This window comes from Rhinolophus sinicus, chromosome 16 (assembly GCF_057876585.1).
Source record: "Rhinolophus sinicus isolate RSI-liver-muscle chromosome 16, RSI-T2T, whole genome shotgun sequence".
Taxonomy (NCBI): Eukaryota; Metazoa; Chordata; class Mammalia; order Chiroptera; family Rhinolophidae; genus Rhinolophus; species Rhinolophus sinicus.
This window is the reverse complement of record NC_142516.1, coordinates 132,825,790-133,114,147: the sequence shown is the minus strand read 5'-3', so window position 1 is coordinate 133,114,147 and position 288,358 is coordinate 132,825,790. Positions and strand designations below refer to the sequence as shown.

The window sequence follows — 288,358 nt, the reverse complement described above, 5'->3', positions numbered from 1 at the left end:
AAGGGGAGAGGAGGGATAGAAGAGGATAAAGGGGGTCAATTTATATGGTGATGGAAGGAGAACTGACTGGGTGGTGAGCACACAATGTGATATATAGATGATGTAATACAGAATTGTACACTTGAAACCTATGCAATTTTACTAAGCATTGTCACCCCAATAAATTTTAATTAAAAAAATATGTATTTTTTACATTATGGAAGTTGCTTTCTATCCAAACATAAGGCTTGAAGATAATATCATGTTAGTGCATATATATTTAGCCTGCATTTATTAACTCTTGTACCATATACAGCAATTTATGTAACCATTCCAATGCCAATAAATATTAAGTTTGCCTTCATGATTGCTATTGCAAACAATTCTGTAATTAATATTCTTTCCTGAGCTTTCTTTCCACACATGTGCATGTTTCTAATCTAAGGTGTATACATAAAAGAGATAATGATGATGATCAATTAATTTGATAATTTATTCTCTATTCAGAGATATGCAAATATTGCTCACCAAAGGAGTTACAGCAATTCAAAAATTCCGCAAACACTATCCAAGAAAGATCTATATCCCCACTCCTTAGTCAATATCTGACACTCTTGTTTTGAAGATTGCCTTTGGATGACTGCTCTATGATATTGCATTGTTATTTTTATTTATGTTTATCTTAATTACTGCAAAAGAGCAGTGTATACATTGAACAATTCTACTTTGAATTGATGTAAATTACCTGTGCATGCTCTTTGCCTTTGTGTGTGTATGTGTGTGATTGCCTTTTACTTATCAATATGTGAGAGTTCTTTGCATATTCTGTATGCTACACATTTTGTCTGCTATTCATGTTACAACTTTTTCACAATTAGTAATTTACCATTTAAGTTCACAATTTCCTTGAGAGTTGATTATTTTTATAATTGTAATATATGTGATTATTCTACTCTTTATCTGATAATTTAGAAGGTGGTAAACTGTGTTTTCAACACAATAGGATAATTTGAGATGCCTCTTTATTTCATAGTTTTCCTTATATGCATGTGGTTGTTTATGCACTATTTTGTTCTGTTGAATTACTTCTATATTCCTTTTATCAATTCTACCTTAATTCAATCAACAGAGCTTTCTATTATCAAAGTTCAATTTCCTTTACATTAATGTTGAAAACTTACTTCACATTCTGATGTACAGCATGGTCCAGAACCACATTCTACCAAGCCTTTTAGTTTACATGTATTATGATCACAGCACTTCTTCAATTGACATTCCTAAAATTTCATGAGAAGAAATATTATTCTAGTTCAACCACTTAACAGTTCTTGTTTCATAATCTTAAGTTCTATTTAATACTTTCTTGTGTTCAACTTTTCAATTATACACTATTGTTAATTCAATGAAGCTTTACTATTTTACTATTTTCTCTATGCTGTATCTACATCCCCATGTTATTTGGGGGAATGGTAGATGATAAGAGAATTTAAGTAGGAATTTAATGTTATATAAACAAGTAGTGTTCAGTTATTTTTGTAGATGGGTAAGAAATTGCAGTAACTGCTGGGGAGTAATCATGAAGAAACGATATTTTATTTAAGTAGAGGAGAATTACTAAATATTATACATTAATGGTATTTTCACAGACTAAACATGTGGTCCTATCTGTTGAGAATAGTATGCATTGAACATTTGGTTGATGAAACTATAGTAGACTGCATACCTATATTTAAAAGTGAGCAAATAGAACAAATTTTGATCATCTTGAAACTTGGAAATACAGGAATGTTTGAGAATGATTAAGAAAAAAATATAATATTTCAACATTCTTGCAACCACAAGAGACAGGGAAAAATCTGAACCAAATTCAGAAGTTTGTAAAGAAAATAAGAGACTGAGATCAAATGAATCAGGAAATAAGTTGTGGATAAAAAGAAATTCATTTAGTCTATATATTCAAAAATCTCTCTTCTGGCATAATTGGGAACAGTTAGTGCAAAACCAGTTTTCTGACTTATGTATCTTCTTAATTGGAGAGGTGTGGGAAAGTGATTCACGTATCTTATTCTCATTTTCATTTCTTAGTTCTATATTGAAGACATTGTTGAATATATTATCCCATACATACCATGACCATTATTTATTAGTAACACAAGAAATTGTGCTCAAATTTCAATCTTTGTTACGCACCTCTTCACTGCCACAGTCACATTCTTCATTAAATTCCAGAATCCCATTACCACACATTGATTGATTTTGATAGAATGGTTGCAAATTTGGAAAGTTCTGAAGACATTTACCATCAAATTTGGACACAAAATATCTATAGTCATGCATGCTACAGTTGCTAAAAATCTTTACACCACTGGAACCCCTAAAATTAAATAAAATTTCCTGGGTAAATAAACCTGGCTAATAAAACTACATCTAAACAATGCTCCATATATAATGATATAATTTGCAAGATAGTTCAAATGAAAAACTGTACCTTAGTAGAGATAAAGTCAACCAAGATTAAACTTTACTTTATCATTGCTTATCTTTAACAATTTAAAAATGACATTGAAAGTGTATCTTTCTATCTATCATCTATCTGTCTGTCTGTCTGTCTATCTATCATCATCATCTTTCTCTCTACCAGACATGTTCTCTTATACAGCTAAAGCTTCCTTCCCTTATTTCAGTGAGATATCTGCTCAAATGTCACCTAAAGAGGTCTTTCTTGGCCACATTATCTGAAATTGTGTCCTATCCCACATTCTACTTCCATTTTCAATATTTATTATTCTACACAGTACTTTTTTTATTAGTATTTTTAAATTTATTTTATGTGACCTAAATTTTGTATTAAATTTTTCATAAAGGTCTTTATTTTCATGTTCAAAGTTATATTTTCATTGGATTATCTAATAGATATGACGAATGGATGTCCAATACACATTTCAAATATACTATGTACAATAGTGAACGACTGATCTCAACCAATCCTTCTCCATCCACTGTTCTCACTTTCTAGCAACTCTATTCTTATGGTTGCTCAGACTGATAACACAGCTGTGGTCCTGGACTTTTTTCTCTCTCTCACACCCTACTTCAATACACACACACACACACACACACACACACACACACACACGAATATAACATATCAAATTAACAAATTTTATGTTGCTTGCATGTTTAAATAATTATATTTTGAATATATTTGGTTAAATAACATATATTATAAGACATAGCATTGGAATTAATTTCATCTGATTCCTTTAATTTTTTAATGCAGATACTAGAAAATTTAAAATTATATGTGTGGTTCACATTTTCTTTTTATTGCATAGCGCCATTGCAAGCAATCATGTCTGAAATAGTGTCACCTGAACAGCTACATCGTATATTTGAAATCACTGAGGTCTCAGGTTGTCTCCTGAGCCTCCAAGGAAAGAAACATATAACTGCTAAGGTTTCAGAATTGGGAGAGTTTGAAAAAAAAGAGAAATGCTTTAGTTTTCACTGACATAACCATTTGTAATGAGATAAATAAGGGAAAGTTGGAGGAATATCACAAGGAATAATATTATTTAAGAAAATTTCTCTATTACTTTTATCTACTTTGTTTTTCTTCATTTTTTTAAATTGAAGTTTATTGGAGTGACAATTGTTAGTAAACCTACATAAGTTTCAGGAGTACAATTCTGTAATAAGCATCAGTACCACTCATTTTGCATACCAATTTCATGCAAAAAGCTATAAACTTTGAGCACTGATATATTTTTACACAAAATTAGTTTAAAATTGGACAGGAACTCAGATTATTTTCTATTTGGACCACATGCTTTTTTGAGTGAAAATCAAACATATTAATTAGAAGTTGGAACTTTTGTTTAAGGGGGTATACAACAACTTATATTTTTAATCTCTGCTTAAAAATTGGCCATGGAAAGGAAGAAATGTGTGTGTGTGTGTGTGTGTGTGTGTGTGTGTGTGTGTGTGTATACATACAGTAATTATTAAATGATTGGCTGTTTCTGGGAAGTTTACCATCTGGCATAAAGATAACTATAAAATAAAGTGAGTTAAGGCAGGTGTTTTTAAGTACTTTATTTTCTTATCCAAAGCGTTCAAGTTAGGATAGAGAAAAAAAATGGAAATAATTATTTCAAGAGAACACAGCTTCCCCAGCAAGCCTAATTCTGAATTCCAAGGACGCTAACTTGGCAAAAACCTCAATTATCCCCTTTCTTTACATGTGTACTTTGGTAACTGAAATTGAATGGATCAAAACAAACAAACATGATATTTTAATTCATATTAAATTTGTAATTACAAATTATAAGTATCTCTTCAAAGACCAACAACCCTATCATGTTTCCAAGGTCATTTCTAATTTTCAGTCTCCAAGATATGTGTTTCACATCTTCTATCAAAGTTCTTATACTCCTTTCTCTATCAGAAGAAATTGTCCTCATCTTTATCAGCTCTATTAACAAAACTACCTACATATTTATCTATTTACTTTTCTAACATTCTATCACAAAAATTGTATATACCCAACTCGAATAAAAACTAGCCTCTCTACGTATGCACTAGATCCTGTCCTCTCTAATTTACTCAATGATTTTGCTCTTAAGTTGTCATTATATGCAACATCATCATCGTTTGACCCCTTCCTTTCTCTTTGTTTCTATCAGTCTATAGATAGTATATAGTGTCTCCCATCAATAAAAATCTCTCATTGATCATAAATTTCGCTTCATACTCCTCAAAAGGTTGTCTATATTTATTATGTCCACTTTACTACCACCCATAGAATTTATCAAGTCCCTTAAAAATAATCTAAAATACTGATTGGAATTGTACTGAATTTATAAACCCCTTCTGGAAAAAAATAGCCATTTTATAATAGGTCATCTATTTTCTTAGTGCTGTTATACACATATTAATTTTTTTTCCAGATTTATCATCCTGATGAATTTTTTTGATGCTGTTGTTGTTCTAACTGTATACTGATTGTTCAGTTCATTTATGTAGTTAGTCAATAGCAATATCTGTCAATGAGGAATTTTTTTCCTCTTCAAATTCCTCCTCCTTTTTTTTCCTTCTAAATACTAGGCAAAGCCAGTACTATGTAATATTGTTAAGGGTCATTTTAGACATCTTTGCCTTGAGTAACAGATACAACAACCAAAACAACAATAGTATCAGATGCTTATATAATATTTCAGAGTCTTCATAAAACTTAAAATTTTCCCTGTAATTCCCTTGAGTGGATATTTCTTAATCATGGAATTGAACAATTTCTGGAGTCTTGTATCCCTTACATAAATCTGTTAGTGTGATATATAATCATGTACAACATATCTTTTTAATTTTTGATGTGGAATTGAACATAATAAAAAAAATCATTGCATTTTGTAAGCAACCTCACAAATATATATGTGAAATTAATTAAGAAAAAAGAAGGCTTACACTACTTCATGATTCATTATGCATGCAGCTCTTGGACAAGAACACTTGTTGATGTCATCATATGTTAGTCCAATTTTTAGGCCAAGTAGTTGAGCTATAATAACTGAAAATCCCTCCAAAGTTATTGCATCTGTGTACTAAAATAAAGAATATTTAAGAGAAAACCATTATGTAAGAAGAAAACCAAAGTATTAGAGCATTTTTATTCCTACAAAAATTTAAATTATATTACTTTTTATCTTAGCACATTTTATATTACATTATTTTGATATGTCATTGACATGAATATCCATACCAGTTAATTGACTAAGAAGCATAAAATTCTGTAAAAAGTAACCAAACTGTCAATCTTCTCTGGTTTGAAATTTGGCATGCCCAAATGCTACCGCCTTAAACACACACAGTATTCTGATACAATCAATATAAAACATTTATTCAACTTTTTCATTAATTTAATCCATCTAATAAATATTAATTCAGTATACACATGCATTGGGCACTATGATAGAAGATGGGAATATAGTGGCATGTATGAAAGAAACGGAATTTTTCCACACCTGGAGCTTATATTATAGAAGGGAAGAAAGAAAATAAATAGGAAATTCACCACAAACTTCCCAAACATAAAGAGGTCATGAAAAGTACCCTGAAGAAATTGAAGTGTTCCAATAGAGAATTTTGAGGAGGAGAATAACTATTTAGTTAAGGATACTAGAAAACATATTTGTGGAATTGATATTTAGGCTGAGATATAAAGTTTAGGAAATAACCTAGCAATATGAATAGGTGTAGGGTGCTTACATGGGAACTTAGTCAAAGGTGGTAGTAAAATGAGTAAAGTGAAGAAATGATAGGACAGAAGTTATATAGGCACAGCCATAGTAATGAAATTAGGAATGAGAAGTTATTTGTAAAAAGTTGGTGGCCCTACAGAGTGGCATTCCATATTAGTTCACTTTGATAAATAAACTGTGATTTTTTTTCATCCTTTTAATCATTATAAGCAAAATTCTTAGAATTTCTCTAACATTTCTACATCAATTGAATTCACAGTATATAAAATTCATACCTGTAAGAAAAAAGATTGTGTGTATATGTGTGCATGTGTATGAATAAAACCATGGACTATCATATAGAAACATGGAAACAAGAGTTAATAGGCACTGTCTCCTGTTATCCTATAAAAGCTAAGCTTGAAAGAAAGGGAAAATCCCAGTATCAAAATTAGAAAGGAGGTTAAAGCCAAAGCAGAACATAAGAGATGACATCTGGTTCACCATCAGGTTTTAGGGAAAGATGTAGCAACCAGAAGCTGGACTTTTAATGCCAGCTCAGAGAAAGGAAACAGTCTTGTACTTTCATAATTATACAATTAAAAATAGATTCCCTGTATAACATGTTGCGACAGAATAAAATAACACCCTAGTTATACTGTAGAGGAAGAGAAGACAGATTATACAAAAAAAATTAATCACAGGAATGAAAAAAGAGGACATCACTAGAGATCTTGCAGATTAAAAAAAGATTGTGATGTTCAAAAGGATGAAATTGGACCCCTACCTTACATCACTCACAAAAAATTAACTTGAAATGGATTAAAGACTAAAACTGTAAATTTTTTAGAAAAAATACATGGGAAAAGCTCCTTGATGCTGATATTGGCAATGATTCTTTTTGTTTTTATTTCACACCAAAAGCATAGGCAACAAAAGCAAAAAATATATAAGTGGACTACATCAAACTAAAATATTTCTTCACAGCAAAGAATACAATCAACACAATGAAAAGGCATCTGATGGGAGAAATGGGAGAATATATTTGCAAAACATATATCCAATAAGGGGTTATATACAAAATATATAATGAACTCTTAGATTTAAATATCAGAAAAACAAATAACTCAATTTAAATATGGGCAAAGGACCTGAAAACATACAAACAGATACACGTAAATGAAACTATGCTCAACGTCACTAACCGTCAGGGAAATAAAAGTAAAAATCAAAACCACAATGAGACATCATTTCACACCAGGTAGGATGGCTACTATAAAAAACACAAGAAATAAAAAATGTCTGTGAGTTTGCAAAGAAAACTGGAACCCTGATACCCCAGGGCTGTATATTGCTATAGTCATTACAGAGGATCCTCAAAAAATTACAAATAGAACTACCAGATGATCCAGCAATCCCACTTTTAGATTGTATATACAAAGAAAATTAAATCACTATCTGTACTTTCATATCAATTGCAGCATTATTTAAATAGCCAAGGTATGGAAACAACCTATGTGTTTGTCAGTAGATGATTTGATAAAGAAAATGTTGTATAAGTGACATCAGCATCAGGACAGAGTGAGATGATCCCTTTGTCTCTCTCCTTCAATGTACACCTAGTGGGACATCTACAACCCAACAAAGGTTCTTCTACTCAACACACTCGGATGCCTGATAGATCAACATCCTGAGAGGTCAGTGCATCTGAAGGTGGGTGTATTGAAATACATAGAGGAAGTAGAGGGAAAGAGGAACAAGGATGGCGTCTGTAACCCCAGTTCCTTGGCTGCCCTGACTGAGCCCACAGCCCCAGCAAATAAGGAAGCAGCAAAGGAGACAGTGTCCACAACTCTAGCCCTCATACCACAGCCTCAATAAAAGGAAAGAAGGGCAGCAGCCGATTGGTGCCTGCAGCAGACTTTGGCTCCCTCTTCCAGCTGCAGCAGTGCCCATACCAACAGAGAGCCCTATAACAGCAGGAGAGACAGCGCAAGTGTGTCCAGCCTTTCGGCCACAGTAACACCAGCAGTCATAGGGAACCAGGTAGCAGATGCTACAGGCTCATGAACCTGGCTTCTCCATCCTCACACCCCGATTCTCCCCATCCCTCCACCACAAGGGTGATGCCCTGAAACCCAGGCAACCCAGACACAGAGAGACACCCATCATCCCAATTATGCTGCCAGCAATGTCCATAACCACAGTGGTACCCCCTACCTCAATGACATTGGCAACAGCAAGGCGCCAGCAACCTGGGAGATACAAACAGCACAAGTACCAGAGAAGAAAAACATGCTATACCACCGTCTACTGGGAAATAAACAGAAAAGGCCTCTAATTACCAACCTGTTGAATTGTTAAAATCAAAATGGTACCTAAATAAGAAAAAATTGAATAGGAAGAAATGCTTTCAAACACATTTTATGAGGCCAGCATTACCCTGATATTAAAACCAGACAAAACACCACAGAAAATAATTTCAGGCCAATATTTTGATGAACATAAATGCCGAAATCTTCAACAAGATATTAGCAAACTGAATTTAACAATACATTAAATGGATCACACACCGATGCAAGGATGGTTCAACATCCACAAATCAATCAATGTGATACACCACCTTAACGACATGAAGAATAAAAATCATATGATCATCTCAATATATGCAGTGAAAGCATTTTCATCAACATTCATTTATGATGAAAACTTTCAATAAAGTAGTATAGAGAGACCATACATCAGCATGATAAAGGCAATATAAGACAAACTCACAGATAACATCATACTCAATGGTCAATACTCTAAGATCAAGAACAAGACAAGAATGCTCATTCTTGCCACCTTTATCCAACATACTATTGGAAGTCCTGGCCACAGCAATTAGGCAAGAAAAATAAAGGATATCCAAATCAGAAAGGAAGAGGTAAAACTGTCGCCATATGCAGATGACTTGATATTACATATATAGAAAACCCTAAAGACTCCACCAAAAAACTGTTAGAACTAATAAATGAATTCAGTTAAGTCACAGGATACAATATCAATATTCAGAAATCTTTGGCATTTCTATACATTAATAAAAAATTAACAGAAAGAGAAATTAAGAAAAAAATCCACTAACAATAGCATCAAAAAGGAAAAAATATCGAGGAATACATTTAACTAAAGAGGTGAAAAAGCTGTACTGTAAAAACTGTAAGACACTGATGAAAGAAACTGAAGATAATACAAATAAATGAAAAGATAGTCCATGCTCATGGATTGGAAGAATTAATATTGTTAAAATGCCCATACTACCCAAAGAAATATACAGATTCAATTCAATCACTATCAAAATTCCAATGGCATTTTTCACAGAACTAGAGCACTAGAACAAATAATTCTAAAATTGGTATGGAACCACAAAAGATCCCAAATAGCCAAAGCAATCTTGAGAAGAAAGAACAAAGCTGGAGATGTCACACTCCTTAATTTTAAACTATACCACAAAACCAGAGATAGATCAGAGCAGGTCATAAGCAGGAAATGGATCTGATAACACTTAGGTGAGTGACTGATCCAAAACATAAATATAAAGTAATATTAAAAGATACAGAACTAAAAGAAAATAAATTGAAAAAAAAATAAATTAGGTGATGAGTCAAAATGCTCTAATATATAATGTACAAAGTTCCAGAGAGAAAAGGGAAAGAAAAACAATTATCAAATAATATAGTAAAATTTTTCAGGTCAGAAGTAAATTAGCATACAGATCAAAGGACTTCAACATAACCAGCATATTGGATAAGAGACATCACGCAAAGATAAAAAGACCTTAAATGTTTCCATAGAGAAAACAAGCAAGCCACATACAAATGAATGAGAATAATAAAGGCATACAATTTCTAAACAGAAGATAAATGACAAAAAAGAAGACCTTTAAAATTCTAAGGTACAATTAAACTAAAATTAACCAAACACTCTTTTTAAAGAATTAAATACATTTTCAATCATGCAACTCCCAAACAAATCATGCAACTCCAAACAATTGTCCATCTAGTTTTTCATTAAATTAAGGAGTACGTATTCTACGAAAATGAGAAAGCAAGTCATAAAAAACAAACACATACTCCAAAAGAGTCAAGATTAAAGATTCTTAAACACGAGCTATGCAAAAAGTCTAACATAGATTGGTAAAAAAGATATGTCTCCAGGATTTAAAAAAGGAATTTTCAAAACATGTAAAAAAGTAGAGGTAATTCCTAATTTAAAAAAAAAATTGGGGCAAAATAGGTATGATGCAATTATAAATTTTGAAAAAAACAAATATGCAATAGAGGTAATTTAATCTTAGCTCATTATTTGGCTCATTAGAGAATAATAAATGATTTTAATAAGCAATATAATTATAGGGGAAGAATGGAAGAGGCAGAATGTAGATATGATGAGCTATTAGGATGTAAAATTCTGACTTCAATAATAGGAAGTCAGTAGGCAATGTCTAAATTTGACAACTCAAGAAATTTCATGGGCATATTATTTAAAAATATAGAGTAAAGGAATGAATGAACTATTCTTATACATACAAACATGAATAACTTTCAGTCTAATTTTGAGCAAATAAATGGCAGATACGAGAATACACAATATATTATTTTATTTACAAAAAGCTCAAAAAAGAGATCAAAGTAACCAATGCTGATAGGTGTTAGGATAGTTGTTTTCTTTGTTTTGGGTGGTAAGAGGGAGAAGGCATGATTCATTGGAGCCTTCTGAAGTGTTGATAATATTCTTTCAAATGTACTTCAATAAAAGTTTTATTTAAAAAGAAATGATAGCAAAAATGAACAAATACAGTAGCTTAAAAATACAGCAATTCCACTTCAAGGTATGTACCCAAAAGAGTTGAAAACAGGGACTCAAACAGATACTTCACACCAATGCACATAGAAGCATTATTCACAACAGCCACAGGTAGAAACAACCCAAGTGTTCATCAATAGAAGAATAGATAAACAAAATGTGGTATACAGTGGAATGTTATTCAGCCATAGAAAAGAATGAAGTTCTGACACATATACTACAACGTGAAACTACAACATTGAAAAGATTATGGTAAGTGAAATAAGCCAGACACAAAAGGGCAAGTATTTGATGATTCCATTTATATGACAAATCTATAACAGGTAAATTCATACAAACAGAAGGTAGGTTAGAGATTACCAGTGCTTAGAGGAAGGAGAGGTGGGGAGTTATTGCTTACTGGGTATAAAGTTTCTATCTGGGGTGATGAAAATTTTTGGAAATACTGGTGATGGTTGTATAACATTGTAAATATAATTAATGCCACTGAATTGTACACTCAAAAACAGTTAAAATGGCAAACTTTATGTTACATATATTTTATCACAGTAAATAAATTTTAAAAATAAAAATAAAAAAATACAAATAAATGAACATCAAGTTATGTGTCAGGAGAGAAAGCTTTGAAAAATGAGAAAGAAGATTCAAGGGGTATAGATTATGCAAGAAACTGATTTAGTTGTTTGTGTTTTTTTTTTTCAATTTGAGTACTGTAAAACCATTTGTATTTATAAGTATATTCATTACTTGATAAAATAAAATTTTTAAAAGAACTAATTGTAGTAGAGTTATATGTTTCATCATATCTTTTTAAAAGCTGTGCAAAATAGTTCTGAAATGATGCATAAAATAAGAACAATGCAGTACAATAACATATGAGTATAGTTAATGAATACATATATTTGTAGTAGTATAAAATATTCATATAATGGCAAGCACAAATTCATGATTTTTGCTATTTCTTGAATTTGAAGGAAACATACAAGATGCTTTACTTTTGTTTTAGGTAAAGGTCCTTAGAAAATCTGATGCAAAGGTTAGTACGCATAATACCTCTTGGTGAATGGATATATTAATGTTCGTTAATATTATTTTTCTTGTGTTTGAAATTTATAATTAAATACACTTTCTGAGATTAAAATAATGTGCCAACAAAATAATAATAAATATACATATAGACAAAAAAATCAAGTTATTATACACTACTTAATTATGTATAGTAATACTTATAAAATATAATATAAAGTTTAGAAAAATAGTAATGTAAAGAAGGACAAAATTACATACCATAGCAATATCAGCATCATAGCTTTTATTACATATTGTGCCAGCAAATGTTGCTCCCATATATTTAGGATGTTTCCTGTAACTACATTATAGCATTGCTTTTTTATAGCATAATTATTCAGAATAATTTACTAGCTTACATCTAGTTAAATTAAATCTGACGTAAAATTTAAAACGATTTTTCAAACATACAACTTTTGATTTGGATAATACCTATTATACAAAATGCTCAAATTATTGAAAACTATAATTCACTTTAATACCAATTTTCTTTCCTCGCCTAATTCTTAGACTTGATATAATTTTATTATCTCAAATTACCTTTAGTTTCCCTTGTTCTGCACTCACTATTTTGATTACTAAAGTTAAAACAAAAGAGATTTTTAATTTGTGGAAGAAGAAATCTTGACTCACCTAAAGATAAATATTTTTTAAAAATGAAATATTACCAAAAAAACAAGTTGCTTTTAGTCAAACAGTACACACAAAGTGTATTAACATATTATAGGTAATATTAACTGAATAGTGTCAATTTCTCATCACTAAGAAGCTCAGGCTAACAGGTGTTCTGTAGTATAGTTGATATCGTAAAATGTTCATGAAAGGCAGATCTCTTCACATAAACTATATTATGAATTATATTGTTATATAACTGATTCATTAAAATTTCTTTTATCATTTTCTAACTACACTTTCAAGTCAACAGCTGTATTTTATTTAACATTTCCAAAGGAGCCTACAAAAAGTTGAAAAAACACAAATATGTTAAATTATCAAATTAATGGAATTATTTATATATACATATATATGTGTGTGTGTATATATATATATATATATATATATATATATATATATATATACATATATATATTTATTAATGTAGAACATTATGCTTACATAAGTAAGAATGTTATATCATGGGGCCGTAGAATAAGATAGTCCCTTTTCCATGCCAAAAATCTTTTTAATAAATCATCAGCATCTCCGTTGGTAGAAATTTGGTTTTTATCTGACCACAGTTCCAAGGAGGACAGTATCACAGTCAATTTGAACTGAGTAAACATCTAGAAATAAGATTTATGTTATATTTATTCAAGTAACACAAATAGTTACATCAAAACAGTAATAAAAATGAAGAAAAAGTTTGGTTGATTATTTTGGATATTAAACTAATTAAAAGCCTTTAAGTCATTAATTTGTTATGATAGAATAAATTTTCAATGACTTTTCATAGAATAATAAATGTAAGAAACTTAAAACTTACAGTGTTGACAAGGCCAATAATTTGGATAATTTTCTGTGTTACAGCCATCATTTCTGATCCCATATAATTGTACTGAAAAACAAATTTTTTTACAGTTCTTTCAAAAATGTGAGTAATAGCAATTTTCTTGGATGGGGAATATATCATGATAATATCAGGAAGGAAAAACATAGGACTTGTCAAACAATTTAAAGCATACTAATATAAAGATGATAACATTTATAATAAAAGGAAACAAACAACAAAAAGTCATACTTGGGCACTCAAAATAGCTTCTTACTTGTATATTTTAAAGATATTCTTGAGCAGAAATAATTGAAATAATCAAGATGAACTAAAATAACTTCATAGATTCTTCCGTTTTATAAAAGGATTTCTTGAGCTAGAAATTTTCTTGGACACAGAGGGAATCATAATATTTCCAGTTGCATGCTTAGTAAATAACAAAGAACAAATAAATAAAGATACATTAAAAAATCAAAATGCTCAAATATATCTACAGAAAATGATAGAAATCACAATGATGTAAAATAAAAATTATGTGGATTGAATGATTCAAAAAGTTTTGATAAAGAATAAGATGAAATAATGTAAAGGAGAGGAGAAAGGCAAGAAATTGCTCTCTGTAAGTGGTAAATTCTTAAGATGTGGATTCCTATTTGGGAGTTTAATTAATACATCTGTTCTTTGGGGTCATATTTGGAAAATGCTTAATGCATAAATGTTGTCAAATTTACAAATAGAAAATAAGTAATTCTACCAAATCTTTTACTGAAATTGCTGTACTGTTTACAAATATTGATAAAAGAAGTAATATAAAATTAATTGCATATTTCTGTTGGATGAATTAAAATTAAATATCTCTAGATAAAATATTTTCCTTCTAATACAAAGGCACTACATTTAGCAGGTGTTATATTTATGAAATATAAAACACACAAATAAGAAAAATCCTTATTTATAACAATCTGTGAATACTCCAGATCATCAAATAGAAGTAAATTTCTTGTACTAAATGGTTTCACACTTAGGAATAGATCACTAGCTCCAAAGGTTTATATCACAAGGACAACACTCTGAATATAAGAAGAAGATATAGCAATGCTTAACTAATAGGAACTAACGCATATCAAAATATGGAAAACAAAATTGAAACAATACAATAATTTAAGAAAACCATCATCACCAAATATTCGACCCCGTTTAACCTTATCTACCACTCCCTTGCCCGTTACCATCTGATAATTTTACTAACCATTGTCATCCCAATAAATTTTAATAAAAAAGTAAAATAAAATATAAAGAAACCCACAATAGTAATTCCAGATATTAACACAACTCTGTTAGCAACTGATAGGACAAAAGGGGAAAAACTGAGAACAACACAGTTAAAAATGTCATACTCATTAATATTTATAGAGCACTGCATTCAACCAGGGCAGAATATAATAAATTATTTCCCAATGCATATGAAACATTTACAAAATTGACCATATACTGAGACATAAAGAAGTCACAAACATTTCCAAAAATTTACACCATTCAGATCATGCTCCTTTACTAATATGGAATAAAACTAAATATGAAAAACAGAAACATAACTTGAAAATCCCGAAATACCTTGAATCTTACAAATATAATTATAAATTGCCCAAGAGTCAAATATACACACGCATACACACACAACACACACACAAATGAATTAGAAAATGATGATTAGATGACATCATAGAAATGGCGGAGTGAGGTAAGCCTCTTAAAATCTCCCCTGGAATTCACAACAAACTGAACAGTTATAATTCCACAAAGGACTCTCTGCTCAGCAGACAGGCAAGACTAAGAGACGTGTAACTGAAATTATCTAAAATGGGCAAATTGGGAGAACAGGAAGGAAAGGGGGAAGTGGGGAGATGTGGGCCACAAGATGCCGAATGGAATCCGGAGCTCTGAGATTGTTGCATCCCTGGGATACAGAAGTCATGGTAGAGGGAAGAAGTCAGACTCCTAGCACTCCCCTTCTCAAGGCAGCCAGGGAAAAGAAGACAGTAACCTACAAAGGAAAACCCATTGGATTATCATCAGATTTTTCAGCAGAAACTCTACAAGCCAGGAGGGAGTCGATTCAAATATTCAAAGTATTGAAAGAGAGAAATTATGAGCCAAGAATAATATATCCAGCAAAGATATCCTTTAGATATGAAGGAGGAATAGAGACCTTTCCAGACATACAGAAGCTGAGGGAATTTTCTAACACACGACCTGCACTACAAGAAATACTGAAGGATGCTATCTGACCTGAAACAAAAAAGCAAAAGAATGCAAAACTATGAGTAGTATTACAAACAGACAGACAGAAGCTGGAAATCGCAACTCCATTCCAAATAAGACACTATACACTTAAACACAACATATAGGGTAAAGAAGGAAAAAGACAACTTGCTACTGCAGTGCAGAAATCAACTCACAGGTTTCATAGGGATAATTTGTGACAACAAAAACACAACAGGGGAGGAGAGTAAAGGTCTTAACCAATACAAGGGAATGGAGAAGGGAAGCATGCTGAAGAAAATGGAATAGCCTAAATATGAAACTTTCTTTTACATAAACTTAATGATAACCATTCAAAAAAAAATCCAGAACTGAAATATATAACATAAAAAAAGGAACAGAGGAGAAATTAATAGATTACCACCACAATGAAATAACAGACAGCAACAAAAAAGGCAAAGAAACAATGGAGACACCACCCGACCAGAAAACCAGAGGTAGAATGATAGCAAATCCTCATATATCAATAATCACCATAAATGTACATGGACTGAATTCACCAATAAAAAGGCACAGAGTAGGAGATTGGATCAAAAAACTAAACCCAACCATATGCTGCCTTCAAAAGACACATGTCAGCTACAAAGACAAATATAGACTATAAGTGAAAGGGTGGAAATTGACATTCCAAGCAAATGGTATTCAGAGAAAAGCAGGTGTAGCTATACTCATATCAGATAAAAGAGGCCTCAGGATAAAAAAGGTAACAAGAGACAAAGGTGGACATTTAATAATGATAAGGGGGACTATACAACAAGAAGACATAACAGTCATCAATATTTATGCCCCCAGTCAGGGAGCACACAAAGATAGAAAGCAACTACTAACAGAACTCATTTGTTTCTATGTATTTTTTTTATCTCTCCTCTTATTTCTTCTTTGACCTAGTCGTTCTTTAAAAGTATGTTTTTTAATCTCTCCATATGTGTGGTTTTTACTGCTTTTTGTGCAGTTGATATCCAATTTCAAAGCCTTATGATGAGAGAATATGCTTGGTATGATTTCAATCTTCTTAAATCTGCTGAGGCTAGTTTTATGTCGCAATATATGGTTTATCCTTGAGAATGTTTCATGTACACTAGAAAAGAATGCATAGTCTGATATTTTAGGATGAAGTGCTCTATAAATGTCAATTATGTCCATTTCATCTAATGTGTCATTTAGGGATGATATTTTTTTATTTATTCTCTGTTTGCATGATGTATCCATAGCTGTCAATGACGTACATGACAAACACTCACCTAATACCATAATCAACAATGAAAAACTGAAGCCCTTTGCTCTATTTTCAGGAACACAACAGTGCTGTCCCCTATCACCTCTGCTTTTCAACATAGTATTGGTAGTTCCAACCAGAGCAATCAGGCAAAAGAAAAAATAAAGGCATCCTAATTGGGAATGAAGAAGTTAAATTGTCACTTTTTGCAGATGACATGATGCAATATATAGAAAACCCTAAGGACTCCACCAAAAAGCTTTTAGAAACAATAATTCAATGCAGTAAAGTTGCCAGGCTACAAAATTAATGTACAAAAGTCCGTTGCATTCCCATATACTAACAATAAAACTTCAGGAAAAGAAATTTAAAAAATTCCTTTTGCAATTGCAACAAAAAGAATAAAATACCAAGGAATAAACTTAACAAAGGATGTGAAAGAACTATAAGACATTTTAAAAATAAATTGAAGAAGACACAAAATAATGGGAAGACATTCCATGTTCATGGATTGGAAGAATCAACATAGTTAAAAAGGCCATATTACCCAAAGCAATACACAGATTTAATGCAATCCCCATCAAAATTCCAATGGCATTTTTTAAAGAAATAGAACAGAAAATCATCAGATTTGTATGAAACGACAAAAGACCCCAAATATCCAAAGCAAACCTAACAAAAACAAAAAAACCACAATGCTGGAGGTATCACACTCCCTGATTTCAGCTTGTACTACAAGGTAACAATAATCAAAATAGTATGGTATTGGCAGAAAAAAAGACACACAGATCAATGGATTAGAACTGAGAACCCAGAAATAACCAACATAAATATGAACCAATAATTTTCGACAAAGAAGCCAAAAACATACAATGGAGAAAAGACAGCCTCTTAAATAAATGGTGGTAGGAGAATTGGAAAGCCATGTGCAAAGAATGAAACTAGACTGCTACCGTGTTTCCCCGAATATAAGATCTAGCCAGACAATCAACTGTAATGCGTCTTTTGGAGCAAAAATTAATATAAGACCCTGTCTTATTTTACTATAAGACCAGATATGATATGATATGATATGATATGATATGATATGATATGATATGATATGATATATGATATGATATGATATATGATATAATATACTTTAATACAATACAATATAATATACCGGATCTTATATCAATTTTTGCTCCAAAAGACGCATTAGAGCTGATTGTCTAGCTAGGTCTTATTTTCGGGGAAACACGGCATCTGTCACCATGTACCAAAATTAACTCAAAATGGATCAAAGACCTAAACATAAGACCTGAAACAATAAACTGCGTAGAAGAAAACATAGGTACTAAACTTAGGGACCTTGGGTTCAAAGAGCATTTTATGAATTTGACTTCAAAGGCAATGGAAGTAAAAGCTAAAATAAATGAATAGGACTATATCAAACTGAAAAAGCTTCTGCACAGCAAAAGAAACCATCAGAAAAACAAAGAGGCAACCAACCAAATGGAAGAATGTTTTTGCAAACAATGCCTCCAATAAGGGGCTAATATCCAAAATATATAAGGAAGTCGTACAACCCAACAACAAAAAAATAATCCAATTTCAAAATGAGCAGAGGACCTCAATAGACATTTCTCCAAAAAGGACATACAAATGGCCAATAGACATATGAAAAAAATGCTCAAAATCACCAATCATTAGAGAAAGGCAAATAAAAACCACAATGAGATATCACCTCACCCCAGTTAGAATGGCTATCATTAACAACACAAATAATAACAAGTGTTGGAGAGGCTGTGGAGAAAAAGGACCCGTGATACACTGTTGGGGGAAATGCAGATTGGTGCAGCCCCTATGTAAGGCAATGTGGAGAGTCCTCAAAATATTAAGAGTAGAATTACCATATGACCCAGCAAACCGTCTCCTGGGTCTTTACCCAAAAATCTGAAAAAATTTATCCATAAAGATATTATGTGCTCCAATATTTATTGTAGCTTTATTCACGGTGGCGAAGACATGGAAACAACCAAAGTGTCCTTTGATAGATGATTGGATAAAGAAGATGTGGTATATATACACAATGGAATACTATTCTGCCACAAGAAAATATGAAATAGTGTCATTTGCAACCACATGGATGGATCTTGAGAATATTATGTTAAGGAAAATAAGTCAGACTGAAAAAGCCGAGAACTATGTAATTTCACTGATATGTGGGATATAAAACTGAAAGCAACAAAAAGACAAGACAAAGAAACAAAATCTCATAGACACAGACAATAGTTTAGTGGTCACCAGAGAGTAAGGGGGGAGGGGATGATAGATGAGGGTAAACAGGATTAAACATATGGTGATGGAAGGTGAACTGACTCTGGGTGGTGAACACACAATGTGATATATAGATGATGTATTACAGAATTGTACATTTGAAACCTATGTAACTTTACTAACCATTGCCATCCCAATAAACTTTAAAAAGAATAAAAAATAGAATTACCATATAATCCAGCAATCCCACTCTTGCATATATATCTTAAGGAAATAAAATCAGTATCCCAAATAGATATCAGCATTCCCATGTTCGTTGCAGCATTTCACAATAGCCTGGATACCGCGTTTCCCCGAAAATAAGACCTAGCAGGACAATCAGCTCTAATGTGTCTTTTGGAGCAGAAATTAATATAAGACCTGATCTTATTTTACTATAATAGAAGACTGGGTCTTTATAATATAATATGGTATGAATGATACGATATGGTATGGTATGGTATCAGGTCTTATATTAATTTTTGCTCCAAAAGACGCATTAGAGCTGATTGTCCAGCTAGGTCTTATTCTCAGGGAAACAGAGTATATAAACAACCTATGTGTTATTAACAAATGAATGGACAAAGAAAATGTGCTATATACACACACAACAGAATATTCTTCATCATAAAAAAGAAGGAAATCCTCCCATTTGCAAAAACATGATGAACTTGGAGGTCATTATGCTAAGTGATATAAGCCAGAGAAAAACAACAAAAATTGGTATCACACATACGTAGAATCTTTGAAAAAAAAATAAAACGTGATATTATAGAAACAATGACTGGAATAGTGGTTGCCAGTGGCTGGAGTGAAGGGAAAATGAAAAGAAGTGGGTGAAAGGGTACAAACTTTCAATTATAAGAAGAATAAGTTCTGAGGATTTAGTGTACAACATGGTGACTAGAGTTTATTATATGGTATCATATATTTGAAAGTTGCTGAGAGTAGATCTTAAGTATTCTTAACGTACATGTGCGAGCGCGCACACACACACACACACACACACACACACACACACACACATACACAAAGAAAGTTAACTATGTGAGGTAATGGATGTGTTTACTATCTTGATTTTGGTAATCAATCCACAATGTACATGTAAAGAGGGTGCCAAAAAATGTTACACATTTTAATAAAGGAAAACTGTATTAAAATAGTAATAATATATACCGATAACAAAAGATGAATACAAGTCACGTTTGACTTCTGCAATTATAAGAGGTGCTCTAAGTGGTTACCATCAGTGTCCAGACACTTCTGATTACAGCAAACTATTACTTGAACAAAGTGTCCACCTGTATACATTTTTTGGCACCCTGGTATATCAAATCATCACATTGTACACTTTAAATATATACAATTACATTTTACAATTATTCCTCAATAAATTTGGAAAAAAAATATTAAGTGAATTTGTAAGATGGTAAATACCGGGTGTGTTCAAAGACAACATTTGACCAGAGAGGCTAGAGTAAGTGAAAGGAAGGGCAAGACAAGGCTGTCAGGAAATGAGGTCAAAGAGATACTGGGCTGAGCTGGGGATGCAGAGTGGGGTAGATAGTATGGGGCATTCTAGGCAAGTTTAGGCTTTTAGTCATGATTAACACCTAAAACAAAGTGTCTTTATTTGGAAATAATAAAAATTCAACCATGGCTTTAAAATGTAAAGTTTTCATTAAGTTTAAAGAAAGAAAGAGCAAGAGAGAGAGAGAAAGGGGGAGGGAGGGAGGGAAGGAGAGAAAAGATGGAGGGAGGGAGGGAGGGAGGGAGGTAGGGAGGGAGGGAGGGAAGAAAGGAAAGAGAGAGGGAAGGCAGGAGGGGAAAGTTTGACTTACCAAAGCATTTTCCACGATAATGTGCATTTCTAGATATTGGGGTAATAGTTTTGAAAGAGTGTTTTTCTGGGGGAAAAAACAGGGGGATTGATCAAATGTTAAGACATATTGAATTTGTTAAGCACAAAGAGTGACATGTAATGAAGGCAAAAAGAATTCATAGAAAACCTTCATAAGACTTACATATAAAAATTAATTGCAAATCAAAAAATTTCACTTGAAAATTTATTTCTGGTTTAAAAGAAACAGTGAGCCTGCTACACTAATGTAGGAGTCTGGGTACTCTTTGTTAATACTGAACGAGAAACAAAGTGAATATAAATATACACATTCAATTGTCTTCATCTCATGACAAATCTACATTACTAGAAAACACTTGAACATTCTTTATGGACTGTCCCTCCTAAGACTATGGTAACACCAACTGTGCTACAATAGAAATCTTCTATTCATTCAGCAGAAAAATATAGGAAATGTTTGAGAACTCACAGTCTACACAGAAATTCAGGTAAATAGTATGACTTGTACTATTAATCACTGGAAAAACAGAATGTGAAATATCAGAAATAGTTCTATAGCTCCAGGGCATAGGCCATTTGATATGATGTAATAGTTCTTGAGTGTGCCAGCAGTCAGCTATAAATCAATTTATTACATCATTATTTAGCATTTTAATGGTAATTTTTATATGAGCTATATTTTAACATATTAAAATGCAATTTCAAATATAGAAATTTAAAAGAAACCAAAATGTCTTCCTTGATCTAAGTGTATTGCTCACTAAATATAAGAGTAATGAGGGTACAGAGATTGGGTCTGTCATAAAATAGCCTAGGTTAAAACAAATAAACAAACAAACTGGACTAAATGGGTAGAGCCTAGGTTTAAATAAGTTCCTTTTATTTCTATAGGGAAATAAAGTATGCCTGTATTCTGTATATGTATTGCTGTCATTCTCTCTCTTGACTATTGCAATTTGGCAACGAACACAAGGTAAAAAGGGATAATTTGTGAAAATAAAACATAAAATAGGAGAAGGAAAAGAACAATGGGTATAAGGTGAATAAAGATAAGAGGCAATCAGAAAAAAAAAAGGCTATTCTATTTATGAGATATTTTACAAAAACTTAATGGTCACCACAAAACAAAAATCCAGAGCTGAGACACAAAATATTTAAAAAAAAAGGAAACAGAGAATAAAACAAAAACGTAGAAAACTATCATACTAACGTAGCAGACAAAAACTCAAGGGAAGAGAAACAATGGAGATACAGAGCAACCAGAAAACAAAAGATAAAATGGTTACAGGAAGTCCTCATATATCAATAGTCACCCTAAATGTAAATGGATTGAACTCACCAATTAAAAGACACAGAGCAGCAGGATAGATTAAAAAAACAAGACCCACACGTCCTCCATCCTGGTGTACGGCCCCCACCTCAGCTCCTGACATACTTACTAAAAATTTTGGAAATAACACAAAACTCCTCCTTGCTCTTCTCCTGGGGCCCTGTTTTATGAAATGAACTCGTAGTGGGCAAAACAAAGAGGAAATAAAGAAGAGAACTCTCTGAAGAATAGAAAAAAGAAATTTAAGATGCTTTTGAACTATTGGACACAGACAAAGTTGAAGCAATAGATTATCATGAATTAAAGGTGGCATAAGAGCCTTGGGATTTAATGTAAAAAAAGCTGATGTACTGAAGATTCTTAAAGATTATGACAGAGAATCCACAGGGAAAATAACCTTTGAATATTTTAATGAAGTTGTGACAGACTGGATATTGCACAGAGATCCACGTAAAGAAATTTTGAGGCATTTAAACTATTTGATGATGATGATTCAGGTAAAATAGCTTGAGGAATTTGCAACCTGTTGCCAGAGAATTGGGTGAAAACATGAGTGATGAAGAACTTCAGCCTATGAGACATGAATTTGCTAAAAATGGTGATAAAGAAAAAAATCAAGAGGAGCTCATTGCTATTATGACTAGTGACATTTAAAGAATTATAATGATAAGCTAAGAATGTTGCAGTTATCATCTTATATTCTATTTTGTGCTTGGAGGCATGTTAAAAAAAAACCCACAACTTTGTTCATCTTTCCAAAAAGACCAAAAATAAGCATCTTATGTATTCGTATTTTACTACTGTTAAGTTTTTTGTATGAACAATACTGTTAGCAATCTAATAGTTAATTGCTTTGTATTTATAATACAGTTTTTATATATATAAAGTTTAAAAAATTGAAACGTGGTACACATTCTTTGAAGGTATTTTTATTAAGCCTCAGTAATCACTTTTGTTTTGGTGCACATGTTTCTCAAATTCTCATTAACAAAATGTTTATTTTATTAGTGCTAGAAAAAAAAAAAACAAAAAACAAGACCCAACTATGTGTTGCTTTCACCCATCTTAGCCTCAAAGACAAACATGGGCTCAAAGTGAAGGGGAGGAAGATGATACTCCAAGCAATTGGCATTAGAAAAAGGCAAATGTAACAGTACTTATATCAGACAAAAGATATTTCAAAACAAAATAGATACCATGAGACAAAGATGGACATTTTATAATGATAAAGGGGACAATTCATCAAGAAGACATCATATATATATATATATATATATATATATATATATATATATATATATAAATATATGTATATGTGTATATATCTATCTATATATATAGATATAGATATAGATATAGATATATAGATATAGATATATATTCTCCAATCTGAGAGCACCAAAATATATAAAGCAATTATTAAACAGAAAACTGACAAAAATACAATTTAGTAGGAAATTTAAATACCCCACTGACAGCAATGGATAGATCATCCAGACAGAAAACTCAGCAAGGAAATATTGGTCTTAAGTGATACATTAGATCAAATGAACTTAATGGGTATTTACAGAACTTTCCATTCCAAAATGACAGAATACACTTTTTCCCCCACGTGCACATGGAACACTCAAAAGGGTAGACCGTATGTTGGGGCACAAAACTAGTTTCAATAAATTTTAGAAGGTTGAAATCATATCAGCATATTTTCTGACCATAATGGTATGAAACTGGAAATCAACCACAAGAAGAAAGCTGAAAAAATCACAAATATGTCAAGATTAAACAAAATGACATTGAATAACTATTGGGTCAAAGAATAAATAAAAGAAGAAATCAAAATTTACACTGAGATAAATAAAAATAACAATAAAATACACCCAAATTTTGGGATTCAACAAAAGCAGTAACGAGAGTGAAGTTTATAGCATTAGAGGCCTTCCTCAACAAACAAGAAAAATCTCAAATAAACAATCTAACATTGTACCTTAATGAACTAGAAAAACAAATGAAGCCCCAAGTTAGTAGAATGAAGGAAATAATACAAATCAGAGTGGAAATAAATGAAATAGAGAACAGAAAGACAATAGAAAAAGTAATAAAATGAAGAGCTGGCAATTTGAAAACATAAACAAAATTGACATACCTCTAGCTGGCTTCACCAAGGAAAAAGAGAGAAGACTCAAATAATATCAGAAATGAAAGAAGAGACATTACAATGAACACCACAGAAATACAAAGGATTACAAAAGAATACTATGAAAGGTTATACAACACCAAATTGGATAACCTAGAAGAAATGGAAAAATCCTTCATAAAGGATTGAAAAACCTAAAGAGACCAATCACTAGGAAGGAAATTGAAACAGTAATCAAAACCCTTCCAAAAAACAGAAGTCCAGGAGCAGAACAGTTTCACTGGCGAATTCTACCAAACATTCAAAGAAGATTTAATTTAATTTCTTATATTGATTTCAAGTGTACAAAACAACATAATGATTAGACATTTACACCCCTTACAAAGTGATAAGACCCCCTAAGTCTACTATACCTCTGACATTGTATATAGCTGTTAAAACCGTATATAGCTGTTAAAAACATATATAGCTGTTATAACCATTGACTATATTCCCTATTCTGTACTTTACATCCTGTGCACATATATAATATAGATATATATAATATATTATATAATTATATATATATATATATATATATATATATATATATATATATATATATATATATGGTACCACAAAAGTATATACATTTTAAGAAAGGAAAAAAACTGTATTAAAATTGTAATACAATGAATGACGCCAGCATTCATTTGATTAATGCCATCTTTTGAGTAAACACCATACTACACATTACTATCTTAATTCAATTCAACTTCGAAAAGTAATACATAGATAACATCTGTTAAATTGTGTACATTTTTTTCACCCTCTGTGTGTGTGTGTGTTTGTGTATTTAAAGAAGATTTAATACCAATCCTTCTCAACCTCCTCCCAAAAACTGAGGAAGAAGGAGTATTTTGTAACTCATTTTATAAGGCCAACATTACCCTGAATACCAAAACCTGGCAAGAACAACACAAAAAAGACCAATATCTCTGATGAACACAGATGCAAAAATTCTAAACAAAATATTAGCAAATCAAATACAATGATACATTAAAAATATACTACATCACAATCAAGTGGGTTTCATTCCAGAGGCACAAATATAGTTCAACATATGCAAATCAATCAATGTGATATACCACATTAACAAAATAAAAGATAAAAATAATATGATCAGATCAATAAATGCAGGAAAAGCATTTGAGAAGATATTACATCCATTTATGATAGAAACACTCAATAAAATTAGTATATAGGAAAGTATCTCGACACAATAAAGGCCATATATGACAAACCCTCACCTAATACCGTGTTTCCCCGAAATTAAGACCTGCCCCCAAAATAAGCCCCAGTTAAGATCTCAGCCAGTCGGACACATTTACTACGTTATGACGATGTTCCAGAAGATGACATGACTGTGTTTAAATAAATGTAGATTGCTGTACATGAAAAAATAAGACAGCCCCTGAAAATAAGCCCTAATGGAGCAAAAATTAATATAAGACCTGGTCTTATTTTTGGGAAAACACGGTAGTGCTTATTTTCCAGTTAGGTCTGATTTTCGGGGAAACACGGTATCATACTGAATGGTGAAAAACTGAAACCTTTCCTACTAAGATCAGGAACAAGACAGGGATGCCCACTCTCACCACTGTCATTCCACATAGTATTGGGAGTCCTAGCCAGAGCAATTAGGCAAGGAAAAGAAGGAAAAGGCATCTAACTTGGGAAGGAAAATTAAAACTGTCACTATTAACAGATGACATGATTTTATATATAGAAAACCCTATAAACTCCACAAAAAAACAAAACGAACAACTACTAGAAACAATAAATAAATACAGTAAAGTCACAGGATACAAAATCAATTTGCAAAAATCTGTTGTGTTTGTATAAACTAAGAACAAATATCAGAAAGAAAAAGGGAAAAAACAATCCTATTTATAATTGCAACAAAAAGAACAAAATGCATATTACCTAAAACCATCTACAGATTTAATGAAATGCCCATCAAAATCCCAATGGCATTTGTCACAGAAATAGAACAAAAATCCTCCAATTTGAGCAGAGAGATTAAAGAATCAGGGAAATTGTTGATAGATAAGTTGAGATCACACAGTCTGAGGAAGAGAGAAAAAGAATGGTGAAAAGTGAAGAGAAACTAATGAATCTGTGGGTTACTATCAAATATACCAACACATTCTTAATGGGAGTACCAGAAAGCAAGGAAATAAATAAAAGAGTAGAAAGATTATTTAAAGAATCAATGGCCAAAAATTTCTCAAAAGGTGAAAAACATTAATTTAAACATCCAGAAAGCTCTATGAACTCCAAGTAGGATCAACTCAACAAGATCCTTTAAAAGCCACATCATAAGAAAACTGTTATAAGGCAAAGACAAAGAGAGAATGTTGAAACAGAAGGGACTCACCATGTACAAGAAATCCTTAATAAGTTTAACAATAATTGATCGTCCATCAGAGACCATGGAAGCCAGCAGATAGTGAGTTGAAATATTCAAAGTGATGAAAGAAAAACACCTGTCAACCAAAATTCTATATCTAGCCTATTGGTAAATTAAGAGAGTTTAATATACATAAATGATTATGTTTTAGAAAGATATGTTTGGGTAGTATTATATAATAAAATATTAAAAGTATTTTACCAGGGTAATAGTGGTAACTATCAGTGATAACTAACAGTGACTTTATTATTCTTGCATTTCTAAATTTTATTTAATAATGTACATTTTTATTTAAAATAAGAAATGTTACATAACATACCATAAAACAATAAGCTTGAAATACATTAATGTATAATTTTTCATATACTTTAGGTGGAATATGGATGTTTTATTTCAAGATATAGAAGAAAGATACTGCATTTAACATTCTAACTCAATTAAACAGTTCCTTTTCACAATTAAAAAATTCTACAGAAATAATTTCGTAATCTATCATAACATCAGAATTATTGCAGTTACCTGAGAGCTTAAATAAACTTTATAGGGCTGGTCTTTCTGCCAAATGCTGCTGTAATTTTCTGCTAACACTGGTATACCTGGATTGTCATTTTTCACTTGATAAATTATGTGCTCAAATCGTGCTGAAGATTCCAATGGTTCAATTCCATAAGTGATATTTTCAAACTGAAGGAATCCACTGAATATTAAGAAAGCAATGATATCAAAATCCTGTAAATGATCCCATCAAAGCTATAATCTAAAATGTTGTGAGAAATGATAAATCATAGTAAGAAATATGTTTTAAATCCACTTTCTTTTACTCTATTTTTAGTCCACCATTAGTAAACGAGTTACCACATCTGCCTTAGTTTTTCTCATATATTAAAGAACCAAATATATTGAAAAATATTTTTGTGTTTTCTGTATAGTAGTCACATTCATTCAAGATACTTTAATTAAGTATTTGCTGGGAAACAAGATAATTGTTGAGAATTCCAATAATAAAGTTCCTGTTCTTACAGAGGTTAGAATAAGGAAAAGCATAACTATCAAGTGGATATTGAAAAAGGTTTACATCTATGAAAACCACATTCAGAGAATGCCAATTTTCTGAGTTGACATGAGTAAATTTTGGAAATCAGGCAACCAAAACCAAAACAAAGTTAGAGAATGTTTTATCTGTTCTGGACTTGTTTTCCTCTGATAAACATATTACCTTCCTCTTGCCATTATTAATGATGAAAATCATTGCTCTCTGTCCTTTACATCTGAGGGAACTTTTTTTCACCCATCCCCTCACCTAACTCTCCTTTCACAATAATCAATATCTATAGTCTGTTTCTTTTTTTTCTAATTCCAAATATAAGTGAAAACATACAGTATTTGTCTTTCTCTAACTTATTTCACTTAGCACAATACCCTCTAGGGTCATCCATGTTGTCACAAAAAACAAGATTTCATTCCTTTTTTATTGATGGGATATATATATATATATATATATATATATATATATATATATATACAAATATATATGTATATATATCACATATGTGTATATATGTATATTATATACATGTATATATACACACATATATGTGTATATATATGTTTATATTATATATTATATATATAATATATGTTTATATTATATATATTTTATACATATATTACACATAAATGTCACATCTTCTTTATCCATTCATCTATCAGTGGACACATAGGTTGTTTCCATATCTTGGCTATTTTAAGTAATGCTAAAATTAACCTAGGGGTACATGTATTGTTTCAAATCAGTGTCTTTGTTTTCTTTGGATAAATACCCAGAAACAGAATTGCTGTCTCGTATGGTAGCTCTATGTTTAATTTTTTGAGGAACCTCCATACTGTTTTCCATAGTGGATGCACCAATTTGCAATCCCACCAACAGTGTATGAGGGTTGCCTTTTCTTGACATCCTCACTAGCTTTTGTTACATATTTGTTGATTTTTTTAACGATAGCCATTCTGACAGTTGTGAAGTGATGTCTCATTGTGCTTTTGATTTGTATTTCCTTGATGATTAGTGATGTTGAGCATCTTTTCATTAGCTTGTTGGCCATCTGTACATCCTCTTTGGAGAAACATATATTCAAGTCCTCTGAGGGACCTTTTTAATTTGTTTTATATCTGATACTGGGTGCACCTCAACTGTGAGCATACAATATGTGCCTGTTTAATAACAAATTAATGTCCTTTTCCATAACTATGTGAGATAACTGATAGGTAATGCAACTATAATATATGGGGAAATGTTCTCAAGTTTCCTTTATGGAAACTTTGTTTTCTTCTGCATAGATTTTTTTTTTTCTTTTTTTCTTCAAATTAATTTAATTGACTTTTGAAGGGAAGGAGTGAAGTCATCTTGTAGAAAAGTCTTTAGGTTTGCTTTTGCATCCATCATTAGCTAGCAGGTTGTTTTGGGTATTAGTGCCTATAGCTTAGCTAAGAAAGTAATTCTTTCTGTCCCCATATTTGCCCACTGAATCTCTCACTTTTAAAAAATTAAAGTTTATTGGGGTGACAATGTTAGTAAAGTTACATAGGATTCAAGTGTACAACTCTGTAATACAGCATCTAAAATACCTCTAATCAGGATTCCCTGCAGTGATTTCATTTGAATAGGCACTAAAGTCCAGCTACTAATGTTAATATAAAAATAGTAAGGCCATCATAAAGGAAAAAGCCATCAGATTTGGATTCCCCTTACACCTTCCTAGATTTGTGTCTGCTAGCCACTAAATTTCATTTTAAAGCACATCCTAAGTTTTCTACACATAAATATCATCTAAGATCCTATTACCTGAGCCCAGAACATATGCTGAGTGTTGCAACTGAATTAGGAAAATCTGCAACATATCCTTGGTAATGACAATGCCTCTGAAAAATAGTATAGAAAGGCAAACAAATAAATTATTTATGAATAAAATATATACTGTCAAACATTGTTGATGACTCAAAATGTTTTAAAAGAGTTTAAAATAAGAATGTGTATCATAAATTAATGCATATTTTCAGGGAAAAAAAGGTTTTTGGCAACTCTCCTTACTTTGTACCACCTAGGTGCTCGTGAACATTATCTTGGCCTGGGTTTCAGCTTATTTCTATGTACAACAATCAACCATATAACATGTCAATTAATTGGAATAAAACATTTACATTAAAGTGCAATTATGGAACAAACATATCTCAATGGTAATGATACCTCCACTGCAATAAAAAAAATTTGATAATAGATGTCTAAGACATCTGAGTATTACCTTAAAATATGAAGAATCAGAATGCAAAGATCCAGTTTCTTTGAATGTATAAACCAAAAAATTCTGGGATAAGAATGAGCTAAGTAAAAAAATAAAAAATTTATATGAATATAAACATTTAAATAAAAATAAATGTGAAATATGTAAGAATCATATAATAATATGCTTTAATTAGAGTAATTTTAGTTTGGTATAACAGTTTAAATTCATAGAATTGATATATCGGAGAGTTGAGGCTTTCTAAACACTGAAATAGACTACAAATCCTCTGTATCAGACATCTGTGTGTATGTCTGCATATGTCTTCATTCAACAAATATTTACTGAGTGCCTACTATCTGACAGATCCTCTTTTAGGCACTGGGATATAGCCATAAACACAAGACAAAATCGCTGGTCTTCATGATAGTGAGGCATACATACTGCTAGCATTTCAGGTGATGATAAAAAAGGCCTGGGTGAGGGAGGTTTGTTGCAAAATGTGCATGGAAAGCTCACAGATATTATGATACATTAGATGATTAAAAACTTGAAAACAAGTCCAAGGATTTGCACAGGAATGTTATTACATACAGAGTTAGGAGAAAATGCAAAGACCCTGGGGCAAAAATATGCTTTGTGTATACAAAGAACAGTTAGGGGGCAATATGCCTAAAGTAGAGTGTGGATTGAAGACAAGAGACAGTAAGAGATGGTGTCACAGAGATGAGAAACCATTGGAAGATTTTGAGCAGTAAATGACAGGATCAGGCTAATATTTTAATGGAATCAGACTGAACACTGTGTTGAGAATCATTTGCAGAAACAGAGAAACCAGTGAGGCTACTGGTCATCCAGGTAAGACATGATGGTAGCTTGAACTAGGATAGGAGCAGTGGTGGAGGTCCAATTCTGGATATACATGAAGACAGAACTCATGAAAAAGTAATAATCCACTGAATGTGGGGGGGGGGAAGGGAAGAGAGGGAAGGGAAGGGAAGGGAAGGGAAGGGAAGGGAAGGGAAAAAGGAAAGGAGAAAGGGAAGGAAAGGAAAAAGGAAAGGAAAGGAAAGGAAAGGAAAGGAAAGGAAAGGAAAGGAAAGGAAAAAGGAAAGGAAAGGAAAGGAAAAAGGAAAGGAAAGGAAAGGAAAGGAAAAAGGAAAGGAAAGGAAAAGAAAGGAAAGGAAAGGAAAAAGGAAAGGAAAGGAAAGGAAAGGAAAGGAAAGGAAAGGAAAGGAAGAAAGAAATCAAGGATAACTCCAAGGTTTTTGTTCTGAGAAATTGGAAAAAGAGGGTTGTCATTTACTGAGATGATTTTAGAAAGGATAAATTTTGGGAGGATCTGAAGTACATTTTGGATATGTTAAGTATGAGAATCTTACTAAACACTTGGTTATCAAGTAAGTAGTCAGATAAATAAATATGGTGTTCACTGAAGAGGAATAAAGTAGAGATGTTAAGTTTCGGAATAATTAATACATAAATTGTATTTAAAGCCAAGAGACTGGCTGAAATAACCAGGTGATTGAATATAGCTGGGGGAAAAAAACAAGATTCAAGAATAGCAGCATGGAGTTCTCTGAGATTGGAGAGATTAGTAAGAATATGAAAAATAAACAAACAAAAAAACCGAGGAAGAGTAAGAACAATGGTAAGAGTTAAACAGGAAGTCTGTGGTATTCTGGAAGCCAAATGAAGAAACTTGTTTTATGGAGGAGACACTAATCAGCTCTACAAAATGCTGTCAATTGGTCAAGAAAACTTAAGACTGAAAAATAACTGGCATTCAGAAACATGAAGATCATTGATCATCTTATCAAAGAAATGTTAATGGAGTTGTAGAGACATTAAAGACCAAAATGAGTTTAATGGTCATAAATTAGGTGAGAACAGTCATGAATTAAATGAGGATAATTTTCTTCAGTCTTGTTCAACTACAAAGATGCAGGGGGACAAAATACATTTGTTAAACATATTTTCAAAGAGGCAGACAGAGAGGAGGCTGTTTGAGTCCATTTAGATGAAATGTTGAAAAAAATACAAATTAGGAGACAAAAAGTAGATTGTTGCCTGGAGTGGTGGTAGGAAACAGGGATTAAATGTGAAACGGCATGAAGAAGCTTATGTGGGGAATGAAATGTTCTAAAATTGACTTATGATTCATGGTTGCAATACAGCATAGTTATTAAAATTGTTTAATTATAGACTTGACTGAGTTTTATGATATATATAGTGTACCCTATAAACTTGTTAAAAATAAATACATATATAATTAACACAGTCATAAGATGTTTGCCCTAGTTGAATTTCCCACCAATAACCATTTAATGTGTAACTATGTTTGAGTCCCATCAGGCATATTTAACATGTATCACATTTCTTGGGTTCAGTCGCTTTATACTAAATTGAAGATTTACAAATATGTAGCTTATTTCTTAATTTGAAAATAAAAAGTTGGATAATTAAAATGCAACATTCTCATAGATCTAACATTCAAGACCTAACAAATCCTACACTGTAAAGTGATTTATTAAACAGTCTATGTTAAACTTCATTCTTATATTTAAATAGTAACCAAAACATTTGAAAAATAAAGTCTAAGCTGTAAGGGAAAATCATGTTACCGTTTTGTGAGATGCAGAGTGTATGGTTTTTCATCAATTGTAATGACATAAGTAACCTAAAACAAAGCAAATAAATAAAGATAACTTAGTAAATCAGAAATACATAAATTTATGTCAAAAAGACTCTATCCATTTAAGAAATTAAAATATTCTTCAGAATTTATTATTCTAAATGAGGAAAGAAAAAAAAAAACCCTGAGAGACTGAGCTAGTGAATGATGCAGCAGCTCCAGGAATAAGAGCTCTAACACAACACGGACTGAGTTTTAATAACAGCATCCAGGAATAGGAAGTGACTCTGTGGATGTTTACAGAGTAAGTCAGTGGACTCTGTCCACAAAGGCAGACAGACATCTATGCTAGCAAATTCACAATTCCTTTTCAAGACAGACCAATTTCAAGAAAGATCTGTGATTTTAAAGGAAGAGAGTCTGTGAGCTTGGGAGAGGGTAGTGCTGTTTATGCCGGGAAATACCGAGGAAGTTCAAGAAGCCCACAGACTCAGAAGACGAGATTTATTAAACAGTCTGAGACCAAATAATTCAGAACTAAATGTGTAACACTGGGCCTGGCAAGTATTCTTTACATTCCCTTGAGAATTACACCTTTTTCTCTCTTCCTTCTCCCAAATGTAGTAGGTCTCCCCAGTGCCCTCAGGCCACAAACCTCTTCACCTTTTTGCCAAGAGATTAAGGGTTCTGTTATCATAAAGGAGGTAGAAAGATGAGTTTGAGTAGAGTTTCTGCCTGATGTTCATCCAAATCTTCAGAAAGAAATCTGTTAGTATAATTTTCCCACAAACTTCTAGAAAAACCAGTAAGTATTTGAAAGTAAATAGCAAAAGTTTGCCAAACTTATCATATATTACTGATGTAAGAATTAATAATGTTTTCAGTGGCATATAAAACTGAAAACAACAAAAGAACAAGACAAACAAATGAAGAAACAAAAACTCATAGACACAGATAATAGAGGGGTGAGGGGGTTGGTAGAGGCGGATTAAAGGGATCAAATATATGGTGATGGAAGAACTGACTCTGGGTCGTGAACACAAAATGTGATATGTAGGTGATGTATTACAGAATTGTATACCTGAAACCTATGTAACTTTACTAACCATTGTCACCCCAATAAACTTTAATAAAAATAAAAGATAAAAATAAAAAATAGAAGAATTAATGACATAGCACTTAAAAATTTAAAAATACAAAACAGATCTGAAATATGCCCCACAAGAGGATGCTATGATGACAGACATAAACTACAAATTTCCTACAAGAAAAAAAAAGATGTGGGAAACAGAGTTTTGAATACAAATTATCCCAGTATGCATCTATAGAACACTGTATAAAACAACTCCTTAATATATAAGTCAGATGGAGTCAGATGCATGATTTGAACTTGGTGACATTCAATTAAAAATCAGTAACTAAAAGATCTCTAGAAAAATCCCAAATAGGCACACTTCTGAATGTCCCATGGGCCAATGGAGAAATAACAAGGGAAATTAGAAAACATATTATATTAAAATATTACCAATGCATGTTATGTGAAATTCATACAATAAAGTGACATTAGTGAAAATCAGGATGAGAACCATCAAAAATTCTCTTCTACATAAATCCAACAGGAGAACTGGAAAAATTGTTAGACTCAGCTTCTTCAGGTTGCTAAAAATTAACCAAAGGCTTGTTGTTCTAGAAGTATTTATTCAAGAAAAACAACTGATCTTGGTAAAAAATATTAATATTTGTGGGATTTGAATTTGCCATAATCTCTTCTTCCATTAGTTGAAAATGAATAGACAGTATTTGCGGTAAATCCTAGCAGAGTGGAAACCTCTGAAAAAAGCCAGATGTAGCTGGAGCATCTTCAAAATCTCATTTCCAGGGAAATGTCATGATTTGACCTACTTTGTGGTTCTCAGAAGACCCACTTTTGGCTCAACTGTATTTGCCCTAAAGCAGATCTCACACCCAGTGTAAAAGCCTTTTCCCAAAGTCATTTGTTGAAAACAATTACACACTTTCTTTTTTTAACTTCATGGTTGTCTGAGGCAGTAAAGAATAGTAGGACACACAGTAAACCAACCATAAAATTTAAAGGACAAACTGTAGAACTGGATGTTCACATGGAGCTTTGGAAAACTAGGACAAATTCTGGGCGTCCAGACGTCATCAATATGGCACCGTGAGGTGAGCCTCTGGAAATCTCCCCTGGAATTTACAACAAATTCAAAAACTATAACTCCAAAAAAGACTCCATGCACAGCAGACAGTCAAGACGAAGAGTCTCACTACTGAATTTACCTAAAGGTGGGCAAATTGCAACAGCAGGGGAGGAGGGAAGGGAAAGGTGCGGAGAAAGGGGCGGCATTGGCACAGGACGCAGACCTAGCTCAGTGTTGCGAGCTCGCTGCATCCTGGAACTACCGCAGCAGCGGGAGAGGGAAGAACTCGGGCTGCTAGGGCTCCGCTTATGGCCCACAGGGCTGAGGGGACAGCAGATAACACGGCTGAACCCAACGCTCACGGCAGAGACCAAAGATTGAGGGAAGAAGGCTGAAAACAGTGGTTTAAGCCCTCAGTGCCGAGCAGAGAACGGACGCCTTAGGCACTAAGAGTAACCGCCCCCTCCCTACCCTCCCAGAGCTCGCCCCGCCGGCACCTGCCCAGTGCTAGAAGCAGAACAGTAGCAATGTCAGATCAAAAGAACAGAATATTTGCAGTTCTGAGAACTTTGATCCACAGACACAGACTCACAGTCCAACAAGTTCTGGCAAAGAGGAGGGAGCTGTGGAAGCAGGACCGGCTGCAGTGGTGGTTGCTGCCATTGCTCTGGGGCAATTCTCACAATTCACCCCACCTCTGTCCCCACCTAACTGGGTGGATCCCTGCAGGAGTAAACAGAACTGCTGAAACACACCGGCTCTGAATCCGATGCAGGAAGAGCGTGGGAACTTCAGAAGCTCTCTGCATCCCCACTGAGACATGGTGCCCTATGAACCAGGCAAACTGTTAACAGAAGAGAAGCCCACCTTCCAGGGAATCCCCCCATTGTGTGAGAAGCTGGAAGAGTGCAGAGAAAACATATCAATACAGAGTGAGAGAGAACAAAAGGCTGCAGTCAGAGAGAAAATAAAACATTCTACCAACATGAAAACAAAATTTTCAAACTATTGAAAGAGAAAAATTATGAGCCAAGAATAACATACCCAGCAAAGGTATCTTTTACATATGAAGGAGGAATAAAGACCTTTCCAGACATACAGAAGCTGAGGGAATTTTCTAATACACGACCTGCACTACAAGAAATACTAAAGGAGGCTATTCGACCACCATCAACAGGGACAATTTGTGGCAACCAAAACACAAGGGGAAAGTAAAGGCCTAAACCAGAATATGGGAATGGAGAAAGTAGGCATGCTGAAGAAAATGGAATACTCTAAATATCAAACTTTCTTTTACATAAACTTAAGGGTAACCACTCAAAAAAAAAATAAAAAATAAAAAAAAATCCAGAACTGAAATATATACTGTAAGAAAAAAAGAAACAAAGGGAAACATCATAGAATACCACCACACAGAAATAATAGAACACAACAAAAAGGCAAAGAAACAATGAAACGCAGTCTTACCAGAAAAATAAAGATAGAATGACAGGAAATCCTCACATATCAATAATCACCCTAAATGTAAATGCACTGAACTCACCAATAAAAAGGCACAGAGTAGCAGATTGGATCAAAAAACTAAACCCAACCATATGCTGTCTCCAAGAGACACATCTCAGCTACAAGGACAAGCATAGACTCAAAGTGAAAGGGTGGAAATTGACACTCCAAGCAAACGGTACCCAGAGAAAATCAGGTGTAGCTATACTGATATCAGATGAAATAGACTTCAGGGTGAATATGGTAACAAGAGAAAAGATGGAGATTTCATAATGGTAAAGGGGACAATACAGCAATAAGACATAACAGTCATCAATATTTATGCCCCCAATCAGGGAGCTCTGAAGTATACCAAGCAACAACTCACAGAACTAAAGGGAGAAATTGACCAAAACACAATTATGCTAGGGGATCTAAATATGTCATTGACAGCTATGGATAGATCATCCAAATAGAAAATAAATAACGAAATAGCAGCCCTGAATGACACAGTAAATGAAATGCACATAATTAACATTTATAGAGCACTTCATCCTAAAACATCAGAATCAGACTATACATTTTTTTCTAGTGTACACGGAACATTCTCAAGGATAGACCATATATTGGGACATAAAACTAACCTCAGCAAATTTAACAAGATTGAAATCATACCAAGCATATTCTCTGATCACAAGGCTTTGAAATTGGATATCAAGTGCAAAAGGAAAGCAGGAAAAACCACAAATACATGGGGATTAAACAACATACTTTTAAAGAACGACCGGGTCAAAGAGGAAATTAGAGGAGAGATAAAAAGATACATAGAAACAAATGAAAATCAAAATTCATCCTACCAAAATTTTGGGGATGCAGCAAAAACAGTTTTAAGAGGGAAATTTATATCATTACAGGCCTATCTCAAGAAACAAGGAAAATCCCAAATAAATAACTTCATGTTAAACCTTAAAGAACTAGAACAAGAAGAACAAATGAAACCCAAGGTCCGGAGAAGAAAGGAAATAATAAAAATCAGAGCAGAACTAAATGAAATCAAGAACAAAAAGACAATAGAAAAAATTAATGTGACAAAGAACTGGATCTTTGAAAAGATTAACAAAATTGAAAAACCCTTGGCTAGGCTCACTAAGATAAAAAGAGAGAAGACACTCATAAACAAAATCAGAAATGAAAAAGGGGAAGTTATCATGGGCACCACAGAAATACAAAGGATCATCCAATAATACTATGAAGGATTATGTGCCACCAAATTTAATAACCTGGAAGAAATGGACAAGTTCTTAGAAACATATAGCCTTTCTAGGCTGAACCATAAAGAACTGGAAAATCTAAACAGACCGATCACCAATCAACCAAAACCTTCTCAAAAGCAAAAGTATGGGACCAGATGGCCTCACCAGTGAATTCTACCAAACCTTCAAAGAGGATCTAATACAAATCCTGCTCAAACTCTTCGAAAAATTGAAGAAGGGACAGTACACCCTAACTCATTTTATGAGGCCAACATTACCCTGATACCAAAACCTGGTAAGGACAACACAAAAAAAGAGAACTACAGACCAATATCTCTGATGAATACCGATGCAAAAATCCTAAACAAAATTCTAGCAAATCGAATGCAACAATGCATTTAAAAGATTACTCATCACAATCTAGTGGGGTTCATCCCAGGGGCAAAAGGATGGTTCAACATCCGCAAATCCATCAACATGATACATAACATAAACAAAACAAAGGACGAAAATCATATGATTATATCAATTGAGGCAGAAAAAGCATTTGACAAGATAAACAATCATTTACGATTAAAACACATAACAAAATAGGTATAGAAGGAAAATACCTTAACATAATAAAACCCACATATGACAAACCCTCAGCTAATCTCATAATTAATGGTGAAAAACTGAAGCTCTTTGCTCTACGTTCAGGAACACAACAGGGCTGTCCCCTATTACCTCTGCTTTTCAACATAGTGTTGGAAGTCCTCGCCAGAGCAATCAGGCAAGAGAATGAAATAAAAGGCATCCAAACTGGTAAAGAAGAAGTTAAATTGTCACTCTTTGCAGATGACATGATGTTATATATAGAAAACCCTAAAGACTCCACCAAAAGGCTATTAGAAATAATCAACGAATACAGTAAAGTTGCCTGCTACAAAATCAACGTACAAAAGTCCATTGCTTTCCTATATACTAACAATGAAATCTCAGAAAAAGAAATACAAAAAAACAATTCCTCTTACAATTGCAGCAAGAAGAATAAAATACCTAGGAATAAACTTAACCAAGGATGTGAAAGACCTACATGCTGAAATCTATAAGACATTTTTAAAAGAAATTAAAGAAGACACAAAGAAATGGAAATACATTCTGTGCTCATGGATTGGAAGAATCAACATGGTTAAAATGGCCATATTACCCAAAGCAATATACATATTTAAAGCAATCCCCATCAAAATCCCAATGGCAGTTTTTAAAGAAATAGAACAAAAAAATCATCAGATTTGTTTGGAACCACAAAAGACCCCGAGTAGCCAAAGCAATCTTAAGAAAAAAGAACAATGATGGAGGTATCACACTTACTGACTTTAGCTTGTAATACAGGGAAACAATAATCAAAACAGCATGGTATTGGCAGAAAAACAGACATGTAAACCAAAGGAATAGAATCGAGAACTCAGAAATAAAACCACATAAATATGGACAGATAATTTTTGACAAAGAAACAAAAAACATACAATGGAGAAAAGACAGCCTCTTTAATAAATGGTGCTGGCAGAATTGGAAAGCCACGTGCAAAAGAATGAAACTGGACTGCTATCTGTCACCATGTACCAAAATTAATTCAAAATGGATCAAAGACTTAAGCATAAGACCCGAAACAATAAACTGCATAGAAGAAAACATCGGTACTAAACTTATGGACCTTGGATCAAAGAGCATTTTATGAATTTGATTCCAAAGGCAAACGAAGTAAAAGCTAAAGGAAATTAATGGGACTATATCAAACTTAAAAGCTTCTTCACAGCAAAAGAAACCATCGACAAAATAAAGAAGCAACCAACTGAATGGGAGAAGATTTTTGCAAACAGTGCCTCCGATAAGGGGCTAATATCCAAAATATACAAGGAACTCATACAACTCAACAACAAAATAATAAACAACCCAATTGAAAAATGGGCAGAGGACGTGAAGAGACATTTCTCCAAAGAGGACATACAAATGGTAAATAGACATATGAAAAAATGTTCAACATCACTAATCATCAGAGAAACGCATATAAAAACCACAATGAGATATCACCTCACCCCAGTCAGAATGGATATAATCAACAAGACAAATAGTAACAAGTATTGGAGAGGCTGTGGAGAAAAAGGAACCCTCATACACTGTTGGTGGGAATGCAGACTGGTGCAGCCACTATGGAAGGCAGTGTGGAGGTTCCTCAAAAAATTACGAATAGAATTACCATATGAGCCAGCAATCCCTCTCCTTGGTATCTACCCAAAAAATCTGAAAACACTTTTACATAAAGACACGTGTGCTCCAATGTTCATTGCAGCTTTATTTATGGTGGCCAAGACATGTAAACAACCAAAATGTCCTTCGATAGATGAATGGATAAAGAAGTTGTGGTATATATACACAATGGAATACTATTCGGCAGTAAGAAAAGATGATATAGGAACATTTGTGACAACATGGACGGATCTTGAGATTATAATGTTAAGCGAAATAAGTCAGACAGAAAAAGCAGAGAACCATATGATTTTACTGATATGTGATATATAAACTAAAAACAACAAAAGAACAAGACAAACAAATGAGAAACAAAAACTCATGGATGCAGACAATAGTTTAGCGGTTACCAGAGGGTACAGAGGCAGGGGTGGTAGATGAGGAAAAAGGGAATCAAATATATGGTGATGGAAGGAGAACTGACTCTGGGTGGTGAACACACAATGGGATTTATAGATAATGTAATACAGAATTGTACACCTGAAATCTATGTAACTTTACTAACAATTGTCACCCTAATGAACTTTAATTTAAAAAATAAAAAAAATTCTGGGCATCCAGAAGGCCACACACATGCATAGGGCTGTGTATGCTCAAGGTTGTGCACATGCTTAGGAAAGACTTGAAAAAAACCCAAACTCTCAACTCTGGCTGACATTGAGGCTCTGTGGAAGTAGGAAATGAAATGATAAGCATAGCTGTTAACTGCTTGACTAAGTGACAAAGGCATACTCCAATATGCAAACAGAGACCCTCAGCAAAAACTGAGACTTTTTTGCCACACATTTAAAAACCTTTTGAAGCATTTCTAACACACTTTTACTGAGATGCCCCATGGTTTCCCATGGTGTATGTTCTCCCTCACTGCAATAACTAATAAACCTAACTTGTTTAACTACAGGCATGTTGACAATGATCTTTGTCAGGAAGGCATTAAAAGGAGGTCACCTCTCTTCAAATGAGGTTTTTCTTCCCAGTGTTATACCAATAATGACACTTATAGCTTCCATAAATATATTTAGATAAATCTTAAAAGGTTGGACACCTGCATAAGTCCTGTAATTGCTTCAGTGGAATATGTGGTTTTCACAATGAACTGGAAATCCATGAAAAAAGAATCCTTTGTATGTTTAATAATAATAATTTTTTTAAAAGACATGGGGTAACAAGGAATTAAAGGAAGAGAACGTTACAGGTAAAGGGAGGTGTACTGAAATAAACGAAAGGAAGATATTAGTCATACTCTACCATAGGAAAAAATGACTTACGGAATAAAGACAATACAAAAATGTAAGCAGTTATTAAATACTTCATGTAATTCATAGTAAAACCATATAATCTGCTGCATATTTGCTAAATGCTTTGTGACAAGCAATTTGAAGTAAACAAATTGACGTATAAGTGATCATGTAATGACAACGTACAAATAGAAATCAGAAAAAAAAGAAAAGAAACTTATTGTAAACAATTTTTCAACAGAAGGTAGTACTTGTAATGGAATTGGAGTCATAAGTTAAAGATAAGATTCCTTGTCCTGAATGTTGTAGCTTTGATGCCCTTGACTTAACATTTTAATCCTCTTTATTAAATACATGTTATATATATATTACATATATATTTTTCATTTATATCATATAAATCATATATATGTATATCCTTCTTTAGAAGGTTAATGTGAGAATTAAATGAAATTAGTATATGAAAATGTAACTTCTCTAAAGAAAATTATTGTATTGCTATTTTCAATTACAATATCACATATATTTTATTTTTATTATTATTGTTCAATAGTAGAACAAAATCATGGTAGGATACTGTATGACAAAAATAGAGTTAATGGATTCTTAATTTTTTACTTACTCTTATTTCAAAAAGTGTCCCTTCAACATGAAAAATATTTTGAGGGTTACAATATATTGATCACACCACTTTTACCACATGGGAATCTAAACCCTTGTATTGTGACTTCTGGTTTGTAATATAAAACACAACTGCGAATTTGAAGTATTTTAATCAAGAAAATACTCAAGACTAAATGTCTTCGATTTAATTCCTTTGTTATATGGTGGGTAAACTTTTTTTTCAACTTATTTTTCCAGTTAATATTTATTTATTGTAATATTTTTCATCATAATAAGGAAAATGTGACATTTTTATTTTTCCTGTTCTTGTTTTCTTTCTTTCTTTGGTCATACTTCTATTGAGTCTGATGCTTCTAGGTCAAAATTTTGTAGGTCTAAATTGTGCTCAAGACGAATTTCTCTGTCTCTGGACCACTGTTACACTTATTTCATATTGATTTTTTTCCTACCAGTATTTTTTTCTAAAATATGTTTAATGTTGCTTGAAAATTTTGAACAAGTGTGTCAGAAAAGATAGAGAAATGAAAGGAAGGGCACAGGAGTTAGCAGTAGAGATGTAACAAAAGAAGGGTAAATATATACTAAGAGACAAAATAGCACAATAAAAACATTTTGCTTTGCAAATGAATACAAATCAGCATGATCTGACTTAATGCAAAGGTAAATTAAAATAGACTTAAACATTTAAATTACAAGAGAAATACTTTTAATCGTTTACCTGATTCTTTGTACCTTCACTCTCATTTGACCTTATCTTCCACGGAATTGTGACATGCAGGAATATTCCTTCAGAATCTGCAGTAGGAAATGTGTGGTTTTTTTTCCAACAACAGTCATCTCTGTCAAGCATGGGTTCTTAATTCTGAATCCATAGTGGGGTCTAAAATTGTCAGTAGACTTAATTTGTATTTGCCCACCTTCTCGGTCCAAAACTTTTACGACATTTTCAATGGCACATTAAAAATGGCTAAGATACAAGCAAATAAATACTAGGCATTGCAGTTCTACAGGGCCGTCCTGTTCCTTCAGAACCATGTCGGGACCTTTTTCCGCGGGACTCGGAGGAATAAATTGAGAGCAGCACACACACCCCTAAATTTAATGGCCACAGAGTGGGTGAGCGAGGAAGACCAGCTGAGTTTCAGCTGCTGAGACCCTGGACCCGTGATGCAGAGTGGACTCCTTGGCTAACTTCCTCAGTCACCTGTCCTGGTCTGCGGGTTGGGAAAATGGAAGAAGGCATCAGCAGATCAGGAAGCGGGCGGTAGGGGTCCCAGAGATACAGTAAACTGCTCTCCAAGAAGATCCCAGTCTTGCTCAGAGGCAAAAGAAGAAGGAAGTCCAGGCTCCCACGGTCTTACCCATCTGCGCGTGCAACCTTCCAAGCTCAGCGAGCAGTACCAGGAGAAGGAACATGACTAGGCCAGAGTGCAGGAAGCACAGCCAAGGTTGAAAGCCGTTGGGCAACTCTGAGGCTCGCGGGCGGAAGTGCTCACGTGCAGGATGCATAGCGCCAGGGCCCTGCGGCGAGGACTGCGGCTGCTTTCTGCCCGGCTGGCTCACCCTTAAGATCCTGAGTGGCTGCGCAGCTGCCACAGGGCGGGTAAAGGAAAGACCACCAGACAGGAGAGTGTGCATTTGCACACAATTGGTTTGTTGAGGGTAAATTTACATTGTTTAAATCCTTCTGTAGTGACAGGGGGGCAACTTAGCAATGATTTGCTACTCTGGTAAAGTTCTTGGTAATTTCGGTTGTCCATGTCACAGTTTTCTGGCATGTTTTATTTACTGTGGTGGAGGAAAATAGAAATGGTAACTATTTTTAGGAGACATTTTCTACTTAAATCATGCTATTGCTGATTCAATTTATTGTCTTTGCAAACAAGGAAAAATCAAAATTATAGAACGTGATTCTAGATAAGGCAACAAAAATCACTTTCTTTAACTGTGTGCCTATTTTTACAGTTTTAGATTATAATTGGTTCAGTAAAGGAAAGGATACTTTAAAATACAACCTAAGTTTGTTTTTTTTAACAGCTATTCTAAGCACTAGCAAGGAAGCTATAGAGACGGGAAGGGAAGCAAAACAAAACAAACGAGAAAGGAAAATTACCACCACTGTAGAAGAAAGAGCATGCAATTGTCTTCAGGTCTTCTGACGAATATCTCAAATTGCATCTGTCCAAAAGCTAACTCAACTTCTATCCCACCTGTCACCCAAAACTTATTTTATCCCACTACACCCTATTGCAAGGATGAATTGTGTCAACAAGTGGCAAAAATAAACTCTGGTAAGGGGGGTGGGGGGTGGGAGATGAGGGTAAGGGGGATCAAATATATGGTGATGGAAGGAGAACTGACTGGGTGGTAAACACACAATGGGATTTATAGACGATGTAATACAGAATTGTACACCTGAAATCTATGAAATTTTACTAACAATTGTCACCCCAATAAATTAAAAAAGAAATTAAAAAAAAAAAAAAAACTCTGGTCAGGCCAAGACCTAGCAGGTAGAGTACACCTGGGAAACTGATGTTCAGAAGTTACTATTAAAATAAGACAGGCCGGTGATTATAATAACTCAAAATAAGTTAGTGGCAATGAGGATAAGAGAAAGTTATGGTAGAATCATCCCAACATGAATTATTTTATCACACAATTCACCCAACTAAAGTGTGACAACTGAAAAATTATAGGAGTTTTAGTATAGTCACAGATAAGTGCAACCATTACCACAGTCAATTTTAATTTCATCATTCCAAAAAGAAACCCTGTGCCCTTTAGCTGTCATTACCCCTGACCCCAGCCTCATTCCAGCTCTAAACAACCATTAATCTTTCTCTCTATAAATGTCTCTGTTCTGAAATTTTCATACAAATGAATTATACTATGCTTTTTTTGTGACTGCCTTTATTCACTTAGCATAATGGTTTCATCCATATCTAGTAGTATCAGTGCTTCATTTCATTTATGGCTGAAAAATATTCCATTGTATGGAGAGACCACATTTTGTGTATCCATTCATCGGTAGATAGACATATGGAAAAGGAAACTCTTTTCTTCTGTGATGAGGTATTCCCATCCCTGAACTAGGAGCATCTTTGTTTACTGAAGGAGGATTCATAGGTGCTAATTAGACTCCAGGTAAACTGATGCTTCCTTAATCCATGTATAATGCTTCAAGGTATGCAGAACTGCACCAATCTCAGTGAGCGGGAGACGGGGAGGAAGGGCACTGAAGCAAGAAAATCTTACCCAGAAAAGCTCAGCTTAAAGTAAAGAAAGAGCTGCAAGTACAGGTTCCCCCAAAGGGGAGAGAAATATCCTGCATTTCAATTTACATGCAGCCAAGGAAGTATTGCTGGAGACAAAACAGTTATCTATGAGCAATTCTGTGAATATAGCATGGATCCTGGCAACGATCTGGGGGTTTGGGGCTGTCCTTACCTGGCAACACTTCCTATCAATACCCAAAGTCTGGAATGGACAGGGAGGGGAATCATGAGCTATTGGAGAGAAGTGGACTGTAGGTGTCTTCTCTTGAGATGGGAGCCATGGGCATCAGAGAGCTGGCAGCATCAGTGGACAATGGAATATTTTCACCTTGAGATGTAACAGCCTCCCAGGTTCAAAAGAGGCAAAACTGCTTATTTCCTAATAAAGGATCAGAGCGGGTAGAAAAATTAATAGACACAAGTCTACATAATTTCACTCACAGGATTTATTTTGGTTTGTGAAATTGAAAGCTTTATGCCATAACACAAGGGGAGAAAGGCAGATTTTCTTCTTCTTTTTCATTCTTGGATCAGGCAGAATAATGGTGAGGTTTCTGGTAATATCCTTTCTCCAATGTATGGCTTTTTGACATTATTGATTAGTCACTGTTTTAAAAGAAATGTGGAAAAATAGAAATGCTAAATTGTGACTTATTTAGCGACAGTATAATTATACTGTCGTAATCTATGTGCTCCACAAAATTTGTAAACTCATTTTTTTCCCCAGAATCCTTTGTGATAGCCACATTAAACAGCAATATTATAAATTTGGCATTTATATATTTCATGTAGTCTCTATGCTTTACCTGGGTAAAAGAAAATCATCAACAAGGAAACAGAGAGGAAAAGAACAATAAAAATATGTGAAAAACTAAAGAATTACTATTAATTGTTTTTTTTGTCAACAGAGGAGTACTACCAACAGTTCTCTGTGCATATCCAACAGGTGTGCCACGTACACATGTTCAAAAATAAATAAATTATTCACTCCCCTCCACATCATCATTACAACACCAAACTGGGTCTTAACCCTACTATAAAATATGTCATTAGTTAAAGGTGTCATTATCCATTGTGTCAGAAAAGTTTAAGTCTTTGTTGTTCTTTTTTATTCTAGCCGAATACATCCATCAGTTACCACTTCAATTAAGTTTACCTCCTTTAAACCTCACAAAACTTTTTGATCTTTTCCTCTTATTCAATCCTGCCCTCATTACACCTTTCCTGTTTGTTTCATACTCTCACAGCTCTTTCACTCATCTCCAGTTCTGACTGACTCTGATTGAGTTTTCCCCCACGTCATCTCAGTGAAAATTAAAAAGCAAACTATATCACGCAGAATCCCTCTCTTATTACTTCAAAAATACTTTAACTATGTTCCTAGTCATACATGAGAAAATTTAAATGCCTCATTATGGCACACCAGACACTTGTCTTGGCTCATGATTACCTATGCAGATTTTATCTCTCAATGTTCATACATTTTAAACAAATTTTAAAATGTACTAAAAGCCCAAATTTAGAAACAAGTCTGGGTTTACATTTTCACCTTACTATCTTTCCGCTTTATGTCAATAAGCATTGTTTCAGCACTATTTCTTACACTCTACATACAAACTGTCAATTCATTCTGTTGGTTCAGCTTCAAAATTTATTCCCAAAACCTTCTTTACTATCTCTGATCTGAGGCACCATCCTTTTCTCTTGAATTATTGCAGTAGTACTCCACTAACTGGTTTTTCCTCTTCTACTTCTGCCATTGTTACTGACTACTTTCAACAAAACAGCCTTTAAAAGTATAAGTCATGTGACTGCTTGCTAACTCTGCTCCAGATAAATTTACATCACTGTTATTCATTAAACATTCCTGACTTTTTTTTCCACAGGATTATTCTTGTGTTTGGAAAGCTCCTGCTCAGATATATGCATGGAAAGCTCTGTCAGCTGTATGCCTGTGTAAAATAGGATTGATTTACAGCTGAAATGAAAAAGCTCTTTCTTTTTCTCTCAGAAAGGCTGCATGTCTGATTTCACATTTTGCCAAGATAAGGGCAGTGGATGAGCTGTTTAAAATTTAAAATAAGGAGCCTTGATAACCTGTACATGAGGTATCTCTCTGACCTCCATTGCTTGCTGCACTCTTCCTTGCTGTGCGGTGTCTTGTGTTTAAATAAATGACTTATGTGAGTGACCCTATGCATCCAGGTGACTTTTTTCAAATATCTACACTGGACAAGTTTGCACCTCCTCCAATTCTTTCCTTATATCACTTGCTCAATAGGGCCTACTGAGTCAACTGTACTTAAAATTGCTATCAAAATCCTTTCAACATCAACTCTCTCAGTTACCCCTACTGCTCTAATCTTTTCCATGATTAATCACTTCCAATACACTATATAACTAACTTATAAAACATGTTGATTGCTTATGGATTGATTATCTAACCCACTATTTCAAATTCTTGAAGCAAGATATTAATGTAACCATAAAATACTGGTGGCAGGAGATGGCTGTGAAAACAGAAAAAATGTGAAAGAAATTAAGATATTGAATTTATGACCTAAGAGTTGGAAGAAATCAGGGAAATGGCAAAGCCAGTATATTTCTCTAGGAGAAAGGTAAGTGCCAGTGAAAAGTTCAGGTGAAGACACCCAGTATGATGATGAGACTATGATTGAAGGACATGAGAGGAATACAGTGAGTGAAGCACCAAAATCTTCATCTAAGATGTAGGTTTTAATAGAATAATCAAATAAAGAGAAGAAATTTGTCTAGGCAGAAATAAGACTAATTTACATTGAGGCTAGGAGTTATGTTTTCTCTGGTAACTGACAGGCCAATCCAGAGATCCATTGCCTTAACTCTCAAACAAAGTCAGATATGGAGGAATGGCAGGTAAGTAATTGGATGAACTACGAAATTACTCTTGGTTCAATTTTTGAATTTTTCCATTGATTCCATATGATAGGTCTAATATGGCAAATATCATGATTTCTTTACACATATGAGTTAGAAGTTTGGACAATATACACAGATGCCTACTTTTTCCCTTCTTAGAGTAAATAATTGTATTTCTGTCTTGCAGGAAGAGTGCATTTAGCATTTTCCGTGGCATCTAATATGTCCTCAATAAATGTAAATTCCATTCCCCATCCCTAGTCATATGCTAGGCTATATGTGTGTCAAAATTGTGGAGTTATTAAACCCTGGCCTCTGTCTTAAAACCCCCCAAAACTTATTAAAATTCTATATATATGGGGAATTATTTAAATACTTATGTATGTTTCCTCATTTACAAAATAAGGATAACAATAACCATGGCATCTTAGTGAAAAAGAAATATGTGTTGGGAAATAATCCATACAAATTTACCAATTAGAACCTTAAATGAAGGAGCAGGATGCATGACAGCTCACAGCTATTTTAAGAACATACTTAAATCTCTTTAAAGTCACTTCTTTTTACAAAACAAACAAACAAAAAACAGTTGGCAAATAAATCCCTGATAAATATTGGTTACCCTTAAATATTTCTAAGAGTACAAAATAAAATTTGAATTGGCCTTTGCTTTAGTATATGATTGAAAAATAGGAGTGATGATGATGAAACATGGAAATAATAGGTATTGTATACTGAGGCATTGTTAAAAATAAAGCAATATTTCATGAATTATATCATTTTGTCAATAGTTTAAGTGCTTCAATTCACCTTTAACTCTGTGTATGACTTGCTGCTGTCACTACTGCTGTCTTCTGATACAGAGCTGTATAAAAGACATAGGATTAGTTTTCAGGTTAGAAAATATTGCAATCCCAAGTAAAATCAAGAAAAGTAAAAGCTAGGTTTGTACTAATTATTCAATTAATATGTACCAATATCTACATTGCTTGCAATATTCCATTCAGTGATCCTATATTTAAATATTTGGTCTTTCTAATGTTGATCTAGCTATTAAAGATATTAAGTATTTTTAAATTTCAAGCAAAAAACCACTCTATTATTTTTCTCTATTTGTCTACATGGCAGACAAGAGGAATGTTAATATTCTATGATATTCATGATAATGCTCCTCCAGTTAAAAAAGCTAATTTACATGCAAATTGTCCATTCTTAAATTATTGTCTGTCCAATTATAATATTTGTATCAAAACTATGTAAATAAGTAACTTTTTCACTTTTGCTAATGAGGTACTTAATGAGGTCAGCTATGATTAGTTTTGTGGTATTTATACAATCTCCTATTTTTTCTTTGTAAAACACCTATACATACACAGATCCTGTCATGGTGTCTAGGTTCCTGCTACATGACTACAATTCCTTGGTGACAGGTATTAAGATCAAGTTTGAACACATAACTCAGGGTTCTAAATCCAGACAGACCACTGGCTGAATTTAGGTACCCATTCACAGCTGTGTGCTTCTGTCTCGAGAATATTAAATGAGAGGCATTGGCTATGGACAGATTATAGATATTTCACTTGAAAATGAATCTCAAAAAGTTAAAATAAGTATGATGGGCCTTTGGCACGCAGGGCAGTCATTCTGCAGAGAATGGACTTAGACAAGAAGTGATGATGTCAATCGTATAGACTGTGGGTGGTGGGAGAATGCCCTATGTGGTTCCTGACTATGCAGCTCATTACCACCCTTTGGTGCTTCAGCTCTACATCATTACTTTTCCTTTTTTTTTATTATTTTATTTTATTTTTTATTAAATTATTTAGGTGACATTGGTTAATAAAATTATATACAAGTATGTTTCAAATGCAATATTTTATAATACATCATTTATATATTGCATTGTCTCTTCACCACCCAAAGCCAATTCTCCAGCCATCACCATATATTTGACCCCCTTTACTCTCTTCTTCCACTTCCCTCACTCCTTATTCTCTGGTAATCACAAAACTATTGTCTGAGTCTATGAGTTTTTGATTCTTTGTTTGCCTTGTTCATTTGTTGCTTTCAGTTTTATATCCCACATACAAGTGAAATCATATGGTTCTCAATTTTTTTCTATCTGATTTATTTCGCTCTATATCATTTCTTATCTTTGTGACCCTGAAGCAACATAGTGTTACTCTAAAAATTAGGCAATCATGGCCAGATTTTTTTATTTATTTATGATCAATTATTCCTTACTATAACATCTCTTTCAAAAGTCAAGTTTACGTCTAACAATTGTTCAGATTTTTCCAAGAGATCTTAAGTAAAAGCACAAGGAAACTTATTAAGCCAGATATCATCCATTCAAATCAACTTATAATAATTTGATTATTATATAAATGTCTCTAAAAGTAATGCAGAATACTACCCTGAATTTAACTAGTTGCTGCTAACTTGTTTAAGTAAAATTAACTAACTTGAGAAATAAAGGTGTTGATGGCAATTTTCTATCATTATTTCATCTCTCTCTCCACAAGTAAGCAACAGGGAACCATTTTCCTTTAGCAGGGAATAATAAGACCCACTTATTTATCTTTACTTCTGCATTCTCATTTTCCTAAATAATCCTAAGTAAATTGTGGTTTATATTGGTGTTACGTTAAAGGCAAAAGCTGTGCATATACCGTCATTCTAATTTCAGAAGCACATGAGCGATATTAATTATGTGTAAAATAGGCAGTATCCCACCTGTGTTCTCTTCCTCATTTTTTGCTATCTTATATTTTTCTCACCTTCTGCATATTGTGTTCACAAAACTTGCTTACTTACATCTGTTAAAATGCTTGGCACATCTGAATGTCATTGCAAGCCACATGGGGTTGCTTGGGAAATAAACAAAACCTGCTAAGGCAATTATAACCAACATAGCTTTCTATAATATTTGAAAGGCACTGAGGATTTACTGAGTAGCTTCAGTTGTCCCTGGGCCTATGTGCACCTGAAGGACACCTGTCTGCATGAATTCTGAAATAATAATAATAATAATAATAATAATGTTGTATACTAAGACTCAATATTTCGAAACATGAACCCAAAACATCCAAGAATCCCTCCTTGTAATATTCTGAATTACATTTGAATTCTTCCTATAATGCATTTCTAATATACATATAAGAAGTAATAATTGACATCTGAAACATGATGGCACGAGGGGTTCCCCTTGATCTCTCCACTTGAAGTTACAAGTTGAACAGCTATAATTCAACAAAGGAGTCTTTGAGCAATAAACAAACACATCTGAGAGATCCACACATCAAAACATCTGAAGGTGGGAAATTGGGCTAAACAGAGGAGGAGGGAAAGGAGAAGAGGAGAGACAGGTTATGTGGATGCAGCCTGGAGCTTACTGCTACAAACACAGCCTGGAGCTCACTGAGGGTTCTGGGAGAGGGAAGGAATCAGGCTAAAGTGCACTCTCTGGGGCCCCGAACATTCCTGCCTGGGTGATCAGCATATAATACAGCAGAATCCAGCGATCAGGTCAGAGACCAAATACAGAAATGTAAAAGCTGTGGTCTAGTAGCCACCACTGCTAAGTCAGAAAACAAAGTCACAGAGCCTGGCCATCTTCCCCCACCCTCCTCAAGCTCACCAACCAGCGTTCTCCCAGAGCTAGCAGTGGGCACAGAAGAAACTATAGCAGTGACCTTTAGGTTAATGAGCAGACTATCTACAGCCCTGAGAAGTGGAGACATAAATCTGAAGTGGCAGAGGCACACTGCAGCTAATCACAGTGACAAGGTTGGAGACACAGAGGTGAGGCAGCTGTGGTCTGGCAGTCACCTTTATTTGGAGGAGAACAAAGACACAAACACACCAGTGGCCTCTACCAGCTCACCCCACCACAACCATCCCCATTTGATCCCAGCAGGGACACCTGGAACAGCTCAAGCAACACAGCACTGCATCTAGCTGCAGGGGCAACACTGGGATTTCAGGGGCTCAGAAATTCAACACTCACTACATTTTCCCATAGGTTTGGTGCCCTGAGACCAAGGTCACCTAGTCACAGAGGAGACGCCCACCTCCCCAGGGAATTTTTGACCAGGAGAAGCCAGAATAGGGAAAGATAAAATGCTCCAGTACCACCTACTAGAAAACAAACAAACGAACGAAAAAGATCTCTTCATATCAACTTGCTGCAGAGCTCATTCCCATAGATGCCAAGGAGAAGAAATAATCCATCAAAAGCCATGAGCAAACAAGGTAATGAGGCAGCTCAGAAAAAAATGAAAAATCTCCAGAGAATAAACTTAAGACTTGGAAATTTGTGACTTAAATGACAGAGAATTCAAGATTGCAATTCTGAAAACAACTCAATGAGAGACAAGAAAACTCATAGGCTGTTTTGAACTCAAAAATAAAATCAATGAACAAAATGATACTTTACCAACTTTACCAAAGAGACTGAAAATTTTAAAAAGAACCAACTAGAAATTCTGGAGCTGAAGAATTCAATAAAAGAGATGAAGAATGAAATAGTGAATTTAGGAAATAGAGCTGACCAGATGGAGGAAAAAAATAACGATATCAAAGACAGTAATCTGGAAATGATGCAGATGGAAGGAGAGAGAGTGAGAGTTAAAAGAACTCTACAGAGTCTTGCTGAGTGGTGTTCATTATTGTTGTTGCATATTATTGTGTGTGGTCATGAGAATGTCTGAGCTTGAATTAGAGCGATGAACAAACATTCAACTTCTTGTTAAGGTTGGCAAGAGTGGAAGTGAAATCAGGCACATGTTAGTCCAAGTTTATGGGGATAATGCCATGAAGAAAATGGCAGTGTACAAATGGATTAAACATTTTTCTGAGGGGAGAGAACGTGTCACGGATGGAGAGAGGTCAGGCAGCCAGTAACGAGCAGAACTGATGAAAATGTTGCAAAAATTTGTCAAATTGAATGTCAAAATTGTCAGCTGATTGTGATAAGCAGACCAAGTAAACATTGATAGAGAAACAGTTAGGAAAATCTTAACTGAAAATCTTGGCATGAGAAAGGTGTGTGCAAAAATGGTTCCCAAGGAGTTCACCAATGAACAAAAGCAAAGGAGAGTTAAAGTTTGCCAAAACCTTTCAGAGAGGCAAGACAATGTTTTGGACTATGTTATCACTGGTGATGAAACATGGGTGTACCACTATGACCCTGAAACAAAACGTCAAAGTGCACAGTGGAAGTCAGCCAATTCTCCATAACCAAAAAAGATCTGTCAGTCCAAATCAAGAGTCAAAACATTGTTGCTAATCTTTTCTGTTATCAGAGGTATTATTCGTTATGAATATGTACCAACTGGACAAACAGTTAACCAAGTTTACTATTTGGAAGGGCTGAAAGGGCTGCATGAAAAAGTTAGACAAAAACGACCTGAACTTTTCGCCAACAATTCATGGCTCTTGCATCACGACAGTGCACCAGCTCACACGGCACTGTCTGTGAGGGAGTTTTTAGCCAGTAAACAAATAATTGTATTGGAACACCCTCTCTACTCACATAATCTTGCCTCCAACAATTTATTTATTTACCCAAAGATAAAGGAAATATTGAAAGGAATACATTTGGATGAATTCAGGACTTCACGTGTAATACGACAGCTCTGATGCCCATTCCAGAAAAAGAGTTCCAAAATTGCTTTGAAGGGTGGACTAGGTGCTGGTGTTGGTGCATAGCTTCCCAAGGGGAGTAACTTTGAAGGTGACCATAGTGATATTCAGCAATGAGGTATGTAGCACTTTCTCTAGAGATGAGTTCATGAACTTAACTGTCTGACCTCATATGAAACTTTCTTTTACATAAACTTAATGGTAACCACTCAAAAAAAAAAAAAAAAAAGAAAAAAAAAAAAATCCACAACTGAGATACATAACATAAAAAAAGAAGAAAGAGATGTGAAAATCATGGAATACCACCACACTGAAATAACAGACAGCAACAAAAATGAAAAGAAATAAGACACTGAGCCACCAGAAAACAAAAGATAGAATCATACAAAATCCTCATATATCAATGATCACCCTGAATGTAAATGGACTGAACTAACCAATAAAAAGGAACAGTGTAGCAGATTGCATCAAAAAACTAACCCCAACCATATGCTGCCCACAATAGACATATCTCAGCTATTAATACAAGAACAAATATAGACTCAAAGTGAAAGTGTGGAAATTGATACTTCAAGCAAATGGTAGCCAGAAAAAAGCACACATATCCATACTTATATGAGGTGAAACAGACTTCAAGATAAAAATAGTAACAAGAGACAAAGGTGGACATTTCAAATGATAAAGAGGACAATACAACAAAAAGACATAACACTCATCAATCAGGGAGCACCAAAATATACAAAGCAACTACTAACAGAACTAAAGGGAGAAATTGACAAAAACACAATTATAGTAAGGGACCTAAATACATCATGGATAGCTATGGATAGATCATCCAAACAGAAAATAAATAACGAAATAGCAGCTCTAAATGACACGTTGTACCAAATGGACATAATTGACATTTACAAAGCACTTCATCCTAAAACATCAGACTATACATTCTTTTCTAGCATACATGGAATATTCTTAAGGACAGACCATATGTTGGGACATAAAACTGGCCTTAGCAAATTTAAAAAGATTGAAATCATACCAAGCATATTCTCTGATCACAAGGTTTTGAAACTGGATATCAACTGCAAAAATATAGTAGGAAAAACCACAATGTGTGGAGATTAAACAACATACTTATAAAGAATGACTGGGTCAAATAAGAAAAAAGAGTAGAGATCAAAAGATACATAGAAACACATGAGAATGAAAGTACCCTGTATCAAAATTATTGGGATGCAGCAAAAGCAATCATAAGAGGGAAATTTATATCATTACAGGCCTATCTCAAGAAAGAAGAAAAATCCCAGATAAACAACCTCATGTTACACTTTTAAAAACTAGGAAAAGAAGAACAAATGAAATCTGAAGTCAGCAGAAAGAAGGAAATAATAAAAATCAGAGCAGAACTAAATGAAATAGAGAACAAAGAGACAATAGAAAAAATTAATTCAAGGAAGGGCTGGTTCTTTGAAAAGATTTAAACAAACCCTTGGCTAGACAAACCCTTGGCTAGACTCACTAAGATAAAAAGAGAAGAGACACAAACAAAATCAGAAATGAAAGAGAGGACATTACCATGGTTATCACAGAAATACAAAGGATCATGCAAAATTACTATGAAGGTTTATATGCTACAAATTCAATAACCTACAAGAAATGGACAAGTTCTTAGAAACATACAGCCTTTCTAAGCTGAATCACGAAGAACTGGAAAATCTAAATAGACCAATCAACAGAAAGGAAATTGAATCAGTCATCCAAAACCTTCCCAAAAGCAAAAGTCCAGGACCAGATAGCTTCACTAGTGAAGTCTACCAAACATTCAGAGATGATCTAACACCTGTCCTCCTAAAACTCTTCCAAAAAATTGAAGAAGAGGCAATACTTCCTTACTCATTTTACAAGCCCAACATTACCATGATACCAAAACCTGGTAAAGACAACACACACACTAAAAAATTACAAAACAATATCTCTGAATAAAAATGCAAAAATCCTAAACAAAATTCTAGCAAATCAAATACAAAAATACATTAAAAAGATTATACATCTCGATAAATTGGGGTTCATCCCAGGGGCACAAGGATCGTTCAACCTATGCAAATCGATCAATGTGATACGCGACATAAACAAAATAAAAGAAAAAAATCATATGACTATATAAATAGATGCAAAAAAAAAAACATTTGACAAGATACAACATCCATTTATGATTGAAACACTTAATAAAATTAGTATAGAAGGAAAATACCTCAACATAAGGACCATATATGACAAAACCTCAGCTAATATAATTTATGGTGAAAAACTGAAGCCTTTTGCTCTATGTTCAGGAACAAGGCAGGGCTGCTCCCTCTCACTACTGTTATTTAACATAGTATTGTAAGTCCTAGCCAGAGCAATCAGGCAAAAGAAATAAATAAAAGGCATTCGAATTGGGAATGAAGAAGTTGAAGTGTCACTTTGCAGTTGACATGATTCTTTATATAATAGAAAACCCTAAAGACTCCAGCAACAAGCTATTAGAAACAATAAACAAATACAGTAAAGTTGACAGCTACAAAATCAACGTACAAAAGGCCACTGCATTCCTATATACTAATAATGAAACCTCAGAAAAAGAAATTTTTAAAAAAATAATACCTTTCGCAATTGCAACACAAAGAATAAAACACCTAGGAATACACTCAACAAAGGATATAAAGGACTATACACTGAAAATTATAAGACATTTTTAAAAGAAATTGCAGACAACACAAAGAAATGGAAAGACGTTCTGTGTTCATGGATTGCAAGAATCAACACATAGTTAACATGGCCATATTACCCAAAGCAATATATAGATTTAATGCAATCCTCATCAAAATTCCAATGGCATTTTTTAAAGAAACAGAACAAAAAATTCATCAGATTTGTATGGAATCACAAAAGATCCCAAATAGCCAAAGCAATCTTAAGAAAAAAGAACAATGCTGGAGGTGTCATACTCCCTGACTTCAGCTTGTACTGCAGAGAGACAATAACCAAAACAGCATGGTATTGGCAGAAAAACCGACACACAGACCAATGGACAGAATTTAAAACCCAAAAATAGGCACACATATATATGGACAGGTAACGTTTGACAAAGGAGCCAAAAACATACAGTGGAGACAAGAAAGTGTTTAATAAGTAGTGCTGGGAAAATTGGAAAACCACATGCAAAAGAAATAAATTAGACTGCTATCTGTCACAATATACCAAAATTAATTCAACATGGGTCAAAGACCTACACACAAGACCTGAAACAATAAACTGCGTAGAAGAAAGCATAGGTATTAAACTTATAGACCTTGGGTTCAAAAAAACGGATTTTCTGAATTTGATCTCAAAGGCAAGGGAAGGAAAAGCTAAAAAAAATGAATGGGACTATATCAAACTAAAAAGCTTCTGCACAGCCAAAGAAAGCATCAACAAGTAAAGAGGTAACCAACTGAATGGGAGAAAAGATATTTGCAATCAATGCCTCTGATAAGGGGCTAATATACAAAATATATAAAGAACACATACAACTCAAAAACAAAAAGACAAACAATCCAATTTAAAAATGGGCAGAAGACATGAACAAAAACTTCTCCCAACAAGATATACAAACAGTCAACAGATATATGAAAAAATGTTCAGCATCACTAGCTACTATTAGGAAAATGCAAATGAAAACCAAAGTGAGATTTCCCCTCACACCTGTTCCAATGACTTTCATCAACAAGACAAATAATAACAAGTGTTGGAGAGGCTGTGGAGAAAAAGGAACCCTCATACACTGTTGGTGGGAATGTAAATTTGTACGGCTGCTATGGAAAACAGTATGGAGGTTCCTCAAAAAGTTAAGAATAGAATTACCATATGACCCAGCAATCCCTCTTCTAGATATTGACCCAAAATATTTAAAACATTTGTTTGTAAAGATATATGCACTTCAATGTTTACTGAAGTATTACCACCAGTGTCCTTTGATAGATGATTAGATAAGGAAGAGGTGATATATATACACAATGGAATACTACTCTACCATAAGAAAAGATGAAACACTGCGATTTGGGACAAAATGGGTAGATCGTGAGATTATTATGCTAAGTGAAATAAGTCATACCATAAAAGTCAAGAACCATATGACTTTACTCATATGTGGGATATAAAACTGAAGGCAACAAAGGAACAAGACAAACAAATAAAGAAACAAAAACTCATAGACTAAGACAACAACTTATGGTTACCAATGGATAAGAAAGAGGGGGTATGGTAGAAGAGGGCAAAGGGGGTCAAATATATGGTGATGGAAGGAGAACTGACTCTGGGTGGTAAACACCTAATGCAGTATATAGATGATGTTTTATAGAATTTACACTTGAAACCTATGTAGTTTTGTTGACCACTGTCACTCAACAAATTTTAATTAAAAAAAAAATACAAAAGATCATATGAAAATACTATGAAAGACTATATGCCACCAAATTCAATAACCTAGAAGAAATGGACAAGTTCTCAGAAAAACGTATCTTTCCTAGACAAAATGAAAAAGAGCTGGAAAATCAACAGTAAGGAAATTCAAACAATTATCAAAAACATTCCAAAAAGCAAAAAATACAGGACCACTTGTCTTCACTAATGAATTTTACCAAACATCGAAATATGATTTAATACCTGTCCCTCTCGAACTCTTCCAAAAAATTGAAGAAGAGGCAATACTTCCTAACTCATTTTATGAAGGCAACATTACCCTGATACCATAACCTGGTAATAACACAAAAAAAGAAAACTACCACCAAATTGCTGATTAATACAGATGTAAAAATCCTAAACAAAATACTAGCAAATTGAATACAACAACACATGAAAAAAATTATAAATCCAAAAACTATAAAGCAAAAAATTATAAATCCAAACCAGGGGCAAAAGGATGGTTCAGCCTATGTAAATTGATCAATGTGATACACCTCATAAACAAAATGAAGGATAAAAATCATATGATCATATCAATTGATGTAGAAAAAGCATTTGAATAGACAAATAAGATCCATTTATCACTAAAATGCTTAAATAAATGGGTATAAAAGTGTCTCAACATAATAAAAGCCATATATAATAAACTGTCAGCAAATATGCTTAATTGTGAAAACCTGAAAGCTTTTATCTAAGATCAGAAAAAAACAATGATGCCCACCCTCACCACTGTTATTGAACATAGTATTGGAAGTCCTAGCCAGAGCAATCAGGCAACAGAAAGAAATAAAAGGCATCCAAATTAGGAATGATGAAGTCAAGTTGTCATTTTTGTAGACGACATGATTCTTTATATAGAAAATCCTAAAGACTCTACCAAAAAACTATTAGAAACAATAAACAAATACAGTAAAGTTGCTGGCTACAAAAATCAACATGCAAAAATTCATTGCATTTCTATATACTAACAACGAAATTTCAGAAAAAGAAATGTGAAAAATCCTTTTTGCAATTGCTAGAAAAAGAATAAAATACCCAGGAATAAACTTACCAAAGTATGTGAAGGACTTACACACTGAAAATTATAAGACATTGTTAAAAGAAATTGAAGAAGACACAAAGTAATGAAAAGATCACCATATTCATCGATTGAAAGAATCAACATAGTTAGAATGTCCATATTACCCAGAGAAATATACAGATTTAATGCAATCCTCATCAAAATTCCAATGGCATTTTTTAAAGAAATAGAACAAAAATCATTAGACTTGTACAAAATCAAAAAGACCCAAATAGCTAAAGCAAACCTGAGAAAAAACAAGGCCAGAGTTATGACACTTCCTGACTTCAAATTATATTACAGAGTGACAATAAACAAAGCAGCATGCTATGGGCAGAAAAAGAGACACAGAGACCAATGCAACAGAATTAAGAAACCAGAAATAAACCCACAATAAGTGGGCAGATAATTTTTGACAAAGAAGCCGGAAATATACACTGGAGAAAAGGAAAGCCTCTCAATAAAAAGTGCTGTAAAAATTGGAAAGCCATATGTAAAAGAAAGAACCTATGGTAAGAGACTGCTATCTCTCACCATACACCAAAACTCATTCAAAATGTATCTAAGACCTAAACATGAGATCTGAAACAATAAATTGCATAGAAAAAAGCATAGGTACTAGACTATGCACCTTGGATTCGGAGAGGATTTTATAAATTTGACCTCAAAGATAAGGGAAGTAAAAGCAAAAATAAATAAATGGAACTATATCAAATTAAAAAGGTTCTGCACAGCATAAGAAATGATCAACAAAACAAAGAGGCAACCAACCAAATGGGAGAACAACACCTCCAATAAGGGGCTAATATTCAAAATATATAAATAACTCATACAACTCAAAAACAACAACACAAAAATCAATTAAAAATAGGCGGAGAGGACCTGAACAGACACTTCTCCCAAGAAAAAAATCGAACAGCCAACAGATATATGAAAAGATTCACAACTTCACTAGCTATTAGGGAACTACAAATCAAAACTACAAGGAGATACTACCTCACACCTGTTAGAATGGCTATTATCAACAAGACAAGTAATAACAAGTGTTGGAGAGGCTATGTAAAAAAAGGAACCCTCATACACTGCTGGTGGGAACATAAATTGGTATAGCCACTATGGGAAATAGTATAGAGGCTCCTAAAGAAATTAAGAATAGAATTACCATAGGACTCAGCAATCCCTCTTCTGGGTATCTATCTGAAAAATCTGAAAACATTTATCCATAAAGATATGTGGACCCCTATGTTCATTGCAGCAGTATTCACAGTGACCAACACAGAAATAACTGAAGTGTCCTTCAATTGGTGATTGGATAAAAAAGATGTAATATATATATATACAATGCAATATTACTCAGCCATAAAAAACGATGAAATATTGCCATTTGTGACAACATGGATACTTCCTGAGATTATAATGCTAAGCAAAATAAGTCAGAAAGAAAAAGTGGAGAACCATTTGATTTCACTCATATTTGGAATATAAACTGAAATCAACAAATGAACAAGACTAAATCTAAACAAAGACTAATAAACACTGACAACAGTTTAGTGGTTACCAGAGTGCAAGGGGGTGGGGCAGGGGGTGGTAGAAGAGGGTAAAGGAGGTCAAATATATGGTGACAGAAGGAGATTTGACTTTGGTTGGTAAACACACAATGCAATATATAGATGATGTATTATAGAATTGTGGAGTGGAAACATACAAGTTTACTAACCAATGTCACACCAATAAATTTAATTTAAAAATAAAAATATTATGCAGCAATAGAAACTTAAAAAAGAAATACGAATTGGTAGTTACAAAACAGTCATAGACATGTAAAGTATAGAATAGAGTATATAGTCAATAATGTTGCAACAACTATGTGTAGTGCCAGCTGGGTACTAGACTAACAGGGAGGAATCACTGCATAATTATGTAAATGTCTAACCACTATGCTGTACACCTAAAACTAATATAAAATAATATTGAATGCAACTGCAACTAAAACAATAAATAATTTTTAAAAAGAAGCAATACATTTACTTACCTTCCACTTACCTTCCCCTTTTTTTCCCAAAAACTAATTTTATTCCATTTAAGAGCAATGATGGCAATTAAAATAAGGAAAGGTAGAAAAATGCCAAAACTGATAAAGAGGCCTTTTTTTCGAGGAGCAGCAGATTGTTTTGCAGGCATGTATGCAGATTTATCTGCAAACGTAAGAGTAAATTTTAACTTTTTCAAAAATTATAGTAAATGGATATTTGTAAATTGAATTAAAAAATTTGGGATTCAAATAATACAGTCTTGGAATGAGTAAACTTAAGTGTTTCCTAATATTCTGCGACTATGCCACAAAGCACATTATACATTTATGTCAACTCAATATCTATCTGTATCACTGACATAAATTTATTTTAATCATTATATGTATAACTTTTATTTGTGTGCTATATTCTAATGTATTTTATTGTATCATATTTCCATATGTGAACTGTTGCTTACAACACGTTAAACTGTTGGTAATATCTAGTACTAAGTTCTTCTATTTAAAAAAATAGAACAAAAGGAGAACTGTTTTAAAATTGATTTAATGAAAAATGATTGACACAACTGAAGGCTAATTTTAATGAACAATTAATGATAGTATAGAAGGTTAAATTTCCATATTGTCCTTATAAGGTAATATTATACTAATTCTGATCATATCAATTAGAAAAAATGTATATTCCTCTAAGTGTTATAACAACATTACAGAAAATTAGAAAACTGTATGGAAAATTGGTCCAATTTAACAAAAAAGAAATCACCCAAGCGACTAAAATACAAAAAACTAAATTAAGCAATCAGAATTACCACCAACATAACTGTCATTATATTAAATGTAAATTAAATTAATGCCTCCCCCAAAAAGACAAAAGTTCAACAACTTTAAAACACAGACACAATCCAATTACATGTTGATAAGAAGTGATCTATAGAAGAGGTAGTTTCTTGCCAGGAATTGACAGTAGGGGATGAATACAAAGAGGCAGCCCGAGAGAAGTTTTGGTGTGATAGATCTATTATGTATCATTACTGTGGTGTTGGGAACAAAAATCTATTCAGTATTTTAATATCCATAGAACTGTGTACCACAGACTGAATATACTAATGTGTATACATTTTTAAAAGGAAAAATATGTTTAATAAAAAAATAAATATTAAAAAAGAGACAAAGGTTAAGATTTTTTTTTCAAAATTTCCAAGACTACATTTACGTATAGATTCAAGAATCTCAGATAACCCAAGCAGGATAAATTAAAACACACACACACACACACACACACACACACACACACACACACACACCCCTTGGTAAATCAATGTGAAACTGTGGGAAATCAAAGATATAAAATAATTCTGAAGCTCAGACAAAAATAAAAGAAGCATTATATTATTGAGATGATTAATAAGAATGACAGCTATATTCTCATCAGAAAATGGAAGCCAGGACACGCAGGATTACATCTTTGAACTGCTGAGAGAAACAATTCTCAATGTAGAATTCTACTTCCAGTGAAAATACCCTTCACAAATGAAGACATTATAAAAACATTTTAAAGACAAACAAAGGCTGAGACATATGGTCACCACAAGGTACACAGAAAAATAAATGTAAAAGGAAGTTTTACAGGCTGAAAGGAATTGATCCTTATTGAAATTGGAATGTGCTGGAAGAATTGAAAAGCCCTAGAAAACAATAAATAGGTGGGTCAATGTAAATATTTATATTAAATTTTTTAAAATATTTTCTTGACTATTTAAGGCAAATAATGAGTTTTCAGGTTTACAACATATATACAAATAAGATATATAACAATAAAAGTGCCATTGATGGAAAGACATTAAGGGAATTATACTGTTAATGAGACTTTTACATTGTGAAGTTTAGAAAAGTCAAATATGTTGCATTTGTTCATGAATGTTCAACAAATAAATTTAAAAATTTTTTGTACCATCTACTACCCATATGCTATGGGCATAAAAAGTTTTACAATTTTTACCTTTCTATAGTATGGTTATCTTTAAAGATGCAACTTGGTTATGAACTAGGACACCACAGTAGTTAACATCCTTGGAATATAGACTATATAATAAACCTATCACTTATTATATAATTTAATAATACCAACCTAGAAAACTCTGCTGCATAAAAAGAAATGTTTGACAAACCACAGTAAAATTAAGGTTGACCTATTAAAATTTTCACTGTAGATTTGAAATAAAAGTATATAAAAAATTTGTCAATTTGGGGAATGTAATCAATAATGTTGTAAAGATTTTGTAGGGTATCCGATGGACACTTGTCCCATTAGGAAGACCACCTCAGGGATGATGTATATGTCTGATCACTGCACTGTACACCTGAAGCTGAAGCTGAACAATAATGTCAACTACAATTATATAGATAGATAGATAGATAGATAGATAGATAGATAGATAGATAGATAGATAGATAGATAGATAGATAGACATATATATTAATATTAATCATATCTCTCTCTCTCATATATATATATATGGTTACAAGAAGTGGAGTACAGCATTAGGAATAGAGACAGTAGAAATGTAATGGCTGTACGCGATGTCAGAGGGATAGTAGATGGGGAGCGGGGTTATCACTGTGTGAGGGATATGAATGATAAATGTCTATTAAATAGTTTTGTACACCTGAAACTAATATAAATAAATAAATAATAAATTTTTTTAAAAATTTTGATTGACCATATCATTTTGAGCTGCACGATCTAATATAGTAGCCACTAGCCACAAGTGGATATTTAAATTCAAATGAAATTAAGTAAAATAAAATGAAAATATTAGTTTCTTAGTTGTACTATCCACATGCCAGGTACTCAACACTCACATAGACAGTGGAGATGTAGAACATTTCTATAAGAGTAGAAAGTTCTATTGGAGCACACTGATCTAGATACTAACCTGTGATCGAAGTCCAAAACCCATCATCGATACTTCCTCCAGGTGATGATGGTGAAAGTGTACAAGATGGAGGAGTATATCCAATATCACAATGACAATGTCGTTTACTATTACAAACCTAAACCAAAATCAAATAAAAAATAATATTATATACGCAATATAAAAATTAAATGCATTGTTTGTGATTGTTAGTCAATGTAAAGTATTAAAGTATTATAATTTAGTATATTATAGGTAGTTTTTTATTTTAACATGGAAAATAACTTTTTAAATTTAATACAATAAATGTCCATGCAATATCTTTACAAATGTCATAGAGATTTGCTATTATTGGTCTCTTGGGTTTTTACAAAAAAAAAAAAAAGATAACATTCTTGATACAATTGTAATGCCTTATTCTAGAAAGACATAGAAATTATGAGGCTAGAAGATGTAAAATAGGGCGGCTGGATGGCTCAGTTTGTTAGAGCACGAGCTCTCAACAACAAGGTTGGCAGTTCAATTCCCACATGGGATGGTGGGCTGTGCCCCCAGAAACTAATATTGCAAACAGCGACTAGAGTTGGAACTGAGCTGCACCCTTCACAGCTGGATTGAAGGACAGTGACTTGGAGCTGATGGGCCCTGGAGAAACACACTGTTCCCTAATGTTCGCCAATAAAAACATTTTTTGAAGAAAATACAAAATAGTGAGAGTTTTGAAATTTATTATGAATTGTGCCGGATAAAAAATAGCTGTGAGAAGAGCCAACATTTACCCCCAAAATGGGGTGTGGGGACTAAAGAGAGAAGCTTGATTTACAGGGACACAGATAGCAAAATTTATTTTGCTCGAAAATAGAAAGGATAGGACGTCAGAAGCATGGTTGTAGGAGGCGTCCCTTTGATTTCTTCCCCTTGAAGTTACAAGTTAAAAAGCTTTAATTCAACAAAGGATTCCCTGTGTAACACACAAACATGTCTGAGAGATCCATGCAAGGAAACACCTGAGGGTGGACGAATTGAGGCAAACAGGGGATGAGGGTAAGGAGAAAAACTGAGATGGGCTGCAGATGCAGCCTGGAGATCACTATAACTCTTGGGAGAGACGAGGATTCAGGCTGCAGGTACACTCTCCGTGGCATTGATCATTCCTGCTCGAGGGATCAGCATATGATATAGCTGAATCCAATGATCTGGGCAGAAACCTCAGGTCAGAGACTAAATATAGAAATGCTACATCTGTGTTTTAGCAGCTGCAACTGCAAGGCAGAAAACAAAGTCATGGAGCCTGGCTGCCTCCCCCCACCCTTCCAGAGCTTGCCTCCCTGCACCCTTCCAGAGTTAGCAATGGGCACAGAAGAAACTGTAGCAGTGAGGGTTGGGTTACAAAGTGGAATATATACAGCCCTGAGAACTGGAGAGACAGTTCCTGAGCAGCAGACGACACTGTGGCTATTCAGAGTGACAAGGGTGGAGATACAGAGGTGAGGCAGCTGAACTCAGGCAGTCATCATTACTGAGAGAACAGAGACACAAACACACCAGCTGCCTTTCCCAGCCAACACTGCCACCACCCTTCAGGGCTGACTCCAGCAGGGGCACCTGGGGTAGCTCAGGCAGCACAGAACTACATCTGGCTGCAGGGGCAGCACAATGGAATTTCAGGGACTGAGAAACCCATAGCCCAGCACACTCTCCCACAGAGGTGGTACCCTGAAACTGAGGTGAACTTGTCAGGGTGGAGTCACCCACCTCCCCAGGGAAGAGAAGGAATCTTGCACCCCACGGCAGAGATCCAAAAACCAGCTGGAGCAGTGCAAGAGAAAATAAAATGTTCCAGTGCTACCTACTGGAAAACAAAAGAAAAACCTCTTCTTATCAACCAGCTGCAGAGCTCATTCCCAAAGATGCATAGGAGGAGAAATAATCTATCAAGTACCATGAACAACCAAGATAACAAAGCAGATCAGAAAGAAAATAAGCTTGAGGACATCGAAATATGTGACTTAAATGACAGAGAATTCAAGGTTGCAGTTCTGAAAAAACTCAACAAGAGGCAAGAAAACTTATAGGCAGTTTAATGAACTCAACAAAAATCAATGAACAAAATGAATACTTTACCAACTTTAACAAAGAGATTGAAATTTTTTAAAAGAACTAAATAGAAATTCTGGAGCTGAGAACTCAAAAAAAGAGAGAGAGAGAGAGAGAGAGAGAGAGAGAGAGAGAGAGAGAGAGATGAAGAATGAAATAGTGAGCTTAGGAAATAGAGCTGACCAGATGGAGGAAAGAATTAGTGATATCAAAGATAGTAATTTGGAAATGACACAGATGGCAGAAGAGAGAGACTAGAGAGTTAAAACAAATAAAAGAACTCTACAAGAACTATCTGACTCCATTAGATAAAGCAATATAAGAATAATGGGTATACCAGAAGAAGAAAAAAGGGAGAAGAGAACAGAAAGCCTATTCAAAAGATTGTCAATGATAACTTCCCAAACCTACGTAAAGAATTGGATCCTTGAATCTAAGAAGCAAAGAGAATATCCAAACACCTCAATCCTAAAAAGCCTTCTCCAAGGCACATTATATTAAAACTATTAAAATTAATGACAAAGAAAGAATTCTTAAGGAAGCCAGGGTGAAAAAGATGGTAACCTACAAAGGAAAGCCCATTAGGTTATCATCAGATTTTTCAGCAGAAACTCTACAAACAGGAGGGAGTAGAATCAAACATTCAAACTTTTGAAAGAGAGAAATTACCAGCCAAGAATACTATATCCAGCAAAGTTATCTTTGAAGGAGTAATAAAGACCTTTCCAGGCATACAGAAGCTGAAGAAATTTTCCACCGCAAAGCCTATATTACAGGAAACACTGAGGAAGGTTATTCTAATTGAAACAAAAAGACAGAATAATACAAAATTAGGAGTAAGATGACTAACAGATGGGCAAAAGCAGAAAATTTAACCCCTACACAAAATAGGGCACTATACAATTAAAAACAACATAAAGGGTACAGGAGGTAAAAACATTTTTTTAAAAATGAAAAAGAGAAGAAAACAATTGCTACTACAATTCAGAAATGAACTCATAGCATAAATAGAGGTAATTCATGAAAAGAAAAATGTAAAATGGGAGGGAGTAAAGATCAAATTTGAAAAGGAGAATGGAGATCAGTTGCATACTGTAGAAAAATGTGTCTTGTATATATGGAACATTATTTTACACAAACTTAATGGCAACCACTCAAAAAAAAATAATTCATAACTGAGACACATAACATAAAAAAGAGGAAAGAGAAAAAAAATCATAGAATACTACCCAACTAAATTAACAGACGGAAACTCTAAGGCAAAGAAACAATGGACTACTAGAAAACAAAAGATAAAATGATTACAGGAAATCTTCACATATCAATAATCATCATAAATGTAAATGGACTGAACTCACCAACAAAAAGGCACAGAGCAGCACACTGGATCAAAATCCAAAACCCAACCATATGCTGCCTTCAGGAGACACATTTCAGCTACAAGGATAAATATAGAACAAAGTGAAAGGGTGGAAAATGATACTGGAAACAAACGGCATCCAGAACAAAGTGAGTGTAGAAACAGAATTCAGTTTAAAAATGGTAACAAGAGACAAAGATGGACATTTCATAATGATAAAGGGGACAATACAACAAGAAGATATAACACTTATCAATATACAGAGGGTGCTCCCCAAAAATGTATACACATTTTAAGAAAGGAAAAAATTATTAATATTGTAATACTCAATATATACCAATAACAAAAGACGAATATAAGTCACATTTGGCTTCTGCAATTAAAAGAGGTGCTCAAAGCAGTTACCATCAGTGTCCAGACACTTCTGATTACAGCGAACTACTGCTTGAGCAATGTTGACTAAAGTGTCCAGTTGTATACATTTTTTTGGCACCCCAGTATATGTTCCCAATTAGGGACACCAAAATATATAAAACACCTACTAACAAAATTAAAGGGAGAAACTAACAAAACACAATTATAGTAGGGGAACAAAATATACCATTGACCAGCTATGGATAGATTATCCAAACTAAAATCAAGAAGTAAATACCAGCCTGAAATTACACATTAGGCAAAAATTGACATAATTGACATTTACAGAGCATTGTATCCTAGAACACCAGACTATACATTCTTTTCAAGTGCACATGGAACATTTTAAAAAACAGACCATATGTTGGGACATAAAACTAGCCTCAACAAATTTCAGAAGACTGAAATCATACCAAGCGTATTTTTCAACCACAATGCTTTGAAATTGGAGATCAATTGCAAAAAGAGGGTGGAAAAACCAACAAATATGTGGAGATTAAACAACAGGCTATTAAGGAATGACTGGATCAAAGACCAAAAAAAAAAAGGAGAGATCAAAAGATGCATGGAAACAATTGAGAACGAAAATACAACATCAAATTTTGGGGGATATAGCCAAAAGTGTCTAAGAGGGAATTTTATATCATTACTGGCCTATCTCAAGAAATAGGAAAAATCCCAAATAAACAACATAACATTATACCTGAAATAACTATAAAAAAAGAAAAAATGAAGCCTAAAGAAAGCAGAATGAAATAATAAAAATTAGAGCAGAACTGAATGGAATAGAGAACAAAAAGGCAATAGAAAAAACTTAATGCAACAAAGAGTTTGTTCTTTCAAAAGATTAATAAATTTGACAAACCCATGGCTAGACTCACTAAGAAAATAAATAAACAAAATTAGAAATGAAAGAGGAGAAGTTGTGATGGATACCACAGAAATAAAAGAATCATACAAGAATACTATGAAAGACTATATGTTACCGAATTCAATAACCTAGAAGCAATGAACAAGTTCTCTAGAAATATATAAAATTTTTAGACTGAATTACAAAGACTTGGAAAATCTAAATAGACTGATCAACAGTAAGGAAATGAAACAATCATCCAAAGCCTACCCAAAAGCAAAAGTCCAGGACCAAATAGCTGCACTAGTGAATTTTACCAAACATTCAAAGATGATTTAATATCTGTCCTCCTCAAACTCTTCCAAAATATTGAAGCAGAGGCAATACTTCCTAACTCATTTTATAAGGCCAACATTACCTTGATACCTAAAACCGGTAAGGATAACACAAAAAACAAAACTATAGACCAATATCTCTGATGAATACAGATGCAAAAACCCTAAACAAAATATAAGCAAATCAAATACAACAATACATTAAAAAATTATACCTCAGGATCAAGTTCATTCCAGGGGTGCAAGGATGGTTCAAAAGTCCTCAAATCGATCAATGTGATACACCTCATAAACAAAGTAAAGGATAAATATCATATGACCATATCAATAGATGCAGAAAAGGCATTTGACAAATTACAATACCTATTTAGGATTAAAACACTCTATAAAATTGGTAGAAGGTAGGTACCTCAATATAATAAAGGTCATTCATACAAGACAAGTCCTCAGCTAATATCATATTTAATGTTGAAAAACTAAACACTTTTCTTCTAAGATCAGGAACAATACAAAGATGCCCTTTCTCAACTGTTATTCAATATAATATTGGAATTCCTAGGCAGAGCAATCAGGCAACAGAAAGAAATAAAAGGCATCATTGGGAATGAAGAAGTCAAACTGTCATAATTTGCAGACAACATGATTCTTTATGTAGAAAACCCCCAAAAAACTACCAAAAAAAAATTATTAGAAATAAACAAATACAGTAAAATTGTATGATACAAAATCAATATACCAAAACTCCATAGCTTTCCTATATACTAACAATAAAATTTCAGAAAAATAAATGAAAAAACCATTCCTTTTGCAATTGCAATAAAAAGAATCAAATACCTAGGATAAACTTAACAAAGGATGTAAATGACGTATACACTGAAAACTACAAGTATTATTATTAGAAGAAATTGAAGAAGACACAAAGAAATGGAAACATATTCTGTTTATGGATTGTAAGATTCAACAGTGTTAAAATGGCCACATTACCCAAAGCAACATACAGATTTAATACAATCCCCATCAAAATCCAAGTGGAATTTTTTCAAGAAATAGGACAAAAATTCATCAGATTTGTATGGAATCACAAAAGACCCCTAAAGCCAAAGAAATCCAGAGAAAAAGAGACAAGTCTAGAGGTATAACACTTCCTGACTTCAAACTATACTACAAAGTGACAATAATCAAAACTGTGGAATGGGCTGAAAAACAGATACATTGACCAATGAAACAGAATTGAGAACCCAAAAATAAGTCCACATATAAATGGACAGATAATTTTGACAAAAGAGCCAAAAACACACAACACAGAAAAGAAGGCCTCTTCGATAAAAGATTCTGGGAGAATTGGAATGCCACATGCAAAAGAATGAAAGTAGACTGCTGTCTGTCACCACACATGAAAATTAGCTCAAAAATGAATAAAGATCTAAATATAAAACCTGAAAGAATAGATTGAATAGAAGAAATCATAAGTACTAAATTTGAAAGAATTGATTACATAGAAGAAATAATAAATATTAAATTTATGCACCTTGGTCTTAGAGACGATTTTATGAATTTAACATCAAAGGCAAGGGAAGTAAAAGTAAAAATAAATGAATGGGACTGTATCAAACTAAAAAGCTTCAGCACAGCAAAATAAATAAATAAATAAATAAATAAATAAATAAATAAATAAACATCAACAAACAAAGAAGCAACCAACTTACGGGAGAAGATATTTGCAAAAACATTCCAATAAGGGGCTAATATCCAAACTATATAAAGAATTCATACAACTCAAAAGCATAAAACAAACAATCCAATTTAAAAACGGGCAGAGGACCTGAAGAGATACTTCTCCCAAGATGATAATCAAACTGTCAACAGATATATATGAAAAAATGCTCAACTTCACTAGCCATTAGGGAAAGGAAATTAAAACCACAATGTGATACCACCTCACACCTGTTAGAATGGCTATTATCAACAAGACAGGCATAAATAAGTGTTAGAAAGACTGAGAAGAAAAGCAACCCTCCTATGCTGTTGGTGTGAATGTCAATTGGTACAGCCAAACATTAAGAATAGAATTACTATATGACCCAGCAATCCCTCTACTGGGTATCTACCCAAAAATCTGAAAACATTTATCTATAAAGATATATGTACCCCTATGTTCATTGTAACATTATTCACAGTGGCCAAGACATGGGAACAACCAAAGTGCCCTTCAATCAATGGTTAGATAAAGATGTTGTACATATACACAGTGGAATGTTATTTGGCCATAAAAAAAAAGATGAAATACTGCCATTTGCATCAACATGGATGGATCTTGAGATTATCATGCGAAGTGAAATAAGTCAGACAGAAAAAGTCAAGAACTACATGACTTTATCATATGTGGGATATAAAACTGAAGTCAACAAATGAACAAGACCAAAACTCATAACACATACAATGGTTACCAGAGGGTAAAGGGGCAAGTAGGTGGCAGAAGAGATTGAAAGGGGTCAAATATATGGTGTTGGAAGGATAATTGACTTTGAGGGGTGAACACACAATGCAATATACATATGATGTGTTATAGAACTCTACACTTGAAACCTATATAATTTTACTAACCTATGTCACCCCAATAAATGTAACAAAAGTAGTTTAAAAGGAAAATAGGAAGACTAGAAAATATCTATAAATATGATCTTGTGGATGAATTGAAATAGATCAGAAGCAGAATACAGAACCTGAAAAATAGCTTACAGCAGAAAGTTAATTAAAATCAAATAAGATTGGAAAGAAACAGAAAACAAACTGTAAATAATAGAATATGTAAGTGATTTGTGAGAAAAGTTTGAATCAAGACATACAAACACATCACTTTTGTTTTGGATTGCTATATACTATATGAAGCATCAATATGGTAGGAGATGGTAGCCACAAATTTAAAGCCAAAGGTATGCTTGGAAACCTTCCAAAGTTCACAAAATTTCTATAACACAGTAGACGATTTCACAATGGACAAATAAAAATGCAAATGGAAAATATGACCATACATGCTTAATAAGTGCATCGATAATTATTAAATAAATTCAAATTAGCAATGGATTTAGCATGTTGCATGAGATTTTTAAAAATTGATAAACTAGTATGGCCAGAATTTGAAGAAATGTACCTTCTCATGCATAATAAGTGGAAGCAAAAACTGATATACTGTTACTTGAAGCCAATAAAATGTTACTGAAAATTTTAATGGTGAATATCTTTGGCCCATCAGATTTCATTGCTAACAATTTGAGAAATCAGATGAGAATTTTCAGCAGATACCCAGGAGAGGGATTGCTGGGTCATATGGTAATTCTATTCTTAATTTTTTTGAGGAATCTCCATACTGTTTTCCATAGTGGCTGTACTAATTTACATTCCCACCAACAGTGTATGAGAGTTCCTTTTTCTCCACAGCCTCTCCAACACTTGTTATTATTTGTCCTGTTGACATAGCAAAAAATCTGAAAACATTTATCTGTAAAGATATATGTACCTCAATGTTTATTGCAGTATTATTTATGGTGGCTGAGACATGGAAACAACCCAAGTGTCCTTTGATGGATAACTGGATAAAGATGTGGTATATATACACAATGGAGTACTTACTCATCCATAAATAAAAGATGAAATACTACCATTTGCAACAACATGGATGGATCATGAGATTATTATGTTAAGCAAAATAAGTCAGACAGAAAAGTCAAGAACCATATGACTTCACTCACATATGGAATATAAAACTGAAAGCAACAAAGGAACAAGACAATTAACGAAACAAAAACTCATAGACACAGACAACAATTTAGTGGTTACCAGAAGGTAAGGAGCAGGCGATGGGGGGGTAGTAGAAGAGGGAAAAGGGGATCAATTATATGGTGATGGAAGGAGAACTGACTCTGGGTGGTGAACACACAATGTGACATATAGATGGTGTTTTATAGAAATATACACTTGAAACCTATATAATTCTACTAACCATTGTCACCCCAATAAAATTAAGTAAAAAAGAAAACACAAAAAAAGAAATCAGGTAAATATGCAAAGGTGAGTACACAACAATGTCCATTGCACTACTATTTACAATACTTACATAAAAATTTAACATTACATAAAAGTCCATTAGTGAATGACTTTTCAAATATAGTATGGAAGAGGATACAGGAAAATAAATCGAAGCCATTGAAGAGTTAAACAGATGTGAACAGACAAGAAATTCTGCTCTCACAAAAATATTAGCCTATAAGTAATATGTGTAATATAGATATATTGTGTGTGTTTACATATATATCAGTACACATACACTCAATTACAAACAATGTTTGTATGTAGTATAAATGTAGATGTATAATTTTAATACATCCATTTCCAAAATTTCAATTTTGATCTAATGCTATAATAATCGCTTTATATTGTGTTTTGTACAACGCTTGTGTTTTGTACAGAGTTCAAAGCTTATTAGCTCACGAGGCCTATAACAATCTGAATGAACACATATTACATATATATATATATGTATGTATAAATAATGGAATCTGCTTTCCTTACTTAACTGCAATTTTCCATAAGAAATTTCAACATCAAATAATTCTAAACCTTTTTATTATCCTGGAAATGTTATTGACATGGATTAAAAAATCTATACATAAAAATAGAGTAATCATTCCATACCCCATGTCCCTGGCATAGACTCATTGAATCACAGGATTCTATAGAACGTAAATCAGAGATAAATTGGCAAGTTCCTTGTTTACAAACCTAAAAAGTTAAACAACCAACAACAGAAAGCATGAAATGTAAAACGTTCAGCAAATGTACTTAATACAAAACTAGATGCACAAGATATATATGTATGTATCTACGCATGTATGTATATACATATATATCAGATTACTCTGGATTTTATGACATTTATTAATTCTAATAAAAGAACTTATTACTTTATCAGTTATGAAATATTGAGAATGTGATCGTATTTTTCCCCTGAGGGAGCAGAACTGTGTTTATTGATACTAATTGTCATAAGAACAAAAATAGCCAACTTGTACTGACCATTTGTAATGGGCTAGGATCTGCCTTAGCACTTTCTATGCAATTTTCATAATATATACTCATATTGATACTATGAAGGAGATACTTTTATTTTTATTTTGTATTTGATGAGAATTAAATTTACACTTTTAGGCCATGCCACTAGTTACTGACTGAGCTAATATTCAGTGCAAAAACTATTTTACTCACAGAGCCCAATGATCGATTCTAAATACCAGTGTTCCTGTAATTTTTACATTTTTTCAAATTTAATAACAATATCTCTTATCTTTCACTTTATGCTAATAGTCCTCCATCCCAATTTTACTTGAGTATCTTTGGGGGCATCTTCTAAGATTATCTACTGGCTTATATCAAGTTATCTGATATTCAATACATGACGAATAGTCTAAAACATGCATTATTTTCCATCATCATTGGTAAATTTGGGGGTTGGGGGGGGAGAGGGTGAGTATTCCCTTGTTCACTCACTTAAAGTGCTCTGATGAAGGCAACAAGAATAACGAAATGTTGGACCAACGAGCATTACGTGTCCACAAAACGGTTTTCATTCCAGTGCTCCTTAAACATCATTATTGAGGCAATAATAAACTAGTCATTATTCACTGAGTTGTTTTTAGAGGAAAAATAAGCCAGAAAATGTTAAGACCCATGCTTCTGATATAATCCCCTTTAAGTAAACAGATCATTTTGTAGCTGGCTTTTTTGTAATGACAAGGAAAACAAGAGGCACCATAAAAATACTTAGCTCTGATCAATGGCTGAGATGATGTTTTGAATGTGAACTAGCATGTAAGACTTCCTTCTTTGAACAAGAGAAACAAATAGTAACTCAGATATTGTCACAGCAATTTAAAAAAAAAAAAGAGAGAGAGAGAGAGAGAAATCCCAAATATAACTAAAGGGAAAATGCCCAATTTAGGTAAGCATATAAGCATATTTGCTTACAAGCCTGTGTATGATAATGGGTAAGAAAGAGAAAGTTAATTTTATTTATTCATTCATAAGCTTATCTATTTTTATACAATTACATTCCCCAAATAACCTAAATATATATTTTTTCAAATTTACAATGAATGTGCTGAGATGTGCTTATCTCCCCTAGCATACCCTAGCATACCCATTAGTTTATCAGTTTGATAAACTAATCTCCTATTCTAAGTCTTATAAATAAAAAAAACTCAAAGATACTTTCTATCGCACCCAATATTAACCAAATTTGCATTGCTGGAATAGGAAATAATCTCTCTCTCTCTCTCTCTCTCTCTCTCTCTCTCTCTCTCTCTCTCTCTCTCGCTGTCTCTCTTTTCCTATTAATCAATCTAGCAATCAATCTAGATACATAGATGCATCAATTAATAGATCAACAGACTGATAGATAGCTAATTATTACAAAGGGCCAACATTTAATGAGAGTGAGGTAAAGAAGCCTTTACTTCCCAAGCTCTCTGAAATCACTGAACAATAAAGAATAAAAATTGCAACAACAACAAAAAAATATTTAGGAATAAACTTAACAAAGGATGTAGAGGACCTATACACTGAAAACTACAGAACATTATTGAAAGAAATTGAAGAAGACAAAAAGAAATGGAAAGATATTCCATGTTCAAGGACTGGAGGAATCAACATAGTTAAAATAGTCATATTACCCAAAGCAACATACAGATTTAATGCAATCCCCATCAAAATCCCAATGAAATTTTTTAAAGAAATAAGACCAAAAAAATCATCAGATTTCTATGCAACCACAAAAGACCCCGAATAGCCAAAGCAATTCTGAGAAAGAAGAATAATGTCAGAGGTATCACAGTCCCTGATTTCAAATTGTACTACGAAGTAACAATAATCAAAATAGTATGGTATGGGCAGGAAAACAGACACACTGATCAATGGCACAGAATTGAAAAACCAGAAATAAACACGCGTGGGCACGCGCGCGCACACACACATACATATATGTCTCCCTCAGACCTAGCCTTTCATCCAGATAATCAGCAACTCCCGAGGCAGCAGAGGATAGTAGCTGGAGGTGACTAATGGTCACAGGGTCCGAACCTCTCTCAGGCTAAAGATAACATCTTGACCAAGTTAGGTTTCAGCTCCTGAGAACTAAGGTGGAACGAACCCCTGGCTACTTTCCTATGAGACTGGACAGTGGGACTCTGGAAAATACCTCAGAACTGTTCTCAAGACCTGAAGAAATGATTCATTACCCTTACCTCAGTTCCGACCAATCAGCTCCCAACATGACCTGGAACCCCTAACTCAAGGTGTTTTGTGATTTCTCCCTACATAATGTGTAATTTGCATGCCATTGGGGAATTCGGGCTTTTGAGCATTAGCTTCCTGTTCTCCTGGATGGCACCATTCATCAGTAAAATAGCCAGTATTTCTCAACTGCAATTCTTGTTGTTTAGGGTTTGGCTCTGCCAGCACCGAGTGGATGAACTCTTTCTGTTCTATAACACTAATGAGCAAGTGTTTTACTTTTGTTACAAATTAATTCTCATCAATTACTGCAAGACTAAATATTGGAAGTTTCTTTGCTGTTATTGTTATTCAGATTGTTCTGTTCTATTTTTTAGTGTATTATTTGATTCTTTTTGTTCTTTGTTTACACAAATTATTGCAGACCAGATCTGGGCCTAATAAAAAGGCTTAGATTCTCAAATGTGAAAACATAAGTTGAAATATCTATAGCAAAGTTCATAACAAAAAAATGGTACTGAAGCGAGTCTTCCTTTGACCACCAGAAATCCTGACCTTTGAATCTTAAGATACAGCAAAATGTTAACATTATGAATAAAAAATCTTAATCTCTCTCTCTCTCTCTCTCTCTCTCTCTCTCTCTCTCTCGCCTTCGCTCTCTCTCTCGCTCTCTCATGCACACACACACAAACACAGACACCCCATATATAGAATCAAGTAAAATTTATATTACCTTATTGAAATCACATAGAGTGCCATCATATACATATGTTTTATCTTGTCTTGCAGGTACTACTGATTCATTTCTTAAATATGCTGACATACATATATGGCCTCCAAGGTAGGTATATTGAATATCAAAGTTTGTCCTTTGTACTATACGTGAATGTGTCCAGTGACAAACAACCTTTCCACAAGCGGTATCCCTGGCAATATAAGGCAGAAAAAATGTCCCATATGTCACTTACGAACACAATGTATTAGGTAAATAGCAATACAAAAAATGACAATAATTCAAAATGTTACTCAGATTGCAACAACAAAGCTATTCAGAACATACATCATTTTATGAAATGCAACATATAAATTCATCTGTATATACCATATTCATATCTTATTTGCATTAAGTGATTCTTTGTAGTACACACACACACACACACACACACACACACACACACACTTGAAAAACGTACAATTTTCTAAATACACACCTAAAATTACACTTCTTTCTATCACAGTTTCCAAAGTCATCATATAGGAAATTCACTTCTTGTGAACACAGATAAGTAGAAGCTTTAGCAACTGAAAAGATAGACGAAGTTCCAATTACTAATTTTAAAATAAAACTTTAAAAATTGAAAGTGTGGTAAATCAATATGGAGATAACTAGACAGCAGCAATGCCCAGTAAGTGTAATCCACTACAAATTTTTGATGTCATCTACAGGCTATACAAGAAGGAGAAACACTTACTAAAAACTACCCCCTTGAAAATTTGTGTCACAGTGCAGAAATGATTAAAAAATCAGTTGTTTGCTCTCTTATCCACTAATGCACTAATCACTTGAAATTTAACTAATATTCTATTCTCTTTGTCCTGTACTTATTAGGTCTGTTTTACCTCCTGACATAATTCAAAGTTGCTTTGACCAGCAATTCATTTTAAAATTTAGATTTAAACAAAAAATACTTTTTACTGTGGCTCATAGGGTAGATTACTGACTATAAAAATAGAATTCGACTTCTGGTAGAGGAATGGTGGTGTGAGGTGAGCCTCTGTAAAGCTCCCCTGGAATTTACAATGAATCGAACAACAAAAACTCCACAAAGGACTCCCTGCACAGCAGACAGGCAAGACGAAGAGGCCGACTACCGACTGACATCACCTACAGGTGGGAGATTCGCCCGAGCACGGGGAGGAGGAAAGGGAGAAGTGCGCGGAGATGGAGCTGCGCAGGCACAGGACGCAGACCTGGCTCAGTGCGCCGAGCTCGCTGCTTCCTGAAACTACCACAGCGGTGGTAGAGGAAAGAACTCGGACTGCTAGGGCTCCGCTTATGGCCCACAGGGCTGAGGGGGCAACACATAGCACGACTGAACCCAACTCTCATTGCAGAGACCTCGGAGAAAAGACTGAGGGAAGAAGGCTGAAAACAGTGGTTTAAGCCCTCACTGCCGAGCAGAGAATGGATGCCTTAGGCACTGAAACTAGCCACCCCCTCCCTACCCTACCCAGAGCTCACCCCACCCCCACCTGCCCGGTGCTAGAAGCAGAACAGTAGCAGTGTCAGATCTAAAGAATAGAATATTTGCAGTTCTAAGAACTGTGGACCACACACAAATTCGCAGCCCAACTAGTTCCGGCAAAGGGGAGGGAGCTGTGGAAGCAGGACCAGCTGTGGTGGTGGTCGCCGCCATTGCTCTGGGCCACCTCTCACAACTCACCCCGTCCCTGGCCCTATCTATCTGGGCGGATCCCTGCAGGAGTAAACAGAACTGCTGAAACATACGGGCTCTGAATCAGGAGCTGGAAGAGCTTTGGAACATCAAAAGCTCTCTGCATACCCACCAGGACACTGCACCCTGTGATCTAGATGAACTATTAATAGAGGAGAAGCCCGTCTCCCAGGGAATCCCCCCATTGTGTGAGAAGCTGGAAGAGTGCAGAGAAAACATAGCACTACTGTGTGGGAGAAGAAAAATAAGCTGCAGTCGGAGAAAAAAATAAAACATTCTACCAACAAGTACTGGAAAACAAAAGAAAGACCGCTTCCTATCAACCTGTTGTAGAAGCCACTCCTGTAGATGTCTAGGAAGAGGAATAGTAAATCAGTAATTGCCATGAATAACCAAGGCAACAAGATAGCTCAAAAAGAAAGTGAAAAATCTCTAGAAAAGGCACTTAAAGATACAGAAATATGTGACTTAAATGACAGAGAATTCAAGATTGCAGTTCTGAAAAAACTCAATGAGATGCAAGAAAACACAGATAGGCAGTTAAATGAACTCAGAAACACAATCAAAGAACAGCATGAGCATTTTACAAAAGAGATTGAAATTTTAAAAAAGAACCAAATAGAATTTCTGGAGATTAAGAACTCAATAGAAGAAATTAAGAACGAAATAACCAGCTTAGGTAGAGTTGACCAGATGGAGGAAAGAATCAATGACATCGAAGATAGAAACCTGGAAATTACATAGATGGAAGAAGAAAGAGACGTGAGACTTAAAAGAAATGAAAGAACTCTACAAGAACTTTCTGACTCCATCAGAAAGCGCAATATAAGCATAATGGGCATACCAGAAGGAGAAGAAAGAGAGAAGGGAACAGAGAATATATTCAAACAGATTGTCGATGAGAACTTCCCAAACTTGTGGACAGAACTGGACCCTCGAATCCAAGAAGCAAACAGAACACCTAATTACCTCAATTCCAACAGGCCTTCTCCAAGGCACATTGTATTGAAGCTGTCTAAAATCAACGGCAAAGAAAGAATCCTCAAGGCAGCCAGGGAAAAGAAGACAGTAGCCTACAAAGGAAAGCCCATTAGATTATCACCAGATTTTTCAGCAGAAACTACAAGCCAGGAGGGAGTGGAACCAAATATTCAAACTATTGAAAGAGAGAAATTATGAGCCAAGAATAATATATCCAGCAAAGATATCCTTTAGATATGAAGGAGGAATAAAGACCTTTCCAGACATACAGAAGCTGAGGTAATTTTCTAATACACGACCTGCACTACAAGAAATACTAAAGGAGGCTGTTCAACCACCATCAACAGGGACAATTTGTGGCAACCAAAATTCAAAAAGGGGGAGAGTAAAGGCCTGAACCGGAATACAGGAATGGAGAAAGTAAGCGTGCTGAAGAAAATGGAATATTCTAAATATCAAACTTTCTTTTACATAAACTTAAGGGTAACCACTCAAAAAAAAAATCCAGAACTGAAATATATACTGTAATAAAAGAAGAGACAGAGGGAAACATCATAGAATATCACCACACAGAAATAATAGACAACAACAAAAAGGCAAAGAAACAATGGAGACACAGCCTTACCAGAAAACTAAAGATAGAATGACAGGAAAGCCTCACATATCAATAATCATCCTAAATGTAAATGGACTGAACTCACCAATAAAAAGGCACAGAGTAGCAGATTGGATCAAAAAACTAAACCCAACCATATGCTGTCTCCAAGAGACACATCTCAGCTACAAGGACAAGCATAGACTCAAAGTGAAAGGGTGGAAATTGACATTCCAAGCAAATGGTACCCAGAGAAACTCAGGTGTAGCCATAATGATATCAGATGAAACAGACTTCAAGGTGAAAAACATAACAAGGGACAAAGATGGACATTTCATAATGGTGAAGGGGACTGTACAACAAGAAGACATAACAGTCATCAATATGTATGCCCCTAATCAGGGAGCACCGTAATATACCAAGCAACTACTAACAGAACTAAAGGGAGAAATTGACCAAACACAATTATACTAGGGGACTTAAATACATCATTGACTGCTATGGATAGATCATCCAAACAGAAAATAACGAAATAGCAGCCGTGAATGACACATTAGATGAAATGGACATAATTGACATTTACAGAGCACTTCATCCCAAAACATCAGACTATACATTCTTTTCTGGTGTACACGGAACGTTCTCAAGGATAGACCATATTTTGGGACATAAAATCAGCCTCAGCAAATTTAAGAACATTGAAATCATACCAAGCATATTCTCTGATCATAAGGCTTTGAAATTGGATATCAACTGCAAAAAGAAAGCAGGAAAAAACACAAACACATGGAGACTAAACAACATACTTTTAAAGAACGACTGGGTCAAAGAAGTTAGAGGAGAGATCAAAAGATACATAGAAACAAATGACAATGAAAATACATCCTACCAAAATTTTGGGGATGCATCAAAAGCAGTTTTAAGAGGAAAATTTATCTCATTACAGGCCTATCTCAAGAAACAAGAAAACTCCCAAATAAATAACCTCATGTTACACCTTAAAGAACTAGAAGAAGAAGAACAAGTAAAACCCAAGGTTAGCAGAAGAAAGGAAATAACAAAAATTAGAGCAGAACTAAATGAAATAGAGAACAAAAAGACAATAGAAAAAATTAATATGACAAAGAGCTGGTTCTTTGAAAAGATTATCAAAATTGACAAACCCTTGGCTAGACTCACTAAGATAAAAAGAGAGAAGACATTAATTACAAAATCAGAAATGAAAAAGGGGAAGTTATCACGGACACCACAGAAATACAAAGGATCATCCAAGAATACTATGAAGGACTATATGCCACCAAATTCAATAACCTAGAAGAAATGGACAAGTTCTCAGAAACACATAGCCTTCCAAGGCTGGGTCATGAAGACCTGGAAGGTCTGAACAGACCGATCACCAGTAACAAAATTGAATCAGTCATCCAAAACCTTCCCAAAAGCAAAAGTCCGGGACCAGATGGCTTCACTAGTGAATTCTACCAAACCTTCAAAGAGGATCTAATACCAATCCTGCTCAAACTCTTCCAAAAAATTGAAGAAGAGACAGTACTCCCTAACTCATTTTATGAGGCCAACATTACCCTGATACCAAAACCTGGTAAGGACAACACACAAAAAAAGAGAACTACAGACCAATATCTCTGATGAATATAGATGCAGAAATCCTAAAAAAAATTCTAGCAAATCGAATACAACAATGCATTAAAAAGATTATTCATCACGACCAAGTGGGGTTCATCCCCGGGGCACAAGGATGGTTCAACATCCGCAAATCCATCAATGTGATACATCACATAAACAAAATAAAGGACAAAATCATATGAATCTATCAATTGATGCAGAAAAAGCATTTGACAAGATTCAACATCCATTTATGATTAAAACACTTAATAAAATAGGTATAGAAGGAAAATACCTTAACATAATAAAGGCCATACATGACAAGCCCTCTGCTAATCTCATAATTAATGGTGAAAAAATGAAGCCTTTGCTCTATGTTCAGGAACATGACGGGGCTGTCCCCTATCACCTCTCCTTTTCAACATAGTGTTGGAAGTCCTCGCCAGAGCAATCAGGCAAGACAAAGAAATAAAAGGCATCCAAATTGGGAATGAAGAAGTTAAATTATCACTCTTTGCAGATGACATGATGCTGTATATAGAAAACCCTAAAGACTCCACCAAAAAGCTATTAGAAACAATCAACAAATACAGTAAAGTGGCTGGCTACAAAATCAACGTACAAAAGTCCATTGCTTTCCTATATACTAACAATGAAATCTCAGAAAAAGAAATACAAAGAAACAATTCCTCTTACAATTGCAGCAAGAAGAATAAAATACCTAGGAATAAACTTAACCAAGGATGTGAAAGACCTACATGCTGAAAACTATAAGACATTTTTGAAAGAAATTGAAGAAGACACAAAGAAATGGAAAGACATTCAGTGCTCATGGATTGGAAGAATCAATATAGTTAAAATGGTCATATTACCCAAAGCAATATACAGATACAATACAATCCCCATCAAAATCCCAATGGCATATTTTAAAGAAATAGAACAAAAAATCATCAGATTTGTTTGGAACCACAAAAGACCCCAAATAGCCAAAGCAATCTTAAGAAAAAAGAACAATAATGGAGGTATCACACTCCCTGACTTTGGCTTGTACTACAGGGCTACAATAATCAAAACAGCATGGTATTGGCAGAAAAACAGACACACAGACCAATGGAATAGAATTGAGAACCCAGAAATAAAACCACATAAATATGGACAGATAATTTTTGACAAAGAAGCTAAAAACATACAATGGAGGAAAGACAGTCTCTTCAATAAATGGTGCTGGGAGAATTGGTTAGCCACGTGCAAAAGAATGAAACTGGACTGCTATTTGTCACCATGTACCAAAGTTAATTCAAAATGGATCAAAGATTTAAGCATAAGACCTGACACAATAAACTGCATAGAAGAAAACATAGGTACTAAACTTATGGACCTTGGTTTCAAAGAGCATTTTATGAACTTGACTCCAAAGGCAATAAACAAATGGGACTGAAATAAACAAATGGGACTATATGAAACTTAACAGCTTCTGCACAGCAAAAGAAACCATCAACAAAATAAAGAGGCCACCAACTGAATGGGAGAAGATTTTTGCAAACAGTGCCTCTGATAAGGGGCTAATATCCAGAATATACAAGGAACTCATGCAACTCAACAACAAAAAAACAAACAACCCAATTGAAAAATGGGAAGAGAACTTGAAGAGACATTTCTCCAAAGAGGACATACAAATGGCAAATAGACATATGAAAAAATGCTCAACATCACTAATCATCAGAGAAATGCAAATCAAAACCACAATGAGATATCACCTCACCCCAGTCAGAATGGCCATCATCAACAAGACAAATAGTAACAAATGTTGGAGAGGCTGTGGAGAAAAAGGAACCCTCATACACTGTTGGTGGGAATGCAGACTAGTGCAGCCGTTATGGAAGGCAGTGTGGAGGTTCCTCAAAAAATTACGAATAGAATTGCCATATGACCCAGCAATCCCTCTCCTGGGTATCTACCCAAAAAATCTGAAAACATTTATACATAAAGACATGTGTGCTCCGATGTTCATTGCAGCTTTCTTTACGGTGGCCAAGACATGGAAACAACCAAAATGTCCTTTGGTAGATGAATGGATAAAGAAGTTGTGGTATATATACACAATGGAATACTATTCGGCGGTAAGAAAAGATGATATAGGAACATTTGTGACAACATGGATGGATCTTGAGAGAGTAATGCTGAGCGAAATAAGTCAGACAGAAAAATCAGAGAACCATGTGATTTCACTGATATGTGATATATAAACCAAAAACAACAAAAGTACAAGACAAACAAATGAGAAACAGAAACTCATAGACACAGACAATAGTTTAGTGGTTATCAGAGGGTAAGGGGGGTGGGGGTGGTAGATGAGGGTAAAGGGGGATCAAATATATGGTGATGGAAGGAGAACTGACTCTGGGTGGTGAACACACAATGGTATTTATAGATGATGTAATACAGAATTGTACACCTGAAATCTATGTAATTTTACTAACAATTGTCACCCCAATAAATTTAAAAAAATAGAATTCAAAAATGAACCCCAGAAATAAAGATACAACTATTACATTTTCCAAATAACTCCGCACACTGTAGATCTGGATCTCGGCATATCCCCTTATAGCAAAAGGCAGTTTTATTATGACATGGTTCAAAGTCAATAGCTGTTACATCATGTGTACAATACTCAGAGTTTCCATCGCAAAATTCTGTGAAATCACACGCATCTTTGCTTATCCGACATATATGTCCTCTTTCGGACACCTGTGAGACAAAGAAAAAGAAACATTTCTTTAAAGTAGTAAACGAATGGGTAAACAATTTAGATAGGAGCATTGTGATTATAACTACCATTTCCATTATTATTATATTTTTAACTACTTACAGACAATTACATGGATTACCCCCATCCAAATTCCAATGGCATTTTTTAAAGAAATATAACAAAAAAAATATCAGATTTGTATGGAATGACAAAAGACCCCAAAAAGCCAAAGCAATCCTAAGAAAAAAAGAACAAGGCTGAAGGTATCACACTCCCTGACTTCAGCTTGTACCACAGAGCAACAATAATCAAAACAGTATGGTATTGGCAAAAAAACAGAAACACAGCTCATTGGAATAGAATTAAGAACCCCAAAATAAACCTACATAAATATGGACAGATAATTTTCGACAAAAAAGCCAAAAACATACAATGGAGAAAAGACAGCTTCTTAAGTAAATGGTGCTGAGAGAATCGGAAAGCCACGTGTAAAAGAATGAAACTAGACTGCTATCTGTCACCATGTACCAAATTAACTCAAAATGCATAAAAGACCTAAACATAAGACCTGAAACAATAAACTGCATAGAAGAAAACATAGCTGCTAAACTTATGGACCTTGGGTTCAAAGAGGATTTTACGAATTTGACTTCAAAGGCAAGGGAAGTAAAAGCTAAAATAAATGAATGTGACTATATCAAACTAAAAAGCTTCTGCACAGCAAAAGAAAATATCAACAAAATAAAGAGGCAACCAACTGAATGGAAGAACATATTTGCAAACAATGCCTCCGATACGGGGCTAATATCCAAAATACATTAGGAACTCATTTAACTCAACAACAACAACAACAACAAAAACCCAAACAATCCAATTAAAAAATGGGCAGAGGACCTGAATAGACATTTCTCCAAAGAGGACATACAGAGGGCCAATAGACATATGAAAATATGCTCAACATCACCAATCATCAGAGAAATGCAAATAAAAATCACAGTGAGATACCACCTCACACCAGTTAGAATGGCTATCATCAACAAGACAAATAATAACAAGTGTTGGAGAGGCTGTGGAGAAAAAGGAACCCTCATACACTGTTGGTGGGAATGCAGATTGGTGCAGCTGCTATGGAAGAGAGTGTGGATGTTCCTCAAAAAATTACGAATAGAATTGCCATATGACCCGGCAATCCCTCTCCTGGGTATCTACCCAAAAAATTTGAAAACATTTATCTGTAAAGTTCTATATGCTCCGATGTTCATTGCAGCTTTCTTTACAGTGGCCAAGACATGGAAACAACCAAAGTGTCCTTTAGTAGATGGTTGTATAAAGAAGATGTGGTATATATACACAATGGAAGGCTATTCTGCCATAAGAAAAGATTAAATAATTCCATTTGTGACACATGGATGGATATTGAGATTATTATGCTAAGCGAAATAAGTTAGAAAAAGTCGAGGAACTATATGATTTCACTGATATGTGATATATAAAACTGAATACAACAAAGGAACAAAACAAACAAATAAAGAAACAAACACTCATAGACACAGACAATAATTTGAAAACAAATATGTATACATATGAATAATTTAAACAATTAACAAACAAATAATTTAGTGGTTATAGAGGGTAAGAGGAGAAGGAGATGGTAGATAAGGGTAGAAGGGATCAAATATGTGGTGATGGAAGGAGAATGGACTCTGGGTTGTGAACATACAGTGTGATGTACAGGTGATGTATTATAGGATTGTACACCTGAAACCTATATAACTTTAGTAACCAATGTCACCCCAATAAGCTTTAATTGAAAAAAAGATAATTATAAATAGAATTAAAAGTACTAGAGAAATATATTGAAAAGAAACCAAATGTCCCTCAATGAACGAATAGATAGACTGTGGTATATACGTATAATAGAATATTTTCAGCCATATAAAGGAATGGAAGACTGATATACGCTAACAGTGAAATATCTTTGAAAACACTATATTAAATTAAGGAAACCTAACACCAAAGATCACATATTGCATAGTTCTACTTATATGAAATTTCCAGAGAAAGTAAATCCATAAAGACTGAATACAGATTGATGGTTGCCAGAGACTGCGGGCATGGGAGAAAGGAGAGCAAGTGCTTAGGGGGTCAGGGTTTTCTGTTTGGGTGATGAACATGTTTTGGAATGAGATAAAGTTACTATTTGCAAAGTCTTGTGAATGTACTAAATGTCACTGAATTGTTCAGTTAAAAATGGTTAATTTTATGTTATGTGATTGCCAACGCAATTCTTTTAAATTCAGGTTTATTGGGGTGACAATGGTTACTAAAGTTACATAGGTTTCAGGTGTACAATTCTGTAATACATAATCACATTGTGTGTTCACCACCCAGAGTCAGTTCTACTTCCGTCACCACATATTTGATCCCTTCTACCCTCATTTACCATCCCCCTCCCTCCTTACCCTCTTGTAACCACTAAATTAATGTCTGTGTCTATGAGTTTTTGTTTCTTCATTTGCTTTTCTTGTTCCTTTGTTGTTTTCAGTTTTATATCCCACATGTCAGTGAAATCATATGGTTCTCGACTTTTTCTGTCTGACTTATTTTGCTTAGCATAATAATCATAATATCCATCCATGTTGTCACAAATTGAACAATTTCATCTTTTCTTATGGCAGAATAGTATTCCATTGTGTATATATACCACACCTTCTATGGGCAGAGGACTTGAATAGACATTTCTCCAAAGAGGACTGTTGTGCAGGGTGTCAGTCAGCCTGCGGGGTCTCTGCTCCCGCTCCCCACAAAAGAACGGAGGATATGGTGAGGCCAGAAAGGAACACCCACGGAGCCATAAGTAGGGGAGTCATACCACTATATTCTCGCTGGCAGCATCCGCCTCTCTGCAATCCTCTCTTGCTTGCTCAGCCACCATCTTCTTGCTAGCGTCCATTTTTTCCTGCTAGTGTAGCCACAGCAGTTATATTAGTGGCCAATGGCTCACTGGTTACAGCTGACGGCCAACTAGCCACAGCTGATGGCCATTTACTACCTGAGCCAGCACCTTTCTATGTGAGGCTGAGAGCCTGGAAACTACTTTCTGGGGCTCTGTCCCCACACTCCACCCCTACAGGCTCTCGCCTCACAATCTATGCAACAAGCGTCTTCCACGAGGGGCCCTGTGCGAGGAGCCTGGAGGTGAATGCAATATCCTGGACATAGCCAGGCTCTCTGGGCACAGCAAGAGTTTCTCAGGGCACCACCAGTACTTCTGGGCACAGCCAGACTTCCTGGGCTTCTTAGGGTACCACTAGTTTTCCCAGAAACAGCCAGAGTTTCTCAGGGCACCACCAGTGCTTCTGGGCACAGCCAGACTTCCTGGGCTTCTTAGGGTACCACTAGTCTCCCTGGGCACAGCCAGGGCCTCTCAGGGCACTGCCCCTCTCTCTTGGACACAGCCGGACTTCCTGGAGTCAGCCAGGGCTTTCAGGGTACCACCACTCTCTCTGGGCACAGTCAGACTTCCTGGACACAGCTAGGGCCTCTCAGGGCACTGCCACTCTCTCTGGGCACAGCCAGACTTCCTGGGCACAGCCAGGGCTCTCAGGCCACTCTCTCTGGGCTCAGCCAGACTTCCTGGACACAGCTAGGGCCTCTCAGGGCACTGCCACTCTCTCTGGGCACAGCCAGACTTCCTGGGCACAGCCAGGGCTCTCAGGCCACTCTCTCTGGGCTCAGCCAGACTTCCTAGACACAGCTAGGGCCTCTCAGGGCACTGCCACTCTCCCTGGGCCTCACAGGGTACCCTGCTGGAACAACAGCGGCTCACAGTCAAGGTGCTTACATATTCTCGATGGCGGCAGTCAAGACACAAAAGCAAATATTCCCCCAGTTCCACTACATGGTGGTACGCTCCCAAGCAAACAGTCAAGCAGTCAATCAAATCAGGGATGGAAGGCAATTCCTCATAGTCCATAGTCATTCGCCAGGGCTGTCCTGGGGGTGAGGGACGACCTTGACCTCACCCTCATCTCCCAAGGAGGACTCAGCAAGTGTTTCCTCCTGGGAAAAGTCCCGCATCCAGGCTGCCTCAGCAAGCACTTCCCAGCCGACAGGGCCGCAATAACCTTCACTTTCTCCGGCCTATGCTGGTTGGGGAACCATCCACGTCTTTCCACCCCTCCACGGGGGTCCAGCTCTCCATCAGCTGCTCCTCCTGGTCTTCCTCAGACTGGGTGTTCATACACACAAACTGCTCCACTGCCCTTCGGAGAGCCTTGGCCGGCACCATATCCTGCCGACTATGCCATATGTTGTGCGGGGTACCCTGCTCGCTGCGCCATTTGTCATGCAGGGTGTCAGGCGGCCTGCAGGGTTTCTGGTCCCGCTCCCCACAAGAGAACGCAGGATATGGTGAGGCCAAAAAGGAACACCCACGGAGCCCCATAAGTAGGGGAGTCATATCACTATATTCTCACTGGCAGCATCCGCCTCTCTGAAATCCACTCTTGCTAGCTCAGCCACCATCTTCTTGCTAGCATCCATTTTTTCTGCTAGCGTAGCCACAGCAGTTATATTAGTGGCCAATGGCTCACTGGTTACAGCTGACGGCCAACTAGCCACAGCTGATGGCCATCCAATTACAGTTGATGGCCATTTACTACCTGAGCCAGCACCTTTCTATGTGAGGCCGAGAGCCTGGAAACTACTTTCTGGGGCTCTGTCCCCACAAGGACATACAGATGGCCAATAGACATATGAAAAAATACTCAATTTCACTAATCATCAGAGAAATGCAAATCAAAACCACAATGAGATATCACCTCACCCCAGTCAGAATGGCTATCATCAACAAGACAAATAGTAACAAGTGTTGGAGAGACTGTGGAGAAAAAGGAACCCTCATACATTGTTGGTGGGAATGCAGACTGGTGCAGCCGTTATGGAAGGCAGTGTGGAGGTTCCTCAAAAAATTAAGAATATAATTACCATATGACCCAGCAATCTCTCTCCCGGGTATCTACCCAAAAATCTGAAAACATTTATCCATAAAGATTTATGTGCTCCAAAGTTCATTGCAGTTTTATTTATGGTGGCCAAGACATTCACCTCAATATTTAAAAAGGCTCCAGTGAAAGCTCTCACAATGCCAGGGTTATCCTGAATATTTACTTCAAGATAAATAGAAAGTATCTGATATAAAGCTATACATATTTGTTTTTCAACTTTTGATTCTTGGGGACTAATTGTACCCCTCAAATGCTGTAGGAGCTCAGATGTTGTTCTTTATCATATTTCTAAAGCATTGCTCAAGACAGCTTTTTAATTTTTTAATTACATTTCAAGTAATTTTCCTTTCAGGATTACTCTACCTCTTCTATGAGGGAATTATAAATCATGAATCTGCTTCTGTCTCAGGATGATAATCAGAACACTTCTCCCTAGACACAATGATTGGTACAGTGGTGGGTACTGAGCAGGGTCACAGTTTCTTCCACTACCAAATATTGAGATAGATGCTGGGAAAGAAAGAATCCTTCTTCTCTTCTGAAATGTACTATGAACTAGGAAAGCCAGGAGGTGGGTGCAGTAAACTATCTCTTTCACAAATAGAGAAACTTTCTTGGAAAACTATCAACAAAAAGCAAGGATATCAAATAGATGTATAGTATAAGAATTCTATTGTTCCTGTTTGAAATAAAGATACACATGAGAATGAAGCTAGACTCATCTTTTACTTAAGTTTCAAAATTATTTGGTTATTTTTCTTTGCTTGTCCATTCATCAAGTTACAACTGACCAAGATAAAATTGCTGTTATGCAGTACCAATTACAATTTTTTAACATACACATAGAAATGTCTGAGTATTGGTTAGAAACATGTTATTCACTGTTATGTTTCTGCAAAACAGCTGGTTAAACTGTTGCCTTCCATTATCTTTGCACTTGGATTTGTGTCCATCTAAATTGAAATTTTATTTTTTAAAAATTGGATCAAATTGCTAAATTTCAGAAAGGCATTGGTGGAAACTAGCTTAATTAAAAGTAGATACAGAAGAAAAAGGCCATTATTGGGCTTTTACCCTGATGGCCAATAATGAAAAAGAGCAGAGTGTAAAACAGCTGAGAGCCTTTAAATGACTGCAAAAGCCAAATTTGATGCTATAACACACAATAAAATCAATGTAAACTAACATGTTACATTTAGCTGTTGGCCTGAAGCCTTCCCTAGTTACTTGTACTGTGAACTTTCACTAGAACAAATGCAGTGGATTTCTCTATTTTAAGGAATTATCCTTTGGGATGTACAAACAAGCTATGGTCCAACAAAAGGCTGAATGTTTAATTTAAAAACACTTATTACAGTAAAAAACTCATTGCCATTAGTTCTCCTCAAAATACTCGCCCTTGCTTTGAACACACTTATCCCATCATTCTTGCCACTTTCTGAAAGACCTCTTTCACGGGTGTCATTAGTTGTGCTGTTGTGGCTGCCTCGATGTCCTGAACTGATTCAAAACGTTTACCTTTCATGGTCATTTTGACTTTGGAGAAGAGCCAGAACTCACATGGTGTCAGATTTGGTGACCAAGGTAGATGAGGACACCCTGTAAAGTTTTTATTTGACAGAAATTGCCATACCGGAAGTGATGTGTGACATAGAGCATTGTCATGATGGAGGACGATTTATGGCACACTTTAAAACACACCTTCTCTCAACCATGTGTAACACCAGACTGACTGCACTGAACAAGTTGAAACTTATCACACACTGTTACTAAGATTCAATGTGCTGCTTCCCATATTGATGATCCCTGCGTTTTTGTTGAATGGCACTTGGCAGAAGCATTCACTGTATTTTGTTATCGCAATGAAAAGGCTCTGTGTTACACATCACTTCTGGTACAGCAATGTCTGTCAAATAAAAACATTACTGTGTGTCCTCATTCACCTTATTCACCGGATCTGGCACCGTGTGACTCTAGCTCTTCCCCAAAGTCAAAGTGACCATGAAAGGTAAACGTTTTGAATTGATTGAGGCAGCCACAACAGCACAACTAAAGACACTCACGAAAGATGACTTCCAGAACTGCTTCATAAACTGGCAAGAATGATGAGAAAAGTGTGTTTGTAGTAGCAGGGAGTATTTGAGGAGGATTAATAACAATGTGTCTTTTACTGTAATTTTTTAAAATTTAAACATTCACTATATTTTTTTTATCACACCTCGTAGGTAGAGGGAAATGGACTGCATAGAAAATCCTTATCACTCAATCCCACTGACATGAAGACAAAGGACAATATGAGAAGCCTGGTGAAGGGAAAAGCAACAAGTTTATAACTAAGTAGAAACCCTACACTGGCTCTATACTCATGTGCCTTGGAAAAAATGTCCCTTGGCTTTAATTACTAGCCCAAGAGCAAAAAAATAACACATACCAAACAAAGTAGAATAATATTAGGAGAGATTTCATTGACAGAAAAAAACGAATCTGTCAAGCAAAATCTCTCATTAATCAGCTTTTTTGTCATAGACTCCTGAAAGTGACACAAAAAAGGTAAGATGCTACAATGAAGCAATCTGCAGAAGACGAATCCTACCCAATCTCCTCTCTTAGATGTGAGAAAATTTGAATGGAAAACTTCCCAGGAGGAAGTCAAGGATTCAGTCCACTTCCAGGCTAGGAGTCCTTGACAAAGCTAAACTTCACAATTTTATATGCTACATATTACTGACTATTCTACATGGATTCCTTTTCTGCTATTTTCAAAATGAGATTTAAAAAAAATATTATCTTTTATTTGAATATTGCATGTCAAGTGTGTTTTGGGTGGCTCATTTAAAATTTGGCCTAAGTTGTTTGATGATGAAGCGCTTCATTCAGTCACGACCAAGAGGAATTCAGTCTCCAAATAATTTGGCACTGGTATTGAATGCAATAACTGGTTGGGTCTTGAGTAGAGACTGAAACAATACAGTGAAACGTGGAGCTGAGAAATAGGTTGAAAAAGGCCTAAGGACATTCTCTGAATTCTGAAAACAGCTGTGAATGAATTGGGTACATAAAGTAACATAAAAAAAAAAAAAAAACTAAACTGAGAAATGAATGCACAAGAACATAAAAAATAATCATGAAAGAAAATAATATAATATTTTAAAAGTTTACCATACAAGTGTGTTTATCACAGCATGGTCCAGTGCCACATTCTGCTGATTGAATCAGAGTACAAGTTTCAGGATTACAGCATTTTTCATGACTGCATTGCTAAAAGAAAATACAATCAAATTCAGTAATAGGACTTTTCAACCAAATAAATAATTTTGTCAAAATATACTAAAGCTTGTGTCTAAGTTAATTACAATCACAGTATAGTTTTTACTTCTGTATTTACTTTTAACACCACTTTATTTATACATTATATTTTCAGTATAAAAAAAATGGTAATGAAATTATTCGTGATTCACAGCTCAAGAAATTGAACTGTTAGAAATTAATGCAATTCCTTTCAACTGCAGGTTTTTTAAACATATACACAATAAATTTTTAGACTTTTTATCATTTAATATGAGTATTTTTTCAGATTATCAATTCTTCTCAAAATATCATTTTGGGAATATATAACAAGTTAAGATTGTGACAAAATAGAGATTTCAAATTATAATATTTTACTATTGTAAAAAATGCTTCAAAGAAAATTTCTGTCATTTTTTTAGCTCCAAAATTTTATATGAAACATTATTTCAAGAAGTTATTAAGTCATAGAGTACAAAAATAGTAAGTGCTCATTACAATATACTCTGATTTTCTTCTTTCTATACAGTTATCTATTCAATGTAAGAGTGATGTTTATTAGACTGATAGTAATATTTAAAAATTAATAAAATGGATAAGTAAAAATAACTAGACATTTATATCTGTTTCAATTTTATTATTTTCATTATTAATGTGTTAAAAATTTTAAATATATGCTCATTCTGGTTTATGTTATGTTTCTATCTATATATTTCTATTGAGGTATTCTGTTTAATTCCCTTATCTGTAAGCACTTGTGTATTAATTATATACAATTCAAAAAACTGGGCAAGTCAGAAGAAAACAATAGAAATGAATATAACTCAGAATGCTTTGGTGATCTTGTTCCAGACTATTAACACTTTAATTCACTGAAGGCTCAATACCCATTCTGTCAGGAAAACTTAACCTGAGACTTGTTGACTTTATAGGTAGACAGCTTTTCCTCAAGATAAACTTTGAACACTGATATGGTTCCCCTTAGCCAAATTTTATTAAACCTGAAATCTGCCTTTATTACCTAGGGAAAAACAAAACTCTCTTGTAAACATTCCTCAGGCCCATAGCTTCTACTTTGATTGGGGGATCTGTCATATCACTGATACACTTGATGAAAATCATTAGCTGTTCCTTTGACCACCTCAGAATATTGATTCCCTCCTATAGTGTTCCTTCCTGTACTTACCGCTTTATCACACTAATAAACCCTACTTTCAGCATCTTAAGAATTAGATCTTGACCTCACATTAGTAAAATGCTACAGCTGAGATTGCTACAAATGTCTTGGCAGAAGTCAGTTTGCCTGAAGTAGACCAATGTATTGAATCTACACATGCTATTATAGCCAAATTGCTGTTCTGTTCAGTAAAACTGCAGCCTGCTTAGCAGGAATATTTAAATCTACTCAAGGAATTTATTCATCACAAGGCACACAGAATTGGTTCAGTCTGATATTAATTTCCCATTTCTGCTATAAAAAATTACCATGAACTAAGTGGCTTAAAACTACAAGCATGTATTATTTTACAATTCTAGAGGTCAAAAAGGGTCTCATTGGACTAAAATCAAGATTTTGAAAGTTTGGTTTTTTAATTTTAATTAAAGTTTATTGGGGTGACGATTATTAGTAAAGTTACATAGATTTCAGGTGTACAATTCTGTAATACATCATCTATATATCACATTGTGTGTTCACCACCCAGAGTCAGTTCTCTTCCCATCACCATGTATTTGATCCCCTTTACCCTCATCTACCACCCCCCTACCCCCTTACCCTCTGGTAACCACTAAACTATTGTCTGTGTCTAAGAGATTTTGTTTCTTCATTTGTTTGTCTTGTTCTTTTCTTGTTTTCAGTTTCATATACCACATATCAGTGAAATCATATGGTTCTCTACTTTTTCTGTCTGATTTATTTCACTTAGCATTATAATCTCAATATCCATCCATGTTGTCGCAACTGGTACTATTTCATCTTTTCTTACCGCCGAATAGTATTCCACTGTGTATATCTACCACAACTTCTTCATCCATTCATCTACCGAAGGACATTTTGGTTGTTTCCATGTCTTGGCCACCATAAACAAAGCTGCAATAAACATTGGAGCACACATATTTTTATGGATAAATGTTTTCAGATTTTTTGGGTAGATACCCAGGAGAGGGATTGCTGGGTCATATGGTAATTCTATTCGTAATTTTTTGAGGAACCTCCACACTGCCTTCCATAACGGCTGCACTAGTCTGCATTCCCACCAACAGTGTATGAGGGTTCCTTTTTCTCCACAGTCTCTCCAACACTTGTTACTATTTGTCTTGTTGATGATAGCCATTCTGACTGGGTGAGGTGATATCTCATTGTGGTTTTTATTTGCATTTCTCTGATGATTAGTGATGTTGAACATTTTTTCATATGTCTATTTGCCATTTGTATGTCCTCTTTGGAGAAGTCTTTTCAGGTCCTCTGCTCATTTTTAAATTGGATTGTTTGTTTTGCATTCCTTCTGGAAATTCTACAGAAAAGGCATTTCACTGCCTTTTCCATTTTCTAGAGGCCATCTGAATTCCTTGGCTCACAGACTCTTTCTCTATCTTCAAAACCAGCAGTATAGCATCTTCAAATAGCATTGTCATGTATCCGCTGAATCTGACCTGCCTTCCTCCCTCTAAAAAGTACCCTTGTAATTACATTAGACCCACCCACATAATATAGGATTTCTCTCCCTCTCAAGATCCCTAACTTAATCATATTTTCAAAGTCCCTTTTGCCATGAAAGGTAACATATTCACAAGTTATAGGGATAAGGATATGGGAAACTTTGGGGGTGATATTACCATATTTCATCATATGGTCTCCAAGGATTCATGTCCATCTCAAAAGCAAAACACATGCACTCCATCCCAACATCCCATTAAAGTCAAAACCCATTACAGCATTAATTTAAATTTGCTCATCTGCTGACTCATCTCAATGGTGTGAAGGAGCCATTGGGTCTGTAATTGCGCTCCCTTTTTCCTGGAGCTTCCTTCAGTTTATCTGACTCCTGATCTTGGTGAGTGTGTGTTCAGCTCCATGACAAAGCCTCCATTATTGTTGAGCCAATTACTGTAATGTCTCTCTCTCTCTCTGTCCTTATTCATATATTATAAATAAATATATATATATATATATATATATATATATATATATACACACACACATATATATGTATATGTGTATATACATAATATATTAACACATAAATATAAAAATACCTCAATAATAATTTTTTATACAGATCAAATTTTAAAATAATATTATATTGGATATATTAAGTCAAAATATATTATTAAATTATCATCTATTTCTTTTTACTTTTTAAAAATGTGGCTTCTAGAAAATATAAAATATGCATGTGGCTCACATTATATTCTTATTAGCTAACACTGGTCTAAAGAAACACTAATGAAATTAATAACTGATTTCAGCAAGATTGCTATAAAAAAGTAAAAATACAAATATCTAGTGCATTTTTATATCTCAGTAATAGAGAAAACAAAAATTTTAAATGTGTGATTTGCAATACCATGAAAAAGTAAAAAATATAATAATAAAAATTTTAAAGTTTGTGAGTGAAAGACCTTTACACTGAAGACTACAAAATACTGATGAGAGAAATTAAAAGAAATTAAAAAAAGGAAATAAAAGATGTTATAGTATTAGCACAAGATTAGGAAAACCAGAAAAACTCATAAATGTTTACTTGATCAATGACTGAGATTATGATTCAGTACACTCAGGGAAAGACAGTCTTTAAATAAATTGTGATTGTTCAATTTGATATCCTTATAGTATATACAAAAATAAATTACAGGTGATTGTATATCTAAACATAAATTGTAGAAAAAAATCCAAATATTTTTACAGGAAAATATATGAACATTTTTATGGCATGTAGAGCAACACACATAAAGTGGTGTGTGTTATCTGTTGATTCAAAACAAATACTTAGTGGCTTAAAACAACAACAGTCTTTTTTTTTTATGGTTTCTTTGGGTCAGGGATTCAGTGACAGCTTAGATGAGTAATTATGGATTTGGGTCACCCACAGATTAACATGGTTGAAATCATCTGAACACTTGTCTTGACCAGGAGGATCTGCTTTCAATGCTGCAGCCTCACATAGTTGGCAAGTTGGTGCTGATTGTTGAAAATGTCTTAGTTCTTCTCCTTATGTGACTCCAGGGGTCTGCCTGAGTATCCTCATGACATGGTGGATAACTTCTCCCAAAGTGAGTGGTCTAAGAGAGAGCAATGCAAATGCCACTACTGTCCCTTACAGCTGAGCCACTGAAATAACACACCATCATTTACACAGTACCCTAATAATCATAGAGGTGAGCCCTATTCAGCACAGCAGGGTAACTTATAAGGGCATGAACACTAGCAGAAAAACATCTGTGGGGCAACAATGGAAATTGGTCACCATAGGTAAGACTAGGGTAAGGCAGGTGAGCCACCTAGTACATAGGTAAGAAGGCACTTCCTCTCAAGTCTTGCAATTGATGACTCTACCATGTTTCCCAGAAAATAAAACCTAGCTGGACCATCAGATCTAATGTGTCTTTTGGAGAAAAAATTAATGTAAGACCCAGTCTTATTTTACTATAAGGCCGGGTCTTATATAAGACTAGGTCTTATATTAATTTTTGCTCCAAAAGATGCATTAGAGCTGATGGTCCAGTTAGGTCTTATTTTCGAGGAAACACGGTATGTGTTTTGTGTAAGTAACAATTCAAATTGGCTACCATGAGGTTAAGACATATTCCCTCTCTAGGGACTAGGCAAGACCCTAAAGAGGAGGGGTGGCAAAACTGGCTCCCTAAGGCTCCCAAGGTGTTAGGGAAGTAATATATTAGCAAGGTCAGATAGCCACTAACTCCCAAAACAAATGGATCACTCAAATTTTGAAGGTGCTAACCAGGGAAAAATAGTTTGGAGCAATTCAAGGACTTGTGGTTTCAGCTCTGACATGTATAGAGCTTGGAAGTCATCACTCCTCCTTAACAAAAGGAAAGAGCAGAACAAAGGCAAGTGAATAAAGAACACTATTTTCAACAAATGTTTCTGGAATAATTGGATGTGTATGTGCAAACAAAAATGAATTTACACACAGATCTTATCCATTTCACAAAAATTAACTCAAAATAGATCACAGTAGGGTAAACAGAAGGAAAGCTGAATAAGTGAAGCACAGGGGCTACTTAGGGTAGTAAAACTCTTTACTGTAATAATGAAAACAGGTCATTATGAATTTGTCAAAATCCATAAAATTGTAAACACAAACAGTGAACCTTAGTATTAACTGCTGAATTTAGGTAATTATAGTGTATCGATATTGGCTCATTAACATAGCTAATGTATCACACTAATACAAGATGCTAATAATAACAAACTGTATGCTAGAGTTGGAGTAGTAGGTGGGTGTGTGTACTAAATTCACTGCATTATCTGCTCAATTTTCCTGTAAATCTAATATTGTACCAAAAAATTCATTAATTATTTTTTAAAAGTAAATAAATAAATAGATTGGGATTCTGGAGCCCAGTAATATGTTCTGCAAATGTGTATGTTTAAGCTTGTTAAACACTGGAACTAACCTGGCTAGTAGTTGTTTTTTTTAATGCCTTTCACATATTTTTTCTTAGAGTTTATCATATGATAAATCTGTTTTTTGTTCCCAGATATGATGTATGTTGGTGACTTCTACAATGATTGTATAAACAAAGAACTACTTATACTCCTAAAACATTTCAAGTTTATAAAATTTTGCATACCATGAAAAAATAATTACTGTCTGGCTAACAGAAGTCATAGGTAATTAGAGCCTTGTAATACACTACTGACTTTTTAAAATTAAAGTTTATTGGGGTCACAATTGTTAGTAAAGTTACATAGGTTTCAAGGGCACAATTCTGTAATACATCATCTATATATCATGTGTGTTTACCACGCAAAGTCAGTTCTCCTTCCATCACTATATATTTGATCCCTTTTACCCTCATCTACGACACCCCCCCTTACCATCTGGTAACCACTAAACTATTGTCTGTGTCTACAAGTTTTTGTTTCTTCATTTGTTTGTCTTGTTTGTGTTGTTTTCAGTTTTATATACCACATATCAGTGAAATCATATAGTTCTCGACTTTTTCTGTCTGACTTATTTCGCTTAGCATAATAATCTAAAGATCCATCCATGTTGTTGCAACATCAACAAGATAAAGAATAACAAGTGATGGAGAGGCTGTGGAGAAAAAGGAACCCTCATACACTGTTAGTGGGAATGCCGATTGGTGAAGCCGCTGTGAAGGCAGAGTGGAAATTCCTCAAATAGTTAAAAATACAATTATCATATGACCCAGCAATCCCTCTCTTGGGTATCTACCCAAAAAACCTCAAAATATTTTTCCGTAAAGATATATGTGCTCTGATATTCACTGCAGCTTTATTTAAGGTGGCCAAGACATGGAAACAACCAGTGTTGTTTGATAGATGATTGGATAAAGAAGATGTGCTATACACAACGGAATGCTATTCTGCCATAAGAATAGATACTACCGATATTTAAACAAGAAGTAGAAACCATTCTTTGGTTGACAAATTAAGAATAATTACAATATTTTCCTACTTATAGCCTTTGGTGTATAGAGCTGGGTACTGCTAATACGTTTTTAATTTTTATTAAATTTATTAGGATGATATTGGTTAGTACAATTATAAAAGTTTCAAGTGTACATTTTATAATGTATCACTGTGTGCTCATCACCCAAAGTCACTTCCTCCATCATCATATATGTGACCACTTTTTCCCTCATCTACTACCCCTACCACTTCCTTACCTTCTGTTAACCACTAAACTATTGTGTGTTGTCTATGAGTTTTTGTTTGTTTGTCTCGTTCATTTCTTACTTTCAGTTTTATATCCCACATATGAGTGAAGTCATATGGTTGGCCACTTTTTCTGACTTATTTTGCTTAGCACAATAATCTCAAGATCCATCCATGTTATCACAAATATCAGTATTTTATCTTTTCTTAAGGCTGAGTAATACTCCATTGTACATATGTGCCACATCTTCTTTATCCAGTTATTTATTGAAAGACACTTCAGTTGTTTCTATGGCTTGGCCACCGTGAATAATGCTGCAATGAACATAGGGGTACATATCTTTATGGATAAATGTTTTCAGACTTATGGGGTAGATACCTAGAAGAGGGATTACTGGCTCATATGGTAATTTATTCTTAATTTTTTGAGGAACCCCCATACTGTCTTATATAGTGGCTGTACCAATTTACATTCCCACCAACAGTGTATAAGGGTTCCTTTTTCTCCCCATCCTCTTCAACACTTGTTATTACTTGTCTTGTTGATAATAGCCATTCTAACAAGTGTGAGGAAGTATCTCATTGTGGTTTTGATTTGCATTTCCCTAATAGCGAGTGAAGTTAAGCATCTTTTCATTTATCTGTTGGCTCTTTGTATGTCTTCTTGAGAGAAGTTTCTGTTCATGTCCTCTGCCCATTTTTTAATTGGATTGTTTGTTGTTGTTGTTGAGTTGTATGCGTTCTTTATAAATGTCAGATATTAGCCCCTTAGTGGAGGCATTGTTTGCAAGTATCTTCTCCCATTCGGTTGGTTGTCTCTTTGTTTTGTTCATGGTTTCTTTTGCTGTGCAGAAGCTTTTTAGTTTGGTATAACACCATTTATTTATTTTTGCTTTTAGTTCCCTGCCTTTGGGGGTCAAATTTATAAAATCCTTTCTAAGACCAAGGTGTATAAGTTGAGTACTTATGCTTTCTTCTATGCACTCTATTGTTGCTGGTCTTATATTTAGGTCTTTGATCCATTTTGAGTTAATTTGGGTATATGGTGACAGCAGTCTAATTTTACTCTTTTGTACATGGCTTTCCAATTTTTCTAGCATCATTTATTGAAGAGGCATTATTTTCTCCATTATATATTTTTGGCTTCTTTGTCGAAAATTATCTGTCCATATATATGTGGGTTTATTTCTGGTTTCTCAGTTCTGTTCTATTGGACTATGTGTCTGTTTTCTTGCCCACAACATACTGTTTTAATTATTGTCACATTGTGGTATAATTTTAAGTCAGGGACTGTGATACTTCTACCTTGTTCTTCTTTTGCAGAATTGCTTTGTCTATTCGGGGTCTTTTAGATTCCATACAAATCTGAAGAATTTTTGTTCTATTTCTTTAAAAAATTACCATTGCTCTTCTCGGGAGTGATGTCATAGGAATGGCGACAGCTAGGCGAACTTCTTGAGTTCTCTTCCCGATCTTACCACAAACCGAACTTCTATAACCCATCAAAGGACTTTCTACTCATCACACAAAACAGCTAAGAGACACGTACAGGATTACTTGAAGGTGGGCAAATTGGGTGAGCAGGGGAAGAGGGAAGGGAGCGGAGTGGAGACGCAGCACGCATCTGCAGCTGCAGAGATGCAGGGGATTCCAGGATGGAACAGAGACCACAAAAGCCAGGAGGTGGGCTCTTTCCTGGCGTCCCACAGCTGAATCTCTCCACTGAGAGAGCAGTATTTCCAGCATTTGAGGCAGTAACCTCAGCTGAGACCTCCAGATGGGCCCTAGGTCAGACAAAGAACATAAATTCCATATCTGGGTCCCTCACCCCACAATCCCAATCCCACTCCGCCCTTCCAGAAACTTAGCTGGCCCCTGAACTGAGGAGTAGTGTCAGATTACAGAGGAGCCGTAGTGCTCAGGATCTGGGAAGACCAGCATGCAGCTCTGACCCAAGAAAGAGGCTGGGAAGAGTATGCTATTGCTGGGCTGGGAGAAAAGAGACTCCTCCACTGGCAGCCACCACCTTTTCTGGCCTGCCTAGGGCAGGGCAATTACAACTGCAGAGACACTCCCAGGGATCAGCAGTAGGTGGCAGACACAGCTCTGGGCTTTCAGCAGCTAAGAAATCTCTCGCCCACCACACACACACACACACACACACACACACACACACACACGGAAAAAGTGCCCTAAGACTCAGGAGAACTGGGCACAGGGCTGGTAGTGCTACTCTCAGTGCAGGCAAGAGCAGAAACTGCACTGACTTTGTAAAAACTACCATCCAGACCCCTCAGCCCCACTCATCTAAATCTGCAATCCCAAGGTCACTCTGGGTACCAGGTGACCGGCTCTGCCTGCACAGTACGCAGAGGACTCTTTGGTACAGCAGAGGACAACCTGGAGATTACTTGGTGGGCTTAAGCCAAGACTGGCACTGCTTTTTTTGTTTTCTTTTGTTTTTATATCGTTGATATCTTTGCCTGTGTCGAGTATGGGCTATCGGTTGTTTTTACATGTGAATGTATTTGGTTTTTTCTTTGTTGTTGTTGTTGTTGTTGTTGTTGTGCTTGGTGATTTGCTTTGTTCTGAAATTGCCCTACACCAGGGCCTAGCTTAAGAGGCACAAGATTCAACACACCCAGAGGCCAACTCCAGACCAAACCAGAGTACTACCAGATTTGACCTAAAAGTAACACACCCAGAGGGAATTCTCTACAGGCACAAGAGCCCATAGAGGCCAAGCCTCATTTAAGCAATCAACCCTCATGCAGCAGAACATCCTGCTGTGGGCAGAGCCAAGTCTCACAACTAGTCAGTCTAGGAGACAATCCCACCTACTCACAAGCTAAAAGCCATTAAAGATCAACTTTAAAAGGACAATATACACAACACAAGAGTCACCTTTGGAGAACATGCAGAGCAGAAGAAGGAAGTGGTGCAAGTCAAATATAAAGGATACATACTACATAAGATAATCCAGCAAGAACTACGAACCCTAGGGGATCTACCTAATACATCGAAGCAAACACAGAGAGTCAGCCAGAATGGGGAAACAAAGAAACATGTCCCAAATAAAAGAACAGACGAAACCTCTAGAATTGGAACCAAATGCAGTAGAGGTAACCAACCTATCAGAGACAGAGTTCAGAACACTGATGATAAGAATGTTTAAGGAGCTTAGTGACAACATAAAGAAGGATAAAGAAATCATAATGAACAAACAGTTAGAACTAAAGAATACAATAACTGAAATAAAGAACACACTTGAAGGAATTACCAGCAGGTTAGATGAAGCAGAGGATCGAATCATTGACTTAAAAGACAAGTTAGCAGAGATCACCCAAACGGACCGACAAAAAGAAAAAAGATTAAAAACACTGAAGATGTTTTAAGAGATCTATGGGATAACATCAAGCGCAACAACATGCGCATCATGGGAATATCAGAAGAGGAAGAGAGGGATCAAGGGATCGAGAACATATTTGAAGTAATAATGTCCGAAACTTCCCTAACCTGATGAAGGAAACCAACATACAAGCCCAGGAGAGTTTCAACCGGGACAAACTCAAACAGGTCCACACCAAGACACACTATAGTTAAAATGGCAAAGGTTAAAGACAAAGAGAGAATCCTAAAAGCAGCAAGAGAAAGACAGCGGGTTACAACAAGGGAACTCCCATAAAACTATCAAATGACTTTTCTACAGAAACATTGCAGGCCAGGAGGGAGTGGCAGGAGATACTCAAAGTGATGGGAAACAAAGGCCTACAACCTAGATTTCTTCATCCAGCAAGGCTATCATTTAAAATTGAAGGAGCGATAAAGAGCTTCCCAGAAAAGAATAAGCTAAAGGAATTTATTACCACCAAGCCAGCATTACAGAAAATATTAAAAGGGCTTCTGTAAACAGAAGAAAGATGAAAACAATCTAACTACAAATTCAAAAAATGGCAATAACTATGTACCTATCAATAATCACTTTAAATGTAAATGGAGTAAATGCTCCAATCAAAAGACACAGGGTGGCTGAGTGGGTAAGAAAGCAAGACCCTCGTATATGCTGCATACAAGAGACTCACCTCATATCAAAAGACACACACAGGTTGAAAGTGAAGGGTTGGAGTAAGATATTTCACGCAAATGGAAATGAGAAAAAAGCTGGAGTTGCAATACTTATTTCTGACAAAATAGACTTTAAAATGAAGAATATATTAAAAGACAAAGATGGGCACTACATAATAATAAAGGGATCGATCTGACAAGAGGACATAACCCTAGTAAACATCCATGCACCCAACATAGGAAAACCTAAATACATAAAACAGATATTAACTGACATAAAGACAGAGATCAACAGTAACACTATCATAGTAGGGGACTTCAACACACTTCTGACAACTGGGACAGGTCTTCCAGACAAAAAATCAATATGGAAACAATGGCCTTAAATGACACATTGGACCAGTTGGATTTAATCGCTATTTTCAGAGCATTTCACCCCAAAGCTGCAGAATACACGTTCTTCTCAAGTGCACATAAAACATTTTCCAAGATAGACCACGTTAGGCCACAAAACATATCTTGATAAATTTAAGAAAATTGAAATCATACCAGTTGTCTTCTCTGACCACAGTGCTGTGAAATTAGAAATGAACTACAGGAATAAACTAGAAGACACACCAATTCAGACTGAGTAACATGTTACTAAATAATGAATGGGTCAACCATGAGATCAAGGAAGAAATCAAAAGATGTCTCGAGACAAACAAAAATGAAAACACGACCACCCAAAATCTATGGGATGCGGTGAAGGCAATCCTAAGAGGGAAATTCATAGCATTGCAGGCCTACCTAAAGAAAAAAGAAAAATCACTAATCAACAGTTTATCTTCGCACTTAAGGGATCTGGAAAAAGAACAGCAAAATAAGCCCAAAGGGAGTACAAGGAAGGAGACAATAACAATCAGAACAGAAATAAATGAAATAGAAACCAGAAAAACAATACAAAAGATCAATGAATCCAAGAGTTGGTTTTTAGAGAAGATAAACAAAATCGACAAACCTTTAGCTAGACTCCTTTAAAAAAAGAGAGAGAGGACCCAAATTAATAAAATCAGAAATAAAAGAGGAGAAGTGACAACAGACACCACAGAAAAACAAAAACAAAAAAAATTAAGAAATTACTATGAGCAACTATATACCAACAAATTTGAAAATCTGGAAGAAATGGACAATTTTCTAGAAGCATACAACCTTCCAAGGCTAGCTCAAGAAGAAACAGAAAACCTGAATAGACTGATTACCACCAAGGAAATTGAATCAGTAATCAACAATCTCCCAACAAACAAAAGCCCTGGACCAGATGGCTTTACAGGTGAATTTTACAAAACATTCAAAAAAGAATCATCACCTATTCTCCTCAAGCTCTTCCAAAAAATCCAGAAGGAGGGAAGACTCCCAAACACTTACGAAACCACTATCACCCTGAACCCAAAATCAGACAAAGTCACTACAGAAAAAGAAAACTACAGTCCGATGTCTCTAATGAACATAGATGCAAAAATCCTCAACAAAATATTAGGGAACAGAATTCAGCAATACATTAAAAAGATCATACAACATGATCTAGTGTGATTCATCCCTGGTATGCAAGGGTGGTTCAACATCCGCAAATCAATTAGTGTGATACACCACATTAACAAAATGGAAATAAAAATCATATGATCATATCAATAGATGCAGAAAGAGCATTTGACAAAATACAGCAGCCATTTATGATAAAAAACCTTAAGAAAGTGGGAATAGAGGGATCAAATCTAAACATAATAAAGGCCATATATGATAAACCCACAGCTAGCATCGTACTCAATGGGGAAAAGCTAAAATCATTCCCCTTAAGATCAGGAACAAGACAAGGCTGTGCGCTTTCTCCACTTCCATTCAACACAGTGCTGGAATTTCTAGCCACAGCAATCAGACAAGAAAAAGAAATAAAAGGCATCCAAATTGGTAAGGAGGAAGTAAAATTGTTATTATATGCAGATGACATGATACTATATATAGAGAAACCTAAAGACTCCACCAAAAAACTATTAGAACTGATAAATGAATTTAGTAAAGTAAAAGGATACATAATTAATATTCAGAAATCAATTGCATTTGTATATACCAATAATAAAATATCAGAAGGAGAAATTAAGAAAACAATCCTATTTACAGTTGCTTCAAAGCTATAAAATACCTGGGAATAAATTAAACCAAAGAAGTAAAAGATCTGTACTCAGAAAATTATAAGACACTGAAGAAAGAAATGAAAGAAGATACAAATAGATGGAAACACATACCATGATCATGGATAGGAAGAATTAATATAGTTAAAATGTCCATACTCCCTAAGGCAATATACATATTCAATGCAATTCTTATCAAACTACCAATGAAGTTTTTCATAGAAATAGAACACATAATCCTAAATTTATATGGAATCATAAAAGACCCCGGAGAGCCTCAGCAATCTTGAGAAATAAGAACAAAATGGGAAGTATAACGATACCTGACATCAAATTATACTACAAGGCTATAGTAATCAAAACAGCATGGTACTGGCATAAAAATAGATACATAGATCAATGGAACAGAATAGAGAGCCCAGAAATAAATCCATGCCTATATGGCCATTTAATCTACGACAATGGAAGCAAGAATTTACGGTGGGGTAAAGACAGTCTATTCAATAAATGGTGCTGGGAAACCTGGACAGACACATGCAAAAAAATGAAGCTGGACCATCTCCTTACACCATATACAAAAATAAATTCAAAATGGCTTAAAGACTTAAATGTAAGATCTGAAACCATAAAATTCCTAGAAGAAAATATAGGAAGAAACTTTACAGACATTATCCGGAGTAAGATTTTTACTGATACATCCCCTTGCGCAAGGGAAGTAAGAGAAAAAAATAAACATGTGGGATTACATCAAACTAAAAAGTTTTTTCACAACAAAGGAAACCATCAATAAAACAAAAAGGGATCCTACTGAATGGGAAAAGATATTTGCCAATGATATATCCAATAAGGGGTTAATATCCCAAATTTATAAAAAACTCACTTAACTCCAAAAAAACAAACAACCCAATTTAAAAATGGGCAGAAGACATGAAGAGACATTTTTCTAAAAAGGACATACAGATGGCAAACAGACATATGAAAAAATGCTCAACCTCACTAACCATCAGAGAAATGCAAATAAAAACCACAATGAGATACCACCTCATCCCAGGCAAAATGGCTATCATCAATAAATCAACAAATCAACAAACAAGTGCTGGCGAGGATGTGGAGAAAAGGGAACCCTTATGCATTGTTGGTGGGATTGCAGATTGGTGCAGCCACTATGGAAAACAGTATGGAGGTATCCCAAAAATCTGAAAATGGAACTACCTTATGATCCAGCAATTCCACTCCTAGGTATCTGGAAAAATCCAAGACTAATTCAAAAATATTTATGCACCCCTATGTTTATTGCAGCACTATACACAATAGCCAAGACATGGAAACAACTGAAATGCCCATCGGTAAACGACTGGATTAAGAAACTGTGGTACATTTATACAATGGAGTATTACACAGCCATAAAGAAGAAATAAATCTTACCATTTACAACAACATGGATGGACCTAGAGAACATTGTGTTAAGTGAAATAAGTCAGACAGAGAAAGACAAATACCTCACTTATATGTGGAATCTAAAGAAAAGAATAAATGAAAAAACTAATCAAAAACAGTTTCAGAGACATAGAGGAAAAACTGAGGGTTGCTAGATGGGAGGGGGAGTGGGACTAAGGGGGAAGGTGAGGGGATTAGAAAGCATAGTCAGTAACCACAAGATTGCCAGGGGATCACAAAAGTTAATTTGGGGAATATAATCAATAATGTCGTAAAGATTTTGTAGGGTATCTGATGGACCCTTGTCTCATTAGGGAGACCACCTCAGGGAAGATGTAGATGCCTGATCACTGCACTGTACACCTGAAGCTGAAGCTGAACAATAATGAATGTCAACTACAAGTTTATATATGTGTATATATACACACACACACACATATATATATATGTATGTATGTATATAATTACAATAAGCGAAGTACAGCATTAGGAATAGAGACAGTGGAAGTGTAATGGCTGTGTGCGATGTCAGAGGGATAGTGGATGGGGGGAAGGGGGTTGACACAGTGTGAGGGATATAAATAATAAATGTCTATATTGTTTTGAGCACCGGAAACTAGTAAAAAAAATATACCATTGCGATTTTGATGGGGATTGCATTAAATCTGTATTTTGCTTTGGGTAATATGGCTATTTTAACTATGTTGATTCTTCCTGCCCTTGAACATGGAGTATCTTTCCATTTCTTTGTGTCTTCTTCAATTTCTTTTAATAATGTTCTGTATTTTTCAGTGTATAGGTCATTTACATCCTTTGTTAAGTTTATTCCTAGGTATTTTATTCTTTTTATTCTAATTGCAAAAGGAGTCTTTTTCTATTACTTTTTCTGAAATTTCATTGTTAGTATATAGGAACACAATAGATTTTTGTACATTCATTTTTTTATCCTACAATTTTACTGTATTTGTTTATTGTTTCTAATAACTTTTTGGCAGTGTCTTCATGGGTTTCTACATAAAGAATTATGTAATCTGCAAAAAGTGACAATTTGACATTTTCATTCCCAATTTGGGTGCCTTTTTTTTTTTTTTTTTTTTCACTTCTCTGATTGTTCTGGCGAGGATTTCTAATACTATGTTGACTACCAGTGGCGAGAGGGAGCATCCTTGTCTCCTTCCTGATCATAGAGGAAAAGCTTTCAGTTTTTCACCATTAAGTATGACATTAGCTGAGAGTTTGTCATATATGGCCTTTACTATGTTGAGGTACTTTCCTTCTACCCACTTTATTAAGTGTTTTGATCATTAATGGATGTTATATCTTTCATGTTAATACTTTTTTATATCATACTGGTAAGTTGACCAAATTTATTTCTATTTCACCAGGCAAGGCTTAGAGCACAGCTTTCCTGTCCTGGACTCCCACTGTGATGTGTCATCTTTGGGTTATACCAATTCTTATAAAGTGCATTTCTGTTTAGTGTGTATACATTCTGTCACAACTTTAACTTTTTTATAATGGCCTGCACTGAGAAAATTGATTGTTTTGGTGCATGTCATTTAAGCATATATGACTAGACAGACAGGCTCTACAATCCAAATAATATTGTTGATGCACTACTATACTGAGTTACCATAAAAGCAGCTAAGTTTCAATGAGGGTAGGTGAACATCAACATCAAGAATCATTAAAAGCATTTCAGGATAAAGGAGAATGGGGGTGGGGAAGACCTACCATTGGGCACCCAATGTAATTAGGACCTCATGCAATTGCAGGCATTCTCACCACTTGCATAACTGATTTCATCCCCTTGAAGTTCCTTTCATATTCACTGTCTCCTGGAATTTGGAATCAAAGAACTTTATCACATAATTAAGTGAAGAAAAGGTATGATTCCAATGTTCCCAATTTGTTCATAGTCTTTTGTAAAACAATTCAATTCAATTGGGTTGGAAAATACCCAAAAAGTTTCACATAAACAGATTGGCATTTGATACTGGTAAACTCCACAAACAGGACACTGTCCATCCACTGAAAAAAAAAAAAAAATAGTAGCCCACCTACTGCTTTATCTAAATTACAAGATCACTGGGAGTCTTCCCTACAAGACTTGTCTCATGCCAAGAAAAGTTAGTGTACTGCAGAAACAGCATACCTCTGAGCCTTCTACCATACAGATGAAAAACAACTGATACATCACAGAGTGAATGCTGATGAAATGACAGAAAACTGTGTAAAAGATATGAAAAGACCATCAAGCATAAGAAAACCCAAATCATTAAGATATCCTCAATTCAAAGTTGTATATACATATATACCTCATGACATAGCACATTCGCTTATTGGTATATACTCTAGAGAAATGCAGGCACACGTGCAGTAGGAGACACTGTGCAAGTAAAGTCATAACTGCATGTATCTTAATAGTCAAAAATTGAAATAAACTCAAATTTTCATTGACATAGAATGGGTGAACTATAATATTCATAAAATTAATGTTAAGAGCCAATGAAAACAATTGGACTATAACTACATTCAAAAACTGATAAACTTCAACAAGTACAATATAGAATGAAAGACCAATTTAAATAATGATATAAACCATGTGACTTCAAATTATATAAAGGTAGAAAACAGTTAACCAAACTATACTGTGTAAGGATGCAAAAAATAGGAGGTAAAACTTCGATGAAGAGTAAAGCATTAAAATGATTACCATTAAATTCTAACTGGTGATGGGAAGTAAGGGGCATGCTATTGAGAGGACACACAAAGAACTTCTTTCGCAGAAGTGAAATTTGTTTTGGTCTGAGTGCAAATTATTCAGATGTTTGTTATGCATTATACTCTTCATCCATATTTCATGTATGAATTTTATGTGTATTATACATTACAGTGAAATGATGAGAATGACATAAATATTTATTGCTAAACAAAAGTGGGAAGACTACCCTATTAAGAGAACTGTTGTCCTAAAGCATATTTTAAGGAACAGAATATAATTCAAAAGGAAATTATTTCAGGAGGAAATTTTGACATGCAAAAAAACCCACAAAAACCTAAAGAATAGTAAAATAAAGCAACTATTTTTTGAATAAACTGTTTATAGTATTTTTTCTTGTGAAGAGTAAAGGTGACAGAAATGAAACATTTACAAAAATTTTGTGTAAGCTAATTGGGTTGTAAAACTTGTTATTTGGCCCAGATATGGTTAAACCTTAAATAGGTATGGTAAAAATTAAAAGATAATCACTAAAGGGAAAAAAAAAGAACATATCCACTAAAATTACTGAAAGAAATAGTAAGAAAAAGGAAAACAAAATACACAGGTCAATAGAAATGAGCTAAAATTCAATTAGAAAACAAATGTGTAAAAATGAATATGGAAAATATAAAAATTTTTAGACAACAAATTATTTTAAAAATGTATTCTAAGGCGGCCAGTTACCTGAAGGGTTAGAGCGCAGTGCTCATAATACCAAGGTCGCCAGTTCAATTCCCACATGGGCCAATGAGCTGCGCCTTCCACAACTATATTGAAAACGACTTGACTTGGAGCTGAGCTGTGCTCCCCACAACTAGATTGAAAACAACGACTTGACATGGAGCTGATGGGTCTTGGAAAAACACACTGTTCCCCAATATTCCCCAATAAAATTTTTTTAAAAATGTACTCTAGAGGAGTGCAAGCAGTCATAACAATTAAATAAGGTATAGTGGAGGAGATCCCGGGACAGAAATAGGCCCATGTAAAAACAAAGGAAATCTGAATAAACTATGGACTTTAATTAATTTAAAAATATGCAATAATATTAATCATAATAATGTTTAAGGTGATAATTTTATAAATTAAAGACAGATTGAATAATAAATCAAAACCCAATGTAGACATTCAAGTTAATACCACAGATAAACAAATTGAGAATAGAGAAATTTCAGGGAAATATTAATCAAAGGAAACTAGTGTGTGCAGAAAAAGAGAGAGAGAGAGAGAGAGAAAGAGAGAGAGAGAGAGAGAGAATGTTAGACCAAATAGAACTTAAAACAGAAAGCAACATTAGAGATAAGGAGATCCACTACTTGAAGGTAAATAGTTAAATTCCTAGGAAGATATAACAATTGTAAATAAGTTTGCAACATATGAAACAGCTTCAAAATATTATCAAGAATGAATTGAGTAAATTATAGTGAGACTTAGGCAAATCCAACTGCATAGTTGAATGTATCAATATTACTTCTCAAGTGTTAAGAGGTTAGGAAATCAAAATTAGTGAAAATGCAGAAGATTTGAGTCATTCACTTACAATTATGATACCATCAAGTTATACAGAATTTTCTTCCTAATAATTAAAGAGCTTTCACATTCCCTAGAAAATATTGATATTAAAAAAAAAAAAATCACCACGCAGGCAGACACAGCAAATTCAATAATCAGTTGTCTTACCAAACAAAACTGAAAAAAAAAAAAAGAGATAACAGAAAAAAGCTAAATATAACAATAATAAACCAAGGATTATGATTAATCCAATTTTGTAAAACCAAGTTAAAATAAGTGGAGTTCCGCCAGATGAAAAGACTGAAATTACAAGATGAGGAGGTAAACAACCGCACGCATTTTATAAGCTAGGAAACGAATGAAGTCACTTGGGAGAAATTCATGAGACGATTTAGGTGATGATTATATTATTGATGGTACTGATATTTATGATACAGAAAGGTGGATGTAGCTATTGATGGTTACACAATGAAGAAAATCTTATTTAATCCATGCTATACTTACTCCATACTTAAACTCTTCAAATGCTTCACATTTAGGATGAGTCAGTTACTATATGCCCACATCTCCATATCTTTGATATTTGAAAGAAAAGCTCTCCCCTTTGGTGTCATATCTATATTTATAATACTATATGAGAAACACAAAAACAAATATTTAGATACGCTATTAATGTTTGTTACTAACCTTTGGAGGGCCACAATCACATTCCTCATCTGGTTCCAGAATTCTATTGCCACAATTTGTTGATCTTCCTTGGACAATCACTTTTGAAATTGTTTGATTCTGAAGACATTCAAATTCAGGCTGTGAAATTATACCTTTAAATTCATCCATGCTGCAATTGCTAAAAATCTTTACACCATGGGAACGTCTAAAATTAAATTATATTCATCAGATAAATGTAATAAAACTATTTTCAAAGTAATGAATACTCTTCAATATAGCACTATTAATTCTGTACTTTAGTTTCAAAAAGCCAGGAGGAGAGAGTGTTTTATTTTTAATACAAGTCATAAATAAAAGCAATGAGTTTATTTCTACTGTAATTTAATATAATAGACATCTAGAAAGTAGAAGAAGTTAAGGTGAAATGAGTTAGAGTATATTAAAATACAACAGTGTGTGGCACACAAAAAGCTCTATTTAAATCTGTCTTATTTATTATTTTCATTATTATTGTCAACATAATTATAATTATTATAAGAATTAATTATCATTACAAATATGAAATATACTAGGAAATTTATATGGAAAACTGAAGGAATAAATGATAGTTGATTGTTTTCATGAAAAATCAGGAATATTTGTTCTTTGGTAACAAAATTAATCAATTAAAATGTCTCAACATTAAGCATATAAAATTTTTAACCCTTAGATTTTTTTGTTTTTAAATTTCTGTATTTCTAAGTGTACTGTTCAATGAGTTTTTGTTTAATTTTGTAACAATCTCAAACTTAGAAAAACAATACAAATATAGTCCAAAGAATACATTTTGCTTCCTGAAACAGTTAACAGTAAGTTGCTAACAGGGTGTTTTGATAACCAAATTTTTTAATGTATAATTCTTATATAGAATTGAATTCTCCTAAAACAGATATTTTATAACCAGGAAATAATGATACATTACTAACACCTAATCCTCAGATTTCATTCAGAATTTTCTTTCATCACAATAATGCCTTTTTATCATAGAAGGTACGAGGTCTGACAATTGAGTTCACGAGCTCATTCTAGAAAAAGTGCTACATACCTCATTGCTGAATATCACTATGGTCACCTTCTAAGTACTCCCCTGGGGAAGCTATGCACCAATGCCAGTGCCTACTCCACCCTCCAAAGCAATTTAGGAACTCTTTTTCTGGAATGGCCATCAGAGCTGCCATCGTATTACCCTTGATGTCCGGAATGTCATCAAAATGTCTTCCTTTCAATATTTCCTTTATGTTTGGGTAAAGAAAGAAGTCATTGGGGGCTAGATCAGGTGAGTAGGGAGGGTGTGCCAATACAGTTACCGTATTTTCCCAAAAATAAGACCGGGTCTTAATATTAATTTTTGCTCCAAAATACACATAAGGGCTTATTTTCAGGGGATGTCTTACTTTTTCATGTACAACATCTACATTTATTCATGTGTAAAAATCTATATTTATTCAAATACAGTCACATCTTCTTCTGGAACATCATCATAACTTTCCAAACCCCGAATTCCGGCTTGAATTTCTTGCGCCTCCATATCCTGTAGAACCATTGGCCCCAATCTCATGTCCAGCAATAGAGCTCTCTTTAAATGAGCACTTCTTGTCCACATAGCCTGCTCATAGTGCATTGGCAACAGAGCTGTCAGTGATTTTATCCCATGAATTCTTCACCCAAGTCATGACATCTTGCAAGCTAGGCTTCAAAAAGTTTCCACACTGATTTCTTGCCATTCTATTTTCAATGTAGTCATTGATTTCCATGCACAAATAGCCCTTGAATGGCTTGTTTATTGTAATATTAAGAGTCTGGAGATAGTCAGTCATTCCTGCGGGAATCATTATTTGATCTATTGTTTTCCCTGCAAGGAAGTTCTTCATATCTTTAGCATGGTGAGTGGTGGCTGAATGCCAGACTAGCAGACCCTCTTTGGCCACCTCACAAAACAAGTGGCAGCATTAAATTGACCCACTTCCTTAAAACTGCTTATGTGCACCAGGCTTTTTCGGTTTCAAGAACATAAATGCCTGAAACATGTTAAACCTTATCTTTCTTGCCCTTAGTGATGATTAGAGGTGGGGCTTTCTTTCCATCCAGACGAATTGCCAAAATACAGGTAACATGTGCACTTTCATAACCAGTGGAGGGAATGTAGATTGATGAGGCATCCCTCTGATCAATTGTCAGTTGAGATCCTTGGCCCATAAACACTGCAATTTCATCCATAGCAATCACGTTGGAGAGTTAGTATTTAGAAAAGTCGATGCCATCAACAAAGGACTTGAATGCAAGTGCACATTTAATAACTTCAGTATCTTCCAGCTTGAACAGTGTTGTCGATCTTAGAGACAGTTCATATCACTGAAGGAAGCCATCCAGCCAGTGTTGTGATGCTTTGAATTCTTTTGGGGATATTTCTAACTGTGGTGCCATTGCAAGGGTAAATGCTTGAATATTAGCCCTGCACACAACCAAAGCCTTTGCTCTCCTGTCAGCAATTCATTCACAGATGATGTCTTCCAGCTCAGGAAACAAAGGTTGCTGACCTGATCCACACTTGCACTTCTTAGCATTTCCCTCACTCCCCTGTTGACTGAGGTTATCATACTCTGCTCACCATTTTTGGACCATTTGTAGATCCAACTTCATCTCTTTGTAGAAAGTCATAGGATTCTTGCCCTGGGAGTCCTCCACGATTCCTTTCTTGTACTCGACGGAATAGCTCTTTCTTTTTGCACTCATATTATTCCCTTTAAATCTACCATTATATCAACTGTTAATTGAAGACTTACGAGACAAGAGTGGCAACAAAAATGATGACAGTTAAGAATGATGGTACACAAAAGCGACGGAAAATTGCAGGCACCAAAATTCAGAAAATGTTTCTTTATTTCACACGAGTGCATTAAGTACGTCCGTTACAACACATGACGTATTGAATTATGAAGTTTCATATTAGACACAACCATGTCTGTTCATTATCAAGTGCACACATTATTCATGCGTTGTGTCTGTACTCCGATTGGTCATTTGACAATAAGTCTCAAGTTCATCTGTTTACATAGCCGTTTACCTCTCTTCCAAAGGCACCCGCTTGGGTATGTACAAATACTTATAGTTTACATTATCATTTATTTTAAGTATTAATGTCAATAATATTATTTATTTATATTTAATTATATATTAATATTATTATTATATTATTCAATATATCCATCGTGTGTTGCAATGGATGTACTAAATGGGTCTGTCTGGTTATCGATCTTAACTTGGCTTATTTTAGGGGTAGGGCTTATATTGTGAGAATCTGAAAAATCATGCTAGGGTTTATTTTCTGGTTAGGTTTTATTTTCGGGGAAATATGGTATTTGTTGACTAGCTAAAAACTCCATCACAGACAGTGCCGTGTGAGCTGGTGCATTGTTCTGATGCAAGAGCCATGAATTGTTGGTGAAAACTTCAGGTGGTTTTTGTCTAACTTTTTCATGCAGCCTTCACAGCACTTCCAAATAGTAAACTTGGTTAACTGTTTGTCCAAGTGGTATGAGTGCATGATGAATAATCCCTCTGATATCAAAAAAAGATTAGCAACATCGTTTTGACTCTTGATTTGGACTGACGGAAATTTTTTGGTCGTGGAGAATTGGCTGATTTCCATTGTGCACTTTGACAGTTTGTTTCAGGGTCGTACTGTACACTCATGTTTCATCACCAGTGATAACATGGGCCCAAACATCCTCTTGCCTCTCCAAAAGGTCTTGGCAAACTTCGACTGTCCTTTGCTGTTGTTCATCGGTGAGCTGCTTTGGGATCATTTTTGCACATACTTTTCTCATGCCAAGATTTTCAGTTAAGATTTTTCTAACTGTTTCTCTATCAATGTTTACTTGGTCTGCTTCTCACAGTCAGCTGACAATTTTGACATACAATTTGACAAATTTTTGCAATGTTTTTGTCAGTTCTGCTAGTTACTGCTAGTTACTGACCCTGACCTCTCTTCATCAGTGACACATTCTTTTCCCTCAGAAAAATGTTTAAGCCATTTGTACACTGCCATTTTCTTCATGGCACTATCCCCATAAACTTGATTTACATGTCTCTGATTTCTCTTCCACTCCTGCAAGTTTAACAAGAAATTTAATGTTTTTTAATTGCTCTAATTCAAGCTCAGACATTCTCCTTATGGCACATGAAAACACGCAACAACAATAATGAACGTCACTCATCAAGATATCACCACAAGTCAACATGAACACAGCTGAGAGACACAGATATACGAAGGTTCTGAAACCTTACTGAGCTGTTTGTACAGTGCTGCCAATGTAAGTGCATGGTGGCAGGTTCATAAACTTAATTGTCAGTACTTCATATTGTTCAGAATCAAACCTTGCATTTAGTTCTCATGTCTCCTTAGTTTAGTTAACTATGTTTTTTGTTGGATTTCATGACCTCAAAAGTTTTATGGTTACAGGCTGATTATTTGGTTAAATGTCCCTCAATTTTGATTTATGAAATATTTCCTCATAATTAGACTGAGGTTATACATTTTGTTTGGCAACGTCATCACAAGAGTGTTGCTGAGTTTATTTCACTGTATCCTAACAACTGGCACGTAATTTCAATTTGTTATATTACTGATAAAAATCAGTCTGATCATCTGCCACTCTTCACTCTAAAATTACTTTTTTCCTTTCAGTTAATAATTATTTGGAGAGAAATAATTTGGTTTTACATAAACACCCCATTTCTATCTTTCCAATTTATTCATTCATGTATTTATATGAATATGAAATTCTGTTTTCCTATTATACTAAATGGGTTATAATAATTGATTATCATTATTATTAACAACATTCAACTTGTCAAATATTTGGCTATAGTCCTGCTTCTTCTGTCCCTTTGACAACTATCCATCATTCTTTGACACCATCTTATGTTCTGATGCAAGATGCTTCAGGCTCATTTATATTTTCTCTGCCTTAGCCCTGGAATCAATCATTTCTCCAAGGTGACTCAGTTGCTTTTAGTGGAGAATAACATTTTAAAAATATTATCTAGGATGACATCATAGAAATGGCAGAGGAGGTGAGCCTCTTGAAATCTCCCCTGGAATTTACATCAAATGAACAGCTATAATTCCACAAAGCAGTCCCTGCACAGCAAAACTAAGAGACCCATAACTGAAATCATCTAAGGTGGGCAAATTGGAAGAGTAGGGGAGGCAGGCAGAGGAAAGCGCAGAGTTGTGAGCCAGGCAGGCTGCAGAATGCAGACCAAGCTCAGAGCTCTGAGCTGGCTGCACTCCAGTGCTACAGCAATTGCTGGAGAGGGAAGAATTCAGACTGCTAACACTCCACTTATGGCCCACAGTCCAGCCTGAGGGATCAGCATATAACACAGCTGAACCCAACGCTCACTGCAGAGACCTCAGGGCAAAGACTGAGGAAAGAAGTGTGAAAACAGCAGTTTAAGACCTCAATGCCAAGCAGAGGATGGAAGGCACAGGCACAGAGCCGAACCTACCCCTCCCTACCCTCCCAGAGCTCACCCCACCCCCACCTGCCCAGTGCTAGAAGCAGAACAGTAGCAGTGTCAGATCAAAAGAACAAAATACTTGCACTTCTAGGAACTGCATCCCACAGCCATGAACTCATGGCCCAACTAGTTCTGGCAAAGGGAAGGGAGCCTTGGGTGCAGGATTGGCTGTGCTGGTGGTTGCCGCCATTGCTCAGAGCCACCTCTCACAACACACTGCACCCCTGCCCCCACCTATCTGGGAGGATCCCTGCAGGGGTTCACAGAGTCACTGAAATACACAGGCCCTGAATCTGGTGCGGGAAGAGTTTCAGAACTTCAGAAGTTCTCCACATCCCCCAACAGAGTGGGTGCCCTGAGAACCAGGTGACCTACTCACAGAGGAGAAGCCCACCTTCCAGGGAATCCCCCCATTATATGAGAAGCCAGACAGTGCAGAGAAAATACAATAATACAGCATGAGAGAGAATAAAAGGCTGAAGTCGTAGAGAAAATAAAGCAATCTACCAACACCTACTGGAAAGCAAAAAAAAGCTACCAAACTGTTGAAGAACCCACTTCTATAGATGCTTAGGAAGAGAAATAAAAATTCATTAATTGTCATAAAAAAACACACACAAAACAAAACAAGGAAACAAGGCAGCTCAGAAAGAAAATGAAAAGTCTCCAGAAAATGAACTTAAAGACATGGAAATATGTAACTTACATGACAGAAAATTCAGCATTGCAGTTCAGAAAAAAATCAACGAGATGCAAGAAAGCACAGACAGGCAATTTAATGTACTCAGAAACACAGTCAGAGAACAAAATGAACATTTTGCCAAAGAGATTGCAATTTTAAAACAACAACAAAACAGAATTTTGGGAGATTAAGAACTCAATAAAGGAAATGAAGAATGAAATAGCCAACTTAGGTAATAAAGCTGGCCAGATGGAAGAAAAAATTAGTGACATTGAAGATAGAAATCTGGAAATGACATGGATGGAAGAAGAAAGACATTTGAGACGTAAAAGAAATGAAAGAACTCTGGAAGAACTTCCTGACTCCATCAGAAAGAGCAATATAAGAATAATGGGCATACCAGAAGGAGAAGAAAGGGAGAAAGGAACAGAGAGTATATTCAAACAGTTGATGAGAACTTCCCAAACTTCTGGAAAGAACTGGATTCTCAAATCCAAAAAGCAAACAGAACACCTAATTACCTCAATCACAACAGGCCTTCTCCAAGGCACATTATAGCCAGGAGAGAGTGGCTCAAATATTCAAACTATTGAAAGAGAGAAGCTGTGAGCCAAGAATAATATATCCAGCAAAGATATCCTTTAGATATGAAGAAAGAATAAAGACCTCTCCAGACATACAGAAGCTGAGGGAATTTTCTAACACACAACCATCACTACAAGAAATACTGGAGGAGTTTCTTCAACCTGAAACAAAAAAGCAAAATATACAAAACCATGAGTAGAATTACGAACAGACAGACAGAGCCAGGAAATGGCAACCCTATACTTAATAAGACATTATACACTTAAACATAACATACTAGGTAAAGAAGAAAGAAAAAACCACTTAAAAAAAGAGGAAAAAGATCACTTGCTACTGCAGTGAATAAATCAACTCACAGACTAAATAGGGATAATTTGTGACAACCAAAATACAAAAGTGGAGAGAGTAAAGGTCTGAACTGGCATGAGGGAATGGAGAAAGTAAGCTATTGAAGAAAATGGAATACTCTAAATATGAAACGTTATTTTACATAAACTTAATGGTAACCATTCAAAAAAGAAATCCAGAACTTAAATATATAACATAAAAAAGAAGAAACAGAGGGAAAAAAATCACAGAATATCACCACACTGGAATAATAGACAGCAACAAAAAGGAAAAGAAACAATGGAGACACAGACCTACCAGAAAACCAGAAACAGAATGATAGGAAGTCCTTATATATCAATAGTCATCCTAAATGTAAATGGACTGAACTCACCAATAAAAAGTCACAGAGTAGGAGATTGCATCTACAAACTAAACCCAACCATATGCCGCCTCCAAGAGACATATCTCAGCTGCAAGGACAAATATAGATTCAAAGTGAAAAGGTGGAAACTGACACTCTAAGCAAATGGTATTCAGAGAAAATCAGGTGTAGTCATACTGATATCAGATGAAACAGACTTCAGGATAAAAAAGGTAACAAGACACAAAGATGGATATTTCATAATGATAAAGGTGACTATACAACAAGAAGACAGTCATCAATATTTATACCTCTAATCAGGGGGCATTAAAATATACAAAGCAACTACTAACAGAACAAAAGGGAGAAATAGATAAAAACACAATTATAGTAGGGAGCCTAAATACATCATGGATAGCTATGGATAGATCATCCAAACAGAAAATAAATAAGAAAATGTCAGCCCCAAATTGCACATTATACCAAATGGATATAATTGACATTTATAGAGCACTTCAACCTAGAACATCAGACTATACATGGAGAATGCACACGGAACATTCTCAAGGATAGACCATACATTGGAACATAAAACTAGCCTCCGCAAATTTAAGAGGATTGAATCATACCAAGCATATTCTCCTATCAAAAGGCTTTGAAATTGGATATCAACTGCAAAAAGAAAGCAGGAAAAGCCACAAATATGTAGAGATTAAACAACATACTTTTAAAGAATGAGTGGGTCAAAGAAAAAAGAAGAGGAGAGATCAAAACAAATGAGAATGAAAACACATCCTACCAAAATTTTGGGGATGCAATGAAAACAGTTTTAAGAGGGAAATTTATATCATCACAGGCCTATCTCAAGAAAGAAGAAAAATCCCAGATAAATAACCTCACATTGCACTTTAAAGAACTAGAAAAAGAGGAAAAAATGAAACCCAAAGTCAGCAGAAGAAAATGAAAAATAAAAATCAGAGCATAACTAAATGAAATAGAGAACAAAAAGATAATAGAAAAATGAATGTAACAAATTGCTGGTTCTTTCAAAAGATTAATAAAATTGACGAACCCTTGGCTAGACTCACTAAGATAAAAAGAGAAAAGACACAAATAAACAAAATGAGAAATGAAAGAGGGGAAGTTACCTCGGATGCCACAGAAATACAAAGGATTAAGCAAGAACTATGAAGGGCTATAGGCCACCAAATTCAATAACCTAGAAGAAATGGACATGTTTTTAGAAACATATAGTCTTCCTAGGCTAATTCATGAAGCATTGGAAAATCTAAATAGACCAATTAACAGTAAGGAAATTGAAACAATCATTTGAATCCTTCCCAAAAGCAAAAGTCAAGGACCAGATGGCTTCACTAGTGAATTCCTACCAAACATTCAAACAGGATCTAATACCAATCCTATTCAAACTCTTCCAAAAAATTAAATAAGAGACAATGCTCCCTAACTCACTTTATGAGGCCAACATTACTCTGATACCAAAACCTGGTAAGGATAATACAAAAAAGAAAATTACAGACCAATATCTCTGATGAATACAGAAGCAAAATTCCTAAACAAAATTCTGGCAAATCGAATGCAACAATATATTACAAAGATTATACATCACGACCAAGTGGGATTCATCCCAGGGCTACAAGGATGGTTCAAATAAACAAATCGATCAATGTGATACATCACATAAACAAAAGAAAGGATAAAAATAATATGATTATATCAATTGATGCAGAAAAAGCATATGACAAGATACAACATTCATTTATGATTAAAACACTTAATAAAACAGGTAAAGAAGGAAAATACTTTAACATAATAAAGGCCATATATGACAAACCCCCAACTAATATCATAAATACTGGTGAAAAACTAAAGCCCTTTGCCTTACGTTCAGGAACATGACAGGGCTGTCCCTATCATCTCTGCTTTTCAACATAGTGTTAGAAGCCCTTGCCAGAGCAATCAGGCAAGAGAAAGAAATAAAAGGCATCCAAATTGGGAAAGAAGAAGTTAAATTGTCACTTTTTGCAGAATGCATGATGCTATATATAGAAAACCCTAAAGACTCCACCAAAAAGCTATTAGAAACAATCAACGAATACAGTAAAGTTGCTGGCTACAAAATCAACGTACAAAAGTCCATTGCATTCCTATATACTAACCATGAACTCTTAGAAAAAGAAACAAAACAAAACATTCCTTTTGCAATTGCGACAAAAAGAATAAAATACTTAGGAATAAACTTAACCAAGGATGTGAAAGACCTATACACTGACAACTATAAGACATTTTAAAAAGAAATTGAAGAAGCCAAAAAGAAATGGAAAGACGTTCCATATTCACAGATTGGAAGAATGAACATAGTTAAAATGGCCATATTACTCAAAGCAATATACAGATTTAATGGAATCCCCATCAAAATCCCAATGGCATTTTGAAAAGAAATAGAACAAATCATCATCAGAATTTGTATGAAACCACAAAAGGCCCCGAAAAGCCAAAGCAATCCTAAGAAAAAAGAACACTGCTATAGGTATCACACTCCCTAACTTCGTCTTGTACTACAGGGCAACAATAATCAAACCAGTATGGTAATTGGCAGAAAAACAGACACACAGACCAATGGAATAGAATCAGGAATCCAGAAAGAAACCTACATAAATATGGACAGATAATTTTCGACAAAGAAGCCAAAAATATACAATGGAGAAATGACAGACTCTTCGATAAATGGTGCTGGGAGAATTGGAAAGCCACGTGCAAAAAAATGAACTAGACTGCTATCTGTCACTGTATACCAAAATTAACTCAAAATGGATCAAAGACCTGGGCATAAGACCCAAAACAATAAACTGCATAGAAGAAAACATAGGTACTAAACTTACGGACTCTGGGTTCAAGAGGATTTTATGAATTTGACCTCAAAAGCAGGGGAAATAAAAGCTAAAATAAACAAATGCAACTATATCAAACTAAAAATCTTCTGCAAAGCAAAATAAACCATCGAAAAAATAAAGAGGCAACCAACCTAATGGGAGAAGATTTTTGCAAACAACACCTCTGATAAGGGGCTAATATCCAAAATATATAAGGAACTCATACAACTCAACAATAAAAACCCAAACAATCCAATTTAAAAATGGGCAGAGGACCTCAATAGACATTTCTCCAAAGAGGACATACAAATGGCAAATACACATATGAAAAATGCTCAACATCACTAATCATAAGAGAAATGCATATAAAAACCACAATGAGATACCACTTCACACCAGTTGGAATGGCTATCATCAACAAGACAAATAATAACAAGTGTTGGAGAGGCTGTGGAGATAAAGGAACCTTCATACACTGTTGGTGGGAATGCAGATTGGTGCAGCCGCTATGGAAGGCAGTGTGGAGGTTCCTCAAAAACTTAAAAATACAATTACCATATGACCCCTCAATCCCTCACTTGGGTATCCACCCAAAAAACCTGAAAACATTTATCCATAAAGATATATGTGCTCTGATGTTCATTGCAGCTTTATTTACAGTGTCCAAGACATGGACACAACCACAGTGTCCTTCGATAGATGAATGGACAATGAAGCTGTCATATATATATACACAATGGAATACTACTCTGCCATAAGAAAAGACGAAATAGTGCCTTTTGCGACAACATGGGTGGATCTTGAGATTGTAATGCTAAGTGAAATAAGTCAGACAGAAAAAGTTGAGAACCATATGATTTCACTGATATGTGGTATATAAAACTGAAAACAACAAAGGAACAAGACAAATAAATGAAGAAACAAAATCTCATAGACACAGACAATAGTTTGGTGGTTACCAGAGGGTAAGGGGGGAGGGGAGATGGTAGATGAGGGTAAAGGGGATCATGGTGATTCAGGAAGGAAAACTGACTCTGGGTGGTGAACGCACAATGTGATATATAGATGATGTGTTACAGAATTTTACACCTGAAATCTATGTAACTTTACTAACAATTGTCACCCCAATAAACTTTCATTAAAAAAAGTATTATCTGGGAGCTACATGTCCTCATTCTTATTAGATTTTGAAAGAACAGAGACCAAAGCCAAACCAGCATCTTAGGAAATGTTCTGTCCTTTTGCTCATACCTGAAATTTGCAATATCCCCACCAATTTTGGCTCCTGGAATGGCATGAACTAACTGATATTTCAGTCACAATGGGGGCGACTTTTTGGCGAGTAAATTAATGAATGATTATTGAGCTCCCAAGTCTGTAAAACCTTAAAAGTCTCATTGTGTTCCTTTTATTTCCTCCTACATAGCTATTACTGCATGCAGGTATTATTTTGTCAGTGTATCGGCCCCACCTGCTGGTATCTTTGGTGCATTCCAGTTTTAAAAATGTACAATATGCTTTTTTCTTTTTTTTTTTTGGTTGTTGTTGACATTTTTACCATTTGACTTCCATCCTCTCCTTATTCTTTTCAAAAAATTTTATTGAATTTATTGGGGTGATATTGGTTAGTAAAATTATATAGGTTTCAAGTATACAATTCTATATAATATATCATCTATATATCCCATTGTATGTTATCCACCCAAAGTCAATTTTTTCCATCTCCCTTATTCTTAAAACAAAGTCCCCACTCCCAACCCAGGTAAGACTCCATCCTGTCTTGGTTGTTCTAATATTTTCTTCCCTCCTGCTCCTACTCATCCATGTCACTGCTTTTTCCTCAATTAGCCTATAAATATGACAAGTATGCAAAGCTACATCTTGTTGATAGCTCACACATTCTAGATCCCTTGTCCTCTGAGAGCCTGACATACAAGGTCAGACAATTAAGTTTGAGACTCATCCTAGAAAAAGTGCTACATACCTCATTGCTGAATATCTCTACAGTCACCTTCAAAGTACTTCCCTTGGGAAGCTATGCACCAATGCCAGCGCCTAGTACACCCTTCAAAGCAATTTTGGAACTCTTTTTCTGGAATGGCCATCAGAGCTGTCATTATATTACCCTTGATGTCCTGAATGTCATCAAAATACCTTCCTTTCAATATTTATTTTATCTTAGGGTAAAGAAAGAAGTCATTGGGGGCCAGATTAGGTGAGTAGGGAGGGTCTTCCAATACAGTTATTTGTTGACTGGCTAAAAACTCCCTCACAGACAGTGCCGGTTGAGCTGGTGCATTGTCGTGATGTAAGAGCCATGAATTGTTGGGGAAAAGTTCAGGTCGTCTAACTTTGTCACGCAGACTTTTCAGCACTGCCAAATAGTAAATTTGGTTAACAGTTTGTCCAGTTGGAACAAAATCGTAATGGATAATCCCTCTGATATCACAAAAGGTTAGCAGCATCGTTGCAACAAGTTTGCGAACTTAATTGTCAGAACTCATGTGTGTGTGAATAACTGTGCACTAAACTCTAACAGATGACTCAGACCCCCCAATGTAACATAAATACTGCCTCAAGATTTACCCCCATTTTTCTCCTTTCCTAAATTATTTGCCTGTTTCTGTATCTGTTAATAAGTTGTGATATCCAAAAACCTACAAATAATTCTTGACAGTTCCCTTTCTCTCAATCTTAATAAACTGCTATAATTATTATGAGATTCATCTCCAAATGTTGCTATATTGATGTTCCCTCTGATATAGTTTACGTTTATTTGAAGATAATTTTATTATCCATACTGCATAAATCAATTTAAAATGTGTCTTGTTATATTGATCATAAAATTCCAAATCTTGCATCATAATTACATTATCAGGGTCTATCCTACATATCCCATGTTACCTTCTGAACTTCTTCCCCTGACTCATTGTTCTTTAGCCTCATTGTATTTTACGTTCTTTTCCTTATACCTTATATATTCTTTCTTATATGCCCAGCTATTTCTTTCCTTTTTTCATTTTTACCTCCCTCTCCGAACTCCTTATTGAGTCTGTTGAGTTTCTCAAGTTTCTTGCTATCCAACTATCGCTCACTTGCTTACCACCAAAAGTTTTCAACAAGTTCTTTTTCCATGACCAGATTCATTCTTTGTCTTTCAGGTCCCAACATAATTATTTTTTCAGAAAAACTTTCTTAGACCACTTTATAGAATGTTTCCTCTCTGCATATATTCCCTATGTATTTCCTTCTTGGCAAACTATCATAAACTGTTTATATTTTGTTTATTCATATGACCACTTTTAAATTATCTGTCCCTGAAAACTAATATAAGATATTTAAGATTTATCTCTCTTGTTAACCATTGGTAAGACAGACACAATCTTGCGACAGAGTAAATGTTTATTACATATTTTTAGAATTAATAAATGAATCTCACCTCAACACTCTAGTAAACCCCAAAAAATCATTATCAACACCCACTTTGTCTGTATACTACAACATGGAATATAGAATTAAAGTACATTTTCTACAATATAAAATACTCATTTTCTTTGATAAGCAACAAATAAGTACATATGTATTTAATAAAAATATTCTTACTCAAATTGTATTGTCAAAGATTATACATCAAGGAATACTACAAACATTTCCCAAGAGAAAATATAGATTTGATAAAAATAACACCTTACATTGCTTGAGGATTCATAATGCATGTAGTTCCTGGACAGTAACAACTATAGATGTCATCATATGTTAATCCCAGATTAATTCCAAGCAACTGTGCCAGAACAACTGAAAATGCCTCTAAAGTTATTCTCTTTGGATACTAAAGACAAAAAAAAAAAATTTGTTGCCTAAGTTATTTCTTCACTCCTTTGAACTTTTCAATAACTTGTGGGCATGTTACCTAAACGCAGATACAAATTTAAGAAACGAACACACCAAAGTTCATTATCTTCTTAGAAATAAGGAAAACAAAAAATAGGTAAGTTGTATGTTTTTTGAACAATAGTATTTTTAATCCAAATGGCATTGACATGTAACAAAATAAAATTAAAGCTACTACCCTGTTTCCCCGAAAATAAGACCTAGCCGGACAATCAGCTCTAATGCGTCTTTTGGAGCAAAAATTAATACAAGATCCGGTCTTATTTTTACTATAAGACCGGGTATAATATAATATAATATAATATAATATAATATAATATAATATAATATAATACAATATTAGTATAATATAATATATAATATCAGGTTTTATATTAATTTTTACTCCAAAAGATTCATTAGAGCTGATTGTCTGGCTAGGTCTTACTTTCGGGGAAGCAGGGTATGTTTTTATTACATGTTACTAATTTAAATTCTAATAAACTTTAAAAACTTTTTGAGAAAAATAAGCATTTTTTCAGTAACAATATAATTTCCCAGGAACACTTGGAAAAAATACACAAACTCTTAAGGATTGAATTAGAAGTTTTTATTTCAGAAATATTTTTAGGAGAGAAAATCAAACTAATTTTTTCTAATGGCAAGTAGCATTTCTTTTGTCTTAAATCAAGCACTAAAGAAAGTGCTACAATTAAGAGATGCAGTAAACACAAGATGTATGAGGCTACTCTGGTAGTGTAACACTGCATAATGTTTTACAGCAAACTTATTTTGATAAGTAAAAAGAGTATACCCTCTAAAATAATAAAAAGTATAATATAGTAAATACATAAACCAAATAACATAGGTGTTTACTTTTATTATCAAGTATTATGTACTGTATTGCTATACTTTCATATGACTGGCAGTGCAGTAGGTTTGTTTATACCAGCATCACCACAAACACGTGAGTAATGTCTTGCACTGTCATGTTACAATGGCTACAACCTTACTAGGTTATGGTAATTTTTCAGCTCCATTATAATCTTACGGGACTATCATCATATAAGCAGTCAGGTGCTGACCTCAATGACATGTTGGTGCATGGTTGTTTTCATTATATTTGAGACCAACGTTAAATACCTTACTACATTCAGGTTATTAATAAGCTAAAAGAAAAAGATAAACTGCCAGATATACACAACCTATCAAGATTTAATCATGAAGAAACAGAAAATATGAACAGACCAATTACTAGTAAGGAGATTGAACTAGTAACCGAAAACCTCCCAACAACAAAAATAAGTGCAGGAACTGATGGCTTTACTGGTAAATTCTACCAAACATTTACTGAGGATTTAATACCAATCTTCCTCAAACTCTTCCACAGAATAGAAGAACCCTCACAAACTCATTCTATGAGATCAGCATTACCCTGATAGCAAAACACTCAACAAGAACAAAATTACAAACCAATATCTCTGATGAATATTGATACAAAAATCCTCAACAAAATACCAGCACACCAAATTCAATAGCACATTAAAAGGATTATACACTATGATCAAGTGGGATTTTTTCCTGGAATTCAAGGATTATGTAACATACAAAAATCTATCAATGTTATATACCATTTTAACAGAATGAAGGGCAAAATCCACCTGATTATCTCAGTTAATGCAGAAAACACATTTCAGAAGATTCAACACTTTTTTTGTGATAAACAACACTCACAAAATGGAAATATGAGAAAACTACCTCAACATAATAAATGACATGTATGGAAAGCTCACAAATAACATGATACTTAATGGTGAAATCCTGAAAGTTTTTCCTCTAAGATAGAGAATAAGACAGGATGCTCTCTTTCAACATTTCATTTAACATAGTATTGGAAGACCTAGCCAGAGCAATTAAGCAATAAAATAAACAAAACACTTCTATCTTGGAAAGTAAAATTATCTCTGTTCACAGTCGACATGATCCTAAATGCAGAAAACACATAAAAGAAACTCTTAGAACTAACAAATGAATTACAGGATATAAAATTAACACAATTGATTGTGTTTCTATATACTTACAACGAACAATCTGAAATTGTTTCTGAAATTTGAAATTTAGAAATCTGAAATTTCTGAATTTAGAAAATAATTCCAGTTAAAATATCATAAAAAAGAGTGAAATACTTAGGAATAAACTTAAAGAAGGAGGTAAAAGATTTGTATACTGAACACTGCAAATTATTGCTGAAAGAAATTACAGAAGCCACAAATAAATGGACAGAAAGTCCATATCCATGAATTGGAAGACATAATGTTGTTAAGATGTCATGAATACCAAAAGAGATCTGAAGATTCAATGCAATTTCTACAACAATCCCAACAGCATTTGTTGATAAAAATAGGGAAAAAAATCTCAACATTCATATGGAATCTCAATGGACACTGAATAATCATAACACTTTCAAAAAAGAAGAACGAAGTTGAAAGATTCACATTTACTGATTTCAAAACATAGTACAAAGTTAAAGGAATCAAAACTATGGAACTAGCCTAAAGACAAGTCTATAGATCATTGGAGTATAACAGAGAGCCTAGAAATTAACCCTCAGATATATGGTCAAATGATCTACGACAAGGGTACCAAGACCACAAAATGGGGAAAAAACAATCTCTTCAACAAAAACGCTCAATGGAGAAAAAGATAAGCCTCTTCAATAAATGGTGATGGGAAAACTGGATACCCACATGGAAAAGAATACAGTCTGACCCTTATATTACACCATACACAAAAAATTAACTCAAAATGGATTAAAGATCTAAATATAAGACCCAGAACTGTAAAACTCCTAGAAGAAAACATAGAGGAAAACTTGATGACATTGAGTTTGACAATGATTTCTTGGATATAATGTCAAACACACGGGCAACAAAAGCAAAAAATGACAAATGGGATTACACCAAATTTAAATTTTTTTGCTTCAAAGGACACAGTTAACAGAGTATAAAAGCAATCTCCAGAATGGGAGATTATATTGGCAAATCATATATCTGATAAGGGGTTAATATTCGTAATATAAAGAGCTCCTACCACTTAAAAACAAGAAATCAAATAGCTCAAATTAAAAAAAGGGGGCTAAATGTAAAATTTTTAGCTATTTTAATTCTTTTTTAAATATAATTTTTATATTAGTTTCAGGTGTGCAAAACAACATACTGGTTAGACATTTACACCCCACACAAATTTGTAACTTCCCCCAAGTCTACCTCCCCTCCAACATTGCATATAGCTGTTACACTAACATTGTCTATACTGTACTTTACATCCTGTGACTATATATATATATATATATATATATATATATATATATATATATATATATATATATTTAATTATAGTTGACATGCAATATTATTCTACTTCAGCTTCAGGTGTGCAGCACAGTGGTCAGATATCTACACAATCTATGAAGTGATCCCCCCGATAAATCCAGTACCTCTCTAGCACCCAACATAATCTTTATAACATTATTGATTATATTCCCCATACTGTATTTCACATCCCCGTGACTATTTTGTGACTACCAATTTGTACTTTCTAATCCCTTCACCTTCTCCCCTATCCCCAAACCCCCTCCCATTTAGCAACCATCAGTTTTTTTCTCTGTATCTCTGAGTCTATTCCTGTTTTGTTTGCTCATTTATTCTGTTCCTCAGATTCCACATATAAATGAGATCATATAGTATTTGTCTTTCTCAGTCTGACTTATTTCACTTAGAATAATATTCTCTAGGTCCATCCATGTTGTTGCAAATTTTATGCTTAATATTTTCTCATCTAAAAAACAATACATAAATATTAGTTTTTGTTATTATATATTTTGTAACCTAAAGTAAACATCACAAAATATATTTGGTCTCTTTTTCCCTTTCTGATTTTGTTCTTCTGTATAAGTTACAATTTCTGCTAGCTTATACTTATTTCATCTTAGTTTTTTTCCTTCTTTTTCCCTCCAATCTTTATAATTTTTAAAAGAAAAAAGATGTGTTTATAATTAAGCAAGATGAAAACTTAACTTGGAATACAAAAATGTTAAAATGGATAATTTATTTAATAAAGGTGATAATAATGAGTAAAAGGGGTGGGGGCCTAAGGATTTGAATAGACATTTCTCCAGAGGTGATATACAAAAAGCTAAAAAGCATATGAAAAGATGCACAATATCACAAATAATCATAGAAATGCAAATCAAAACCACAAAGAGATATCATTTCATACCAATTAGGATGATTGCTATTGAAAAAAAAACACAGAGAAAATAACAAGTGTTGGTGATGTTTTGATGAATATAAGTAAACTGTTAGTGGGATTATAAAACGGTGTAAGCAATATGAAAATCAGTATGATGGTACCTCAAAATATTAAAGATAGAACTACCATATGATCAAGCAAACCCATTCTGGGTACATATCCAAAATAATTGACATTGGTATCTCAAAGAGATATCTGCACTCCCATGCTTATTGCAGCATTATTCACAATAGCCAAGGTATGGAAACAACCGAAGTGTCCATTGACAGATGAATAGATAAGGAAAATGTATGTATATACATATATACTTACATACATGCATACATAAACACATGGAATATATTCAGCCATAAAAATAATGAAAAAGTCACGGACATATGTGGATGGCACTATGCTAAGTGAAACAAGCCAGATAGAAAAAGACAAATATTGGGTGATCTCCCTTATATGTGGAATCTAAATATATCATACTCACAGAAGCAGAGAATAGAATAGTGGTTGCCAGCAGTTAGAGGGTTTGAGAAATGGAGTCATGTTGCTCAAAGGCTACACTTTTAATTATGTAAGTTGAAAAGCTCTGGAGATCTGTTTCACAACTATGCAAATAAACTTACTACTGAACTGCACACTTAAAAATAGCTAAGATAGTGTATTTTATATGTTTTTTACCATAATAAAAATCCTTTTAAAATTATGACATTTCAGTTTCAAAATCTATAAAAATGCATTTTCTAGAAATCTGTCAAAGGAGCATGGTAAATACACTATATGTGCATTCATTCCCGGAAGTGGATATTAACTTTCAAAACGTCACATAGCTACTAAAGAGATGGGAGTAAAATTCATACCAGAGCAATTCCTGCAGCAAGCTTTGGATCACATGCCATTCCATGATAGGTTGCTCCCACATAATTAGGATAGTTCCTATAACTAAATAACAAAATTTTTCTTTGGCTAAATGCATTTTAAATTATTAATAACTTAATGACCTTTTAAGAATTGCATTCCTCAATAAAGCTATGTTTATTTTAAAACATGAATATTACATATCATGTCTGATACTGTCAATCATTTTGTATTTGCATAATCACCCATTTCTACAAAGTTAGGGTCTAAAGGCTACTTTAACGTTATTTGACACACAGTCCAGAACCCGGTGACTAATCCTTCCAAAAAAATTAACCAACACTGCTGTTACCACTGGATCTATATAATTCTCAGGATAGCTTACGGCCATGATTTGCACATAGTGAACCACTGAAGTGTGTAAAAATGTTTGATTAGAGGACAAAGAGAGAAAGAGACAAAATATGCAGTAGACTCACTAAAAGAAAAAGAGAGAGAGGATGTACAAAGTGTCCTCACTCGTTTTTGTTCTTAGTTAATGTTGCTTTTGAATCCCCAAATCTGACCTTAGATTCCACAGGAAATGCAAAGAGATTTATAAATGTATTCCATATTGTTTAAGACTTCAGAATTATGTTTTTGGCTTCTTTCATCTAAGATAATCAAATTACTTAATCAAATTACTTAAGACTCTTGAATGATATAGTGCAAGTAGTTAAATAGCTACACCTTTATTTATTTTTTTAACCATTCAAGACAGCATTTAATGAAGTGTTTTTTAAGTAATTCCACAGGCATTCAGGGAGAAGGAATTTCCTCTGATAAATACTTCACAGTTGCAGTAATAATGCTCTACTCCTTTATTCACAAGCAAGGTTTATAAGTTGGGTTTACTTCATGTACTCTTTAAATTCTGATTTTGTTGTTGTTGTTATTGTTTTCCTCCAGAAAAAATGGCAGCTAGGCAGCCAGTAAAAGCTGCTGATGTGCTCGTGCTGTGTGATGAAGCCATCTACTCATTACCTGTATTTTTAAGTTCTCACAAGAAGCCCACTGCAAGTCCTGACAGTTTTAAAAATTTAGTTTCAGCATTTTTAAAGATAGAGGAATTCCGTGTTTCCCCGAAAGTAAGACGTAGCTGGACCATCAGCTCCAATGCATCTTTTGGAGCAAAAATTAATATAAGACCCGGTCTTAATATAATAATATAGAATAGAATAGAATAGAATAGAATAGAATAGAATAGAATAGAATAGAATAGAATAGAATAGAATAGAATAGAATAGAATACAATACAATACAATACAATACAATACAATACAATACAATACAATACAATACAATACAATACAATACAATACCAGGTCTTATATTTATTTTTGCTCCAAAAGACACATTAGAGCTGATGATCCAGCTAGGTCTTATTTTTGGGGAAACACGGTTGTCATTATGTTATTTGTTTATTTCTCTGAAAATATTCAAGTTTATTTTTAAAGCCTAATTAAGAAAATTGATGCTGACTTGGTTAGTTTGATTTATCAACTCATGTTCTCCAAAGATCTTATATTCTCAGTGGCACAAATGCTGCTCCCTAGGTTTATTAAGTTCTTATACTTGTTAAATTAAAATAGCCCTATCATCTCTAGGATGTTTGAGAAACCATTAAAGTGAAATATTGAAAAATAGATTATGTTTCTTTGGCTTTTGTCCTCCTCAGTGGTATATCTCATTCCAGACCCCTAGCAACTATGTATTCTTTTTTTCTCTACCCCTAGAAAGTCATGCATTAATATAAAAAAATATGGAACGCTTCCTGAATTTGCATATCAGGCTTGCGCAGGGGCCATGCTCTCTGTATCGTTCAAATTTTAGTATGTGTGCTGCCGAAGTGAGCACTAAATAGCTACATCTTTAGTCAATATAGAAATACTAGGAGGTAACCATATTACCATTTTAATGTTTTATAACCAGCTTTATATGCAATTATTGCATTCTGTTAACTTATTTTTATTTTATTTAATGTCAAAATGATGGTTTTAATTATTTACCTCTGAGAAAATCTTTAAAACCACAGAGTTCCATGTTTATTCCAAGACTTTCTACATATTCTAGTTCATTACATTTCCATAGGTAAATACACCACTCTGAGAATAATGGCCTACCATAATTTAGTGTCTTACCTTGTTATCTGATTTTTACATTTTGCACTTTGTCAACACAATACTCAGACACTCTTTTTTTGAGGTGTCTTATCATTATACATAATAAATTTGTACATAATTTTGATAACATATCAAATACTTTTATAAACTCTATATCAATGCAAATAAGGTACTTACATTAATAAGAATGCCATATCATGGGACCTTTGAAATAAAAATTTTTCTTTCCATGACACAAAACTTTGTAGTACTTCATTAATATCCCTGTCACATGGAATCTTATTTTGATCTGACCAGAGCTCCAAAGATGTTAACTTAACAGTCACTTTAAGCTGGGAAAACATCTGAAAACAGAAAATACATGATATACAGTTTAGGAAATTATAAATATAACATATCTCTGTACGTAATGTTAATATATTCAATTTACTGTTATTTGGAGATGAAATCCATTGGTGGGTGAAACTGGTTGGTAGGACTATACTTTTTATAAAAATGTAAATGCTATTTATACAAACAATGTTATTGCATTCACAAGAATGTTTATTATTTAAATGTGAAACACAAATACTTACAGTATTGATAAGACTAAAGATATGGAGAACATTCTCAGTTGCAACTGCCACTTCAGAGCCCATATAATCAAACTGAAAGACAAAGTCAGTTTCTTAATCACTAGCAAAAATTACTAAACTACCACATTTTAAATGGATAAAAAATGTTACAGTAGTGGAGTGCTCAAGTGAAAGGACAAAAGTAAAATTTAGATTTATCAAACGATTAATAAGTTTTAGGCATAAACCTAGGGCCATTATGTGTTAATCATTAATATTAAAATGATATGGTTGTGATTATCTTCTTTACATGCATAGACATTGAGGGTCAAAAGCGAAGTTTCCAGGATTGCATAAATACTAAGGGTAAGAACCAGGACTCAAATCTCTAACTAAACTACTAAGTATTTTTGGTGTAAACACAGAGCTCTGGTGAACAATTTCAAGAATATGACATCATTTAAGGGAACAAAAATCATAAGATATTTTTCTGAAGTACTTCTAATTGTGTGTGCATACATATTTCTGTTTGCAGAAAGCATAAAAAGTGGAAGCTTGGGCTCTTCAATAATCTCCTGTAAGTCTGCAGAAGATTACTGACAGAAAATAAAACACAATGGATAGGGTTCTCTATTATGGACAAGAGATTCTATCCTCCTAGCTCTTTAGAGTTTGTGCTTTGCAATTTTTCTGTATGTAACTTTTCCCAAGAAATCAAATGTATATTTACACAATGTAGCATGTGTGGCATGAATGAAGGTGACCCTTTGCAAAGCTAAACATATGAAAAGCAAAACAAAAGAAATAAAAAATACAATTATGGAAATGAGTCCACATATGTCAATAATCAAAAATTACCAATAGCCCAAACAGTAGGTAAGTGACAAAATCTGTAAAAAAAAAATCTACTATATACAGATTAAAATTAAAAAAAAAAAAAAAAACCTACATTATAAGAACACAGAAATATTAAGAGTCAAAGCATGAAAATAAATGCCGGAAAAATACTAGACAAAAATCATGAGTTATATTATATGATAGATAAATTCATTAATATAATAGTTACATTAATATGAAAAAAGCTTACCGCAAAGGTGGAAATAATATTTATCAATGTAATTTAATATTGATAAAATATTTAATTCATCAGAAAGTTGGAATCATTCTAAACTTAATTGTAACTAATAAAATAGCAACAAAATACAAAAAACTGACTTTAACAGAATTATAAATAGAAATTAACATCACAATAAGGCATTTTTACATATTTCCCCTAATCATAAATAGACAAAGGCTGACTTCCAGTCATGATGGCAGGATACATAAATGCTGTGCTCACCTCCTCCCACAACCACATCAAAACTACAGCTAAATTACAGAACAACCATCATTGAGAACCATCTGAACACAAGCTGAATAGAAGTCCTATAACTAAGGATATAACAAAGAAGCCATGATGAGACTTGTTGGAGCAGTGGAGACGCTGATCAAGCAGGTCTCACACCCACAGTGTGGTGGTTAAGAAATGAGAGAGATATCTCACCTATGGAGATCCCCTTTGAGAAGCAATGGGTACCAGCTCCACAGCAGGCTACTCAGCCCAGGACTCCAGTGCAGGAAATGGAGGTCTCCATAACATCTAGCTGTGAAAACCAGTGGGGATTGAAGCTGAGTGAGACGGAGGGCTGCTGGAGACCTAGGGACTGCAGATCATTATGGGATCGTGCACAAACTCACCTACTCACAAATTCACTCACTTTGATCTCCAGCACTTGGGCAGCAGCTCAAAAAGCACCAGAGACTGATGGAGAGGAGCTGACTTGACTAGCTTCAGGTGAGAATTGAAGGGGAATGGAAAAGGACAGGTTTCTGTGGAGACAGAATTGCTGGCAGACACTATTGTTCCTTTGTTGATCTTTTCCTGCAGCCAGCCAGCAAGCACATGAGCGTGTCAAATCTGAGCTCTTCATTAAATTGGCTAACACCATTCACCCAGCCTAGTGATTCCCTGAGACCCCACTCCACACACTTCATGCACACAGCTGGAAATTCTCCCTGTGGCTTTTCCACATAAATGACCTTCCTTGGCTCATGGTACAGACTTTCCTGAATTCTTTCAAAAGTTCACAAACCCCAAACAAGAAGCATTTAGACTTCATGTACCCTGTACCACTTGCCAAGCAGCCCCAAGTGAAGTTCCCTGGCAGCCAGCCTCAGTTAGCAGCCTAACCACTCACAGGTGCCTCCAAGCCCAGCCAAGGTGGTACCAAATTCATATCACTGTGAATATGCAACCAGATGGCCCCAGGCTGAGCACAGGCAGCTACTGAACTTGGCCTGCACCATAGTCCCTCCCAAGAGGCTCCGGAATCAACACACCAAGTGGTCGGCTTCAGACGACAATAGAGCACCACCCTCTATTGACAAATGACACACATAAAGGGCAGAGCCCTGCCAAAGCAAATATCGCTCCATGGGTTCAGTCCTTGCACAGCAATTCATCTGCTATAGTCACAGCCATTCCTCCCAGCCAGTTATCTTGAAGGTAAGTCCCACTCTCTGACATGCCTAGAGTAATCAAGAATCAACTACAGCAGGAGGGCACACACAACCCACACAAGGGAAACACCTAGAGCACCCAGCTCAGGCTACCAGGAGAATTGCACCACTGGATCTCACAGGACATCAACTACATAAGGCCACTCTGCCAAGAGCAAGAGTAATGTACCAAAAATATAGAAACACATACAGGGAGTCAGCCTATATGAAAAGACAAAGAAACAAGTCCCAAAAGAAAGAACAGGACAAAACTCCAGAAAAGGAACTAAACAAAATGAAGACAAGCAATATACCACATGCAAAGTTCAAAACACTGGTTATAAGGATGCTCGATGAACAAAGGGGAACAATAGATGAACTCAGTGAAAACTTTAATAAAGAGAAAGGGAGCATAAAAATGAAGATAGAAAACACAAAAAAAGAACCAATCAGAAATGAAGAATAAAACAACTGAAATAAACAATATATCAGAGGGAATCAACAGTAGATTATGTGAAACAGAGCATCAAACGAATCATCTGGAAGATAAGGTAGCAGAAAACATCCAATCAGAATAGCAAAAACAAAAAAGAATTTTTAAAAATGAGGATAGTTACAGGGACCTCTCGGACAATATCAAGCATACCAACATTCCTATCATAAGGGTGCCAGAAGGAAAAGAGACAGAGAGCAAGGGATTGAAAAGCTTTTTGAAAAAATAATGATGGAAACTAACATGGTGAGGGAAATAGACATTCAAGTCCAGGAAGGGCAGAGAGTCCCAACAAGATGAACCCAGTGAGACCCACACCAAGACACAGCATAATTAAAACGCCAAAGGTTAAAGACAAAGAAAGAATCTAAAAACCAGCAAGAGAAAAGCAGTTAGTTACCTGCAAGGATGCTCCCATAAAACCATCAGCTGATTTTCAACAGAAACTTTGCAAGCCAGAAGGGATTTGCATGAAATATTCAAAGTGATGAAAAGCAAGGACCTACAACCAAAATTACTCTATCCAGCCCAATCATTTAGACTAGAAGAACAGATAAAGAGCTTCGCAGAGAAGAAAAAGCCAGTAGAGTTCATCACCACCAAACCTGCATTTACAAGAAATGTTAAAGGATCTTCTTTCAGAAGAAAAGAAGAGATAAAAAATATGAATAAAAAATATTGGAAAATTTCTCACTGACAAAGGCAAACACTTAGTAAAAGCAGTGTTTCAACCAATGATAAAGCTAGTACAATGGTTATAAGGCAAAAGTAGGTAGATCATGTATAATTACAACAATACATTAAGGAATACACACAAATATTCATGCACAAAATTAAAAAATGATGAAAACATAAACATGGAGGGGGTGAGCAAAATTGTAGTAATTTAGGATGTGTTCAAACTTAAGCAACAATCAACTTAAAACAGATTGCTAAAAATATAGCTTGCTATAAGGAAGCATAAGATAACCCCAAACCAAAAACCTACAGGAGATATACAGAAAATAAAAAGAAAGGAATCCAAACACAACACAATAGAAAGTCATTAACATACAAGAGAAGTGAGCAACAGAATAATAAAAGAACTACAAAAACATTATGCTAAGTGAAATAAGTCAGATGGAGAAGGACAAATACCATATGATCTCACTTATATGTGGAATCTAAAGAACTGAATAAATGAACAAACTAAACAGAAATAGTCTCAGAGATACAGAGAAAAAACTGATAGTTGCTAGTTGGGAGAGGGATGGAGATGAGGGAGAAGGGGAGGGGATTAGAAAGCACAAATTGGTAGTCACAGTATTGCCACAGGGATATGAAAGACAGTTTGGGGAATATAATCAATAATGTTGTAAAGATTATGTAGGCTGTCAGATGGGCACTTGTCTTACTAGGGAAACCACTTCATGGACGGTATAGATGCCTGACCACTGAGCTGTACACCTGAAGAAGAAGCTGAGTAATATTGAATAATGTCAACTATAATTATATATATATATGTATAGTCATCGGATATAGAGTACAGCATACGGAATAAGTCAATGGAATTGTAACAGCTATGTACGATGTCAGAGGGGTAATAGATTGGGGGAGGAGGGTTATCACTTTGTGAGGGTGTGTAAATATCTAACTATTACATTGTTTTGTACACCTGAAACCAATAATAATAAAAACAAATAAAAAAAATAAAATTACAAAAACAATCAGAAGACAATAAAATGGCAATAACCACATATCTATCAATAATGACTTTAAATATAAATGGACTAAATGGTCCAACCATTTAGAAATAGTGTGGCTGAATCGAAAAACACAAAACAAAACCCAGACCCATACATATGCTGCCTACAAGACACCCACTTCAGATGAAAAGGTAAACACACACTGAAAATAAAAGGATGGGGAAAGATATTTTATTCAAATGGAAGTAAAAAAATAGGAGGGTAGCAATACTTTCATCACATAAAATAGACTTTAAAACAGGGGCTGTAACAAGAGACAAAGAAGGACATTTCAAAACAATAAAGGGATAAGTCCAACAATAGGGCATAAATCTTGAAAACATCCACCCACCCAATGTAGGAGCACCTAAATAAATAAAGACTAAATATATTGACACCTAAATATATTGACAGACATACAGAGAGAGAATGGCAGTGATACAGTCATAATAAGGGATTTTACTGCCCCATTGACATCAATACATAGGTCATCTAGAAATAAAATCAATATGGAAACAGTGTCCTTAAATGATACATTAGACCAGATGGACTTAATTAGTATATTTAGGACATTTCACCCAAAAGCAGCAGAATATCCATTTTTCTCAACTGTACATGGAATATTTTTCCAGGATAGACCACAAAATAGGTCTCAATAAATTTAAGAAGATTGGAATCATATTAAGCATCTTCTCTCATCACAATGGTATGAAACTAGAAATCAATTACAAAAAGAAAACTAAAATACACACAAACACATGGAAGATGAATAACATGCTACGAAACAATGAACGGGTTAACAAAGAGGTCAAGGAAGAAATGAAACTATACCTTGAGACAAATGAAAATGAAAACACAATGACCCAAAGTTTATGGAACACAGCCAAATCAGTTTTAAGAGGTAAATATACAACAATACAGGCCTACCTCTAGGAACAAGAAAAAAAACTCAAATAAACAATCTAATCTTACATCTAAATGAACTAGAAAACGAACAACAAAGTCCAAATTGAGTAGAAGAAAAGAAATAATAAAGATCACAGTGAAAATAAACAAAGTATACTCAAAAACAATACAAAAGATCAATGAAACCAAGAGCTGATTGTTTGAAAAGATGAGCAAAACTGATAGGCTTTCGAGCCAGACTCATCAAGAAAAAAGAGAAAGGATTCAAATAAATAAAATCAGAAATGAAAGTGGAAAAGTGACAGCCGACAGCACAGATATACAAAAGATTATAAGAAAATACTATGAATAATTATATGCCAACAAATTGGACAACCTGGAAGGAATGAGTAAAATCCTAGAAACATAAATTTTCCAAGGCTGATTCAGGAAGAAACAGAAAATCTGAACTGATGACTACGAAAGAAATCGAATCAGTAATAAAAAAACTATCAACAAACAAAAGCCCTGAACCAGATGACTTCACAGATGAATGTCCCCAACAATCAAAGAAGAATTAATACCTAGCCTTCTCAAACTGTTCCAAAACATTGAAAAGGAGGGAAGCCTCCCAAATGCATTTTAAAAGGTCAGCATTACCCTGATACCAAAACCAAACATATTACAAAAAATAAAATAAAATTACAGGGCAATATCCCTGATGAAAATAGATGTAAAATTCCTCCACAAAATATTCATGAAATGAATTCAGCAATTCATTAAAAAGATAATACACCATGATCAAGTGGAATTTTTTCCTGGGATACAAGGCTGGTTTGATACATGTAAATCAATTAATGTGATACACCACATGAACATTATGAAGGCTAAAAATCATATGATCATATCAATAGTTGCAGAAAAAGCATTTGACAGAACTCAACATCTATTTATGATAAAAACTCGCAACACGGGCAGTGAGGGTGCGAGAAGGGGCGGTTTGGGTTAAGTTTTTTAGAAAGAAACAAACAGAGACTTAATGTAGTTAAATCTCTCCGAAGGCCAGAGGTCTCTCAGTCTCAGAGGACTGGAGCTCATATTTGAGCCAACTGGAGGTTTTTATTGATAAGTATACAAGGGAGTAGCAGTGTTTTGGGCACTGTCTGTGAGACTCACTTATCACGTTATAGAAACAACCCAAACCAATTATGTTGATCTTCAAACAGCCGAAGCAGAAAGTCCTTAAGGTGAGGTGTGCAACTCTTTTAAGGGACATATATCACATGTTGAAATTGTTTAACAGAGCTGAGCAGAGAGAGTTTAATCTTATCACTCTCAAGACTTTTCTCACAATTAGGAGAGAGGGAAAAGTCAGTGCCAGCAGCCGCTTTTCCCAGGCAGGGGGAAGGAGAGGCAGGGCTCCTTCCCATATTCTTCTAAGGCAGCTCATTAGGGGACCCCGCTCGGTTCCGCCTGGCTTAGGTTGTATCTCCCGTGAGATATCTTACCCGTCTTTGGCTGCAAACCATCTTTTGGGGACCAGACAGAGAGACATAAGGTGTAAACACAAGGATGGAACAGAGTCCCAGAAAGGCACAGTCTCACAGACTTTTCTTTCCTTAAGGAAAGACACGGGGGGACAGTTGGCTAGGCTGTTGTGTGACAGAGATAGATGGAACATACCTCAACATAATAAAGGCCATATATGACAAGCCCACAGCTAACATTATACTCAATGGTGAAAGTTGAAAGCTCTTTCTTTAAGAGCAGGAACAAGACAGAGATGTCCACTTTTACCACTTTTATTGCACATTGTATTGGAAGTTCTAGCCACAGATAAGAAAGAGAAATAAAAGGCATCTAAATTGGAAAGGAAGAAATAAAATGTCATTATTTGCAGATTACCTGATGCGATATAAAAAAGAAGGTTAAAGAATCCACCCAAACAAAATTAGAGCTAATAAATCAATTCAGTAAAGTACTGGGATATAAAATTAATATTCAGAAATTGGTTGCATTTTTATAAACCAGTAACAAACTAACAGAAAGAGAAGTCCAAAAAACAATCCCATTAGCAATTGTATTACAAAAAATAAAATACGTAAGAATAGATTTAACCAAGGAGGTAAAAGATCTCTACTCACAGAACTGTAAGGCATTAAAGAAAGAAACTGAAGAAGATATAAATAAATAGAAGCCTATACCGTGATCATGGATAGGAAGAACTAATACTGTTAAAATGTCCATACTATCCAAAGCAATCTACAGATTCAGCGCAATCCCTACCAAAACACCAATGGCATTTTTTCACAGAACTAGACTAATCCTAAAATATATATGGAACCACAGAAGACCTCAAATAGCCACAGCAATCTTGAGAAAGAAGAATAAGTTCGAAGTATCACATAACCAGATATCAAACTATACTACAAGGCTATCATAATCAAAACAGTATGGTACTGGCATAAAAACAGACATATAGATCAATAGAACAGAAGAGCAAACCCAGAAATAAACGCACACCTTTATTGTCAATTAATCTGCAACAAAGGAAGCAGGAATATACAATGGAGTAAAGACAGCATCTTATTAATAAATAAATGGTGTTGGGAAAACTAGACAGATACATGAGAATAATGAACGTGGACCACTTTCTTATTATGTACAAGAATAAACTTAAAATGGATTTAAGACTTAAATGCAAGACCCAAAACCATAAAACTCCTAAAAGAGAACTTAGGCCATAAATTCTTTGACATGCTCTTAATAATATTTCTTTGGCTATGTCTCCTCAGGCAAGGAAAACAAAAGAAAAAAAATGCTATAGACTATATCAAATTAAAGAGATTTTACACAGCCAAAGAAACCATCAACAAAATGACCTACTGAATGGGAAAAGATATTCACCAATGATACATCCAATAAAGTTAATATCCAAAATATATAAGAAACTCATATAACTTAACATGAAAACAACAAACAATCTGAATAAAAAATGGGCAGAGGACCTGAATAGACATTTGTCCAAGGAGGACATACAGATGGCCAACAGACATATGAAAAGATGTTCAATGTCACTAATCACCAAGAAAATACAAATTAAAACCATAATGAGATATAACCTCACACCGTCAGGTTAACTATCATCAATAAATTAACAAACGAGTGTTGGTGAGAATGCAGAGAGAAGGGAACCCTCATGCACTGTTGATGGGATTGCAAATTGGTGCAGCCACAATGAAAAACAGTATGGAGGTTCCTCAAAAAATTAAAAATAGCACTACCTTATGACCCAGAAATTTCACTCTTGGGTATAATAAATGAAATAGCTTGGTTTAAAATGGAAATCCATTTAAGAAAAATTTCACACAACTTGGAGTGAATTCAGAAATTTGTGCAGCTAGTTATAATCCAATAGATTATAGTGTAGTAGAAGCCTTCTATACATGCAAACTTATACATTGTTACTAGAATTCCATACTGATTTAAAAATCAATATTATAAATACCGTTCCCCCTGTTTCAATGTAGAGGCAATTGACATTTCTTTATGTCCTGCTATACGGAGATACATATTTTGAACAGAGTAAAATACATCTATATTGCAAAAAAAGAAGTTTCTTTTTCTTATTCCCATTGAATTTAAATGCAAAACAAAGATATGATGAAATATATCAATGATGCATACCAAGACTTTATCCATAATGACTTGTATTTTCAGAGTTCTTTTCAATAGCACAACATCTGAATTTTTCTGTGAAACAGAGGTCATGATTAACTACAACATTTTTTTTAATTCTTATATTATTTGTAATGATCATAAACATTATATATGTACACACAGAGAGGTATAGCTAGATAGACAAATTGATAGCTATAGATAATAGGAAAATAAGAGGATCGATGCTGACTGAGTAAATAAGCAGGTGAGATTACAAATAAATGTTTAGGAACAAGTCAGAAGCTTTTACTTTATATTCTTGATCAATTGAATCCTCACAAAAAGTGACTGCAATGAGGGAGAACACATATGAGGTCTGACAATTAAGTTCACGAACTCATCCTAGAAAAAGTGCTACATATCTCACTGCTAAATAGCACTATGGTCACTTTAGAAGTACTCCCCTTGGGAAGCTATGCACCAATGCCAGTGCCTAGACCACCCTTCAAAGCAATTTTGGGACTCTTTTTCTGGAATGGTTATCAGAGCTGTCATCAGATTATCCTTGATGTCCTGAATGTCATCAAAATGTCTTCCTTTCTATAATTCCTTTATCTTTGGGTAAAGAAAGAAATCACTGGGGACTAGGTGAGTAGGGAGTGTGTTCCAATACAGTTATTTGTTGAGTGGCTAAAAGCTCCCTCACAGACAGTGCTGTGTGTGGTCATGATGCAAGAGCCATGAATTGTTGTTGAAAAGTTCAGGTCGTCTAACTTTTTCATGCAGCTTTTTCAGCACTTCCAAACTGGTTAACTGTTCATCCAGTTGGCAAAAATTCATAATGAATAATCCCTCTAATGTGAAAAAAAAGGTTAGCAACATCGTTGCAACAAGTTCACAAACTCTTCAGACCTCGTATTTCATTCCTCTCAAAACCTCCCGCTAGGATCCTCCCCCAACCTTCAAGTTAAACAAACTCCCATCAACTTTCCCCAAACATTGCGTCTATTTTACCATTACTTTTATACCTTTAATTACTTATATTAACTTTATTGTGGTTTAAACTCAATAAAATGCATTTATATTGAGTATACAGTTATATGAACTGGTATTAATGTATGGACCCATATAACCATTTCCAAGAGTAAGACAAGGAAGGTTCCCATCACCCTCTTCCAAGTCAATAGCCCTCCTGGCTCAAGGAAACCAATGATCTGCTTTGTTTCAAAATAAGTTACAATAATCTATTCTAGAATTTCATAGAAATGGAATCATATGGCATGTATTAATTTCTGTCCAGCTTCTTTCACCCATGTTGTTGTGATTATTAGTAATTCATTAGTTTTTATTGTTAAATGGTGTGCCACTGTAGAACTATATCATACTTTGTACATTTATCTGTTGATTTTGCTTATTTAGACATTTTATATTATAATTAAAGCTGATATAAATATTCATGTATAAGTGTTTTGCAGTTATATTCTTTAATTTTTCTTGGTAAATACTTAGAAATTGAATACCAAGTCACATGGTAATTATGGGTGTGTAAAGTAGTACAAAAGTTCCAAACTGTTTTTTAAAGTAGTTTGATCGTTCTGTACTTTCACCAAGTTTAATGAGTGCCAATTGCTCCACATTTTTGTCTATACTTGGTATTGTCAATCTTTATCATTGTATCCATTCTTGTTAGTCTGTATTGATATCTCATTGAGGTTTTAATTTTCAGTTCCTTGATGATTAATGATGTTGAATATCTTTTAACATACTTATGGATCATTAATTTGATGTCTCCTAGGTTTCCTACTAGAAGTTTTATGTTTAGCTTTGACATTTAAGTCTCGGCTCTAGTTCTTTTTTTGTTTGTTTGTTTTTGTTTTTGTTTTAAGAGGGGACAAGACTCATTTTATTCCATATGGATATCCAGTCTTCTAGCATCATTTCTTGAAGAGATCATTCTTTAACCTTTCAAACTCTTAGCATCTTTGTGGAAAATCAACTAGCCAATAGCATTTGGGTCTACTTCTTATCTATTCTGTTCACTGTTCTATAGGTCTGTATTTATATCAATAACACAATATGTACTTCTGTAGCAGTGATCAACAAACTATGGCGCAAGATATGGTCACCTGTTTTGTAACAACTATCTTACTGGAACACAACCACACCCATTTGATTATATACTGTCTATACTGCTTTCATGCGTCAAAAGCTGAGCAAAGTAGCTGCAACAGACCATATGCCTGCCCCACAAGCCTAAAATATTTACTATCTGGTCTTTTAAGAAAAAAATAATTGCTCCAAACTGGGAATAACCCAAATGTCCATCATCAAGAGCCTAGGTAAACAAATTGTGATATATTCATACAAAAGAACACTATATACTAGCAATAAAATACACTAACTGGAGAGACACAAAATGATATGATTTAAATGAGAGATATTCTGGGACTGAAACGGTTATGAATAAAGCTGACAAACACATTCTAATGGTCAAAATAATAATAATAATAATAATAATAATAATAATAATGTAAGTCCTCCATCTTGTTATTCTTTTTAAAACTGTTTGACTATTCTAGGATATTTGTGTCTCTTTACGAATTTCCAAACCAATTATTACAAAATGTTTTCTGGAATTTTGATTGGGATTACACTCAATCTACAGATCAATGTGGGGAAAATGAACATTTTAACAATGTCAATTTCTTTTTTTCCTGTGACTCTTCTTTTACACTTGATTGAAAGTTCACTGGATTTGGCAACTATTACGTGTGAATTTGGTTGTGATTTTGGCTGGCTATTAGTCTCATTCATGATGAAATTATAGGTTCTTGTTATCTATTTAACTGTGGATTGCTTGTTTTGTATGTTAGGAAGGACATTTCCTATTAGGGAGGAAAAAAATTGGTTTCAATCAAAAAATCTCAGTTATGTAGTTCTTGCTGAGTGCAGAATTATAGACTGAAAATGACTTTGCCTCATTTTAAGTAACTGTGGTTGTTGCCTTTCAACTTCCAGTATGGCCGCTGGTATATTTCATGTCATTCTCTATCTTACTCATGTATAAGAAAACAAGATTTTTTTTTTCTTATATCAGTCAAGAAACTCATCTTAAATAATTTTGAGAATTTTTATTGGATTGTTTGTGATTTATTTAACTCAGTTTTCTCTGTTTATTCATACTGGAATTCTTCTTGTATCACCCATATTTATATTTTAATTTTTTTATCTGTCAAATTTCCCATTCATTTGTCTTTGTACTTTACTTTTTGTGTAACTACTGCAATTTTGTCTTATGAACTTTATATTCATTTCTTACTTTTTTGTTATTATGCTTTTAATTTCCAAGAACTGTTATCTGCTGAATGTTATTTTTAAAACAGCAATCTGAAGATTCCTCCTTGTTGTTGCAAATAGCAGTATTTATGCTAAGCAAAATAAGTCATACAGAAAAAGTTGAGAACCATATGACTTCACTTATATGTGGGATATAAAACTAAAAGCAACAAACGAATAAGATAAACAAAATCTCATAGACACAGACAACAGTTTAGTGGTTACCAGAAGGTAAGGGGAGGGGTGGTAGAGAGGGAAAAGGTTGTCAAGTATGTGGTGATAGAAGAACTGACAATGGCTGGTGAGCACACAATGCAATATATAGATGGTGTATTATACAAATGTACACATGAAACCTGTATAATTTTACTAACCAATATAATCAAATAAATAAATAATAGATAGATGATAGATAGATAGATAGATAGATAGATAGATAGATAGATAGATAGATAGCAATCTGTTCTTATTTTGTACATATTTTCTCTTACCTCTCCAAGGACATTGTCATTTTTGTTTTTTTCACTCTCTATACATTTTGGTTTCTCAACTTTTAAAACTTTGATTTTTTTCATATATCTACCTTCCATATTAAATTGTTTCGTCATATGTCTGCTGCCCCTTCATACCATGTTTTCCCGAAAATAAGACCTAGCCAGACAATCAGCTCTAATGTGTCTTTGGAACAAAAATTAATGTAAGACACGGTATTAGATTAGATTAGATTAGATCCAGTTTTATATCATTAAAATAAGACCTGGTATTACATTATATTATATTATATTATATTATATTATATTATATTATATTATATTATACTATATTATACCCAGTCTTATTTTACTATAAATATTTTACTATAAATTTACTAAATTAATTTTTGCTCCAAAAGATGCATTACAGCTGACTGTCCAGCTAGGTCTTATTTTTGGGGAAACATGGTCATTAGGAATTGAGCACTTAACATCTTATTCCAATGTCTGTGACCTCATATGGCATTTAGAGGTTGTTTTCTTCACAGAGGGTAATTTGTCTAGATTGTTCGTTGGGAAAACCCTGCTGTCAATATGGTTAATTTTGATTCTTTGGGCTGATCTGATTCCCTCCTGAAGAGGCATCTTCAACACATTTCTTAGAATGTATAATCCTGGTTCCCAATATCCAATATGCCAAGTTTAACTTAGTCAAATCCATTTCGGTATGGTACTCCTTCTCTATTGTGACATAATAGAATATCTGTGCCTTTTCACAGACTCCTCTGTGACAAGATAGTCTTCAGTTATCTGTTAGTCTACAACAGAGACAATCGATTAGGAGACGAAATCAGGATTTCTAAATATTTCTGCAACTTATTTTCAACAAATTCTCTTTGTAGGTCCACCTTTAAAATCACTTCCTAAGATATGTGGACATGCAATTCCAGAAATGTTTGAGTACTACTGCAGTATATATCAAGTTTCCTATAGCCTAACACAATTGCCAGTTTCGGATTCAGCTTTTTAGGTGCTAACTCAGCTAACTAGCTATCGGCTATTCAACTTCCATTGTTATTACTCCTCTCCTGTTCTGTTTGTGCTTGTATGTTTATGCCATTTTTAAAATCCCTTTTCACTTTAGTGGGGTTTAAGGAAAGGGCAGGAGTAAATGCATGTGTACAATCTGCTTTTAATAGATAAGCCCTTTGTTGTTTAAATACTTTTCAACTTTGGTTATAATGAAGGTGTTCACCTTGTTTATAACCTTATTTGTTTACTTTCATAAATGTGCCTATAGGCTTTTATATTATTTTTCTGTTCCTTGTAAAAATCTGTTATATTGAAGATTTTCACTTTGTTTATCTGTGCTAGTTAAAGCACTAGTACATGTGAAAACATACTTAATTAAACCTACAGATTTAAGCCTATCACATTCAGGATGAAAAACAATTATCAAGTTCTACTATGAAAGAACAAAATTCACCCACACACACCAATACCCACTTATCTCCATTCCTGCAGTGACAATCCTCATTTCTTCTTAGGTTCTGACATTTTTGTCTCTATTTTATTTCTTATTGAATTTTGTTTTGTATCCAAACTTTCTATAATTACTTCCAGTTACCTAGAGCCACTATATTAGAAAATATGGTGAGCAAATATTAATAGTAGGAGCAAGTGATATTTACTGATCACTTATATTTCTCCACCTATTATGCTAAGTAATTTCTATTTATAAACTTATTTGATCTGTGAAATAATTGTAATAGTTACATATTGTTTTTATTATTGGCTTTTGACACATAAGAAAATTTAAACACAGAAAGGTTATGTTACTAGTCCAAGTTCTTACGGCTACAGACTGACAGACTTGGATTTCAAGCCAGGCATCTGAGACCACGTGCTATCTTTTTCTCTTCCAATCCCTCTCTTATTGCTGATTCATTGGAGAGGGATGGCTGCGAGCGCAGTGTTATTTGTCTTTCCAAAGCACGTCTATCCCTTCAGGTTATCCCTCTGCCACTGAAAAGTATTCATGGAATCCTTTAAATTTTTTCAATTTACTTTATGAGATAGTGCTCTATTTCAGTTGCAAAAATTGTCTTAAGTTGTATCCAATGTTGTATTGTAACATGCAGATGGTTTCCAGAGCTGGCACAAATTTTGGGGTCACAATTTAGTTTCGTTAAAAATGAAATTTTCATCTCTATGTATGGTTTTATTTTATCATCTTTATGAGTTTCTAAAAGAGCAGTGTTATTTATCTGTATTCAAACCAATATCTTTGCCAAAATAAATAAAAGAAAATTAAAGCAAAATGAGATGAAGTTAATCATAAATTAAATTCTAGTTTCATTCATTACTATTTTGTTTAGCTTCTCTTTAATGTGATATTCAATCTTGAAGAGACTATGGGGACGGAGATTCATTTATTTAACCACTGAGGATAAAATGCAAAGTTGTACAAACATTCTTAAGGATAACATTGAAAGTCAGAATATACACACACGAGTGTATATATATATATATATCAAAAAGTCTTTGAAATATGGCTACCCTTAGATGCAACTATTTATAAGCAAACTGTGATTGCTCAAAAATGTGGTTCATTCATCCAGTCCATCTCTTGGTTAAAATAAAAATGTAAATATTCCAAGTATGACATAATTTTATCAAATATATACATTTCAAGTTTATGCATAAATATATGAAAAAGTGTAAAAGAGTATCCATCAAACTGATTGCAGTGGATTGCACAACAGCATTAGTATATAGTAAATGGCACTATTCCCCATTCTTATTTTCCTTACCTATGCATATATTTAATATTTTAATCAATATTAACCAGTATTATTTAATTTAATATAATAAATGTAACATAATATGCATTATCCTCTTAACAACAAAAAGAAAATTTCAAAGAAACATATATGGTCCGATCATTTCTTGGTTAAAAAAAAAAGTCTGTACATTTATAAATCTACATTTAAAATGAGATATATTAAAATAAATGGACCAAATATTCCAAAATTCTAAGAGCACTATTTCTGAATGATGATATTTGGGACTTCTTGACTTTTTCTATTTTTAAATTTTCTATTAAAATAAAACTTTTTACAAGTTAAAAATATGTATTGGCAAGGAAAATACTGACAAAATAATAATCAGCAAATTTGGGTATCATTATATTGGGAGGATGTAAATTCAGTAACAACGCATATATATATATATATATATATATATATGCATAATAATATTTGCAATTAGGGAAATGTGAGAATTTTCATTTTTAAAAATTTCATTTCATTAAATTTATTGGAGTGACACTGATTAGTAAAGTTATATAAATTTCAAATGCACAATTCTCTAATACATCATCTATATAATGCATTGTGTATACACCACCCAGGGTGATAGAGGAGGGTAAAGGGTGTCAAATAATATGGTAATGGAAGAAGAACTGACTCTGGGTGGACAATTTTCATTTTTGAAGTATGTGTGTTCATATCTATTACACGCTCATTCCTGTAACTTTTAAAATAAATATCTTACAAGAGAAGGTTTTAATATAATCAATATCAGTTTAAATTTGTCTTCCAAATGTAACATGAATCAATACGAATAAGTTTTTCAAAGGTAACAAAAATGAAAATCTCAGAAAATGGATTACTTACTTCTGACTTCACAAGAATCTTGTAGGACTGATCTACCAATTGAGTTATAGGATAATTTCCTTGTAAAGGGAGAAAATCCATTTCATTATTTTTCATTTGATAAAGCATATGCTCATATGTAGCTGCAGATTCCAATGGTTCAATTCCATAACTGACATTCCCCAACTGCAATACTCCCCTGCATATTTGAAGACATAAAAAAAATAAAAGCAATTAATATAGATTTTATTTTATTAATTATATATCATTAATTATATATTATTAGAAATGTGCATATATGAGAATATATATATATGAGAAACATAAATTAACATTAAATAAAAATATTTATAAAAATTTGATAGTGGTCTTTATGGTCTAATTTAATCTAAGAATCATCCCGTCTTACTTAAATTAACCTTCAACAAAACTTTATACCGGCTGTCTATTATGGCATTTAGGAGTCACTGTGGTTCTAGTATAGCTAATGAATGTGAATATTCTTTATATTAGTGGGCTTTTTCTGAATAAATTTTATGACTGCAAGCCTAGGGTAGACACAACAAGAATAGGAAAAATGGTAAAAGGAGTAGGAAAAGAAAGTATATGAGAAGAAACACAATGAAAGCCTATATTTTCTTTGCTTTCACTCTTCCATTCAAGGAATTTCTAAAAATTAAAGGGTTCACGAGATTTGCAAGCATGCACATCTCTGGAATGTGCCATTACCTGAGTCCAGAACAGATGCTAAGTGTCACAGCTGATTTTGGAATTTCTGCGGCATATCCTTGATAAAAGCAATGGCCCTAATCAGGAGGATACAAAGATGCATTCATGAATGATTTGAATATAACATTTTGGGTTTTATCTTTACTGCCTAGATATCATGAAACATTCAGATTTAGCCATTACCATATTATTCACCAGACATCCCATTTCCTCGTTATCGCCCTACAATCTCTTCCTCTTAACCCTCTTCAGTCTATGAATAATCACGACTCCTATTCTTCCCAATAATTGTTACTATACTTATAAATTCTAATATTTTGATAAAAAGCTTTCTGATCTTTTCTTTCTCAGCCACATTTCTTGAATGTATGGTCTATAACTGCTAACTTGATGTAATTAATGTCATTAATTTGACTTCAATTATAAACATCTTGCTTGTATTTTCTAGTTTACCCAAAAGTATCTTAAACAGCATTCCTTCATATTTTTTTCTCTTTAATATTTCACCACATAGGTCATCTTTAGTTCAAACTCTCGTTGCCATGGGCTTTCACAGTATTAGTCTTCTCAAGTTCCCCTCCAATACTATCTTTCAGTGAATAACCCCTTCTCTTCCCTTAAAAGACTAGTGATATCTAGAATCAGTCCTGTTCCCTTAATATGTACTATTAAAACTTTAGTATCATCACATTCTCCCTGATGAATTTACTTATACATGTTTAGCTAACAAACATACATCTCCATCAGTAACCATTTACTTTTTCTAAAAACCGGGCATAACCATATCTCCCACCCATTGACCTCGCCCTGCTTCACACCAAGCAACAGCTGCAGCTACCTCCACCTGCACTGGTGCCAGCAGACATTGCAGCTACAAGCCCATCACAAAGTAGAATGCAAACTGGGTGCCAAACTCTACACAGCAGCAGAGTGCAATTCAGACTTTCCAGCTCCTGGCCTTGCACCCAGTCAGAAAAAACTATCTTCATGAGATATTTCCCAACACCTCCAACTCCAAACAGTCAGTAGTGGCCTGGTTAGGATCTTTCTATACCAAGGGACACTAGCAGAGATGGAGTGAGAAGCACACGGACATCCAGTGGGTAGAAGACAGCCAGAGGAAATGCTCACCATCCCATGGATCCTTTATCACCCAACCCCACCTAGGAATACAAGCTTATCCATCAAAGTACCTTTTGCCTCTTAGGCTGCACCAGGAGAGATCCAGCAGGAGCCCCAGCAGAGCCAAAGGAATGGAGCCCAACAAAATAATGTCAGAAGACCCAAGGAAGCTAAACTGTCGTTGGAACAACAGACCACACTCAATCTAAACTTATACGGGGTGATTATTTTAAATAATAGAAGATTCAAATGTTAAGCATACAATTGAAAATCACACACTATACCAAGAACCAAGCAAATCACAGCAAAAATGAGAAAAGATAACCAACTGATGCCAATGCTGACATGAGCCACATGTTGAAATTATCAGACAAAGATTTTGAAACAGGTGTAATAAAATTACTTAAATGAACAGAGAAATGAAATTCTGATCAGGAAAATGTGGAGTCGGAAGGCCTGGCTCTTCCATCCCCTAAGAAACACACCAATTCAGCTACAATTTACAGACAAATTTCCTTTGTGAGAAATCAGGAACTAATTGAAAGGCTCCTGCACACCTGGAAGAATACAACATCGGACTCACCAATGGCAGTTTAGGGTACCCTTTCACCAGAGACTCTGCCCCAGAGCACTGTCATACAGTCAGAAAGAAACCCTCTAGTTCCCAGCTTGGCCAAAGTGAGGAAAAAGGTTTGTTCATATGCCCAGTGCCCCAATGTTTCTGAGGGGGCTACCCAAAGACCTAGTATGTGTGCCACCAGTCCTAGAGCTCTGATGGGTTCAGCACAGTCTACCACCCAGGCAAAAAAGTAGGTGCTGGCTAATAGACACCATTAATTCACTCCCACCCAGGTTCTGCACAGAACAAGTGGATGAAAACGCCCGCTCTCTGCTGCCCCCTGGGAGAAGAAAAGAGTTGATCCACGCATGCAGTATTCCCACTTCACCCAAACTGCCCAAATGCCTAGCATCTATCGCACCAAACCTGGAGCACTGATGGGTCCGGCACAATCTAGTTGCCTGGAAAAGGACAGAAGCAGAAACTTGGGTGGTAGATGCCACTGATCCTCCCTCATTCCCAGCACAGAAAAAGTAGGAACAAAACAGATGCCTGCTTCGCCCTGAAGAGGGAAAGAGCTAGTAAAAGCTTCCAAAATCACTTTCCAGGATGATTTGTAGGGGTCCTCTACTACACCAGGACAGTCAGTGAAGACTGGGATAGTCTTCTAATAAGCAGACACCAAAACACAGAATTAAGTAAAACGAAGATCTGGAAAAAAGATGTTACAAACAAAGGAACAAGATAAATCTGCAAAACTGACCCTAATGAAATGAAGTTAAAGGATTTGCCTAACACAGATATAAAAATGACTCTCATAAACATGCTCAAGGAGGCCAAGACAACAATTTCTGATCAATGAGAGACTTTATGTAAAGGATGAAAAGACAAATTACAGCGTGCGAGAAAATATTCGCATACCACCATCTGGCAAGGGATTTAGAATACGTAAATTGCTCAAAAATCAACAGTAAATAAACAACCAAACTGGAAAATGGGTAAAGACATTTAATAGACATTTCACAAAAAGTGATAAATAAGCACATGAAAATATGTTCAACATCATTAATCATTAAGGAAATGCAAATCAAAATTACATGAGGTGGCACTGCACATCTGTAAGAATGGCTAAATTTTTTTTAAATATTAAATAGTGATTAAAGAGTAGCAAGAATTTAGACACTTTATCTCGCATATATTGCCAGTGGAAATGTAAAATGATACAACCACTCTGGTAAATAGTTTGGTAGTTTTTTTAAAAATATAAAAACATACACTTATAATATGACCGGGCAATCATATACCTGAGCATGTATTCCAGAGAAATAAAATTTTCCATTTCATCCACATTATCAAATTTATTGGCATAAAGATTTCACAATACTCCAAAATATTTATTTCCTCTATGACTAATAATATCTCCTTTCAGCCCTAATATTGGTGGAATTAGTTTTTATTCTGGATAAGTCTTACTAGGAGTTATTAATTTTTAGTCCTGTTAAGAAACTAGATTCTGGTCTTTAATTTTTTTCTATTCTTCGTCCTTTTTCTATCTCATGGATTTCTGCCCTTACCTGCATTATTGCCTTCCTCTACTATGTTGTAACCCTTTATAGAATATTGCCTTTTGCATTGGAAGGCAATTAATTTAATGGTAACCCTCCTTGATCCTCTCATTTTGAGCTTAGGCTATGGCGTGAGGAATGGGGATGATAAAAATATCTCTTACTCCAGAGCTTGATCCTTCCTCCTAAGGATTAGACTTTCTGATCTCAGCTGAATGCCTGGTCACACTACTCTGCTTGGGCTGAAAATCCAACATCTCCCAACACTTTTTGACCTGTAGTATTACCACTCTACCCTTCAGTAGAGTCTTAGCACAGATGCAGCCTAATCCTCAGTCAAGGACTTAAGAATAGTTCCATGCCCCCCACCCCACCCCAAAGAAAACCATACATCTGACAGGCTTCTTCATCTCTGGTCCTGCGTCCTGAAAGTTCCAGCTGCTTCAGCAGCCCTGAACTCCAACCTGCTTGGTTCCACCTCCTATGCTATGATTAAGACATTATCCCCAGTCAGACGGCCACATTGAATGTGAGACTCACTTTCTATGCTTCCTTCCTCTCAGAGAGAAAATTCCTGATCTACCTATTGTCAAATGTCTAAAAACAGGTGCCTTATATATTTTGTTCTGCTTTCTACTTGTAGATGGTGAGAAAGACAGATAATGTACCAGTTACCATATTTTTAAGTGCATTATCACTCAATTGTAATATACAAGTAGCAATAGAATCTGATCATTCACTTGTCAATCATTTGTTTCCTTCCAATCATATGTTCTGGCAAAATATGTATTGTACAGACAGACTAAAGCTAACTTTTTCACATACTTTAAAAATTTCTTGACTCCCATCTGCATTTTGGGATACAGTTCAAATTCCTATTTGTCAAATTTCTATTTGACATGTGAACATATTCAGAGTTTTGTATCCGATATGCTTTTGCATCTTCACTTTCCCTCTGGTTGTTATACAAAGTAATTTCCACCATTACCTCTACCGCACAGATCCTACAATAACTCAATTTAAATTACTCAGTGTGTTTAGGGGCTTCTTAGCTCCTTCACCCATTTTTGTTTATTTGTTTCCTCTCAAACTCCTACTAATACTTCCAGATAGTTAAATGATCTTGTATAAGTGATTCCTGAGTTCCAAATTTAAAAGTAGTTATTCTAGTCAGTATAATTTTATTGTAACTGCCACATTACATTTGGATTTGTGATGTGTTTCCCCAAATTTTTCTTCTCACCAATGGGATCTTAACCACACACACACAAAAAACAAAACAAAACAAAAAAAACTTACGCAGCATAAAGCAAAACTTACCTTTATAAATGAAGAATCTGGATACAATGCTCCTGACTTATTGTAAGAATACACCTGGAAGTGAGGGTCTAAGAATGACCTAATTCAATCAAAATAATGACACTTCATTGTAATAATATTATTAATAAAAGTAACTTCTAAAATCATGAAATTAAACAAAATTTACTTTCAATGATACAAGTTCATATATCCAAATATTAAATGGACTCATCTCTCCATTATCTAACTTGCTTTTTGATAGCGTATTGTGTATATAAGAAAAACTTATAACCAGTATAAACAAATATCAGTATGGGTACTTTAATGACACAGATTTATCTATAATAAAAATCAAGGCGTCCAGATTCCCACAACCAAGTTTTCTTTTAGATTTAAGCAACAATAAATCCTACAACAAAAATGTTAGTTAATATTTGCTAACAAGTAGTGATGGATTGATAAAGACAAAAATATATATATGCTTTTATCATGAGTTTTCATGAAGTTATGCTGTGGTAGAAACAAACTCCAAGTTCTTAATGCCTTAAAACAATAGATGTTCTTTGAAAGTTCACTGCAGGTACACCTCTACACCACCTTCGGTCTGGAACCCAGGGAAAGGAATAGTTTCTCCCAGGAATGTGCATTTCTTGTAGCAGAAGGAGAAAAGTTTGTGGAAGCACACAATAGTTCTTAAAGATTTTGTTTAGAAGTGAGACACTGTGTTCAAATTTTATTAGCTAAGATAAAAGATTTCTATAGACAAACCTGATATAAATAAATATGGTACGGAAGTTTAATCTTCTTACCGGGAAGATAGTGATTATCATGGAACAATCTAACACCATTATTCATTACAGGGAGACTGGGATTTCTCAAGGATTCCAAACACCCAGAGGCATTTCAAGGCCAGAACTGAAGAGGGCGTAGAGCATTCACATGGGACTTTCTTTCACCACAACCTCTTTTCATAATCTGCTTCATTTTCCCTCATTTCTGATAACTTTTCCTTTTCCTGCATTTAAATAACAAAACTAGAGAGCTTCCCAGAGAAAAACAGACATATATCAGTTCAAATTCTACATATATTCAAGGAAAAACTTTGAATGGCCTGGGTTGGTTTAGATGCAGGTATCTGGGACGTGAATTCCAGTTTAAGGGCAGAGCCACATTTTAATAACTGTATGCATGTAAATGAGGGTGGTGAAAACAGGAATCAGAAGTAGTCCCTAGGTAAAAGAAATTACAGGTAAAAAAAATTAACAGATGTCTTACAAACATAATTAAAAGGATAAAAGTTTAGTTTGCAAGTTTATTCACCCTGGGCCTTCAAAAGTATACTTTTTGCTTCTACATGAAACAACAAAAGTCTGCCTTGATCAGTGAAGTATTAAAAATGCAAATGACCATTCACAGAAAACAAGTTTCACTGTAAGGAAAACGAACACTAAAAAGGGGTAAGGCAAAACTTAAATGTTACTTCCTAATGAAATACCATGAATTGAGAAAATAATCATAATTTCAAGAAAACTTAACAGGCTTTCAAAGGATATCATTTCAAGAAACAAAGAACACACTGAATCAAAACACATGACAGTTAAAATTAAATAATTCAATAAATGTGTCAAAGAGAATGTGATTACTGGGAACATATTAGATACCTAGCCAATAAAGAGCACAAACACTGATAAGATCTACAACAAAAATCAAGGTTTGAGTAAAGATGTTCAAATATATGCTGATGGAAGGAGAACTGACTGGGTGGTAAACACACAATGTGACATACAGATGCTGTATTATAGAACTGTACATGAGAAACCTATATAATTTTACTAACCAATGTCACCCAAATAATTTTTTTTTTAATTGGAAATAGTTATAGAAAAAACTATGACATAGAGGGCAGAACAAAAAGACCCAGGATGAAACCACAGATTTCCCACAGAATAAAAAATGTGTAGGGATTTAAGCTAAAATGAAAAATTAAGGGACTTATGATATATGAGGGAAGATTAATGTAACACCACACGTGCACACACACAAACACACAAAATATATTGGAAAATTCACTTAAGATAGACTACATCAAATTACAAAAATTTACAGCCAAGGAATATGACTCACAAATTCTACACATTACCAAGATGCTACTCAGTTATGGAACCTAAAAGGACATTTGCAAATATGCACAGATTCAGAAAGCATGCCAACTGCATATTCTATCTGAAGAAAATATGAAAATGCTCTAACTAAACAATACCTGAGTCAGCATGAAATTGCAATAAAAGAAAAAATAAAACGGAAGTAGTAATAAAACTTGAAAAATGCAATACAGTGTATATAACTGAAAGCCTTGGATTTACATCTTAAATGTAAATAGAATTTTTAAAATACTATAAGAATATTATGATATAAATTCAGCTGTGAGAAACACAAAAGAGAAATCTGAGGACCTATACAAGAAAAATATGAATATAATGATTATAGGAAACTTTCATTTTTAAAGCAAAAAATCCCACAAAGGGAGGAAGCAATCAATAGGCTGAGTGACATATTCACAACATATAGAATAAATAAAGAAAGGGTTAATATCTATAGTAAATAAAAATCCCACAAATTGATCATGGAAAAAAAGAAAGAAAAGAAGAATGATAAGCCAAAGATTGAAAATAAATACTCAAAACAAATGCATAAAAATAAAAACTCAAAAGAAAAAACAAAAAACTTAGGAGAGGCAATTCAATTAGAATGGTCAGTAAACATTTGAAAAGATACTATATGTCATTAATAACCAGTGAAGTGTATATTAAAATAACAATAAAATATGATTTCACTGATATGTGGTATATAAAACTGACAACAAAAGAGCAAGACAAACAAATGAAGAAACAAAAACTCATAGACACAGACAATAGTTTAGTGGTTACCAAAGGGTAAGGGGGAGGGGGTGGTAGATGAGGGTAAAAGGGATCAAATATATGGTGATGGAAGGAGAACTGACTCTGGGTGGTGAACATACAATGTGATATATAGACGATGTATTACAGGAGTGTACACCTGAAACTTATGTAACTTTACTAACAATTGTCACCCCAATAAACTTTAATTTTAAAAAATAGCATTTCTTATCCATTAATTAACAAAAATAAATGAGTAACAATTTTGAATTATTGGTGTGAGTGAAGACTGGTATAAACCCTTTGAAGTAAAAAATTGCCAACATATAGCAGACGAGAATTTTCTTATTTATAACCCACCAATATCATTGGTACCCTGGAAGTCATGGCCAAGGATATTCACAATACGGTTTTCCTTGCTATGAATATGGGTGGATAAATAATAAATGAGATATATTCATTTAATGGCTGCATATGTATTTAAAATAAATAAACTCAGTTTGCACACAGCAATATGAATGAATCTCAAAAAAATAACATTATGCAAAATGTTGCATAACAACCAACCACAACTTAAAATTAAATAATAAGTATCTATTGCTCACACACATCTGGGTCAGGTGTGGGTAGTTGTGGTAGCTCTGCTAATTGGTATTAAGAATCTCAGGATAGCAACAGCAGAGCAGTAAACCAAGTACAGGGCCCTTCTAACCATGAGGCTCTGTGGCACCACACACCCATGAAGTTGGCCTTGCATACATGTAGATAAATTCAGATCCAAGGGCTGGGGAGTGGGAAAATTGGAGGAAATGTATATATCCCATCTCTAATGACACACAAAGTTATATGGCCAAGAGGGAAAAGTAAAGATTCCAGGCCACTTTTGTGGTCCACCATATTATGATAAATAAGTTGCATGATGGAATATACAGTATCATTTACATCTATAAAGTAATACTCAAAACATTATGATTCTTATTGATCTCTATGCATATGGATGAATGAAGATAAAAACATGACAGAAGAATGTGTCAATATGATTAGCACTGAGAAGTGAGAGAAAAGCATAGGTCTGGGCATAGAAATAATAGATTTCACTATTACTGGCCATGTACACTTCTTTTTAAATACGTAGGCAAAATTATTACATGTGTGTCACTAATTGCTTACATTAGTTTCAGAAATTTCCATTTTACTTTTTATCATTCAAAAGAAAAAAAAATGCCAGTATAAAAAATACTGGACTAATATAAACTGTGGACTTTGGTGATAATGATGTGTCAATGTAGGATCATCACTTATAACAAATATGTCATTCTGATGAGGGATGTTGATAATGGGGGAGGCTATGCTTTTGTGGGATAGGCAGCATATGGGAAATCTCTGCACATTCCAGTCAATTTTGCTATGAACCTAAAACTGTTCTAAAAAGTAAAGTATATTAAAATAATATGAGTAACAAATAATGGGAAAACTCTATGAATAGGGAAGCCTCGTACAGGAAAATGCAAATAGCTGATAAATGTTTAGAGAAATTATTTAGGGAAATACAAACTGATGGTAAAATGACATAGAATATTCCAGTACATCATGAATGTTTTTGGAAATCTAAATTGCTACCATCTTTTCAGAATGACACTGGCAATATCTCTCAAAATCTTTATATAGTATAAAATGTGAGTAATAAAGAACAACCTTAGAAGTGGTTGTGAAAATTAAATCAGTTTCTACATGTAGATTGCTTAGATATATGCCCAGGAAATCGTACGTGTTCAATAAATATAAGTTAGTTTTGTTTCTTTTGGTTATTATTATTCTCACTATTATTATTATCCATACTTATTGATCTAGAAACCTATTTTAATGATACACAATTTTTTGATTCACAATCTATAATTTTACCTGGTATCATAATTCAATTTTGATTTATTGCATAAGATGTGCCAACAATCATTAATAACCTAATAAACTCCATAACTCTGCTTGGGTAACACTATTAACAGTGGGCTCCAGGACACAATAACTGTCAGTTCAACTACACCAAAATTTCTGAAGATGATGGCTACTGTGCCCAAGCAGGTTGTAAGTAAATTTCAAATGGAAACTGGCATCAATCTGAAGGAATTATAACTTCACACTTTTGGGGTAATCTACCAAGCTGGCTTCAGAGTAGACTAACTTTACACAGCACACTTTTTTAAAAAAAGACACATTTATTCATCATCGTGATCAGACTATTGCATTTAGCAATCAACAATATAGGTACAAAAAAAATTTACATTAAAACACTTTGTTAAAATGCTTTACACTTTTCACAGAACAGAAACTAAAATAATAACTATTATACAAGCAGTCACAAATACAGCCCTCAAGTTTATTGCCCATACACATGAGTATTGTCTAAAACATATCTTCTCTGTATCAGACAAGCCCTGCGACCGCTGTGCTTGACTGAGTTCGCAAATCTGTTATAACCTATAGCTTTCCTGTCACTTCCGCAGTTCTCCTCCCTGACAAGTTTTGTTTCCTGGCAGTAATTAAAATTTACTGTCACTGCTATAGGTACTGCTGCTGCTGGAGCCTCTATAGCCACGTTGGTTTTGTTTGGCAAAGTATTGGCTCCCACCACCACAGTGGCTAGAGCTTCTGCCTCCAGTTTCCTCCTTTCATGGGTTCAAAATTTGAAGATTGATTGTTGTAATTGCCAAAATCATTGTAGCTTCTGCCTCCTCAAAACTGCTTCCATCCTGACAAATTTCATTATAGCCCTCCCCACTGCCACCATGTCCTCTACCACGACTGCCACCAAAGCCACCTCGACCACTCAAGTTTCCTCCATGACCAAAGCTGTCATTACCACCAAAACCACCTCCTCGACCCCCACAGAAGTTTCCAAAACCACTTCAACCTCTTTGACTGGATAAAGCACTAGACATCTCTTGCTTAGATAGGGCTTTCCTTACTTCACAGTTGTGGCCATTCACAGTGTGGTATTTCTGAATGACAATATTTTTTTTTAATTAAAGTTTATTGGGGTGACAGTTGTTAGTAAAGTTACACAGATTTCAGGTGTACAATTCTGTAATACATTATCTGTATCTCACATTGTGTGCTCACCAGCCAAAGTCAGTTCTCCTTCCATCACCATATATTTGATCCCCTTTACCCTCATCTACAACCTCCCTCACCCCTTACCCTCTGGTAACCCCTAAACTATTGTCTGTGTCTATGAGTTTTTGTTCCTTTGCTTGTCTTGTTCTTTTGTTGTTTTCAGTTTATATACCACATATCAGTGAAATCATATGGTTCTGTACTTTTTCTGTCTGACTTATTCCGTTTAGCATTATAATCCAAAGATCCATCCATGTTGTCACAAATGGTCCTATTTCATCTTTCCTTACTGCCGAATAGTATTCCACTGTGTATATATACCACAACTTCTTTATTCATTTATCTATCGAAGGACATTTTTGTTGTTTCCATGTCTTGGCCACCGTAAATAAAGCTGCAGTGAACATTGGAGCACACATGCCTTAATGGATAAATGTTTTCAGATTTTTTGGGTAGATACCCAGGAGAGGGATTGCTGGGTCATATGGTAATTCTATTCTTAACCTTTTGAGGAACCTCCACACTCTCTTCCATAGCAGCTGCACCAATCTGCATTCCCACCAACAGTGTATGAGGGTTCCTTTTTCTCCACAGCCTCTCCAACACTTGTTACTATTTGACTTGTTGATGATCGCCATTCTAACTGGGGTGAGGTGATATCTCACTGTGGTTTTTATTTGCATTTCTCTGATGATTAGTAATGTTGAACATTTTTTCATATGTCTATTTGCCATTTGTATGTCCTCTTTGGAGAAATGTCTCTTTAAGTCCTCTGCCCATTTTTCAATTGGGTTGTTTGTTTTTTTGTTGTTGAGTTGTATGAATTCCTTGTATATTTTAAATATTAGCCCCTTATGGAGGCGCTATTTGCAAAAATCTTCTTCCATTCAGTTGGTTGCCTCTTTATTTTGTTGATGGTTTCTTTTGCTGTGCAGAAGCTTTTAAGTTTGATATAGTCTCATTCATTTATTTTAGCTTTTACTTCCCTTGCCTTTGGAGTCAAATTCATAAAATGCTCTTTGAACCCAAGGTCCATAAGTTTAGTATCTATTTTTTCTTCTGGCAGTTTATTGTTTCAGGAGTTATGCTAAGGTCTTTGATGCATTTTGAATTAATTTTGGTACATGGTGACAGATAGCAGCAGTTCAGTTTCATTCTTTTGCACGTGGCTTTCCAATTCTCCCAGCACCATTTATTGAAGAGGCTATATTTTCTCCGTGGTCTGTTTTTGGCTTCTTTGTCAAAAATGATCTGTCCATATTTATGTGGGTTTATTTCTGGGTGCTCAATTTTATTCCATTGGTCTATGTGTCTGTTTTTCTGCCAATACCATGCTGTTTTGATTGTTGTTGCCCCGTAGTACAGATGAAGTCAGGGAGTGTGATACCTCTAGCATTGTTCTTTTTTCTTAGGATTGCTTTGGCTATTCAGGGTCGTTTGTGGTTCCAAACAAGTCTGATGATTTTTTGTTCTATTTCTTTAAAAAATACCATTGGGATTTTGATGGGGATTGCATTAAATCTGTATATTGCTTTGAGTAATACGGCCATTACAACTATGTAGATTCTTCCAATCCATGAGCATGGAATGTCTTTCCATTTCTTTGTGTCTTCTTCAATTTCTTTTCAAAATGTCTTATAGTTTTAAGCGTATAGGTCTTTCACATTGTTGGTTAAGTTTACTCCTAGGTATTTTATTCTTTTTGTTGCAATTGCAAAGGAATTTTTTTATTTCTTTTTCTGAGATTTCATTGTTAGTATATAGGATTGCAATGGACTTTTGTATGTTGATTTTGTATGCCGGCAACTTTACTGTATTCATTTATTGTTTCTAATAGCTTTTTGGTGAAGTCTTTAGGGTTTTCTATATATAGCATCATGTCATCTGCAAAGAGTGACAATTTAACTTCATTCTCAATTTGGATGACTTTTATTTCTTTCTCTTTCTTGCCTGATTGCTCTGGTGGGGAGATAGGGGACAACCCTGTCGTGTTGAAAAGCAGAGGTGATAGGGGACAGCTCTATCATGTTCCTGAACATACAGCAAAGGTCTTCAGTTTTTCACCATTAATTATGATATTATCTGAGGGTTTGTCATTAAGTGTTTTAATCATAAATGGATGCTATATCTTGTCAAACACTTTTTCTGTATCAGTTGATATAATCATGTGATTTTTGTCCTTTATTTTGTTTATGTGATGTATCACGTTGATGGATTTGCATATCCATCAGGATCATCAACATCAACAAGGATGTTGAACCATCCTTGTGCCCCTGAGATGAACCCCACTTGGTCGTGATGAATAATCTTTTTAATGCATTGTTGCATTCGATTTCTTACAATTTTGTTTAGGATTTTTGCATCTGGATTCATCAGACACAATGGTCTGTAAGTTTCTTTTTTTATGTTATCCTTACCAGGTTTTGGTGTCAGGGTAATGTTGGCCTCATAAAATGAGTTAGGGAGTATTGTCTCTTCTTCAATTTTTTTGGAATAGTTTGAGTAGGACAGGTATTAGATCCTCTTTGAGTGTTTGGTAGATTTCACTAGTGAAGCCATCTGGTCCCAGACTTTTGCTTTTCAGAAAGTTTCGGATGACTGATTCAATTTCCTTACTGGTGATCAGTCCATTTACATTTTCTAATTCTTCATGATTCATCTTAGGAAGGCTATATGTTTCTAAGAACTTCTCCATTTCTTCTAGGTTATTGAATTTGGTGCCATATAGTCCTTCATATTATTCTTGAAAGATCCTTTCTATTTCTGTGGCATCCGTGAAAACTTCCCCTCTTTCATTTCTGATTTGTTTATTAGTGTCTTTTCTCTTTTTATATTAGTGAGTCTAGCCAAGGGTTTATCAATTTTATTAATCTTTTCAAAGAACCAATTCTTTGTCATACTAATTTTTTCTATTGCCTCTTTGGTCTCTATTTCATTTAGTTCTGCTCTGACTTTTATTATTCCCTTTCTTCTGTTGATCTTTGGTTTCATTTGTTCTTCTTTTTCTGGTTCTTTCAGGTGTAACGTGAGGTTATTTATCTGGGATTTTTTTCTTTCTTGAGATAGGCCTGTAATGATATAAATTTCCCTCTTAAAACTGCTTTTGCTGCATCCCCAAAATTTTGATAGCACGTATTTTCATTCTTATTTGTTTCTATGTATCATTTGATCTCTCCTCTTATTTCTCTTTTTTTTTTTTTTTTTTTTTTAAAGATTTTATTGGGGAAGGGGAACAGGATTTTATTGGGGAACAGTGTGTACTTCTAGGCCTTTTTTCCAAGTCAAGTTGTTGTCCTTTCAATCTTAGTTGTGGAGGGTGCCTCTCCTCTTATTTCTTCTTTGACCCAGTTGTTCTTTAAAAGTATGTTGTTTAATCTCCAAATATTTGTTTTTTCTTTCTGCAGTTGATATCCAATTTCAAAGCCTTGTGATCAGAGAATATGCTTGATATGATTTCAATCTTCTTAAATTTGCTGAGGCTAGTTTTATGTCCCAATATATGGTCCATCCTTGAGAATGATCCATGTACACTAGAAAAAAAATGTAAAGTCTGATGTTCTAGGATGAAGAGCTCTATGAATGTCAATTATGTCCATTTCATCTAATGTGTCATTTAGGCCTGCTATTTCTTTATTTACTTTCTGTTTGGATGATCTATCCATAACTGTCAATGATGTATTTAGGTCCTGTACTGTAATTGTGTTTTGGTCAATTTCTCCCTTTAGTTCTGTTAGTAGTTGCTTGGTATATTTCGGTGTTCCCTGATTGGGGGCAATAATATTGATGACTGTTATGTCTTCTTGTTGTAGAGTCCCCTTTATCATTGTAAAATGTCCACCTTTGTCTCTTGTTACCTTTTTTATCCTGAAGTCTGTTTCATCTAATATCAGCATGGCTACATCTGATTTTCTCTGGATACCATTTGCTTGGAGTATCAATTTCCACCCTTTCACTTTGAGTCTATGCTTGTCCTTGTAGCTGAGATGTGTCTCTTGGAGGCATCATATGGTTGGGTTTAGTTTTTTGATCCAAATCTGCTACTCTGTTCCTTTTTATTGGTGAGTTCAGTCCATTTACATTTAGGGTGATTATTGATATGTGAGGACTTCCTACACTTGATCTTAGCCAAAAGGCCAAGAAGCTATATGTGAGGAGTTCCTATCATTCTATCTTTGGTTTTCTGGTAGGACTGTCTCCATTGTTTCTTTGCCTTTTTGTTGTTTTTCATTATTTCTGTGTGGTGATATTCTATGATTTTTCCCTCTGTTTCTTCTTTTATTACATAATATATTTCAGTTCTGGATTTATTTTGAGTGCTTGCAAATATGTTTAGTAAAAAAGTTGCATATTTAGAGTATTCCATTTTCTTCAGCACGCTTACTTTCTCCATTCCCATATTCTGGTTCAGGCCTTTAACTTCCCACCTTTTATTTTTTGGTTGTCATAAATTATCCCTCTTTATGCTATTCGAACAGCCTCCTGCAATATTTCTTGTAGTGCAGGACATGTGTTAAAAAATTCCCTCAGCTTTTGTATGTCTGGAACAGTCTTTATTCCTCCTTCATAGCTAAAGGATATCTTTGCTGGATATATTATTCTTTGCTCATAATTTCTCCCTTTCAATAGTTTGAATATTTGATTCCAGTCCCTCCTGGCTTGTAGAGTTTCTGCCAAAAAATCTGATGATAATCTAATGGGCTTTCCTTTGTAGGTTACTGTCTTCTTTTCCCTGACTGCCTTGAGTATTCTTTCTTTGTCATTAATTTTTGACAGCTTCAATACAATGTATCTTGGAGAACACTTGTTGGGGTGGAGGTACTTAATTAGGTGTTTGATTTGCTTCTTGGATTCCAGTTCTTTCCACAAGTTTGGGAAGTTCTCATCGACTATTTGTTTGAATCTACTCTCTGTTCCCTCTTCTCTTTCTTCTCCTTCTGGTTTGCCCATTATTCTTATATTGCTCTTTCTGGTGGAGTCAGAAAGTTCTTGTAGAGTTCTTGCATCTCTTTTAAGTCTCAAGTCTCTTTCTTCTTCCATCCATGTCATTTCCAGATGTCTTTCTTCGATGTCCCTGATTCTTTCCTCCATCTGGTCAACTATACTACCTAACCTGACTTTTTCATTCTTCATTTCTTTTATTGAGTTCTTAATCTTCAGAGAAATTCTATTTGGTTCTTTTTTAAAATTTCAGTCTCTTTGGTAAAATGTTAATTTTGTTCTTTGATTGTGTTTCTGAGTACATTAAACTGCCTGTCTGTGTTTTCTTGTATCACATTGAGTTTTTTAAGAACTGCAATCTTGAATTCTCTGTCATTTAAGTCACATATTTCCATGTCTTTAAGTTCATTTTCTGGAGACTTTTCATTTTCTTTCTGAGCTGGTTATTCTTGGCTAGTAATGATTTATTATTTCTCTTCCTAGACATCTACAAGAGTGGGTTCTGCAACAGGTTGATAGGAAGAGGTCTTTCTTTTGTTTTCCATTAGGTGTTGGTAGAATATTTTCTCTAAGACTGTAGCCTTTTATTTTCTTTCACACTGTAGTGTTATATTTTCTCTGCACTATTCTAGTGTCTCACACAATGGGGGGATTCATGGAAGGCGGGCTTCTCCTCTGTGAACAGTTTGCCTGTGTCATAGGGCACCACCTCCATGGGGGGATGTGGAGAGCTTCTGAAGTTCCAAAGCTCTTCCTGTACCAGATTCAGAGCCAGTGTGTTTCCGCAGCTCTGTTTCCTCCTCCAGGGATCCACACAGACAGGTGAGGACAGGGGCGGGGTGGATTGTGAGAGGTGGCCCAGAGCAATGGGGACGACCATCACCACAGCCAGTCCTGCTTCCTCCCCTTTGTCAGAACTAGTTGGGTGGCGAGTCCGTATCTGTGGACTACAGTTCTCAGAACTGCAAATATTCCGTTCTTTTGATTTGACACTGCTACTGTTCTACTTCTAGCACTGGGCAGGTGATAGCAGGGAGAGCCTTGGGAGGGTAGGGAGAAGGCAGCTAAGCTCAGTGCCTAAGGCTTCTGTTCTCTGCTCTGCAGTGAGGGATTAAACCACCATTTTCAGCCTTCTTCCCTCAGTCTTTTCTCCAAGGTCTCTGTCATGAGTGTTGGTTTCAGCCGTGTTATATGCTGTCCCCTCAGCCCTGTGGGTCATAAGCTGTGGGTTTCTCCCGCAGCTGTGGTAGTTCCAGGATGCAGCAAGTTCGGAGCACTGAGCTAGGTCTTCGTCCTGCACCCATGCATCCCCGTCTCACTTTTCCCTTCTCTTCTCCCCCACTAGCACAATTTGCTGACCTTTAGATGATTTCAATAGTGTGCCTCTTAGTTTTGCCTGTCTGCTGCACAGGGAGTCCTTTGTTGGCTTATAGTTGTTCAGTTTGTTGTAAATTCCAGGGGAGATTTCACGCCGCCATTTTTATGATGTCATCTCCTGAATGACAATCTTGTCCACAGAGTCATGGTCAGAAAAATTTATAAAAGCAGAGCCTCTCTTCTTGCCACTGCCTCTGTCAGTCATGATTTCAATCACTTCAATTTTTCAACACTGTTCAAAATAATCTCTTAGGTGATGTTCCTCAGTTTGTTCTGTAATTCCACAAACAAAAATCTTTTTCACAGTTAAGTGGGTACCAGGTCTTTAAGAATCTTCCTTTGAGACAGCCCTCTGGTTCCACGACTCTTCCATCCAGTTTGTGTGGCCTTGCATTCGTGGCTGCATCCACTTCCTCCATAGTGGCATACGTGACAAACCCAAACACTCTGGAACACTTGGTGCTTGGATCTCTTATCACCACACAGTCTGTGAGTGTTCCCCATTACTCAAATTGGTGCCTCAGACTCTCATCAGTTGTTTCAAAGTTTAAACCTCCAATGGAGGGATTCCACAGCTGTTCAAGCTCTTTAGGAGACTGAGTTAGACGTGACACAGGAGGAAAGACTTTAATGATGCACTTACTCTGTGGTGTACACAGACAGAAATGCCAGAAACCTAGTTCTTGATATCAAGGCTACAAAACAAAAAACAAACAAACAAACAAACAAAAACCTATACTAGATAAAAATATAGATAGAAAGCTGTTTATTGAAGGACTATATAGTGACAATTCCTGGAAATAACCTTATTACCTATCAATGTTACATACAATAGAATGTTATCTATTAAAGAATGAGTTACAATACATACATAGAGCAAGAAAATAAACACCATTATTTAATAAGACCTGCCAGTTGCAAAACCTAATTCCCATTTTTGTAAAAACAAAATTTTGAGTAGGTCTCTATATGTTTTATTTAAGGGAAAGGTGAATTTTAGATAGAAAATTAGGGAAAGATACATACAAGATTTATTGATATTGGTTTCCTCAGAGAGCAAAAGTAGAAAAGAGAATATTTAAGAGATTAAAAATATATACTATAGCAAACTGAGAAAAAACAATTTTGTGGAATATCAAGTAAAATGCTTAAAATCATACAAACAGGTAAAATAACTTGGAGACAAAATTAAAAATGGACAAATAAAACTATTCCCTTAATTTTTGCAGTTGTTATATTTTAAGGAGTTACACAGAGTAATTTTAATCTATCTAGCATACCTTAACATATATATCACTAAATTATTAATAGAATTTGGCACACATATTAGATTTTAAATCTCAAGATGGACGAAAAATCTAGTCTGACATGAATCAGGAAAAGGTATAGTATAACATGTTAAATAAATGTAATATTCATGCTCTTATTTTAGTGATTGTAAACATTTAAGAAACTAAAAACAGAGACTTCCATTCAGGATGGCAAAATAAGTCAATGCTGTGCTCACCTTCTCTCATGACCACATTAAAACAACAACTAATCTACAAAACAACCATCATTGAAAACCATCTGAAGTCTAGCTAAAGAAAGTCCTACAATTTAGAATACAGAAGAAGCTATGTCGAGAATGGTAGGCGGAGCAGAGACATGAAACAGTCTGGTCCCGCATCCATGTGTGGTGGTTAAAAATTGAGAGGAATATTTCTGCTGTGCAGGTCCCCCCTGCGGAACATATGGTCCCCACTCCACCCCAGCTTCTCCAGCTCAGGGTTCCAGTGCTGGGAAGAGAAGTCCCATAACTTCTGGCTGTGAAAACTAGTGGGGATTATGGCTGAGCTGACTGTGGTGGAGGGGATTATGTCTGAGTGAACTGGAGTTCCAGGCATTCCTCTTAATGGGTCTGTGCACAGACTTACTCACTGATCGACTCACTTGCTCTGAGTTTCCAGCACTAGGGCACCAACTTGAAAACTGGGAGGAACTGAATTCACTGGCTTCAGGGTGAGAGCTGGAGGGACAGTTTTCTCCCAGACAGAAGTGCTGGAAGAAGCCACTGTTACTTTATTGAGCCCTCCCCACTCCCAGCATGTAGGTGCAGATGGGTACCAAGTCTGAGTCTCTAACAACCTGGTTGCCCTGCCCTGTTGATTCTCTGAGACCCTGCCCTACCCAACTTGTGGGCGCACCCAAGCTGCTCCAGTTGCTTTTCCACACAAACGGACTGTCTTCGACACTTACTGTTTTTCAAGATGGAGAGTGTATGTTTTCCCATCAATTTCGATGGCATAAGTGACCTACAGCAAAATATTCAGAGAGAAAGTAATTATTAGAAATTTCAAATTCTTGAAAGTCAAAAATCATAATTTTTAAAAATGTACTCTTTCATATAAATACAGATTGTATCATGCATGTCTCAAAATTATATATACATATATAGGTTTATTTTTTATATTTCTTCAATCTCAAAATGTGAGAAAATCAAGGAATTTAAAATCATTTAAAAAGTAGGAGCATTTTAGTCATTAGTATGTATTAAGTATCATAAACAAATTTTAATTTAAAAATTATTACATTTAGAAATACTGTGTAACCTTTGAAGAAACTTGAATTGTATTATATTTTTTCTACTTTGCAGTTTCTAGCACACAAAAAAATGGAAATTAAATAATACAGTGCAGGTCCCCTTTTAAGGTTAAAAGAAATATCCCATAGCTGTCAAAAGCACTACCTATAGATAGTCTTCATCTCACTGTTCTCTTTAGGAATTGCCTCACAACTTTCAGGGACAGCCACATTTAATATCCCAACTCCAGCTATTATGATGTATCAATAATTACAGAAAAGGAATTTGATAAAAATTCAATACCCACTTCCTATGTTCTATACATGCCCATTAATGTCAAGGTGACTGTTAGTATTTTAAGCCTTCTAGATCCCTGTAGATTACCAATTTGATTTTTTTATCATTTACTGAGAGAAGAGTTTTTAAATCGCTAATATAATTGTGGCTTTGTCTACTTTATTCACTTCTATAGGTATTTGATTCATGTTTTTGACACACTCTCATTAGATGCAAATATTTTTAGAATTATTATATAATGCCTTCTTGATAATGTGAGCTATTTATCATCATGAGATGCCACTATTTATCCTGATAATATTCTTGTTCTGTAGTCTACTTGTCTGATATCAATTTATGAACTTGTGCTTCCTTTTGATTTGATATTTAATGAAACATAGGTTTAATTCCTTTTGATATTTAATGAAATATGTTTCCATGTTTTTATTTTAACCTATTTGTGTCTCATACTTAAAAAGTGTTTCTTGTAGACAGCATTCAATGTTTTTCACCCAATGTGACAATCTCTGACTGTATTTGCAAAGTTTACACCAATTACTTTTAATGAAATTCATATATTACACTATAATCTGACTCTCTTGCTGTTTGTTTTTAGCGTATCTTATTGGTTCTTCCCCCCATTTTTTTCTTTACCTGTAGTTTTCAATTGGAGTTGGATATATCAATATAAACTTATGGTTTTAATATAAACCCACATGCATAGTTATACACATACACACACCTATGCACACAAACCCTACATCTGTGTGTGTATGTGTATACACACAGATTTTCTAGCTTGGACCACTGAATTATATGTAAATAATGAAACCCCAGTAGCAATTAGCATACCAAGCAGACAGAGACTGGATTCGAAACACCATTTTCTACTCCTCACTAATGGTAAACAATAATGAAAACTAGTAAAATCCAATTAACGAGATAAATTGAATAGTGAAAAAAAGAAACATGGTGAGAACTGAAAAATGTAACAGAAACAAAAGGCATACAGAAATAATAAAAATTGATAGGTTTAAACCAAACTACATCAAAATTTGAATTTAAACATCTTCTCACAAAGAAATCTTCACGTCCAGAGATATTTATTCAATGGTGAACTGGACTAAACATTTGAATAAGAAAAAAAATATTAATCTTACAGAAATTCATGAAACATAGAAAGTTAGAACACTTCCCAACTAATTTTATGAGGCAGTATAATCCAGATATTGCAATAAGACAACTATATTCCCAGTAAGTAAAACAATTCTCATGATCATAATTTTAAAGCCCTAAAAAAAATACTCCCAAATTAAATCAAACACACATAAATCATATCATGACAAAATGGCCTTGTATCCCAGGAATAAAAAGCTGATTCACTACACTGACAGGAAATGTACATATACATACACACACAGATATGTATACTTATATATAACTGCAGATAGGTAGATCTATCTGAAAATTTTAAAAGTTTTCAAAAATCTAGTAAAGGTCATTTATGAAACCTACAGACAATGTCATACTTATTTGTGATATTTAATATATTGATAGTTTCTTCCTACAGTAAAAACAAGACATACACAAAAGCATCATTAAACTAAATGAGCTATTACCTGCTACTTAACATTGTATGGGATTTCAGTACAAAAAAAAGCTTAAAGATTGGGGAAAAAGAACAAAAGTATCCTTATCTGCAAATGAGATGAATGTAATGCATAGAAATCCAAAGGGAATGGCAGAAAATTGTTAATGACAATGATTTAATATTTCCAGAATTGACATGGGTAAACATATAAAAATCAACTTCATTTTTCTAAAATGAGAAACAATCGGAAAAATAAACTTTATAAATACCGTTTACTAAAGCATCAGAAAGCATAAAAAGATATGCAGTCCTCTACTTAAAAACTACAAAGCATGGCAGAGAAAATTAAATAAGACCTAAATAAATGGCAAAGATGTGCCAATTTTATGAATTGGACATATTAATGTTAAGATTTTATTTCAATCAAAAGTGACTTGCAGTTTGAAAGCTATCCAGTAGCTTATTTGTAAAATTTGGCAAGATAATTTTCAAGTTTATATATAAATGAAAATGACGTATATTATACAATATAATTCTGAAGAAAAGCAAAAAGTAGAAAGACTTTAAGATACTAAATTCCAAGACTTACTATAAAGCTATAGCAATTAAAATGATGTGCCATTTCAGTAAAAATAATTATATCACCTGGAAAGAATTGAGTCTAGCATAAATCCACAAAAAATAATTTTTTTTGACAGAGGTACCTATTTAAATTAATGGGTAAAGGGATATTTTCAATAAATGGAGGTAAGTCAATAGATACTCATATGGAAAAAGACTACCTTTGATCCCTATACTATATCATAAAAAATTTTTAGAAATGATGACAGATATCAATATCTAAACTAAAATTATAAAGTTTCTGGAAGAAAATATAGGACAACAACCAATAATTATCAAATAGAAGATAAAAAGAATAGCCATAAAATAGTTGATTAATTGGACATCATCAAAATTAAAAACTGTTGTTCACCTAACTAACGACATGATTAAGAATGTTAAAAGGCAATCCCTAGACTAAAGAATGATATTTGCAATTCATATCCAATTGGCCCATCAACATTCTACAAGTCACTCATCATCACTATTCAACGTGGCAAATGACCCAAGAAGATAGAGAAAAAGGAATAAATTTAACAAAACTGCAAACAACAAAAGATTGAGATTGCTAAGTGTTAGTGAGGATATGGAACAACTAAAACTCTCATATATTGCTAGTGGAAATGCAAAATACTATACCCATTTAAATAAGTTTGTATTAACCAGATTTCTACAAATGTAAATGTGCACTTACTCTATACATCAGCATCTCACCCCTAAATATATGCATATGAAAGCATACATCAATGTGATAGTTGTTTCTTTAGAGCAGATTTATTCATAACGATTACAAATTGAAAACAATGTCCACTAATAGGTTAATGTTTCAATTTTTAGCATACTAGGATGCTATAAAATGTATGAACTAAAGCATATATGAATCTCCATAGATGAATCTCAAAAATATTAGACTGCTGAATCGAAGAAATTAGGCACACACACACACACACACACACTCACACACACACACACACACACACACACACACACACACAACTGAAAGTATTAATGGCTGATCCCTTTCTTGTGAATTTCAAGACAACAAAATAGTGAAGTTAATGGTTATGTCTGAAAAAGGCACAAGGAAACTTTCTGATCTGGGTCAGACTACAGGAGTTTAGATGTACAAAAAACATTTCAGATTTTTGTATTTTGATATAATTATACACATTTTTTAAAGACCCAGCATAGCCTGTTATTGGAGGAGTCAGTCATATGATTTAAACAATGTTTCAGTTTCTTAATAGGACAAAAGTATCAATGTTGATTTATGTCATCTTAGGTCAGCATTATTTTTATGGCTAAAAATATATTGTTTAAATAACATTTATAAGCATACATTTTTAATAGTTTTATTTGCTCCTTTCTATATTTCTCATTTCTAATATTACATATTTTTCCTTCTCCTTTCCATTTTCCTTAATCTATCTCACCAAAATATCTGTATTATATTTTTTTCAGAAATCAACTTTTGACATTGTGAATGTAGGCTATTTTAGCTTAATTTTCTTTTTCATTAATTCTTAGTTTTAGTAACATCTTTAAAAATTTTAAGGTTATATTATTTTTTAACTTCTAATTTTCAGACTTTGTTTGCTTATTTATGTATTTGTAGTTATAAATTATGCCCCTATAGCATCTTGAGAGCATTACTCAAATTTTGGTCTGTAATTTTTTCATTCTTGTCCATTATTTATTTAATATTCATTATAATTTATGATTTCTTCTTCAATCCATGAATTATGTACAAGTGTATTTTTAAATTACCAAATACGTTTTTCAGTCTTTTCGTTAAGTTTTAAATTAAATTCTTACCAGATGAGTTCTGTACTATTGGTGTTTGATTTTCAATTTTTTTTAACTTACTGTTGTCAATTTTGTTCAATGATCTGTTTATTCTTGAGAAGAATATACACTATTTACTGTGGAGACAGAGCTGATTTATAGCTGGATTAGAAAAGCTCTGTATTTCTGGGAATGTCTACAAGCCTGAATGTTTCTGACTCTTAGTTAAGATAAGGGCAGTGAGATTTATAATGTACTGTTTAGGGTTCAAAAGCCCCCTGGCCAAGGTTAGCTTCCTTAGTGTTTACCTACTTCCTCTGAGGAGGCTTGCTTAGCTAATCACTAAAAGCTTTGTTAAGGAGCTCTCCCAAGGCCAAATTCCTCCCGCAGGTCTTATTATTTCAAGCCAGAGACTCAGCCTGTCCCAGGAGCAGAGACTAGGTTCACGGGTTGCTCACTGTGGATGTTTCTTGGATCCTGATATTTGCCTGAATTCTCTTTCTCTTACTGCACCATATGCTTTGCCATTAAAGAAAAGCCTCATGTGTGATACCCTGTGAGGTTTAGTGAGTCCTAACAAATAGGGGAAAACAGTACATTCACTCCGTGGAGTCACTTCCGTAAAAATATATCCATTGACTAAAAACGTTGTCTTTGTTATTCAAATTGTCTTTATATTTTTATGATTTGTCAACTAAAATGTGACAAAAACATTTTAACATCTCACTATGTAAATGGATTTGAAAATTTCTCCCTCTAGTGCTATCAGTTTTCATTTTATATGTGCTGAGGGCATTTTATTGAATTCATATAAATTTAGAATTGTTATATGTTCCTAGTTAAATGAATATTTTAAGTAATAATACTTATCCTTCATAATGTTGTGCGTGTGTTAAGTTTCTGTTTGTGTACTATATGCTTTTGTTTTATTTCCTGCTGTTTTCAGGGATACGCATGTTTTCTTTTTGTTAGCATTTTCCCAGTATATGCTATACTCTCCTAAACATTCTAAGCTCTCTGGATATCTGCTTTTGGTGCAATAGCTTTTATGAACAAATAATCACTCGAGATTTTTGGGTGCCATAAAGGGAAACAGTCAGATAGACCATTCAATCTATAAAATTTGCCTCAGAGTGTAATTGTCTTCCAGTTGGCAGTTCAATGTTCCTCTCAGACCCTGCTACTGAGGTTCCAGTCCTTGGATTCCCACCAGGTCATTGTGTGTCTTTATAATTTCATAATGTTCATATATCACTTGGAGAATGAAAAAAATCAAAACACTTGGTCTCATTCAAACAAAATGGCTCTCTAACGGTAATGAGAACACACAATTTCAAAAAACGATATGCATGAATTAATTCGGGTCATATAGTCCAGCAAAAATAAACTCTCGTTTTTTTTAAAAAAAGTGATTTCTTAATTACATGCGTTTCTGAAACATCGCCATCATTGGTGTTGGTTCCAATCTTCTGTGGCACAGTAATTTGCAGAAGTGATGTTTCAGAGTCTATAGTAAGGAAAACATGTGTGAGCATTCTCAGGGCATAGAGCATCCTAATTCTTCACATAATAGTCACACACACACACACACACACTCACCACAAAATCATATGCTGTAGGATTCCAGGAAGAGGCCTGTGGGGGGGGGGGGGGGGGGACGGACATCAGCCCTGGGAAGAAATGCTGGTCTCAGGACCCCATCCAGGCTCTCTCCTTTCCCCACCTGCCCAGAAGATGGGCGCCCTCTCCTGCCAGTGCAGGATCAGGTAAGTGAGGGACAGTTGTCCCAGACCTGTTCTGAGCCGTCCAACCACCGGGCCCAGCAGGACCCTGAAACTAGGCAGGCTCTGACAGGTCACTGGGCTCTCTCCAGCCCTTCCAGGGTTCTGGAACAAGGAGGGTGATGCTTGCCACACCCGGGGGTCTTTGCCAGGCCACCCTAGGGAGGTGGAGGTCCTCCACTTACGATGGCCTGCGGAGGTCAGCCAGCTCAGGCCTGAAAGGATCAGCAAGATAGACAGCATTGCGTGATCGGTGGCCTCCCCACAGCGATGGCAGTTGGCGGAAGGCAGGCAGCAAGCAGCTCGCGAGCTCTGGGCGCGGGCGCTTGGCCAGGTGCGTGGCAGCTGGAGCAAAAGGGCTACCGCAGGTGGAGCCGCGGCTGTTCGGTTCCGCCCACCCCAGCCGCTGTACGAGGAGCACTCGGGAGCCTGTGCCCTGCCCACACTCTTTATTTCCCCGAAATTTGACATTTTAAAGACCTTCAGGGGTCATATAGGTGTTGTAAAGCGCTTTCTCCTCTGGCAGTAGTAAGCCATTTGCTGTGAAGTTCTTGGCTATACTAAAGGGTCCACGCCATAGCTTACGGGTACAATGGCTGAATTACTGTAGTGAAGGAAAAAGAAAATAGCAATTCACAATATGTTTAGTAACAGACAATTGCCTATTTTAATCATATCTATTGTCGGATTTCTACTTAAGTCACAGGTCAAAACAAATACACATACATCCACACACATAAAGAGATATTGTTTAAAAAAATGTAAATCAATTCTTCAATTGCCGGTAAGTTTGTTTCTTAGAAAATTCTTTGATTTAACGAAATTAAATAAAAAGATAAGTATCAGGCAGGAAAATAATCACAAGCATCAAATGATCCTGTGAAAACAACTTTATTTTCCCATTATTTATTTATACCTTGTGTATAATTCGGCTTCCTAGGGAAATCTGTGGCTAAGGAGACCTAATAAAAGTTAAATATCAACTCCCCCCCCCCCCAATAGTGTGGGTTTAACACGTGGAAAGGCAATGGAATTAACTTGGAATTAGCTTTCATTTGATGGCTTAATATGCAGTTTGGTGACTTGCATAATTTTCATTTTGCACACACATTTTTGCAAGACAGTTCTTAATTTGTCCTTCCATGGAATACTTGTACTTGCATTCCTTACGTGCAATATTTATACACAAAATCAAAGGACTATGTTTTCCCAATTTGTAAAAGGAATGAAAATAGAAAAATGGATAAGGATAGACTTTTAAAAAAAACTATTTTTTGTGTTTTTCCTAAAACACGTTAGTGTTTATCTAAAAATATTTGTACAAGTAACAAATGATAACAGAAGAAAATTTAACTTCAAAATAGCCAATTCTGCATACATTATTTCACTAACATATTTACAGCCTAATTATTTAGTTTTGTTGTGATGCATGTTGTTGTATACCATTTTTTTTATTTGACTACTTCTACATACAATAAAAATTTATATTATCTTTTTTGCAAAATTATATGAATATTGATGGAGTTTAATGTATCAGGATTAACTATACTGCTCTTAAAATGAAATGTCTTCCTGAGAGTCTAAAACCTGATCAAATTTTGAAGTCCACTATGTGTTCACTGAAGACATGATAAGTATTTAAAGATTGTTCGTGTTTCTACTAAAACTCTCTGTTGTTTGGTCAAGTAACCAAAAAGTGAAATATGTATTTATTGCTTAAATTCATTACTGTATTTGAATGATTGATAATAACTGCTCAGTTTTTAATATGCATGACTTACAGGCACTCAAACCATTTGTATTTATTTCAACAATTAATTTTTACAGCCTACGACCAGGCTATTATCAAAATATGTGTGACGCTCTCCCTGTGTCCAAGTACATCAGAAACTAACAGAAAACTGGACATGTACAAGAGATGCCACAGCTAGAAATGAAAAATCTTGCTCAGAGAGATGTTCAAAGTCCTCTGGGAACAAAGCTTAGATAATTTTATTTTCTCTACAGATATCAAGTGAAGCTAAAGAGTAGATGTGATAGTTGATCCACACTATATTTGGATGAGTGAATGACTTGTATGGATGTTACTGCATTTTCGGACTTTATTCTTTAATGATTTTAAGTTATCCAAAGAATTTAAGTGCAAATGAATGATAGAGTCTTGTGTTAGAATGATAACTTGTAATAGTTTAGGGGTGGTGGGATTGAAATGATGAAGACTGGATGCAATAACTTCATTAAGGGGAATTTATATATAATTTAAGCCAAAATTGTCTACATCTGCAGGAATAGAGAGTGGGGAAAAAATGAAAGCAGGCATGATATCTGAGAGATATTTATGAAGAAAAATAGATTTGCTGAATAATTTGTTATGGAGGTTGATGAAATTGTTAAGATAACTGACCAACTGAGATGAGAAGGGCACTAATTTTAGAAGTAGATTTCAACATAGAGTGGGAGATTATTTCAGTTAAAGATACACTGAATTGGAGATGCTTGTAGAATAGCAAGTATTGGATGGGTAGTTGGAGATATGAGTTGGAGAATTGAGAAAGTGATTATTGTATTGGTGGTAATGAGTCACTAATGAAAGTCCTCATTGTGTTCTCCAGAAATCAGATGGTGAGAAAGAGTTAGAAAGCAAAAAATGGGGGTGAGGGGTGAGGGATAACATCTGTGAAAAAAAGGGAAGAAGCACAATTGGGTAAATGGAGCCTAGGACAGTAATAAAGACCTGACAGTTTCCACCAACTCAGACAGGTTGCTGCAGAGCAAGGGAGCTCCAGAGCAAAGATTGTTTATTAAAGGAGACAAAGTTTAGGCCTTTGTACCACTGGCTTCTTCAGTAATTGAACTGATTCACCCCCAAAAGGCTGTATGATTGGCTGAAAAGCTGAGAAAGACTGTAAAGGCGCTAAGAATTTGAGGCTGTCAGCTAGCCACACTCCTCCCTTGGGCAGCAAATCTTTTCTTGAAGGGGATCTGAATGGTGCATTATTCTGTTAGCCAAACAGACATTGCCAGAAACTGGCAGAATAGCAGAGACAGAAGCCATCATGCAGAAAATTAGGAAGAAAAATGAGGTGAAATGATGCAGATATTAGAAGAGGCAACCTACTTTTTAGCAGGGCCAAAGAAAGGTCCAGTTAAGAAGAAAGAAACTTAGCAAGAGTGAAGGTGGATAAGAAGGAATGATTAGAAAACAAAATATGAAAGAGAAAATTATATCACACTCAAAAGAGGCAGGATTAAAACATTAAAATAATAATCTATTACTTTTTTTTTTGAAAAGTAAAGAAGGGAGAAATATTCTGCTGAAAGACTTAAGATTTAGAGGATGATAACAGCAGTCTAAATGTTAAGAGGCATTGTCTATTATGGGACACAGAATATGGTAAAGTTAGTAATCTCCAAATTTTACATAAGACAGAGATATATTTATTTTCTTTTAATTTCTGGTTTTTTTTCACTGTGCCTAGAACAATGTCTAAAATATAATAAGTACTCCATAACAATAGGCTGTCTGAATAAATATTTGTTGAACTATCTAACAAATCAGCTCTATAGGTTATTAAACTATTACATGCAAGGGGAAAAAACATAGTTTGAGATAAACAGTACGAGAGTACAGTGTAGAACACTGCCATGACATATGCTCTAGCAATTTCCCAACAACTTTCAAGATGATAAATGAGAGCATTGTTATGGACAAAAAAGGCATACACATATTTGAAACAAGGAGGAAAAAGTTTCCAATGCAAAGACAGTTTCAGATTTATAGACATAACAGTGTGTTTTTGCCCTGGTTTCCACATACATAGTTGGTAGTGAATGTAGTGGAAAAATAGAATGTTATTGAAGAAATGCTATGTGAAGCCAGGCCCTGTAGTGGTGGTACGAAAGTGAGCGTGACCACTTCCACTTCCCTCCCTATATTCCCGGACCTGTGAGTCCTTCCTATTAGTGACACTTTAGGGCTATCTGGATTAATAAATATACTGTATCCTTAGGATGTTGTATTAGTCAGGGTTCTCCAGAGAAGCAGAACCAATAAGAAAATAAATGGTAGATAGATGGATGGATAAATGGATGGATAGGGAGATGATAGGAGATTTATTTTAGGAATTTGCTCACGTGTTTATGAAGGCCAAGAAGTACCATGATCAGACATCTGCAAGCTGGAGACCCAGGACAGCTGGTGGTGTAATCAGTCTGAGTCTGAAGGCCTGAAACTCTGGTACTGATGACGTAAGCCCTCGATCTCAGTCCGAAAGCCCAAGAATCAGGAGCACCTATGTCCAAAAGCAAGAGAAGATGGATGTCTCAGTTCAAGCAGAGAGTGAACTGCCCTTCCTCCACCACTTTGTTCTATTCAGACCCTCAACACACAGGATGATGCCCACCCAGTGTGGGGTGGGCCATCTGCTTTTCTTCAATTCACCAATTCAAATGCTAATCTCTTCTAGAAACACACTCACAGATATACCTAGAAATAATGTTTTACCACCTCTCTGGGCATCTAGTTCAGCCAAGTTGACTTATAAAATGAACCATCACAGATATCATCCCATTGTTTTAAAATACCTCCTTCAAGCTGGTGCTTCAATTTCACCTCTTAGAAAGCTATTCAAGAGTTCTACGAGGCTAGGAGGTACATTATGAGAAACAATCAGCAGATCTCACGGGCTCACTCCCACACCTCCTAGACTCTGAAGTGTCCTGTGGTCGGATGCTATGTGATGTGAGATTCTATGCCTATAGATTCCATTGTATTATTGATTGTATCAGTAATCCCATATATAATAGTGCCACCTAAGCCTCTGCAGGTAGGAAATTCAAACCAATAACTGAATAGGTATCTCTTCCTAACAGAACAGAACTCTGGCCCTTCTAGGAAGCAGTTATGATATGATAAACTTGTCATCAAGTGACAGTTGCTTTTCTTAAATAAAAACAAAAAATTTTATGTAATATATATGCATATATATGTATATATATGCATATATTTTATATATACATATATATATTTATAGATGCATATATATTTACATAGTGCTATATTGGAGCTCAATAATAGTCTCTGCCTCTGACAGTTTTGACATTCAGAGGCAGAAGTAACTGGATCTGCTCCAATAAATGAAAGTTCATGTGATTAGGCCTATACATAGCAACCATGACCATGCCATTTACATGCCATCATGACACATCTGGGGAAGCCAACAATAATGGTTGACTAAAGTCAACTGACCAAGTCATTTTGTCTACTTAGTCATTTTCTGCCTTTCCAGTGGGGGATGTTTTCTAGTGGGCATTAGCATATGATACAGAAATCTTTTTTTTTTTTTTAATTTTATTTTATTAAATTTATTGGGGTGACAATTGTTAGTAAAATTACATAGATTTCAGGTGTACAATTCTGTATTACATCATCTATAAATCCCATTGTGTGTTCATCACCCAGAGTCAGTTCTCCTTCCATCACCATATATTCGATCCCCCTTACCCTCATCTCCCACCCCCCACCCCCCAACCCCCTTACCCTCTGGCAACCACCAAGCAGAAATCTTCATACTCGTGCCTATTCCCGTATGTTCTTCTACATGCCTCTACCCAGACCTCCTTGTTTCCATAAGAAGACCAGGTTAAACTATCCATAAGCCAACTTAGGCTTTTTCCTTCACTTGTAGCTGGTCATATGCAAGTTATGCATTTGTTGCCTCTCAGCTCCAAATTCATTATTCACTACCCACTCTGCAATAAGGGATGGAACGCTAAACATTTTCTCCATTATAATGAGGGTGATGCTAAAATTTGCCAGTACAAGACACCAGAGGGACATTGAAGGAAAAAGAGACTCTTGGGTATGTACTATGTTTTACTTTTGCTTTAATTTTGCAATGCAATTAGCAGTGCCAGGATATGCGGGCACTCAGTGGTGCTGTGCTCCAGGTGCTTATCCTCCCAGAGCATGTTGTCCTTCAGTGCCTCGCAGGCCTGACCTGGGCCCAGTAACCGCATTCTCATGATCTTACTGACATGGACATCACATACTTCAGGCAATGCTCCTGCAGCATCATCCCAACACACCCTGTGCAACTCCATACCAGCTGTGACTTACCTGTGCCCATCCTGATTCAGATACTGTGCATTTCAGCCCATGCACACAAAGTGGCTCTGATTCTCCCAGCAACACTAGCTGGAGGTATGTTTTCTGCTTTCCAAATGTCTGCAGACCAGCTCCAGCCTAGTGATCAAGTAGACATAAATCACACCTTCTCTAGTGAGACCTGAACTCTAGCCTTGGAGAGTGGCCACCCTTCCAAATGTATCCTTCTTTGGATACTTTCCATCAGACCTAGGGTACCTGTAGAGTTCTCTTTGTGTCTTTATAATTACTCTCCTAGCTCATTGTAGCTTATTATTAAACTCCTCTTATTTAAATTACCATGCAATTTCTGTTTCCTGATTCCACTCAGACTCTCTGGCCCTCACACATAGCTGGTAACTGCTTGTTTCAGCCTTCAATCTCTTATCCTTCTGCTGGGCATCAATAATACTTAGCAGTAACCATCTAACTCCACTGATTTTAAATGCCTGCTTTATTGCATCTGCCACACAGTTCCCTATATTGGGACATTTTCCCCAATTGCCATAAAATTTTTTAAATTGTACTGCTACTACTTTGTGGTCGGGACTGTTTGTGACCCTCCTTCCAAGAGGGATCCTGTCCTCATTGCTGCAGAATTAGGTAAACAGAGCCAAATTCACATCTTATTACTGGTTTAAACACAGTACTCTCATTATTACTTGTTTCATTCTGTATCTCCTGAGAATCAGATGCCAAGACAGGACTAAATGTGCTAGAATTTTACTAGGTGGGACATCAGTGTGTGAAAAGTGAGGAGAGAGATGAAATGGCTCAAAAACCTATTAGACAGTGAAGCAAGTTTGACCCTAAGTGAAGGAGAGAGGAAGAGAAAACTGCATAGAAGCAGTCTAGGATTCACAAAGTTTAAGAAAGGCCCATGCAATGAAACAAAAGTTCATCAAAACTGTTGGGGTGTCCTCAAGCCAGAGTTTGCTGTCGGAGGAGTCCTGAGTCCCAGGAATGTCTGCCTTCTACATCTCTATCAAGTTCCATCATTGGTTGGGAGCTTACCATGGCAAGTATGGCCTTGACAAAAATGAATTGATGCATTTCAGGAGCAGTACCTCAGACCCTTCATGCTCATTGTAGTAGGAGGTCTGCAATGTACATTCCAGTGGCTGCCACACATAGCACTCTATTTATGCACACACTTATCTGATTCCGAGGTGTCCAACTTTTAGAAATGTCTATAGGCCTTGTCAGTGCAGCAGGGTATTTTTCCAATGTCAATGTACCTCAGAGATTAGTTTTACATTCAACATGAAAACTAGCAAACCTATTCTATAGAGACTGGTTGGGGAGGGGGTGGAGGAGAGCATTAGCCAAATCAGTGACCACAACCCTGTCAAAGGCTGCTTAAGAAGGTCGTTCATCATGGGAACTGTAACAGGCCTACATCTCGCCACAACTGGCACAACCTTTGTTTGTGGTAGGGAAATCAGTGCTCACCAAACATTCCATGAGTTCTCTTGATGTTTTCCAGTCCCTTTGAAGTTAGATTTGGGACCATGTGACTAGATTGGGCCAATGGAACATGAGAATAAGTTACTTGTGTCACTGCCAGTTAGAGATAGTTAGTGGGCAGGTATGAATTTTCCACACTTTTTTCAGTTTTGTTGGCAACTGTGGAGTCATGTGCTGAGAATACAGAGCCACAGGACTGAAGAAACCTGGATAACTAGCCATCAAATGGAGGACAAACTCTGCTGCCCAGGAAAATTGCCATCCATCAGAGATGAGGTAAGTTATGCATCAGAATCCATCTAAATTGTGTCCAGCTAAAGCTAAGGCATTGGGGGAAGCATTAGTATGGATCATCCCAAGTACTGTAGGTGAGATAATCCTCCCTGGGAACTTGTCCTGGTTTCTCATTGTATTCTGAAGATGCAAGCATGCTCTGTATGTTTCCCTTTGGTGGTCCACATGTGAGTACACTGCACAACCTGAGCTCTACCTGTTTAAGTAGGCCTCTTCCTTTTCCCAGGAATTCAAAGAATGACCTTGCATAACACACTCAGGAACAGGTACAAACACCAACAAGAATTATCTTGGCAATCTGTGTCCAGTTCTAGGAATTTAGGTAGGCATGTGCACTCAGATAAAACATTGATCTCTATATAGGTATATTTAAGTTCGTAGCAATAAGGAGTATTTTACATCAAAAGGACAACCAGCAGTATCAGAGAAATATCCTATTGAATCTGAATTTCTAGTATTAGTGCTTCAGAATGAGTATTTTGGAAACTCTCCCCAAGTAGTAGTAATGCACACAGTTAGTTATGAAGTACTTGTATGCAATAAAAAGAGATGGAAGTCAAGGGTGAGTAACACCAACATTTAAAGACAAATAAGTGGATGGTAACAAAGCAAATTATCAGAGACAGATACACAACTGGCAATCAGAAGAGATGGAAATTTTCAGAAATGAAAGAAGAAGCAACTTTCAAATGAGGAATAATCAAATATCAACTAAGAAAGGGAGAAAAAACAAGAACTGAAAGGAATTTATAGAACTTTACACTGCATAGGTTAAGTGTTGATTTTGCCAGAGTAATTTCAGAAAACTGCCAGGGAGCAAAGACTATCTGCAGTTAAGCAATGAGGAAATGGTTTTACATTTTGATTTCTGAGAACTTACATCTATTATTAAATAATAATTTCATACCAGAGTATACCTGCATAACAGCACAGATTTTCACTGATACAGAATTTCTAAGCTCTATGTTTCCAAATTAGGAATAAGAATCCTCAAAATATTACACAACTACATGATTTCCAAATTTTCACTAGCCTTTTACACAATTTGTATGTAATTATGAGTAACAGAGAAGTTTTCTTACAAGATGCAAAACATTTTACTTTAGCAACATCCTCATTTTTGCAGAATCTATCTCCCTTTACAATTTTAAAGGCAAAAAGATTTTTCTGTAAGACATCTCTATCTTTGAAACTTTCTTTGCTCCTCACTTCTTTCTACAATTTCAGCATAAGCGTCAGTGAAAGTAGAAATGCTGCTTTATAAGAAGTCCCAAACTCACCCTGACCCAGAGCTGCTTAAATATTTCACTTATCTTAGGCTTTCATAAGTTTGGTAATCACAATGACTGTTAAATATCTGCCCCACATGATGGTCCTCAGATCTCCCAGCTCATCAGCATTTAAAAAGCCCTAAAGGCAGAGTAAAGTTATCCTTAGACAACAGACTCCATACCCTTGTCATTTTTTGGTGGTGTAACAATAGTGCCTCCTAGCAGCTTCTCCACTCTCCATAACAGAAAGCACATCTGAAATACACATTCTTTGCTTCCTACAGGTGTGGCTCCTAGGCTCTGCCAACCCATGCCAAACATCCTAGGGACCAGCAATTGGGTATTCTTGTCCAGGGTGAGTTGGAGATAGATTAGAGCCATGACAGAAATGCACCTCAAATAAGGTATTGAAAAGGAAAAAATAGAAGTTGAGATACCTACAAGGACAGTGGTGTGCTCATGAATATTACACAGCTATCTCTCTGGAAAAAAAATAAGATCTGGACTTACAGGTTTATCGGTTTCAGTGAAGGCTGATTTCAAGCGGCTACTTGATATTTTTAGAGGCAGAGTTGGGAAGAGACATGAGTAGCACACCACAATATAGTAATTTCACCATACAAATCCAATAGCCATAACCTCAAGAACAATGCTAAGAGTAAAATACAGGTTTCACAATTAGGTTTGCAAACTTGTTGCAACAATGTTGCTAACATTTTTTGATATCAGAGAGATTATTCATTATGAATTTGTACCATTTGGACAAACAGTTAACCAAGTTTACTATTTGGAAGTGCTGAAAGCCTATATGAAAAACTTAAGACGACCTGAACTTTTCGCCAACAATTCATGGCTCTTGAATCACGACAATGCACCAGCTCACACGGTACTGTCTGTGAGGGAGTTTTTAGCCAGTAAACCAATAACTGTATTGGAATACCCTCCCTTCTCACCTAATATGGACCCCAATGACTTATTTCTTTACCCGAAGATACTAGAAATATTGAAAGGAAGACATTTTGATGACATTCAAGACATCAAGGGTAAACGGATGACAGCTCTGACGGCCATTCCAGAAAGAGAGTTCCAAAATTGCTTTGAAGTGTGGACTAGATGTTGGCATTGGTTCATAGCTTCCCAAGGGGTGTCCCTTGAAGGTGACTATAGTGATATTCAGCAATGGGCATGTAGCACTTTTTCTAGGATCAGTTTGCGAGTTTAATTGTCAGACCTTATATAATAAAATTAATGATTGGTTTTGAGTATTAGTTTTTAATATATTTAAATTGATATAATGTTTTTAATAATGGCTGTTTAACAACTGACTCACAAAGCTTCTGAATTTTCAAAAATGTTATTGTGGTAAAAACACTTAACATGAGATCTACCCTCCTAACAAACTTTAAGTGCACACTACACTATTGTGAACTACAGGTGCAGAGTTGTACAGAAGATGTCTAGAGCTTATCCATCCTACTTAACTGAAACTTTATGCCCATTGATTAGCAACTCCCTATTTCTCCCCTGCTCTCAGCCCCTGGAAACCACCATTTTACTCTTTAATTGTATGAATTTGACTATTTCAGATACCTCATATAAGTGGAATGGTGGAATTTCTTCTTTTTTAAGGCTGCACAGTATTCCCTTGAATGCATATACCACATTTTATTTATGCACTCATCTGTTGATGTATATTTAAATTGTCTCCACATTTTGACTATTGTGACTAAACACAGGATGCCAATATCTCTTTGAGATCCTGAACTCAATATTTTTTAATATATACCCAGAATTTCGGGATTGTTGGATCATATGATAGTTCTATTTTTAATTTTTTTTGAGGAACTGCCATACTTTTTTCCATAACATCTGTACCATTTTGCATTCCCACCAATAATATACAATGGTTGTAATTTCTCCACATCCTAACCAACACTGCTTTCATTTCTGATAAGAGCAAAATTTATAATAGTTTAATGATCAGCTCTTACAAGCTGATATGAACTGCCTTCCAGCTCCTCACCACTCTAAGTCAGCTAGTGAATACGCAGATACAGGTTCAGTGGGGCCTGAACTGTATAAAACTTGATGAACTCTCTAAGGAAAAGAATATAAAATTAGGCCCATGACTTTGAAAAGAACCTATGCAAGCAAGTGGCCCTGAAGCTTTTGCCTCCTTAGCTTCGTGATAAGTGTACTCTTCGTAACAAGTATCTCAACACACTCCAGAGGGTGTGCTGTTTTCAAAACGGAGAAGCAGTGTAACAAGAGGAGGACTGCAAGCAGAGCCTATCTGAGTAAATGTCACTGGGACAAGTCACGGGCCACCTAGGATCTCTGCAGGGAAAGAGGAAGCTCAGAATGAAGGAGGGAGATTCAGGTCAACCTAAAGAGGAGAAAGGAAAAGGGGTACTCTTTATCCTTGAGTCATGAGGCTGAACTGGTAGGCCCTCTTGGTTTCATGGGATGAGGATGTTAGGCTGCTTTCACCTGACTCAGAGCCTTTCCTTGATTCAAATTGGAATAGATAGGGTGAAAGTGGAGACTGAAAATACAGTGAAGACACCACACATAATTCAGTTGATTCAGGTGCAGATGATTTATTATTTCATAACCTAAACCTCCAGTAGTGACACCAGTGGTGAGGAAGAAATTATGTTTTTTTTTTCCTTTTTGGTTTAGGGTCAGTTTCTGATAATTTATTTGGTACGATCCTCTCTCCAGGCCAAGGTTGTTAGAGACTGCCACTGTAAGAGAAAGCAAAACAAAAACAAAAACAAAAAACACAAACAAAATACCAGTGTTACTTTTTTGGTTTTCCCTGAGCTAACATATTTCTAACACAAGTCATTTAAAAGACATGTGTCATCGAAAGGAAAGGATCAAGGAAATGAAAACTAGTTCCAGAAAAAACAATTATTTGTTACCTCAACCGCAAATAGTTTTGTAATAGATGTGGCCTTCTAAAATATTCTGTTTATTTATCCATGTTTGGTTAACTATTTAAGTCAATGAAGCAAATTGCCTTGACATTTCCATTCTAAGTACATGAACTGATTTTAATTTAGAAAGAGGAAAAAATCATCATGATTCTAAGTACAATCACATTTTATAAAACACAAAAACACCAACATACATGCACACACACACACACACACACACACACACACACTGTACATCTATATACTGAAATATTTTAACAAAGATCATACTAGGTGCTAAGGTTAATGATGATGATGATTTCATTCTTTTGCATACCTATATTCTTTAGATGAATGTTTATTACTTATTACTTCTGTAATAAGAAGCAGAATGGTTCAGACATTCACATACACAATTTATTGAATGAATTAAGAGAGGAGAGTCAAGGCAAGAGTTGGGCATTCCAAGGTCTCTGGATGGAAAAGGATCTTAATGTCATTGAAATCTAAAATTACCCTTCAGAATTATGAAAAATGAAACCAGTTAAGCATCAAATAAAATTAAAATGTTTGTTGTAAACTTAAGTACAAAACTGAAAATGACAAAATACTTCTGGAACCAAGATAAATAATGCTTAAAAAACAGGAATTTATTAACAAGGGGTTAATGAATCTAAAAATCCCCTTATAACAGAAAAAATCAGTGGAATGAAAGAGGGAAGAAGGTAAAAATATACGAAGCACTCCTCATACTAAAGGGAGTCTCAAAAATACCTCTAATTCTGTGTGGTTATATTGTATATTTTGTACTTCTATGCCATCTTCTTTATAGAAATAGCTCATTACTAAATGACATAGTTGAAAATAAAAAAAAAATTCAATAGGATAGTAAAATAAACGTAAAATTTAAGATATGCTATGTCTGAGAAAGTATACCACACACATGTCCAAATGACTAAAAACAAAACCTTACGAATTTACAACTTGATACAAATGGATTGATGGTGATCATTACAACTAGGTGATGTGGCAATAGCTATCAATAAACGACAAGAGTCTACATATTTATGCTTTGATCTACCTCTCTCTAGGGATTTATCCTGAGGCTATAATTGGACAATTGCTCCAAAGTGTGTAACCAAATAAGGATATTATTTAGAGGGTATTTGTAACAATGAAAAACTGGAAGTCGTCTAAATATTCATATGAACGGATTTTTCATTTTTTAGATTGAAAACTATATGTCACAAAAGAATGATATAGGCCTATATTTTAAGATATGAAAAGTTGTCCCTAATAGTCTCTAAGTTGAAAAAAAAGGATAGGTTTTACTTAGAAAACCATTTTAAAACTATGCATCTATATGATTAATGGAAATTATCTTTGGGTATTGTAATTATGAGAAATGTATCCTTAATTCATATATCTACTAAGGTATCTTAGATATTTTAATAAATATTGATATTACATTAAAAATTCAAAAGACACATTTTGAAAATAAAATGCTGTGTATTTTAATTCATTATTAGTTTAATACTAATACTAAAATTTACCTGGCTACCCCTATTTTCCTTTCGTATGAATTTCAGAATCTTTTTCTCAATTCTCTCTACCCATGTACTCAAAAAGTATTTTGATTGAGTTTATGTTAACTATACAGAAACTTACATATACATAAATTACTGATTGTGGAAAAGAAGAGCATAAGCTTTAAAATTAAAAGTTCAAAAGAGGGAGAAGTAGAGACAGTCATCTTCAAGTTAAATGGAAAAAAAAAGAAAAGTATTTTAGATAATCAGACTCAAAATTCATAGGAAATTTCCTTTGTCATAATTCTAGGAATACTCATTGAGTTAATTATAAAGTAAATATAAAATTTAAATATGACAGGTATAGTATTTTTTAAAATGAAAATATAAGTTACAAATTTAACTGAAACCTAATAGTTTAGAAGATCCTAAACTGCTGAATGGTAATAAAAAGTATACTGGACTAATGTATATTCCCACCTGCAATGTGTGAGAGTCCTAGTTGCTTGATATTCTCACCAACCATTGATGTCAGTTATTTCAATCTGAGCACAGGGGACCCTCATTCTTATTTCAGATCGTGTTTTTCTGATGAGTAATGATGTTGAGTAATTTCATGTTTTGAGCTTCTTTGATATCATCTTTTGAGAAGTATCTCTTCAAATATTTTGCCTACTAGGTTCTCCCACCTTTTGTTATTGATTCATAGATATTCTGTATACATTCTGAATATGAGTCCTTCATTGGAAATATGTTTATGAAAACTTTCCCCCACATTGGGGCATTTCTTTTTCCTTTTATATGGAAGTCTTTTGGGAAGCAAAACTTCTTACATTTTTAAAAATTTTATATTGTGGTAAAAAAACTTAAATGATGTCTACTTTCTTAACAAATTTTTAAGTGCACAACACTGTATTGTTAACAATAGGGGCGATGTTGTCCAGCAGATCTCTAGAACTTATTCATATCGCATAATTGAGACTTTATTCTCATTGATTAACAACACTCCCATCTTCCCCTAACCCCGGTCTGAGGCAACCACCATTCTACTCTCTGATTCCATGAGTTTCACCTTTTTAGATACCTCATATAAGTAAAATCATGCAGTTATTTGTCCTTCTGTAACTGGCATATTTCCCTTAGCGTAATGTCCTCGAGTTTCATCTATGTTATCACATATGCAGGATCCATCTTTCTTATGGCTGAACAACATTCCACTGCATGTATATACCACATTTTTTTATCCATTCATCTGTTGATGGACATTTACTTTCTATCTACATCTTGAATATTTTAAATAGTGCTATAATGAACATGGGAATGCTAATGTAGCTTTCAGATCTTGATTTCAACTTTTTTAATAAAAAAATATCCAGAAGTGGAATTACTAGACCATACAATAGTTCTATTTTTAATGTTTTTAAAGAATCTTCACCAGCTTTGCATAGTAGGTGCAGTATTTTGCATCCCACAAACAGCACAAAATGGGTCCAATTTCTTCACATCCTTGCCAACAGTTGTTGACTTTTGGTTTTTTTGATAACAGCAATTTGCATTTCCTTGGTTGTTAGTAACACTGACCATCTTTTCATATACTTGTTGGTCATTATTGTGACATTTTGGGAGAAGTATCTAGTCAAGTCTTTTAACCCATTTTTAAATCAGGTTATCAGTTTTGGGGGATTGACAGTAGGAGTTCCTTACATATTTTGACAATTAACCCTTTACTTGATACATAGTTCACAAACATTTTCTCCCATTCTTTAAGTTTCCTTTCAATCTATTGAATATTTCTCCTGCTGTGCAGAAGCTTTTTAGTTTGACATAGTACCACTTGTCTATTTTTTGCTTTTGTTACCTGTACTTTTGGTGGCAATCCAAAAACATCATTCCCAAGACCAATGTAATGAGGTTTTTCCTCTGTGTTTTCTTCCATGAGTTTTACAGTTTCAGGTCTTACATTTAAGTTTTTAATCCATTTTGCATTGAGTTTTGTGTATGGTTTTAGGTAAGGGTCCAATTTCAGAATTCTTTTGTATGTGGATATTCAGTTTTCCCAACACCGTGTGTTAAAGAGACTATCCTTCCCCATTGTGTATCCTTGGCTCCCTTCCCAAAGGTCAGTTGACCGTATATGTGTGGGTTGATTTCTGGGCTCTCCATTCTGCTCCATTGGTCTTTATCGTCTTTATACCAGCACCACACTCCACAGGTGCTTTGCATCTAAAATTTTGAATTTATTGATTCTAAGTTGTTGCTAGTAGCCTCCTTTCTTCTAATGCCCAAAAGATCAAAAACATGCCATGTTAATATCTGATATTGACCATTTAAATCCTTTCTCTTTTTATTTTGAACTATTAGCTAATTTTTAAACAATTACATTAATCTTTACAAAGAATCAGCTTTTGTCTTCGATTAATTGTTGATTTTTCTTTTCATTTATTTCTGCTCTTTCCTTAATTATTTCTTTCCATCCACTGTCTTGAGGGCATTGAGTGCTTTTTATACCTTTTTGATACAGATTATAAGGGGAATAAAAAACACATTTGATCATTCTCTGTCCTGTGATAGGGATTTCATTGTGATTAAAGGGATTAAATTGCTGCCTAAAAAGCAGAGAAATGCCGAATTTTTGTAGAACCTAAACCAGTCTGCCTTGACAGTAGTGTTAGGATGGTACTGTGCATACTTAATAGTGCTTTTCTTAAAATTTGAATTCCTAGTTGGAATTCTCTCATTTCAGACATGTATCTTAACATCTGTTACACGAAGATCATAGTCAGTGTGCAACTTTGTACCATAAGGATGAAGAGAGAACTTGAAAAATCATCTTGGATGCTATTGAAATATTCTCTCTTTTTATAAAATTTTATCCATCATTTTCTAAGGGAAATTTTTATATACTACTAATACAGATGAAATATCTAATTTTATAAAATGTTATGTTTGATTATTTCATAGTCTGATCTCTAAATTTACCTACCCAGATGAAGATGTAGTAAAATAAATGAAAACTACCAGGCTTGACATCTCATTAAGAGTAAGTTTAGTCTGAGATAATAGTATAAGTATATATGGCATCCTTTACAACATCAGTCCCCTTTCAATGTAGCAGTAAAATGTCATCAAGATGTAAGTGCTCCTTCCCAATGCTCAAAAAAAAAGCCATAATATCCAAATTGGGAATGAAGAAGTTAAATTATCACTCTTTGCAGATGACATGATGCTATATATAGAAAACCCTAAAGACTCCACCAAAAAGCTATTAGAAACAATCAACGAATATAGTAAAGTTGCCGGCTACAAAATCAACGCACAAAAGTCCATTGCCTTCCTATATACTAACAATGAAATCTCAGAAAAAGAAATACAAAAAACAATTCCTGTTGCAATTGCAGCAAAAAGAATAAAATACCTAGGAATAAACTTAACCAAGGATGTGAAAGACCTATATGCTGAAAACTATAAGACATTTTTGAAAGAAATTGAAGAAGACACAAAGAAATGGAAAGACATTCCGTGCTCATGGATTGGAAGAATCAACATAGTTAAAATGGCCATATTACCCAAAGCAATATACAGATTCAATGCAATCCCCATCAAAATCCAAATGGCATATTTTAAAGAAATAGAACAAAAAATCATCAGATTTGTTTGGAACCACAAAAGACCCCAAATAGCCAAAGCAATCTTAAGAAAAAAGAACAATAATGGAGGTATCACACTTCCTGACTTTGGCTTGTACTACAGGGCCACAATAATCAAAACAGCATGGTATTGGCAGAAAAACAGACACAGCCCAATGGAATAGAATTGAGAACCCAGAAATAAAACCACATAAATATGGACAGATAATTTTTGACAAAGAAGCTAAAAACATACAATGGAGCAAAGACAGCCTCTTCAATAAATGGTGCTGGGAGAATTGGATAGCCACGTGCAAAAGAATGAAACTGGACTGTGATTTGTCACCATGTACCAAAGTTAATTCAAAATGGATCAAAGACTTAAGCATAAGACCTGACACAATAAACTGCATAGAAGAAAACATAGGTACTAAACTTATGGATCTTGGGTTCAAAGAGCATTTTATGAACTTGACTCCAAAGGCAATGGAAGTAAAAGCTAAAATAAACGAATGGGACTATATGAAACTTAAAAGCTTCTGCACAGCAAAAGAAACCATCAACAAAATAAAGAGGCCACCAACTGAATGGGAGAAGATTTTTGCAAACAGTGCCTCCGATAAGGGGCTAGTATCCAGAATATACAAGGAACTCATGCAACTCAACAACAAAAAAACAAACAACCCAATTGAAAAATGGGCAGAGGACTTGAAGAGACATTTCTCCAAAGAGGACATACAAATGGCAAATACACATATGAAAAAATGCTCAACATCACTAATCATCAGAGAAATGCAAATAAAAACCACAATGAGATATCACCTCACCCCAGTCAGAATGGCTATCAACAACAAGACAAATAGTAACAAATGTTGGAGAGGCTGTGGAGAAAAAGGAACCCTCATACACTGTTGGTGGGAATGCAGACTGGTGCAGCCGCCGTGGAAGGCAGTGTGGAGGTTCCTCAAAAAATTACAAATAGAATTGCCATATGACCCAGCAATCCCTCTCCTGGGTATCTACCCAAAAAATCTGAAAACATTTAGAGATAAAGACACGTGTGCTCCAATGTTCATTGCAGCTTTGTTTACGGTGGCCAAGACATGGAAACAACCAAAATGTCCTTCGATAGATGAATGGATAAAGAAGTTGTGGTATATATACACAATGGAATACTATTCGGCGGTAAGAAAAGATGATATAGGAACATTTGTGACAACATGGATGGATCTTGAGAGAGTAATGCTGAGCGAAATAAGTCAGACAGAAAAAGCAGAGAACCACGTGATTTCACTGATATGTGGTATATAAACCAAAAACAACAAAAGAACAAGACAAACAAATGAGAAACAGAAACTCATAGACACAGACAATAGTTTAGTGGTTGCCAGAGGGTAAGGGGGGTGGGGGGGTGGGGGGTGGGAGATGAGGGTAAGGGGGATCAAATATATGGTGATGGAAGGAGAACTGATTCTGGGTGGTGAACACACAAGGAATTTATAGATGATGTAATACAGAATTGTACACCTGAACTCTATGTAACTTTACTAACAATTTAACAATTGTCACCCCAATAAACTTTAATTAAAAGAAAAAGAAAAAAAAGCCGTAATTTATGTACTTATAAATGTTAGTGAGGGTGCACAAAAGTCATTTCTTTAGTGTAGGTTAGAAAAGAGAGGGTGAGATAATCATGAAACCAATTTGTTAAGTATTATAAAATAACGTACAATTAGAACTATGAAGAATATTATGAACAAATATTTTGGTCTCAATTTAACAATTCTTCAGTGTTCCTAAACAATAATCAAAACTTACAATGCAAAATGATTAATCACATTGTTCTACACGTACCTTGTACTGGGGGATAACTTGCTGTTACTGCTGCTTTCTTCTGACACAGATCTATAAAATTGATAAAGATTATTTTAAAGTGGGGAAATTTTAAAATCTTAAACAATTCACTGACTATTTGAATCAGGAATGTTTTTCAAAGAATACTGTAATAACTATGTATAGTGCCAGGTGGGTACTAGACTGATCAGGGGGGATCACTACATAATTTATATAAATGTCTAATCACTATGCTGTACGCCTGAAATTAATATAAAATAATATTGAATGTCAACTAGAATTGAAAAAAGTACATTTTGATATACAAAAAAGAAACAGAGTGATTCATTAAGTGAAATAAAATATCTCCTTCCCACAAAATAAAATAATACAAACGTAACAGATACTGTTTCAATATAGAACAAATGCCATCAGCCACCTTGCTTTGTTGATTAACTCCTCCACTCCTTATTTTACATTTATTCAAACATTTGTGTTAAAAGCCCATATCTGTACAGATAGGTCCCATGATTCTATGATATCCCTAACTCCTCAAGTCAAATTAAGCCAAAACCATTAACAAGCTGTCAACATTTTGTGTTAAATTTTCAATATATTTCTACATATTTCTTTCTTCCTCTTATAATACATACTCATGTATTCTCTTCTTGTCAATTCTTGGAAGATAAAATGAGAGATAAATACCTCTGTGGAAAATACAGCAAGTTATGAATAAGGGTCTCAATAATGATGTTTATTTGTGTAACTGATTGCAGATAATATGGTGATTTCACTTATTAATTTGGTGTACCCTAAAGTTTATGACACATTGGAAAGCTATTATCTCCCATTTTATAGAGTTATAGAGAATAATTTTAAGAACATAAAGATTAAATCACTTGCTCAAGAGATCATACATTTTACATGTAAGATTGAGGAAGTAAAACCAAGTTTTCTGAGGCTACAAGTAATTCTGTCCCCATTTCATGATGTCTCCTAGTCTGATATTATGAACTATACGTGTAATTTCTAGGTAAGAAATAACTTTACAAATTAATAGTACCAATATTTAGTTTCCTAAATAACATGGAGGCAGGTTCATAGACATTATCTCTAGGTGAGAGACTTGCTCTTAATAGAGTTGCTTACCACTGGTCTGAGACTTTGTATGTAAAAAATTTACTTTTTGAAAGTGCCCTAGAAATATAATGTTACCTATTCTCATGAAGCTTGTGGACATTATAACTATTTAGACAGGGTCAGTGAATTAAGATGATGAATAAACCACAATACCCAAGGCACTCATATGTCCTTGTGAAGTGATACTAATGGTAAAGTGAATGGTTTTAGTAATGAGTAAAATTAGAAAAAAATCTATCGGACACCAAACCGGTTTGAAATGTATCCCTGGTCCTCTCCTCATATTGCTTTACCTATAATCTTAGATTACTCCTGATGAAACCTGAATACTTTTTTCCTTGGCTTATTTAATAAGAGTAAAATTTATGTATATGCATGTGTGTGTGTGTGTGTGTGTGTGTGTGTGTGTGTGTGTGTATACCTCTCACTTTCAGTTTCACCTCTGCAGCATCGCTTTCTTGTTTTACCCTGCTTTATTAAAACAGCAGCAGTAATGATGAGCACAACAGGTAAAGAAATGTAGAAAATGAGTTGAAATCGGTGTTTTGGAGGAGTCGTAGACCTTTCCTCCAAAAGACTTTTACCTGGAATGGAAAATATGCATTTAAAATTATGTCTGAGATTTCGTTACCCAAACGAAAAGATGAAGAGGGTATCATTACCAACACTTCTCCCAAACACAAAACGGTTCATTCATATATATTATGAATACATAAAATTAAAAAAAAACCACTAATGTATAAAATGAACTGTTACTAGTGCTTTAGTGATGATTTTGAGTTTTCAACCTTCCACCACATGGTGATGTCTTTGAGTAAAGGTAATATTCTTTCATGAAGCACATGTTTAATACTCGCAAACATCTCTTCAGTTCCCTTCTGATACAGCTTCTCCAAAGTTCAAACATGTGTATCACAGAGATTATTGGGATTGTACCTATATGTGAGAATTGAACCCAGGGAATGTGGCATTCAATTTCTCTTACATTACTACAACTTTTTTTCTCAAAACTGAAAATGAGCAGTCACTAAATAACTTATGTAACTGAGTTCTTTAATCAAATGTGTAGCAATAGGAAATTATTAAAAGGAAGGTCTCTTGGATCATTTTACGGAATGCATGGCTAAACCTGGAATTAACCCATTTTTGACTAACGAGTGCTAATATCTACATTTCCCTCCAGTTCCTATTCATTCTCAACAGACATCTGTATTCATTCCTGAGCATCTAATCTATGTGGCTTTCAGGTCCACTTCTTTGTATACTAGCCACCCTGACGGATTTACACTACGTCAAGTTCTGCTTTCTGCACAGTTTGTTGGCTTGCTCCTTTTACTTGATAAGGAATACCATTCTATCTCTTCTTTGCCAGTCAGAACAATGGAGGAGCTGACTGGCAGAGGAGCCACTCTCCAGCTCTAGTTGACAATGATAACTGTGTCTCAATATACTCCTCTTATGACTGCCCTGGAACCTTTCCTTTTTTCCCCATAAGGTTTTTCAAGTGAGGTCAAGATAGAAAGTTCAACACTTGTTGTTTGTCTGCTCTGTGCATATGGTTGGGGTTCCGGTATTACTGGGATAAGGATTACAGTTACATTTGTAATCAGAAAGCTGCTGAATCAGAGGAAGAGACCAGCTTCTCTGGCTATATACTGCACAACAATTCTCAGCCACTTGTATAGTCTTTGGGTAATCAATGATACCACATGATTATTTGAAGATGAATATAATATATTTCCAGGTGGCCTCAAGAAGCATAAATAGGATTTCTAGGCACCAGAAAAATGGGTCTTACTTCCCTCCCCTACACTGTCTAGTTTTAATAAGCATTACAAATAACAGCCAAGAAAAAATATTTTTCTTCTAACTTTCCTTTCAGTTTCGTGGTTGTCATTGAATTAATTACTCTGGGTCTCCATTTTCCAATGGTTAAAACTAGTCCCCAATAATCTGCCTAAAAGTTTCTTCTACTTCATTCCAAAAATGCCTTGGGGAATCATCCAGGCATTTAATTATTCATGGCTTTTCACTTCCTCCCTTTTATTATCTCAAACTATCTTAACCTTTATTATTCAGTGGTTTAATTGTCAGATCAGACTCCCCAAAACCTGTATCTTACTCATCCCAAACTTTATAGTCAAACATCGGGTAGAGAAAAAAGGACGTTTCCCTGGAGGAGCCTGAATCCATCAGCTGCAGTTCCCAAAGGTTTCCCTTCTTCACCCCCCAACTCCCATTCAAATCTATTTCAGAAAAATCAGATGAGAGTTTTAAGTAAGCAGAAACAACATTTCTCATGAATGAAGCTATCTCAGTTTTATATTGTTAAAAATACAGCTTACGTTTGGTGCAGCCGTTATGGGAAGCAGTGTGAAGGTTTTTTAAAAAATTAAGAATAGAATTATCATATGACCCAGCAATTCCTCTCCTGGGTATATACCCAAAAAGTCTGAAAACATTTATCCATAAAGATATATGTGCTCCAATGTTCATTACAGCTTTATTTATAGTGGCCAAGACATGGAAACAACCAAAGTGTCCTTCTATAGATGATAAGATAAAGAAGACGTGGTATATATAAACAATGTAATACTATTCTGCCAAAGGAAAATATGAAATAGTGTAATTTGCAACAATATGGATGGATCTTGAGATTATTATCCTAACCAAATAAGTCAGACAGAAAAAGTCGAGAACCATGTGACTTGACTCATATGTGGGATATAAAACACAAAGGAACAAAGGAACAAGACAAACAGAAACAAAAACGCATAGACATAGACAATAGTTTAGTGGTTACCAGAGGGGAAGGGGGAAGCGGTGGTAGATGAGGGTAAACAGGGTGAAATATATGGTGATGGAAGAACTGACTTTGGGTAGTGAACACACAATGTGATATATAGATGATGTATTGCAGAATTGTACACTTGAAACCTATGCAACTTTACTAACCATTGTCACCCCAATAAACTTTAATAAAAACAAAAACAAAAAACAAAAATCACAGCTTGAATGATTACCTAGTTTCTCTAACCAACTATCCCACCATGAATCAACGAATTCCCGGTTTATTTAAAATAATCTATGCATACAGATATATCCTGCCAAAAACATTTTATAGGGAGGAACACCTGGTAGCTTTCTGCTGACAAATACTATTAAAGTGTGTGATGGTTAATTTTATATGTAAACTTGACAGGGCTACATGTGCCCAGATATTTAGTCAAATATTATTCTGGGTATTTCTGTGAGGGTGTTTTGGAGTGACATTAACATTTAAATCATTAGACTGAGTGAAATAGATTGCCTTCTCTAATATGTGTAGGCCTCATCCAATCAGCTAGAGGTCTTAATAAAACAAATATGCTGACCTTCCAGAGAATAAGAGAAGATTCTTCCTGTCTGGGGGACTGGACCTGAGACATTGGCTTTTCTTGGGTCTCAAATCTGCTGGCCTTTGGACTGGAACTATACTATTAGATCTCCTAGGGCTCCGAGCATTCCAACTGACCCTGCAGATTTGGGATCTGTCAGCCTCCATAATCACATGAGCGAATTCATTATAATCTCTCTCTCTCTCTCTTTCTCTCTGTCTCTCTCTCTCTACACACACACACACACACACACACACACACACACACACACACACACACACACCTTATTGGTCCTGTTTTGCTGGAGAACCCTGACTGATACAGATTTTGGTACTGAAAATTAGGGTGCTGGCGTAACAAATGCCTAAAAATGTGGAAAGGGCTTTGGAACTGGCTAATGGATAGAAGCTGGAGGAATTTTGAGGTGCATTTTAGAAAAATCCTAGATTACTGTGAAGGGACTGTTGGTAAAAATATGAAAATATGAACATTAAAAGTGATTCTGGTAAGGGCTCAGAAAGAAAAGAGGAGAACTGGAGAGAATGTCTGCATTTTCTTAGAGAATAACAGATAATCATAAACAGAGTGTTGTAGAAATCTGTACATTAAAAGTGCATCTGGTGAGATTTCAGACAAAAAAGGAATATGTAATTAGACAAAGAAGAAAAAGTTATTGGCATTAAAAAATGGCAACAAAGTTGGCTCAACTGTGATCTAGTGTTACTTGAAAGATAGAATTTGTAAACCATGAAACAGGATAATTAGCTGAGAAAATTTTTAAGTAAAATGTTGAAGGTGCAACCCAAGTCCTCCTAACTGCTTAAAGTAAAATTTGAGAGGAAAGAGTTGAATTGAAGAACTTGCAGCTTTATTTACTATGGTCAAGACATGGAAACAAACAAAGTGTCCTTTGATAAATGATTGGATAAAGATGTATATATACACAATGGAATACTACTTTGCCATAATAAAACATGAAATACTGTCATTTGCAACAACATGGATGGATCTTGAGATTATTATGCTAAGCGAAATAAATCACACAGAAAAGTTGAGAACAATATGACTTCACTCATATGTGGGATATAAAACTGAAAGCAACAAAGAAACAAGACAAACAAAAAAAACAAAAACTCATAGACGTAGACAACAGTTTAGTGGTTACCTAAAGGGAAGGGGGAGGAGGAGGAGGTAGAAGAGAGTCAAGGAGGTCAAGTATACGGTGATGGAAGGATAACTGACTCTGGGTGGTGAACACACAATGCAATATACAGATGAGGTATTATAGAATTGTACATTTGAAATCTATGTAATTTTACTATCCATTGTCACCCCAATAAATTTAATTTTAAAAAAGTAAGTGTTAAGTACAGAAGTACCAGTAGTTAAAGATTTGGAGAATACTCAACCTATTCATGTTGCAAAAAAAATGAGAAAACCTGTTCTGAAGAGAATATCAAAGGTGTGGCTCAAATCATGTGATTAAGAGATTATGCACATGAACCGTCTCAGCAGCCATCTCAGCAGAAGCCAGGAATAGATTATATCAAATAAGATTATAGGATAAGATTATAAAGATAAGATTATATTAGAAGAATTGCATCCAGGTTGGACCAAAGAGAACAAGATAGGACAATAGAGCTATTTGGCTGCCAACCTGCTTTATCTTTCAAGAAAAGAGAAGAATGACCCCAAAGATGACACAGATATCATCAGGGCTTCTGGAATTTCTACTTTAAAAATGACTAATATTGAATATATTTTGGATAAGAAAATAATAACATACATGTATAATTATATGCTATATGTCTCCTCTTTGGTTTCAGATGGTGAGGCCCCCTTATTAGTTCCACCCAGCCAGGCTTCCCCAGCCCAAGGCCTCAGAGGTGGGACCTCTATCCAGAGCCAAAGGGGTGGAGTAGGCTATCTGGGGAAAGGCACATCAAAACCACAATGAGATATCAACTCACACCTGTCACAATAGCTATTAACAAAAAGACAAAAAGTAACAAGCGTCAAGGAGGATGTAGAGAAAGGGAACACTCATACACTTTTGGTTGGAATATAAAATGGCACAGCCACTATAAAAAACAGTAGGAAGTTTCCTCAAAAAATTAAAAAGAGAACCACCGTATCATGCAGCAATTCCACTTCTGGGTATTTATCCCAAGGAAAAAAAATGCTATTTTGAAAAGATATATGCAACCCTATGTTCATTACAGCATTATTTACAATAGTCAAGATATGGAAGCAGTAAGTGTCCCTCTCAAGATATGGAAGCAGTAAGTGTCTCTCTCTCTCTCTCTCTCTCTCTCTCTCTCTCTCCCCCTCTCCCCCCCCCCGTGTGTGTGTGTGTGTGTGTGTGTGTGTAATGGAATACTACTCATACATTACAATGGAATAAAAAATAAGGAAATCTTTCCATTTGTATCAACATGGATGGACCTAGGGGGTATTATGCTAAGTGAAATAAGTCAGATAGAGAAAGACAAATACTTATTTCACTTATATGTGGAATCTGAAAAAACAAAACAAACAAACAAAACAAATCAGAAACACACTCATAGATAGAGGAAACAAACTGGTAGTTACCACAGAGAGGAGAGATTGGGGGGTTAAATAGGTGAAGGGGATTAAAAGATATAAAGTTGTAGCTATAAAATAAATAAATCAAGGGGATGTAAAGTACAGTATAGATAATAAAGTCAGTAATATTGTAATAATTATGTATAGTGATAGATGGTAACTACACCTATTTTGTGGTTCATTTTGGAAAGTTTTTGAATTCTGAATCACTATGATGTACACCTGAAACTAATAATATATTATAGTCAATTATACATACATCAATAAAAATGGATATTTTATATATAGATAGTCTATATAATGAATTTAAATATGCAAAGGAACTAATTGACAGATACCGGTCTACCACTAGAAGCCTATAGAAACAAAGTGAATGAACATTTTTGGAGAGCTGTAAAATAATTTCTACAAGTCTAAAAATCTGCTATGTCTAGTAAATAAAACCTCAAATAGCCCATGCTCAAATGTGTTTGTTGAGAAGATACTTAGCTTGATGCCATCACAATGGACTGATATCAGAATTTAGTAAATATGGGCTGGATATGAGTAGAGCTTCAAGTCAAAATGAATTTTATATTTGATTCTATTTGTTTTGCTATTACTTAAAAGAAGGATGTCTTAAACATTGCAATGAAACAGAAAGAGCCAAAAATATATTGACTGTATCAATAGACAGGAAAAAGCATGTCATTATTTTTTATTAAATATAGGGTATGTCTTTAATTATTCCTATTATATTTATATTCTTCTTTTAAAACATCTTACATTTATGTATCTCAAAAATATACAATAAGTATCCAGTAAAAAGTTTGTAAAAAGAGTAAAATAAATTGTTGTATCAGAGGATACATTATAAAATATTTTCATTGTAAAATATTGTTACATTTTTGCTCACAGATATTATTTATTTAATTGCTTGTATAAACTACTATCAATCGACACTGTTCACTAGTTCTATTGTATTTTTGTTTAAATAATAGCTTTTATGTAGTAACATAAAAGTGAACAATCACAATAATGTACAATTTCAAATAAATATCTATTTTTCTATATATTTATAAGACAGCAATAATACATGTGTATAATAATGTTAATTTATTATGCTTTTTTCCTTCCTTTGTTCTGATACACAGTATGATATAGCTTTGTTAACTCTCTAGAAATTTGGTCACCCTAGGTATAACACCCCCAAGCTATCCAAGCTACAAGCGTCTGCCCAGGAGTTTCATTACTTATTTGCCCCAAAAGGAAAGGGAGTAAGAGTGGACAGCCCTCTTCTGCTCCTAGGTTATTCTAGGTGGGCACCAATACATTCTGGAACAGGGAGTATCCCCCAACTCTTCCCAGTCTCATCCATGCCAGCTTGATCTCGATCTCTATATATTGCTTAGGAGCCCTGGCCGTTGGTGGTGGGATGGGGAGTGAGAGTTGGGGTTGGAAAGGGATCTAGAAGAGGAAATTTCAAAAGATTAAATTGGAGCCCTTACAATGCAGGAGAAAGTAATAAAAGACAGCCTGAAAGATTCTAGTGGCATTCATATCACAATGACTACTAACACTATTTTAAACCAGAAATATATGAGACAATCTAAAGTGAACTATTTAAATTAACCGGTCAAATTATATGCCCTGGAATTTCTACTTTTAAAAGTGCCTAATGTTGGGTATGTTTTGTGTTAGTAAATGATGTCAATATTGATATAGAAAGAACAGTACAAACTTATACTAAGATTTTTAAAAACCTTACAAAGAAAATAAAACCATGTTTGTTGAAATAAGTGTTTTCCAATCTAGCTTGTAACCTATACTTTAATTTACTCTCTTACATATTATCTTTTATTAATAAAAATTTAAAGACACTAACTTGTTTTAATTTTGTGTCCGTCATCAATACTTCCAAATTCTTTTTTCATTGCTTTGCAATGAGGAGGAGCAAATCCTTTGTCACAATGGCAATGGTTGAAATTGTTGCAAATCTGGAATAATCAAAATAGAACAATTTTTTAACAAAGATTGTTTTCAATAGAGATCAATTAATATTATATATTTATTCAACAGATAATTTATTCCAGAGAATTTACCCAGTCTAGAGAATTTATCTTAAATTGACAAATTCAACAAACTTCCACAAATTTTCTCTTGAAATTGTCTATACTTTAGTAAGTTCATCTAGCTTCTGTTGCCAAATCAGTCATTTTAAATTGTTTCAACTCTCCCCACAGCCAAACCCAAATACTGGCATTTACCAGTAATACGCTACTAATTATCATCCACTCAACTTCACAAAACTGCTCAGACTCTAAATTAACAAGCAAGACTAGCATGAAAATTTTAATAACCTTTATTTACCAGTTTCTGTCTTCTCTCTATAAAAATAAGATGATGTTGGTTATATGGTAACACATGGTACTTACAGAACATCCACCCCACATATTTACCAAACTTTTTATGCATCCAGTATCACCTTAAATGTTTCTACTTTATATTCTCTAATAAATAGTTTGGCAAGATTTCTGAAGAAAATAAGATTAAAGTTATAAATTATAGACTGTTAAATGATACCAAGCAGTATGAAAATGATTTTAAAAATCATTCAAGTGATTTTTTTTCAACTTCCAGTATCATTTATTTTTCCTAGAATCTGGATACAATTAACTGTAGCAAGACAGTTCTCAAGACTATTTAAGCCTCATTTTAGGTTCTTTAAACTACCTCAGTATTTGCAAATATGAGAATTCACATTCTAATAACTGGAAAACTAAAATTTGACATAACAAATTTACTCAATATTGATGTGACTACAAAAAATTTTATATGCAACATGTGGACTTTACTATTACAGAATTTGCCTTTATAAACTAGCTTACACATAAACAAAGTTACTCTTTGTTTATCTGTCCTAACTTATGAAGTGTTGCACCAACAGACCCTCTCCCATAGCTTTTAAATATGTAAACAGATAATTCTTCCCCAAAGTTCCCACCTAGAAAAAAAGTTAACCCATAATTATCAAATCCTAAAGTTTCAGCAGATATAACACCAGAAATAGGTTATGGGCAACTCTTCAGTCTTTTACCTAAGTAGTACTATAGGAAGTTACAGTGTTGAGGAAAAGAACACACATGTTTCTCATTAAACTTTATGTTAACGGGTCTCAAAATTTTGTCACAGATTTTTGGTCAACTTGTTTCCATTAAAAAGTATTGATTGTAAAAACTAATAACTTAAAAACTGCCATACACACAAACAAAACGAATGGTCCTCAAAACATTCTCCTTTCCTTCTGAAGGTTTTACGATGCACTGTAATCATTAACCAGTCTTTTACTATTAAACTTAAATGGCCATTTGAGACAAACAGTTCTGAGACCTTTCTTCCACCACTGATTAAGACTGGGGTGGCAGGTATTGGGGATGATATTCATTTAGCCTTCTGAGCTTTCTGGGCAGATTTGGTGACCTTGCCAGATCCAGGTACCTTCTTGTCCATTGCTTTGATGACACCCCCAGCATCTGCCTGTCTCTTGTCACAAACAGCAAAACGGCCCAAAGGAGGATAGTCAGAGAAGCACTCAACAAACACGGGCTTGCCAGGAACTGTATCAACCATGGGAGCATCACCAGCTTTCAAAAACTTTGGGCTATCTTCCAGCTTTTTCCCAGAATGATGACCAATCTTCTTCAGCTCAGCAAATCTGCAAGTAGTGTGAGCTGCATGACAATCGAGCACAGGTGCATATCAGGCACTGAATTGGCCTGGATGGTTCAGGAGAATCACCTGAGCCCTGAAGCTAGCTGTTTCCATGTGGGTCATTTTTGCTGTCACCAGCCACATTGCCACAATGAACATCTTTGACAGACACATTCTCAACACTGAGGCCCACATTGGCCCCAGGAAGAGCTTCATTCAAAGCTTCATGGTGCATTTCAACAGACTTTACTGCAGTTGTAAGGTTGAGCAAAGGTGGCCACATTGCTGGGTTTGAGAACACCAGTGTCCACTCGGCCCACAGGGACAGTACCACTACTACCAATTTTTTTTTTTTTTTTTTTTTGGAGGCCCCAGAAAGATCCAATACTACCAATTTTGTAGACATCCTGGAGGGGCGGAGGCAAGGGCCTCTCAGTTGGATAAGTTGGTGGCAGGACGCAATCCAGAGTTTCATGTAGTATGGTTCCACTGGCATTGCCATCATTATGGGTTACTTTCCATCCCTTTGTAGAAATCTGGCCCACAGGCAGATGAGCTGGCAGGCAGTCAAAGTCTCGTGGCTCCACGGGAATGCTGCATATTATACAGCCAGTTCTCTACACTGGCCAGCAGTCAAAGTCTCCCCGCTTCTGGGGACTCTGTACATGAGAGTGGGGGCCTGCAGGACCTGCCAGATGATCACGAAATGCTCTTTATTTTGCTGTACCTATATAACCTTGCTTCTTCTCTGCCTGCATGCAGAGCGCTATCCCTCTGGTCAGAGGCCACCAGATACTCTCCCTGGTCTGTAAGTGTCAATAAACCTATGTCTCTCACTCAGCCAACTAGTGTGTTCTTCAGGCTTGTGGCTTCTCAGGCACAAATCTTAGAACAACTCGGATTCAGTCTGAACACCCTTGAACCATGTTAGCTTGACTCCAACATGTTGTTACCATTCCAAACAGAAATTGGCACAAATGCTACTGTGTCAGGTTTGTAGCCAACTTTTTAAATGTAGGTGCTAACTTCCTTAATGATTTCCTCATATCTCTTCTGGCTATACAGCAGCTCAGTGAAATCATTTTGTTTACACCAACAATTAGTTGTTTCATACCTAGTGTGTAAGCCAGAAAGGCATGCTCACAGGTCTGCCCATTCTTAGAGAGACCTGCTTGAAATTCACCAACACCAGCAGCAACGATGAGGACAGCACAGTCGGCCTGAGATGTTGACTGTAATCATGTTTTTTATAAAGTCTCTGTGTCATGGGGCACCAGTGATGGTCACATAGTACTTGCTGGTCTCCAATTTCCAAAGGGAAATACCAATGGTGATACCATGTTCAGCTATCAGTTTATCCAAAGACCCACGCACACTTGAAGGCACACTTTCTCGTCTCAGCAGCCTCCTTCTCAAATTTTTTAATGGTTCGTTAGTCGATCCCACCACATTTGTAGACCAGATGGCCAATAGTGGTAGACTTGCCTGAATCTACATGTCCAATGATGACAATGTTGATATGACTCTTTTCCTTTCCCATTTTGGCTTAGATTTAACAGTGGTTTTCAAGACACCTGTGTTCTGGTGGCAAACACATTGTGAAAAAGCTCAAATCATTTGTTTTAAATCTCCAAACTATTTATTAAAATTTCAAAGCATGTTTCTTAAAATGAAAATTGAAATTACTTACTCCATGATCATTGCAATTGTCAGATTTGCTGCACTTCGTATAATCAGCCTGGTGTTTAATCTCTAGACAACGAAATTTGACACAATACTAAAACAAAATGAAGTGAAAAATAAAGTCAGTGAAACAATCAGATTATGTGCATTGATAATACGAGGTGTGATCAAACAACATGGTGAATATTTAAATAAAAAAAATTATTGCAGTAAAAGACACATTACCATTAATCCCCCTCAAAACACACCCTCTCGCTTGAAAACACTTATCCCATCGTTCTTGCCACTTTCTGAAGCAGTTCTGGAAGTCCTCTTTCGGGAGTCTTTAGTTGCGCTGTCATGGCTGCCTTGATGTCCTGAATTGATTCAAAAAATATACCTTTCATGGTCATTTTGACTTTGAAGAGCCAGAAGTTGCACAGTGCTACATCTGGTGAATAAGGTGAATGACACACTACCATGTTTTTATTTGACAGTAATTGCCAGACCAGAAGCAATGTGTGACACAAAGCCTTTCCATTGCGATCACAAAATACAGTGAATGCTGCTGCTCAGTGCCATCCAACATAAAGAAAGGGATATTCAATACAGGAAGCAGCGTGTCAAACCTCAATAACAGTGTGTGACAAGTTCCAACTTGTTCCGTGCAGTCAGTCGGGTGTGAGCTACAGTTGAGAGAAGGTCTGTTTTAAAATGTGTCATAAATCATCCTCCATCATGACAATGCTCCATGTCACATATCACTTCTGGTATACGGCAATTTCTGTCAAACAAAAACATTATGGTGTGTCCTCATCCACCTTATTGACCGGATCTGGCACCATGCAACTTCTGGCTCTTTCTCAAAGTCAAAATGATTCAGGACATTGAGGCAGCCATGACAGCGCAATCGAAGGCCCTCACAAAAGAGGACTTCCAGAACTGCTTCAGAAAGTGGCAAGAATGATGAAATAAATGTATCGGAAGTGAGGGGGAGTATTTTGAGGGGGATTAATGGCAATGTGTCTTTTACTATAATGATTTTCTTTTATTTAAACATTCACCATATTGTTTCATCACACCTCATATATAAGAAAAATTCAAGAAAATTCCAGTTATATTATCAAGCATTGGAATAAAAATCCAAAAAATACAATAATTTGAGTACATTGAAATAAATGTGAAATAAGCTATGTGTCTTCAGACTGTAAATATGTAATCATATGCAAGAAGTTGGAAGTCTTATTTTCTTACCATCTCACACCAGAAGTCCTCTTAGAAAGACAAATGTCTAGAAAAATAAACTGATTCATTCCTTAAGTTCAAGAATTATCTAAGGAGCATTTTTAAAATAGTCATGTTTGGGGTCCACCTGAGACCATTACATCAAAATCTCTGGTGGCAAGGTCCAGGCAATTATTGTGATCAGTCAGGGCTGACTACTATCTGGTGGGAGGTTGAGGTCTTAAAACCAGTCATATGAGTGGGAAAGGAAAATAGTTTATTTCCATGTGAAAAAAATTAAGAGAAAGTAAAGGAAGGATAACAGATAATTATATGAAGTACAAATTGGTAGTTATAAAATAGTCATGGGGATGTAGAGTATAGCATAGTGAATATAGTCAATGATGTCACAACAACTATGTGTAAGTATCAGGTGGGTACTAGACTAGTCAGGGCCATTGCTGCATAAATTATATAAATGTCTAAGCACTATGCTGCATACGTGTAATCAATATAAAATAATATTGATTGTCAACCATAGCTGAAAAAAAAACTTTTTTTTCAATAAATTAATAAATAAGTACAATGTAGTACCCTGGATAGAATCCTGGAAAATGACATTAGGTAAAAGCTAAGGAAATCTGAATGAAGTATGGGATTTGCTAGTAGTTAATAACAATGTATCAACATTGGTTCATTGATTATGACAAAGTATCACACTATTGTTAGTAATAGGGGAAACTGGGTGTGTTGCTTAGGGGTACCGATAAGCAAATGGGCAAGAGGGAAGCAGTGATGGTGTATTCTAAAATTGGATGTGGTGAGGAGTGACGTCATAGGAATGACAAGAGCGAGGTGGACTTCTTGAGTTCTCCTCCAGAGTTTAACACAACTGGAACATCTAAAACCCACCAAAGGACTCTCTACTCATCACACAGAACAGCTAAGAGACTCGTAGGAGGATTACTTGAAGGTGGGCAAATTGGGCGAGCAGGGGAAGTGGGAAGTGAGCGGGGTGGAGACTTGGCCCACATCCGCGGCTGCAGAGACGCAGGGGATCCCAGGATGGAACAGAACCACAAAAACCAGGAGGTGGGCTCTTTCCCTGCGTCCCACAGCTGATTTTGCCCCCGAGAGAGCAGCATAGTCAGCATTTCAGGCAGTAACCTCAGCTGCGACGTCCAGCTGGGCCCTTCGTCAGATAAAGGACATAAAAACCATCCTGGACCCCTCCCTCCACTCTCCTAATCCTACCCCCACCCTTCCAGAGACTTAAACTGGCCCCTGAACTGAGGAGTAGTGTCAGATTACAGAGGAGCCATAGCGCTCAGGATCTGACCCAGGGAAGAGGCTGGGAAGAGTGTGACATTGCTGGGCTGGGAAAGTAAAGACTCCTCCATCACCAGGGCCCCATTTTCTGGTCTGCCTAGGGCAGGGCAATTACAACTGCGGAGACACTCCCAGGGATCAGCAGTAGGCAGCAGACACAACTCTGGACTTTCAGCAGCTCAGAAATCTCCCACCATCCATACACACACACACACACACACACACACACACACACACACACACACACAAGCACAGGAGAAGTGCCCTAAGACTCAGGAGGCCTGGGCACAGGGCTGTTTGTGTTACTCTCAGTACGCATATGTGCAGGAAACAGCAGAAACTGCACTGACTTTGTAAAACCTACCATCCAGACCCCAGAGCCCCACTCATCTAAAACTGCAATCCCAAGGTCACTCTGGACACCAGGTGACCAGCTCTGCCTGCATAAAATGCAGAGGACTCTGTACAGCAGAGGACAGCGTGGTAATTACTTGGTTGGCTTAAGCCAAGACTGGCACTGCTTGTTTTGTTTTCTTTTGTTTTTATATTTTTGCCTGTGTTGAGTGTGGGTTCTCGGTTGTTTTTACATGTGAATGAATTTGGTTTTCCCTTCGTTGTTGTTGTTGTTGTTGTGCTTGGTTATTTGCTTTGTTCTGAAATTGCCCTACACCAGAACCCAGCTTAAGAGGCACAAGATTCAACACACCCAGAGGCCAACTCCAGACCAAACCAGAGTACTACCGGGTTTGACCTAAAAGTGACACACCCAGAGGGAATTCTCTACAGGCAAAAGAGCCCATAGAGGCCAGGCCTCATTTAAGCAGTCAACCCTCATGCAGCAGAACATCCTGCTGTGGATAGAGCCAAGTCTCACACCTAGTCAGCCTAGGAGTCAATCCCACCTACTCACAAGCTAAAAGCCATTAAAGATAAACTTTAAAAGGACAATATACACACACAAGAGTCACCTTTGGAGCACACGCAGAGGAGAAGAAAGAAGTGGTGCAAGAAAAATGTAAAGGACACATACTACATAAAATAACCCAGCAAAAACTAAGAACCCTAGGGGATCTACCTAATACATCGAAGCAAACACAGAGAGTCAGCCAGAATGGGGAAACAAAGAAACATGTCCCAAGTAAAAGAACAGAAGAAACCTCCAGAACTGGACCAAATGAAATAGAGGTAACCAATCTATCAGAGACAGAGTTCAGAACCCAGATGATAAGAATGTTTAAGGAGCTTAGTGACGACATAAAGGAGGATAGAGAAATCATAATGAACAAACAGTTAGAACTAAAGAACACAATAACTGAAATAAAGAACACACTTGAAGGAATTACCAGCAGGTTAGATGAAACAGAGGATCGAATCATCTACTTAGAAGACAAGTTAGCAGAGATCACCCAAACAGAACAACAAGAAAAAAGAATAAAAAACAATGAAGATGGTTTAAGAGACCTATGGGATAACATCAAGCACAACAACATGCGCATCATGGGAATATCAGAAGGGGAAGAGAGGGATCAAGGGATTGAGAACATATTTGAAGTAATAATGTCTGAAAACTTCCCTAACCTGGTGAAGGAAACCGACATACAAGCCCAGGAAGTGCAGAGAGTTCCAACCAGAATAAACCCAAACAGGGCCAAACCTAGACACACTATAGTTAAAATGGCAAAGGTTAAAGACAAAGAGAGAATCCTAAAAGTAGCAAGAGGAGGACAGCGGGGACAGTGGGTTACATACAAGGGAACTTATATAAGACCATCAAATGACTTTTCTACAGAAACATTGCAGGCCAGGAGGGAGTGGCAGGAGATACTCAAAGTGATGGAAAACAAAGGCCTACACCTAGATTTCTTCATCCAGCAAGGCTATCATTTAAATTTGAAGGAGCGATAAAGAGCTTCCCAGAAAAGAATAAGCTGAAGGAATTTATTACCACCAAACCAGCATTGCAGGAAACATTAAAAGGGCTTCTGTAAACATAAGAAAGATGAAAACAATCTAACTACAAATTCAAAAAATGGCAATAACTATGTACCTATCAATAATCACTTTAAATGTAAATGGAGTAAATGTTCCAATCAAAAGACACAGGGTGGCTGAGTGGATAAGAAAGCAAGACCCTCATATATGCTGCATACAAGAGACTCACCTCAGATCAAAAGACACACACAGGTTGAAAGTGAAGGGTTGGAGTAAGATATTTCATGCAAATGGAAATGAGAAAAAAGCTGGAGTTGCAACACTTATATCTGACAAAATAGACTTTAAAATGAAGAATATATTAAAAGACAAAGATGGGCACTACATAATAATAAAGGGATCGATCCAACAGGAGGACATAACCCTAGTAAACATCTATGCACCCAACATAGGAGCACCTAAATACATAAAACAGATATTGACTGACATAAAGACAGAGATTAACAGTAACACTATCATAGTAGGGGACTTCAACACACCCCTGACAACAAGGGACAGGTCTTCCAGACAGAAAATCAATATGGAAATAACGGCCTTAAATGACACATTGGACCAGTTGGATTTAATCGATATTTTCAGAGCATTTCAACCCAAAGCTGCAGAATACATGTTCTTCTCAAGCGCACATGGAACATTTTCAAACATAGACCATATGTTGGGACATAAAACTAGCCTCAACAAATTTCAGAAGACTGAAATCATACCAACATATTCTTTAACCACAATGCTTTGAAATTGAAGATCAATTGCAAAAAGAGGGTGGGAAAACCAACAAATATGTGGAGATTGAACAACATGCTATTAAGGAATGACTGGATCAAAGACCAAATAAAAGGAGAGATCAGAAGATGCATGGAAGAATGAGAGACTGGATGTCATAGGAATGGCGGCAGCAAGGTGGTCTTCTTGAGTTGTCTTCCGGAACCTACCACAAATTGAACATCTATAACCCACCAAAGGACACTCTGCTCATCACACAGAACAGCTAACAGACTCATACAAGGATTACTTGAAGGTGGGCAAACTGGGCGAGTGGGGGAAGAGGGAAGGGAGCGGAGTGGAGACGTGGCACGCATCGGCGACTGTGGAGACGCAGGAGTTCCCAGGACAGAACAGAGTCCACAAGAGTCAGGAGGTGGGCTCTTTCCCTGCATCCCACAGCTGATCTCTCCTGCCAACAGAGCAGCATATCCAGCATTTGAGGCAGTAACCTCAGCTGAGACCTCCAGCTAGGTTAGAACTAGGTCAGACAAAGGACGGAAACACCAGGCCTTGGCCCCTCCTCCCAGTCTCCCAATCCTACCCTGGCCCTTCCAGAGATTCAAGATGGCCCCTGAACTGAGGAATAGCATCACATTACAAGGAGCCATAGCATTCAGGATCTGGGAAGACCTGGCTTGCAGCTCTGACCCAGAGAAGAGGCTGGGAAGAGTGTGACACTGCTGAGTTGGGAGAGCGAAGACTCCTTCATCCCCAGCCCCCACATTTTCTGGCCTTGTTAGGGCAGGGCAATTACAACTGTGGAGACACACCCAGGGTCAGCAGCAGGTGGCAGATGAAGCTCTGGGCTTTCAGCAGCTCAGAAATCTCCCGCCCTAAACACACACACACAGAAGAAGTGCCCTAAGACTCAGGAGACCTAGGCACAGGGCTGGCTGTGTTACTCTCAGTGCGCATATGTGCAGGCAAGAGCAGAAACTGCACTGACTATGTAAACACTACCATCCAGACCCCACAGCCCCATTCATCTAGAACTGCAATCCCAGGGTCACTCTAGGCACCAGGTGACTGGCTCTGCCTGCACAAGACACAGAGGACTCTTTGTACAGCAGAGGACAACCTGGAGATTACGTGGTGGACTTAAGTCAAGACTGGCACTGCTTTTTTTGTTTTGTTTTGTTTTGTTTTGTTTTGTTTTTGTATTTTTGATAGTTTTGCCTGTGTTGAGTGTGGGTTATTTGTTGTTTTTACATGTGAGTGTATTTGGTTTCTTCTTTGTTGTTTTTTTCTTCTCAAGTGCACATGGAACATTTTCCAACATAGACCACATGTTAGACCATAAACAAGGCTTGATAAATTTTAAGAAAATTGAAATCATACCCATTGTCTTCTCTGAAAACAGTGTTATGAAATTAGAAATCAACTACAGGAAAAAAAAATACTGGAAGACACACAAATTCATAGAGGCTTAATACCATGTTAGTAAATAATGAATGGGTCAACCGTGAGATCAAGGAAGAAATCAAAAGATATCTCGAGACAAATGAAAATGAAAACACGATGACCCAAAATCTATAGGATGCAGCGAAAGCAGCCCTAAGAGTGTAATTCATAGCATTGCAGGCCTACCTAAAGAAACAAGAAAAACCACTAATCAACAGTTTATCCTCGCACATAAGGGATCTGGAAAAAGAACAGCAAAATAAGCCCAAAGGGAGTACAAGGAAGGAGATAATGAAGATCAGGGCGGAAATAAATGATATACAGACCAGAAAAACAATATGAAAGATCAATAAATCCAAGAGTTGGTTTCTAGGGAAGATAAACAAAATGGACAAACTTTTACCAGACTCATCAAAAAAAAAAAAAAAGTGAAAGAGGACACAAATTAATAAAATCAGAAATGAAAGAGAAGTGACAACAGACACCACAGAAATACAAAAAAAAAAAAAAAAAAAAAAAAAAATTTGAGAAATTACTATGAGCAACTATGTGCCAACAAATTAGACAATCTGGAAGAAATGGACAATTTTCTAGAAGTATACAACCTTCCAAGGCTAACTCAAGATTAAACAGAAAACCTGAATAGACTGATTAGCACCAGGAAAATTGAATCAGTAATCAACAAGCTCCCAACAAACAAAAGCCCTGGACCAGCTTCACAGGTGAATTCTACAAAACATTCAAAAAAGAATTGTCATCTATTCTCCTCAAGCTATTCAAAAAAATCCAGAAGGAGGGAAGGCTCCCAAACACTTTTTACAAGGCAACTATCACCCTGATCCAAAAATCAGACAAAGACATTACCAAAAAAGAAAACCATAGGCCGATATCCCTAATGAACATACATGCAAAAATCCTCAACAAAATATTAGCGAACAGAATTCAGCAATACATTAAAAAGATCATGCACCATGATCAAGTGGGAATCATTCATGGTATGCAACGGTGATTCAACATCCGCAAATCAATTAATGTGATACACCACATTAACAAAATGGAAAATAAAAATCATATGCTCATATCAATAGATGCAGAAAGAGCATTTGACAAAATCCAGCATCCATTTATGATAAAAACTCTTAAGAAAATGGGAATAGAGGGACCATATTTCAACATAATAAAGGCCGTATATGATAAACCCACAGCTAACATCATACTTAATGGGGAAAAGCTAAAACCATTCCCCTTAAGATCAGGAACAAGGCAAAGTTGCCTACTTTCTTCACTTCTATTCAACACAGTGCTGGAAGTTCTAGCCACAGCAATCAGACCAGAAAAAGAAATAAAAGGCATCCAAATTGGTAAGGAGGAAGTAAAATTGTCATTATATGCAGATTACATGATAATATATAGAGAGAACCCTAAAGACTCCACCAAAAAAACTATTAGAATTGATAAATGAATTTAGTAAAGTAGCAGGATACAAAATTAGTATTCAGAAATCAGTTGCATTTGTATATACTAATAATAAAATATCAGAAGGAGAAATTAAGAAAACAATCCCATTTACAACTGCTTCAAAGACTATATAAAATACCTGGGAATAAATTTAACCAAAGAAGTGAAAGATCTGTACTCAGAAAATTATAAGACACTGGAGAGAGCAATTAAAGAAGATACAAATAGATGGAAACACATACCATGTTCATGGATAGGAAGAATTAATACAGTTAAAATGTCCACACTGCCTAAGGCAATATACATATTCAACGCAATTCCTATCAAACTACCAGGATGTTTTTCACAGAAATAGAACATATAATCCTAAAATTTATATGGAACCATGAAAGACTCCGGATAGCCTCGGCAATCTTGAGAAATAAGAAGAAAGTGGGAGGTATAACAATACCTAACATCAAATTATACTCCAAGGCTAGAGTAATCAAAACAGCGTGGTACTGGCATAAAAACAGACACACAGATCAATGGAACAGAATAGAGAGCCCAGAAATAAATCCATGCCTATATGGTCATTTAATCTATGACAATGGAAGCAAGAATTTATGGTGGGGGAAAGACAGTCTATTCAATAAATGATGCTGGGAAACCTGGACAGACACATGCAAAAAAATGAAGCTGAACCACCTCCTTACACCATATACAAAAATACATTCAAAATGGCTTAAAGACTTAAGTGTAAGATCTGAAACCATAAAAATCCTAGAAGAAAATGTAGGAAGAAACTTTACAGACATTACCTGGAGTAAGATTTTTACTGATATATCCTCTCAGGCAAGGGAAGATAAAAAATAAACATGTGGGATTACATCAAACTAAAAAGTTTTTTCACAGCAAAGGAAACCATCAATAAAACAAAAAGGGATCCTACTGAATGGGAAAAGATATTTGCCAATGATATATCTGATAAGAGGTTAATATCTCAAATTTATAAAAAACTCACTCAACTCAACTCCAAAAAAACAAACAACCCAATTAAAAAATGGGCAGAGGACATGAAGAGACATTTTTCTAAAAAGGACACACAGATGGCAAACAGACATATGAAAAAATGTTCAACCTCACTAACCATTAGAGAAATGCAAATAAAAACCACAATGAGATACCACCTCACCCCAGTCAAAATGGTTATCATCAATAAATCAAAAAACAACAAGTGCTGGCGAGGATGTGGAGAAAAGGGAACCCTTGTGCATTGTTGGTGGGATTGCAAATTTGTGCAACCACTATGGAAAACAGTATGGAGGTATCTCAAAAATCTGAAAATGGAATTACCTTATGACCCAGCAATTCCACGCCTACATATCTATCTGGAGAAATCCAAAACTCTGATTCAAAAAAATTTATGCACCTCTATGTTTATTGCAGCACTATACACAATAGCCAAGACATGGAAACAACCGAAACGCCCATCAGTAGAAGACTGGATTAAGAAACTGTGGTACATTTATATAATGTAGTATTATGCAACCATAAAGAAGAAAGAAATCTTACCATTTGCAACAATATGGATGGACCTAGAAAACATTATGTTAAGTGAAATAAATCAGACAGAGAAAGACAAATACCATATGATCTCACTTATATGTGGAATCTAAAGGAAAGACTAAATGAATGAACTAATCAGAAACAGTCTCAGAGACACAGAAGAAAAACTGAGGGTGCTAGATGGGAGGGGGTGGCGGATAAGGGGGAACGTAAGGGGATTAGAAAGCACAGTCAGTAACCACAAGATTGCCACGGGATCACGAAAGTTAATTTGGGGAATGTAATCAATAATGTTGTAAAGATTTTGTAGGGTATCCGATGAACACTAATCTCGTTAGGGAGACCACCTCAGGGATGATGTAGATGCCTGATCACTGCTCTGTACACCTGAAGCTGAAGCTGAACAATAATGAATATCAACTACAAGTTTATATGTGTGTGTGTACATATATGCATATATTAAATATATATATATATATATATATATATATATATAGTTTAAATATATAGTTACAAGCAGAGTACAGCATTAGGAATAGAGACAGTGGAAATGTAATGGCTGTGTGTGATATCAGAGAGGTAGTGGATGGGGGGTGGGGGGGGTTGACACAGTGTGAAGGATACAAATGTTAAATGTCTAACTATTACATTGTTTTGTTCACCTGAAACTAAGAAGAAAATAAATAAATAATAAAATAATAAAAAATATAAAATTGGATGTGTTGATCGTTGTGTAACTCTATAAATTAATCCAAAGCAATAAATTATGCACTTACCATAGATGAATTTTTGGTAAACGATACCTAAATAAGGTTTGTTTAAAAATGCATAAGCTCGTCTATTGTCAAAATGAGTATAACAAAATAACATTTAAAACACTTGAAATTTTGTAGTTCTAGTTACCATGTTAGGACCACATGCACTGCCATCTTCTACAAATGTTTCATCTCTTTCTGCATCACCACCTCGCTTGCCTGTGTTTAGAAATGTAGATACACATAGGTCCTCTCGTATGTGTGTGTACATCACAGATAAATTTGCACGTGATACTAATGTTTTATGTGGCCAGGCACAGACTAATTTTCCACACAGAGAATCACTAGAAACATAAGGCAGGAAAAAGATTATCTTATTATTTACTGAAATAACATAGATTGCTGATATAGTTAAGTTAAAATATACTGTACTAACTTAAACACAGGTTTCAAGAATTTTCCCTCAGTAAAATTTTTTGAGAACACCAAGTTACATATAATGTGGCTCTTTTGTTATGTGAGGCAATGTGGCAAGGGAAAAATTAATGATTTTTATAGTCTGATGGTCTTGATCTGTCCTATACCAGCTTCTGATATTTAAGCACATGGTCACTGGTCTTTAATTTTTTCATTAGTAAAATGGGATAAATAACTCTAATACAAATATATGATGTATATAAATATATATTTGTAATGTATATAAAGTACCTAACACAATGTCTAACTTATCACAACAATAAATAGAGGCAATGTTATGGTCATCTTTGGTAACATTATAGGCACTGGACACATAATTTGTATGCAATAGGTAATACTGCTCTGTTCAGATCATGAAACAAAGAAAACCTGGCATAAAATACCATTTCAGTGTGTACATAAAAATATATTCTAGTATCTATGATCTTAGCAATATATAACCTACATTCCAAAGAAAATTAGAATGTTCTAAATACATACGAAAAACTGCAAAACGAATGGCCACAGTTTCCAAATCGATCTGATCTTCCATTTATTTCCTCAAAGCAAGCAAATGGAGCACCTCTAGCATCTAAAAGAAAATAAAAGTGAATACAATACATAATTCCAATTCTATTTACAGAAATAATAGAATCACCCTGGAAATTATAACATAATTCCTAGGGAGGTTTACAATTACCTAGTCATTAAATAGATGCTGGAGGTAAATCTAGGATTAAAAAGAGATTCTGTACAGAAGAAAGTACAGAATCTCTTTTTAATCCTAGATTTACCTCCAGCATCTATTTAATGTACAAAACAGAGGAAAAAGTAAACAGCAACATTATTCAAATGGCTGTATATTGTTAGAATTAGTAGCCATTGTCCTTTCCATTTCCGCTAAATTGTTTACTTTCTGCCTTAATTCCCTACCCAATGTGAAAATATAGTTTTCTCTTATTCCAAACAAATCAGGAGAGACATAGTATCTATAATTCAATTCTGATAAGAAACCTGAAGAGCATTTGATTTAACTCTTCTTATTCCATACTAGATTCTTCATCTCTGTTCCCAAGTACAGTTACAACCACTAAATAAGAATTTTTGAATTTTAAAATTAGGAATGACATCAATGTTTATCTATTTCAGCCTTTTTATATATTTAGTTATATCTAACTTTAAAATCATTAATAAATCAAATGTATATAATAGCTGCCTCATCACTTTGACATTGGTGATTTAGAGGTGGGTGTGTTGTTCATGTTAATTACATGTAATAACATAGGTTTGATTCTTCTGGTCAAGATGGCCGACTAGGTAAATGCTGTGCTCATCTCCTCTCAGTACCACATCAATTACAACTAAACTACAGAAAAACCATCATTGAGAATCACCTGAAGTCTAGCTCAACCGAAGTTCTACAACTATGGACATACAGAAGAAGCCACCTCGAGACTGGTAGGAGGGGCAGAGACATGGAACAGGTGGGTCCCACACCTGCACATGACCATTACAAACCAGGAGGAATAGCTCAGCTGTGCAGGTACCTCCCCAAGAGGAGTGAGGGGTCCGAGCCCCATACCAGGCTCCCCAACCCAGGATTCCAGTGACAGGGAGAGGGGCCCCAAAACTTCTGGTTGTGAAAACCAGTGGAGATTGTGGCTGAGTGAGACAGAGGACAGCTGGAGTCCCAAGCTCCCCTTAAAGGGAATGTGTACAGACTTACTCAGTGACAGACTCACTCACTCTGAGCTCCACCACTGGAGCAGTAGCTCAAAATGTGCCAGGGACATACGGGGAGGAGTTGAATTACCTGGCTTACAGCTAGGGCTGGAGGAGCAGCTTTCTCCCAGATGGAAAAGCTGACGGTAGCCATTGTTTCTTTGTTGAGCTCTCCCTCTCCTTGCATGCAGACCCAGGCAGATGCCATATCTGAGTCTCTATCAAACTTGCTAACACCATTTCCTCCCCGCCCTGGTGATTCCCTGGGTGAGACACTGCCCCACCCAACTTTCAGGCACATCAAAGCTGCTTCCAAGGTCTTTTCCATACTAACAACCTGTTTTAGATCATGCTACAGACTTTCAAAAAAAAAATCTCCCAAAGGTTCACAAAACCCAAACAAGCAGCATCTGGCTTCAGCGTGTACTATAACTCTGGCTGAGAGCCCAAAGTCTGGCACTAGTGACAGCCAGCCTCGATTCACAGATTGGCCTCTGGAGGCACCTCTAAGCCCAGTGTGGGCAGTGGCCATCTAGGATTGTTTTGTGGCTCATACCAGGTGGCCCTGGGCAGAGCATAGGTTCCCTCGCAGGACGCCCAGAGCTGACACACCTGGTGTTTCACTTCAAATGCCAGAGCATCACCTGACCACTTCAAAGGATGACACATCCAAAAGGGCAGACGGGGCAGACACCAGAGCCCCACTAAAGTGAACCCTGCTCTGTAGCATCAGCCCTTGCACCACAGCTCCTCCATTGCAGTCACAGCCAGTCCTCACAACCAGCCTGAGAGTCAATCCCTCCCACTCACATACAAGCAGCAACCAAGGCTCAACTACAATAGGAAGGCACACACAACCCACACAAGGGACACACCTGGAGCACCTGGCTCTGGTGACTGAGAGACTGCACCACTGGGTCCCACAGGACACCTACTACATAAGGCCACTTTACTAAGACTGGGAGGCCTAGCAGTCCTATCTGTTACATAGAAACAAACACAGGGATGCAACCAAAGTAGGGAGACAAAAATACTTCTCCCAAATAAAAGAACATAACAAAGCTCTGGAGACAAGCAATCTACCAGATGCAAAGTTCCAAACACTGGTTATTAGGATGCTCAGTCATCTCAGGGAGAACGTCAACAAAGAGAAAGGAAACATGAAAGTGAAGATAAAAAAACAATATAAAAAACAGTCAGAAATAAAGAATACAATAACTTAAAAGGAAAATACATTAAGGGAGTCAACAGTAGATTAGATGAAGCAGAGGTTCAAATCAGCAATTTAGAAGATAAGTAACAGAAAACACCCAATCAGAACAGGGGGAAAAAATCCAAAGAAATGAGAAGAGTTTTTAAGGGGCCTCTGGTACAACATCAAGTGTACCAACACTCTCATCATAGGGGGACCAGAAAGAGAAGAGAGAGAGCAAGGTATTGATAACCTATTTGAAGAAATAATGACTGAAAACTTCCCCAACCTGGCAAAGGAAATAGATATACAAGCCCAGGAAGTGCAGAGAGTCCCAAACAAGGTGAACTCAAAGAGGCCCACACCAAGACACATCATAATTAAAATGCCAAAGATAAAAGACAAAGAGAGAATCTTAAAAGCAGCAGGAGAAAAGCAGTTAGTTACCTACAAGGGAGCTCCCATAAGACTGTCAGCTGATTTCTCAACAGAAACTTTGCAGGACAGAAGGGATTGGCAAGAAATATTCAAAGTGATGAAATGAAATGACCTGTAACCAAGAATACTCTACCCAGCAAAGCTATCATTTAGAATCAAAGGACAATAAAGAGCTTCCCAGAAAAGAAAAAGCTAAAGAAATTCATCACTACCAAACCAGTATTACAAGAAATGTTGGAGATACTTCTTGAAGAAGGATGAGTATGAGGATGAGAGTGAGGAGGATGAGGAGAAGGAGAAGGAGAGGAGAAGAAGGAGCGGAGGAGAGCAAGAGGAAGAAGATAAAAAATATGAATGATAAAATAGCAATAACTACATATCTATCAACAATTATTTTACATGTAAATGGATTACATTCTCCAATCAAAAGGTAGAGTGGCTAACTGGATAAGAAAAAAGACCCTTACATATTCTGCTTACAAGGGGTTCACTCAGATCAAAAGGCGCAAACAGACTGAAAGTAAAGTAATGGGGGAAAGATATTTCATGTAAATGGAAACAAACAAACAAAAAAGCTGAGATAGTAATACTTATACCAGACAAAATAGACTTTGAAACAAAGGTTATAACAAGGACAAAGAAGGAGGCAGTAATTCCAATTCTAGGCATTTATCCAAAGAAACCCAAAAGACTACTTCGAGGGAACATGTGTATCCATATGTTAATTGCAGCATTGTTTACAATGTTTGTTTTTCCATAAATTTTATTCTGTTAAAATACACATAACGTAAATTTTACCATCTTAACCACGTTTAAGTGTACAGTTCAGTAATATTAAATACATTAATATTGTGTACAGTCATTACTACCATCATCACCATAACTCTTTTCATCTTATAACTCTGAAACTCTATACCTATTTAACAATTACTCTCCATTCCTCCCTCCCCCAAGCGACTAGCAACCACTATTTTACTTTCTGTACCTATGATTTTGACTATGTTAAGTACCTCATATCAGTAGAATCATATGCTATTTGTCTTTTTGTGACTAGATTATATTTAGCAAGACGTCCTCAAGATTCATCCATGTTGTAGCATACTGCAAAATTTCCACCTTCTTAAGGCTGAATTATTTTTGTTTGTTTGAGTATACTACATTTTGCTTTCTCCATTCATCTGTCAATGAACCCTTGGGTTGCTTCCAAGTTTTAGCTATTGTGAATAATGCTGCTATAAACACAGGTGTACAAGTATCTCTTACAGACACTGCTTTCAGTTATTTTGGGTATATACTGAGAAGTGGAATTACTGGGTCATATGTTAGTTCCATTTTTAACTTTCTGAGAAAATTCTATACGATTTTCCACAGTGGGTGCACTATTTTACATTCCCATCAACAGAGCACAAGAGTTATCTCCCCACATGTTCGCTAACACTTGTCATTTTCTGGGTTTTTTTGTTTTTGTTTTTGTTTACATAGTTGCCATTATAATGGGTGCTTGGTGGTAACCCATTGTAGTTTTGATTTTCATTTCCTTAATGATCACTAATGTGGAGATTCTTTTTATGTGTTTATTGGCCATTTGTATATTTTCTTTGGAGAAATGTCTAATCAAATCCTTTGCTTATTTTTCAATTGGGCTGTTTAGTTTTTGTGGTTGAGTTTTAAGAGGTTTCTATATATTCTGAATATTAATTTCTTATTAGATGTATTATATGCAAACATTTTCTCCCAATGAAACTATAAAACATCCAGAAAGTAATTCGTAAAATGACATTAGTAAGTCCTTACATTTGGGGCAGATAATTCTTTGTTGTAGGTATTGCCCTTTGCATTGTAACATGTTTAGTAGCATCCTGACTTCTACCCTCTAAAGCCAGTATCAGTCCCATCCCAGCTGTGAAAAAACAAAAATGTCTGCAAGCATTGTATCCAATAGACAAAGGCTATGACTGCTGCTAATATGCCACAATGCACAGGACAATCCCTCTCACCCCTACCTCTTACAACAGAGAACTATCTGGCCTAAATTACCAATAATGCTTAGGTTGAGAAACCCTGATATAACTGTTGGATTTGTAGTCACACACATTTAGGTGCTCACAACTCAATTTGGTGACAAACTATTAATGTCTGTGACCTTATAACTAATTAGATTTTCTACCTGCCAGAGGACAAACCTCACCACAAACTAAGTGACACCCAAACTTTAATACCATTTATATTATACCTAGAATAGGAAGTTTCTGCATATGCAGAAATAACACTGAAGAGCATGCTGCAGGGCCTAGACTTTTACAAAAACAAAATTTGGTAAGGAACTTAGAAAAAGGTGATACATTTTCAGCTGAGGTATCATTACTGATCTATTTTTTTTAAAAAGACTTACTGCTTAAACTCAAGGTCCTTTACCATAGATCTATAGATTTGTTTACTTTAAATGATATTGTTTCATGCAGAAGGTTAAGTCTTTCAATATTATGCCATAAGAATATTTTGGCCAGACACCAATAATTTGGTGGTATATGATGATTTGTATTAGGTGTGTAGGATAAGATTTTTATTTGCTGTTGCCTATAGGAGTTATGACAATTAAGTTCACGAACTTGTTGCAATGGTGTTGCTAACCTTTTTTGATATCAGAGGGATTATGCATTTTGAATTTGTACCAACTAGACAAACAGTTAACCAAGTGTACTATTTGGAAGTGCAGAAAGGGTCTGTAAAAAAGTTAGATGACCTGAACTTTTCACCAACAATTCAAGACTCTTGAATCACAACAATGCATCAGCTCACATGGCACTATCTATGAGGTAATTTTTAGCCAGTAAGCAAATAACTGCATTGGAACACCTTTCCTACTCACCTGATCTGGCCCCCAGTGACTTCTTTCTTTACCCGAAGATAAAGGAAATATTGAAAAGATGACATTTTGAGTACATTCAGGATATCAAGGGTAACACGATCACAGCTCTGATGACTAGTCCAGAAAAAGAGTTCTAAAATTGCTTTGAAGAGTAGACTAGGGTCCAGTGTCAGTGCATAGCTTCCCAGGGGGAGTACTTGAAGGTGACCATAGTGATATTCAGCAATGGGGTATGTAACACTTTTTCTAGGATGAGTTTCCGAACCTGATTGTCAGACTTCGGTATATTATAATGGTTTTTAGCTTGGAAAGCTAATGCCTACTTCAGAATTGCATCAAACCCTACTCAAGACCATTCTAGTTAACAAGTTTCTATGACAGGCCATAGATGACGTAGTCAAAGAATTATAGTTAATTTTAGTTGAAATACTGTGATGACTGAGGGCAACTTTTCAATAGCTGCCTCTTGTCCCAATTGCTGCAGGAAGCTTAAAAAACGGGATTGTTTTCTAAAAATACACACAAAAGCTCACTGACAGGCCCAGACTTACCATGTCCTAGATGCATTAAAAGTAGGATTCAACAGACATTATTTTGAAATCAAGATGGTTTAGATGTTACACTTGCCTCCAAGAAGAAATCTGTATTATTTTAGGAGAAGATTACTGTACATCTACACATAAAGTTCTCACAGAGGGCTTTAAAATCACTGCTAATACTACAAAAATAATAAATAATATAAATCACCTGGGGAACACTTAGCTGACATCCCACTATCTAACTCTAAAAATATACGCCCAGCACTGAGATTTGTTTTCCTGGTTTTATATGGGGAAATATTGACTCTGGAGTACATTTTTCTGTTCTTCCTTATTTTACTGGTAATTTGTTTGCTTTTATGTCTATTATGTTTTTTTATTTTATTAAATTTAATGGGTGACATTGATGAATAAAATTATATAGGGTTTCAAATGTACAATTCTATAATACATCATCTGTATATTGCATTGTGTGTTTACCACCCAAAGTCAAATCTCCTTCCATCACTATATATTTGACCCCCTTTACCCTTTTCTACCTCCCCCCACCCCCTTTCCCCTCTGGTCGCCACTATACTGTTGTCTCTCTATATGAGTTCTTGTTCATCTTCTTTATTTGTCGCGTTCACTTTTATATCCCACAAATCATATGTTTGTTTGTTTTTTTTAAATACTACTCTAATGTAGCCATTGTCTTGCCACATGGTACAACTATGATTCTGATAGAAAAGCAGACTAAATTATAATAATCACTAAAACCTCTATCTCATCTCCTCCTTAAATTCCTGGCATTCATATTGATCAAGCCGTTTCTTAAAATTCTCTCTAATGACCTGATTAAGGAAGGCCTAAAGGGAGGACTGAGAATGAAAATTTTCTCTCTCTCAAAGAACATGAAGTGTACCTGTGCAGGGAAATGTGTAGTATTTCAATGAAGCTAATGACCCACACATTTTTAGGAAGCTATCAAACTGGACTAGACAGGTCATAAGCTAAAGCCCTCATTCATCAGTAAGCCCTTTGGACAGACCCACTTTTGAAATCCGCAAAATCAGTAATTGCTCTGCTTTGTTCATTTAAGTCTAAACTAAACCCACCATCTCAAATTCTACATAATCTTCTGAGAAGCTGTATTCCTACTTGAGGATTCTTCCCTGTGCAAACAGGAATTCCATATAAATTCAGAGGGGTTTTTTTGTTTGTTTTACAGAATCAAGAAAATTTGATTTCCTTTAACAATAATACGAGCAAGGTAAGACTTCATTCATTAACAAATTCCATTTACATTTTTGTTCTACAGAATCAAATAACAGAGCTTAGAATAATCAGAATTTAGGAACTAAGAAGAAAATTATGGTCATTACCTTTTCCAACCAAATTTTGACACTGTTTGTTAAACATCCGACATCGTCCTTCATAACAGAAGGAGTCACCTGAATTACAATGGTGTCCATTGCGTACAAATGTGTCAGGAACACAGTGTGGGGCAATCCCATTGCAGAATTCAACGAAATCACAATCTTTATCAAATGATTTCCTACAAAGTTTACCAGCGGGTCTTAGCTAAAAAGGAAGAAAACGTAAGAAAAGATTACATATCAATGACACTCAAATTTTCTTTCTCTTCAGGCTATGAATTTCCATCCATCTTTTTCTAAGTTGCTAAGATCAATGACGAAATTACTCTTCTTGTTAACTACTTAAGCATTACATAGAAACTTAGGTGACTGAATTATTGTGCATAAAGGAGTGGGTAATGCTTGTGAGAGATGTGAGAACTAAAAGATATGAAGACTACCATAAACATAAAAAAAGAAAATAGCGCTAAAGAATTAATATAAAAATTACTTTCAACATATTATGGTGATGTTCACATGTACAGCCTCTGATTTCTCAATATGCCATCCTTAAAGCAGAAATTAGCAAGCATTTACAAAAACACATTATAAACATTTAGATTAAGTTTGTTGATTTTAAAAGAAGAAAATTTAAGGACACGGGAGAAGGTTTATTTCACACACCACATTGCAAACAACTGTTAAAAAAAAAAAGTAACTTCTCCAATTGCATATCTCTGATCTCTTCAGTACTTACTCTTTAGCTGCTAGCATCCAGGGTTCCCTTTTTGTATACCTGCTTTTGCAAAGAAACATCCAACTATCATCACAACAAACCTTTTCTTCAATGCAAGCCTCAATTCCTCATGGCTATTCACTATCTCATGTAAACTAAGTCAAATTTGTTCTAGCTTTCAAAGGTCCTAGAGGCCCAGCATAAGTAACATTCACACACATCTCCCCTCCCCAGAATAGGTTTTCTGCATACTTTTTCTCACATTTACATGTATTTGCTACCTGTAGCAAATCTGACACAAAATTTCCAAGTGATGGGTGAGAAGACAAAACACAAGCTTATGGAGTTAACATTCAAATCTAAACAAGTGATCAAAATTGTTAGTAAAGGAAAAAACATATAAATATGACAAACTATTAATATTTGTTTAATAAGACTGAAATAATATCTAGTATCTTTTCCAAACAAAATGGTATGAAACTAGAAACCAGAGAGAAAACTGGAAAATTCACTAAATGTGAAAATTAAACACTACACTCCTGAACAATCAATGGATCAAAGAAGAAATAAAAGTGAAACATTATTTTTTAAATAAACATAAAAAAAAGAACTATACCAAAACATTTGGGTGCAGCAAAAGCAGTTCTAAGAGGTAAGTTTATAGCAATAAATGCCTATATTAAAAAAAGAAGAACTGAAATAAACAACAAAACTTTACACCTAAAGGAATTAGAAAAAGAAAGAACAAACGGAGTCTAAAGTTATTCGGAGAAAGGAAATAACAAAGATCAGAGTGGAAATAGGTGAAATAGAGACGAGAGAGACAATAGGAAAAAAAATCAGTGAAACTAAGTTATTTTTTTTAATAAAAACAAAATGGCAAACCTTTAACATGATTAACCAAGAAAAAAGAGACAGGATTCAATAAAATTTAAATAAAAAAAGAGGAGACACTAAAACTGATACCATAGAAATACAAAAGATTATAAGAGGCTATTATGAACAATTATATGCATATGTTGACAAATTGCATAGCCTACAATAAATGGATAAATTCCAAGAAAGATAGCCTACCACGATTGAATAATGAAAAAATGGAAAGTTTGAACAAATCAACTACAACTAAAGAGATTTAATTTGTTATCAAACCTCCTAAGACAGAAAAGCCCAGGACCATGGCTTCAGAGGTGAAATCTATTAAATATTTAAAGAGAAGTAATGCTAATTCTTCTCAAACTTTTTCAATAAAATAAAAAGGAGAAACATGCCCAAGCTCATTTTATAAGGCCAAGATTAACCTGATCCTAAAGAAAGATAAAGACATTATAATAGTTTAGTGGTTACCAGAGGGTAAGGGGGGAGCGGGTGGTAGATGAGGGTAAAGGGGATCAAATACATGGTGATGGAAGGAGAACTGACTCTGGGTGGTGAACACACAATGGGATTTATAGGTGATATAACACAGAATTGTACACCTGAAATGTATGAAACTTTACTAACAATTGTCACCCCCAATAAACTTTAATTAAAAAAAAAAAAAAGACACTATAAGAAATGAAAAATACAAGCCAATATCCCTGATGAGCATAGGTGCAAAAATTCTCAATAGAATACTAACCCACCAAATTCAACCATATTTTAAAGGGCCATACATCTTGATCAAGTGGAATTTATTCCTGGGATGCAAGAATGATGCAATATATGGAAATTATTAAACATGATACACCCCATTAATAGAATTAAGGATAAAAATCATATTATCCTCTGAAGAGATGCAGAAAAAACATGTGACAAAATTCAACACACCTTCATGATAAAAGCTCCCAACAATTTTGGTATAGAAAAAACGTAGCTCAACATAATAAAGACCATATATGAAAAATCTTAGCTAACATCGTACTCAATAGGGAAAAGCTGAAAACTTTTCCTCCTAAGACCAGAAACAAGACAAAGGTGTCTAAGTACATGACTCCTATTCAACATAGTAATGGAAGACCTAGCCAGAACAATTAGAAAAGAAAAAGAAATAAAAGGCACCCAAATCATAAAAGAAGTAAAATCATGTCTGTTTGCAGATGACTTAATCTTATATATAGAAAATCCTAAAGAAGTTACCAAAATAAACTGTTAGAACTGACCAAAAAAAATTCAGAAAAGTTTCAGGATACAAAATCAGACTACAGAATCCATTTGCATTTCTATACATTTACAACAAAAAGTATGAAGAAATTTTTTAAATCCCATTTGCAAAAGTATCAGAAACAATAAAATACTTAGAAGTAAATTTAACCAAGTAGTTGGAAAATCTGTCCAAGGAAAACTATATATAAGACACTGGTGAAAGAAATTAAGAGATACCAAAAAAATGAAAAGACATCCTGTGTTCATGGATCAGAATAATTAATATTGTTACAATATCCATACTATCAAAGAAACCTCAAAAAATTAAAAATAGAACTACCATTGATCGAGGAATCCCATTTCTGAGTATGTATCTGAAGGAGATGTACCTTAAAGAGGTATATGCACCCACATGTTCATTGCAGCATTACGCACAACAGCCAAAATACGGAAACAACCTTAGGTTGTCCATTAATGGATGAATATATTTTTTAAATGTAGTTTATATATACAATGGAATAATATTTGGCCATCAAAAGAAGGTAATGCAGGCCGCCCCGGTGGCTCAGGCAGTTAGAGCTCCATGCTCCTAACTCCGAAGGCTGCCGGTTCGATTCCCACATGGGCCAATGGGCTCTTAACCACAAGGTTGCCGGTCCAATACCTCGAGTCCCACAAGGGATGGTGGGCAGCGCCCCCTGCAACTAAGATTGAGCAAGGCACCTTGAGCTGAGCTGCCTCCTGGACGGCTCAGTTGTTGGTTGGAGTGCTGGCTCTCAGCCACAAGGTTGCCAGTTCAATTCCTCAAGTCCCACAAGGGATGGTGGAGGCTGTGCCCCCTGCAACTTAGATTGAGCAAGGCACCTTGAGCTGAGCTGCCGCTGAGCTCCCGGATGGCTCAGTTGGTTGGAGCGAGTCCTCTCAACCACAAGGTTGCCGGTTCGACTCCCGCAAGGGATGGTGGGCTGCACCCCCTGTGACTCGCAACAGCAACCGGACCTGGAGCTGAGCTGCGCCCTCCACAACTAAGACTGAAGGGACAACAACTTGAAGCTGAATGGCACCCTCCACAACTAAGATGGAAAGGACAACAACTTGACTTGGAAAAAAGTCCTGGAAGTACACACTGTTCCCCAATAAAGTCCTGTTCCCCTTCCCCAGTAATATCTTAAAAAAAAAAAAAAAAAGGAAGGTAATGCTGCCATTTGTGACAATACAAATGAAACTTGAGGGTATTATTCTAAGGGAAATAAGTCAGACAAGAGAAAGACAAATACTTTATGATCTCACTTATATGTGGAATGAAAAAACAAACAAAATTGAGCAAAACACAGAATAGAATGGTGGTTGCCAGAGGTTGTGAGGTGGGGGAGATAGGAAGATGTTGGTCGAGGGTATAAATTTTCAACTATAAATGAATACATGTATAAATGAATAAATCTGGGGATCTAATGTATAGCATGGTGACTATAGCTAATGATAATGTATTGTATACTTAAAAGTTGTTAAGATAGTATCTCATAGCAAGGTTCTTGTTATGTGAAATAGTGGATATGTTACCTAAATTTATGTGGTAATCATTTTGCACTATATGGGGCTCTGACAATTAAGTTCACAAACTCGTCCTAGAAAAAGTGCTATATATTTCATTGCTGAATGTCAGTAGGGTCACCTTTGAAGTACTCCCTTTGGGAAGCTATGCATTGATACCAGCATCTAGTACACCCTTCAAAGCAATTTTGGAACTCTTTTTCTGAAATGACCACCAGAGCTGTCATCATATTACCCTTAATGTCCAGAATGTCATTAAAATGTCTTCCTTTAAATATTTCCTTTATCTTTAGGTAAAGAAAGAAGTCTTTGGGGGCCAGATCAGGTCAGTAGGGAGGGTGTTCCAATACAGTTACTTGTTTACTGGCTAAAAACTCCCTCACAGACAGTGCCGTGTGAGCTGGTGCATTGTCATGATGCAAGGGCCATGAATTGTTGGCGAAAAGGTCAGGTTGTCTAACTTTTTCATGCAGCTTTTTCAGCACTTCCAAATAGTGAACTTGGTTAACTGTTTGTCCAGTTGGTACAAATTCGTAATGCATAACCCCTCCGATATCAAAAAAGGTTAGCAACATCATTGTAACAAGTTCCTGAACTTAATTTTCAGACCTCATACACTCATACACCAAATCACTAAGTTGTACATCTTAAACTCACACAGTGTTATATGTCAATTATATCTCAATAAAGCTGGGGGAAATTTTTTAAAAGATAAAAGCATATATTTCCTCCAATCTTATTTGCTATTTACCTTGTTCTGGAGTTTGCTCCTTTTTTCCATTGAGTTCCAGTGAATTGTGCTGGGTTTGGGATAATTATCCGTGAAGTCTTTAAATGCTTTCAATAAAGAGGTATTGAGTGATTGTAACAATAACTGAATGAATTGCAAAGGACTTTACCAGATGACAGTGAATATAGCCAACAAAAAGAACTAATCTAACTTCCTGACCCCGTGTGAGGTAGGGTGTTAGAAAATAAGACCATAAGAGGGTTGCTCCAGATGTACGTCGATCATAGAGAACTCTGAATGGGTACAAGAAAGATTTGTAATGAGGTATAGGAATGGGAAGTCAATTCAGAGAAAAGAAGCATCAGGCATTAGGTATATGAGAGTACTGGAAATCATAGATTGCTGAATGGACTGAAGAGTGAGGGTGGGTCCAGTGTTGCTTGCATATAATATAATGGGAAGGACAAAATATGCTTCCCACCTTCTTTAAACAAGGATTTCAAGAAATTAATGCTGAGCTATTATAACATACAAATTGCCTCTTACCGTGCAGCGTTGTGTGCAGCATTCCCCAGAACCACAGACTTTTTCACCTTTGAACCTACAGGTTCTAGGATCACAGCATCTTTTATGTGTACAGTTCTGTAAATAAATGCTGTGTTAGTCAATCACATATAATTAGGTAATATCAAATAAAACTAAAACACAGTTTCTTTACAAAGTATGAAGTTTTTCTTAAATTCACAGTTTCAGTAATCCCATTCTTTATATGAGATTTATAGAAATCAACATTTCATTCACTAGTTTGTAAAAGAAATGTGTTGTTTCACTACGTTCCTTATAATTTGATCAATATTAAGATACTACTGTGGAGCCAAAACCTTAGAGGAAATACTTATTAGATATCTTGTTAACTATCATTCTCTTCAAACATTTTGTTACATTCTTGCTTTCATAATAAATTACATAAGCCAAATCTGTTTACATATAGAACTTCTCTGATGTGAAGCTGTCAAAAGCAACATTTACATTCTCAGTTTCTCTTTCTGAAATGGCAAAACCTCAAAACCCCACCCTAAAAAAGTGGTCCCACAAGCCAGGCTCATCGGTTCAGAGCTCTGATTTCACTGGGATGCTGGCCCTATACTTACTTATATTTTATAAGATTTAGTACCTTCAAGCAGCTTTTCCAGTCTTCAGTAGCAAGTTTGTTCTAAATTATGTAGTTTAACAATATCAGATGTTTGCTTCTTCGTGTTGTCTTTTTTGTTATTGGTAATTTCTTATTAGCATTTTCAATGAACAGCTTCACCATAGGCAGCAGTATAATACTTTTAAAATTATTTATTTCACAAATTGACTCATGTATTCAAAGTTTAAATATGCTTTTGTTAGCTTTTTATAATGTTTCCTTTAATCAAATGTTTAGTTGTTTTCTGTTATAGATTATTTTCAATCCAACTTTGTATGTGTAAGGACAAACCTTCTTAAGAACAGAATGATCTGCTACTTTAAATGGTTCCTTTAACCCTTCCCTCTCCCAGAAGTGTGAGAATACTTTTCTCCAATATTCATGTGACAACCAGTTTGAGCTCCTATAAAACCCACAAAAGTGTGGGGGGGTTTTCTTATGATTGGGTTTCCCTGGAGTTTTTAACTCTCAGAGTTGTCCACATTGAGGTTCCAACAATTCAATAATTACAGTGTAGATTTTCCTACCCAGTCACTGGTTCCCAAAGGTTTCAACTTCTGTGTTGCTACTTCAGTAGGTTATGATTCTCTTTTTATTACCTATCAGTCTTTCCAATTCAGGGGGCAATAACCTTATTTCTCTGATGAATCTAAGAAGAGTTGTTGCTTTTTCAATTTGTTTAACTTTTGTTGTAAAGACTGAGTGATGACTTCTAAACTTTCATATGTCAGACCAGAAATCAGAATACTTAACTTCTTTTTTTAAAAAAATAAAAATCCTTTAAATTGGCGTTTGAATATTTTCATACATATATTCATATATATTTGAATATACAAGAAATACAAATATTTTCTTCCATTCTAGAGCTTGCCATTTTATTTTTCTTAGCAATCTAAGAAAGTTTCTGAATTTGATGAAGTACAATTTATCTTTTCTTTAAAACCTCATTCTTATTTGCCATATCTAAGACATTTTTGCGTACCACAGGGTCAAAAAGATTGTCCCTACATTTTATTCTAAAAGCCTTAGATTTTAACTTTTATATTTAGGTCTCTGATCCATTTCAAGTTAATTTTTGTGTATGGTGCGAGGTTAAGGTTTATATTATTTATGGGATATCCAATTCATACAACACTTTTGTTGAAAAGATTTTCTTCACTCATTGAGATACCTTAATGTGTTGACAGAATATCAATTGACCATATATTATATCTGGATTCTCTGTACTGTCCCATTAAGGTATATGTTCATGCTCTGGCCGATACCACATTGTCTTGATTATTACAACTTTATAGAAAATTTTGAAATTTAAAGGAAACTAGTATATATGTTTCACCTTTGTTTTTTGGTTTTTTTTGCTTTTAATTGCTTTGTCTATTCTAGGCCCTTTGCATTTCCATATAATTATAGTATCAGTTAGTAGAATTGCCAATTCTACAAAACGATGGGTGGGGTTTGGATTGGTATTGTGTTGAATGAATATATCAACTTATGTAGAGCTGACATCTTAACAATATTTTGTCTTCCAATCTATGAAAGTAGGATGTGTGTTCATTCACTTCAATCTTCTTTCATTTCTCTGAGCAATGTCAATTTTTATTGTATAGATCTTGCATGTATTCTGTTAAATTTATCTCTATATATTTCATATTTTTGAAAGAATGTATATGGAATTGTACTTTTTATTTCATTTTCCATTTGTTTATTGCCTATACATAAAAATCCAGTGAATTTTGTATACTGACCTTGTATCCAATGACTTGAATTCACTAATTAGTTCTAGTAGTTCTTGGGTGGAAAATTGTTTAGGATTCTCTACTCATGCAATTGAGTTTGATTAAAGACAGGTTTACATCTTCTTTTCCGATCATTATGTGTTTCTTTATCTTGCCTTACTGTAGAGGCTGTAGCATCCACTACAATGTTGAATGGAAGTGGGGAGAGCGAACATCTTTGTCTTGCTCCAGATATTAGGGGAAAATACTGAGTTATTTACCAGTACGTATGATGATAGTTGTAGGCTTCTCAGAAATGTATTTTATTAGAGTGAGGAGGTTCTCTTCTATTACTGAGTGCTGAGTGTATAATGAATTTATGCTAAATTTTCTAAAATTTTTTTCTTCATACATTCTATTATGTTGAATTATATTGAATGATCTTCATATTATAAAACAACCCTGTACTTTTGGGCTAAATACCACCTGATCAAGATTTATTAACCTATTTACATACTGTTCATGAGAGTTATTGGTGTGATTTTCTTTTCTTTTAATTTCTTATCTGGTTTTGACTTCAGACCAATACTCGCTTCATGAAATGAGTTGCAAAATGCCTCTATTATCTGCAAAGGTTCATGTATAATTGGCATTATTTCTTCCTTATATGTTTGATAAAATTCACTAGTGAAGTAACATGGATTTGGAGTTTCTTTGTGAAAAATATTTTAATTACAAATTTAATTTCTTCACTAAATATAGAGCTATTCAAATTTCATCTTCTTATATTGGTTGTGATACTTTGCATCTTTTGAAAAACTTGCCAATTTTATCTAAATTGTCAAATTTATTTACATAAAGTAGTTTTTAATATTCCTTATTTTTAACATATGTACGATGTGTGGTAATATACTTTTTTCTTTCTGATATTGGTAATTTACTCTTACTCTCATTTTTCCTTCATCAGCACAGTGAGAGATTTATCAAGTACACTGATTTATTTCAAAGCACCAGCTTTTATTTTCATTGATATTCACTCTCTGGTTTCTACCTCATTGATTTCTGCTTTTACTTTTATCATTCGTTCCTTCTATTTATTTTGGCTTTAATTTAGACTTATATTTCATTTCTCTAAAGTAGTATTCTAACTACTTAATTTTAGGTCTTTCTTTTTCTCTAATATAAGCTTTTAACGCTATAGATTTTCCTCAAAACACTGTTTGCTGAACCACATATATTTTGATATGTTTTCATTTGCATACTGTTAAAAATAGATTCTAATTGCCTTGTGATTTCTTTTTTGAGTCATTGGCCATTTAGAGGTGATATAGTTATTTCCAAATATTTGGGGGCTTTTCAAGATATCTTATTGTTCTTGATTTCTAATTTAATTCTCAACACAAAATAAATGCTGTGATTTTATTTCAATATATTCTATCTTGATGAATATTTTAAGTGAACTTGAAAAGAATGTTTATATTCATTCTGTTGTTAAATATAGTTGCCTATAAATATTAATTATATCTGCTGAGATTCCTTAGCTACTCACTTATTAAGATAATTTTTCCCTTAAATTATTTGAGCATAAGTTCTTTTAATTCTCTTAATATATTAAAAGTAACTACTGTGAAGTCTTTATCTGCTAAATAAAATATCTTAATAGTCAGTTTTCCTTAACTGCCTATTTTTTCTGAATATGATTCATACTTCCCTGTTTCTCTGAATGTCTAGTAATTTTTGGTTAATAAGTCGGACGTTACAGAGAGATATGATATAATGACTATTCAGCTATGTCCTTCTGGATATTTTATTTTTCTCATAGGGAATTAAGTTGCCTGGGCATAAACTATAAACTTCAGTTCCCATGCAATGTGTAGCAGCTATCTCTGCTCAATTCATATAGTTTCCAACTGCTGAATTTTTAGCTTGATTCCCTCTGTAATGTGGCATTCAGCCAAGGATTTAGGCAGAGATTGCACTTAGATTTCAGAGCACAATCTATCTTCAGTTTCCTTGTTTCTGAAGATTCCTCTTTAATTCCAGTTGCAGTTACAGTCTCAGTCTCTATATTCTGGTATCTGAAACCAGTAAGCCTTCAGATTTCTGGTACCTGAGTTGCACATAGTTCGAAAATACTCTCCAAAAAATAATCATACTCACAGAGCTCACCTAGTGTACCTGTATCTTTCAAGTGTCTCACCCTTCATTTTTTGTCCCATGGGGTATTTCTGGCCCATGAATATTTTAGCACTCAGCTAAGTATTTGTACAGTTAATAATCAGATTTTGGGTCTAACCACTTTCACAGTTTTCTCACTTTCAGTGTTTTACCCTTAAGTTTCCAGTGGCTCTCATCCCTGAACTATGTTCTCTGCCATACTGAGTCAGTAGAGCTGCAGTTTCCATTTAATTCTGCCATAGCTATGGAGGTAGAGGAGCACCTTTAGGCTAGAGAGATAAAATTTTCAATTCTTAACTATTACACACAATTTTTCGAGAGTCAACTCTCCTCTGGTCTTCTTTAAGATGTGTTCCAGTGCCATCTTTCTAAATGATAAGGTCTTCATCTTCTTTTCCACCTATTAGACATATATATAGGAAACAAGTATTTTTTTGAAAAAATTTCTGCTTACCTTTAAAGTGCCACAATCACATTGTTCACCTGGTTCCAACTTTCCATTGCCACATATCTTCTGTTGCTTGTAAACTGGCATATCAGGAAGGGTGTCATGAAGACAGTAAAGGCCAGAATCTGAAGCAAAATACTTAAACTCATCCAAGCTACAGATGCTAAAATCCTTTACACCCCCAGAGTGCCTAAAATATAAAAACCGTAGGTGTGATAAAAATTATTACTGCATATCACTGCATTTCTCCTAATGTATATTACCTTCAAGAGAGATTTAAGAGCATTATTCTTCATGGAAAACAAAAAGCACATTTTAAAAAATATTTATTGCATTGCTAATATAAACATATTTTAAATTTCACCAAGAAAAGTCTTGCAATGACAGAAAACAGGAACCCTGTTATTCTTACTTACCTTCCCAGTGCCAAACAACTGCATTTAAAATTTTGGGGTTCAGATTTTAATATACTTTAATCTATTTAACATTGCTTTTGTATTTTTTCTGTAATGCCAATGTGAACACATTTGTATTAACTTTAATAGCATGTGTTACAGCTTTTGCTCTCTGTAGCTAAACATTTTTCAAACAAAAACCTGCTATCTGAGCTACAGTATGGGAGGGGCGGTAGGAGTACCTGTCCTGACAGCGTAAGAACTGATAGCACCTTGGCAATACCTCAGCGTCCAATTAAAACACCAGACAGAACATGATTGAAGGATCTAAAGATTATGCCCGAGATCAGGAGTTGAGAAAATTTTTTCTGTAAAGGGCCAGATAGTAGACATTATTGGCTTATAGGCTATATACTCTTTTGGAACCATTCAATTCTCTGAAGTGCAAAAGCAGCCATAAACATGAAAACCAATAGCCTGGCTATATTTCAATCATATTTAATTTACCAAAGAGAAAGCCAGTAAAATCTGGCCTATAGACTATTGTTAGCTGACACCTGCCCTATACTAAAATCTATTCTATATCAATTCAAACGGAGCCTAATTCAACCTCTGATAAGACCACCACAGGAGACTAAGTTGGAAATACCCTGAGGTTCCATAGATCCAAATTAACAAAGCATAAAACCAAGCATATAAAAGTTAAAATGATTAGCCAATAGTTGAAGTATCTAGTAGAAAAAGAATCAATGTTTTTTAGAAGAAGGTAGAAGAACTCAGTCTTTCTATTGCATTATCAACAATATTCAATATGCTAATAATAATAGATATACAAAGAAATAAGAAAATGTGATCCATAGTAACACAAAACAAAACAAAACAAAACAAAACAGCAGTTTATATTGTGGCACCCACATGCCGGCGGAGCCGTATGGAATGAGTGGGGTGCTGCTGTGAAGCACCCAAGCTAGAGCTCTTGCCCTGCCTGGGGAAGAGCGCAAAACTTCCAAAGTAAGGCTGTGCATGCAGGTAAGGCTGCCCCACTTGGAGAAAGGGTGCAGCTGGGCAGGGACGCAAAGCAGCCCTACCCAGACCCTACTCTGACGGCAGACAATTAAAACAACAGGTCATGCAGGCAGGGTCCTTGTGCAGAGTAAGAGGGGTGCTGCTACTCACCCACCCATGCAGGAGCATCTGCCCTCTGCCTGGAGAGACTTCAGAACTACCCAAGTATGGCTGTGCGCAGGTATGCAAGGTTGCCCCAACCAGAGAAAGAGTAGAGCAGAGCTAGGAGGGCATTGAAACTCAGGCAGGAGGAGTGGCCCTACCTAGGCCCTGCTCTGACTGAGGATAATTAAGCATTAGTGGCTGAGCACAAAAGGTGCTGTACTGGCCCAAACAGGAGCTGCCCTGACTACAACCTGCCTGCCCAAACTATTCAATACACGGTCTATTCAGAAACCACTCTTTCAAAACAGAGACAGCTATTCTTTCCAACTAATAGGAACAAACACAGAAAGTCAAACAAAATGGGGAGACAGAAGAATATGCCCCAAATGAAGAACAAGAAAAAACTCCAGAGGAAAAAACCCTTAATGAAACAGCGGTAAGTAATTTGCTTGAAAAATAATTCAAAGAAATGGTCTCAAGGATGCTCAGCAAACTTTAGAATAGAGGAACTCAGAGAACACTTCAAAAAAGAGATAGAAAACAAAGAACAAATAAGAGATGAAGAACACAATAGCTAAAATGAAAAGTACATTAGAAGGAATTGACAGTAGACTACTTAATACAGAAGAAGGGATTAGTGACCTGGAGGACAGAACAGTGGAAATAACCCAATCAGAATAGGGATACCAAAAACAACAACAACAACAACAACAATAACAAAAACTGAGGACAGTACAAGAGAGCTCTGGAATAACATCAAGAGGGCTAATATTCACATTATAAGGAATCAAGGAGGACAGAGAAAAGGGGCAGAAACACTATTTCAAGAAATAATATCTGGAAACTTTCCTAATCTAGGAAAGGAAACAGACAGGCATGCAGGTACAAGTAGCACAGACAGTTCCAAATGATGAACCCAGAGACCCACACCAAGACAGAGCCTAATAAAATGGCAAAAGTTATATATAAAGAGTCAATCTTAAAGGCAGCAAAAATAAAAATAAAAAGTCAGATACAAGGGAAACCCCATAAGGCTAGAAGCTGATTTCTCAGAAGCAACTTTACAGGCCAGAAGAGAGTGACATGAGATATTTAAAGAGCTCAAAGAAAGGAATCTACAACCTAGAATGCTTTATCCATCAAGGTTGTCATTTAAAATTGAAAAAGAGATAAAGAGTTTCCCAGACAAGCAAAAACTAAATGAGTTTACCACCACTAAACTGGCCTTACATGAAATGTTAATGAGTCTTCTTTATGCAGAAAAGAAAAGACCATAACTAGAAATAAGAAAATACAGGAAAGGAGGGGAAAAAATCTCACTGGTAAAAGCAAATATACATTTGTCACAGTGAATCAACCACTTAAAAAGTTAATAGGAAGTTTAAAAGAAAATAGTAGCAAAATTAACTGTAACTATAATAAATCACAGGAGATTCACAAAACAAAAGGATTTAAAACGTGACATCAAAAAAAAAAAATAGGGAGGGGAGTGAAAATGCAGTGCTTTTAGAATGCAACTGAAATTAAATGCCTATCAACTTAAAATAGACACATACAGAATAGGTAGATATATATGAACCTCATGGTAACCAAAAACCAAAACTATATAAAAAATATGCAAAAAGTGAAGACAAAGGAATACAATTGAATAACTGAAAAAAACTCAATGAATCAAAAGGAAAGAGATCAGGAGAAGAAAGGAACAGTGGAGAACAACTAACACAATTAATAAAATGGCAATAAGCACCCTAAATAATTACCCTAAATGTAAATGTACTAAATACTCTCATCAAAAGACACAGGGTGGTAGAACGGAAAAACAAAACAAAACAAAACAAAAAAAAACACATAGTCCATCAATATGCTGTTTATAAGAGACGCACTTCTTATCGAAAGGCAAACACAGACTGAAAATGAAGGGATGGAGAAATATATTCTGTGCAAACAGAAATTAAAATTAAGCTGAAGTAGCAATAGCTATATCAGGCAAAATAGACTTCAAAACAAAGAATGTAAAAAGAGACAAGGACATTACATATTTTAAAGGGGTCAATTCAAGAAGAGGATATAAGAGTTGTAAAGATCTACTCACCCAACAAAAGAGCACCCAAGTATATAAAGCAAATGTTAATGGACATAAAAGCAGAAATTAATAGTAATACTATAATAGTTGGGGGCTTTAATACTCCACTTGCTTCAAAGGATAGATCATCCACACAGAAAATAAATACGGAGATAATGGCCTTAAATGCCACATAAGACCAGTTTGACATTTACAAAGCATTTCATCTAAAAACTGCAGGTTACACATTTTTTTCAACTGTACATGGAACATTTTCCAGGATAGATCACACACTAGACCTCAAAACAAGCCTCAATAAATTCAAGAAGACTGAAATTATATGAAGCATATATTCTGACCACAATGTCCTAAACTAAACAAACAAACCAAAAACCTGGAAAAAACACAAATGCATGGAGATTAAATAACATGCTTCTAAACAACCAATGGATCAAAGAGGAAATCAAAAACTACCTTGAGACAAATGAAAATGAAAACACAATCCTACAAAATCTGTGGGATACAACAAAAGCAGTTATAAAAAGAAAGTTTATAGCTATACATGCCTACTTCAAGAAGCAGGAAAAATCCAAAATAAACAATCTAAATTTATACCTAAAGAAACTAGAAAAAGAGGAAAAAATAAAACCCAAAGGAAGTAGAAGGAAGTAAATAAGAAAAATCAGACTGGAAATAAATGAAATAGAAAACAGAAAATCAACAGAAAAGATTCATGAAACTAAGAGCTGGTTCTTCAAAAGGATAAAAACATGGCAAGCCTCTAGCAAGACTTGTCAAACAGAAAAGAGAGAAAGAACATAAAATCAGAAATGAACGAGGAGAGATTTCAACTGACACCACAGGCATACAAAGGATCATCAAAGAATACCATGAACAATTATATGCCAATAATTCAACAATATAGAAGAATGGATAAATTTTTAGAAACATACAATTGTCCAAGACTAAACCAGGAAGAAACAGAGAATCTGAGCAGACAAATTACTAGCAATCAAATTGAGGTAGTAATAAAAAAAACTCCCAAACAAAGGCCAGGAGAGACAGCTTCATAGGTGAATTCTACCAAACATTTAAAGAAAAATTAGTACCTATCCTTCTCAAACTATTATAAAAAAAATTAAATAGGAAGGAATGCTTCCAAACTCATTCTACGAGGCTAGCATTATACTGATACCAAAACCAGACAAAGACACCACAAATAAAAAGAGAATTACAGCCAATATCTCTGATGGACATGGATGTCAAAATTCTCAACAAAATACTAGCAATCTGAAGTCAACAGTATATTAAAAAAATTATACACCATGATCAAGTAGGATTCATACTAGGGATGCAAGGATGGTTCAACATCCACAAAACAATTAATGTGATTATCACATCAAGAAAACTAAGGATAAAAATCACCTCAATAGATGTAGGAAAAGCAATTGAAAAAATTCAGCAACCATTTATGATAAAAAGTCTCAACAAAGTGAGTACCAAAGGAAATCACCTTATCTTGATAAAGGCTATATATGACAAGTTCACAGCTCACATCATACTCAATGGTGAAAAGCTGAAAGTTTTACATTTTAGATCAGGAACAAGACAAGGATGCCCACTCTCACCACTGTTATTCAACATAGTACTGGAAGTCCTAGCCAGAGCAATCAGACAAGAAAATAAATAAATAAATAAATAAATAAATAAATAAATAAATAAATGGCATCCAAATAGGAAAGGAAGAGTAAAACTATCATTATTTGCAGCTAACATGATACTGTATATAGAAAACCCTGAAGAAACCACCAAAATTTTAATAGAATTAACAAAAGAATCCAAGAAACTAGGAGGATACAAAATTAACACACAGAAATCTTTCATGTTTCTATACACAACAATGAACAATCAGAAGGAGAAATGAAGAAAACAATCCCATTCACAATTGCATCAAAAAGAATAAAACACCTAGGGGAATAAACTTAACCAAGGAGGTGAAAGACATGTACTCTGAAAGTTATAAGACATTGAGGAAGACATTAAAGAAGACACAAATAAATAAAAGGATACACTGTTCTCATGGACTAGAGTGACTAATGTTGTTAAAATGGCCATACTACGCAAAGCAATTTACAGATTCAATGCAATTCCTACCAAAATGTCAATATCATTCCTCTTAGAACTAGAACAAATAATCCTAAAATTCATTTGGGACCACAAAAGACCCTGAATAACCAAAGCAGTCTTGAGAAAGAAGAACAAAATTAGAGGTATCACACTCCCCGATCTCAAATTATCCTACAAAGCTATAATAATCAAAACAGTATGGTACTGGTACAAAAACATATATATATAGATGAATGGAACAGAATAGAGAGCCCAGAAACAAGCCTTCACTTATATGGTCAATTAATCTATGACAAAGGAGCTACAAATATACACTGGGTAATGACAGTCTCTTCAGCAAGTGCTGTTGGGAAAACTGGGCAAAAAAAGAAAAGAAAAAAAGAAACTGGACCACTCTCTTATACCATATACAAAAATAAACTCAAAATGGGTTAAGGACTTAAATGTAAGGTCTGAAACCATAAAACTCCTATAAGAAACATAGAAAATAAACTATCTGACAGCAATATAAGTTGTATCTTTTGGGGACATATCCCATCAAGCAAGGGAAATAAAAGCTAAAATAATCACATGGGACTATATCAACCGAAAAAGCTTCTGCATCATGAAGGACCCTTCAACAACAAAAAAAAGGTAACCCAGTGAATGGAAGAATGTATTTGTAAATGATGTATCTGATAAGGGGTTGGGTTGATATTTAAAATATATAAGAAGCTCATACAACTCAATAGCAAAAACACAATCGGGACAGCAAAACACAAAAGAATGCAAAAAAATGAGGATAGTTTAAGGGGCCTCTGGGACATCATGAATACCAACATTTGCATCATAGGGGTACCAGAAGTACTAGGGAGAGAGCAAAGAATTGAAAACCTATTTGACAAAATAATGATGGAAAACTTCTCTAAACTGGTGAAGGAAATAGACATACAAGCTCAGGAAGCACAAAAAGTCCCAAACAAGCTGAACCCAAAGAGACCCACACCAAAACACGTCATAATTAAAATGCCAAAGGTTAAAGACAAAGAGAGAATCTTAAAAGCAGCAGGAGAAAAGCAGTTAGTTAACCTACAAGTGAGATCCCATAAGACTGTCAGCTGATTTCTCACAGAAATTTTGCAGTCAGAAGGGATGGACACAAAATATTCAAAGTGATGAAAAGCAAGGACCTACTACCAAGATTACTCTACCCAGCAAAGCTATCGTTTAGAATCAAAGGACAATAAAGAGCCTCCCAGAAAAGGAAAACCTAAAGGAGTTCACTACCACAAAACCAGTGTTATAAGAAATGTTTCTAAGAAGAAAACAATCAAAAATTAAATAATAAAATGACAATAACTACATATCTATGAACAATTACTTTAAATGTAAATGGATTAAAGTCTCCAATCAAAAGACATATGGTGGTTGAATGGTGAGAAAACACAACTCTTATGTATGCTGCCTATAAGAAACTCACTTCAGATTGAAAGACACATGCAGACTGAAAGTAAAGGGATACAAAAAGATATTTCATGCAAATGAAAATGGGAAGAAAAGGCTGGGGTAGCAATACTTACACCGGACAAAATAGACTTTAAAACAAAGGCTTTAACAAGAGACAAAGATGGACCCAGTAATCCAACTTTTGAGTATTTACCTGAAGAAAACCAAAAACATTACTTCAAAGGGACATATGCATCCATATGTTCATTGTAGCATTATTTACAATAGCTAAGATATGGAAGCAACCTGAATGTCAATCAATAGATGAATGGATAAAGAAGAGGTGGTACATATATACAATGGAATATTACTCAGCGATAAAAAAGAATGAAATCTCGCCATCTGCAACAACATGGAAGAATCTAGAGGGTACTGTTTTGAGCGGAGTAATTCAGAAAAAAAACAAATGTCATATGATTTCTCTTATATGTGGAATCTTGACAACAGGATAAACAAACAAAACAGAAACAGGCTCATAGATATGGATGGCATAGATACAGAGGGTTGTCAAATTGGGGTGTGTTGGGCAGGTGGGTGAAATGGGAGGGGATTAAGAGGTACAAATTGGTAGTTACAAAATAGTCATGAATTAGAGCATAGGGAATATAGTCAGTAGTATTGTAATAAGTATGTATGGTGTCAGATGGGTACTGGATTTATCAGGGTGATTACTTTGTAAGTTATATAAATGTCTAATCACTGTGTTATACAACTGAAATTAATATAATATTGTATGTCTACTGTAATTAAAAAATAAAGTACATATATATTTCAACAAAAAAAGAAAAATGGGCAGAGGACATGAAAAGACATTTCTCCAAAGAAGACATACAGATGACCAACAGACATATGAAAAGATGTTCAACATCACTAATCATCAGGGAAATACAAATCAAAACCACATGAAATACCACCTCACACCAGTCAAAATGGCTATTATCAAAAAGTCAACAAACAACATATGTGGGTGAGGATGTAGAGAAAAGGGAATCCTTGTGAACTGTTGGTGGGACTCCAAACTGGTGCAGCCCCTATGGAAAACAGCATGGAGATTCTTTAGAAAACTAAAAATGGATATACCATACAACCCAGAAATTCTACTTTTGGGTACGTATCCAAAGAAAATGAAAACACTAATCTGAAAAGATATATGCACCCTTATTTTCACTGCTGCATTATTTATGAGAACCAAAAATATACAAGCAACCTAGGTGTCCATTGATAGATGAATGGACAAGGATGATGGTTATATATATATATATATATATATATATATATATATATATATATATATATATATATGATGGAATAAAATACAGCATAAAAAACTAATTAAATCTTGCCTTTTGTGACAACATGAATGTATCTAGAGGGCATTATGCTAAGTCAGGCAGAGAAAGTAAAATACCATATGGTTTCATTTATATGTGGAATCTAAAAACAAAACAAAACAAAAATAGATTCATAGAAATAGAGACCAAAGGGATGGTTACTAGAAGTGAGGTGGTGAGGGGATTGGCAAAAAGAGGAAGGGGAATATAGTCAATAATATTGTGATAAGTTTACAAGATTACAGATGATTACTAGCATTAGTGGGGTGATTATATTGTAAGGTATAAAAATGTTGAATCACTATATTGCACACCTGAAACTAATATAGCTTATATAAGACTGTATATCAACTATACTAATACACTTAAATAAAAAAATGTTTATTAAAATAAAAAGTAGAGAATGGAAATCAACACTGAGATAGCCCAGGCGTTAGATATAGCATATAAATACTTAAAAAGGGACGTTACAATACAGTCAAATAATTAAAGAAAAATGTTTCATTAATTAAGAGAAATTACAGTCTTTTAGTGTGAACACTAAAAATAGAGTACATATTCATTTACATAAAATTCTACAGCAAGGTGAACTAACTGTATTGATAGAAATCAAATTAGTTGTTGCCTGGGGCAACGGTGGAGGAAGGTAGAATGACAGCCAAGTGTCACAAAGGAACTTTCTGTGGAAAAGGAGAGTTTGCACAGCCTGATTGATACCGTGGTTCAGATATTTACATATATTTGTCAAAAGTCATAAACTCGTGCACTTAAAGTACGTAAATTTTACTGTGGACAAGTCACATGTCAATAAATTTGATTTTTGTAAAGTATATAAATGAAACACTCAAAAATATGGTGAAAAATATTCTTCTGAAAAACTATCACAAGGAAGAAAAAACAAATTTAATTACTACTTTTTTGTTTTTACAAAAATTTGGGATTTCATGGATTCAGTAATGAAAGAATACAATTAAATAATGAGAAAAATATACTGACCTGATTAGGTCATTATTTGCAACATATTTACTGAGCACTCTAGTAGGCAATTGTTATGTAGTAAAAAGTAGAATCTGCTAGGGACAAAAAGTATGAACATCAGGAAATAAATATGAGAAATGAGACAGTTATTGGAATGAAAAAGAAAAATAAAACAACATAATGTACAAGGGAATAAAAGGTATTATTTTAGAAGAGAAGACATTTATTTTTTAAAAATCTACAGTTAATATCACATTTATTGTGAAAAACTGAATGCTTTTCCCTTAAGATTGGGAACAAGGCAAGGATATCCACTGTCATCACATCAATTCAAATTACACTGAAGTTATTCCAAGGGAAATTAAGCAAGAAAAAGCAATTGCACACAAATAGACAGGAAATAAATAACAAAACTATTCTTATTCATGATGACAAAACCTTGTCTTGTTTATGGAAAATATGGGATCAATAAGTAAAATCTTCTAGAATTTCTAATGTGTTTAACAAGTTTGAAACACACAAGTTAATATACAAAAATCAATTATACTTCTATGTATTAGCATGAACAATTTGAAAATGATATTAAGAAAACAATTCTGTTCATGATAGCAAAAAATATGTATATGAATATATACATATATATATATATATATATATATATATATATATATATATATATATACTGAAGGATAACTTCAACAAAACAGGTACAAGACCTGTAAACTGTAAAATACAACTACATTGCTGAAAAAAATTAAAGAAGGCTTACATAAATGGAGACATATACCATATTTTAGGATCAAAAGACTCAATATTTTTAAGATGGCAATTCTCCCAAAAATTGAACTATGCAATTATACAATGCAATACTTTTCAAAATTCGGCAGTTTTCATAAAATTAGAAAGCTGATAATAAAATGTATGTGAAAATGAAAAGGACCTAGAATAGCTAAAACAATTTTGGAAAAGATGAAAAAATCTTGGGGACTTGTACTACCTGATTTCAAAATTCAATATAAAGCTACAGTAATAAAGACAGTATGCTTTTCTATAAGAGTGGACATACAGATTAATGATCTAAAATAGAGATTTCAATAAAAGAACCACTCTTATGGTCAACTGATTTTTGACAAAGTTGCCAAGTCAATTAAGCGAGAGAAAGAATGCTCATTTCAACAAATGGCATTGGAATAATTGGAAATCTATATGCTAAAAATAAAAATGAACTTACATACCCAATAATTAACTCAAAATGTATTATAAAGTTGAATGTAAGAGCTATAAAACCATGATGCATAAAAGAAAAATGATAAATAAAAGAAACCATCAAAATTAAAAACATTTCCTTAAAAAATGCACTATAAGGAAGAAATCATGTACCTGATCTGGTAAAGGACTCATAGCCAGAATACATAAATGATTCTTACAATTCAATAAGACCACAAAAATCTTAATTTTTATTTTTAAAAATTGAGCAAAATATTTGAATAGGCTCTTCAGCAAAGAAGATATACAAAGCTATTAAGCATGTCCAACATCATTAACTCCTAGGGAAATGCAAATTAAAACCAATATGAGATAACACTGCATATCAATTAAAATGATTCAAATTAAACATACTTGGAGCACACCAAGTCTTGGTGATGATGTGGAACAGACAGGATTGGCTACACAATTTGTGAAAGCCACTGAAAAATGGAAATACAGGGCCCCTTATTAATAAAACAAGGGCAAAGCATTATTAATGGGATTAAATTAAAAGTTTTTCCCTTCTTCAGCAGTTTCTCCATGGGTCATGGTGTTATCTATTTGCAATTTAACGTCTTTCTAAATAAATAATTTTAATGTAATTATTAACATGAATTGTACTATTTATTCTTATACTGTACAATGGCAGTTTTAAATGCAAATATCAAAGCATTGAACTTTATGAAGAATCACGGAAATTACACAATTCATCTGGCTTGTCACTAGAGGGAGCTTTCAATTAGGCCAGAAAAAAAAACAAAAAAATCAGACTAGAAAGCAGGAAAAGGAAGAGACTTTCCCCAGGCATGGAGAAACCTGAGGGAGTGTTGGGCTAATTTTGGTGTGTGTTCCATCTGCACTTGAGAAGAATGTGTTTCCTGCAGTTGTTCCATACAGTGTTCTATAATTCTCAACTACTTTTGTTTGATTAATAGAATCTTACCAAAAAATTTTTTGAAAGAATATGTGTATTTCATAAGGAAAATTATCTTACAGTGCTTCTGGTGACATTGTACAAACATCTCCTGAACAAAAGCAGGTGGCAGTATTATCAAAACTCAGTCCCACATTAAGGCCAAGCAACTGCACGATACTGACAGCATATGACTCCAAAGATGAACCCTCTGGATACTAGATATAAGGAAAATAAAGGAAAAAATATTTAGCTAAGAATCCTAAACAGTAATTAAAAAAACAGTAGTTACTATCATCAAAAATTAGTATACGAAAAAAATCATTTTTAAAATTTATTAATACACCCAAGATAACGATGTAGGTTCAATTGTAGTAATCTAAGCATTTGGATGGTATATATAAGTAAACACAAAAGTTTAATTTTAAAATACTATCACTTACTTAAGACCAGCTATCTTAGCAAATCTAATAGAGTCTTAAACACCACATTATATTGCTTCTTTGAACTATTTTAAACAAAATGCCTCTAATCTTTTATTTTAATAATCAATTCTACATTTTCTTTATAGAATGCAGCTTCTAAAATGGGTCCCAATGATCCCTGCCTTCTGCTACTTATGTCGTTGTGTATCCCACTCCACTGAGTGCAAGTTGGACTTATTGACTTGCTTCTAATTAATTGAATATAGCAGAAGTGATTTGTCATCATTTCCAATATAGATTATAAAAACATTGACTGCTTGGATTCCATGTCTCACTCTCCTCACTCTGGGGGAAACCAGCCAGCTACTATGTCATGAAGAAGGCCTGTGGAAAGGCCCACATGTGTGAGCTTGGGAAAAGATTTTCTAAGGTCTTCCAACAGCCATGTAACTGAGGTTGGAAGCAAATCATCTCTGTGTTGAACCATGAGATAACTACAGCTCTAGTTGACACCTTGATTTCACCCACTATGCTGCTCCTAAATTCCTATTCCACAGAAGTGTGTTGCTTTCATCTGCTAAATTTGATCAGTTATGTAACAGTTATGTAGCAATCGATAACCAATACAACCTCAGTAGGAATTGTTGTTCTCCCCTGGATCACTTCCAATTGCTGTACACAGACATTTATAGCAGCTTTATGCATAATTGCCAAAACTTGCAAGCAACCACAATGTCCTTAAGTAGGTGAGTGGGATACATAAACTGTGGCACATTTCAGGTAACACAATATTATTCAGCACTAAAAAGTAATGAGCTATCAAGTAATGAAAAGGAATGGAGGAAATTTAAATGCATTTTATTAAGTGAAAGAAGCCAATCTGAAAAGGCTACACACTGTATGATTTTAACTACTGTTTCCCCGAAAATAAGATCTAGCCAGACAATCAGCTCTAATGTGTCTTTTGGAGAAAGATTAATATTATTTTAGCATAATATAAGACTGGGTCTTAGCTAACATAAGACCGGGACTTATATTAATTTTTGCTCCAAAAGACGCATTAGAGCTGATTGTCTGGCTAGGTCTTATTTTCGGGGAAACAGGGTATATGACATTCTGAATAAAACAAAATTATGGAGACAATAAAAGGTCCATGGTTGCAGGTGGGGAGGGGAGAAATTAATAAGCAGAGCATAGAGAATGTTTAGGGTAGTGAAAATGCTCTGTATGATACCATAATGTGTGTGTGTGTGTGTGTGTGTGTGTGTGTGTGTGTGTGTATAACACTAAGATTGAACCCTAAGGTAAACTATGGACTTTGGGTGATTTTGATGAGTCAATGTAGGTTCACCTTTGGTAAAATATACATATATATTTTATGTATATACAGAGGGTGCTAAAAAATATACACACATTTTAAGAAAGGAAACACTGTGTTATTATAATACTCAATATATACTGATAACAAAAGATGAATACAAGTCATGTCTGACTCTGCAATTATAAGAGGTGTTCAGAGCGGTGCTCAAAGTGGACCATCAGCGTCCAGACACTTCCATTTACAGTGAACTACTGCTTGAGCATAGATAACATCTCTTAAAATGTGTACACATTTTTGACACCCCCAGTACACACACACACACATATATATATATAACTATACATATATATCTAATATATATGTATGTATATATATATATGTGTGTGTGTGTGTATATATATATATGGAAAGGATGGGGAATCCTGGTGATTGATGTTGGGAACAGAGGAGGCTATGCACGTGTGGGGGCAAGGGTACGGTATATGAGAAATCTACGTCTTCCCCTCAATTTTGTGTGAATCTAAAACTGCTATAAAAAATAGTCTTAAAAAAAAAAATTTAGTTGGTTCCTGATGGACCAGGAGCAAGATATCATTGTGAGGGAGGTCCAAGTAAAGAACCATTTAGAGGAAAAAATGTCCATGACCCATGAAGATATTTCTAAATTTTGTATCCCACATATTGCCCTGGGTTTCTTATTGTTCAACTGTAGCCACTAAGATGTAGCAAACAACAATTAACTGATGCATCGGACATTTCAGTCCACCTTCAGAGGAGAGAGAGTAATTTCATTTACTGGAAGACTGCTTGAACCCAAGCAATCCCTCCTTCCTCCATCCAAGCTTTTGATCAGAAGAAGTTCTTAGGACAAAATACAAGACCGTTCCACGACATTCCTTATCTCCTTCAGAGTTACAGACATCATAAAGAATAACCAAGTAATTTTCTCAGAAGACAAAATGCTGGTATCTTGAAAAAGGCATTCAATACAACTTTCATGTCTCTGATGGACCCCAGACAGCTGATTTAATTGACAGATATAATGGTCTTCTCAAACAATTCCTTTTCAAATTCTAGTCCAGCAAATGGGCCCTAATGGGTGTCCATATTGACTAAAGTCTTAATCTCTCTTAATTCCAGGAGCCTTGGATAACTTGCACCTCACTTCAACTTTTAAAAACTTTCCCAACCGCCCTTTCCTGTATTTAAAGGGCTATGTCTTGCCTTCATGTATGCAAAGACTCATTATATATGAGGCCCTTTAATTATATCTCCCCTATCTTTATAGTTTTTTTATCTTGCCCCATGCCCGTAAGAGCTGGAGTCCTGATCCAGGGTGCATACTCCACTGAGATCTGTAAACCATAGATTTCCTCATGGCCCAGTTATCTGCTAATATGATATGACACCCATTTGAGCTTAAACTTCACACACACACACACACACACACACACACACACACACACACATCCCTATCATGTGCAGCTGCACATTGGAGCAGCTATACTATTGGTCTGGGTGCTTTCATTGGTGTGCAATCTGGAAGCCCAAATCTTCCAAGTAGGCCACTGTTTCAACCAAACATGGCAAATGCTGAGGTCCACATGCCACTGAGTTCGGCTAATACAAACCCTACACTCCAAAGACCTCACCCCTTTGCCTGTCACCAACCAAACCAACTGAGCAAAGGGTCCATAGTAACCAACTATAGCCTAATTCTGGAGCCCCAACCTCAAGCACAGATATGTTAAATAGCAAACAATCTGACACTCTATTAACAACATACACCTAAATCAGGTCATGTGGTTTAAAATCTATTTACAACAGAACCCTTCTCATCACTTAATAGGGCAAAATGTTAGACTGCTACGCACTCTTACATCCGCCTATGCTTAATTTGGGCTTTAACTGTGCCAGTCAGGCTCTGGTACAGATGCCAACATCACTTTGGCTAGCGGTGCACCCACAAGCCCCTTGAGTTAAATGATATTATAGTCAGGGTCCCAAGGTCCAGGCCCAATAATTCAAATTACACAAGTACCTCAGCATTATTATAATAATTACAGAGCCACAAAAACAAGACCTACATTAACTCAAGTAGGTATCAAATTGAAAAGGATACCCCAGCTCTACATCTCGAACAACTGCCCTGGCCCAGGATCATTGCTAGAGGTGACATCACCTCAGACGATATCACGCCAGCCTAAGAGCTCCCTGATAGAGTTCTCTCCTGTACCTGAGACAGCTTTACCTCCACACTCGGCATGTACACGGACTGCCTCTCTTAAAGCATAATTGGACGCTGGAAATTTATTGATTTTCTTACTTTGATATTAGAAAATCTACTGTGTTTCCTGAACTTGCTATCTGGTATAGATTTTGTTCTTTGTCAAACATATAACCCAGCACTCCAGGTCTAAAGGAAAGTCTGGTCAAAGTTACTACTATATGTGCCATGCTAAAAACTAATGGAGAGTATTGCTTTCCCTAGGAGTCACCTGCTTCATTTCAGTGAACATCTGGACCCCCTGGGGAGAGGCGCACTCACTCACCAGTGCCTTCTCCTACTACCCTCTTCAGTTTTCTACCACAACCTCCCACCGTACATTTCTGACCATGACCACAACCACCTCTTCCCTTTGGTTACATACAAATACTACTAATCGTTACATATACTTTACCAAACTATCAATCGATATTCTCCAACAACATAAACTGCCTGATCTGACTTGCTACTTTGAACCAAGAAATAGATCAGGGTATTATTGTCAAAAAAATAAAAAATAAACATATATATATAATTAATATACATGGAAATGTTAATATATATGTGTATATATAATATGCATATAATTTTAACATATATATATAATATGCATATAATTTTAACACAATTTACAACTCCACAACAATACTGTTAGAGACTCCAGAAATTTCAGATCCATTTCTTTGGCTAGTGCTACATAAATGGGAAATTTAGTTATGAGTTGGCCTAAAAGGATTCCTTATACTTTTCCTTGTTTTTCTCCTTTTTATTCTCATAGTAAAATGTTTCCTATGCTGTTTAGTGCAACTTATGCCCTAGTCTCTAAAAGTTGCCTTTTTTATTACCCCAAATGTTCAATAATATGTCAACAAGGCTAATTGAATTAATGATGATTTTTTATTTTCTGTGTTCTGATGCTTTGATACCTGAGGCCTTGCCAACTCTGGAGGACTGCCCCTGTTAGGGTTACGCAATTCTTTAAGATAGTGAAAAAAACTCACCTGCAAGTGTTCTTTGCATATGCAAAGCAATCAGTCCAGAGCTTATACAACTTACCACCTGCTTTATCAGGCTCACATACTCAGGCCATGATCCACCTACTAAAAGTACACCACAGCCAGGCATCAGACAACTAGGGATAGCCTCTATGCAGCAGAGCATGCTGAAATTTTTCAAACTAGCCAATACTAGGCCTGCTTACCCTCCCTTGCCCATTCCTTCCCAAGGAAACCAAAATAGAGGTTGTTGCCCATGTTTTCCCCTTGGCTCCCTATACTTCCTGAGCAATACTAGTGCTTCCTCATCTGGCCCCTGGATAGTGTGTCATGCCTCCTTTTTTTAGGGAACTATGAGTATGATAAACTTCTTCCTGTAGGACAGTCATTTCCATGTCTGTATGTCTTTCCATCCTGATGTGAACAACACCCAGGTAACCTTTAAAAAGCTTTCAAATTAGATTAATAGGTTCTACTTTCTTTCAGTTAGTTTTGTCTAATTAATTGCAATTAGATTACAACTAAATCAATTATAAATATATGTGATAAACTTTAAGGAAACTGCTTAAAAATTTTTCAAATATAATTCATATGCAAAGAGAGGGGAGAAAATGGAATCATATAAAATGTGCAATTGGATGTCAGAGGCAGGGCAGGGTAAGAGGTCCCCTGATCTCTCCCCTTAAAGTTACAAGTTGAAAAGCTATAATTCAACAAATGATTCCCTAATCAACACACAAACATGTCTGAGAGATCCATGCATCAAAACATCCAAAGGTGGGTGAATTGTGGTGAACAGGGTGGGAGGGGAAGGAGAAGTGCAGAGATGGAGGCTGCGGGTCGCAGCCCAGAGCTCAATGCGGTACCGAAAGAGGAGAGGATGGATTCTGCAGGTGTACTCTCTGTGGCCCCAGCAATCCTACCTGAGGGATCAGCGATTGGGCAGAGACATCGGGGAAAAGAGTGAATACAGAAGTGTGACAACTGTGGTCTAAGAGCCCTCACTGCCAGGCAGAAAACAAAGCCACTGAACCTGGCCTCCTTCCCCCACCCTCCCAGAGCTTGCCTCCCATACATCCTCCTAGTGTTTGCAGTGGGTCCCAGAAAAAAATGGTAGTAGTGATGGATTAAAGAGAATAATATCTACCGCCCTGAGAACGGGAGAGACAGCTCCTGAGTGGCAGATGCACAATGCGGCTAACTCCCATGATAAGGGAGGAGCTGTAGAGGTGAGGCAGCTGCGGTCGGGCAGTCACCATTACTTGGAGGAGAATAAAGCCACAAACCCACCAGCTGCCTCTCCCAGCCCACGTCACCCTTGCTGCTTGACCTGTTGATCCCAGCAGGGGCACCCAGGGCTGCTGAGGCATACAGCTCTGCATCCAGCTGCAGGGGCAGCACTGGGATTTTAGGGGCTCAGAACCCCATCACTTACCACATCCTCCTACAGGGATAGTACCCTGAGACTGAGGTGACATGGTCACAGAGGAGATACCCACCTCCCCAGGTAGTCTTATACCCTGTAAGAAGATGAAACAGGGCAAGAGAAAATAAGGCACTCCAGTGCTACCTACTGATAAGCAAAAGAAATACCTCTTCATATCAACCTACTGCAGAATTCACTCCCATAGATGCACAGGAAGATAAATAATCCATTAATTACCATGAATAAACAAGGTAACAGGCAGCTCAGAAAGAAAATAAAATACCTCCAGAAAATAAATTTGAGGACATGGAAATATGTAACTTAAATGATAGAGAATTCAAGACTGCAGGTCTGAAAAAAATCAACAAGATGCAAGAAAACTCAGATAGGAAGCTTAATGAACTCAGAAATAAAATCAATAAACAAAATGAATATTTTATCATAGAGATTGAAATTTTAAAAAAGAACCAAATAGAAATTCTGGAGCTGGAGAACTCAATAAAGGACAGGAAGAATAAAATTGTGAGCTTAGAAAATAGAGCTGACCAGATGGAGGAAACAATTAGTGACATCAAAGACAAAAATCTGGAAATGATGCAGATGGAAGGAGAGAGAGACTTGAGAGTTAAAACAAATAAAAGAACTCTACAAGAACTATCTGACTCTATTAGAAAGAGCAATAGAAGAACAAAGTGTATACCAGAAGGAAAAGAGGGGAGAAGGACACAGAAAGTCTATTTAAACAAATAGTCAATGAGAACTTCCCAAACCTATGTAAAGAACTGGATCTTCAAATCCAAGAAGCAAATTGAACACTTAATTACCTTAATCCAAAAAGGCCTTCTCCAAAGCACGTTATATTGAAGCTGTCAAAAATTAATGACAAAAAAAGAGTTCTCAAGGCAATCAGGGAAAAAAGATGGTAACTTACAAAGGAAAGTCCATTAGGTTATCATCAGATTGTTCAGCAGGAACTCAGGGGGAAGTGGAATCAAATATTCAAATTATTCAAAATACCAGCCATGAATACTATATATCCAGCAAAGTTATCCTTTAGATACGAAGGAGTAATAAAGACCTTTCCAGATATACAGAAGCTGAGGGAATTTTCCACTACAAAGCCTTACAGGAAATACTGAAAAAGGTTATTTTACCTAAAACAAAAAGAAAGAAGGACAGAAAACTATGAGTAAGGTTACTAACAGATAGAAGCAGGAAACTGCAACCTTTATTCAGAATAGGGCACTATACACTTAAATATAACATCAAGGTTAAAGGAGGTAAAAACATTTAAGAAGATAGAGGAAATTAGGCAAGAAAAAGAAAAAGGAATCCAATTGGAAAAGGAGTAAAACTGTCACTACTGTGTTTCCCCAAAAATGAGACCTAACCAGACAATCAGCTCTAATGCATCTTTTGGAGCAAAAATTAATATGAGACCCAATCTTATTTTACTATAATAAAGACCGGGTCTTATCTAACATAATAGAATATAAGACTGAGTCTTATATTAACTTTTGCTCCAAAAGATGCATTAGAGCTGATTGTCTGGCTAGGTCTTATTTTGGGGGAAACACGGTATTTGCAGATAATATGATATAATATATAGAAAACCCTGAAACTCCTAAAACCAAAATACTATTTGAACTAAAAAACAATTTTGTAAAGTTGCTGGATATAAAATCCATACACAAAAGTCCCTTGCATTCTATACACTAATAACAAATGATCAGAAAGAGAAATTTTAAAAGACAATCCCATTTACAATAGCAATAAAAACAATAAAATATTAGAAATAAATTTAACCAAGGAGGTAAAAGATCTCTACTCTGAAAACTATAAGATATTGATGAAAGAAACTGAAGATGACACAAATACGTGGAAAGATATCCCATGCTTGGGGTTTGAAAGAAATAATATGGTTAAAATGTCCACATTACCCAAAGCTATCTATAGATTCAATGCAATCCCTACCAAAATGGCATTTTTCATAGAAATTGAAAAATCCATGCTAACATTTGTATAGAACCACAAAAGACCCCAAATAGCCAAAACAGTCCTGAGAAAGAACAAAGCTGGAGGCATCACACTTTCTATTTTCAAATTATATTACAAAGCTGTAGCAATCAGAAAGTATTGTATAAGCATAGAAACAGACACACAGACCAATGGAACAGAATAGAAGGCTAAAAAATAATGCCCTCATTATATAATCAACTAATATTTCACAAAAGAGCCAAGAATACTCAACTGAGAAAAGACAGTCGCTTCAATAAACAGTGGTGGGAAAACTGGATATTCACATACAAATAATTAAACAGCACCTGTTATCTTACACCACTCACACAAACTAACTCAAAAAATAATTAAAAATTTAAATGTAAGAAGGGAAATCACAAAAATCTTAGAAGAAAACACAATGAAAAATCTCCTTGACATTTGTCTTGGCAATTTTATAGATATGACCCCAAAACCATAAACAAAAGCAAAAATAATCAAGTGGGACTACATCGATACATAAGGTTCTACAGAGCAAAAGAATCAATCAATGAAATGAAAAGACAGCCTACAGAATGGGAGAAAATATGTGCAAATTATATACCTAAAAGCAGCTAATGTCTAAAATATAGAAACCCATACAATTCATTAGCAAAAAACAAATAATCTGATTAAGTTAATTGTCAAAGGACCTGAATAGACTTTTTTCCAAAGAAAATATTTAAATGACTAACAGGTACATGAAAAGGTGCTCAACATCACCAATCATTAGGGAAATACAAATCAAAGCCACAAGAGATATCACCTCATACCTATTAGAATGACTATTATCAAAAAGATAAGAGATAACAAATGCTGGTGCAGATATGAAGAAAATGGAACCCTGTAGCCTGTTGATGAAAACATAAACAAGTATATCCACTATAGAAAAAAGTATGGTTGTTCCTGAAAATAAATTAAGATAGAATTACCATCTGAATCAGCAATTCCACTTCTTGGTATATATCTGAAGGAAATGAAATCACTATTTCAAAGACATATCTGTACCCCATGTTCACTACAGATTATTCACAATAGCTAAGATATAGAAAAAAACCTAAGTGCCCAGTGATAGATGAATGGATAAAGAAATTGTGACATATATGTATGTGTGTATTTATGTATGTGTGAACACACACATACACACAAAACATGGATGAAACTTGATGGCATTATGCTAAGTGAAACAAATCAGAGAAAGACAAATACTTTATAATCTTACTTTTGTGTGGAATCTAAAACAACCAAACTCTTAGAAACAGAGAACAGACTGGTGGTTGACAAGGATAGGGACTGCAGGGCGCGAATGAGTGAAAGTGGTTAAAGGGTACAAACTTCAAGTTTCTGGAAATGCAGTGTACAGCATGGTAACTATAATTAACAATACTGTATTGTATATTTGAAAGTTGCTAAGAGAGTAGATCTTAAAGGTTCTCACCACACACCCACACACAAATAGTAACTATGTGAGATAACGGATGTGTTAACCTTATTATGGCAATCATTTCCCAATACATACATATGAGTATATCAAATCATTACATTGCAGACCCTAAACTTACATAATGTTATAAGAAATAGATACCAGAACTGATTTTAAATATGTCTAATCTTTCAATGGCAATTTGCTTCATTGTAGATGCTACTAAAAGTCAACCAACTGTACAAATTGGTCAATATAAAAATAGAATGCACATTTCTTTTTCTGAAGCACTCTCAAGTTAGTTCCTTTTCCTATTTTTTATATAGCTTGTTATAAAAGGAATATAACTCTGTAGTGAGGGCTCATTCTCACGTTCCCCAGAAACCAGTAAATTATGAATATTTGAGAGCTGTTTCTTCATACAAATCTGCTCCTCCCAAAAATATAATGAAGACTTGAATGCAATAATAAAATATTTACCTTAAAACAGAAAAAATAATAAACATCCCTTAATAAAAAAACACATGAATGTATGTCAATTATTAATTTTGAGATAAAATTTAATATGTTTAATAATCAACATTAAAATTGCATTGAATATATAATAAACATTGATGCAAGCATACTACCATTCAAAACAATTAAAATTTGATTAACAAAAGTCAAATATAGTTTTTAAAATCAAAGAGATATGATCAATTCAATTTATAAATGTTCTATTTTTAAAGCAACTATATACAGTTTAATTTTTATGTTCCAAATTAGTAATATAAAAAACTATTAAAATGATGAGTAAACTAAGTTATATATTTATTCATTCTTAAACTATTTAGAAAATTTTGAAACATGAAAATAATGAGAGCAAACTGGATAACAATTACATACCAGAGCAACTCCTGCAGCATTATTCTTATTACATATTCTTCCAGGAAGTGTGGCTCCTATAAAACTAGGATGTTTCTTGAAGCTAAAAAATAAGAATTTTCCTCATAATTGTATTTAAGACTGATATTGTTTATGATAAAATTTTCATAGCAATAAACATTATTGAACAATTACTGTCCTAAGTATCCTGCTACTCTGAATTAAGCTATTTAAACACATTTTTCTCACACCTACAATGTTAAGAATATTGTAAACTTTGTATTTGATAAACACCCAGAGTGTAATAATGATAAGGCCTAATAGTTATGCAAAATGCAACTGCTCTGATGGTTATAGTTTTTATTCTGGTTCCTACTACATTCGTAGCCCTGAAACTTCAATTTTTTGTTACCTCCTTATTCATACATTCACTAAAACTGAATAGATTTTTCTGTGCATTAGAGTCTAGATAGTGTAATAATTCAACATATTCATGTTGTTAGAGAATAAAACATGAGAATTAGGTGAGATAAGATATAGAGATAACAGGTAGTAAATATTTATAAGCCAAGCAACATCAAAGTGTACCACTCATAATTAATCTCCTTTCAATACTTTTATGTAATTTTACTTTTATCAAGCAATTTTATGTTGGTGGGTAGAAGTTTTTAAGTCTTACCTCACATTAGCAATTGAGGACAAGAACTTTAACTTACATTTATTCCCATCCCAGTCGTGTCTACCAAACGTACAGAATATAGTATATATTTAAGTAAATGCTTATTTTTCATAATTAACATATTAAGTCATTTTGGATTGTTCCTTTAGTGCTATACAAATACAGAATACTATACTCACGCAAATAAGTATGCAGTATGATAAGGTCGGAAGACATGTTTTGATTTCCATTCTAAAAATCTAAATAATATCTGATTAGGATTTCCCACAGTAGAAATTTTATTTTTATTTGACCAGATTTCTATGGAAGATATTACAACAGTCAGTTTTAATTGAGTAAGCATCTAAAAGGAGAAGATAAACAAAAATTTTTAAATAAATTTGAACATTAAACTTTTATAAAATGCTTACGACATTCCATATGATTATGGAAACTCTTTAATAGCATAACCAAATACTATACATATCAATATATTACATGTACTTTTACAAAATCTATAAACAAAATAGTTTTTAAAAACTTACAGTGTTGACAAGGCCAATTATCTGAATAACTTTCTGTGTTACAACCTTTATATCAGAGCCCATGTAATCGAACTGGAAAAGATAAATTATTTTTAAAAATTAGTGTATGCCATTAACATATCACATACCCTTTATATGTACAATGTACTATATTGTAAAGCAGCCACAGAACTACATTCTAATTGTAATCCAAGAAATGAATAATGATGTATAATGATTTATAAAAATAAATAATTTAATTTACATAATAAAAACATTTAATAACATGATTTTAAACAATGCTTACTGCACTCCACTTGTCATTATTTACTATTTATGAAAAACAAATCATAACTTTTTAAAATGTGGGATTTCAAAATATACTTATTTCTAAAACAATACATATAATCACAAACCAAAAAATATATACATAAAGAGGGGAAATCCTTAATGAGAGGTTCACTGTTAAAGTGATTCTGAATATTATGTTCAGATACATCCTTTGATGTCACCGTGTAACTCATGTTCTAATTTCTTCTTTATTCCAATAAGCTCTTTCTATGTCTACTTGCTTAAAAATGCCCAGACAATATTAAATAGCACGGGTAACATCAGGTATGTGAGTTTTGCTCCTGAGTTTTCATTGGAAAACCTCAAATATTTCATCATTAATTGGTGTCCCAGTGTCCCACTAAAGCTGAGTATTTTAGATCATGTTGAGAAACATATATTTATAAATCTTCCTATTTATTAAAGCTTCTATAAAAATAGTGTTGTTTGATTATTAGCCTTTTTGAAGCATACCAACATGACAATTTTCATCTTTTGACATATTGATGCAATACATTTCATTAATATATTACTTAAAAAATTAACCCATTGTTATATTCCTTGATCAAAACATTATATTCTATATATCAAAATTAATATGACTATATCAAAATTAATATAAGATTTTGTTTAGAAGTTTGCAGCTTTCAAAAAGATGGGTCTGTTGCTCATGTGTGTGCGTACACAGATTTTGTCATGGAGCAAAGGAATGTTGCTTAGTAAATAACTACCTAAAATTGTTAAGTTGCATGTTTTTCCTATATCCTTGGATTAGATTAGGAAATTATGAATTATGTCTTCTTGAAACATTTTTAAGAACACTCCTTTAAACAATCTATACCTGACGCTGGCCACTAACCCATTAAAATTCTTTTTTTCCCAGCCTTTTGAGATATCACTGACATATAACACTGTGTAAACTGAAGGTGTACATTGTAATGATTTGATTTTAATTCTCACCTCCTTTGGAGAATTCATCAAATTTGTGTTTGTGTGAATCTTCTCCAACGCCATACTTATATCGTCTCAATCCTTCTTAACACCATAATATGTTTTTGCTTAATTATACTTTCTGCCTATTTATTTTTCTTTTCAACAAACCAGCTCTTGAATTTATTTATTCATTTTAATGTTTCTATTTATCATCAACTTATGCTTTTTATTATTGCCTGGTCTTCTTACATTTCTCATTTTACAGATTTAAAACTTTAAGTTGAAAGCTCCATTCATATGTTTCTCAGTCTTATTTTTCTTACAGGAAATTCTTTCAAGAATATTAATGTCCTCTGTGTTTAGTTTTGGTACTATCATCTGTGGTGGGCATTATCCCTATTCACTAATATTCAGATCTCTTCTGGTTCAGGAACCCTTACTTTTTAAAGAAAAGTATGACCAGATGATTCGCTTTGGTCAATGAAACGAGGGCAAAAGTGATGAACATCATTCGTGAGGGGAAGTTATTTCCTTGTTGCAGCTCATATCTCTTTGGTCGGTTCTTTTATTGGCTTCACAATGGAAAGGAAAGTATCGATACAGAAATGTATCAAAACATTCTGAAATGTGAAACCAACACATGAAATACAGCTGCCCTCAAGAGTCACCAAGATCCATAGCTGACCTTGGTGAATGAAAAATAAACTGTTCAGCCACTAAGATGCTGGGGTTAATTTTTACCACAGCATAACCAGGCCTGTACCAATCAATACATATCCTTCAAGTTTTTAAATACTGTATAGAATTAATTTCTAGTTTACAACAATAGTTTTTCTTTCCATCTTTCAAAAGTTACTCATAATAGTGTTTAAAATTTTTCATTTCTTTTTGCCTTACCTCTTTTTATTCCTTATTGTTTTAATATATTGCGAAAGAGTTTTGGCATATCAGTTTTTTACTTTTACAAATTTTTTGTTGTTTTCTTGTGACCTAGAGATGACTACCTTTCCTAAAGATATCTGTAGACATTTGAATGTATTTGGCACTCATTCATAAGGTTGAAAGGTCAATAAGTTTTTAGTAAACCAAGCTAATGAATAATTTGATCTTTATATGTTAACATTTATTTTCTGTCTACTGTTAAAGGCTAAGCAAAATGTCTTAATGTGCCCTATTATAGTTTTGCTTTTTGTTAGTTTCTTCTGAGTATTTCCAGAAGTTCTTATAGTTCATCATAACTCACTTGGCAACTAAATGTTTATTATTAGAAATGTATCTTTAATTTGAATTGTATCATTCAATATAAAATATTCCTCTCATTCTTCTATTTAATAAACGGAAAGACATCTCATGTTGTGGACTGGAAGACTCAATAATATTAAAATGTCCATGTTACTCAAACCTATCTACATATGCAGTGAATCCCCATCAAAATCCCAATGGCATTTTTTTGGAGGGGGGGCAGAAATAGAAAATAAAAATCCTAAAAGAAAAACAAAGCTAGAGGCTCTTACTTCCTAATTTCAAAACTTATTATAAAGCAATAATAGTGAAGACTATGTGGTACTAGTTTAAAGACAGACATATAGACCAATGGAATGGAATAGAGAGTCCAGAAATAAAGCACTGAATATATGGTCAAAGGATTTTCAAGAAGGGTGCAAAGATGCACATGGCAAATGGACAGTTTTTTTAACAAATGGCATTGGGAAAACTAGGTATCTACATGCAAAAGAATGAAGTTGGACCCTTACCTTACTTAAGTCATATAGAGAACTTTACTCAAAATTGATTAAAGACCTAAATGTAAGATATAAAACTCCTAGAAGAAAACATACGGGAAAATCTTAAGGATATTGGATTTGGCAATGACTTCTTGGCTATGACACCAAAAGTTCAGGCAACAAAAGTAAAAATAGGTAAATAATAGTATATTAAACTTTAAAACTTCTGTGCCTCAAAGGAAACAATCAACATCAACCTAAAAAAATGACATAAGGTATTTGCAAATCATATACCTGATAAGGATTTAATACATAGAATAAATAAAGAACTCCTACAATTCAACAACAAAAGACAATTTGATTTTTAAATGGGCGAAGGACTTGAATATATAATTCTCCAAATAAGATACACAAATGGCCAACATGCATATGAAAAGATGCTCAACATCACTAATCATAAGAGAAATGCAAATCAAAACCATAATGAGATATCTCCTCACACCCATAAAGAAGACCATATCAAAATATCAGAAAGTAACAAGTGTTAGTGATGGTAAGGAGAAATTAGCACCCCTGAGCACTATTAGTGAGAAAATATAATGGTGTGGCCATTATGGAAAACAGTATGGCAGTTTCTAAAAAAATTAAACAGTATTATCATATGTTCCAGTGATCTGGCATCTGGATACGTACCTAAAAAATTCAAAGTAAGATCTCAAAGAGATATTTACACATTCATGTTCCTTGCAGCATTATTCACAGAAGCCAAGAGGTGGAAGAGACCCAAATGTCCATTCCCAGGTGACTGGATAGAGAAAATGTGTTATAAACATACATGAAGTATTATGCAACCTTAAAAAAGAAGGAAATCTGGCACCTGCTACAACATGGATGAAATTTAAGAACATCATGCTAAGCAAATAAGCCAGTTACAAAAGGAAAAATAAAGTATGATTCCACTCATATGAAATTATATAAAGTAGTCAAGATCATAGAAACACACAGTTTGCCAAGGACTGGGGGAAAGGAAAAGAAAAATTAGTGTTTAATGGGTATACAGTTTCAGTTTTCAACATGCAAATTTTTTAGGTATCTATTGCACAATAATGTGAATATACTTAACACCATTAAACTATACATTTAAAAATGGCTAAGATGGTCAATTTATTGTTATGTGTTTTTTGCTACAATAAAATAATGAACAAAATGTAGATTCAACCCTAGATCTGACTCTAAACCATGTACTTACTAAATCTAATTTACTAAGAAACACAATAAACTCTATACTCTTTCATTAAAAAGCAACTAGACAAATGGATAATTTCACACTGGTGGGCTATTTCATGAAAGGGCACTAGGGGAACTTCTTAGCAAGCTCCCCCTGAGCTTCACCAAAACCAGTCAAACCTTATACCTGCCACTTGGTAACAACACAACAATGCATATTTTGTTAAATAAATTAGTTGATAACGTCTTTAAGTGTATTCTTATATCTTTGAAATCTCAAAGAATACATCCTCTACGAGAAAAGAAAGTGGTTAAAAAGTAATCCTGTAAAAAGAAAAAAGAAAAAAGAAAAGGAAAAGGAAAAGGAAAGGGGAGGGGAGGGGAGGGGAGGGGAGGGGAGGGGAGGGGAGGGGAGGGGAGGGGAGGGGAGGGGAGGGGAGGGGAGGGGAGGGGAGGGGAGGGGAGGGGAGGAAAGGAAGAAAACAAAAGAAAAGAGAAAAGAAAAGAAAAAGCCCACAAAGTTTTTAAGATAGCTGTTTCAATTAAAGGCTACCAGATTTGATGAAAAGGGTCTGAGTTTGATATATATAGATAATGTGCTATAGAATTGTACACTTGAAACCTATGTAATTTTATTAACCAATGTCACCGCAATAAATTTAATTTTTAAAAATCCAAAAATTTCTGCAGGCTCCTAAACAAATAAATATTATTGGTTTAAGCCACTAAATTGTGGAGAGGTTTGCTATGCAGTAATAGATAAGTTACACTTATCTTAAAGTCTACTTCATCTGATATTAATTTAGCTAAACAAGTATTTTAGAACTTTTGTTTTTATGGTATATTTTTACCGTCTTTGACTTTTATTATGTACCATGTTTTAGATATGTCAGTTGTAAGCAGAACGTGTGTGTATGTTGCATAATAATCTTTGTCTTGCTTTCAATTAAACTTTATCTTTGGTTTTTAATTGCAGAATTTAGCCTTTCTACATCTAATAAAATTACTTATACCAGGGGTGCCAAAAAAATGTATACACATTTTAAGAGCTATTATCTATGTATTACTTTTTGAAGTAAAATTGTCTTACGGTAGCAATTTGTAGTATGATGTTTCCTCAAAAGATGGTGTTAATCAAATGAATGCTAGCATCACCATGCGACAGACAGGACAGTCAAAGAAAATGGCGGAAGCATGATTGTTGTTCAAGGAGCACAAGATCAGTTTGAAGTGGTATTTGAAATTCGAGAACATTGCGGAAGTACAAAACAGAGTATGCAACAGAACCTCCAACACGCCTAACTATTGCATGTATTCATGATAAGTTTGAGATGCATGGTACTGTGTGAAGAAATTGAAACGGCATGCACAGCAATACAAGTGGACACTTTGGTCAACGTTGCTCAAGCAGTAGTTCACCATAATCAGAAGTGTCTGGACACTGATGGTAACCACTTTGTGCACCTCTTGTAATTGCAGAAGTCAAACGCAACTTGTATTCATCTTTTGTTATTGGTATATATTGAGTATTACAATTTGAATACAGGTTTCCTTTCTTCAAATGTGTATACATTTTTTGGCACCCTTTGTATATATTTGAGTTGAAATCTTTTACCTTACCCTTAGCTTTTAAATTTGTTTCATATTTGTGAAGCAAATGCTTAATGTATAATGTTTTTTCCCTTTATTGCTTTTTTTTTTATTTATTATGCTTAAGAATCTGCTTTTCTATTTCTAATTGCTTTGTTATTTTACAGGAATGTGACTTTACAGTGTTTGTGGCTTTGTATTGGGTCAGCTTAGCTATAATAAAATAACTCTCCAACTCTTTAATAAGCCATGCACTTTAATTTTTGTCACCTCTACCAACATTTAGCTTCACTTCCCTGCCTCATATTTACCTCTTTGGGAATAAATGGGCTCTCTTATGGGAAAAATATTTTGTTTTATAACCTATATCTTAAAATATTAATATTAAAAGGTTTTGTGGATCTAAATTTATTACTTTTTATTTTGCTAACTCTTGCTCACTGTGTCAAATTTTCTTATGGATTTTGAGCTCATATATGGCTGATGTTAATCTGTAGGAATCCTGCTTGAAGTTGTATTCCTCCAGATAGAAATACCACTTCCATCAGGTGCCCTTAAATCTTACCAATGTGGGACGAATGGAGCTTTACAGCTTAGAATCTCCTAACCACCTTTGTTGTATAAATTCAAAACGTAAACCCATACAAGATCTGAATTATAGTCATGAATCCTCAGGATGAGAATTTTGTTCATGTATTTTTCTATCATTTCATTTACTTAGAACAGAGAACAAAACACATATCTTGTTTTCTTCCAGTGCTTGAAAAAAGTAACATGTGTGTTTTATAGAATACCCTTCCAATTAGGCTGAGGCAGTGAAATATTATGACTGTTGTGAGATTGAGGATTTGGGAAAATTATAATCTATAGATTTACTGAGGATATACTTCTTTTGAGAAAAGGAAAAATGACAAGCTTTAGAAAATGAAAACATGCTTCACTTTACAAACGCAATTAGGGATCCTGTATGCAAAACAAATGAATTAACAAAAACTTGGTTTATTTACAATTTTAAGAATGTATTAATAACTTTTAAATCAAAATAAACATTTATCAAAATGTTTTAATTTTTTATTACATCATTGAAATCAAGTTAAAGATAAATGTTAAATCATTTAAAAATAATAATGTGTAAAAGAGGACCTACCAGATCTTTATCCACAACAACATACATTTCAAGGTATCGAGGGACTAACTTGAAAAATTCAGCTCTCTGAAAAAATACACAACATGAGTACTGAGGAATTTCTAAAAATTTACCTTCTATTGAACTTATATTCAGAGATAAACTAAGAGACATGTTGCTACTAATTATATAACAAGGCTATTTTCAAATACAAAATTTAGGTACCATTCAGAAAATTTCAGTCCAAAAGTGCCTGTAATTAAAAAAACTTTTCAGTTTTTGTCCTGATGTCCTAAATTATTTGTTTATGAGATCCCAAGCTATACAAAATCCAGGTATCTTTTGATTTTAGCAATAGCTGAAATTGGAATTATTAAGTTTATAACATAAAGCTTTTATTTCCTTAGCCTTTTAATAATTTTCATAGTAATCTTCATGTGAGCAGATTTTCTGCTATGAATTATTAGGAAACTACATTTGGCAAACAATATAGTTTAGAAAAGTATTACTAAAGTTTATGATCAATGGCATTTACTAGACCCAGGGATGTTATTTATGGGATTACAGGTGTTTATGAGGAAAAATTAATCACTTTGCTTTGCATGTACCTATGTAAGCCACTGATATTATTCATTTCTGAACTCTCATGAAACACAGGTTTAACTTCTAAATCCATATCACATAATATTTTAATCTAAATTATCAGGAATAATTTACACTAATTATCCAAATGCCCATATGTGAAAATTAGTGTTTTGGTTTCTTCAACCCTATGTTCATATATCTGTTTCCAAAATTAATTACCTAAGTTTTTACTAAACTTTCATCTAATAACAAACATAACAAAGAACTAAATTCTATTTTTAAAGTCATGCAGGGCCCTACAGGAAAAGTAAAATAATTTTAAGATTTGCAAGTCACCAAATATTACTCTGAAAGTATTTTTCATTTCATAAGGTACACTGGACTTCCGGAAAAATGGCGGTGTGAGGTGAGCCTCTGTAAAGCTCCCCTGGAATTTACAACGAATCGAACAACAAAAACTCCACAAAGGACTCCCTGCACAGCACACAGGCAACACTAAGAGGCCCACTACCGACTGAAATCACCTACAGGTGGGAGATTCGCGCGAGTGGAGGGAGGAGGAGGAAAGGGAGAAGTGCGCGGAGACGGAGACGCGCGGGCGGAGGACGCAGACCTAGCTCAGTGCGCCGAGCTCGCTGCTTCCCGGAACTACCGCAGCTGTGGGAGAGGGAAGAACTCGGACTGCTAGGGCTCCGCCAGGGCTCCACAGGGCTGAGGGGACAGCATATAACACGGCTGAACCCAACGCTCACGGCAGAGACCTCGGAGAAAAGACTGAGGGAAGAAGGCTGAAAACGATGGTTTAAGCCCGCACTGCCGAGCAGAGAACGGAGCCTTAGGCACTGAGACTAGCCGCCCCCTCCCTCCCCTCCCAGAGCTCGCCCCGCCCCCACCTGCCAGGTGCTAAAAGCGAAACAGTAGCAGTGTCAGATCAAAACAACAGAAAATTTGCTGTTTTGAGAACTGTGGACTGCAAACACAATTTCACAGCCCAACTAGTTCCAGCAAAGGGGAGAGAGCTGTGGAAGCAGGACGGGCTGTGGTGGTGGTTGCCGCCATTGCTCTGGGCCACCTCTCACAACTCACCCCGCCTCTGACCCCACCTATCTGGGCGGATCCCTGCAGGAGTAAACAGAACTGCTGAAACCTACGGGCTCTGAATCAGGAGCTGGAAGAGCTTTGGAACATCAAAAGCTCTCCGCATACCCACCGGGACACTGTGCCCTGTAACCTAGACGAACTATTAACAGAGGAGAAGCCCGTCTCCCAGGGAATCCCCCCATTGTGTGAGAAGTTGGAATAGTGCAGAGAAAACATAGCAGTACCGTGTGGGAGAAGGAAAATAAGTTGCAGCTGGAGAAATAATAAAACATTCTACCAACAAGTACTGGCAAACAAAAGAAAGACCGCTTTCTATCAACCTGTTGCAGAAGCCACTCCTGTAGATGTCTAGGAAGAGAAATAGTAAACCAGTAATCGCCATGAATAACCAAGGCAACAAGATAACTCAGAAAGAAAGTGAAAAATCTCCAGAGAAGGCACTTAAAGATACAGAAATATGTGACTTAAATGACAGAGAATTCAAGATTGCAGTTCTGAAAAAACTCAACGAGATACAAGAAAACACAGATAGGCAGTTAAAGGAACTCAGAAACTCAATCAAAGAACAGCATGAGCATTTTACGAAAGAGATTGAAATCTTAAAAAAGAACCAAATAGAATTTCTGGAGATTAAGAACTCAATAGAAGAAATTAAGAATGAAATAACCAGCTTAGGTAGTAGAGTTGACCAGATGGAGGAAAGAGTCAGTGACATCGAAGATAGAAACCTGGAAATGACACAGAGAGAAGAAGAAAGAGACTTGAGACTTAAAAGAAATGAAAGAACTCTACAAGAACTTTCTGACTCCATCAGAAAGAGCAATATAAGAATAATGGGCATACCAGAAGGAGAAGAAAGAGAGAAGGGAACAGAGAATATATTCAAACAAATTGTCGATGAGAACTTCCCAAATTTGTGGACAGAACTGGACCCTCGAATCCAAGAAGCAAATAGAACACCTAGTTACCTCAATCCCAACAGACCTTCTCCAAGGCACATTGTATTGAAGCTGTCTAAAATCAACGACAAAGAATCCTCAAGGCAGCCAGGCAAAAGAAGACGGTAACTTACAAAGGAAAGCCCATTAGATTATCATCAGATTTTTCAGCAGAAACTCTACAAGCCAGGAGGGAGTGGAACCAAATATTCAAACTATTGAAAGAGAGAAATCATGAGCCAAGAATAATATATCCAGCAAAGATATCCTTTAGATATGAAGGAGGAATAAAGACCTTTCCAGACATACAGAAGCTGAGGGAATTTTCTAATACACGACCTGCACTACAAGAAATACTAAAGGAGGCTATTCGACCACCATCAACAGGGACAATTTGTGGCAACCAAAACTCAAAAAGGGGGAGAGTAAAGGCCTGAACCGGAATATGGGAATGGAGAGAGTAAGCGTGCTGAAGATAATGGAATACTCTAAATATCAAACTTTCTTTTACATAAACTTAAGGGTAACCACTCAAAAAAAATCCAGAACTGAAATATATACTGAAATAAGAGAAGAAACAGAGGGAAACATCATAGAATACCACCACACAGAAATAATAGACAACAACAAAAAGGCAAAGAAACAATGGAGACACAGCCTTACCAGAAAACTAAAGATAGAATGACAGGAAATCCTCACATATCAATAATCACCCTAAATGTAAATGGACTGAACTCACCAATAAAAAGGCACAGAGTAGCAGATTGGATCAAAAAACTAAACCCAACCATATGCTGTCTCCAAGAGACACATCTCAGCTACAAGGACAAGCACAGACTCAAAGTGAAAGGGTGGAAATTGACACTCCAAGCAAATGGTACCCAGAGAAAATCAGGTGTAGCCATAATGATATCAGATGAAACAGACTTCAAGGTGAAAAAGATAACAAGAGACCAAGATGGACATTTCATAATGGTAAAGGGGACTGTACAACAAGAAGACATAACAGTCATCAATATTTATGCCCCCAATCAGGGAGCACCGAAATACACCAAGCAACTACTAACAGAACTAAAGGGAGAAATTGACCAAAACACAATTATACTAGGGGACTTAAATACATCGTTGACAGCTATGGATAGATCATCCAAACAGAAAATAAATAACGAAACAGTAGCCCTAAATGACACATTAGATGAAATGGACATAATTGACATTTATAGAGCACTTCATCCTAAAACATCAGACTATACATTCTTTTCTGGTGTACACGGAACATTCTCAAGGATAGACCATATATTGGGACATAAAATCAGTCTCAACAAATTTAAGAAGATTGAAATCATACCATGCATATTCTCTGATCACAAGGCTTTGAAATTGGATATCAACTGTAAAAAGAAAGTGGGAAAAAACACAAATACATGGAGATTAAACAACATACTTTTAAAGAAGGACTGGGTCAAAGAAGAAATTAGAGGAGAGATCAAAAGATACATAGAAACAAATGACAATGAAAATACATCCTACCAAAATTTCTGGGATGCAGCGAAAGCAGTTTTAAGAGGGAAATTTATCTCATTACAGGCCTATCTCAAGAAACAAGAAAACTCCCAAATAAATAACCTCATGTTACACCTTAAAGAACTAGAAAAAGAAGAACAAGTAAAACCCAAGGTCAGCAGAAGAAAGGAAATAATAAAAATTAAAGCAGAAATAAATGAAATAGAGAACAAAAAGACAATAGAAAAAATTAATGTGACAAAGAGCTGGTTCTTTGAAAAGATTAACAAAATTGACAAACCCTTGGCTAGACTTACTAAGATAAAAAGAGAGAAGACACTGATTAACAAAATCAGAAACGTAAAAGGGGAAGTTATCACGGACACCACAGAAATACAAAGGATCATCCAAGAATACTATGAAGGACTATATGCCACCAAATTCAACAACCTAGAAGAAATGGACAAGTTCTTAGAAACATATAGCCTTCCAAGGCTGAACCATGAAGAACTGGAAAATCTAAACAGACGGATCACCAGTAACGAAATTGAATCAGTCATCCAAAACCTTCCCAAAAGCAAAAGTCCGGGACCAGATGGCTTCACTAGTGAATTCTACCAAACCTTCAAAGAGGATCTAATACCAATTCTGCACAAACTCTTCCAAAAAATTGAAGAAGAGACAGTACTCCCTAACTCATTTTATGAGGCCAACATTACCCTGATACCAAAACCTGGCAAGGACAGCACAAAAAAAGAAAACTACAGACCAATATCTCTAATGAATACCGATGCAAAAATCCTAAATAAAATTCTAGCAAATCGAATACAACAATGCATTAAAAAGATTATTCATCACGACCAAGTGGGGTTCATCCCCGGGGCACAAGGATGGTTCAACATCCGCAAATCCATCAATGTGATACATCACATAAACAAAATAAAGGACAAAAATCATATGATTATATCAATTGATGCAGAAAAAGCATTTGACAAGATACAACATCCATTTATGATTAAAACACTTAATAAAATGGGTATAGAAGGAAAATACCTTAACATAATAAAGGCCATATATGACAAGCCCTCTGCTAATCTCATAATTAATGGAGAAAAGCTGAAGCCCTTTGCTCTACGTTCAGGAACACGACAGGGATGTCCCCTAGCACGTCTGCTTTTCAACATAGTGTTGGAAGTCCTTGCCAGAGCAATCAGGCAAGAGAAAGAAATAAAAGGCATCCAAATTGGGAATGAAGAAGTTAAATTATCACTCTTTGCAGATGACATGATGCTATATATAGAAAACCCTAAAGACTCCACCAAAAAGCTACTAGAAACAATCAACGAATACAGTAAAGTTGCCGGCTACAAAATCAACGCACAAAAGTCCATTGCCTTCCTATATACTAACAATGAAATCTCAGAAAAAGAAATACAAAAAACAATTCCTTTTGCAATTGCAGCAAAAAGAATAAAATACCTAGGAATAAACTTAACCAAGGATGTGAAAGACCTATATGCTGAAAACTATAAGACATTTTTGAAAGAAATTGAAGAAGACACAAAGAAATGGAAAGACATTCCATGCTCATGGATTGGAAGAATCAACATAGTTAAAATGGCCATATTACCCAAAGCAATATACAGATTCAATGCAATCCCCATCAAAATCCAAATGGCATATTTTAAAGAAATAGAACAAAAAATCATCAGATTTGTTTGGAACCACAAAAGACCCCAAATAGCCAAAGCAATCTTAAGAAAAAAGAACTATAATGGAGGTATCACACTTCCTGACTTTGGCCTGTACTACAGGGCCACAATAATCAAAACAGCATGGTATTGGCAGAAAAACAGACACATAGACCAATGGAATAGAATTGAGAACCCAGAAATAAAACCACATAAATATGGACAGATAATTTTTGACAAAGAAGCTAAAAACATACAATGGAGCAAAGACAGCCTCTTCAATAAATGGTGCTGGGAGAATTGGATAGCCACGTGCAAAAGAATGAAACTGGACTGCTATTTGTCACCATGTACCAAAGTCAATTCAAAATGGATCAAAGACTTAAGCATAAGATCTGACACAATAAACTGTATAGAAGAAAACATAGGTACTAAACTTATGGACCTTGGGTTCAAAGAGCATTTTATGAACTTGACTCCAAAGGCAATGGAGGTAAAAGCTAAAATAAACGAATGGGACTATATGAAACTTAAAAGCTTCTGCACAGCAAAAGAAACCATTGACAAAATAAAGAGGCCACCAACTGAATGGGAGAAGATTTTTGCTAACAGTGCCTCCGATAAGGGGCTAGTATCCAGAATATACAAGGAACTCATGCAACTCAACAACAAAAAAACAAACAACCCAATTGAAAAATGGGCAGAGGACTTGAAGAGACATTTCTCCAAAGAGGACATACAAATGGCAAATAAACATATGAAAAAATGCTCAACATCACTAATCATCAGAGAAATGCAAATCAAAACCACAATGAGATATCACCTCACCCCAGTCAGAATGGCTATCATCAACAAGACAAATAGTAACAAGTGTTGGAGAGACTGTGGAGAAAAAGGAACCCTCATACACTGTTGGTGGGAATGCAGACTGGTGCAGCCGTTATGGAAGGCAGTGTGGAGGTTCCTCAAAGAATTACGAATAGAATTGCCGTATGACCCAGCAATCCCTCTCCTGGGTATCTACCCAAAAAATCTGAAAACATTTAGAGATAAAGACACGTGTGCTCCAATGTTCATTGCAGCTTTGTTTACGGTGGCCAAGACATGGAAACAACCAAAATGTCCTTCGATAGATGAATGGATAAAGAAGTTGTGGTACATATACACAATGGAATACTATTCGGCAGTGAGAAAAGATGATATAGGAACATTTGTGACAACATGGATGGATCTTGAGAGAGTAATGCTGAGCGAAACAAGTCAGACAGAAAAAGCAGAGAACCATGTGATTTCACTGATATGTGGTATATAAACCAAAAACAACAAAAGAACAAGACAAACAAATGAGAAACAGAAACTCATAGACACGGACAATAGTTTAGTGGTTGCCAGAGGGTAAGGGGGGTGGGGGCGGTGGGGGGGGAGGTGAGGGTAAGGGGGATCGAATATATGGTGATGGAAGAACTGACTCTGGGTGATGAACATACAATGGGATTTATAGATGATGTAATACAGAATTGTACACCTGAAATCTATGTAATTTTACTAACAATTGTCACCCCAATAAATTTAATTAAAAAATAAATAAATAAATAAATAAATAAATAAATAAATAAATACTCAAAAAAAAAAAGGTACACTGAATAAGTTAAAATTTAAAAGTCAACACTTACTTCTGAACTTTTTCTAACTTGATACTCTGAATTAGTATGGCTATCCGTGCCATTGTCTCCTAAGAGAGGAATGTTAATGTTATAATTTTTTTCTTCATAAATCATGTGCACGAATCCTGATTCAGGCTCCATTGGTTCAATTCCATATGAGATGTTTTTAAACTGCAATGTTCCCCTGAATGTTGAAATAATCAAAACAAGTCTAAAATGATTCTACCAAAACTATAAATCTAATATTCTACTGAGAAATTTTGGTCAGATTTTTTTACATTTACAGTCACCTTAGTTTTTCTACTTCATCTTTTTCTTTTTTTTTTTTTTTTTTTTTTTTTGAGGTGTTAACCAGAGCTGGACCAGCAATGTCACAGGATATGCATTGCTTTAAATTACAAATATTCTAAGAAAAATATTTTTATTATCTTAAAGAAAGCATATTAGTGGCATGGATCCATGTGTTTAAACAGGTTAAGATCCCTTCCTAGGATACAGATTTTCAAAGCCAGTCTGTAGGACCTATAGGTACTCTCTTACTTAGTCTTAGGTCCTTTTCTTATTTTTTGAGACACCTAACTCTACCCTGACACTTAATATCCTAAATCATTTGTTTATGAGGGCCAAATTGAAGACACTACCTGCCTAAAAATGACTGGGAGCAGAGCCAAAGTGTCTATCAGATTGAGGCCTTCTACAATTGTCACCCATTCTAGAAAATTAAACAATCAATGAAAACATAAAAAAACAATTGGGAAAACTAAAGCAGTATGAAGAGACCAATCAACAACCCCTACACTCAAGATTGCTCAAAGCCTCAAGCAGCAGATCCTGTCAGAATCAACAAGTAGCCTAACATGTGGAATAGATGCTGCCAGAGTGACCAACTTTATTTTATCAGTAATTCTGGCTTTCTCTTTAGCAAATTGAAATAACCAAGGTGACTGTACAACCAGAAAAGATATATGGAGGATCAACTAATACACTAGCAAGATCTACTAATGGCAAATGGAATATCTTTAAATTAGCTACAACCTTAGTCCTGAACATGTGCTGAGTGACACAAGAGAACTTGGAAAACCTGTAATATATCCATGATAACTGCAATTCATCTGAAAAAAAATACACACACAAACAAAAAAAATGGATAACTTATTTTTAAAATGGACATCACAGATACGACATTTATATTTATTATATTAGCACATTAGTAGTACTTTAATAGGAATGGCAACTACCTAATGAAGCTGTGCCAGGTAGAAATGAGAACTAGGCCAGATTATTCAATTTTAGTGAATGTGTAAAATAATATGCTGGTAACTTCAGAATATTCATATTTTTAAAAGTCCAGAATAAGAAATCTGTAAGAAAAAAACTTAAGTCTTACCTGATCTAACAGAGGCTTAGCATGCTGGGTGTCATCTTTATCATAAGAATAAACAACAGAAACTGAAGATAAAAAGGATCTAGGGAGAAATCACAAAAACGTGCTCAAGTTATGAAATAGAAAATATAGAAAAAAATTATTCTTCATAATACTGGGGAATTTAAAGTAGTGCCAATTATCTTGGCATATCCCATTTTCCAAATACTTTTCTGTCATTTATAATAAATCAGGTGCTGAGGGAGGCATTTTAACTATAGTGACATATAATACCAAACTTCATGCTAATGAACAACCCAAATTGCTAGAAATATCAAATAGTGAAAAAACATAGGTCCCAGTTTCTAGCACAGAACTTTCAAATCTTTGTCTTTATTGTTCATTGATTCTAGATTTTAAATCTGAATCTCAAAGTTAAAATGTAGAGTTAGAACACAATTTAGAAAGATTTCTTGGCATTGCTAGAAACTCATATTCACTAAGCTTAGCTAAGTACCAACTTCTTCTCAATAAGCTTGATCAGAATTTTCTTTCATTCTTTCAGTAACTATTCAAAAACTTGACACCACTCCTGTGCATCATCCCAAAACCTCCATGTCACCTCACTATCAGATAACCCATACCCATCCTCACTCTTTATCTTTATTTCCAGAATATGACTACTTCTTTTGTTCAAAGCAAAACCTTACACTTGTACTATAAAATCCCACTTGGTGCCATACATTGAATATATATAATTTTTTGGTCCTATAATTTCAAACTCTTCCTCTCTACTGTATTCTTATCCTAATACTATTTTAAAGGTTTATTATCAAGTCATTACTGTCCTAAATAACTCTCCCTTGACCCTATGTCCTACTCTAGCTATTCCCTATATATTTTCAATTTGCAACAGATCTTTATCAAAAGAATAGTCTATACACAGTTTCTCCACTTTGCCAATCCTCATTCACCATGAAACTGCTCTGGGAAAGGCTCATAAATATGAGAATGTCAAATCTAAAAGAAAATTTAAAAATTATCATTGCACTGGATTTCCAGAATCATTTTGAAAACTGTGACCACTCACTCTAATCACTCATCACTCTTATGTTTCTCTTCCTACCTCCCTAACACTTCTAGAATGATCTTCCATGTTTTCTTGTTGTTGTTCTATCTATCCCAGAAATATTGGTCTTTACCAGGATTCTGTCTTTAGTCACTAGTCTATTTGTAAGCATTGTGTAAGCTCTCATTTTTAAAAACTTACAGCCAAATTATTGATTATGCTAAATCTATATCACTATTACCAATTCCTCCTCACAAATTCACATTCAATTATTGGGGAGGGAAATCCCACTTGGATATATTATAGGTAATACAAATTAAACTTACCCTTTCCTCATAAAAATATCTCCTTTGTTCATATTCCTCATTTAATTACACTATAACTTAAGCAAAAACTAAATTACCCAAGATTCCTAAATGTTTCCCAATCACTCCACCAAATTTGTCTTCAAGATCTATTAAATTTTTTCTTTCCAGGACTATGACAAATACCAAATGTTCAAGACACCAATCACCACTCACCTAAACTACTATATAATCATATAATTAGACTTCCTATCTCTAAATTTGCCCCCTAAGAAACAGCCTACAAGACTCAATGAGCCTATATAAGTACGTTCTTAGAAACATTTTTGGCTTCCAATATCCTTAACATGGCATAATAGATCGTCTACAACTTGGATCCTGCCTGTCTTTCTCTTTCACTTCTATCCTCCAGAAAATATGTTCTTTAGTAATTCACATTGACTTTTTACACACCACAGAATCCACTGTTTCACACCTCTATGTTTTGCACATGATTTCCTCTAAACAGAATGTCCCCCTAAGTTACCCCACTTCTTTACAGAGCTAACTGGGTATCTTCCCTCAAGATACAAGCCATCTCTTACGTCTTTCCAAAAAGCCTTCCCTGATTTTCAAAGAATACTTTGTACACATTTATCATAATACCATATTATAATAAAATTCTACATTTCTCTATTATTATGTCTGAATACATCATCCTTCATTATATATTCTTAACTGTGGACCATATTTTATTGTCTTTTTTATACCTAGGACTTTACCCAATAACTGATATACAATAGGGATTAAATGTATATGTGTATCAAATATACATTTGGATTAAAATCATCCTATTCATAACTATTTTTAAAAATCAAGAAACCAAAGACTTAAAATTTGAAAGGATTAAATAATTACTTACTGCTTTTTGAGATGGACAAAATATGGTTTTCCTTCTATTGTAATGATATAAGCCACCTGTAACATGAGAATTCAAGATATTTTCAGTAACACTTGTAAATATTATAATATGTTAAATAATGTTTCCTCTAAGTTATACTTTTACAATATTGACAGATTAATAATAATATATAACAATTATATATGTTTCTCTTCCCATGTGGATATTTGAAGCTTCAGGATTCCAAACTGAGAACTAAATGGTAGAGTCCCCACATGCCTGCTAGTCACCATTACTCATACTTCTGAGGGAGAAGCTTACCTGATGGTTGTTATCTTTGGGTTTAGATGCACACCTCCAATTCACAATGCTGAAGACAAATACCAAAGATGCCCACCTCACTTGGAAAAACTTGTTGTTTACTCACTCCCAGCCCTCCTGGAAAGTAAATTTCCCTGCTAAATGGAAGAGAAACTCCTAAAGGATGGAACTACAAGAAATGCCCTATACCTCTAGTAATATAACGCAGCAACTACCATTGTACTTTGCTTATACAGCTAAGCAATAAAATTCCTCTGGAATGTAAGAGAAAATAGAAGGAGAGCAGAAACATGTATAGAGAATCCTCTAGGAGATAATAGAAAAAATGAGTCATTAAACTATTGGTAAATTTTTTGTTGTTGTCGAAAAGCTACTTTTCCTTGTTCTTTCTCTGTTTTTTTAATTAAAGTTTATTGGGGTGATGTTTGTAAAGTTACGTAGGTTCCAGGTGCACAATTCTGCAATACATCATCTATATATCACATTGTGTTAAATTTTCAAAAATTGTTTTAGCAGAAGAAATACCCATTTAAAACTTTTCAGTTCCTTAATTTTGTATTATAGTAGAACAAGATCCTCTACAGCAGATTAATGTTTTAAGAAGAGTCATCTGACTGGCACTCTGGAAAGAAGTATAAATGGAATCTGGAGAGGACCTTGAAAATTGTGCCTTCTAAAAATCCCTTGTTATTAAACAAATATGATGAAAAATAAAGAGGAACATGATAGCACTAATAAATTTTTAAATCTCCATATCTTACAAAGCAAAAACAAACAAGAAATCTAGAATGTAATTAACAAGAAATGTACAAAACTGACAGGAGGAAAAAAAAATTCCAAAATGTCATTGTCCGAACCGTCTACAATTTTTCATACACAACATCCAACTGTTGGAGTTGAATTATGTCCCCCTTCCTCCTTTTTTGTAAGTTTCTAATCCCAGGGTCTCAGGATGTAATCTTACTCAGATTGGGTCTTTACAGAGATAATGAAGTTAAAATGAGGTCATTAGGCTGGGTGATCCAGGATGGCAGAGTACATAAACACTGTGCGTGCTTCCTTCAGTGAACACATTAAAATTACAACTAAATTATAGAATAATCAACCTGGAGAACCATCTGAGGTCTAGCTGAACAGTTTTATAACTAGGGTTAAAGAAGAAGATACATTGAGGTTGGTAGGAGGGGTGAAGACAAGAAAGAGGTTGGGCACGCACCTCCATGTGAAGGTTGAGAATCAGTAGAAATAGCTCAGCCACAGAGGTTCCCCCCAGAGGAGCTAGGGACCCCAGTCCCACACCAGCCTCCCAAGCCCGGGGTACTGGTACTGGGAACAGGAGCCCCCACAACATCTGGTTATGAGAAGCAGTGGTGATTCCCACCATGCAGGGAAGACAGAAGGCTGCGGGAAACCCAGACATCCTCTTACATGACTCATGCAGAGACTCTCTCACTCCCAGGCACTCACTCTGGGCTTTGGAGGAGGAATGGAGACTTGGGGGGAGTGGGCATTGGAGATATACAGGAGTACAGATTGAGGTATGTGGCATTAGGATGAGGGATGGAGGACAGTCACCATTTTCTCTGTGTGGGGTCCTGCTCCTGCGTATCTGGCAGGCCAGTGCCATCTTTCCTGTGTTGAGCCTCCCCCACCATGGCCAAATCTGAATCTGTTTGGCCTGGTGAGCTCTTCAGGGACCCCACCACACCCAACTCCCCCAATACCAAAGGCACTTTCTCATGAGCAGCCAGCCCTACCTACATTGCACTCTTTCTTGGAAAGCTATAAAAGCCCATGTGCACCAGGCAGGCAAAAACTGGCCTCAGTATGCTCTGAGACTTTTGCTGAGTAGGTCCAGGCTCAGGACTGGCACCAAACTGGAGTTTACATTAACATGGTGACCACAACTCTTCCCACTCTAGTGACATCCTGACGTCCTGCCTCACCTAACTCACATACCACATGAGGCTTTATCAGTGGCTGGGTCTTAATGGAGTCAGCAGGTGGCAGCAGGCCTTGGAGTATCCTGGCTTTTTGCAGAGCTACCCCAGGACTGGTACCATTGGCAGCCATCCTTGATTTGCAGTTTGGCCTCACCCATGTGCCTCCAACCAACTGTGGATTACTTTGTAGCTCCTACCAGGTAGACCCTGGCATGCCACAGGCAGTGGGTGACATGGACCAGCATGGGAGACCCTACCAAAAGGCCCCAAAACCAACATACTTGGAGGTTGGCTTCAAACAACAGCAGAGCACCTCCCAATTAGCCCCATAAGTGGCATACACAAAGGGTGGTCTCAACAGGCACCTAGCCCACTTGGGCAAATCCCACTCAGTGGGGTAACCCCCACACACACAGCAACCCATAAGCTGTAGATGTGGCCAGACCCCACAGCCAATCAGCCTGAAGGCCAATCCCATCCATTAACATGTCAACAGCAATCAAGGCTCAATTATAACAGGAGGGCACACAAAACCCACACAAGGAACACTCCTGGAGCACCCGGAGCAGATGACCAGGGAGACTGTGTCAGGGCCCCACAGGGCACCTACTACATAAGGCAACCTGGCTAAGATTGGGAGACATGGAAGATCTACCTAATACATAGAAAGAAATACACAGAGGCAGCCAAAATGAGGAAACAAAGAAATACATCCCAAATGAAAGAACAGGAGAAAACTCCAGAAAAAGTACTAAATGAAATGGAGGCAAGCAACCTACCAGATAGAGTTCAAAACAATAGTTATAAAGATGCTCAAGGAATGTAATGAGAACTTTACAGAAAGATAGCAAGCATTAAAAAAGACATAGAAACCATAAAAAAGAACCAGTCTGAAGTGAACAGCACAATAACTAAAATGAAGAATGCATTAGAAGGAATCACCAGCTAACTAGAACAAGCACAGGATCGAATCAGCAATTTGGAATACAAAGTAGCAGAAAACACCGAGGTGCTCAAAGTGGTTACCATTAGTGTCCAGACACTTCTGATTACGGTAAACTACTGCTTGAGCAACATTGACCAAAATGTCCACTTGTATACATTTTTTGGCACTCCAGCATAAGTCTTGAAGCAGAGAGTCTCAAACAAGATGAGCCCAGAGAGGGCCACACCAAGACACATTATAATTAAAATGGCAAAAGTTAAAGACAAAAACATAATCCTAAAAGCAGCAAGAGAAAAGCAACTAGTAACTTATACGGGAGCCCACATAAAATTGTCAGCTGAGGTCTCCACAGAATCTTTGCAGGCCAGAAAGGATTAGCACAAAATATTCAACGTGATAAAAATCAAGATTGTACAACCAGGCATACTCTACCTAGCAAGGCTACCATTTAAAAATCAAAAGACAGATAAAGGGCTTCTCAGACAAGAAAAAGCTAAAGCAATTCATTACCACCAAATTAGTATTACAAGAAATGTTAGAAGAACTTCTTTAAGACCAATTTTTAAAAAATCAAAACTATGAATAATAAAATTGCAATAACTACATACCTATCAACAATTACTTTTAATGTAAATGAAGTAAATACTCAGATCAAAAGACATAGGAAAGCTGAGTGGATAAGAAAACAAAGACCTTACATATGCTGCCTACAAGAGACTCCCTTCAGTCTGAACGACACACACCAACTGAAAATAGAGGATGGAAAGAGATATTTCATGAAAATTGAAATGTTAAATAAATACATACATACATACATACATACATACATACATAAAATCTGAAGTAGCAATACTTATACCAGACAAAATCGTCTTTAAAACAAAGGCTATAACAAGAGACAAAGAATAACCCAGTAATCCCACTTCCAGGTATTTATCTGAAAAAAACCCAAAGCGCTACTTTGAAGAGATGTGTACATCCATATGTCCATTGCAGCATTGTTTACAGTGGACAAAATGTGGAGGCAGCCTGGGTGTCTGTCAACAAATGAATGGATAAAGAGGAATGTATATGCACACACACACACACACACACACACAGAGGTCTGACAAATAAGTTCATGAACTTGTTGCAATGATGTTGCTAACTTTGTTGATATCAGAGGGATTATTCATTATGAATTTGTACCAAATGGACAAACAGTTAACCAAGTTCACTATTTGAAGTGCTGAAAAGTCTGCGTGAAAAAGTTAGACGACCTGAACTTCTTGCCAACAGTTCATGGCTCTTACATCACGACAATGCACCAGCTCACATAACACTGTCTGTGAGGGAGTTTTTAGCCAGTAAACAAATCACTGTATTGGAACACCCTCCCTACTCAGCTGATCTGGCCCCCAATGATTTCTTTCTTTACTTGAAGATAAAGGAAATATTAAAAGAAAAACATTTTGATGACATTCAGGACATCAAGGGTAATACAATGACAGCTCTGATGGCCATTCCAGAAAAAGAGTTCCAAAATTGCTTTGAAGGGTGGACTAGGCACTGGTGTCAGGCATAGATTCCCAAGGGAATTACTTCAAAGGTGACTGTAGTGATATTCAGCAATGAGGTATGCAGCACTTTTTCTTGGATGAGTTCACAAACTTAATTGTCAGTCCTTTATGAATACAAGTCACATTTGACTTCTGCAATATATACAAAGGTCTGACAATGTGCATAAATAAAACCTGTTTACTAAAAAAAAATAAAGAGTATCTGGTGACATGAGGTTACCTTTAGAGAACTGGGAGTGATGGGGGAGGGAGAAATCTGATACAAACAGTGTATCCTTATGTGAAACAGAGAGGGAAAGTTTTTTAAAACCACTAAAGAAAAAAAAAACAAGTTTGAGAACTTCAATTATGACTAGCACTAGATTATTCTATATTAGAAAGAACCATGTGAGAAACAGATTTTTCTGGCGAATCAGAGAAGGAATGTACACTAATATCTAGTCTCCAATTGTGAAGTCTATGTGCTAACTACCAGATCAACTTTAAGCACCTCATTGACTAACTGAAAGATGAGGCAAGTATAGTGGTCCCCCCTTATCCACTGGGGCTATATTCTAAGAACCCCAGTGGATGCCTGAAAGCATGGATAATACAAAACACTGCATATATACTGTTATTTCTTATCCACACATACCTATGATGAAGTTTAATTGATAAATTAGGCACAGTAAGTGATTAACAAAAACTAATAATAAAATAGAACAAGTATAACAATATACTATAACAAAAATTATGTGACTGGGATCTCTCTCTCAAAATATCTTATTGTACTGTATTCATCCTTCTTTTTGTGATGATGATACAATGACTACATAATGAGAAGAAGTGAGGTGGATACACTGGAAAAAGGAATGATTCATTCCATCAGAGAGAGATGGACTGTGCAAGATTTCACCTTGCTATTCAGAATAGTGCAAAATTTAAAACTTATGATTGTTTATTTCTGCAATTTTTTTTTGGACCACAGTTAACTGGGGTTAACTGAAATTGCAGAAAGCAAAGCCGTTGGTAAGGGGGTCCTATTCTACTGTAACTCGGGGATAGTAAGGCCAGAAAACTCAATAATCGAGATAAATACTATTTCACTGCAATATTTTAAAAAATGAAAATTAATGCAAAAAATTCATAATGAACAAAATGTCGAAAATTAAAGAAAGACAAGACCTGACCCTGACTCACCAATGTTGGTCTTCACATTAAAGGCAACTTATCACAATTTAAGATATAAAAATATTATTTCCCAATTACATTATTTTGTGTATCTCTTTCTGTGTTATAAGATGAGATCTTTTCAGGAACTGTGGTCTGCAGAAATGTTTTATGAGGATCTAAAATAAAAATAAACAAAGTTATTTTGGTACCTGTAATCTTACATTACCCATTCTAAATCCAATTCAATTCTGCATTTGTCTCTCTACATTATCATCTTTCGTTGTTGTTGTTTTTTTTTTGTATGATCTATGCATCTACTCTTCCTTTCCACTGTCTTTCTTGTCATTCTTATCTACAAATTTCTTAACTCCTGCCAAGATCTCAAATTTTTATTTTCTATTGCTCTATATCTCTCCACACACACACATACACACACACACACACACACACACACACACACACCCCCCCTAGCTAGACAGTTTGACTAAGTAACATTGAGTAACAAATTAGTGTTACTGCGTTGTAAAAGAAGTGTGGAAATGAGAAAACACAAGTACATCAAGAAAGAGGGATCATTTCCAGGGAAAAGACACTACTGAACACAAGGGTGATCTGCAATTTTCGGTGGAGCAGATTGAGGACAACAGTCAGCCAATTAGGAAATCATAGATAAATAGCTTCTTTATGGCAATGCAAGAATTTCTAGAATAGCAGAATTTTGAATGTGGAAAAGCCCACATATTTCATTTTTGTCCATTTTACAAACAAGGAAATCATTCCAGAGACATGAAAAGATTCTGTCTGGAGGCTGCCTGTCTTCTTGGTCACAGACTCAAGGACAAGCAAAGGACAAGGAAAAAATCGGTGAGGAGAGCAAGTGGCCAGTGTAAGGTCTGGGCCTGCACCTGTACCAAAAAGTACAGCCCCCTATGCGAACCAAGTCCCCTCAGGAGCCTGGATTAGGAGGGGGAAAGTATCTGAACTTACTGTGGCCTGCATGCGGACCATCAAGTCCCGTGAGAAGGACTAAAAGAAGGAACATGGCTCCGCTGTCTTGGAGCCCAGCTGGCTGAATAACAGCAGTTGAGACGTTGGGGCGAGTAAAGGCGCAGCTCGCGCAGGGCCACTGAGCGCGGGAAACGCTCAAAACTGGACGCAGAGGGCGGGAGGCAGCGGAGCGGGAAACAGCTTCTGCGAGAAGGAAAAAGCACAGCGAAGGCTCTCTGCTGCCTCAGGTAAGGTGGTATAGGTAAGGGTGCAGTTGGAGGGCAGGTGAGGGCTGATAAGGAGATTGTCAATCTTCACACACATTCAGTTTATTGTTAAGGAAGGAAAGGCTGCGGAATTTTCAATTCTCAGATCGGGGGGTGCTTGGTAAGGCTTTTGTTTGTAGCTTT

The 288,358-nt window shown here is 35.1% G+C and overlaps 1 protein-coding gene and 3 pseudogenes across 1 annotated transcript; 1 reads left to right on the top strand and 3 right to left on the bottom strand.

The window, feature by feature from the left end:
• Positions 1-22,345: 22,345 nt before the first annotated feature.
• LOC109452801 (centrin-3 pseudogene) lies at positions 22,346-23,301 on the top strand (annotated as a pseudogene).
• Positions 23,302-134,250: 110,949 nt separating this feature from the next.
• On the bottom strand, positions 134,251-134,351 carry LOC141571481 (U6 spliceosomal RNA; annotated as a pseudogene).
• A 28,150-nt stretch (positions 134,352-162,501) lies between these two features.
• On the bottom strand, positions 162,502-184,257 carry LOC109452813 (heterogeneous nuclear ribonucleoprotein A1-like 2; annotated as a pseudogene).
• Positions 184,258-189,890: 5,633 nt separating this feature from the next.
• Positions 189,891-277,599, bottom strand: LOC109452814 (disintegrin and metalloproteinase domain-containing protein 5-like). The gene is made up of 16 exons (XM_088793567.1): positions 277,433-277,599; positions 269,963-270,028; positions 263,033-263,104; positions 262,688-262,851; positions 261,851-261,932; positions 251,154-251,290; positions 239,370-239,553; positions 234,377-234,472; positions 228,720-228,918; positions 221,097-221,187; positions 220,288-220,483; positions 209,699-209,785; positions 206,183-206,294; positions 198,777-198,939; positions 197,237-197,287; positions 189,891-190,053 (listed from the first exon to the last, which is right to left on the bottom strand). The coding sequence occupies exons 1-16, from the start codon at positions 277,562-277,564 to the stop codon at positions 190,041-190,043; spliced, it is 1,845 nt and encodes a 614-aa protein (XP_088649693.1). The 5' UTR covers positions 277,565-277,599; the 3' UTR covers positions 189,891-190,040.
• Positions 277,600-288,358: the final 10,759 nt, after the last annotated feature.

Coding starts and splice junctions, on each gene's coding strand:
- LOC109452814 (XM_088793567.1), bottom strand. CDS start 277,564: ATGGAGCCTGAATCAGGATTCGTGCACATGATTTATGAAGAAAAAAAT. Junction 270,029..277,432: donor AAGTTAGAAAAAGTTCAGAA/GTAAGTGTTGAC, acceptor GTATTTTTTCAG/AGAGCTGAATTTTTCAAGTT. Junction 228,919..234,376: donor GCTGCACACAACGCTGCACG/GTAAGAGGCAAT, acceptor CTTCCTTTTTAG/CTAAGACCCGCTGGTAAACT.